At 38.6% G+C, this 243,793-nt stretch overlaps 3 protein-coding genes across 9 annotated transcripts; 1 reads left to right on the forward strand and 2 right to left on the reverse strand.

The window, feature by feature from the left end:
• Nucleotides 1–21,976: 21,976 nt before the first annotated feature.
• On the forward strand, nucleotides 21,977–189,224 carry ABI3BP (ABI family member 3 binding protein; the record flags this gene model as incomplete). Its single annotated transcript, XM_082332100.1, has 59 exons — nucleotides 21,977–22,055; nucleotides 46,759–46,938; nucleotides 57,749–57,817; nucleotides 60,956–61,088; nucleotides 70,374–70,555; nucleotides 73,606–73,667; nucleotides 78,556–78,607; nucleotides 79,708–79,770; nucleotides 80,844–80,939; nucleotides 83,757–83,834; nucleotides 89,507–89,587; nucleotides 90,924–90,998; nucleotides 95,211–95,276; nucleotides 95,798–95,872; nucleotides 97,078–97,146; nucleotides 98,418–98,492; nucleotides 99,189–99,257; nucleotides 100,531–100,596; nucleotides 100,900–100,965; nucleotides 102,602–102,676; nucleotides 104,306–104,362; nucleotides 105,827–105,901; nucleotides 115,237–115,302; nucleotides 115,606–115,671; nucleotides 116,576–116,647; nucleotides 117,725–117,799; nucleotides 118,780–118,854; nucleotides 119,723–119,797; nucleotides 120,360–120,434; nucleotides 121,718–121,783; nucleotides 123,045–123,125; nucleotides 128,216–128,284; nucleotides 131,040–131,087; nucleotides 131,583–131,657; nucleotides 133,283–133,330; nucleotides 133,846–133,920; nucleotides 135,450–135,497; nucleotides 136,374–136,448; nucleotides 137,241–137,315; nucleotides 138,593–138,667; nucleotides 139,370–139,444; nucleotides 140,959–141,033; nucleotides 141,692–141,766; nucleotides 142,250–142,324; nucleotides 143,907–143,981; nucleotides 144,460–144,534; nucleotides 145,686–145,751; nucleotides 146,062–146,136; nucleotides 151,645–151,734; nucleotides 156,522–156,632; nucleotides 159,370–159,453; nucleotides 160,826–160,894; nucleotides 162,159–162,371; nucleotides 166,925–167,036; nucleotides 178,411–178,490; nucleotides 179,961–179,990; nucleotides 180,987–181,148; nucleotides 184,922–185,035; nucleotides 187,109–189,224. 59 exons carry the CDS (start codon nucleotides 21,977–21,979, stop codon nucleotides 187,222–187,224), a joined length of 4,854 nt encoding a protein of 1,617 aa, XP_082188226.1. The 3' UTR covers nucleotides 187,225–189,224.
• A 29-nt stretch (nucleotides 189,225–189,253) lies between these two features.
• TFG (trafficking from ER to golgi regulator) lies at nucleotides 189,254–213,481 on the reverse strand. 7 transcript variants are annotated; one of them, XM_082332113.1, is made up of 11 exons: nucleotides 213,152–213,275; nucleotides 211,169–211,272; nucleotides 210,163–210,278; nucleotides 207,856–208,064; nucleotides 202,161–202,244; nucleotides 201,107–201,253; nucleotides 199,424–199,591; nucleotides 196,916–197,056; nucleotides 192,639–192,728; nucleotides 189,774–190,146; nucleotides 189,254–189,335 (listed from the first exon to the last, which is right to left on the reverse strand). In XM_082332113.1, coding segments are annotated over exons 3-11 (1,221 nt in total). In that variant the 5' UTR covers nucleotides 210,165–210,278; nucleotides 211,169–211,272; nucleotides 213,152–213,275; the 3' UTR covers nucleotides 189,254–189,328. The 7 variants fall into 7 exon arrangements, with proteins under 7 accessions (XP_082188239.1, XP_082188238.1, XP_082188242.1 ...); XM_082332112.1 differs by lacking the exons at nucleotides 211,169–211,272; nucleotides 213,152–213,275 and adding an exon at nucleotides 213,407–213,481; XM_082332116.1 differs by lacking the exon at nucleotides 211,169–211,272 and having other exon boundaries at nucleotides 210,175–210,278; nucleotides 213,152–213,285.
• On the reverse strand, nucleotides 213,437–242,388 carry ADGRG7 (adhesion G protein-coupled receptor G7; the record flags this gene model as incomplete). Its single annotated transcript, XM_082336582.1, has 17 exons — nucleotides 213,437–213,627; nucleotides 217,069–217,288; nucleotides 218,171–218,327; nucleotides 219,336–219,497; nucleotides 220,501–220,582; nucleotides 222,176–222,540; nucleotides 224,297–224,409; nucleotides 225,944–226,093; nucleotides 227,549–227,709; nucleotides 229,472–229,585; nucleotides 229,670–229,788; nucleotides 230,108–230,199; nucleotides 230,719–230,874; nucleotides 233,273–233,382; nucleotides 234,166–234,297; nucleotides 238,436–238,543; nucleotides 242,280–242,388. The coding sequence occupies 17 exons, from the start codon at nucleotides 242,386–242,388 to the stop codon at nucleotides 213,437–213,439; spliced, it is 2,541 nt and encodes an 846-aa protein (XP_082192708.1).
• Between the last annotated feature and the right edge of the window lie 1,405 nt (nucleotides 242,389–243,793).

Consider the following 243,793-nt stretch of genomic DNA (forward strand, 5'->3'; position numbering starts at 1 on the left):
CTTCTGGCATCTTCTCACAGAAGCCCCCCCCCGCTACCAAAACCTTGCCACACAAACCCAATACAGCCATAAACTGTGTAGAAATGGATGTATAGATTGAAATGGTGATATCATGACATAGAAACAAGGTGTTGTTTTTTAAGCATCTCATTGGGAAATCTCAGAAAGGTCTATAGCTGGAAAGTCATGTTATTGATATTTAATGAGAATTTTAACTTTTCAATTAAACAGCAGGTTGATGTACGTTTAATTCCGAGCCAAGTTCTTTGCTTGTATGCATGAATGAAGTTTGGTTTCTTAGAGTGGTGTGTTTGACATTAGTAAAATGAAGAAAGGAACTCTAGTATATCTTTTATTACTGGAAAGAGATCTTCATAAACTCATCAGGCTTGTATGTATGCCAAGTAGATTCATTTCCATTTAGATGCGAGGAACGTGAAGAACATAAGCTGTACTAGATTGGACTCAAGGTCCTGACCAGTTTCTTGTCCCCAGCTGTGATTAGGACAAGCATATGTAACGCTTACTTCAGACTTGCATTGGTTTTTGATTGGATGGACTTCCAGAACTAGACGTGGGTTTGTGACACTCTCTTCGGTAATTTTCTCTCTTCTCTCTACGTTTTCCACTCTTTGAGCCCATATTACCTGCTAGTATCCATGACATTCCCTGGCAGGCAGTTCCACAGGCCAGACACCCACTGCATAAAAAGCTATGGTGCTATTTTGGAAAAAAGACAGTTAAAGTCAATCGCTGTTGTCATTCTTCAATGTAACCATTTGGAAATAAGCAGCATCAGTGCTTACAAGTAAAAGATTTAAGTTAGTCATTCAGTCTCATGAATGAAGTACCTGAGAACTTTCAGAGTGATGATCTGTTCTTAAATGCCAGCATCTCTTTCAGTTGATGATTCTTGCATTGCTGCTCTAGCCTCCATGCTATGTATAGTGTCCCTGTTTATTTAAAATGTATAAGTTTCTTCTGTCCCATGAGTATCTGTCATCCATTATGTTCGTTCTAATGCGAAAAATTGCCTTACTGTCTTCTGAACTCAGCCACTGCCTCTGACATGCTGACCCCTTGACCATTACACAGATTTTCTGTCCTTCAGCCTTGGTTGGTTTTGATTCATGTGGGAAGGATGTGGCTGTTCAGGAAGAGACATCTCAAATGCTCCTTTTTGATTCTTGTCTCTTAAATATCCATTCAAAGACCTCTTATCTTATGCTATGGTTTCAAGTTCCTTAACAGCCTTAATGAAGGAATTAGTGAAAGATGTCTGGAGGTAAAAGCACGCATGAACCACATCACTATTACCCACAAACCAGCTTCTTCAAAGCCTTCTGGAGAGATCATAGTAATGCATCATCCATGCTTTATTACAGAAGCTAGGCTTACAGGCCTGTAGTTCCCTGGAGCTTTCCTGAGTTCAGATACTAAGGCAGTTTTGGCTACATACCACAATTAATAGTTCAGCCTTTTCATCATTAAGTCATTGTAGAACTCTTGGGTGAATATAGTTTCGTTCTGCTGATTTGTTCCAGTTCATGTTCTCATATTTTTGAATGAGCCCCTATGAGAAGGGCTGCTGTTTGGGAGTCCCCAGTGAAAACCAAATCAAAGATGTCATTTAGCTTTGCTGCAAATGGGTGTATCTTCTCTAAGTGTCCCTTTTATCTTGATCTTCAGTTGGTCCTAAATACTCTTCTGGCAGGCTTCCTATTCCTGATGTGCTTGAAGAAAGATTTATTACAATTTCTGCCTACATTTGTTACCTACTCTTCTGTCCCACTGTGGTGTTTTTACAGCTAAATATGTTTGATTTTTGTAATTTCAGAGGTTTTTTTGTTCTGTGTGGTTTTTTGTTTGGTTGGGGTTCTTTTCCCATTTGGACATGATCTCAATGTTTTATAGCATGTTGCCTTGTTTCTAATACTTTTATTTACTGTATAGTTTATGAATGCAGCTTTGTTTTCCTAGGCAGTATATATGAACCCTCTGCTTTTCAGTATAGTGTAGTATGCTTAAGTAATTTGCACTTTGCACGTACTTCTCTCAGCCTGCATCAATGCTGTAGGAGTGTTGAATAAAGTATGTTATTGTTGCTGTTACATGGAAGCAGCTCACCTGTAAGTTTAAAATCAGACCATGCATGCAACCCAAGTCCAAGAGTTCACGTCATCTTCTCTTGTGGCTTCCCTAACTGTTGTTCCAAGAAACAGTCATTGATATTGTCTAAAAATGTAGTTGCTGTGCTAAATACATGTAGGACGTTTGTCCAATGTAAACAGAAGTAACTGATACCTGATTGCTATTATAGTCTTTTTTTCTTAGATCAAGACCCTTTGTGCACAGGTATCTGTGCCAGTGTTTTGCCTTGATTCTGTGCTTAGTGAAACAGAGGATACAAATTGTTTTTTTGTTTCCGGTTTTCCATTTTCTTGACGATACACAACTTCTGCATCTTCATCTGTAATAGCATGACACTCTGAACCAAGCTCTTTTCTGCACTTGACAGTTTTCTCGCATTCTTTGCTTTAAAGTCTTGTTTGTGACCTTTTTGGTTTTTTTTATATGCCATTGGCCCAGTTCTCCTGAGGTTCAGATGAAACCCGTCTCTTACACAGTGTCTTTGCATTCCAGAAGCGTTCTTGGTTTCTGGAATGAATCTGAAACCTTGTTCCTGACATCATCATTTCAGCCAGATGTTAAAACTCTGTATTCTGTTCATTTTGCCAGTCTGGCATTGTATAAGCTATGTAAGATCTCTCAAATCACGTCGCTTTGCATCTGTGTTGTCATACTCTAGTGGAGGCATTACAAGGGATTTTGTTGCACCAGGATAAGTTAGCTACCGTAACTGATCATGCGCACATACTTAGCTTACCCCAGCTGTGGAGTAGAACACAGTTAAAACCCTCAAATTTTAAAGTATTTCCATAAGAACATTTTCTCCTACTTGCTTTTTGGCTTGGTACATGCATTGCAAATTAAAATATTCAGAGTTAATGCTTATGATATGGTTAATTCTCACTGAGAATGAAAGGAATTCTCAAATGGCATTGGTAATGGAATTAGAGTACGTACATCAATACTTACTAGGTAGGTCTTTGAAACAGATTATTTTTTCCAGTAATTTGATGCTGACAATTACCAGGCCCATAGTCTCCAAAAGAGACAAAGTGGAATCTCCACATCCTTCAGAATTCATATTTTTGCTGATGATAAAAATAAAACAATCTGAGCTCTTGAAAGTGATGTTTTGCGTTTTGGTTGTAAGTATTCCTTGTTTTAGTGACATGTCACTAGATTGTGACATGACATTGTGCTAGTCTTATTATTTCTGGAATAGTTTAACGTGGAGACAGAAGGCTTCTTTCTGGTTTCAGGACTTCCAGAATTCTTTAGAGCCCTTCAAGTCCAAATCTGAATTTGCTGAGATGTTTGCTGTTCAGATATTTTTCCCTTTCTTAGAACAGCTGCTAGGCTTTCTCTGTGTACCAAGTTTCTGGCTACAAAAGCAGGTGTTGATATTTAAAATGTTGGCCTTATAAAATTATGGATTGTTGCTCTCTAAACTTCCAGAGGTTCCACATCAGTTTTATTACCCCTCATGACTTACCATTGATGGTTTTCTTATGCATGGATTTTGGAGCTACTGAGTTCCAGTTTTAAAATTGGGAAGACCTTATAAAGCTTGGAATCATCTCAGTCAGTGACAAAACCACTGTTCTCAAAACTCATTAATAGTGACTTGCAGTGCAACAGCTGATGTCATAATGGGTGTGTATAAATTGCTTGTTTCCTGGCAAATATTCTGATATCCCTGTCTTCCCTTCTTTGCGGTCAGATTTCCTCAAGATGGTTACAGCTTTTTATTTTTTGTTCTCCTTCCATTCTGATTTCTGTAATGAGCCTGCAATAAGAGTCATGTGTCCATATCATCTCATACAAGTATTTCTGGCAATTATCTAGCCTAGTGACAATATATACTTGATTTCAAGAGTAGTGTGCAGAAAATTTATAAACAATATCACAGTTGTTATGGGTAATCATATGGTCTCTAAGACAACAAGAAACTATTACATCATGTAGTCTTACCTCCTGTGTATTGCAAGCCATTTTCAGTTTTCAGTAAAAGCCAGAAAAAGGCAACGGTACAGCTTGAGTGTGACATTTCTTGTCTGGACACAAACACTGCAGTAATTATATCATAATTTAAATTTTTTTAAATTGCCTTTAATGAAAGCTTTTTGAGTGGCAGGGTCCTGTCCAGGTATTGTTTGAATCCCAAATGGTGGTCTTTTTTTCTTCTTTCTTTTTTTTTTTTCCTTCTTTACACTCGAGAGCAGAGTATAGCTATAGGTTGATCTGAACGCCAAGGATAACTCTGCTGCTTCCACTTTCCTCCATATTGTGCTTGTCCAAGGTGTTTGATCCACAAGTGCGTAGTTGTTCTAGTGTTTCCCTGACGTGCCGGATTTTGCACGTGTACTCAGTAAGACTGTATAGAAGCCCTGCACCATTGAAAACAGGACCTGGAAATAAGCTGGGCCACTACTTTCTCCTTGGTATCTTCCTTTGGTTAGGAGAAGGTTATCGGCCACCTGTAAAACTTGTCCATCTATTGCGAGCTGCAGTTACTGCTCGCCTACTTCATTAGCTTTGACCCTTGGAAGAGGCTATGCACAAGGGAGCATGAGCTGATGAATTGTCATGACAGGTAGCCAACATCCTGTGATTGATCATGTCTGCCTGAAACGGAATGTGTGGTTAGACAGCACTTGAGGCAAACTATTCCTGCCTCCCACTGGAATCCCAGATCATCCCGAGTTTTAATTAGAGTGGCTGAAGCCTCCTTGGAATGCCAAAAAGGAGGAATGTAACTCAGAGAAATGTTAGAAGTAACATCTCAGTTAATAAAGGCAGACTATATTGATCTCTGGTGTGAACCCTATTCCCTCTTCCCTCACCCTCCTGGTGACTATAGTCTGATGTTCCTCATAAACAGATTTTTGTGACACTTCTGCTAATTTTTTTGATTGCAAACATACATTCTTTTTCTACTAGAATTGTAAGGGCTAAGCAAAAATATACAGATCAATTCATGTTCTGTTACTGTCTCAATATGCTTCTATTGGGAACTTTTTTTTTAAGCCAAAGATTAAGCTAATAAGGATTTGACCAAAACGTTGTCATAATGTTCTTTATTACAGTAGTGTGTTTCTCTATATCTGGAGCTTTTCTGTATAACTAATTATTATAACATTTTAATAACATGAATCCTATCAAATGCTTCTGAAAATTAGGTTTACATTATCTCTTAAGTAAGATCTTTGATAAGAGAGCAGAAGAGGCTAGAAGAGGTTGCTGAGTGCCTGTGGGCTTTCATATATTTGTATATTTATATATAAAGAAGACAGTGGTAACACTGATAACATGTTTACCAGGAACACAATGGAAGTGATGATAAAATCATGCCTAGATACAAAGAAGAGAGAGAGCAAGGAAGACTTGACCTCAATGGAAGAGAATTGGGTTAGGAAACACTTAAACTGAATGTACGTAAATCCATGAAGCCTGACAGAGTGAACCCATGAATGCTGAGGAAGCTGGCTGATGAAATTGGATGACCACTCATGAATATTTTTGAAAGGTCATGGTGAGGAGAGGTTCCTGATGATGAGAAGAAAGCAAGTGTCATTCCTGTCTTCCAGAAGCGCAAGAAGGAGGATCTAGGGAACAGGAGGCCAGTCAGTGTCCTCTCGGTCCATGAGAAGGTGATGAAGGAACTAATCTTGGAAACCATTTCCAGACACATGAAGGACAGGAAGGTTATTAGGAGTAGTAAACATGGATTTGTGAAAGGGAAATCATGCTTAACCAGCCTGATAGCCTTCTGCAATCAGGTGATCAGCTTGGTGGATGAGGGAAGAGCAGTGGATGTTTACCTCAACTTTAAAAAGGCTTTTGACACTGTCTCACATGAAATCCTCACAGAGAACCTGACAAATTATGGGTTAAATAAATGAATAGTGAGGTGGATTGAAAACTGACTGAACTGCTGTGAATTTTTATTATCTGGCATTGAGTGTCTTAAATAATGAATATTCTTGTGTTGTCTATTTACCCTATATTTCATGAGAGACAGGAATGAAGCTGAGTGTGGTCAGAGGAGAAGGGTTATTCTGCAAACGCCTTAGTTGTTTCAAAGCCAGAACTGCCTGTATTTTGATAGTTGTTCGTTGGATGAAGGCAGAGGGAATTAAACGTTATGTTTTAAACCAAGGAAATCTTTATTGCAGTTTGTTTGGATCATTTTGACCTTTGGCAACCTGCAAGGTCAATACTCCAAAACGTTTAGTTTGATGATTTTAAGTATTATTTTATGGAAATCCAGCCACTATACTAAATTTCTTCATCACAGTGTTAAAAGGAAGGTAACAAAAGTTTCACAACTGGACAAACTTGCTGTTGCCATAATGTCAGTAAAGCAGAGCAAGCATAAATTGAATGCTGTAAATACAACATGTAGGGGACATAGTGACTAAATGGAATTTTTCCTGTGTTTTTAGGTGAGGAAAAGAGAAGATGAATGAAAAAGAAAGACGAACTTGGTGCTCACCTAACCAGGTGGATGAGAAAGTTTCTTTTTCATTTCTTGTTTATGGACTGCTCATTATTGATGGTTTTCTTGTTGTTGTTGAAAACAAACATATTTGTTTGTTTTCAATAGAAAAAGTAGCAGAATAAGTTCCTCCCTCAAAAGCTGCAAACCACTAAAGAAATATATCCTTAGCTATGGAAGATTTTTGCTTCGTTTTTACTGGTCCTCCAGCAGAGCTGGAGGGGACTACCTCTTGAGACTGTCAGCCTGTAAACTGTTTGCAGGAGCATCTGTCAATTACTGTGTTTGTGCAGCCTGTAGTATAATGGGACTCAGACTTAAAACTTTAAGTCCTACGTGTCTTTTACAAGAAAATTTTTCAAAGGTAACAATCCTGATTGTGGCTTTTCCGATCTGTGATATGCTCTGAATACTGAACTGTGACAATCACATACAAAATTAGAGTCCAGGTGGTGGCAAATAACACTGGAGCTAAATGCCACTGAGTGATTTGGCTTTCTACAAACTGATCATGGTAGAAAATAAAAAAAAGGAAAAACCCATCTCATAATCACAAGATTTGCTGAGGAGCATGTGAAGATTTATCTTGGCCTCCTCTCGACTTGTAGAGTATAAGTGGAATTTTTGACGTAGAATGTTATAATCAGCTAGGAGCTGCAAGAACCAGTATTCTTCGTACAGGGTCTACAGTATTTGCTCCCTGTTCTTGGTCTTCATCCTCGGGATTCTTCTGGTCCTGCATAGCACGAGGCCTTTCTGTGGGAGGAGAGAAAGGACATCAGTTAACCTTTGACAGAGTAATTTTTCTTTTTCTTTTTTTTCTTTCTGTTTTGAATTTTTCTCCATTTTAAGTTAATGGGCCATCTGATCATTCTTTTGCTGGGAATACAGTTTGAAGAAAGGTGCCTAAAACCTTTAATGGCGCACTTCTGCTTTTATATATGTAAAGGTGTATTCCCATATACAAAGACTTTGGAGAGTAAATGGTATAAGTATTAATAGCATTTAAGATTATCTGAGAGATATTTTTCAGTTAGATTTCTCTTCAGATTACTGTTTGTTATAAATTCACTTCTAAATTAATTTGACCAAAATCAGACATCCTAAGTGTTAATAGCAAACCATCCATCTCCCTTAAATGTATTTGTTGAGGAACTTCTTTCACCATTGGTTGGTTTTAAGGCAGCATGTAAGTGTGCTGGTATGAACGGTAGATGACCGTCATTCAGCCAGGTATTGTATTTATCTTGTCCAATTAGTAGAAAATGAAAATACAAACGCTCCCTGGCTCTACCCCCATTTATAGTCTTCACTTTGAAAGATTGTGCTACCAAGATCTCAAGGCACTTGTTTCACGCACATTTTTGTGTACTGATTTTAATATTCATCCAGCTATGCACTGCCCTGCAGGAGAGAACCCTGGCCTATGTCTGAAGTCTTTACTTTTACCTTCACCGGTTTGGTCAGTGTTGTAGATGATAAAAGCTCGCTCTCTCTGTCTCTCTCTCCTCCCTCACACCCTCCTTAGCTTGATGATGCATTGAGTAACAGTTGGCAGCTTTCTTAGTTGTTTTGAAAGCTAGAAAAACCCTTTTTGTACCTTAGAGACTAAATGCTGTTTGGGAAATAAATGATGTTGTGTGCTTTGTCAGTTTATTGGCTGCTTTCTCACATGCTTTTTTGGAAAATCCCTATAGTCCTCATGCATTTCTTCCTACCATTCCCTTTCCCTACTTTCATACTACAGAAGATTCCTCCAGTTTTTCTATTGTCATGTTGCTTGAAGAGCTTTTGTCTTTTCACATCCAAATGCTGTTCCCAGAGGGCCATCTAGAAATTGTTCACCCTGACTCATGTGAAACTGAGCTAAATCTCTTCTAATCAAAAGAGTTTAAAACTGTTTTTCTGAGAAAATAATGTCTGACACTGTAATTTCCATTTGAAAACAGCTAACATCTGTGGAAAGTGCGTAACCAATGCCTGAGGAATTTCTGCGAACTAAAGTCCATGTTATGTTTGACTTTTTTCAGTTCTTCTATAGAAGAAAAGGACGGGGAGAAGAGAGAAGCCTCTAACCGAAGACTGAGCTAATTTTGGTTTCTGCGAATACTGATAGTATCAAGAGGTTGCCTTTCTCCCTTTCTGCTGTTTTTCCTTTTTTTTTTTTTTTGGGGGGGGGGGACGGGGACACGACAGCACTCTACACTTGCAGCACATGTTCCCTTGTCACTGGTTCACTGTGGGTGAGCCAACATCTTGAATTGAGTGATTGAGTTAAGAACTAGTTGATTCAGTAGATTAATTCCATTAATGTGTGAGTTTGTACTGCTCACACATCATTTAATGATACCACTGGTACTGTGGGGTTTTCCACTTGACTGCTTTGAATCATTTTATAAATTGAAGGAAAATTTTTAGGGGAAGTGGCAGATGACAACAGTTCACTGGTACAGGAAAGGCTTGGTCCAAGAGGTATGCTTGTGTTCATGTACAGTTGATCACAAGGTTTGTTTCCATTTACTGAATGATCCCAGCAGTCAAGACCGGGTAGTCATTTGGTACAATAGCAAAACTGACGTGCATAACATTAGTCTGTAACATGAGTATACCATTCTTGGACTGTTTGCTGACATCTGAGAGCTTTTGATGCCCTTTTGTGTTTCAGATTTTCAAAACCAAATCTCCTGGTATTATCAGAGTTGTTATAAATTATACAGGGGAATACAAGCTGTTTAGCTCTTCTTCTGATGCTATCCAAAGGCCAGACACATCCCACTAGGAATCTGAAGTTTTGAGTACTTTCCTGAGTTGGCTAGGGAAACTTGCATCCACAGGGAAGCACGTACACTGCTTTATTGATAAGTGATTTCAGTATGTAATGAGAATGGGATCCATTCTGTTTGGACAAAGCATGATTTCTGGGAATGCCAATTATTTTGCACATCTGCCTTTTCTCTTTTTCATCAAATTAAGCTAAGAGAAAGTATTGTAATTGTTTTATGCCTTTACAGTCTTAAGCGTTTTCTTGCCAAGTGATATTCTTTTCTTCGTAAGTTTTCATGGTTCATCTTATGTCACTTAAAGTAGGAAATGTCCTCTGTTCCTCAGTTTGCTTTTTAAGCTTCTCTTTGCAAAAGCAAGTTTAATATCTGCTTGTAAAGTTAAGAACGGGTTATGAGATATCAGAATGTTTCCAATTTCATAGGTATATTGCGAAGCGTGAAAGGAGGTTTAGGTCTGTTTGAGGACCATTACTGCTCCTGATCTGCAAATGGAATGAGCAGCTTCATAGCTAAAATTCAGAGATTCAATTTAAGTAGCTTTTAACTAAAATAAAAAGGGATAATTTTTTTCCAGTCCACTGGAGAGGGTATAGCAAGCTCTTTGTGATGTGGAAAGGAAGGAAAAGATAGAGCCAATTTGGGGGTTTGATTCATTCAAGTGCTATGTTCTCTCTTAATTATGAGATAAAAATAAAAAATGAATGCAGTGGCAAGTAGGCACATGTTAACGTTTTTTCCGTATGTCTTCAACTAGTATTTCTCATCATTGAATGCTTTTTGTGCTCTTTCATTGGTGTAGCAGATACACAGCTTATTTAAAAACAAACAAACAAAATCCAGCTTGTATGTTTTTTTAATATTAATTGATGCTAATTTATTCATAATAAATATTTTTTTTGGAACAACCGTAATTGGACATCTATGAAGTGTTCCAGATTTCTCATTTTCTTGTTAGGGGATAACTGTATGTGCAGTTACTATGTGGCTTCTTGTACGTTGGCAATAAGGATTTTATGCTTTCATGTTGTAGTGATCTTATCCAGAAAACTTGCTTTTACAGTGTTTTGTATTGTTTTTAATTTGAGTGCAGCTCAGGGTCCTCTGCAAATGTCTCTGTGGTGAGCTGATAGCAACTGCAGACAGATGTCAAGACAGTAAAACGTACATAATGCTCAGAGTTTTCATTAACCTCGTCTGCAGTGGTACCAAGGATTAATGGTTTGGAAGAGGAAGTCTTTTCTCTTGGAGAATATCCTTACATTTTATGATGGATGCAAACTGGCAGAATACTGTTATTGAACTGGTAATGTATTTGTCTTGTGACTAAACAGGAATTCATAGTTGAGGGTCATCTGGCACTTTGTGCTTAAATCAGGAACGCTCCAAAACTGTTTTACTCTGTCCTGTTGACCTCTCTCACCTGAAAATACAGAAACAGTGATTTTGAGGGAGGAGGTTTTGAAATGAGCTCTGAGTTTGGGTGCATGTTTCTGTGTGTTTACTTGTGTTTGGCATAACAGAAACACAGATGCTGATATTATTTGATAAATAGTAATATCCACTCTTTAAAAAAAAAAACTGTATACAAGAAGAGACTTTCAAAATGTACTATTACACCTGGCTGTACTCCAGATCGTGTCCATGTCTCTGTAGCAGTTCCCAGCTTTTACAGAGTCTCTGAGCTCTTGAAAACTTGCACTTTGGATACCATATCTATATTCCTTGATAGTTTTTCAAGATGCTGAGGCACAAGCAGGTTCAAGATGTTCTACATCTTACCTCATGAAACAGAATCCATTTTAATATGAAAAAAGTATAAGCTTTTAAACCAGCAAACAGTTCAGAATTCAGTTACCATGCACTCCACATTATGAGACGGTTCCCAAACTCTCGGTCTCCCAAACACTAACAATTTTTTAAGGGAAACTGTGGTAAATTCAGTGCATTGGTATTCTGAGTTGACCAGAAAGTGTTATGTTGTAACTTGGTGACTTCACTGATGCTATGAGATGAGTTAGGTACCATTCTTCCTAACACATAGCTTTTCACATCACATCTGACAATTACAGCATTTTTTTGTGAAGTCATTGCATAATAAAAGATTAAATAGTGTTACTCACTGTGTAAATCGGGTTTCTTCTTGCGAATGTGATGATATAACTATCTTGCATTGTGCAATCTAATGCAGTGCCTTTGCATTTAGGGGAAGGGAGGCTTCTGAATTTCCTTAGCTGTTAGTAGTATTTTAAATTTAGGAATTACAGAAAAGATAGTGTCCTCCAGAGCAATATTTACTTTTCATGTTATGTAATACACTGGTTTCTTTTTTTACCTATATACATTCATACCTTATTTGAGATCAGGAGAATGCCTTGAAAGACAATGTCCTGATTGTCCCCGCTTATATTTTGTTGATGTCATGGGGATGTCTTGGATAGCATAAACTGGACTATTTTCAGATGGACCTCATCTCCAACCTGATCTCCTTCTTTGACAAGGTGACCCCCGTAGTGGATGAGGGGAAGGCTGTGGATGTTGTCTGCATGGACTTCAGTAAGGCCTTTGACACAGTCTCCCACAGCATTGTCCTGCAGAAGCTGGCTGCTCACGGTTTGGATAAGTGCACTCTCCGCTGGGTAAAAAACTGGCTGGACGGCCGAGCCCAGAGAGTGGTGGTGAATGGAGTCAAATCCAGTTGGCGGCCAGTCATGAGTGGTGTTTCCCAGGGCTCAGTACTGGGGGCCGGTCCTGTTCAATATCTTCATTGATGATCTGGATGAGGGGATCGAGGGCACCCTCTGGAAGTTTGCAGACGACACCAAGTTGGGCAGGAGTGTTGATCTGCTGGAGGGCAGGAAGGCTCTACAGGGGGATTTGGACAGGCTGGATCATTGGGCCAGGGCCAACTGTATGAGGTTCAGCAAGGGTCAGTGCTGGGTCCTGCACTTGGGTCACAACAACCCCATGCCATGCTGCAGGCTGGGGGAGGAGTGGCTGGAGAGCTGCCTGGCGGAAAAGGATCTGGGAGTGTTGGTTGAGAGCAGGCTGAACATGAGCCAGCAGTGTGCCCAGGTGGCCAAGAGGGCCAATGGCATCCTGGCCTGTATCAGGAATAGTGTGGCCAGCAGGACCAGGGAGGTGCCCCCATGCTTGGCACTGGTGAGGCCGCACCTTGAATCCTGTGTTCAGTTTTGGGCCCCTCGCTACAAGAAGGACATGGAGGTGCAGGAGTGTGTCCAGAGAAGGGCAGCGAAGCTGGTGAAGGGTCTGGAGCACAAGTCTTACGAGGAGTGGCTGAGGGAGCTGGGGTTGTTTAGTTTGGAGAAGAGGAGGCTGAGGGGAGACCTTATTGCTCTCTACAACTGCCTGAAAGGAGGCTGTAGCGAGGTGGGGGTCGGTCTCTTCTCCCAAGTAACAAGCGATAGGGCAAGAGGAAATGGCCTCAAGCTGTGCCAGGGGAGGTTTAGGTTGGATATTATGAAAAATTTCTTCACGGAGAGAGTGGTTAGGCATTGGAACAGACTGTCCAGGGAAGTGGTGCAGTCACAGTCCCTGGAAGTATTCAAAAAACATGCGGATGTGGTGCTTGGGGACATGGTTTAGAGGTGGACCAGGCAGTTAGGTTAACAGGTTGGACTCGATGATCTCAGAGATCCTTTCCAACCTTAACGATTCTATGATTCAATGATTCTATGAATTGGAAGCTAAGGTGCACATGTGTATGTAACCCACTGTAGCCACTGGTGGCCATTCGGTCCATGGGACCATGTTAAGATTAGTATGAAGTAATTTCCCTTCTCTATTGAAATACATAAAGCGAGGATGTTGGGCCTGATGCACTGTTTGGCTGTACAATGCTGTTTCTCTTGGGCTGCACTGTTTGCTAAAGCTAAGCACAGTTCTTGACATTAAAGAAATCTTCCAGCAGCCATTTGAGAGCTATGTGCTGGAAATGTGCAGCTGCTGTTCATCTTTGAAGTGAAACGTTAACCCCTTTCCTCTGCAGGTAATGTGCTTTGTCATTATGTAGACTATAATGGTTTAGAGTTGATTTGATTAAACTTATAGTTGTAAAATACTTGCTCTAAGATTGGCATGCAAATAATTTTGTTTTAAAGACAGAACATCAGCACTTAGAGTTTTTTATTTAATCACGGGTTTAGTTTACTTCAAATAAATTGCATGTGCAATGTTATTTTAATCTTAATGTCATATACCTTCCTTTTTTCTGTCCCTGGGTACAGAGGATAATTATGACAACTAAAGGTATGAATATGTACATTACAAATTATTTTTAATAATTTTGCTGTGTACTTTAGAATAATATAGTTCTGTTGATCATTAGCTGCCTTTTTTGAGCTTAAAATGAAGTGTATGGTTTGTGGGTTTTTTACACGTTTAAATTCTGTGCACAGTAATGACACGTAACCACACTTGAAAGTTATTCAAGGTATTCTGAACTAGGTAAGCCTGCTGATGTTGATTGTAAACTAATATAGCCAAATTCAGCCAAAAAGTTTCTGGAAGATGTGTTTTAGGCCAAAATGACTCATAAGGAAAGGGGAACAAACATGAATTATTTCCCTCCTGTCTTTGCATACATTCATCAAATCTCTGCATCCTAGCCAAAGAAAGAATTTTCTTATGCCAAGAAAATAAGTATCCTTTAATAAAGCTACGAATCTGCTTGTCTTCCCTCATCTAACTCTGAGACAACTTCGCTGCTCTTCACAAAAGTTAACAATGTTTTGCTTTTATTATTTGCCCTAGTTATTTCCAGGGCTTCCCCTGGCTTTCTGTCAGAACGTTGGAGTGATTGATGTAGGGCAAGGGAGGGGAGAGGGAAATAGGCACAGCTTGAGGCTGCACCTGCTGTCCCTCGAGTGGGCCAGATGCAGTACTCAGTTGCATTTAATTCAGTGCCCCAGCTGTAGTGAGGCAAAACTTAAACTTTGAGTTATACTCTGATGTCGTCTTTTTTTTTGCTGTAGTGAATTGAGCCAACAGCTATGGAGAGAATAAATTTTTCAAGTCCAAGAACACAGGCGATAGCCTTGTACGCTTTTTTGTATTGTCTGATATAAGGGGTAACATCTTTATCCAAAGAGCAGGTTAGTCTCCATCTCCGTTCTGTCCTTGGAGCTTATGCTGGGAGGACATCACGAAACAAAGAGACAAAAAACCCCCCCGACAGAACTGGCAGGTTTTGGTAGTAGCTGCTTGCAGTCTGTGGGTATACTGGTTGTAGTGCACTGCGTGGAGGAGCAATTTTATTAGTAGCACCATGTCCAAGCTAGTTAGCCTTTCTGAGAGGTGTAGATTCTTTTGTGTAGGTCGGCACCATATGAATACAACCGTACCCCTCTGGAAATCTTATTCTCCTCCTGGTGCTGCAGTGTGCTTACCAGCCTCCTTGGGAGCTTTCTTTTGCAGCTCTGCAGTGTGCTCTGCGGACATTCGCTGGCTGGAAATTTAGTGTAAAAAGCTGGCGGATTAGTCATCCCTAAATTTCGAAGCACAGTCATGTTTGTTGATGTTGAAATAAAATCCCGTATCCCAGTCCCAGCTAGCTCGCTCACCTGCTCCCTTGCTCTCTCCAAAGACTTTCTGTATAATTAATTACCCAGTGTTGATCAGAGAGGTGGTTTCAGGCTCCACAGAGGTTAGAAGGCCCTCGGGTGGCTGAAAGTTGTCTCAAGGGTGCACCCTAGCGTCGGAAAGCGGCATCGCTGATGCGGAGTGTTGGGAGTGCTTGGGGTGGGGGTTCAGGTGGGAATTGGAAAACTCTGTTAAGAGCAGCTAAGGAACAATCCCCAGCTACCGGCCTCGGGCGCTGAAAACTTGTGGATGGGTTGAGAAAGAAGGAAGCATGTTATATCTCTTTGAGGTGATTTAGAGGAGGAAGTCAGAAGTACTTGATTAGGAGGTGACTGAGCAGTGAGGAGGGGGTAGCATTCTTTATGGCACAGTAGTTTGTCCTGTGGCAATAGTCTGAAATAAACTAAATCTGTATCAGAGATATGACATGTGGTATTCATTCCTGTACAAACCCACTATAGTAAAACTTGGCAAACATCAGAGCAGTCAATCATTAGCGCTTCATTGCTGTCTTCAGAGGTGGGTGCTCCTGCTGATCTGTGCTAAAGACAGCCATCTCTTCTTCACAGTAAAATTACCATTGGCATCAACATTCATGTTCTAAATGTAAAAACAGATATTTTGTATCCTATCCTCGTGTGTAGTAATAGACTCCAGACTTCACATCTGAGTTCACTAATCCGAACTGCGATCTTATATTATCTTCACGAATCAGAACATACTGTGGAGAGAGACTGAAAGAGGCTGACTTCTGCAGTGGAGATTGTAATGGAATATTGAAAGACTGAGGCTCGGTACAGCATGGATTGTGAAGCCCATCTTCCAAAGCAATCTATCTAAGATAGAACTGGTGCTTAAAGTCTTTGCTCACATTTTAAGCATGTTTAGAGTAATTAAGTTACAATCCAGAATAATTTAGGCTATTCTAAATTCATTCTAATCCCAGGAAAATCGATATATACTAAGACATTTTTGATTCATGTAGTTACTGTGTTGGAGGTGCTCATTACTGTCACATGCCTTTCTGTGTTTTGCTCTTTGCTTTTGCTTGCATTTCAGCTTAATCAGATTCTGTTTAAGCAGACGGTGATAAGCATTTAGAGATATGGTGACAGGAGAGGCATAGACAGAACCTGTTTGGAACGATTGTTGAGTAATAGAGAGGCTGTATTTGTATTAATTATCTCAAGTGTCACAAATGTGTTGATGGTAGAAAAGGTGAAGGTGGTTTTCTTCACAGGCAGCAGTGTCTTCAGTACTAAGTAATTACATAGTGCCCCAAAGGACAGGCTAGGTTTTTGCTATAGGAGCTCTATGAAGTTAGGCAGGTTTATTTCTGTTAAGGTACAACAATGAAGGGGGAGTCTTCAGACGAGGAACCTTTCAAAGAAATAGTAAATGTATTGAGTACATACTCAAAGAAGCTGGTTTCTTGATAGTGTTTTTAATTATACATTGTAGCACACATGGCGTATTTTATGGAGCATACATCTAAGTGGTTCGTACAGAGTGTGATCAACTAGTTGGGTAAGCAGTTGGATGCTTGGGCTCAGAGGGCAGTAGTTAATGGATCATATGCTGCCTAATGCTGATAACAAGTGGAGTATCACAGGTGCTTGTCTTAGGACCTATCCTTTTAACATCTTTGTCAGTAACGTGGAGGAGGTGACAGAGTGGACTCTTGTCAAGTTTTCAGGTGACACAAAATTGGGATGACCACTTGATACTCTTGAGGGCAGGGCTGCCATTCGGAGGACCTAGGCAGACCGGAGGAATGGGATGACAGCAACCTTATGAAATTCAATAAGGACAACTGCAGAATCCTGTACCTGGGTAGGAATAACCCCTGAAAGTCAGGTTGGAGACTGACTGGTCAGGGAGCAGCTCTGCTGAAAAGGGCTTGGGGATCTTGGTGGACAGCAGGCCCCTGGCAGCAAGGCGGGTCAGCAGTGTCCTGGGCTGTATGAACAGGAGCATGGCAAGTAGATTGAAGGAAGCAATTGTCCCCCACTACTCACAGCTTGTTGGACCACATAGCTAGGTAGCGTCCAGCGTTGGTCTTTCACCCTGCCGACAAATACAGGACAGACATCCATAAACCAGAGCAAGTCCAGTGAAGGGCAACCAAGATGGTCAGGGTCTCGAGTACTTGTCCTGTGAAGACAGGCTGAGGGAATGGGACTTGTTCAGTCAGGAGGAGAGGTGGCTTCAGGGGACCTAACAGCAGTCCTCCCAGTGCTTCCAAGGAGGTTGCCAAGAAGATGGAGCTAGGCTCCTCACAGAGTTGCGTAGTGGGAGCATGAGAGAAAATGGGCACAAGTTGAAACAAGGGAGGTTTAGACTGGTTATGAGGGAAAAATGTTTTTCCCATGAGGATGGACAGGCAGTGGAGCGGGTGCCTAGTGAGACTGTGCAGGCTCCTTTCTTGGAGTCTCTCAAGACCTGACTGTTAAGAAACAATTAAAAAAGGAAAAATAAGCCCCAAATAAAATAATACAAAATATAGAGATTGGGGAGGGGTGGCAGAGTTGAAAACCTGGAATTACACTGGTTCTCCGTATGGTAGATCATGACAATGTTGTCAGAACTGCAGAAGTGAGGGTACTAGGTCATATGAGTTACAAAGGGAACAATAAGATAAGTTAAATAAATTCATAGAGAAGCTAAATAAATGCTTTTGTTAACTCAGTCCATGTCATGCAGAACTTTGGTGAAATGCACAGCCTGTTAGTAAAGATGAGTCACTGTCTGCAATTAAGTGTCGAGTGAGTGCTATGACAGTTTGAACTATAACAAAATGCCACAAGAACCAGCTGTTCTGTCCATCCCTTTTGACTGATTTTTTTTTTCCTTTCACTTTGTCTCTGATCCCATTCATTTGGAGATCTGGAATTCAGTTTGGGATCAGGATACTAGAATGCACTGACATTGTCATTTTTATGCTATCGAATGAGAGATATCTTACCTTTTGACTAATAGATTAGCATACAACTCTGTATTTTTGATAGCATGAGAGTTCAGATGTTTGCTCATCAAAGTAAGAATGGAGGAGTGGGAAAGAAGAAGTAACTGCAGGCTCTCAGAAAGTAGAGTTAAGATTTTCTTTTTTTCTTCTTTTTCTTTTTTAAGCAACACATCTGAAAGAATGTTCTTTGGCATCTCTCTTTTCCTGAAGGCCTTTAGAGGAGATCCCATGACATTTACAAGAAAGAGAGTCCAATAATTGAGTCACACGCAAGAGTATGATAATTATAATTAACATTTATATAGCATATTTTATGACAAGGGCATGTCTCAAATAATTGACAGCACTGGTGAAAGGTACAGTACCAACCAGCAATGCTGTGAAAAAAAAAACAGACCAAGTGTACTGCAAGTCAGTCCTTACTCTTAGAGAGCTCAGTACGTCATTATTGTGCTTTTCAGAGTGAAGATAAGATTTTGTTTTTTAAGGTTATGCTTTACACGCTCTTCCTGCTTTAAATTAGAACAGTAAGGAGTTGAATCACCTTGGCTTTTGCCTGTCAAAATAATCAGGAATGATAGGTGAATTGGAACTGAGCCCAAATCTCAACAAAAGCATATTCGTATTTGGAAACAAAATGTAAAATCCCATCTCCTGCTCCCCCCACCTTTTTATTTTCTTTCCCATACTCTTGTTTTCACTGTACTTGCTGGTCTGGGAACTATTAAAATAGAACTAGAAAAGCTCTGTTCTGCTCCCAGACTAGCCGTGATACCATCTTGTTGGAATCTGTTTTTGACATCTACCCCAGAGAGACTCAGTTGAAGTTGAGGTAAGCAAGTAAACTTTTGAGTACTTGACTTTGTTACTTAAGCATTAATTTGGTGCTGAAGAGGAGGAGTCATTAGGGGATCAGAGGTTTTGACTTTTCCTGAACAGATTTGATCTGTTTGACACTTCATAACTGCACTTATCCCGCTTCTCTTGCCTTTTATGCTAAAGGTATAATAACACAAAACTGTCATTAACTGAATCTTCTTCGTTTAATCTATTCCTTCTGAGGAGTCAGAGGATGGGTAATACAGTTCCAGGTTTGTGTGGAGAGAAACCTGAGGAACTTCTGGGTTAGATAATTTCTGCTGTGAAGTGTGACTTACAGGTTCTATTTCTGTGAACTGAAACCAGATGCTGTCTCTGTTTAAATGGAGATTGTGGAGCAGCTCTCCAACAAGAGGAGAAATCTGATACCTGAACAGCATTACGGAAGCATCCAGTAGTGCAGGATAGTGCTTGAAGTCCCAGGAACTCCTTCTGTTCCCATGTTTGGTTTTTCACTGCAGCAGTCAGCATCCAGTGAACAGCAGAAGGATTTAGGAGAGAGGAAGGCAGAAGCTGGTGTGTTTTTTCATTTTTCATATAACGGATGTTTCCTAGGAAAGGTTGGTCCTGTGAGAAAATAAGTGGACAAACTCACTGATCACATACATGATGCAGATGTGGGGAGCATATTGGAAAAGTGGAAGAGATTATTAAATTACTGATTTTTGGACTCTTGGCATATATTTGACAGAAATTTACAATTGCATCTGCTTATCGAACCATAATTGCCCCTGATGAAGCATATGGTTGATAAGACAGAAGGAGATGCATCATGATGTGGGTTATTGAAGTCTGGGTTGAGTAGAGCTTTTTTTCTACAGGAATGATCAGAGGGAAAGGGACCTGGATAGTTTGCCAAAGTTTCAAGGGGAAAGTTAAATGTCTCTATGGCATACCAGACAAAGAAGTGGAGTTTGGATAATGCACAGGAGGAAGAGGAAAGGTGTAACTGGCAGCAGAGAAGCAAGTGGTTATGAAAGCAGGAATGGGAGTATATTTATCTCTGAGAAGGGAAAAAACCCATTTTGTTAGGTAGCCAAATAACTAATATGTTTCACTGAGATTTTTCTGAATAGAATTTGGCCTTTGTATATTTTGTTGAAAGATGGTGTGTGATCTTTAAAAGGAGAGTGAATTTGCCATGAGACAAACCAGTAGAGTTCACTTTACAGTAATACAAAGACAGCTGTGTGTGACCAAGAAGTAATTTTTCCCATTGCTTCTCCTGAGAGAATACTCCATCAAATGACCGATTTCTTATTTTTAATTTTGAAGAGGAAAAAATAGAATTTGCTTTCTGGAGCATTTTTGAAAATAGTATTTGAACCAGAAAAAGAAGAATGGCACATTTGCTCTGCGTATCCAGCTTTCTGTTGTTTGAAACTCTTTTGCCATCAGGTGTGGTCAGTGTTTCGGGAGACTCCAGTCCAACTGTATGGCCTTTTAAACGCCTTTTCATCTCATCCAAATTGTACCTGTTGCCTTTATCTGTTCATAGTGTTCATATTCAGGATCTGAATCCTCCCAAAGATCCTTGAGGTAATAATGTTTGGGGATTTTTTGGCGTCTGTCTATAATATTGACTTCCAACTCGCTATTCCCAGATTTGAGTTAGTGAATCAGAAAAAGGTTTCCTTATGTCAGAATTAAGAGGGTATGATCAGGCTGGAAAACATTTCCACAGTTATAGCTGTGTACTGTCCATACTGGTTAGAAGAGTTTGAATTTCCTTGGTTTTGTCTGTAGGACCATTGCTGTTTAGCCTCTGTTTTGAAGTTCTTCCTGCGGTATGGAGTACGTGGGGTCTTTTAAATATAGTACTGATGTGTTTTTTAAGAAATGCTCCTGTATGCTTTAATATATTACCCTCTTATTTTAAACTACTTTGTTTCTACCCAGCCCAGGCACTAATGCTGTGATTTTTCTCTGCTTATAGAACACTGTATGAAAGTAGGACTATGTCAGGTCCAGACAAGTGGGAAAAGACCAAGCATACTGAAGAACTTTACATATTGCAAGCAGTGGAAATGTTTGGTTTTGGTGGTGGTTGTTTTTCTTTTGGGGGACTAGTTTGTGTGGGTTTTCTTTGTTTGGGGTTTTTCTTGTTTGGTTTTGGTTTTATTTCTGTTTTTTAGGGAGAGAGAGATATCACTACTTAGTTGAATAGATTTAATCTCTTTTGGCATGTTTTCCAGATACTGAGAGTAAATTCTTCCTTATTGAGTTGTAACTTTTTGTTCTGCTTCACCCTTTCCTTCCCACCTTCTCAACTGTGAGTAGGACCAAATTCTGTGCTTAGTCAGCTCCTTGTAAACATTGAGTGAAACAGCTTTTAATGGAATAATGGAATTGCTTTTTCCTTTACAGTTCTGTAACTGGTGAGAGGATCTAGCCCCTGGAAGGACATGCACTGCCTTTTTGCTTTCAGTGTGCTTTGTGCCCATTGACTGACCAGACATGTATGAAAGGGGAAAACATAAAATATTTTTAAATTGCCAAAATCAGATACAAGTGAAAAAAAATACATTTAGCCTTTTCAAACACAGATCTTTTGCTGAATAAACATTTATCATACCTGTTTATACTGTCATGTCAAATGAAACTAGTATTTATTTTGCCTGGATGAAAGCCACATCTAGCTTGAATTAATCTTAAGCAAAATCTTGAGATTGTAAAAATACTGCATTTGATATAGCAAACAGTTTTCTGAGTACTGCAAATGTTATTTTTGCATTTCAAGTCCAGCTTTCTTGGATAAAACACTGAAAATGTCTCTCAGATCAGTTTTCAGTTAATAGAAGTTTTGATATTCCTGGTTTTATTTGCATGAAATTTCAGTGATCAGATAGTAATCTCTTATCCTGAGAGGTGGAAAGACCTTGTAACAAACCCCAGAAGATTATTGTAGGGGGAGCCTGATAAAATTTTTTTTTTTAATGCTAATTCTCCGTTTCCAGTGGGAGTGAATGATGTCATCCTGTCTCCTCCCACTGTGTAAACTAAGCTTGTGTCAAAGTGTTGCTGCCTCTTGTCACAGAGAGAACAGTTCACTTAAATGCAGCTGCAGTACTTTTGTGTGATACCTGTCAGAATCATTCCCAGTGCGAGGTTGGGTTTGTGACCATGATGTCAAGATTGGTCTTTCTCCTTTTCTGTGGATATATTGCACTAAACCTGGGAAATGCTCAGAAATTGCCAAGAGGCAAGTAGCTATGACAACTTTCTGGGTTTTTGTTTGTTTTTCTGTTGTGGGGCTTTTTGTTTTTTAATGCTTGTGTTTTGCCATGGAAATTCGCTTTCAACGTGTTAGGAATGATTAAAGATAATGGAAAAGATGAAAGAAGAACAGTCAACAGGGCAAGGTCCAGGTACAAGAGAGTAACTTTAAAGCTCTTGAATTAAGCTCAAATGTTTTTACGGGATCTCGTGACTCTAGTGAGAAGTACCGTGAAACAAAGTAACTGTATTTAATGATCTTATAATGATTTAGACAGCCTTCTGCAGGTTTGTGGTTTAAGATCTTAAAGAAAATGTGTCTTAGAAGCACCTTGTGTTGTTGGTGGAAGATTTCAGTTCAGTCTTGAAAGAACTTTTATGCTTTCCCTTTATAATCCTTAACATTGAATAGGAATTGATTTTGTAGGTCAGGTTGCATGCATTTTGAGGGAAAGAAATAGGATTTATTAAAATTTCCACAAATTGGGCGAAAAAAATCCCCCAAACCTGTGTGAATATTTGTTTAACTATTCCTTTCTCCTGGACTCTGGAAGTACAGTAGATTTGCAAAGCTGGCAGGGATCTTTTCTTCCTTGCTAATGTGACCCATATAACGTTGGCATTTTACTAGTATTTTATTACTGCAGGAAGAAGAGTCATAGCATAAAATGAAACGAATATTTCTATATCTAGATTGTAAAACACTTTGTAGTACCTTGGCATTAAAACAGCACTTTCACAACTGTTTCTGTACTGCACATATTGCTCTCACTTTGTGGAAGTGCTTGCCTGAGTCCACTGTGCTTTGTAATGCATATTACATCTGCAGTCTTCTGCAACCAGTAACATTCAGAAAGGAAGCTGTGATTTAGTTCCTTATGAGAACATTTATTAAGAAATCAGCACTTTGAGGGCTTCCTAGGAGATTCTGTTTCATAGGTGGGGAACTTAAAAGTATTTTGGGGAGAAGAACTGACTTTTCAACCCCCTACCCTTCCCCAAGAGACTTTTTTTCAAAGATTTCTTTTCTTTCTTTCCCCCCCCCCCCCCCCCCCGCCTTCTTTCCCTGGTGATGTTCTTTTGTAAGCGTTTTTCTTTTAAGCTCATCTTCTGGAGACAACGTGGAGTTTTCTTCATACTTCTAGTAGTGGGGCAATGTGTAGTCTGTGAGTAACAGATGTGCAGTTGCTGTTCAAGTCAAGCAGACTGTAAGACCTTAGTTTTATCAAAAAAACTATCTATAAGTAGTAGTGGTTTTCATAGGGGAGGATTACATTGAAGAGAGGAACCTTCTATGTGTTGCCTACTTTGAGGGAAGGAACTTTTCTAGTGCTTATCTTTTTAAGTGGTTTCACTGGAGTTTCTGCTCACTACCATAGAATAGTGGCTGTAAGTTTGTTAACTGTGAAATTCAGACAAAGCTACTGATCCACTGCAGTCAGTGAGATTAACTCTGGGATGCATTTTTTCCCTGTCCTAAAATAACATTGCAGAACTGAAGTTCTGTTTGCCAAATGTATGAAGCTGCAGGTGGAAACTTAATTTCTCTTCAGTGAAATAGCTTTTTGAAGATTCTCCCATTGCAGTGTTGAAAATCAGTCTAATTCTTTTGTTTGCAGCTGCCTCTTAGGTTATTATTCGCATTGGAAAAAAGCGTATTAGTACCTAGCCGTTATCTGGAAATGTTGAAAGGACTGTCTTTTTCTACAACATTCTCTTGTTTGATAGGGAGTACAGAATTTTTTCATAAGCAAAGAGTATATTTGGATCTTAAAGTATTTTTAAAATGAGGATATGTAGTGGTAGTATTCTGTCAAGAGGGCTACTCTGCCCTGCTGAGCAAGCTTAAATTCCAGAGAATTCCTGTACTCTTCAAGTCACAAGCTATGTAACTGAGGCTGCAGAGTCACTCCTGCTCTGTGGGGAACAGTGGAATCCATTTCATAACTTGAGGGAGAACAATCTAGCCAACCTCGCTTTCTGGTGGCGCAGGTACTCCTGTGAACAGGTCATCAGCGTAAATCTTGCCATTCTTACTACCGCTTTGGAATTCTAGTGCTCAAGTCTTCTCTCCAGGAGGTGAAACACACTGATCCCTGGTCTTGTGGACTGGGATTTCCCTTGAGTGATACAAGGTGGAAAGAACATCTTGCCTCCTGCAGCTGCAAAGGAACAGAGCCAGTACACCCTTCGGATGTCAGTGACTTCCTGAGCTATTTGAGAGATTGTGTGCAAACATGCCATCCAGGAGGCTGGAACACACATGACTCCCTTTTACTGTATATTTTTATAGTTTCACCTCCACAAGTGTGTGTTTGACTAGAATGACAAAGAAAATGTTGTTGCTGTTCTCAAAAGAGTGTTCTTTGTTAACAAATTCTTTCTTTAATTATTCTGACTTCAAAAATTAAGGCACTCTTGGAGGAATAATTTGGAAATGCTACCAACATGACTCAAGGAGTCAAAATCAGGGAAATAGCAGTTACAATTTCCAGTGGAAACTTTATGCTGCTTCTATGTATCCTGTATTATAATCGTTTTGCCTGTATTAAAAATAGGCCTCTACTTATATCTGGTCCTAGTGCAGTGCCCTAAGCGCAGGTGAACACCCTTTCTCTTGCAGTTCTTTGTCACATTTACTGTAGCAAATGACAGGTGATGAGGCAATTATAATCTGTGTCATAATTCAGACTCTTTCTACCTTAAGAGTTTATAGACATAAGTAAAGGCAATGTAATTGGAAAGGGACGGCTGGTGGGTGTTGTGTTTTACTGTGGAGGCAATGTCCTTTTTACAGTTACATTTGTTTCATCAGTTTCTGTTTGAGGGACCAGCTGCTAAGAAAATTCTGTAGTTGGTGCCTATGGAGACGATGTGAGGGGTCACAGAACAGCAGGGCAGGAGATGATGGTGTGATTAGGGATGGTCTTTCATCAAGTATTTGAGCCACTGTCCCTTCAACTATGTCCAGCTTCTAAAGCTTTCTTTTTCATCAGAAAGAAGAGAGACTTGGACATTTTCCACTTATTTTTGTCTCTTCCCTTACACCAATATCCCAGTGCCATCCGACATATAATTCTTCAGTTCAACACTGTTGTACTTGGAATATTATATAAATGAAATATAATGATGGGTGGAAACAGTTGCAATGCGTAGGTGTCAGTTATAACTCGTCATACTTTCTCTAATTTTTATGGTTCTATGTAACAGAAACATTCCATCCTTGAGGAATGCAGCATCATCTCTCTAGGCAGGAATTGAGTACAGACAAAAAGTCTTGTCTTTAGAGAAGGAGTTGGTAAGCAAAGCATCCTGAATCTGAGAGGGAGGTGAAAAAGCAAAGCCACAGAACCAAGAATAAACAAGTTACAGGACATAATCCACAGGATTGTACTGCCTTATAAACTGTGTTTCACTGGCATCTTTCCAGCTGGACCTGATACAAATGTTGTTGAAGGCAACAGTTATGGAAGTTCTTAGTGTTTGGTAAAACAGCATTTCATGTTTTTGATTTTTGCCAGTTGACTTTCCAGTTACAACACAGATGTGCTTAGAAATGCACTTTTTTTCACTATAATTTCTGTTTCTAATAGCTTTTGTGTATCTCCATGTTCTGTTTTTTGTTGTTAGGGCTGAAAAGAATTTGGGGTTGATCCCTTCTTATAAACTTAGAGTTTTATGAAGTTTTTAAAAAAGAAGAGTCTGAATGTTTTTCTTTTTTTTTCTTTTTTTTTTTTTTTTAACACCCCCCCCCCCCCCCCCCACCCCCCATGTTTCTGACTTCTGTGGTTTTCCTGTTATTTGAATTATCCATCCAGGTAGATTGGAATTCAGGCCCATCCTTGTTCTACTTTCCAGGATTCAGGCCTGTCCCGTTCTGCTTTCCAGGAAGGGCTCAGGAAACCTCAATTCACCTTTCTCCTGGTTGCTGCCTTCTTAGGGAAAAAGAGTGCAGACTTGACATTCCTTATGGGACCATGTGAAAGAGCCTGATTTACAGACTCATGTAGGGAAAACGCAATCCAAAACTTTCTTATTTCCACAGTTGTCAACTGTGGGAATAAGTGGGAAAAATAATAGTTTTACTCTAAAGTTTTGTTGTTGTTGTTTGGTAAGTATACAGGAATGTTAGAAAATATTGTAGATAACTTCTAGCTAAGATTTGTATTTATGGTAATTATGACTGACATCCCGTTGAGAGTGAATGCTGTATTTACAGTATACTTCCAAACTTACCGTTGACACTTGTGAAAGGAATGGGCTAACTTTATTCATAGCTAAATTTGCTGGCTATGCTATGTTATGTAATACTTCTTTCTAACCAGAGGTTAAACTCAGCATGTGTTTCCACTTACTGGTGTCAAGCAGTTAAAACAATGTTGAGTTATTTCAATGTATCACAGTCACTGTATTGCAACAACCAAACCTTAATCTTTAAACTTTTGTGCACACCCCACACCCCCCCAACAGCACCCCTTTGGTAGCTGTAGGATAGCAGGGCAGAAATTGTAAGACCGAGAGAAGTCTCCTGAAAGTTAAGGGGTTTTTTTAACATATAATGAAGCTGGCATATCAAAATATCACAAAAGGAGTGAAATGACATGTGGTTTATATGTTATTTTCTCCATGGTTTACAAAACATCTTTCTGGGAACTATTTTTCAAAATACACAATGCATTAACCTTCAAAAAACATATTCCAATGAATGAAGGCCAGTTTGGACTAAACTATTGAATTTTTTTTTTTTTTTTTAGTGTCTGGAAAGAGAAGTGCAAAATTAATTTGATTTGTGCGAAATACTTCTTTTATGTTTAATGGCACATAAATGACAATAAAGTCCTATGAGAAATTTCAAAGGGATCCTTTATCTGGTATAATTGAGTGGCTAGGGTTTTCAGTCAGTAGATATGTCATGGCAAATTTGGCTCATTCTTTGCTGCAAATGAAAACAACCCGTAAGAATGTCGCTATTATAGCAGCTTATTTAATCAAAGTTATCTTATCATGCAGACAGTTGTGTCCTAGGATCACACAAAAACATATCAAAACCTGGTATTGAGCGTCAGGCTTCCGAGTTCAGAGATAATCTGTAATACCAGAATTCCATTTTTATACTGGCACAGGCACCGGTGTGACAGTAGTGATGATACATATGGGTGGATTCTGCCAGGATTAAATTCCATAGCATATGAACGCCTCTAAAATGATCTCACTGCCGGGTAATCTGTATAACCTTCCACCTCTTCATTTTAACTTTAATGTTCCCAAGTATCTTTTTTCTGAATATTTTTTTTTTCAGTCCTCCTCCATATAATCTTTTCTGTCTAGCCATTCCAGCAGGACAAGCTACATAACTCACTTGGGGGGAGAGCTATAGGCTAAATCCTGCTGCTGCTCTTTGGACAGATGTACTGTATATGGATAGCATAGTCTGTGTATCTGTTGGCTGGTGGTACTGTGAATAGTTGATGGGTCTGAGGCTTCTTTGGAGTGTTTGGACTTACCAGGTGTGTACTACACATCGCATGTGCAAACAGAAAGCTCTGCCCCAGGGGGAAAAAATGGCTAGCGGTGACCTGCCATCGTCAGAACTGTTCATACAGCTCCTAGTGGATTTCTTTTCCTTGGGGAAATTCAAGTGCAGACTTGAAATTGTTGGTAAGCAGGATAAGTTTGTTGCTGTGGAGTGTTCTTGACTACTGCCTTTTGCAGGAGATGGTTGGAGACTTACTCACTGGCATGGATTGTGCAGCAATGTCACATAAAATCTTGGTGTGAAGAGAGGCAGTTATTAGTGTTCTGGGAAGGCAGTGGCCTAAAATAGGTGCCATTAGCAAAACAGCCCAGTCTGCAGCTTGCTCCCAAGTGGAAGAGGGCAGCCAGAAGCAGGCCAGATGCCACCCAAGCTTGCCTGACAGGCCTTAATTCAAATGCCCTTGGTTAGAAATTGGGTTTTCTACAATACAGGCCAACATGTATGTTATACAGGTTTGCTTTATGAAATATGTATTTGTCTTATTTTGCTGTGGGGATAGTGTTCATGAAAATGTCTACTGGCAGCATCATGAATCAAACCTTTGTGTGGGCAAGGCCTGGGCCAACTTTCCCAGCACAGCTGTCCCTCAAAACATACCAATCACATGCCATTATGCTCTGACTAAATCAACCCTAAGCCTCCCCACTTGAGCAAACCAGTGTGCTCATGTCAAGGTGAAGAACAAAACAGGTCAAGTTTTGAACCACCAAGTGAATTTCTGCTGTTGGTGAAGTTGTGATTGTAATTATGGTCACCAATGCACTCATTGCTTAACCAAAGTGATGTTGTCAGAACGTGCAGATATCCAGGCAAGGTTACATAAGGATGGTCACATTAAGAATATCACAGTCTTCACCACTTCAGAGTTGCTGAATAAAGTGCTGGTAAAGAGTTGAGGCACTAGCTACTGGAGATACTGGATCTAAAGGCAGGGAGGTAGGGAATGCTTTTTTTTATTAGAAGAAAGCTAGTCTTCTCCCAGTCTGGAGGGGGGAGCATTTGCTGCACTTGTTCAGAGGTTGATAGACAAAATCTAACCTCTGTTTTGTAAAATACTACAGAGTTGATGCTGAGATCCATCACTCTGTAATGATTTAATATTATTTAGACTGGTTTTTAAAAGAAAAATAAATAAGGCAAGTGAATCCACAATTTTTTCTTAGGCTAATTGTAGCCATGGTTTTTACACAAGTCCTATTTACCTTGAACAAATGTGTCAAGGCAGCAGGGCTCCATGTGAATAAATACACTTCAGTAAAACCCATCATAATGAAGCACGTAAACCTTTGTGTGTGACTTGATTTTTATTTATTTGTGTGTGTGTGCAGTGTGCTAACACTAGAGTGTTACTGTCCGTACTTAATAAGGGATTGTAATTCAGTGTTATCATTCAAGCTGGTGAGTCAATGGCAAAACAAATTCTCAAAGTGTGAGTGTATTTCTTTTGTAGGGTTATTTCTGCATTTTTGTACAGTTCTGAGTTTTTGCATTATTCTTGAAGTCTGCTCAGGAAAAACACGATTCAATAAAGCAGTAAGAGATTGCAATATTCTTTCCTATCACCAGCAGTTGTGACATTAGTTTATGAATCTATAAATGGCCACAGAGTGCTTGATATGAGTTTACATAATTAATGCTTTGGGAACCTGGCCAATTTTAGAGGACTGGCAGTGTATGTAGGATAATATTATTTTTGAACTTGCATAGGGAAAAATCTTTTCTCCTTTTGTCAGCTGCTTGCCTCTGTTTTATATTCATTATTCACTTTAATTTTTCTTTCTATGATGTGAAAGTCTGGAATCATTTTAGAACACATGAAGTTGTGGTTGGTTCAAAAATACAAATATGTAAACTTTAAATGTCCCAGAAGGTTGTTTTCTGACTTTGAAGTGAAAACATTTTCTGGCAGTGTTGATTCCCTCATTACCACAGTTCAAGCCTATACATGAACAAGAAAAACGCACAGCGAGAAAAATGTAAGACTTTGGACCTTATCACTTACCACTTTTCTTTTTAAATCTCAGTGTGTCTGTACAACATGTGCAAGCATATGCTGAAAATAAAGGAATGGGCACAATAGTATGAAAGTTGGTAAGAAATTGAGCTTTGGGATACAAATAACAGGAAGAAAACTGTATTGTTTGACCTGGAAATTTTGGCAGAGTGCCATTATCTCTAGCTCGCACCGACACTGAAGTGGTTGGATTAAATGGCAGGGCACAGTTTTTATTTATAGCGCAGTGTACGCTGAAGCATAGCTTGTTACACGGTTAGGGAAATGGCTGCGGTCAGGTTTGAGCACCATGAATTCTCTTAGTTTGATGAAGAGCTGTCTCAGGTAAAAGTGAGGGGGTTGCACGTTCAGCTCAAATCGGGAGGTCTCCTTCCTTTGTCATAAAACTTAATAACAGCTATTTACTGTTGTGGACATGACTATGAAATTGCTCCACACTGGTAGCCCGTTACTTGCTCCCTTACTGATGAGAACCAGCTTTTAGCTATGCTATGACAAGTACAAATACGGCGTCTCCTCAGCATTTCTTCCTGCTTTTTGTTTTAATTATGAGGAAGGCAAAATCTGGCAATTCTAATAAAAATGTCTCCCTGCTCGTGTCGATTATTCAGTGCTCCTTAGTAGGTGATAAATCTGTTGTGACTCAATTGGTGATGGTGTAGTAGTTCATTTATGTTGTCTGTTTATCAAGTCTTTGTATAAACATCACAGATAAGATTTTTTTTTTTTTTAAAGGATTAAAACACTAATTATGCAAACTTTTTGAGCTAAGGAACTTGTTTTGAATTTTGGACAGATTTTGTGATTTTTTTTTTTTTTTTTTGCCCCAATGGAAGATTTATACTTGGACTAAAATTGCACACAAGTAAGCAAGTCATGAGGGTGATCTCACACAGACTCTAGCACACAGAGGCGTGCGTGTGCGCGCACAATCAAAATCGTTGTGTGATCTAGTTCGTTTTTGGTAACTGCTTTGTGTCAAAAACTGTTTTAATCTTCCAGGCTTTTATCAATCGCCCTGTACTCTCCCAGTTTTAGTAACACGGTCAAATAGCAGTCAATAATAGCATTAGTGTGTTGTTAAAGTGCAGTAATGGATTCTTAGAAAGCAAAGTTTCTCAATAAAGTAACAGATGTTTGTTGTATTCCCTTTCCGCTTGGAAATACTTACAGAAATTAGCAATGGACATCATATGCAATTAGTATATTTATTTGAAGGGAATGTAAGGTTGTTCGTAGTATTAAGGATGAAGAAAAATCACGGATGCTCCATCACACAAAGGAAATGGATACTCTTATTTAGGCCCTATTACAGTGTAGAAATCTCAGGAATTGTGAATTTTTTTTTTTTTCCATGACCTGACTTTTCTAGAATTTTTTTTTTTCCCCATTAATTTGCTTTTGCAGTGTTAGAACACTTGTCAGTTGTCAAACAAAACTGGCTCGGGAAAGATCATGTCATTTTAAAACTCTGTGAAGTCATGAAGCAATATTTATGTATTTAATATACTCTTAAGTCAGAGAACATTCCTTGGGAATTAATGTAATCTACTGCACACGAGGTTACAAGATCAGTGATGAGAGAGACATAACTTTCTACATACCATAAATTCTTCATGAACAATTGGATACAGGCCTGAGTGAAGTACAAGTAAAAATGCAAAGTCAGTCGTACACATATTGCCTAGGTGATGGGTCTGTGCATAGGTATACATGCCTCCATCCTCCCCCAAAATTAGCATAAGCCTTCCTTTTGCGTAGCTGATAGTGTTTTCTTTATTGGCAGTGTTGTTCTTCTTTCAATAAATATTGGATGGAGAATTAAAAAAAAAACAAAAACAACAACAAACAAAAAACCTAACTGTGGACTGTTGTGGTTTAACCCCAGCCGGCAGCTAAGCACCACTCAGCTGCTTGCTCACTCTCCCCCGGTGCGATGGGGGAGAGAAGCGGAAGGCAAAAAGTGAGAAAACTCGTGGGTTGCGATAAAGACAGTTTAATAACTAAAGCAAAAGCCGTGCATGCCAGCAAGGCAAACCAAGGAATTCATTCACTGCTTCCCGTGGCAGGCCGGTGTTCAGCCATCCCCAGGAAAGCGGGGCTCCATCACGCGTAACAGTGACTTGGGAAGACAAAACACCATAACTCTGAACATCCTCCCCCTTCCTCCTTCTTCCCCCAGCTTTCTAAGCTGAGCACGATGTCATACGGTGTGGGATATCCCTGTGGTCAGCTGGGGTCAGCTGTCCCAGCCGTGCCCCCTCCCAGCTCCTTGTGCACCCCCAGCCTCCTCGCTGGTGGGGTGGGGTGAGAGGCAGAAAAGGCCTTGACTCTGTGTAAGCACTGCTCCGCAGTAACTACCAACATCCCTGTGTTATTAACACTGTTTCCAGCGCAAATCCAAAACATAGCCCCATACTAGCTGCTATGAAGAAAATTAACTCTATCCCAGCCCAAGCCAGCACGTGGACATGGAAAGATGGGTTAGAAATAGAGATTATACCCCGCTGCTTTCTTCCATCTCTGCAGATAAAAGGCAATGTGGTGAAAATGGAGCAGGTGATGCAAGGGATATAGAATTTGGAAATATAGTCAGAGAATGTAAACTCTATATTGTATGCCATGTCCTGGGTAGGAAGGGAAATAGGTGGGAGAACAGATGAAACACTTTGTTAGTAGCAAAAATAAGTATTTGTGACTTGACTTATACTCCCTTAATCATCCGCATAGTTTTTATTTTACGTGTTGTATATTTACTATAAATACATTGGGTTTCCATTTTTTTTCTCTAATCCATTGATCTAGAAGAATTTACTTTGTATTTTAGTTTTTTTAAGACAAGTTAACAAGGCTTCTGCTTCACAAGGTGTTCATAGTGCTGAAAAAAAGAATTTCTGCCAAATTTAGGAATTCAGTATTACTTCCTAAAATCATCACATATTTACCTTATTAGTGGTTCTTATTTTCACACTCTTTAATTAAAGACTTACTGGAAGTGTGTTGCTTCTTTCTTCAGACATTTGCTTGAACTGTAGAAGCTTTCGTTTGATCTCTGCAAACTCAGAATGTGGAACAATATAGAAGATACAAAGGGTCACCTGTGATTTTTCTTAATCTGTTACTTTTTTTTCTTTTTTTTTTTCTTCATAAGAAGCCAGGTCATCAGTCTTGAGATCCATCTCATCTAATGGTGCAAAATGAGATACATTTTCCAGCTGGAAAAACTGTATGCAGTTGGAATCAACCCTTATAGTCCTCAGCTGTATCCAGCTAGTGTCACAGACATGTGTGAGAATGTTCAGTTTGGAGACCAAGAACATAAGTGAAACCACTTTATTTTGACTGCTCTGTTGGAAACACTGAGCAATTTTTTCTTTTTTTTTTTTTTTTTCTTTTTTTTTTCTTTTTTTTTTTGGTTTTTGTCTATAGCTTTCTAAACTGAAAGGGAATAACCAGTTAAAAGCTTTGCTGATAGACTTGAATGCATTGGCAAGACCAAATTGCAGTTCTCAAATCATAACAGCATTTCATATTTGATTACTGGTTTTGTTAACTGATGAAGTTTGCTTATTCTTTCAGAATTTAGTATGTGATATATAGCAACACCTAAGAATTCTTATGTATGCTTCAGATATTTAATTGCTTTATCAGCTGTCTGACTCGGAAAAGTGGGGAACTTATTCCAAAGTTAAAACACAGAATATTGCTAGCAGCATTGCCAAGTGCACATCCAAAGCTATTAATCCTTGCACTATGTCTTGGATGTTAGAAGAAGATTTTGAGCAGAGAACTCGGATACTTTTTGTGATCAGATGATGGTTGCAATGTTGGAAGTGAAAAGCCATCGTGACTTCAGAGAAGGGATGATCCCATTCGATTTTCATCTTTTGATGCGTATTATTTTAAAGAGGTCTGTTTCAACTATGCACAGCATAATGGGGGATTTATAAGTAGAAATGAAATCCCATTAATCAGTAGTAAGGTACTAAGTACATTCTTACAAGCTTGTGTACATTGAAGAATTGTTAAACGTCCTGTGCTCTCATGGGCACGGTCCCTACATATGCAATCTCAATGTGATGGGCAGATTGTACTTTTCTGTTTCTAGATGTTTCTACTAGAAATAGATTATTATATTACCTTCTGATGAAATACTTGTTTCTGTTCAAGGATATCTTATTTTTAGATATCTTCTGTTTGATCTTCTGAGAACCTGTGAACTAAACCACAGACTGCACTGTTGTTCTCACGAGATGGGCATGGGTGTGTTTACTTAAATATTAAATCTTCACAGAGGAACAAATCATTCAAATTCACTGATGTATCAGGAGTACAGCAGCATCTGTCTCACTAATTGCACTGCCATTCTGTAAAGATGATTCAGGAAGGTAGCTCGAAGGGGACCTGTTTCTGAATGGGTGTCTCAATCTAGTTTGTATCCCTTCATTTTGAAGGCAGATTATTATGTACAACTCATCTTTTTTTATTTGCCCAGCCCAAGTTCTTTCCCAAGTGTACAGAAATCACAAGACATTCTCCCTCACTGAAATGAGTTTAGGAATGACTGTGGATATTGCTTGAGAACCAGAAAGAATATCAATGGGGACTTTGGACTTTTAACCACTGACTGCTATTCTTTGAGCCCAGTTTTCCATTTACCTTGTGATCTACCCATCCAGTCTGCATTTCTCCAGTTTGGCTGGAAAGATACCCATGGAGATTGTGTCAAAGTCGAAGTAAATTACATTCACCGCTTTTCCCTTGTATGTAAAGCCAGTAATAGCATTACAGAGGGCAGCGGGGTTGGTCAGATGCAGTCTGGCCTTGGTAAATTTGTGCTGGCTGTTCCCAATCACCTTCTTGTTCCTCATGTGCATAGGTGTGACCGTCTGTTCCTGGTGACCAGGGTTAGGCTGAACAGCTTGCAGTTTTCTGGATGCTCTTTCTTGCCTTTACTCAAGCAGTTGCACTGAGATATTTTTCTGTTCTCGCATGACAAATTTATCTTGCCTCTCCCTGGCAGTTGCCTTATGCTTATCTATAAACTGAAGAGATCATGCTTTATTGCATTTTCAATAGGTACATGTTAGAGATAGGAAGTAGGATATTGGAATTCAAGCGTAGCATTGAGGAGAGTAACCCTTCTCGAGGCTTTATGGTGTATACTTAGAGGTACAGGAGAAAAACCAGTAGCCTTCAAGTGGAAACATATTCATTTCTACAAAGAAACACAGGGCTGAAATGGACGTCCCGAAATCGTTTTGACCGCCTTGTGCTTATTCCTGAAGCAGCTTGTTCCAGAGCTTCACTGCCTTTATCAGTTTTCCAGCTATCTTTCTTGCTACAGTTTATGATACTTATGCTCTTCACAGATACGGAGCAAAACTTGTTCATACTGCTTTTCCTCAGGGCTTTGTTTCTTTGTTTTATGTATTTGGATACTGTCTTCATATCTATCTGTGTGCTTTTCCTCTAAGCTGGATGATTCGTATTTAGGCTTTTTTTCCTGGGTAACATGCTCTGTACCTCTAGTCATTGACCTTGCTTTTTTCCTGGATTTTATCAAGTTGGTCTACTTCATAGTGCTCCATGCACTGGCTTACTAGTGATAAGAGATTTTTTTAGAAGTGAGGACTAGTGCATAAAAGGACTGGGTGCCAACTCTTCAGATTTACAATAGAGAAGGCAACAATCTTGAAACATACCTAGATATGTTGGTGATTCTCAGACTTACAGATTAGTTTACAACTTAAGAGTTGGAAGTACATGCTGGTTTCAAATTTATTCTGTTAGTATAGCTTGCAAACCCTGCTAGCTATCTAAATAATACTATCTTTAAGCAGTTTTGTCCTTAAAAATAACTGTGTGCTGAATCAGAGAAGGAGGTAAAACAAAATTAGCTATGAAAACATCTAAGTCAGTATTACAGAATAGTGAGCTAAAGACTTGTTCTTCCAACTGCTTGGAATATGGCAAGTGAGATAATACTTATCACAGAAGGAGGATTTTAGTATATGACTACCTGTTTTGTTCTACAGATACAGAAAAACATGCAGATATCTATTTAATACCGTTTGGGTTTTTTTTAACATTAATTCAAAGCTGCCTTGCTCTAACACAGTAGATATGATACTTTATTCTCATCAGTTACTTCATATTCTTCTTTTAAATCTGACTCCTATTCTTCCAAAGTATTTCAAAAGTTCCCCAGATGAGTAGTCACACAGCAAATCAATCCAAAGGGTATGTATTGAAAAAAAAACCAAGTTATGTATTCTGATGTTATACATAGTGATAACATGTAAGGAACAGACTTCAAAATGACTGCTACAATGTGAGAACCTCACTGCAGTCTGGGTACGCATCAATCCATGCAGCGGATTATCTGTGCATTCGGTAATGAACGATAACATCATGGATTGTAAAGTGTAGTATCTTCACTCTTCTCTCGGAAGCAAATGCAATTGTAGTTCCAGATACTGTTTTTCATTAAGCCTTTGATTTTTGATTCTTCAAAAATGCATTGGTATTTGTAGATGAGAAATGGATTAAGGGAGTGGTGATGCTAAATGCTGCCTGCCGTTGAACACGTAATGGCAGTAGTAATGCTAAGCACTGCTTGCCAGTGAACATGTTCTTAAGAAACTTGTTGCATTAAGATCTACAGTCTTTAATACCAATCACTTCGATCTGTTTGTAATTTGTGGGCAGAGCCAGACCAACAGCTTCTGAATTCCTTGCCTGCTTAAGTTCTTAATATCTTGTTGAGCTTTCCCTATTGAGGAGCTGTTGTTAAAGAAAGTCCATGTTTTTATTCAGCTGATCAGCTCTAAAATATGACTACCTTATATGCGGCCATGTCCAAAGACCACATTTCTCTTTTGGTGTTTGCATTAGCTGGTGCTCTTTGAAGGCTTGAAAGGGAGTTAGACCTAGAAAACTTGGCAGACTTTTCTTGCTCCCCAGTCTTGTACACGCCTTTATTGAATATCTTTATGCAGAATCTGTCAGGTTCTTTGGCAAAGATACAGTTTTTTTCATAGCCTAGTCTGGGTGGAGTTGCCTTGGACCTATTTCCTTGGACAGGAGAAGGAGCCAGGATTGGAAAGACCAGCTCTTCTGGGCAAGATGCAGTCACTGTCTCATCAGCTCTGTCCAGGTGGAGTTGCATCAGCCCAGAAAAAGACATGCCAGGCCAGTCTGGAAAAACAACAACAAACAACTAGCTCTGAGAGTAAAGCCAGGGGAACAATGCCTTGGAGATCGTAATTACACCAGATCCAAATCAAGCTTTATCCTAGTGCAAATAAGGGATCCATAATCTAAATTGAAATAAGGGTTTGAGGTTGTTTTAGAAGTTTTTTCGTGGACACTTAATGTCCTTTTAAGTTTTGTGGTTTGTGTGCTGTTGATTTGAAAAGGAATATCTATCAAAAATGGTTCAACTTGAAGGAGTTTCAGGGGGCATTATGCATTGAAAATAATGGATAGGCTTTGTTCTGTCCCTATCCTTCAAAAACGTTGAGTTGTTTGATGTTGAATTTTATTTAAATTAAATTTTAGCACACGTATTTGACCTTTAAACACAACTAAGTTTACTGACTAGGCAAAGAAATGAGTGGAATTTTCTAAGATTTAAAAGAAAGATTAGTATCTTACAACAGGAGCCAGGGACAGGTTGTTTGAACTCTGTCCAAAGAAGTTTTCGGAAATTTAACTCCTGTTCCCTTTTCTATCAGAGCTGCAGACTTGGTTATTCTCAAATGACAGTTTGCTTCCTGGTTTTCAGTTTTATTTGCCATTTTAACAAATAATGGGAAATGAGCTGCGGAATGAAAGCTGGAAGTGGTGATTGGACCACTGAAGTGGAATCCTGAGTTTAAATCCAGGCTCTTTTCAGCTTTGTACCCTAAAAATAAGGATAGTTACTATACTTAGTCCAATAAAAAATAATTTTAAACCAACGTGTGTGAGGAGCCTTGTGAGGGAGATAGTGAAAAGGATGGAAGCGTAACTTCAAAGAAGTGCTTGAATGACCTGAAAACAAGTGAGAGATGGCAGCATACGAGTAGTAAATTCCTTTTTGTACATTGCTTTATGTAGATACGTAGAAGCTGGAATTGCTGATAACTACATCTTTACCTCTGCATTGTCCTTATTGCTCCTGAAGTAATAGCGAGCTACAGCTCATTAACTCAGATCTGAACTGTAGTGATCACTAGAGAGGAATTGGTAAAGGAAGTTTTAAAAACTGTTTAGTTTTGTAGTATGCTCTAACAAGTTTCTCTGAGAAGTATCTGTTTGGTTTATATCCGTTTAAAACAGAGAGCATATTTCAGATTAGCATTAGTAAAACTAAATATGCGTTGCAGCTGAAGGAAGAGGTCTCAGTAATCCTGAAAGACTGCTGTGAGAAAGGGCACTGGGAGGGATGGGGCTGACCCTGGGCCCTCACAGTACACCTCTTCCTAGGGAGGTCTTAGTGAGTTACTGCCTTCAGCCGAACACCGGTATTGAGGGTGTTTCCTACTGGATGTTTCAGATATTTGTACTCCTTTTGTGGTCAATTTCTATTACAAATGAAATTTCCAAAATTGCCCTGTGATATGAAAGTAGTACAGAGGGGAATTATAATTTATGCTATCTTATTTGTTGTGTGCAGTCTGTTAAGAGTCTTGATAAGCCTAAAAAAAGTTGCCATCTTTTAAATAAAAGCATTTTAAAGGCATAGACAAAAAGGAATTTATTTAAAAATCTCTTGAAAGCATCTTTATTCTGAGTTGGGCAAGTAGTGAAGTTGGAATTCCAACAGATTATTCTTGTAGCACAAAGCAGCTGGTGGCAGAATGTCCACTTGACAACTCCAGGTCGTTAAATGCAATTTCTGAAAATAAGTAAATGGACCAAGTTTTTGTGTTGTGGTTGTAGTGGCTGAAAAGATTTCTTTCAGGATCAAGAGAAGCTAGAAAATACAGTATGGAGGGTTACATGAAAATAAGTTTTTGGTTTTGGGTTTTTTTTTTGGTTTTTTTTTTTTGGCCTTGAACTTAGCTTGTTACAGTTTGTTCTGGTTTATTTCCCAGAGAGACTTAATTGAAATTCTGTATTTGCTGTTGGCTGACATAAGGCAGCTTCCTCTTCAACACATAGATCTTCCTCAGAGGCATCCCTTACTAGACACCAGAAATTAGATGGAATTTAGGTCGTCTGGATCTTTCTTTGGTGATGTCTTTTCTTCTTTTTTAAATTACTGTGAGTCATAGAACAGGTTGTGCTTACCGTGCTATCACATCTACTCTCAGTTACAGTGGGAGTTGAAGAGTTGCTAACTTCAAAACTTAATAAAGTGGAATCAATTACTAGTTTCTGGTTATTGATAAAGTAATATACCTTGATAATAAGGCTTAAAATAACCGACTTTATTCATCCTATCTATCAAGCATCATAGTCAAGAAAAATGTACCATTTCTATATTAAACAGTGTCTTTGTAAGTTAAAAAAGTAGCATTTCAAAATGAAATGATTGCTTCTGCTGTTCATTTGCTTCCTTCAACCAACAGAATGGCTTTGAAATGAACAGAATTGATAGCCTGGGGGCAGAGAAACTCAGGTTAAGGAGAGTGTTAGGACTGGAACAGGAATTGTACTGCTGAAACTTTTCTGATTGCTTATCCCTAAAAATGTGTGAGTGAATCTCAGCTTAAGAAATGTTGGTCCGTAGGTAAGATTTAACATTGCTTTTGTTCATCTTTTTTGGAAGCTGCCTGAGCAAAGAGATCCTGTGAGTGTGTTGAAAGCTTATGAGTTAGGCTACTTTTGTAGATAGACGTGCATGTATCTGTTTTGCAAGTTAACTGCTGCATGTTGATTTTTCTGAAGTAATGTTAGACTTGTGTACAGAGTGCAGGCATATTAAGATTTTGAAAAAAAAATTTAATTGGGGAACTTCAGTTCCAAATGACAAATGCTTTTAGCTTACCCTCTCTCAATAGGGAATTCTTTGTTGCCCTTTTTAAGGGCATGGTCTATATGGCACCTATTTTCATCATTCAGAGTATTCATTAATGTGGATTTTGTAACTAGGAGCGTTGGTGTTTTATGTAATCTGTGATGGCAAAGATGGTCTAACATTGTCCACAGCTACCTGACCAGAGGATACAAAGAAGGCAGATTTTCTGCAGAAGTGCACAGCGATGACAAGAGGCACTGGGCACAAGTTGGAACATGGGAAATTCCAGTTAGATATTAGGACTTTTTTTTTTTTTTTTAAACCACAAGGATGATGAGTACTGGAACAGGTTACCAAGAGATGCTATGGAATCTATGTCCTTAGAGGTGTTCAAGACTCAGCTGGACGTGGCCCTGAGCAACCTGATCTGATTAGGTCTGCTTCGAGCAAGGGATTGGCCTAGATGACTTACAGAAGTCCATTCTACCCTAAATTATTCCATGATTCTGTGCTTGTGGCTGTCTTAGAAGTGTGTCTTGTTTATTGTACTGCATAGAAACAGAACTATTTTTAAATGTTTCCCATTTTAAGCTATATTTGGTTTTGAGCCAAACAACCAATATTTCTCCCATGTTTGGGAGCCAAAATACAATAATATAAAATAGCAAAAATAAAAGTTGCACAGTGTTAGATTATCATTGAAATCTTGGCTGGTGGTACTATGGCACCAGGTTTGGAAAACAAAAGCACTGCTGTGAACGATTTGAATGTTATAAGTGAGATGGTGCTCACAAATGCACGGTGCTAATGTATTTTCTTAAGGCACGCTTCATCTGTCTAGCACTCTGGGAGGCAGTGCGGGGTCTTGCCTTCATGCCCTCTAAAATCTTTGAAATGGGGAAAAACAAACAATTTCAATGTAAGGCAAAAGGAATTCTGATGACGAAGCCAGATTTGCTGTAATACAGTACAGCTGTATTCACCCTCTAGTTTTGTAGGGCAGAGTTCAAGGCTTTTCACGTTATGGCTAAAAAGAAAAAATAGGACTGTATTTGAGCACGAGAGACCGTACACACTTGAAGCGCACCAGCAGAGTCATAGAATGAGTGAACATTGTCCCACTATTGCTTTTGCTGAGCCTTCAGTGAAGCAGGCAGACAGATAGCTCAGAAAATGTGAGTTGCCAAGCTGAATTTATTTCAAAACAAAAAATGGTTACTTTATTTCATTTGTGCTTCATTCTTGAAGTTTGCTGTTATATCAGCACCTCAGGGTTACTTCTGAATGTGTTAATTATCAGTTAATAAATTATCAGCTAGCTGTTGACATATCTTCTTAAGTTGGAGAGAGAAATAGAGTGCTCTTCAGCTGAAGATACTTTATTTGACAGGGCCGAGATATATTTTGGGGTTTGGGTAGTAACAGGAAAGAGCCAGTTAATTCAAATTCCAGTCACCTCATCACCCAAGTTCTCTCACGTTCCTTGAAACAGCAGAAAATCAAAACAGCTGGCAGTCTTAACTAACTCCACATCTATTGTTACCAACAATATTGTAATAACATAATGGGGCATGGGACACAGAATTTCAAAGGCTTTAATTATCTGTCACTGAAACAAAATTCTTTTGTTTGTTCTTTTAGGAAGCAAACTCTCAGGTGCTTTTATTTGCTTTTATAGGTTGGAAATACCACTGTCCCCAACATTGAATTGCTGAGCAAATACTGCTTTAATGCAACTAGCCCAGTGAACCATTTCTGTTTATCTCCTTACTTCTCTCCAGTTATTAAATAGCAAAGGAATTATATAAATCTATTCTTAGTAGTTACTGTTTTGCCTTTTCAGACTGCTTTGCAGCGGTGATTTCTTAGGGGATTGTTAGACCTAAACCAAAGGGCTTTCGCTCAACTTTTGCTGTGAAAGTAGAAGTCGAAAATTGGACTTCTGTTTGTCTTACAGCTAAATGTGAACCATCAGTTAGAACTAGCTGGTATGAATAAGAGATGGTAGCAGTGCTTACGAATTCTCCCCTCTTCCTCTGTTACTCCACGATTAATTGAAGTGATAAGAAAAAGACGACACTTCACATAATCCCTGGTTGGATCCAAAGCTTGAACAAGTGTCCATCTGAGTATTTTGTATATTATTTTCCATAGCTGCTTTCACATTTTAAAGATGTGAATTTCAGTTAGGTCATTTAGAGTTAAAGTTTTCTAAAGTTTCAATGTTTATTTGCTCTTGGCTCCTGTTTCCTATACATGACAACTTATTTTTTCCAACTAGCCAAACTATGGTGCTCCCAGCTGAATTCTTCAGGCCATTTGTAGCTATTTTCTTCTTTCTGAAGAGTTATCAGTGGCTGGTTTCCTTATAATGCAGCTGATCCATTAAGCTGTCTTTAACAGTGTTTCCCCTTATAGGCAAAGAGTCCTTTCCCTAGAGTGATTCTAACACTGCAAGTGGTCTGATGCACTTAACATAGTGCTTTTGGTTCAGATATGCTGTGCATGGTTTGTCCTGCTGGTTTTGGCCATCAATTGACATTTGTTGAAGAGGATAGTTGCAGATCAGTGTGGAATTTCTGTTGGCAAGCCAGGAGGGAAAGATTGTTTTTCAGAGGTAGCTATAGGTCCCAGAATCTTTCATTTGGAGATGGCCTCAATATAAAAGAATTACTCTACAAATGCAAATATTTAAGACCAGACTTTCAATAACACATGCCAAAAGCTGATACAAGTGAATATGAGTTAGGAAAATTCAACCTTGACTTGCTCTGTGCCTGCAAGTGCTCTTTTCTGTTTGTAAGGTGTTTTCAGCATCTCTTTGCGTTTGAATTAGAGGGCATCTAGTTTATCATTAGACTCTTTCATCAAGGAGACGGGGGGGGGGGGAAATGGTATTCTAAAATTATAATATGACAAAGTTATTTTCTCAAAATCAAAGACGTTCTTAGCACAGTATCATAGCAGTCAAGTTCCTGTGACTTCCCTTGTCCATTCAGTCATGTTTAATGAGCGTTTACCTGAGTGGTGGTCAAAATAGAGCTATTACTCAGAATGGCATTCACCTGATTTCCCTGTTACTTGTTCAAAATACTGAGAGATCAACACAAGTGAAATCTATTTTGCTAATGTGCCCCTGAGATTAGTCCCCATTTGCCAAGATAATTGATGTATAGACCTTTATGTCTGTGCTGCTCCAGGCTGGCCCTCTCTTGACTAGACTGGCCGTGTCTGTGCAGCACCTAGCGTTGAGCTCTCCCCGGCTGGCTGCAGAGGCTCCTCTGTGTTGCTGTGCCCTCCCTGCATACCTTGTCCGCTCCAAGGATTCCAAGTGACCACACGGGCCTTCCTCATAGGCCTTAACATGAGTTGCATTTTGTTACATATTCATGGGAGGCTTTTTTGCTTGTTTTTAATTCTGACCAGTGTAGCAGAGTTGGGCTTACAGTCTCCTGCACAAAGCTGCCTTTTCCTTTTAGATTCAGGAAATGCTTGATTTGTTCATAAGGGTCCAGGTCTCTTTTGAACTCATGTGATCTCCTTGAGTCTGGTACATTTAAACTTCTTCTTTAATTCTTTAAAAACTATTTCTTCATAATGTCGTCAGCTATAACAAAAGAGGGTTGCTTCACAGCCTTTTGTGTTTGTATTTATGATGCTAAGAAGTATACTGTGTATAGGTGGGCACAAAAATGAGGTGTTGGAAGAGTGCAGGGGCTCCTGGAAAGTTGTTGGGGTGCTAATGTGTTGGCAGGCAGAAGAGCTGGACTGATGACTAAGTAACACACGGACCTGGTTTGAGGAGAGATGTCATTCCCTACAAAGAGTCCATACCAAGGGTAATCTACCGTTCATTGGTAGTTCTGCCATGACAGAGCGCACTTTCTGTGCTTGCTGGCGTCCTTCTGTCCTCATCGTTCTTTGGTTTTTGTCTCCTTTGTAGCCTTTCACTCTCTGGAACTCAAGTGCTTTCACTCAACAGCTATGGTTCCCAGCTAACTCAGGTTCTAACTTCAGTTGGGAACCTTTATTTCCTCAGATAGAAAAACTTGTCCGTGTTGGCCTTGGTTGCTCCACTTCTTTCCATACACTTCCAGAAAGTGGTCAGTCTCTGATAGTTATTGCTCTACCAGTTAACATTCATCCCTTGATTTCAGTGATTCTGGAATGCACACAGCCTGTGGAAGGGAATGTGGTTTAGTGATATGAAGTGTAGCATCTGTGTTGTTGCTTTAGCACAGACATTTTCCTTTAAAAATGTGCAGCTAAATAATAGTGAAGAAGGCTGTTTGTCTGCTTTGCCCTGTGCTGCTCTTTGGGTGGGGCTGCACCTTCAAGAGGAAGGGGAGAAGAGCGCCCTTGCTGAGGTCTACTGAGTCCTCTCAGGTAGGGGAACTTCTGCTGTGTGGAGAGACGGAAACAGTAAGGAAGTTGCTTACCGAAGGGGTAGAAGATAGTTATGTTAAGGAGAGCATGGAGCAGACCCTCTAGCTAGATCTCCGAGGAGAGGAAAGGAAAGATTTTTCCTGAACACTGCGAGGACTCTGCAGTGTTTGTTGCCATCCAGGCCATCACTGAAAGGATCCTGTACTTAGAAGTGAACTAGAGGGAAAGGAGCTCCCCTGTCAAGACAGTGTGGGGTGGACAAGGATTAATTTTTTTAAATTTTAAATTAATCTCATTTTCTTTTCTTCTGTTCTGCCTTATTTTTTCTCTGTTTTTAAAAATACATTATTCCTGTTTATGGTCTGCTAGAACTGACTTTTGAGTTTAAAAGCTCTCTTGGTGGTTTTGATGTGCTAGCTATAAGAAAAGGTCTAAAGGGTCCTGCCTCGGAGCTGTTGCTGTCTTGGGATCCCATTTAGACTTTCTGTTTTTAGAAACTCCACTGACAGTTTTGAGGCTTAAATAAAATCAAGACCCCTTCTCACTGTAATTGACGACTTATGAATAAATTACAGTATCTATCTAATTGGAATCAAACCCAGTTGAATTCAATCTTGAAATAGAATTAGTTCTTCAAATTAAATGTGAGAGATAATCGAAACAATTGTGTAAAAAAAAAAAAGTGAACTTATTGTAAATTTAAAATTAAAATAGATCTTCACTAACATTTTTTAAAATCCAGTTTTGAGTCTGATTAAGAATTTTAATACAGAAATCAAACTACTATCTCATATTTGAACCAAGTACTGTAAGTCTTGCTTTCTTCTTAGACATGAATATTCAGTGGAGACCAGGAGACCATCCATTCATTTATGCTTAACTCTGTCTGTTAGGTTAGAGTTTTGCAGACTACATAATTTTAACAAATCTAGTTCACTCTCAATCAGAAGTAATAATCCTAAACTGTTGGCATGGAACGCTTTTTATTAAGCATCTTTATGAAGCATATTACAGGGGTTTGAAGTCTGTTGGGTTTTCTTCCTGGTTTCTGCTGTTTGGAGCCTTGTCGATACTCAAAGTTGTACACCACAGCAGTTTCATATACTGAAAATAAAAGAAGTTAGGATGTCTCCCAGGTAAGGATGCAACTGCCACCCCTTCCCCTGTCATGGTATTGTACTGCTGAAAATGTCAGAGTTGAGTTTCTAGAAGCCTTGCAGTCTTCTGCAACCTGGCAGAGTTGCCTTTGGAAAATTGTGATGGTTTCCTGGCTGCGTGCTGTTACTTGATCAGTCTTTAGATAAAGGAAGAGTCTCATCGGAGGCACATGTTTTCCATCAGTTTTACTTGTACGCTCCTTTCTATAAAGGGAAGAGGCACAAAGCGTTTGGCATAGGTTTTTGCATTCAGTGTGCAGGCAACTGCAGGTGCTTGACAGTACCACTAAATCGTCTTTGCCGATTGGGGATTGTGGCCTCTCAGCAAACCTTGTCATTAGACTTTCTCCAAAAAAAAAGGAGGGTAGGCTAGGGTTATACAAGAGAATCAATATGTAGTTGTCTAAAGAAACTTCAACTATCAGTCTACAATTATTGAGAGAGAGAAAGGAAGAAAGGAAGGGAGTTAGAATGAGGGAGAGACAAGAAAGAAAGAAAAGGAAGTTCAGTATTGCTCTACTTTTTTATTTAATGACAGGCCATACATCTCATTGGTTTTCTTCAGGATTTAGCTCCTGAAGTTAGATGATTTTGTGCAAATTTCTGTTTTTTTCCTGAAAAGTTCATTTCAGCCCTCATGATTGGAGAAATGCCTGAAAATCTGTTGGGAATAAAAATTTATATTTCGAGAATGAGAAGAGAAGTAATGGCCCAAAATGCACTGTTCTAGTGCCAGTGTCATAAGTTTGGGGAAAAGTCATTACTTTTTTTTTAAGCATTGGCATTCAACAGTTCTGAAAATATGAAAATGATAACAGTGACAAGGGAATATTAAAACTAAGTACCAAGGAAGAAAACGCCAATCCTCCCTCACCCCACCAAGAGAAGACAAAACACCTTTTTGTAGCCTAAAAAATTGATTATTCTGTTATGAAGTCATTCTGTTTTGTTATAAGTTAAATTTTTGTAGATGAATATACAAGATGTTTCTTGCTTTATGTGCTGCTCCCCTGGAAAGCATAAAAATGAATGTTTAAAAAAAGCTTCTTAGTAATTTTGAGTAAGGTATATATGTTGCTTAGGTGTCCTGGTGTAATTCCAACTGGAAAATTACATTTCCAGCCCAGCATAGGGAAAAAAAAAAAATAGTTGTAGCATTTTTACTTGGATCTAGTTACTATTTGTCCTCTACCCTAATTTTGCAGTGTGATTAACTTAATGTTAAAACTTCATATTTTTTACTAACAAAAAGAAAAAAAAAATCAAACTTGCAAGTTTTTCACCTATGGGTCCTGTAGATGGCTAATACTACTATAACTCCCACATTTAAAGGAAAAAATAATTGATTTCTTCCAGTTACTTCATGCAGTTTTCTACTACTGCAGTTGTAGAAGATGTTACAGCTAATGATAGTGCTAAACTAATGATGAAAAAACAGACATGTTGGAAACCACAATTTTACATGACTTTTAGTTTACTTTTTAAAATACCCTTAGTTTCCAGGAGACTCCACCTTTAAGCAATTGTTCAGTTGCTTGCGACTAGCAAATTAACATCCCTATATTGTTACATTGTCATATTCCATTCCTGAATATATGATTAAAAGATAATACATTCTGACCTTTTCTTTTTTCACTCTTTCCCCAGTGAAAAGGCAGAGTCTGAAAGTTCAGATCAATGCAACAGATGACACCGTTTGCATGAGGTATCTTCGACCAAGTCAAAACACCAAACTAGAAGGTTTTGTCCTGGGTTATGGAAGCAACTTCTTCTCTAATCAGTACATTCCTTTACCTTCGGAAGGAAAAACCTACATAACAGAACTTGGTAAGGCATATTTGCTTTGCATGCTACTGTTGTCATAAATTGTGGGAAGAGAGTGAAGAGAATATGAACCTTTGGGTTTCTTAATTTTTGTTTTTATTGGGTTGTTGCTCAGGGTTTCTTTGTTTAAGGTTGCCTTGAAGAATTTCAGATGAAAGTGGAATTGGGAGATCCTTCAAGGAGAAAAAGTAGTTCTTGTTGTTTGGAAAAGTTTGCTACTGGTATTTGTTTTGAGGATTTTCATTGTACTAAGAGATTGTACTGTATTGACCACATCACAGATCAAATGGGATGATTTGCCTAAAGTTGCAGTTGTAAAGTAGAACACAAGGGAGATGTGCATGTTTTTAGCAAATAATACAAGAAGCAATGAAACAGTTTTGAGAACTGTGTGGTTGATTCCCTTTGCTAGAAACATTTGTATCAAAATGATGCCTTTTCTGGCAGGGGCCTATTCCAGTTCTGCATGTTGGAGAATAACCTGTAACTTCTATGTTATAAGTTCTATGTTATAAGTTACTGATAGAATTCCATGAGCTGTTGTATGGAAGAGATTAAACCACCTCAAGAATATTGTATCCTGTTGCCTGGGACTGGGAGGAAGAAGGGAATTTGGTTGTCCCTTTGTCTTGGGGTTATGGTAGTATGGGCAGGATAGCAAACTAGTAGAACTGGATTAGTTAGAATTGTCTGCTAAATCATTAAAACATTGACTTATCAGGATTTGACCTTTTAAGAAATCTGTTCAACTTCCCAGGACTTTCCTGTTGCTTTCTTTAATCTTTTATAGCCTGAAATGAATCTGGGTTACCCTCATCATTGTAATGCCAGTGATCTTGGTGTAAAACAAGGGGGAAGAAAGGATGCATAGGTATAGAAGTAACAATTGCCGTCTTTTCAGTATGGTCAGTTAAGGCAATTCTGGGGATCTGCTCCAGGCCGAAAACTGCAAAATAAAAAGAATAAATAAGATGTTAGACACACAACAATTAAGATATTAGAGACTTTCATTAGATCGCTGTAGCAAAGGTTGACTTTTTCCTTTTTGTGAGTTCGTACTCCTGGGATCTCTCTGTAGTTCTATCGCTGATCCAGTGTTTGAGTTCATAACCATGGCTTAAGCTGGTTTTGATTTATCTGATTTATCCCATGTGTAACTTTCAAATCAATTCACGAAGAATGGTGTGCAGGATTTTCTGTAGAATACTGTGAATTGGGCATAAGTAATACTTGCGTAGCTGTATTGCAAGAGAAGTGAGGATTAATATTTTTCTCTGAGATCCTTGGAAAGAGGGAAAAGCACTGAATGTTATGTCACGTGTAGATCATTTGCACTTCCTATTTAATAGCAGCTTTAATACCTAATGCTTTGTGAAACTGTGTGAAAACAGAAAGCTGAACGTCACCTGGAACATAGGGGATTTTGGGATTTTGTAACTTTAGCATTAATAGCTAATGGCTGGAAACTCTAGGCGCCTTTCTTTAGTTCTCGAGTGCATCTGGGTGCTAGCTGCATGCATATTCATTAAAGCTTACCGTTAAGCAATCAAAATCTTGTAGCAACGAATGCAGAAGATGAGAAAACCCACAATGCATACAGCCTGTAATGGAATGAACACATTTTCTCTAGTGTATCTGCAGAGGGAAAAGCACAAGTGTTGGGGAATACTCTCCTTTTCCTTTTTAATTATTTTAAAGGAGAATAACTTCAAAATTTTAAATCACTCATGCTAATACAAGTTGTCAATCAGTTTCCTAGTGACAGTGAATCTATGATTGTGACTTCTGAGTGTCCAGTAACTGAAAATGCAATGTGCAACATAATATAAAGACTAGTATTTCCAACTTTAAGAAAATGTCATCTTTGAAAGGACAGGCATAAAAGAAGCTAACAGCAATATGTACTTCAAATCACAAGCATTTATTTAAGGCAATTTACAGTACATCTGTTGGAGCTATTGCTTTTAGTTAAGAGATTTAGGGTTAGATTATATGCTTTGTGGACTTGTTTATTGGAGTTTGGAAGCACAGAGCACATCATCTTTCCCATTTCATTAATATTAAACACCACATTAAACTGCAGCTTTGACTGCACTTCCCAAGTGTGTACAGAAAGAGCTAAAGCAAGAAACATCAGTTGTGCTTTTGGCTCTATTTTAGAGTGACTTGTGTGGCAGAGGTGAAGAGAAGACAGTGGTGATTGCTAGCACCCCCCACAGTTTCAGGGACCAGCTGCTGGCACAAACTGGAGGAATTGCAGGATGGGTCTTAGTTTTAGGAACAATGGTTAGGTTTTATTCTGTCAGCCAGAGAACTTAGCTCAGCACACACTTTACGTGGATGTTAGAAAAAATAAGGTATTGTAGAGGGACAATAAAAATATTCTCAAGATACTTTCTAAAGATACAAAACCCCTAGACCCTGTTGCTGAAAAATCTTACGTTACCTTTGTACTCCTCGTACATCTGGTACGTGATGAAGTTGGCCTAGTATGCTATCTTCATATTAAAACAATATATTTATAAAATTTGACGCTAAAAATTTTCTAGTCCATGTTCTAGATACTCCAGTGATTCAGGTGGCACTGTACACTTTGCAAAAGGTCTTCAGTGGGTTCCACACATTTTTCCACAATCAGAACAACTAGGTTGATACAAAAATATTCACATTCACCCTGAGAACTCTTTCTTGGTCCTCTCATGCTTTGGCTTATCCTCCTTTTACAGAAAGCAGATGAACTTTACAGGTTGCCCTGAACAGCGGCTGGTTGTGGCTTTTACTGAACAGGATGTGGAGGGAGTGATTCCCAAATGTGAAAAGACATTGTGGCCTGTTTAGACCAAGACTAATACAATTCAATGCTTCCTCCTCTCCTGTCAGTATTAGTGGTTCATGGAAAGAGGATACCTTTCCGAGTCAATTTAGGGACTTTGATCACAACCTTAAATTGGTTTGGTAGCTGAAATGTAAAGCTGAGAAATGGACATGTAAGGGCATTTCTTAGTTACTAAAAGGTATGTTTTCCCAATGGGTTAAGGAACATTGCTTTAGAATATAATCTGAGAGAGTGACTAGATCCAGGAGAAATGGAATCTCTGTATCCAGACGAAAGTGGATCTTGTCCTAGTAGTATTAAAATTGTCTATTCAGCTTTGTAAGTGAAGATGGTACAGATATGCAATCAGCTGTAGACCCTACTCAAAGAAAAAAAATATTTCATTAATTTAGTACTTAGGCCAATGTAAGAAAACATACAGACTTTGCATATAAGTAAGTCATGATTCCCTCCCTAAAATGCACCAATCCTTTAAAATGCCCTTTGTCCTTTCTAACAAACAGTATAGGTCTACACAGCAGAATGAAGTGCCTTGCAGACATTTCCTTGATTTAGCTCTGCATGCCTGGTTTTGTTAATGGGGCAGCATAATTGGTATTCTGTTTGGGATAATTGTCCCCGACTGGAACTGGAGTATGGGGAATGAAGCAATGACTGACTTATTTTTTTAATAGATGACACAATATCCACAATAATGTATCTATATATCTAAGGCCCATGACTTCTGTATTTCCCACCCTGTCACTGTTGACTAAGATGAAATTTATTGGCAGCTTTTCTGCTGGGTCACACACCTCTTATGACCTGTTAACAATAAACTTGAAGTCAGCAGATTTATTAATTTATGAAATGACATGTGTATATGTGCATATATTTTAAAAGAAATGAATAAGGACGTGATCTTTCCTAGGATTTCCAGGAGAGATACATGGTTTTGTAGAAAGTGTGACATCCGCCTACATTTCATCCATTAAAATACTCAGCACCTCACTGCAGTGATTCTTATCTTAAAAGATTTGTTTTTCCTTTCTTTCACAACTAAAATAGTAACCGAGTCAGCAATTGCGTAACATTATCCATGAATCGGGAACTGCCTGCAGAGGGCACGTTCAAAGAGAAAAGGATTCTGTTGGATTTCCCGAACTCGTAATGAGCTCATGCTGGCACTCTTGAGCAGCTTCATGCATTGCTAGATAGATGAATTTGAATCACAGTGAAGGGTAAATGACAATGATGAGGCAGCATCAAAGTTTGGTTCAAAGAAGTATGCCTCTTTATCAGGACACAAGATGCGTTTTCTTTTGTGCTGAGTGTACTTTATGAGCTTACATGGCAGTAAGTAATGTTGTTATTGGTCACAGAAGCTATTCAGACTGTGTCAAAAGATATCAAAATGTAAATTCAGCTAGACTAATAAATAAGGTAAATAAGACCCATCCAAAAGTTCTGAGCTTGACTTAAACCTTTATCTAAATCTGTTCAGTCTGCGTGACTCGTAAATAAAGAGTATTTCCTTGAGAAAATTGCCGTAGTTTGTTCTAACTTGGTTAGAAAGATTGCAAGTCAGCCTCCTTGAATTTGTTGATACTGTTGGAGGAATGCAAAAAATCGGGTGGAGACAGGAAAATTTTGTAAGAATAAACAGCAATTGGCTAACAGAGTGAACAGAATTAATTTCCTTTTCAGTTTCTAAAACCAGCTCAGACTGGGGCCATGCTTTGGCTTTACCTTTACCTGAACCAGGTTGTACAGTGTAAGAGGAGAATGTATTGGCAATCCTGCTTTATAACAACCATAGTAAGTGATGGGTGAATTTTGCATACATATAGGGAAGAATTCTGTTACCACCTTGAATGCATTTTGAAAAGTGTAATGCAGAGACATGTGCTAGAGCAGTGCTTAGCTAGAAGATCTTGCTGTGCAGTTTCTTATATCTGATAAATTCCCAGAAATGTGCAGACGTATTAACCACATGGTTTTCAAGATGCCAAATAACGTGAACATTAATTCAGAAGTATGTTGCTTCCTAATAATTTCCCCAAAAACCTGATTATTACCTGATTACGTTAGCTGAGCCTAGTGGAGTGGAGGACCTGGAGGAGGTCAGCAGCTGCACCTTCAGCTAGACCAGTGTAGTGACCAGTAGCAGGTTCATTCACACCAGCGCCTTGGTCCCCCTTCTCCATCTTTTCCCATGCTTGTTACACCACAGTACACTTTGATCCTTCCCTTTCTCCATCTTTGGCATTGCCCTTGACAACATCCCGTAGTAAGTCTTTAGCAATCTCTAAATTCAGATTAGGGAATTGTGGCCTGAAGCTAAAAAATACTTTGTTTCGATTGCTGAATCTGCTGGTCTAGGAGTTCTGATGATGCATTGTCACTTTATTTTAAAATTTATTCTAAGTTCATTAGTCAGTTCATTCTTACATTGTTTTCCTTTCAACTGCATTTCTGTATTGGCTGAACCCTGAACTGAGTTAAAATAGTAGGCTTGATCATAAGCAGAATTTGCTAGTATTTTGCAGTGCATGTTAGTTGCCTACTGCCACTGATGTGATAGCCGAGCTCATGGTGTATGGAACTAAGTGTTCTCCTATATTAGTTTGGTGTGTCGGTAGCATGTATTTTTGTTGTATTATGGTTGTCTCCTGAAGCTGTTGAGGTGGATAATAGAAGGTTTTTTCTTTTAATAATTTTATATCATTAATATTATGAAATCTTAGTCAAACAGTTGCTTTTTTCTTTTATAATGGCACCAAAGTGTTGGGTTACTTCTGTCCAATTTTGCAGTCTTTGAAATGTTTCTTCTGTGCTAAATTGTAGACACGCCTGTGTGAATACGTAGTATGTGTGTGTCTTTTAGGCTGTCCAGATGAAAAAATACTGAGTAATTGAAGGAGTTCAGAAAACTATTTCATCTAATTGGTGATGGTTCAGTGAGCTGTAGTAGCCTTCATGTTTAAAAGCTAAAACAAGATGACTGAATGCTTCTGTCTAATATTTTTGAGAAGTGGGAGGAAAGGATGTAAGAATACAGACTGAGCGCATATGCGTGTGTCTACTGTATGTATCAAATGCTATAGGTACAAATACTATTGCTTTACAAATACTAGTGCCTCAGGTGCGTGACTAGTCTTCCCTCCTGCTTCAAAAATCATTGGGTTAGGTGTGTGTGCCTGCCGGAGTGTCGTGCTTTGGTCCAAAGTGGCATTGCTTTGTTCAGCTGTGGGTATTTAAACTTGAAAGAGCAATTCTGATGTCATATTGGCGCCTGTCAGCTGAATTGTCAAAACAAAAAGTGTTTGGGGAATTACAACACCAAGAATTAGGTATGAAATTGTTGACTAGCACTTTTCTGGTACATCTGGGCATTTTTCTGTGGTACTTTGGGGCTAAAGAATTGAAGATGGTCACTATTTGGACTTTATTTCTGATCTGCCACTTCAAGGTGTTTATAAAGAAATAGTTTTGTGCCAGCTGAAAGGAGCTCTTAGCCATGGCATTTGTCATTTCAGCCTTAAAAAGGGGGGGCTAGGCAGTAACAGGTAGCAGCCCTTCAGGAATCAGCAGCAAGGAACCACTAAGATTTTCATAGCACAAATATATTTCAGACTGAACTTGTTTGCATTGTTCTGTAGGGATCCTTCATTTATGAGATTCTGGATCCTTAACAAGATGAGACAGATCTGTACCTTGCATCTGTATCATATGTTTCTCTGTTACATACTGATGTATGTTGAAATGATTTATGGGGGGCAGATGCTGGATTCGTGGATCTGTGTCCGAATATTTGAACATTAACCGTGATTATGTAACTATCATTTTCTTCCTAAACACAGTTCATACAAAATAAGAAATACTCAACTGTAAACAGGATTGTCTGTACTCTGTGATTTGATTTGTGTTTACTTGAGGTCATCATTTTATTTTACAAATGTACTTCTCTTTTTAAATATATTTCAGTGTAAACAGTTGATATATTCTGTGAATCATAATGACACACAGTCAGAACACCATATTTTTATGGGTCTGATGGCCACCTTTCTGCTGCCTAGCTCTTATTTCAGCAGTTAATTTAATTTATTCCTTAAGCATTAAGGTGAAATAGCACAAGCTAAATTATGGTTTTATTAAAGTTTCTATATTTCACAGCATTTTCTTTTTCTCCTCCTATGTTATTCACCTCTCCCCAAGATTCCTGCTTCTTACGGACATGGATCTGTAGAGTGGATTATGCATATATAGACATCATAAAGGAACACAGACGATCATAAAGAGTTCTTGCAACCTGATAGAGTTTAATACATGGGTGAGGCAATGTTTTAAGCCCCTGAAAATGAATTGAGTTGTGGTAGCATCAGATGATTTCCATGTTGTGATGATGACTGATACATATATTTCTCTAGCAGGAGGACTGAATCAGTGTGAAAACTTAGTGGCCTTCTGGACTTCATAAAGAAAAATGTTAAATTGCAGTGGAAGACTAAGAAAGATCTCCCATTTCTAAACCTGAATCAGGGCTCATTATATGAGATTAAGCAAGCTGTTTGCCTTTCTTGGTTTCAGTTTCCTTTGATACAGAATGTATCTCTGTCCAGAATAGAAACATTTCAAGGCCTCTGTTCTTCAGTCCGTGCATAATGCTTTGATACTATTCATCAAACAGATGAATTTAAGTTACACTACTGTTGCTGTACACTTAACACCTATATAGTAGCATGGGTGATTCTGCTCAGGAATGGCAAATCATATTTCTAAATTAAGATATGTTTTTAGTTAAGTTCAGAACAGGATTTTAGTGTATTCCAGGTATTGAATGGACTCCTCTGATAATTTCAAATTCTGATTTTAGTTATAATGATCATAACATTGTCTTAAATTCAGTGGTTCTAAACCAGACAAGTGGTACTTTTTAGACCTGCCTGTTTTGTAGCAGAGCTCTCTCAACATCTAGTCTTAGCCTGTTTTCCTGAATACTTCCTTTTATAGATTGTATTACAATCAGAAGAGCCCTGAGTTCTCTGGGAAACAGGGATGTGTTGTATTCTTTATTAAGACAGCATTTGCTAAATCCACAAAAAAGCTTAATGAAAAGCACCCAACACAAAATATTCCTGCTGAGAGCACTTCGTAACAGAACAAAAACACCTGTTAGAATTAATGATTCCTGATAAATACCAGGGTTTGTAGCTTTGAGATGTGCAGGGAGAAATTTACAGTCTTTCTTTATTACCACATTTTGTTTAACATATATTCTGTTTCTATACTGATACACATGTCATTTCAGACTTCAGCCAGAATGAATTTTTCCAGTGATGGAGCAGGGAAAAACTAGCTGTTTCAAACTATTTGGATAACTTTCTGTCACAACCTTTGGACATTTTGTTGATGAAAACATGAATTTTTGCAGTTTTGAAGACCGACTTTGTAGTTCATGAGCTCTCAAGGTGATGCTTGAAACTAATTTTGTTGAAGTTAAGGTTACTCGATACTTTATGACTGTTATAACAGTCTCACAAGTGGGCATGAATGCACAGCAGAAAACTGGGATTAAAGTACAGGCAAAACAAATTATTTTTAAGTGTCACTTACTTCTGGTTTTAGGTCTCAGTTCAAAAAATGTCCAGATGATTGCACAGATCCCAGAAGAACTGTGTGCTGCCTTAAATATTCAAAAACATTTTTTGTAAATGAAGAGATATTTGCAGTTTGGGGTTGTTCTTTCTTTTTAACTAATTCTTTTTTTCCCACAGTGCTTTGAGCAGCTGTTTTCAATGCTCATCTTAGTTACATTTATATTGGGTGCAGCTGAAACCCATTTAAAAACAATAATTAAGCAATTAAAGTACACCCATAGTGTGATTTTTCCAGTGACTTAGATGCATAGAATCAATGAAGTTAAGTTAGAGTGGTTTTCCCCACACTGGCACAGCCTTTTAAGTAGCGCAGCAAGCTTTTGATTTATTCAGTACTGGTTTTCCTTCCTCTCTGCTTACAGAAATCTGGATGTAAGAGAAAATTGAATGATTTCTCAGTGGTTCTGTTTAATTGGTAGACTTCAAGGTATTTGTTACACTGAGATGTAGGAAATTCAATCTTTCATCCATAGATACAGATTTAGAGAAATGTGTCTAAACTAGAATAAGAATTTTACATGGAGTAATCCTTTTTAAAAAAAAAAAATATAGCTAAAGTAGTTTTGATCAGTATATGGTGAGCCAAATTCTGCCCATGGATATCTCTTTGGAAGCTCCTATGACTTCTTTTCTAGTGTTGCAGTTCGGTGAGAGTAGAGCTTGGTTTTAAATAATTAAGAAGGGCAGAAACCTCTGACATCTGACGTCAAGGGTAAGGGAAAATCTTCTTTCTGAAGATGAATTTCCCAAACTAAAATCACCATCTCAACATTGTTTTAATCAAAGCATTTATTATTTTAAGCTGCAGGGTGAGGTTATCTGCCTTTCACTGCCAGAAACATGAATATATCTGAACTTGTGGCCTCTTCCCATGTGTGCTTGTGTCATCCAAACTGCATCAGATGTCTCTCAGATGTGTTAGAGTTTGTGTAAAACTTGGTTTGCTTCATTTTATTATTTCCTATGAAGACTAGTATTTCCAGTTTTCCAAGCTGGTTCACAACTGACACCCAGCTAGCAATGACTCTGCATCCTTTAGAATGGCTGCAGTTCTTGTGTACTTTAAAAGAAACTTAGGCCGTTCAAGTAAGATTGAACTGAACAACGAAAATTCTTGTCTTTGGAAGGGCTTTTTTTTTGCTTTTTTTTTTTTTTTTTTTTTTTACTATGTAATATGATCTGTTCTGTTAGCTTTTTGAAATGAAGCAGTGGAACCTTTTATGGGAAGTGGTGCAAAAAAGTTTGAACTGGAGTTAAGATGGAGAGAGATTCTCTCCTGTAAAGATAAAAAAATATTTTGCAAATGTTTGTTTTTCCTGGGAGAAAATGCATAGAGGTTAAAATGAAAAGAAATGTAAATGTCAGAAAATCTGGAAAATACAATTGGTCTCTGAGATTAATTTATTGAATGAGAAAAATCACTTAACTTGTTGCTCTATGATGTTGCATGCAACAGTATTTCTAATGTAACACTACCAAGAGATTCCAGTCAAAGTCAAAGCCCCTTGTGGATTTTACATACGTATTAGTCCCTTGCTGTTAAATGTTAGTAATAACTTTACTTTCATGAAGAGTATTCAAAACTGTCAAAGCACTTAGTAGTTAAATCTCATAATAAGTCTCTGGAAGAAGTATGTAAACCTAATTATAAAACAAGCCAGTGACTGATGTAGAGACGTCTTAAGCATGTCTGACATTGTGTTGTTTCCTGCAACCAGACAATCATGCAAATCTTGAAAGATTTAGTATTAGTCTGTTGGGGTATGCACTCCTAAATGATCAATGCATTTTGTTTATTCTTTTTACAGTAGGTCAGCTCTTTACTGAGAAACTGCTTAAAACAGGAAAACTAAGGTGTATACCCTGAAACAGAATACAGAGACTATTGTAGGAAAAGTTCCTCCGTCTCCTGTCCAGAGAGTAGATATCTCTGGCTGTACTCTTCAGGCTTTGCCCTCTTACTGCTTTACCTGTTCTACTTTTTTGTTTTGCCATCCCCTCTTCCTCTGGGTTTTCACTCCACTTTCAAGTAATGTTTGTGTTGAAATGTTACATGTATGTCCTGCTGTGTTCACCTATTTGTTGTGTCTCAGTCAAAAAGAATTTCCAAATCTTTTGTGCATGGGTGTATTGTTTTTCCTAATGTCTAGAATATTTCTGAATGATTGGTGAATAAACCTTAAAGCAAACATGCCAAAAGATCACAAAGATTGGATAACGTATCAAGCATTCATTGAATATTGGACTTTCTCTTGGGAATTATAGGCTGATCCCTTTCTCAAATAAAGTACATGTACAAGTACACTTCTGTATTAATCGCTGCTTTCTTCATTTACAGATGCAGAGCCACGGTATTTGGTGTCAGTAAGACCAGCACGCGTTTCAAATAACAAGAAATCTTGTTCAGGTATTTTACCATCACTGCATCTCTTTCTCAAAATGGTTAAAGGAAGACAGAATCTTTTACTGGGTTTCTCTGAAAAGACATTTATAACCGTAGGTGTCTGACTGGGATGCACAAATTCCATACGTGGGAAGGTAAAATGTAGGACAGTATTTGCTAGTCAGTAATTAGTCATTAGTGATGTTCAAAACATGAAGAAGTACCTAAAGATTGTCCTTGTAAAAAGTTCTTACAAATGAGAATTGAAATTTAGAATACCAATTTCCGATGTGTAAAGAGGTCACAAATGCATGCAAAAAAAGTAAAAGTTTTGACACACAGTGCTCTGCTGTATTGAAGTTACTCTTCCCAAACTACCAGTAAGGATTTCTTCATCCATGGACATGTTAATGCTCTTTGTTTCTCATTGGAAATGGTAACTTGTGCGTGTGTGTGTGTGTGTGTGTATCTGTAAATCAGTAATACTACTGAGTTCGCTGATGCAAGAAAGAGGGATGTTTCTCATTTAAACTATACATAGCAGAGCAGAAATCTGAACTTGATTCTTGTCTGTTCCAAAGACATTCTGTATGACCTTCATCATGTCATTAATATTGTTGGCTTTTAACTCCTTACTTTAATGTGGAGGTGACTGTCAGGATCACTGGACTGTTGCAAAGAATAAACTGATAGTGTGTATATATATATATATGTTTATAGTTTGAGATCTTTATATGAATTTTTTCTAATTCCTGGTAACTGCTTGGGATTAATTTCTTCTTGCTCTTGGCCAGACATAAAACAGTATGTCTGGAAAGATTTTGAAAAGTGATTTAACTTTTGGATGCAACATATATGTATATATATATATATCAAAAAACACAAAACCAAAAAAATGCCCAGTGCACTATTTGGACATTATTAATTTTTGTATCTACAGTCTACAGAAACTAATTTGTGGAACAAGATTCAGATAATTGACTTTCAGTCCAGCAGACAAAAGTGTAAGAACAGCTGTTGGATTAGTGCTAGCAAGATATATGCAAGTCTTTTTAGTAGTGAGAATAGTTAAACTGGACACATTACCAAGAATTGGGGTAGAGTCTGAGTCACTGCAATTTTAAATTTACAAGTGAAGACTGGTGACATTTGTAGAAGATACACTGTAGTTCAAAATGTGATTAATACAGAGGAGTTGTACGGTTTGTATTCGTGTAAATCAACATAGATGATCACCAAGGTAATTCCTGGTTTTACAGTGTATAAATCATTGCAGTCTCTAAGTGGGAACTAATGGCATAATAAGAGTCATAACCAAAATCGTATGTAGGTCTTCCCAAAAACCAGTATGATTTAAAGTTATATGAGAGCTTGTTTTTTCTTTTCCTTAAAACACGTTTTCCATGTTTCCTCAAAAAGTGATCAAGAAAGGGATTTTGCTCTAAGTAGCAGATTTGCCAGATAGTTTAGTGAATGATCAAGCTGTTTCTTTTAAGGTTTTCTTTAAAATTGGAGAAAGAGTATAGGAACTGGTTCAGAAAACAAGAAAATTATTCAGACATTTGCCCTTTGTGGAAGTATCATATGTTCCACAGTATTCCAAAGCATGTCATACTTCCTCTTAAGGGTAGAGAGTGTTTTTGCTTGTTTGTGGGGGTTTTGTGGCAACATATTCATCATCAATATAAAGTAAAAACCCACACCATTAAAGTTTCTAAATGAACACAGATGCATTGGTTGAAAGTACAAATGAGACTTTCATTTGGGCTTGTTAAGTGAAGAGATACTAGGGTTCAAAAGGCATGAAAATAAAGTTAGTCACGTCTTTTTCACAACAGTGAAAAATATAACCCTTAGATCAGTGGCTTATAAACTTTTGGGGAATTTGTGGTTACCTGTAGCTTTTGTGGAGGTACAGATCCTTTAGATTTTTGAAGTATGTAATGTGGTGTAAAGAGTATATGAATTTCCTTTAATTAATCATCTTTCAAACACCAAAGGTTCTCCTTGGGCTTGTAGCACGCCACAAACTACGGTTTCAAAATAATTGCTCTAGATCGTTTCTTCATTTCCAAATATTAGCTTTTAAACTTTATTTAAAGAAAGTTCTCTCTCCACATGAGAGTTGTGCTACCTCATTCAGACCAAAGTTAAAGTTAAGTATCATGCAAAAGCTGAACATTTTGAATGTAGTAGGTGGTTAAAAGAGGAAAATGCCCCCAGATACAGACACAGACTCAGATCTGCCTACAGTTAAAAGCAACAGAATTTTTGTAGGTTTTATTTTACTCTTGACAAAGAATGCTGTAAAAAGTATGAATTGTCTATGGACATAATTGCAGTGTTACTAAGAATCCTGCCAAGAAGTTACTATTTCTGTAACACTCAGAGAGACTTGCTAATGTCCTGAACTCTGTGTAACACCTTCTGTGATGCAGTCCAAGACAGCCAGAGCTTTGATGTTAATCTGTGTATAGCTTATTCTCATAGTAAGCATACCAAAACCACCCACTGTTCATTTTCAAACACTAGGTTTAACTGGAACATAGGCTGAAAAAAAAGAGAAATAGAGAAAACTTATAAGACAAAATTGGAATTAAGTTTAGCAAACAAATCTCCCTCCTACCCACAAAATAATAGCAAGAATTCCTTTAGGTTTACCCTGGATCTGTAAGTCTGAAAGTGAAGTCTTCCACTTTCCTCCTAGGTTGAAATAGATGCTGTGCAAGTCCAAAGGGGACCTAAAAAATAGCCTTTCTGAGGCTTAGGTGTCTGATACCTGCTCTCTAAAGCAGTCTCCTAATCTGTGCTCCTGCTGCTTGCTAGCTGCACCCTCCCTTTCTTTATGCCAACTTTGTTCTGCGCTTCTTTCCTCTGTTCGTGCTCAGTTGGCTTCAGATAAGGAGCAGTCTCCCTTCCTTGCAGATGTTTCACTTGCCTCAACAAGAAGCCAACAAACAGATCACAGACACTGTCTCTGCCCTCTTTTTTAAATCATACATTAGAAATGGTGACCATGAAAAAGAGAGAGAACTGTTGTACCTTACCCTTCAAATTTAGAAGAGAAGTAGGTCTTCATTTACTTTATTAGCCAACTGCAAAAACTTTCCCCTACGTAATGCAGGAGAGAAACTAACTTGGAATTATATGTTTCTTATGTAGGTCGGACCAAGACTCAAAAGCCTCTGCAGCTGGTAGTTGGCACTCTCACCCCAACCTCTGTGTTCCTCTCTTGGGGCATCCTAGTCAACCCTCAACATGACTGGACAGCAACAAGTAGCTGTGCTAGCGACAGGTAACAGAAAACTGTTTTTTATGATGATCATGATTTAATTCAGTGTAGTTATCTGGTGTGGCTGAAATAAGTTTGACAGTGAAAATCAAAAAGTTGGAAGCATTAGTTCTGAATGTGAAGTAAATTTTCTCATTTACTTAAATTAGTACTTCACAAGCCTTTACTTGTCTTGAGTGCAAATTTAGTCAGACATCTACATGCTGAAGTACAAATCTTGGTATTTCATGCTAGATCCTTTGTTCTTCTTAAACCAATGGCCTTGGCTCTACCTTCATTTGTATCTGAATTAATTGAAAGAAACTTTGTTAAATCACAGGAAATATATTGTCTTAAAGTTGGTATATAGGAGTAAAATAAGTCTTTTGCTGTGTTGTGGTAGGGGAATGATGTATTAATCCTATTTGATTTTTGTTTCCTGTATTTGATCTTCTCACTACACTGCTTCCCTGATATTGATATGGTACAGCTTTCATTAATTTTCTGTTGTACATTAAAGAAGATCTCTTCTACTATAACATTTTTGTTTTGCCGTATTTAATGAGTTGTACAGTAGGTGGGGAGCTCAAGAAGACTCACCAAGTAGCAGGTTCAAGAGAAGTCATAGTGCTGGCTAGCTTCTCAGTTGAGTGCACCATTCCATTTTAGGCAAGTCTTGGCAGATGAGTAAAATTCATCTGCCGCGATTATTGAAATTGTTAATACAGATGTTTTCCCTGCTCTGCCATTTTGGTGTTCTCCGTCTATTCTTCCTTTTATGACAGAATAATTTTTTTGTTTTCATTTACATCGTGTGAAGCTCTATTCAAATCAGCAGTGTTTTGTAAAACCAAGAAGAAACTTGGTGCACCCACGTGTCGGATGCATCTACATCTGTTTTGCAATGATCATCTTTTGTTTTCTTAATGCATCTTTGCATTATTGAGAACACTTCCCTGTCAGTCTAATTTTTGTCTAATTTGTAGCTGTCTGATTTAGACTTGAATCTGCGTACTTTGGTGTTGATAATAAAACTCCCACTGATACCATTGAACTGGATGTCAACCATAGATAATGTTAAAAAACCCATGCCATGTAGCCAATATAACCTTTTTCTTACCTCCCAAAAGCTTTGAACTAACCCCTTTCAAGCTTCAAAAATTTCTTATGAACAAATTTGGATCTTCATCACCAACCACAATTTCAAGCACTGTTGAAATAACAACGTTAATATTTATTAAGAAATTGTTATGGAATATTAGGAAATGTCCAAGCATGTAATTGAATTGGATTTTTTTCAGTAGAAATAAAAGTTGGTTTAGGCTTAAATTTTGCTCTCTCGGTCAAGAAAGCAGCAAATGGTTTCCTACAGTTAAAAATTGAAGAAACGAGCTGATCATGGAGGAGCCTGTAAAGTGTTCTGCCTGCATAATGATTTTAGCATGGTTTTTGCTATGGAACTTATCTTCTCTATGTGCTGCGTCAGCACCAAAGTTACGGCACCCATTGTGCAGTGGGAAGGAAGAAGACTAGAAGAAGCATATATCCTGCATTAATCCACCTGGAGATTCAAGGCATATGGTACCCACCACAATGCCTTCATCAGCTTTGGTTTTTCTCCTCAGTAACTGAATATTCTCGCTGGACATTCATTGACTCAAAGTTTGAACAAACTCTTTAATGTAGTATGTAATGTTTTCCACTTAGTGCAGTGATACTGGTGTCCTGCTATGCTTAGAATATATTCTATACGTTTGTGTGAGAGACTTGCTTTTACCATGTCTTTGTGTCAAGTAATGGTATGCATCTCCCAAAATTCTGGTTCTTTAGCTAAGTGTTGTTTAGTCCAGTTAGCTGGTTCTTCTCAGGTGTTTACTTTTAAGGTACCTCCATTTTAATGAAATGTTGTCAGGCTGTACTTAAGTACTGCCTATGTATTTCCCTTTTGCCCCCATAAGAGGACTTAGCTATGAGAGTTGTATTTTTCATTTTGTTTGAATATCTCCCTGTGCTGCAACTCTAAAGATACACTGACACCCATGAGTAGCTAGTTTAAAAACACTTAAATCAAATTACAAACAGTCCTATCAAAGTATGGGTATATACCTGTAAGCAGATTTCTATTTTGCAATCCAGCATAGCAATGAAGTTAATGAAGAAAAAAAAAAAAATATCACTTAAGTGATGCACTTATTTTGTTTACATTTGCTGGACCAAAATGCTTGTGATTTGTATAAACGATGAGAACGGTTTCCACATGATCATGTTGTGTATTTCTGTAATTCCAAGCAGTGATTGGATTCAAATATATTTCTAGTCAGTGTATAGAAGAAAAATGATTGATTTATATTATAATAATTTGAATGATAATTGATAATCTATGGTAAGAAAAATTAGGAAGCAGCCCATCCTTAGCAAGTCAGCATCATGTTAAAAGTTCAAGACTTAAAATCAGATAACGGATTCATCAACATTAGTATCTATTGCAGGGGCAATCTACTTCACTTATTTGATCCTTTCTGATCTGGCATGTTCTCCTTATTGTGACATGTTGAAATGTGCTGTTAATCATCCTCAAGATTGTTGTATAGTGACTAACCTCTAATCTTTGACATGGCCAGTATGTGGCAATTACGACCTCTCAACTCAGTTCTATCGGTTAATATCCCACCGAGTTTTAGATTTATAACTCTGTATGACCTGAAATGGAGTCACTGTTCTCAGCTGCAGATTTTACCATCTCCGGATGGATGTTAGGCTTTTGTACAAATGTTGCATAATAGAAGTTAGTTGAGTATGTTACTGACTCAGAAGATGAAAACCATATGGAACAGCATGGGTCTGTTGGCCAAGATTTTCTCTAGTGCGAGTCTGACCTCAGTGGGATATTCCTTAGAAGGTCTGGTTTTGTGAGCAAATGAGTTTTGAATAAGAGGTGCCACGTTCTCAAAGAGCATTGGTATCTTTTATTGCTTCAGTGAAATTACTGCTTGCTTATTGAGGGCACATAGTGTTCTTCTGTACCTATGAAGTGCTTTTTAAGAAACTCCAATGAAGAAAAAGTTCCTGTGCCATTTTTTTGACAAACCATTCTTTGGTTGCTTATCTCTATACAGATTAAGGGCATAAGCCAATAGACTGCTACATATTTCCTGCAAGATAATGCCAAACCGTAATTCCTTGTGGAAGCAAAGATAATCACTGCCAATTTTGTGGACCAAAGTTCTTTGCAAGGTCAAATTTTAAAGCCTCCTTGAAGTGGCTATCATCTCTGGCCAGAGCCTTAGCACTAGAATGCAAAACAAAACAACCCAAACAAAAAAACCTCAAGCTATTAGTTTTATATAACTGATGAGAGCTACATAACACCAGAAAGGTTCCACCAACAGTGTGGAATTAGCTTTCTCAGCATCTTCTGTTCTCTGACACCAGTATGAGGTAGTTGATGAGGGAGGATGGCAAAGTCAAGGTAACCTGCTGCACAGTCACGTTCAGTTCCTCTTTTTGTATTTCCAAGAGAGTAGAGAGACTTGTTTCCTCTCTGCCATTCAATGTTCAGACAACCATTAGTGGACAGAGCTGTCATAATAAATATACTGGGCCTATGTTTACTGTCCATTTAGGTCTGAAAAAGAGAGTATAGACTATTGTATAGACTTTTCTTGGCCTTTCCTTTGGTTAGAACAACACCACAGATCCCAGAACAGGGTTGAAAAAGCTGGAGTTTGATCTTCAGTTCTTTGGGCAGGGGGAGTCAGGAGAAGGAACAGAAAATGTTTTTTCCATGCAAGACAAAAACAGCATTATTAGATAGAATACTGTATTTTACTGTATCGAGTGGATTGTATATAAAAACAAACATGCTTTTAGATACATGTGAAATAGAAATTTAAAACCTGAAGGTATGGATTTTTTCGTGAAATATATCTAAGTTAAGAACTTTGACAAATTTGCAGTTATATTGTTGAAATTTGTTTGCCTGCGATTTAAATGTCCTAATGTCATCTTTGCAAGTAGTACAGGTTTTGTGCTTTACTTAATTTGTATCTGATGCTTTAAACAAAAAAAGGTAGGAAAAATAGAGAGAGAAAAACCAAGAATCCATATGTACTCTTTATGTTGTATAGCACATAGAAATAGGGTTTTTAAAACCCTAAATTCAGAAGGATGTGTGCATGCATCTCCTTTTGTGCCTATCTACAAATCTGTGTTACTATGCAGCTGCCAACTTAATCATGCTTTGTGTTGCAAATGTCATAGAAAATGTATTTTAAGCTTAGCAGGATTCCTTAAGGAAAACATACTGCAGCAAAGCAAGTTTTTGAGTTTCAGATGCTGTTGAGTTACTGCTGTGGGAGTATATGCTGAAAGCTTGATTAAACATGGAGAGATTTGGTGGTCAGCCTCCCATTCTTCAGAAGTCCTAACTCTTCAATTAATTTCAGTCATTCTACTAAAAAATTTAAGTGAAAAAAGTGAAGTTAGTGATCATGTAAAAGTGACAACTAAATTGGAAAGTGCTTTGCAGACTTAACTGGTAGCCATCAGTGATGTAATTCTTTCCATCTTTTTATATATGTCAGTGTCTGTTACTTTAAAGTAAACTTGGCAACAAAAAGGAAACAATATAATCAACTTCATGTGCCAATTTGTGAAACACTCAGTATCTGAAACATCGTAGTTCAAGCCATTTCTTTTATTACTTTCTAACACTAAATGGATGCTGTGTTCCTAATGAAGTCTAACTATAAACAAATAAATACATGTACTTGTATGCTAATAGCCTTTTTTTAAAAGTCTGATTACATTCCTATGCACAAAATTGCAATGTTTTATAATCTTTTATCTATGGCAACGCGAAATCACAGAGCAGGAATGTTCTTATATCTCTAAGGCTTAATTGTTTAGTGTTATGTGTGACTAAAATAGTCATGATTAAATTGTTTAGAGTTTTGGTTTGGATCTGGTTCCAAATAGACCCATGATATTTATACAAACTGACCTAGTCTGGGAATCTCATAAACCCATCTGCCTTATAAGATTTCCAGTATCTAATTGTTTGTGCCCAAATATTTGACTGTGCAAGCATTTTCTGGGAATCTGGCTGAAAAGAAATTTGGTTAATAATTGGAAAAATAGCACTGGAATTCTTGGTAAGACAGTGTCATTTATGCCGGTATATGAAAACTTAATGTTTTGCCTATCCATCCTAGAATTTTGCTTCTCTTTGCAGCAAGCAAGATTTCCTTCATTTCAGAAGCAAAAACCCTGTGGGCTGTTTCTTTAAAACGGTCATCATCTTTTGATTTCTTGTGTAGTATAAAAGTCTAGCTCTAAGCTGAGAAGGAAGAGGTTTCACTGCCTTGCATTGTGGAGTTTAAAAAAAAAAACAACAAAAACAAAAACAAAACAAACCAACCTATGTAAACTGAACATAGAAAGGATAGAAACATCCTTTTGTATTGGGCTGATAGTCTTTTACATAGACTGTGCATATATAGTGACCACTACAGTGGTTGGCCTATGGAGTAATATCGTACTCTTGTGGCTTCCTTTAAATGAGGAGATTGGTTTTGCTCTGTCTGTTTCTGCCGTTATTTCGCATTTTGTGTGCATCATAGGTGGAGGCAAGTGAAGTCAGAATACTGTAAAAGAATACTTAAAGCTCTTTAATGTAGAGAGAGTTTCAAGAATACAAATATTACAACACATCATGATGTTGCACGAATGCATATGGAGAGAGGCCATCTTGGCGAATGTAGGCTCTATTTCTTTCCTGTGGGTTTTGGTGGGTTTTTTTTGGCTGACTTTATTACAGCAAAACAAACAAAAACCTGTGAGTGGAACAGTATCCCTCACCTGCTCGTGACACCTTCTGTTTAAATTGTTGGAGTTTATTATCCTTTCAGTTGTCCAGTAAAAAGGGCGGAGGTAAAATTTCTCTACAGTCCCCATGGTGGTTTGTTTGGGGGTATCTTCTAATGAGTGAAACATTGCCTGTTAGGAAGAGAGGGAGAGAGATTAATTTTTATGGAGCTTAACAAAAGAGGTTTAATGTTTTCTAGAGTGCTAGCTGGAAAAGACATGAACTGAACCCTGAAATCTTTAGATTAGTATTTGTTTTAAATAGGAATACAAGTGCTATTCAATAAACGTTGTTCTGATAAAATGTGCCCTTTTCATATCCCCCACCAAAACAAGTAAGGAATCAAAACTAAAAGCAGTTAAATATTGCCAGGTCTTTGTACATGCTGAGAATCTAGATTAAAATAAATTCTCAACAAGTGTAACTTTCATATTAGCTATTAGGGCCCTGCAGTATGCAATCAGTTTTTCATATTCTTACCTTACAGAGATAATGGGAATTGTTTTATCTGAGAAACAGCGTGGTGTACCTTTCCCCTCTATGTAAGTGTGGCTGTACTTTGTTTCAGCCTGTCATCTGTTTTCAGCCTGCCTTCTATCATTTTTGAGGGGAATCTATGGAGAGGTTTCTCTAAATGTTTGCAATCCAGGAGAAGCAGTTTTGCCGTTTCTGGTACACGTAGCAGGCCAGCTGCGCAAATTTTATGTGTGTATGTCACTGCCACAAGGGGACTGATATATGTGAGTGGTGACTGCTTTCTCGTGTCTTCAATTATATGTGTTGATTGTTTGATATTGGTTTTTTTCTGAAAGGAAGGTTTGAAAAAGGGAGAAATTAAAATGACAACAAAATTTAATCAGTAGAATGTTCTGTATTTGGCAGCTTGTTGGTCTGGTTTAAGAATGAATTGTTGTTCTTTAATGACAAAACTTGGCATTTCTGAATTCATAGTCTATTAAGAAATTATTGCATTTCCCCAAAAGTGCACGTTGTTTACAATTTGGATATTTTTAATACTCAAACAATTGTGACTTGCAAATTGTTAAATGGAACTTCATTTTGGTTGCTTTTTATTGAAATCGTTGAGGAAATTCTGTCATCACAGCCAGTGTTTTTAGTACTCGTAGTGGCAAGTTTCCACTGAAATAATTACACCCTTGGTGAAGTTTTTGCAGGCTTGGAAGTCTTGGAGTTGAGAGCACATTTCTTCTATGCTATATGTTTCTATTTCTAATCGCACAGTTTGGCACAACTATGAAAATCTCCTTGTCAGATTTTTTTAATAGCCTTGAATTTTAGTGAAAGATGGTTTTTGACGTGCAAGTGTTCTTGGTATTTTAATTCATGTTAGGGAGAAGGAATTTGCAGGTGTGGAGACAGTATTCAAAAATGGAACATTTTCTACAGTTAGAAGCAAGTGGGAGCAGCCCCTTAAAAGCCTATTCATTATGAACAAGTTTTTGAGGGGTTTTTTTCCTCCTCGTTTCTGCTGCAGCTGTTCATTTAGACTGTTAAATAACTGAAATGAATCAGTATACTGTTTTCTTTCCATCACATGCAATCACTTTATTTCTATCCCATTCGACTAAAACCCCTAGGAAAAGGTAAGGATGAAGATGAAAACAAATGAAATCTCCTCTTTCAGGCAAGCTGGGAAGAAGGTGTCTGCTTCTACTTGTGATTCACATTTTGATCATAGATCTATCTATACCTGTTTTAAATCCCTCAGCAAGAGACTGTATGGGGTCCAGCAAGATGCATTTATGTTGCAGATGGGATTTGTTTATTATTGTTATGTACTTTGCAAGATAGTGAGAGAGATTTCAAGTAAGCTTTTCTTGTCTGTTAACGTCTGTGTGACTATGTATGAAGAGGATATAGGAGAAGAAATCTTCCAGCTAATGAAGAGAGTTATGTGAGCCAACATAAATATTAATTTTGTAACCTGGTGGAATACCTGAATGAGCTAAATTGTAGCAACTAAAACAGGAGAACCTATATTTTTGGTGCCAACAAAACAAATTTGACAGTTATGAGATGAAATATGTAAACAAAGTGAATCTTTGTGTATGAAAATATTTTCCATGATTGGCACTTGCCTTGTCTTAGGTTGTGTTTTAATAATGAAGTAGGAATTTCCCTGTACTCAACAGTCATCTTTCACATATACTCTACTCTGGAAGTGCTCTTCCGTAACTTTGGCAAAAGCAGCTTTATGCATTGACAGTATTATATTTGGTCCATTAAGTTATTTTAATCTGGACCTTTGATACCTTTTCAGTTGATTAAAGAACTTTTTTTTGGTTGTTTTCTTAAGGTCCCTTCCTTTCTCTCCATATATTTTCCTATATAATACCTGGATTAAATCTCGCAACCCCCATTTCTTTTGCTTCTGAATGATTCTTGGGCATGTACCTGGGGTTTTCAAGTTGTGTTTGGTTTATGGCCTTAATTTGCTTTATTGAAGTGTGGAAAAATAAAATTGGATGGAATTCATCCTTTTTCAGCTGATGTAAATGTAAGATGGATATGGACAATGCATATGCTTTATTTACATTATACGTAACAGTTTTCAGTAATACATGGATTAAAAAATTGCCAAATCTCTCCGAGATTTGTTTTTACAAAAACAGAAAACCCCACCCCATTCTGGCAGTGGTACAGTATGTATATTGAAAATGAGACTGTAGCAGGCAGTGGAGTTCTTGTGCCGTAACTCTCACCATTTACATTGTGTTGTTTTATACTGGTTAGCATCGCAGTCATACTTTTTCAGGGTGGTGCTGCCTGATTGAATTGGGCAATTTCTGTAGAAATGTTTTTTAATTTCATAATCTGCTAGCATTCATCACGTTATTGATTTAAACTGCTGAAAGTAATGTCTTGGTTTACTTTCTTGTTTGAAGTGTGGGCAATGCATAATGGGATCACTGAATGAGGAATGTATTATATAAATGTCAACTGTTACTGAGTTTCCCTTGAGAATATTTTTGGACTAATTTTGAGGGGAACACCTTCCCCTGGACAGATAGAGGAGATTTTGTGAAATTGGTTGAGGCTTCCTGACTAATAGACTCATGATTCAATTGACTAGTTCTGGCATATGTCAGAATCACAGGAACTGCTTGCAAAATGAGCTTGCAGTTTGTGGTCAGAACCACACACGGTTGGTTGTGAATAAGGAGACTGTTCTCTTGCTCTTTATATAATACTCCTAATGACGGCGTCTGTATGATGGGGAGCATATATGTATCTAGGAGATGACTGAGCTAGCACTACATTTGCAGGGAAGATATGCTGGCTTTTCTGATATTTGATACCCATAAGGGGCCAGAAAGAACAACAACAATGGTGGGTAGAAGTCATTTTAGTAATTCCTAACAAAAATGATTGTAGTGAGTTTCTTTGTGAAGAAATTTTTTTTTTTTTTTTCTGTCGAGCAGGTTCTATACAGTTCGCTACAGAGAAAAGGATAAAGACAAGAAATGGGTTTTCCAGCTTTGCCCAGTTACAGAGACGGTGGTGGACAATCTGAAGCCAAACACAGTTTATGAATTTGGAGTTAAAGACAACGTAGAGGATAGTATTTGGAGCAAGACTTTCAATCATAAGACAGTTCTGTCTAGTAAGTATTTGGCAGTAAATAATCAAATAGCTGCTCAGTTTGACAGTATTTTTTCCTTTATTGTGGTATTACTTAAAGTACACTACCGATCAGGTTTTCATTATTTAAATGCTATCCCTTATGCCCCTAACAAATTATTTTAGGAATTGGTGAAACTAGGAATAGTTTGTGTTTGGAAAACTGGCACCTACTCTTCTGAAAGGTGTTCTCTTCTCATTGCAGATAGTACAGGATCTGCTGCAGGTTGGTAGAACTCTAACAGTGGTTAGTTTAGATACACTTGAAGTGTTGAATACGTATGTTTATACGTCTGACTGGATTCCAAGCTTTTTCCTTGTGCCTTGAATAAGAAGATCATTACTAATTTGAGTTGATGGAAAGTATTATCCTTGTTTGAATCTTTTATATCTGCTTTTATGTTCAAGCTGGCTAAAAGCTAGACAGGGCCTGTCCTATCCAGCATGCATCACAATAGGCCCTTTATGACTCTGCTGGAGAGTTGAATTGGAAGCTAATTTCCAGTCAAGGAATTATCTAAATTGTGTTTGAAGCATACACTCTCATACATGCTTTTGTTTGGGTTCTCATGGAGGCAGTGTATGGCATCTCTGGCTGTTCTTACAGTCATATTTTAAGCTTTTTCTCCAAAGTCCCAAGACAATGCTGGAAAAGTGACATCAAATTAACCCTTGAAAAAACATGTACTGCTCAAAGAATCACTGCTATCAATAGAGGAAATAGGCAACAGCAGAGTCTTGCTCCTTTTAAAGAGGGGAAAAGAGGACTAAACAGACATTGTCCAATTTCATTTATTTTCCTCAAGCATTTACATAAAGGTATTTCTGAGCATGATGTTGGTCAGAAGCTACTGCAGACTCCTATGCTCAGTATTTCTAGCTTGACTCGAAATGTGAAGAATGGCAATTCTCATAAGAGAGCCTTATTCATATGAGATTTCCAGCTGAAATTTGATTTGAACCTCAGTTTCAAGTTGCAGGCGAGTTACACAGCTCGATATACTGGAGGATAAGGGAGGGGAGCAGTAGGGTGGCTTGTAACACTGCGAAAGCCCTCATACTCCCTAATAAAGAACTTTGCTGGCCTTCGTTATAAATTAGAAAGCTGTAACTTTGAAGTACCTGCCCATTGCCCATAGATCATTTGAAGAGTGCATAGTGTTTACAGTTTAAAGCTGTGTTCAAGACTGATTGAAATGTCCACTGCCATCACCAAATTTGCTCTTTGTATATAATGTATTATAAATGCTGTTTCTTGCAGACACTATGCATTTTTAATAAGCCAGAAGAATCATTCATGTAAGTTACAGAGGCAGATTGAGTTGGACTGAAAGAGACTTTTTCTTGCAAGATTTCATGTTCTATTTAGATGAGATTTCTTTTTCATAGAATGTAGACTTGTGTATTCAGTGGGTGCTTCTGCAACAACTAAATCCAGGGAGCTTCCTGTTAACACTGTATGTCTATGTTCTGGTCTACTGATAAAGTATCTTGTAATTGGAAAGTTGACAGCACCTTTCAGATTCAAGCCTTTCGTATTGTCAGTGCATAGTAGGTAGATACAGAAGCTGTGGGCAGTAAACAGAGAGTGAACATTTATTATAAATTTGTAACCATCTGTCTGCATAGGAGTTTAACAATCAACACAAATGGCCACTTTTTTTCTGTTTTAACTTACTGTCTTGTAGCAACTCAAGGTCTTTTCATATATTAAGAAGCATCTCAACCTAAATGAAACATCCTTCACTGTAAATTTTCTTTCCTCACTGAAGAATATATAAATGACTGTAAACTGAAATTCCTGTTGCATGTTCTTACATTTGTCGAATCCACAGGCCAAATTTTTGTTACACACTAAACATGTTGGGAGGGGTTGGGAGGAGAATCTGGTTTTAATTCATGATTTGAGAAAGACATAAAAGGCATGGAAAATGTTCAACATTTATTTAATCAAAATGTATCAAAAGACATGAAAGTAGATTACTTCTGACCATCTTAACATGATTTTCTCATGAAGTCAGTGTGAAACTTTTGTCAATTTTCCCTTGTCTTTAGGCCAATGGGTCCTATTCCTGAGAAGTATCAAGCACTTTGAAAGATTTTTTTTTTTTTTTTTTTTTCCCCCCGTCCTCTCCAGGGTAGCAGGTCAACTTAAATGTCTTTCAATTGATATTTATTTATAGTTGAATTTTTTTCTCTTGCTTGTCTGTTTTGGATGGAATTGTGAAGAAATACAATAACATTTAGCTGGATTCTTGTTTACACGCCTGTTGATGCAAAGGGAGCAGAAATGTGTAAAGGTGGAAGATGTAGACAAAGTTTAAAGCATCATGCTAGAATATAAGAGGTGCTGAGAGGGACTGTTTCTCCTCTGTACTTAGCAGCTGCATCACAAGAGGCTTGTAACACTAAGAAGCTAAAAGAAAAAACCCAAGAGAAAAATTTCAGATATTAAATCTGTGGGTTACTTTGTTTATATGTTGAGATACAGGAAACCGTGTCAGATCCAAAGAGAGGTGATATGCCTGCTCTGTACTGCCAGTGCTAAATGTGTATTTCTTTTAGAAGAGTGCGCTGAAAAGCAAGACTTTTTGGAGAGCTTAAAACATGCTGCTTTTAGCCAGTCCTAGTACCAGCCCGACACATGGGATGCAGAAATTCCTCTTTCAAGTTTCTTCCTTGCCTATTAGTGTTGTGGTTATATTAATTTTATTAAAGAATCCGCTTAGGCACCTATGACTTCTCCTTAGTAAGTCCCAAAGACCACTTCAGCTCTCTTACCCCCTGTTGTAGAACAACAAGAATACATTTTGTTTCCTCTCTATCAAAGTGTGAAGAGGAGGCTTTGCAGATGAATTAATTAATCTGGAGAAACAGGACCAAACAAAACTGTTACATGGTGTGGTTTTATACCTTGTAATTAAGTCTCCTAACTTTATAAGCTATTGAAAAAGGTGAATAAACTTGGTTTGCTTTGCTTTGGGCAAAACAAAAAGTAATTCTGTGTATTTATTTCTCTTTCTGTCAAATCAGATAAAAAAGTAAATGGACAACTCCAGAATATGTACAAGTTGGTACCTAATTCCCAAACCCAGGTATGTAAAACAGTCTTATTTTTTATACCAGATTTGTATTTTGTATGGTTGTATGCCAGCCTATATCAGCTACTGGGAAGAAAATTAACTCTATTCCAGCCAAAACCAGGACAATGGTCAAATTTTTGCTTCTCTGTTGAGTAAAGTGAGAAAGAGATTATGGTCACAAATTGCCAATATAAAAAAAACTGTTCAATCTAAGACTAGATAACTGTATGGAGAAGTGTTTATATGTGTGGATTGATAAAATGATTGAGAACTGTAGCTGAGATGATTACATCTACTGATTCCGGTTTAACAGAGATGAAGCTGATGGCTTCCACGTGTGGATTCTAAACATTAAACTCTGCTTATCCCTTTGTAGTAGTCAGGTTTGTTAACCTGTGATATTTGTGGTGGTCAGTTCATTTTGTGATAAGGTAGTGCTGTTATTTTCATACAGTGATCTTGTGTATACTCAGGTCTTCTAAAATCATTAGTCATACCATTGAATTCACTGATAATTCTCATATGTGAGGCAAGTGTTTGCAGAACCAGAGGAAGCTGGAAAGGGCAATTTAATTTGCTTATCGAGATTGCTAGGCAGTTCATTAAATCATTGCAGGTGGCAAGGTAGAATTTTTAACTGTTTCATCAAAGCATTAGAAGATTTTTTTTTTTAATAAATAAATATAAATATTTATTAATTTCGGGTTTTTTTCTCATCTGGCATTTGCCATAACAGCTGTCAAGCAAGCATGGGTGGTTTTCATGTTTGTGGATTCACATACACAGATACTTTTTGCTTCCAACGGCTGAAGCAGAAATGAAGGATCTGTAGATTGAACCTGTTAGTAGAGTAGTTTTAATACAGTGAAAAATGGACGTTTAATTCATAACTTTTGAGCATTACCTCTTCTTCTATGAGATTAAATTGGTTTCTTCATATTTTCTTTCCTAAATTTTTTAAGCAAAGTGCAAGTTGCAGCAGCTAATCTTCTGGGGGTTTTTTGTTCTGCTTTGTTTTCAAGGTACTATCCATGAGGTAGACTATGGGATAAATTCCCAAGAAAAGTTGTAGAAATCCTTGTTACTTCAGACATTTTAAAGGGTTGACTCATGAGTGATTATTATAAGGGAACAATCCGTTTTTCACAATTCTCTTCTGTCTCTGATTTTCCAAGTGTTTTCATGGTAGGAAATAGGCATGTATGGTTTCTCATTGTTCATTCTTCATATTATACAGTATTGTAAACAATCTGTAATTATCAGACCTGGAGTTCCTTCAGGAATCAAACCATAGTCCATTACATATATTTTCTTGTGGGAATAATTAGGTATTCATTTAGGACAACAATACTTAAATTATAGCATTGCATACAGAGTTAGAGCAGTGTAGTGCTTAGGTTATTGGAAACATAGTCATGTCTCACATGCAAGAGAAAATGTTTTATCTGTGGGTGATATGAAGCCAGTTGATAGAAACTCAGGAAGGTGCTCATCTCATTATGTTGTTGACGAAATCAACTTTACTGTTCTTCCCGTTGGTCCCATAAGCATCTTCGAAGTTAGACGTGACAGTGCAAGACCAGGTAATTCATTCTGGAATCTGGAGTGCAAGCTGAGTTCCTTTCTTCCTCTTAGCAAACCCTCTGTGCCAGGACCCTGACTCTGTTATGCTGCTTCTGTGAAAGTTGGGATTCTATTTATGCAAGAGAAGTCCTGAGAAAGTGAGCTAAAACAGTTTTCCAAATGTTTGTGCAGCTTAAGCATGAAAGGAGGACTGAAGCCAACATCTAGTCTTTTTAGTCAGCTTCACAGGGCTTAGCTCCAGAGCGGTGCTGCTTTATCACCCTCCACAGAAATATCATGAAAACATTCCATAGATTGTTGTAAAAATTCTCTTATCATTCTCACTTTAGTGGTGCAAAAAGCCATAAAACTAAGGCTGGGAAGCAGATAGTGGCCGGCTCTTAAGTTTACGTTATTACTTCAGTTTCCACAGTATTAGTTGGGGTATGTTTCAGTGGTGCAATCACATCATCAGTGCAAAGCCAGAATGAGTGTTATTTAGGCCAAGCTTTGTTTGTGCCTTATTTTGCTCCAAAGACACAACTGGCTCATATCAGCATGGTTCTAACTCTTCTCTGTCAGGAGACGTTTTTAAAGGCTGTTTATTAAAGCAACATTACCGATCCATCTAGTCATCCTGCCCTTTCAACATCGGTCACATATCAACTTGTGTTTCTTTTGGCAGGTTCATCCTTTAAGTTTGACTAAGCTCCTGGGGCTGTCTGAGCTACAACTAATGAGAGGGAAGGAAAAGGAGAGCTCTAGGGATGGTCATTCTTTTTCCCTTCATAAACAATGGGTGGTGGTAGGGTGGAGATGATGCAGTAGAAATTTATTTCCTCTTCTGTCCGATTAGGTTCCTGCAATTTCATAATGTCAGTCTGAAAGGTGGGGTCCTCCTCGTTTTTTTTTCTAGCCAAAACCCAGGACTCTTAGCTTCTATCATTTGTTAAACTCTGGAAGAAAACATGCCTGCTCTTCCAAAACTTATCCAATCCAGGTTGACTGTAATGCTCCCTTGAGGAGGCTCTTACATGTATGCCAGTTATTTGTGGCTTTTTGGAGTACTGGAATATAAGAGAGGCAGAAAGAACAAGTGTCTCAAAGTAATGTTGCCATATGCCGTTTGACAGAATGTCTGAGACCTGCAGTCCTTTATGCAATATGCCACAGGTATGTTAAGATGCCTGACTTATGGTATAACTTACATCTCTAATTTTCCTCTGAAGTTAAGAAATACCTTATTTGCCGTCTTCCTTCATTCATGGAGATGCCACAGTCATTTTAATAACTAATGTTCCTAATACCGATATGCTTCATATTCTCTGTCTGGAAAACACAGTTAACAGTGCTATTCCTGCAGATGATACGCTGATGTTTCTGAAGTAGTTTGCCCAAGTAGTAAACGTTACTAGACATAAAAATATATAAAGTAGTCACTTTTTGCAGACTGAGAGGATTCACAACACGGTGGTAGATTTCAAGTGCAGCCCTCGCAGATCTGTGCAGGTGAGCAGTGTAATTACAGCAGCTGCGGAACATGGATTTCACGTCAATGATTTGTTCTTGAGTGAGAAATAAATTTTGAATGTATTTTAATGTATTTAGCATTTTCATATTACTGTCCTTACAGTCATCTATTATTATTCAACAAAGAAAGGATGCTCTTCTCAATAGAAGAACCTTTTACTAGTAAAAGGACTGATAATACTTGTGATTAGAAGTTCCGCACTGGAGTTACACAAGTGCTCACTGCAACTTGAGAGCTGTTTATTTGATTGTAGGGCTCCTGATGAGAAATATAATAAAACGAACATCTTCTTCTGTTAAATGCATTTCATCCCACTTGCTAGTCGCGTGAATAGCAGGGTTCCTTCAAAAGCTGATCATCTGCAATACAATTTTTTCACTAGAAGACAAAATAGATAATGTAAACCTTGTTAATAATAAAAGAAAAATAGTAAGCAATAAAAAAAGATTATTTTGTATCCTTCATTAATTACAATGATTGAAACCTCCACTTAATTTCAAACCATGTTCATGCCGATGCAAAACTGTTATTAGGAAGCAGAAAGTAATGGCTTTCATAGAATAAGCAGCCTCCATCCATTTCCCTGAGGAAAGGGACATCTTACTTGTTGCTATTTGCCTTCTTCCAGCTTCCTAGGCTTTGGTATGTGTTTGATGTGTACCCAACCGTTGCTTTTAAAGCTTTTTTTTTTTTTAATATTTGGAATAGAGCAAAAATAGTTATCCTTAGGTAAATAATTAAAGCCTCGTCACCAAATGCTGAATTTTCATGCAAGTGTTCTTTCACATGAAGTAGACCAGATGTCATGAAGTGCAAAATGAACATTAACTGTATCTTACTTTAAGTGGTGTACATTTAACACAGAGAGGTAATTGTTTGAGTTATTTTCTTTCTTGTAACTCAGATATAACTGAAAAAAAATCCACTTTCAATGTGTTTAGCACCTATTTTTATATTGCTGGCATTACAGTCTACCTCTTCTTATCACCTGAGTGTATTATTAAGCTTTCAGAAGTTGTTCCTAGTACCCATGTGTGGCAGTTAATACTGATTTATAATCTTTGGGATCAGCTGTTTTCTTCCTTTTAATAAATGTGGGGTCCATTCATGTGTTCCTTATATTTTCGTGGTATCAAAATGCTGGAAAAGATTCTGCACCTAGGTAAAAAGTAATCTGGGTCAAAGACAAGTGAAGAGCAGAAAAGTCCGAGTATGTAGCGTAAGAAAGTGAGAAGAACATGGGTGGCTGGCTAGTTATATTTTGGAAAGAATTTCACCAAATAAAATGACTCTTGAGTTAATCTACTTTAAGCAGACTGTGCACCCAAGAGTGCTGGTAGTTTACAAATGTACACCTGGTTCTGGAATAGTTTGTGTTCTAAAAATACTATTCCTGAGAATATAATTATATCCTGTGACCAAATTTGTAATTGCATATGTTTCAGATGTTATTGTTGTAGTTAAATTTCAGCTTTTCTTAGCTTTCTGGAGTACTCCCCAGAGAGTGCTCAAGAGATTCTTAAAAGAAAAAAGGGTTGAGGATTCCTAAGCTGCCAGATACTGTGTTTTTATGAAGCAAAACATCTCAAGCTGAAATAAGGAGATCAAAATGCAATATTACTATACTGGCCCACGGGAATTGAAGCAATAGCGTAACCTTCAGTGACTAGGGCCAGAGTCACATCCAGTGTTAACTTGGGGCAGGCGCGGTGTTGGATTAGAGCCCTCTATTTTTGTTACTAAGTTAGTTCAATTACTATTATGGCAGTTATCCCAAGGCTTTCTTTTTTTCCCCTCTTCTCTCAGATTACACTGCGTGATAATAAGAAGTTGGTCCCTGTCACAATAATCAAACAAGGTAAATATGTATATTTTTTAATTGATTCTTATGCTCTGCAAGAGTAACGTAAAATTAAAATGAAAAAAAAAAATTCTGACTGATGTGAATGTCATGAAAGTTTCCCTTTAGAATAGGTGGAACCTTACAAACTACTATATGCTTTAATTACAAATACTGTTAAGGTGTTACCTATCTGTGTTAATAAAATGAGCTATTATGTTGCATTATAAACAATGACTTAGTTGAGTCATTGAATGGATACCAATCAGTTCTGATTGCTGCTAGTATCCATTCTTTTTCTTTTTCAACTGGATTGTCCAGGTATGTTGATCTCCAGCTGTGCATAACTTGATGGTCAGGCATGAAGGGTGGCAGTATGGATAAGATTCAGGCTACCAAACTTTTTTGTGGGTATCTTCAGCTAAGTCGTTGACTTAGACTCCCTTCTTCTCCTTCCTATTGTCAGTGGAGAGAGATATCTACAGTAGACTTAAACATACTGCCCTTTAGAAATGCCTGTTTCTCTCTAGTAGAGAGGGGTAGTATAGTAGTGTAATCTTTGAAAATTAACTACTTAAAGATAGCTGAAAGAAAATGAGCTGCAGATTAAAACTTGCTAACAGAAATTGTATTGTGAATAATTTTAAATAACAAAAGCAAGCAAATTGTCTTTGGACGTAGTTCACAGTTCAGGGACAGGAAAACACTGGAGGGTGGTGTGAAAGCAAATTACGGTAATTACCATTAAAATATGGCTGTCCTGGCATTTACTTCACATGCATCTTTTTTGAAGACTTGTGAATGGCAGGGTAAAGAGATGTCCTGGAGCTGGCCCTATATTAACATAAGCATAGAATGTCATTCTTCAACAAGGATATAAAACTGATATGTTAGGGGAAAGAAGAGATGCACAGTTAAGAGGTGATGTAGAGGAAACACACTTTGCAGTCTCTTAAACTGAATGCAAATACAGAAAAGATTAGGATGGTGTCCTCATCTCCAAGTATTAAGTTGAGGGAAGGTTATCAGAATGCTGAGGCTTGTCTCAGGTGTGGTTTTGTTTCTTGCTTTGGGTTTTTTTTAAATGATTTTCTAATAACCCTCTGTTGTCTCCACAGTTATTCAAAATCGGACGCAGTCAAAAACTTCAGATAGTTCTTCTCTGCCAGGAGCAATATTAGGTGACTAGAAGATATTTTTATTATTTTTCCTCATCTGTGGCTGAAAATCAGAACTGTCTAAATACTTTTAATTTACTTGATCTTGATAGTTCTTTCCTTGCATATCAAAGGGTATTTTGCAGCTGTTTCAGACAGTATTTGTTATATTTTATGGTGGTACAGATGGTTCAAGCATGATGTAGCCTAAGGGAAACAGGATCATTTTATTGTCATAGTATTTAAAAGAAGGTACTGTCACTGTTTGAGCCAAGAAGTTCTTTCATACTTCAAGTTCTGTGGCAAAGATCTTATTGAGATCAGGGCTTGTTCTTTTTGGTTTTTTAAGGTAGTATGATAACACACCATCTACAGACACAAACCTGTACTGATATATTAGGCTCTAGTGATGTATATTATAACCTTCCTTGCAATTAGAGCTTGATGTTAGATCTCGGGGCATAACTGTTTCCCTCAAGCCATTCACTTTCATGCTTTCTGTTCTTGTTTGACCTATAAGAATACACAATATTGGCTTAGAACATAAAAATGGGGAAAAGTCTATCATACAGTGCTTAATGTGGTGAACTGCTGGTCTGCCTGAAATAGATCGGAAAGGCTCACTGCACCATGCACCTTGTGACCAATTTATTCCTGGATTCAGGAAGGCGTTCAGTCCTTTATGTATATGGAAATACTTTATATAGCTATGTAACTTTGGCTTAAGTTTGCTTTGTGTGAGTTTTAATGTATTGATGTGAATCAAACAGATACATACTAACCACGTTTGGTGCCGAGTCTTCTTGGCCCACCAGACAGAATGTCCCAGCATCTGTGATACTGCAGTACTCCAGGGTTGTATCCTCCAGTACTGAATTGTTTTCCATTCTGATTAATTGTGAAATTGTGGTAGTAGCGAGTGGTGTAAAGGGGAAATAGCACCAAATGGGACTGATAATTACTGAATAGAAATAACTCATTTCCCAGATACTCAGACTAAACTCCCAAGGGTTCAGTAGTAGTTGCTCACATATCTCAGAGGACAGACTGTAGTTTTCGTCTCTTCTGGAATTAATGGCACACGTCTTTCTGTGTAGTGCACCTTATTGTTCCAGGTCTCAATGAAACTCAGCAGAAACTTCCTCCTCTCCTGACAATAGATGACATACCTCAAGCATCCAGGAAAAAACTGGGTAAGCAGAAATGAACTAAGCTTGTATTGTTCGTGAGCAGTATCAGAAGCATAATGATGTGAGATCATGTATGCAAGCAGAAAAGTCCTTTTTTTTTTTTTTTTTTCCTTCTCCTTCCTCTTTTACCTTCTTTTTTCCTCTTTGTTTAATTAATTATTAGCTTGGGCTTATAAGGATTCATAGAAATTTACTTATTATAAAACATCTGAACAGGTTTTTAAGGTATTTCACAGCCATTTAAAAGAATATACAGTAGCTTTGACCCATAGAGGAAAGAAGGGAAACCAGTCATGTTTATGGTCTTTAGGGGTTTTATTTTGTTTTATAATGTAACTTATTTTTTTCATAGGTTATATATATCTTTAAAAAATGGAGATTTCTGTGTCCATTTGAAAGACCAGATTTTCGGTGAATTTTAATTGTATGAGTTCTGGCTTGAGTATATGTGAGAAATTGTTTCGCGAAGAGATTCTTACTTATTATCTGTAACTAAATCCATGAAAAAATGGTAGCCAGAAATTGGAACATTTCAGTACAGGTTTCATGTGTATCTTGTGAATATGCCTGAAACCTGCAGGAAAAAGATTGAGGCTTTTGTTTAAGATCTGTAAACTAGCATATCATCTGTGAATGGCAGAATTGTGGGAAATACAGCTATCTTTAAAAACCTTAATAATGGCGCCAGTGCATCTTTCACAGATCCCTTGAGTAGAGTTCTGGAGCTGATGACTTCTGGCTTGGCTGGTCTTAATACTTAATTTGAACTCTGGGCAACTGGGTCAGATTTTTTTCCTTTCTTATTTCTGCTTTGTTTAATTTATAATAATAATAATCTGTCACTCCATTGCTGGCCATGGCACATTCTCAGACTGGCTTGCTTTGCAGTGAGGAAACAGCAGTGCTTGTTCCTGTTCAGATATTGCGTACGTATAAGGGTAGAGCTACTCAGTAGAATAATAGTCGAACATGTTTGAGTAAGAATATGTTTGAACTGAGGCTGAGTTCCTTAAAAATTAGTATCTGGAAGTACTTACCAGCATGTGACAGACAAATATTCTTAGCATCATCTGTGGCTACTGAAAACTTAAGCTAAGTGGAACAACTTAATTGCAGTATTTACATTACAGAGCATTACTGGTTTTCAATCATGATGATAAAATTAATCACATCGTTAACTTTATTACTAATATTGTCTTTGAACAGCAAGAATAGAAAACAGGGTGTTTATCATTACTAGCTTGGTTTTAACATGTATACGATGTGCAGGTAGCAAAGGTACCATTAAAACTCAGTAGACCATATATTGACAAATCTGTTTTTCATACCCCTTACTTTTAGTTAGCCATATTTTAAGACCTCCAATAGTTTTTTTTAGTTTTGGACTACAGTATCTATTTATATTTGTATATCTCTTATATTTGTTTTCATTTTCTACCAGTAAAATTATATCTTTGTGCAGGAGAACAATGTTGTGTTTTCAGACAGGTCATAAACTTCAGTAGTGTGCGCAGTAAAAATGGCAGAATGTGACTATGAGCAAAAGATGGGGAAAAAGACAAAGGTAGCTGCAGTTGTCCTAGAGTTGTCCAACTTCCTCAGTTGGCTGAGCATAGAACTTGGACTTCTAAATTTAAATGTTCTGATATGTCTAAAATAGATAGCTGGTGTGATGCCAGTTTGGAGCCACTCTTTATGGTAGATTACACAAACACCTTTGTGAAAACAACCAGTGTAGACAAGTGATGTTTTGTTCTGTTCTGTTCTGTTTACTATGTGTTCCTTACCAGAGAACATGAAGTACATGGGTGTACACACAAGGGACTACTGGATTTCAAAGGAATGTAAAACAGGGAAGAGTCATTGCTTGGAAAACAAAAATACTCTGAGAAATAATTTAAATGTATAAAATAATTGACAGAAAGACATATTGTCCAAATCTGTGCATATGTCCTTCACTGATGCCTGAGAATGATGTATGTCTACAATAAAATGCAATAAGGCTTATGCTGTGTGTGAAGTTATGACTAATGATTGCTGACATACTGCAACTATTCTAATTCTATATTACTTAGAAAAGTCAAAATAATGCATCACAGAATATCATATTTGTTGAATTCTCAAAATATTTTTTCTCTATTTACTTAGTCAAAAACTTACTAGTTTTTTTTAAAAGAGTAGTAGTCCAGAAAAAAACCCACAAAATATATTGCCTTAGTCCTCAGTGGAAAAAAAACCAACTGGTGTATTATTCACGTCAAAATTAATTGATTTTCCTTATATCCACTGCTGGAATATCTTTATATCTGTTGGAATAGAAGGCTATTGTCATAGCACTGTAATTGTTAGAAGGAATTGTAATTGTAAAGAAAAATAAGGACATGACTAGTGTGATAATTCCATTGTATTTGAAAAGTTACTAGACTGGTCTTGTATGCTTAGAAAATACATTACATCTTTCAATTTTGAAAAGCATTTTTGCTGTTAATGCTCATGTGCTAGACAAATGAAAAACACTGAAAACTGTTTTGCACTGTGAAAGTAATGATTCATAAGGCATTGAATTCCTTCCTGTAAATTTTATTCTTAAGAATTTTTTAATGAACAAAACAATACCAAAAATGCATGCATTTAACATAGCTAGATAGATGCTTGTACTGATTGTGCAGTGGAAGTTCATTGATTCCTAAAGGTATTCAGCTTTCCACATTTATCCATGTTGGTTTACTTTGGCAAACTGAAGTGGGACAGAAATAAATCTGTAGTAGAACAGAACAGATACAGCTTTGCAATTATTCTCTAATGTCTTTGTCCCTTTAGCTAAGAATGAAACTGGAGTATGGCCTGCTGAATCCAAAACACCAGAAGTTCAAGAAATCTCTCCACAGTCCCTCCCAGGTAATGAAAATTCTATTTTTAGAAACTCTCTGGAATATCTTTGCCAAATATAAACTAAAATTATATCCATCTTTGTGTTGCTTAATCTGCAGTTAAAGACAGTACTTGGAAAACAGGAGGATAATGTAGCTGAATTAGTAGTCATGAGTGGTAGATGTGGATAAAAATCTGAATCTAATTTTGGAGGAAAGTTTCATATGCTACAAGTGTTGCATTTATAAAAACACTTAGAATTAGAACCATATCTTTGTGGGGTGCTGGATACCTTGAAATGGTGAAAAACGGCAAAAAAAGAGTTTTCTTGTGATGCACCTTGGAACTTCTGACTTTCACGAAATACATGAAGAAGAAAATTACAGATAAGAGCATGATTGTGCAAAATACATGCATGAGATTAAGATGGAACAGTCACAGTAACAAGCTCTATTTCAGAAGTGTGGAGGATGGCAGCATGATGTTCCATTTAAGTTCAGTTTTGAACACATAAATCTTGACCACACTCTCTGTGGGCTTACTGGTCCTATTAAAGTAAATAGGAGCTGTTCACATACATGGGAAAGGAATGTAAAATTTGATCCTAGACTCATATTCAAGGTTATGTGTCTGTGAAATGTATGTTAACTTGTATATTTGGAAGACTGAAATTTTTTGTCATCTACTTGTGGCTGAAAAAATACCTCCTATTTAAAAGGGCATACTCAGATGGTAATCTCTCAAACTGTTCAAAAACATGAAGAGAAATTTTAAAACTCACAAGATTTACTGCCTTCATCTGCTTAGGAAACAAGTTAGCGTAACATAAATAGACAACTTTATCAAGTTGTATGACAAGTATAGCCCTATACTTTAACGTTTGCAATCTTAAAGCAAAAAGATTGCGGAGAACTAAATTGTTCAGAGTCAAATGATGAAGAGTGACTTTCCACCCACTTTATTGATGCACATTTCAGAATTGTTTAAGTAGACATATGCCTCTCATCATTTTCTGTAGTCTGGCTTTTATCCTATAACTGAGGCTGAAGTCTTGATTCTGCTGTCACTAGAGACAATAGTCGGCTTCTACCAACTTCTTTGTTGAAAGGGGAGAAAGGAGGCTTGAATGGTGGCAGGACTTTAAAATGAAAAAAGAATTTGAGGAAACAATATGGCAAAGGTTTACTTTGGTTTGGTTTAGTTATGTGATCTTGCTGGCATTACTCTATTCCATCCATAAAGTGTTTCCTGGCTGGCTGAAATAGCGTAGCACATTATTCCTTTGACATCACACAATTCACACGGATATTGCCATTAAATAAGACTGCGTTTATTTTATTCCTTAAGTATAGTAAAGATACCATACTTTACATCATCAGAGCAATTCAGTCTTTAAAACAAGCAAACACTCAATCATAAAACCCCCTCCCAAAGAATATGTAGGGAATAAAAGAGATGTAGGATGAAGTAATGCAGCAAAAACATGTAATGATACACAACCATCCTTTAGAGTAAACAATCCATAATTTTTTTTCTCTGAAAATGTTTGCAGAATTTTATTTTCCACTCAATAGTTAAGTGTATTTGCCAAATTCTAGTTTTAACCATCAATTCTTCTCTGCAAAACCTTCATATGGATAGCTCTTTTCTATTCATCCTAAATATTAAGAGGAAAACAAAGATGCTCCTCCACAGGAATTTATTATCAAAGGGGGCTCTGAACTTCACAAGTTTAGCATATGTGTAATAAACAGTTTGCTTTTAATGGGAAATGTGTGCATAGTTTTTAAAAACTGTAAAGATTTTTTTTTTTCAAATTTTTTTCAATTTTTTTTTGTTGTTTTACAGTTTGAGGTCTCTTGTGGACTTAAATTCTGCAGTTATTTTACTAAATTATTTACCTTGTCTAAGTAACTGCAGAACAAGCAATCTACACATATTTTATAGAACTTTGCCGTTTTGTGAAAGTGAGAACTGAATGCATAAATTTATGTAATCATCTCTCCCGCAAAATCCTAGTCCTCAGGCTTGCATTCATCTAATCAAAATACATCGTTCCTTGTGCTGGAATTTACTCGTTAATCAGGTAAACACTGTGGAGTCTAACACCAGAATTGATATATCACCCTGGGAGGAGACAATCAGTCCATTCTGTTTCCTTTCCTTTGTGTTTTTTAATTATGTTTATGTGCCTGGCATGCAGTAACTCTAACCATAAACATCGTCATCTCTAGACATAGCACAGAATTATATGTTTATGAAGTTGGATAGTGTGTTTCATTATACATTGTAATAATTGGCAAGTACTGTCCTTTAGTGACAAATTATATATAACCATTTGTTAACACTAAACATGTTCTTATTGCTATCACATCATTAGTTATTTACTGAAATATTTAGAATCATTTTCATCTTCCAGTTTGTCCTTCCTGTGTGGTTTTGCTTCAATGTCTCTTTTTCTGTGGTGACCATTCCTTTCAGTCATTTCTTTTGTGTTCACAGCACCAGTGTCTCATGTTAAAGTATGAGTATGTCACACTATTTACATTAAAGAATGTATTCATCGTGGTTAAAGAGGAAAAAAAAGAGAGTGGCAGGAAACAGGGAAATGAAAGTGAATCCTTTAAAAGAAGAAACAAGTTCTTCAAGTGTAATTTCTGCCTAGCCATTGCATTTGCAAAAATAACTTGAATACTTAAGCATTTGAGCTGGACTTTCACAAGTAACTTAAGCAAGAGATGTGAGCACCGGCCTTTTGCAAGGGTTGCATTTGAGAGACAGGGTAATATATAGGCACGATTAATTGAGTTTAGCAATAGGATCTACATCATTATATTTCATTCAGACTTCCCTATTTGAAGATCATACTGGATTCTTTGAGCAAGGCATAGTAATTATTTGCTGTGAAAGATTTGAGGACTGGTGCCAGAAGTGGTAACAGAGCACTGATTTAAAAGGAGCTGTGTGCAGTAGTAGCCGTTGTGTCATCAGTCATGCAAGAAGGGAAGAAAGGAGCTTGAAGTATTTCAGCAAGCAGACTATTTGAAAGGCTCCATGAGCTGGACCACTCTTGTATTCCACTGGGTCTTTGTCAGAGGGTGTGTTTTGTGGTGTGACGTGGTTCAGTAACTTTTTTTTGGTTTATTTGTCAGCCAGGCATCCCATCATTTTCTTAATTTCAGGCCTCCCCTCCCTTGGCATGCACTTCCATGGAAAGACTGGTTAGTAAGCTTTTTCACGCTTTATTTTTGCCAGGCTTGTTACAATATTTTCCACTTAGGACTAATTTATTCTTAACACAACAGCACAAATTCATAATGCCTTTTTTTTTTTTTCTCCCTTCAACCTTTAAAACGCTGTCTAATACACCTCAAACTACCACTACATTTTTTCTCTCAGTTGAATCAAGTGTGAGCCTTTTTATTAACTTCACCGAGAAACCGGAGCTAACCAACAGTTAGAAATATCAGCACATTTGTCTAGGACATGGAAAAACTGGTTTAAAAAAAAAAAGAGCAAGTTATTTCTTTATGTAAGGGATTGTACCAGAAATTTATCAAAGGAGATTTGTGAAATAGAGAATAGGCCTGAAATGAAAAGTACCACCTGTGAATCCAAACTAGGGTTAATGTTTAGTAGGAATAACTCCTTTGTTGCCATGTTTCCCAAGTTCGGTTCCTCCTGTCCTCCTCCTGGCTCCTGAAGGCTTCCCCTTGTGCTCACGTGGGATATGGGAAGGAGTGAGATTATTGCTTCCATCAGATTGTCTTAATTCCAGTTGTGGAGTAAGAGAGGAACATGAATGAGACGGTCAAGAGAAGTTAGACGAAAAACAGTTTAAGAAATGTTGCCTAAATCATTCTTGCTGTATCCCATGCTGTGGTAGTCAAGTAACTTACCTTGCTTGCTCTTGTTAACCATTTACTTTGCAGCTACCATTGAACCAGCATATTAAGCCTGGTTTACCTGGTGCCCTGGAAAAGTCAGAGGCATTTCTCTCTTTTCCTCTAATTTAGCCTTTAAAGCCTAAACTTTCTACTTCCTGTATATTTTTTTACAAAAATGTCTGATGTTGCTTCACGTTATCCCTACAATGTTCTGTGCAAAACAGAGGAGAGCCTGGTTTCTTTTGTCCCAATTCTAGGCATGCCTTTTTTTGTTCAGCTTGCTCAGCTAACTTAGCTGACAAGAAACGTGTTTCATATTAGTATAAACTATCTGACCTGTAAAAAAAACCCAAAGCATAATGAGTTCTAAATTTCTGTATTTGCTTTTGGTAGGTTTGGGGGCGGGTTCATGATTACATTTCACCATTAAGAAATGTTAGCTTTTGAAGGACTTCTGAGGTACTTCCAAGGTACTTCTGAGGTATGGGTTTCTTAGTTGTTGTTTCTGGGTCTGTTATGGGTGAATTTTCTCCCACAAGCTTCATAGAGATAAATTGCTTTAACTTCTCTGTAGAACGAAATCCTCATTCCACTGATGACACTAACAGCACTGTTAACTGACTTAGTAAAAGCTGAATTGAGTCCTAATAAGGCAGCGTCTGTGGAGATTCCAGCTTTTGTGGCACTGAAAAGCACCATACTCCAAAACAGAAAATAGTATCATGGTTGTAACTGTAGTAGCATCTATGTAACTATTTAGAATCTGGAAAACAGGAAGTTTTCTTCGGGAAATGAAATAAGAAGTTTATAAACCTACATGATCAGCTCTTGCTTGAAGCATGCCCAGTAGATTGTGGAAAAAGCATGGAGATTGAGCAGGAAAAACAAAAGTAACTCTCCTATTGTATCTCAAAAAGAAAGTGATCTTTTATTAAACTGAATTAATACTAAAACTCAGTGCTACATTGATGCTTATCACCAATATTAAAGATTTCGTCTAAATACCAACGTGTACTAAATACTGTGCAGTTTGCTCTGTGGAAGGAATTCATGCTCTTAGCACATTCAAGGCTGAGACCTTACAATCCTGTGTTCCATATCAATAAGCTTTGTCATTTTATAATCTGAGATTACCAGTTATGTGTACTGTAAACTGATCAAACGCTATGGGATTTCCAGCAAGATGGAGAGGAAAGAAGTGATCTTGACTTGACAGCTGGAAGAGTATAATTTTGCGCTACTTTATTAAAATATGGTCAGTGATTCAGTTTAGGTACATTTAATGGCTGTTTAATGAACTGCCCATGCTTTACTCTGAAGATGTACAATTAGAAGAACGAATGAAAGTGAAAAGCCTATTATTATTATCAGAAAAATGAAAGATCTAAGGTATTATAGGTGAATCTTTATTCTTTTCCTGATAATTTTTATATTGGAAGGGTTAAAAAAATCCAGAATAGCAGGGAAAATATTTGTAAATACACTTTGTGATGTAATGGATCTTGTTTATAATGTAAATGAATTTGGGAGGCTGTAACAGAAGTACAGTGTGAGCTTCTGATCTTAGCTTTGTTCTTTGTGACTTATATTTTCCTTTGCTTATGTAAAACTGCAACAAAATAAATCCAAAACATCATATACACTTCACATCTGAAAACAAAAATAAATATTAATCATGACGGAGTCAAGCTGCTGCAGAAATTGTTCTTATCAGGTGGCATAAAATGGTGGTAAGAAAAGCAGCGGGCTTTGGGCAGTAGATAAAGAAAAGCTCAGAGGGATTCTAAATTAAGTAAAGCTTCTTTTTTCTAGCTCAGGCTGAGAAAAAACATGGACCTGAGGAATTTAAATCAACGCCTAAACCCGAATTGGTGCAAACTCAAAACATACTGGGTAACTAATTTTGCTGCTTTTTACCTTCTTCATACATTAAATGCTTTTTTCATCTCCAGCAGAATTTTTCTACTACTTGCTGCATCCCCTTTGTATTGACTCCAAAGGAAGTCCTAATTAAAAATTTCTGGTTCCCTTTGTGTTTCCAGCAACTCACATGTGAAATGTAAAGCAGGATGCATCTAGCTCTGGCTCAACCGTGGCTGTTATAAATGTGATTATTGCTAGCAGATTCGACTGGGTGATTCAATTTTATTTTTCAAAGTAATGCTTTCTGCCTATGTGATGTGCATGATTGACATCACATAAAATTTCCATCGGTAAAATTAACCTTAGTGATAGAATTGAAATAATTACCTCTTTGATTTTTCTTCTGATGACAGGTTCATTTAGATAGCAGCAACAGTGATGCAACGGGAAAATTTTATATTGCATGTGACATGGTATAATTGGTTTTGTCCTGCAGGAAAAAAGAGCTCTACTGATTTTTTTTCATAGAGATGTCTTAGAATGAGAGACTTCTGATCTAAGTAGTTTTGATCTATTGTTAATTTTGTGATTTGGAGCAGCATCTACTTACTTCTTGCATTCAGAATTCTAAATTCTCCAATGTTGATTTTGTTGCCTGTATTTTAATCCCCAAACCATGCGAAATTATTAACACGAATTTAAACTTGAGGTTGGGTTTTTTTTTAAACTTTGATTAAATTTTTCTAAAGCACAGATGGCATACATTCAGGATGATGTATGATAAAGCATTGGCATTTGCAGGACTGAAATACAGATCTTCCTATGAAGAGGACTGCTAATGCTTCTCAATAAACATATTTTTACATAATCCTATTGATTCATATTAATGTCATACTCTCTCTTTTGTCTTTTTTCATTTACAGTTGCAAGCAGATTTCCAGAATTTACTGAAGCTAAACCATCAGTTAATCTAATTCTCATTCTAACTTTTAATCAGTTTTAAAGCATAATCAACCTCACTTGGTTTTTGCTGTGCTTTTAAAGATTAAAATATGACATTTAATCAAGATGGGTCACTGCTTAATTTCAAACTAGATGGTCATAGTTACTGATGCGTGTTCATTATCAAATTCCTGTGATTGATGGATTTTTATATTACAATTAGGGAAAAGGTGATTTTGTTCATATTCCACACACCTTTTTAAGTGACAAAGTTATGTGCTTTTTTTCCTAGGTTGGAACTACTTTTTTTCTTTTTTATTAAATATCATTGGTTTCAGGAGTGAGTGGTTTATAAGCCAAAATATAGTTCCATACTGTGTCTTGTCTTAATCAAGTAAAGCCTTGATTATTTCTTTTATCATAGCTTCTAATGAAATACAGCCACTTCCTTCTGGATCCAGAATCTCTGATGCTCCAAAAAGTCCACTGACAGAACTTGGTAATTACTTTCTTTGTAAATTTAGTAAACTTCAGTGGAAAATTATCTAATTCTTTTGCTGTTTCTGTGGCTGGTAGGTTTTAATGCTTCAGCTGCAATAATATAATTCGGTATGTAAAATATGGTAGCCATTAGCTTTTTCTTGACAAAATTTGCAAATTTCTTCTTTCATTCTGTCATGGTTTAACCCTACCTGGCAGCTAAGCACCACACAGCTGCTCGCTCACTCCCCCCCCGGTGGGATGGGGGACAGAATTGGAAGAGTAAAAGTGAGAAAACTCGTGGGTTGAGATAAAGGCAGTTTAATAACTAAAGCAAAATCCATGCACGCAAGCAAATAAGGAATTCATTCACTGCTTCCCATGGCAGGCAGGAGTTCAGCCATCCCCAGGGAAGCAGGGCTCCGTCATGCATAACAGTGACTTTGGAAGACAAAACACCATCACTCCGAACGTCCCCCGCTTCCTTCTTCCCCCAGCTTTCTAAGCTGAGCACGATGTCATACGGTGTGGGATATCCCTGTGGTCAGCTGGGGTCAGCTGTCCCGGCCGTGCCCCCTCCCAGCTCCTTGTGCACCCCCAGCCTCCTCGCTGGTGGGGTGGGGTGAGAGGCCTTTTCTGCCTTGATTCTGTGTAAGCCCTGCTCAGCAGTAACGAAACCGTCCCTGTGGTATCAACACTGCTTCCAGCACAAATCCAAAACATAGCCCCATACCAGCTGCTATGAAGAGAATTAACTCTATCCCAGCCAAAACCAGCACACATTCTAAGTCTGGTTTTGCTTTATTGTTGTGACAGGATGCTGCAGATTAATGCTTCATTTTAAAAAACAAACAAAAACTCTTGAGGATATATGCGCTAACTTTTATCTATAGAATGATGATGACAATTTATACCTAGCTAAAATCTGTACTCTCAGTTTTGTAATTTTCTTGGAAGTATCCCATAGGCTTCTGAGACTGACTGTATTTCAGAGTTGGAGTGCTGTTCCAGCCAACATCAGTTCTGTGGGTTTTCGTGTAGTTTGCCAAATGCTTTAATATTTGGTTAAAATAGTGCCATAATTTGTAGATGTTGTTGTGGTTTAAATATTCATAAGTGTTTGCTTACTTCCAGATTCATTAGTTGTTTGGTGATGAACTTTAGGACACTTTGGAAAGGCCTGATATTTGAGAAAGTATGGCACTGCTCACATTTTCAAAATAATTTTACCTGTGTTAGGGTCAAATGTTATGGTCAAAATCTTCTTATGGGCAAACAGGAAACCTTTTCTTTCTTTTTTTAAAAGTTATATTTTATATACATATGCATGCACATTTACATGTATGTCTATATGTGTAGACATGTATAGACATGTATTTACATATATGTATATGCATATATATGTATATGTTTATAAAGTCAAGATTTTTTTTGCTAGTGTAATAGAAATCTTAACAGTCTATGCAATTCTAGAATCATCATTAGTCTAGATCTAACTCTTACAGTAAAACAAAGAATATTAACGCAGGTAGAGTATTTACATACAGAAGAAGCCTCAGTAATATAATTAAAATAGTAACGCACAAACTTCTTAGTTTCTACCCTTTTTCCTGGTGTTTCGCTCACCCTTCCACTGCACCTCTGGGTCCTTAAGTTTGGTGATTTCATGCTTGTGTTCATCATGAGTGGGGACGTTTCAGCAAGTTACGAGCATCTGGAGTCCTGTGCTGGGGGGAATATGATGTTCATGTTGATGATTTCTTCCTCCTCTCTTCTTTCTTTCTTTCTTTCTTTCTTCCGTTGAGAGACACCTTACATCTGAATTTACTATATATAGTGTCATTTGTGTATGTTGGATACTATTTCTGTGTTCTGGTTGTTACCCCTAAAGTAAATTTTGTCCAGCTCCAGGTGTGCAGTTTTTACAACTGACTATCACTGAGCTATTTATGGCATGGGGTCTCCAATGCCAAGCCTGGTCCCCATCTCTTATCATCCCATGCTTGCACTCCTCCATGCCATAGCCTGTGTCTCCCCTTCTCAAGACCTCTGCTTTCATAACAGGCCTGTATTTCTCTACACTGTGTCATTGTGTTAATCATAAATATCTAATTCTACCGAAACATCTGCTTGTTGATGCTGTTTATAGAAACAGCTATTACACTAGTTAACTGGAGTGACCTTGAATCAGTATGGATTTGTATTTCACTAAGCATTAGTCAAGAAGTTATCATATAATAGTGCTGGTTTATTTAGACAGCATACTTTTACTTAATGTAGTCTGCCAAATTTTCCAGGAACAGCTCTTATTTCTTGAAATGCATATTTGAACCAAATTCTCAAGAACATGAAAGTGGTCTTCACAATTTGTTCTTAATTTGCTACAACTTTTGACAGGTCTTTTCCAGATATGTTTGAGGGGATGGGGATATTTATTTGTTGTACTTGTAGTGAAAGAAGTTTGGTTAAATCCGTTTAGAGGCAGGATTGGTGAGAGAGAGACATTCAGTGATTTAAGAACCTATTTGCTGTAAATGTAGCCGAAAACCTGAGAATTATTAGGGGTGGGAAGTATTTTTGCTTTCTGCTGGGGAATAATAACATAATCCTATGTTTGTCTCAGTGCTAAAGGTAAAATAAAAACAGTTGAGGCAAAATACATGTTTCATTCAAGCATTTATTCTGGTTTTGTTCTCATGTCTTCCATTCCTGCCAAATAGTTTCACTTAGCAAAAGTGGGATTTAATTATGTGAGGCTGGGCCCAGCCATCGGGTCAGCTGGAGCATCTGCGCTCCCCGTGAAGTCAGTGCTGAAGTCAAAGATATTCTGCGAGAGCGAGGAGGGGGTCATACAGAGGAGATTTCTCTGCGCTGTGCCTCCACATGCCTTGATCACCTGCTGTCATAAAATCGGCAAAGAAAGCAAAATTTAATTTCTGAAGTTTAAGAGTGTGTGACCCGTACTCTGCCCTAGTTCCCCTGAAGACTTTTTTTTCTTTATTTTTCTATCTCGATTGTACCAGAGGGAGACATCTCCTTTGTTTTATAAACTTTCTGTGTGGTCGCTATATTTTTGAATTCAAACCTTTCTGAAAAGATAGCTTTGTTAACATGCCTTCAATGTTCTGATGCCTTTGGGAGATCTCTCGTAGTTCTTACTGTATGTAAATGGAGCAATAGAAGCTTTTGCCAAAAGCTGTGAATCATGCTGCTTTTGTTGGTATTATTTTCTTCTCTATAAATATAGCATAGAATAGTTCCAGTTGGACCTACAACAATCATCTGGTCCAACTGCTGAGTCCAACTATATCAGGATCGTCTTTGTTAATGTGAAAAGCTGGATTGAAAGTAAATGGGAAAGCAGATCCAATCTACGAAATAAAAGTCTGTTCACTTTTTGGCTTATATTCATATTGCCTACGTTAAAAATGAACCTTACACCTAGTTGTTTGAATGTTTTTCTCAATCTCACGCAGCGAAGTTTGATTTTAAAATTCTGGTATAACTGCTTTTCAAAAAAACTCATCTTGATAAAGACCAATTAAAATACAGATGGAAAATTTCTCTTTCAAACGTATTACAACCTAAACAGGCATAAGTGACTGGCGCAGATAAGTTTACTGGAAAGAACAGTACTTACTGCCTGTACGCAGTTGAATAGGATCTGTTTCTTAGAAGCAGGACAGTAGTGCAAAACCTACATATGGTGGAAACTCGTTCATGATGGCCTTTAGGTAAGAATGCCCAATCCCACCTTGATTCCCTGTTTTCATCAAAGCAGCCTTCAGATTATCCATACTTCAAAGTGAAATAACCATAAGATCTTTGTAATAGCCTTCATTACAGCATAGCAGATAAAAGATGCTGTTTACTGACTTGATTGTGCTACTCTTTTTTTTTTATCTTTTCCCATTACGCCTCCTTTTAAAATAGTTATATATAATGTAATAGTAATCAGTTTATACAGACCTGTGAGTGCTGTGAAGATCAAATGTATTGTGTTTGGGTTGTAGCTGCTTTGCTGTCAAGAAAAACCTCTTAAGTAATATGGATTCAGCCTGATTAGATCATGTATGCCAAAGTTTGAATGGGGTAAAAATTAACAGAAAGAAGAGACCTTCAAACCAAACAAAACGGTGCTAGTTACAGTTAAAATTAGATTTTGTACCACTTGCAAGGAGAGCATCTGTCTAAGTATCATAATTTTTTTTTTTTTCATGTTTGCTCTTAGCTACTCAGAGTCCAGCCTTGAAATCTGTATATCTACCTTCTGCAGAAACCAGAGAGATGGAGATGGGTAATCAGCAGATTATGTCCATGATTTTTTTTCCGTTATTTTAGCATCACATAGATCTGCAAATGGTAATTTTAAGATCTGCTTTAGAATCTTGGTTACCAACACTCACAGAGAGCTGCTTATTCACTATTCTTGTGTCTGTGTAACCAGCTGAAAAACGTATTTGTTACTGGCTTAAAAACTGCTTAAAGGCAGCGTTGTCATATCTCATCGTAACCTTGTTTCTTTTTGTATAGCTGCAGCTCTTATCCCAGAAAAATTCAATAAGATAACATTCCTTGCTGATAAGAATTCTTTCGGGCATGTGGAGCTCAAATTTCAAGGCCAGAAGACTGTATTGCAAGCCATCATCTCCTGTTGTCATGACACAGTTGCCTCACATCTCACTTTCAGGCCATCTGCCATCTTGCTTAGCTTTGCATTAGCATCATCTGGAATTGCGCAGCCTTCACTAAGCTATTTGATGTTAATCCATTAAGTAACAGGTGTCTCAGCATTTTAAGCTCAGATTCTTTTTTCAGCTTTTGAGGAAACAGAGCCTGTTTCTTCAGGATCCAAAACATCTGGTACCACAGAAGTGCAACCAACCAGACCTGGTAATGATTTCTCGTAGGATTAATCCTCTTGACAGTTAGGAATTTTCAGATGAGGCATAGTGCCTCTCATTAAATAGTTTGTTCAGTTTGACATAAATGAAGAATAACTGCAGGTATGAAAGTGCTGTATCAAATAGCAGGTTTCTTTATGACATCTTACATGAAATATTGAACTAGTAGTTTGGAGGTTTTTCCATATTTGGCTACAGCATGTAATTCTTAGCTTTAAAATTAAATTGGATTTAAAGTCAATACCAAATTTAAATAGGCCTGTCTACACCTGCGTTTCATAAGTGGGATATCCTGATTTGCTGAAGTACTCAGAGTCCTAAGAAATGAATGGAAACTACAGAAATTCCAACACCTTTTGAAAACGTAGCTCTTCTTTTAGCCTTTCTATATAAGCATAGACATACTTCTAAGTGCCCAGATTTCAAAACTGGCACTATAAAAACATGTCATTGATGTCATTGAAGATTCAAACATTGGCTAGTTGGTCGTTAGAAAATTTCTATGTGTTTCTCTTATTTTATAGGTGAGTTTTTAAAAGCTAGTTATTTACCTGGGGCCACTGGCAGTTATCCAAAAGAAGAAATAGTAAGATGAGAGCCAGTTGGAAAGATTTCACTTCATTAGCATGCCAGTAGTGTAATGCCTGATGCATATGTTTTTGGAAGAAATTAATTTTTGAAGGAAATCCATTACTAAAAGGGAGATTGATTGCAACTGTCAAACATAAAGATGTCTGACAGTTTTTATGTTTCATTTGGTACAGTTACTGCTTTGTTGTCCTTTTTCCTTCTCCAGTTTCAGCACCAGGATATCCTCCTCCTTGTTCCTTGGAATTCTAGACAAAATTTCCATGCCGTCCCAGTCTGCTAATTTCTATTCATAAATTGTTCTCCTTTTTTGAGCAGCTTTGTATTTCTCCTTTTTAACTCTATAGTTCAACTTCTTTTTGTGAGATTCTGCTAACAGTTTGGTCATTAGTTACATTATGGGTCTATGCGTTACTGCATGGTTTTGGAAATTGTTTTCAAGTCATAATTGATTATTGTACATTTCAGAGTCTACCTTTCTATGGAATGTAATGTGTTAAATACTACCTAGAAGTTTCTTCAGCTCATAAAAGAATATGATGCTGTTGTGCGATGGTTCTTGTCACTTCAAAACAATACAGCATGATTTTTGGTTTTATTTTCCAGCTTCACATGACTTCCTTCATGTTACTTCTACTCCCCAAACTTTTACAGCTTCAGAAATACCAGACACTGGTAAATTATATTAATATTATTTCAGAAGCCTACCCTTTTGTTTGATTGGTTAATGCTGAAAAGTTTGCTACTGCTTCCATGTTGATGATTTCAGGCAGTTATTCCATAGTGCTTGCATTGGGTGTTGCCCTGTGTGTTAGCTTTTCAAATCCTGTAACAGCATCCTAATTCCTGGGATCAGGCACAACGCAGGTTTAAAGTAAGACTGCAACTAGCTTACAGAGCCTGAATAATGCAGTATCAGTCAAACGGATGTGTCAAGAAAAGATTTAGATTTTGCAAGGCTTAAGACTGTTACAGTCAACTAAGATGATACTTTTTAGTGAGAAGATTGTTTACTTTCTTTGTTTCTGTCTGTTTTTCAATGTCCATATACATTTTGCTGTGATTTTTCCTATGTATTGTCTTAAAATAAGAAAGTAAACACATCTCAGGCCAGACCTTTCTAACTAAGCTATACTTTGGGTTACAGCTTTGGAGATAGGTTGTTGTTTTTCCTGTAGCCTTTGGTATGTGAGGATGCTTAAGTTTTTTTAGGCTTTGCTTGAACATGAACAAGTATGTGCATAAGAGGTGAGGGCAATGGGGACGGGGTAGGAGGGGGTGGAGGGGAAAGAAAAGCAGAACTACTCTGAGCAATGCAGCTGTAGTTTATTAAGTCCTCTGCTGTATAACCTGCTGGTTCTTGGCATCCCAATAGTTTTCAAGAGTTCAGTTTTGCTGCACTGTTTTATAAAGCATCCTACTCCCAGGCAGTGATTTTAATCAAGTTAGTTCATTCTGTTATATGGGATACCTGGGCCCAAATCTGACTGAAAAAAATTGCCCAAAATTGAGAAACTGCAGAGAGCTAAGTGACTTAATGAAGTGGTACTGACAGACTTAAATCTCCTGAATTCACAATTTTTCCTAAATTTTCTGAGGAATTCTTAACTTAATGGAAAGATGTGGTATAATTTGCAGAGCTGTTTTTTCAGGTGCTATTTAAGGCAAGTGCATGTAAAACTATATATAGATTGTTTTTCAAACTCTCTGTGAACATTTACACACATGGGAAAACTAGAATAGCACCTTCAGCTAAGTAGTTAGTCAGGGTATTTAAAATACTTAGCAAAAAGAAAGTTCCTTTTGTAAATAAATAAAACAGTAATTAAAAAAATAATACTCTGCAGAGCAGTGGAGGATAAAATTTCCCTCCCCCAAATCTTCCTTCTTAATTTATTTACATGAAGTTATTTCTCAGGTGTATTTACGTTTTTTTTTTCCTGCAGCTAGAGATACTACTGAGTTGGAAATATCCATGCCCGTAATTACTACAGAACCTGAATTGTTAGAAACGGCACTGGGTAAAATTGATGACTTTATTTAGTTGTAAAGATTTTCTTTTAATTTTTATCCTTGCTGCTATTTTTGGAAGCTTCGTATTGCTTTAGTTGTCACCATCCCAGTAATTCATACCACTTACTGCTGCCATTAACTAGATTCTCATCTGCACTCATCATTCATCTTTGTAGATGGAGGATCAGGGGCATAGAGGTGGGTTCCCTTTAGTTGGTTGGGTTTGGTTTTCTCGTTATTGAGGTTCCCAGCTGTGGACCTGCCTTTCTCAGTTTTGGGGTTTCTTTTCCTGTGCTGAGAAAACTTAACTGTGAGAGGGAATTAAGCCCTTAGCATTTATTTCTGTGTAATGTTTCTGTGAAGAGGTTGTTTTGACTAGCTTTATAGTGGCTGGCCCACTGACTGTTTTCTGGATCAAAAGGTGTTTTCTTCCTACCTGCAATTCTTAATGTGCTAAAATTATTAAGTAGTAATAAGAATTCTCATTAGTATGAATAATTAGGTCATGTGGTTTCCACATGATTTCCACACCGATTTCCACACCTAACAGTTCATGAGACACAGTAAGGCCTAGCTGATTTGCAAGCAAATTTCCCTGTGCTTCCATTTTAACAACGCACCATTTGTCTGCTGAGTCCTGTGCTATCCATAGTACCTCTGAGGCAATTAAGCCTTTTAACACAAGATTATCTCTTTGGATTTAGGTGAAAGGAAGCCTCTTTCTTCAAGTTCCACAACATCTGGCATGCCAGAAATGCCACCAATCTCAGCTGGTAATGATACCTCTCTTCATTGTAGTTATCGTGACATGTAGGCAGTCTCTCAAAAGGCATAGCGGTGCTTTGCTAAATGGAGGGTTTATTCTGACTTGCTCTGTGTTAAAGTGTAACAGGAGAGAGAGACCAGTTGTATCTGCTGCAACATTTGAGAAATTTGGAATGAAATGTTAGAATGATAAGATTAATTTTTCTTATGTTTGTAAACAATTAGCTAGATTGTCCTGTGGGGTTGTGGTCCATTTTTTTGTGAAGGATTGTATATATATGGAGGCCTGCTATTTGGAATGGTTAAATAAGTGCTAACATGTCAAATTTGGTCCTCTTGTACATTGGATGCAAAAGCATCTCCACAGGTGGAAAAAATTTCAGCGGCTGTTCTTAAGAATACCCCATGAGTTTTTAACCATGGGAAGATGCCAGTTACTGATTTCATTAGTGAGTCATTGAATGTTGCTAGAAAAGGTTCACATAGAAGGGACCTGAAGATAAGGGTTTCAATTTCCAAAGGCTGTGAATATAAAAAATCTCAGAGAAATCACTAGGCACCATTTCGTTATTACCACCAACTTCTTCATCTTTGTGCATGCTTGAAAACTGTCACCAACAGTCTTGCCTGCCTTACATCTGGAGTCAAGGCCATGGTGTAGCAAGAATGCACAGTGCAAATGAGTATACATAGACTAGATTTTAGACTGGTTTATGTATTAGCTTGTGCATTTTCTCTGTACAAAATTCGGATAAGAGAGTATGAGAAAGTCACTGAAGTGAAGTTACTTGTTCTTCAATGTACAGTAGGATGATGGACTGTACAGGTGTAAGTGGTTGAAGGATGTCACTGCGCTTTATTACTGCCAGGGCCTGAGATTTCTGACCCATAGAATGAAGGATTTGGTTGATTCTAGGGAAAAGTGAGATCAGATCTTAAATTCTAAATCCAAAGGTGGGTCTCTTGGCTCCATGTTCCCTCTGCAACGACTGTTGGCATCTTACAAGGAAATGTAAGGAGTGCTTTGGTAAAGTAGTCATGTAGCCGTTATTCTGCTGATGGAGAGCTATTTAGCTACTCAGTTTCTAAGAATATTGTGTTAGTTGCAACCATGGCAAGGCAGTTGCCTGCTGATTTGGTCGCTGAGTCACAAGATATTGCCAGGAGAAGGGATGTATTGCCCTAAATCCAGACCTTTGGGGTGTTGTGAACCGGTGCTGCTTGTACTGCTGTGGCAAGACTGTGTGGCTCTCTCAAGATCCTTTCCCTATCTGACCGTAGCAACCCAGAGACCGGACCTGGAATCCACCTCATCTCCTTCACTGGAAACCACAAGGACTGGGATGGGTAAATAGCCAGTGATTCCCTTCCTATGTCGCGTACTTTGGCACCGCTTTTCTGTGCAGCGATGAGCCTGTTCAGATGTTTGGATGTCCTGAAAAGCGGGTCCATGATGCAGTTGGTCCCTTATGGCTCCTTATTAGAAATGGCTGCGTTTGGAAGCTTTCTGCTGCCTTTTTTGGGGTTCCCCTTCTAGGTTTCCTGCCCCGAGCAGGGCCACGTCTCCTCGTTCATAGCTCTGTCTTGATACCACCCACGTGACAGCAGCCTGTCTGAGGAGCTGAAGGTGGTTTTTGTGTTTGATCTTAGCTACTCGAAGACCAAGGCTGAAGTCCACCACTCACTCCTCCCCGGCCACCCAGCAAACTGTGATGGGTAACTAGCAAAAATCTTCTTTTTTCATTTTCTCCTCTCTCTCTCTCGCTCCCCATCACACCTCCCACCGCAAACCACCTGGCATCCTTGTCATCTTCCATGGAGAGTATGAAGACTTGTTGGTGCAGCTTGTCCTGCGGAAGCACTCACCACACTTGTTCTGCGATTCTGTTGTTTGATCCCATGCTTTTTCCATTGCTGATGAGCGTTTTCTGTGGGGACTGAGTGACAGCTCACGTAGAGGACGTATTGTCGCACCTTGCCTTGAGCTGCCATCCCCTGCTTATTTGTGTGTTGGTAGCGGGTCTTTCTTTCTCTGTCACATTCAAATAGGATCGCGTTCTTAGGAGGCAAATCCCGACAGCGCTGCGGTTTCAGCTGCCCACCAGGGTTTGCTGGTCCAAGGGTGCAGTTATTGGTTGCTTCACCGCTGACTGTCAAGGTGGCTGGTTGTCATCTGCCCACACCTTTACATTGCCATTACCTGGAACTGGGAATGTTGTGCTCTGCTGCTGCTTTTGGGGTCGCGTTAGGGTTTTAAGAACGATGCCTCTTTTCAGCTTTTGGTGAATCACAGCACGTTTCTTCAAGGTTCAAAACACGGGCAGCCTTTGGCGCCTGGCCATGCTGCGGACCTAGTTGGGTAACGGTATTTCTCTTCAGATCTGGTAACAATGCAAGTCGGGAATTGTTCCAAGAGATATTGTTGTGCTTTTAGCCCAACTGTTATTTGTCTTGGGCCTTCATTGGGGCGAAGCAGAAGTGTAGAGATGAAACGGCCGTACCTGAGAAGCCGTATTTACTTAAGGCATTGGGTGTGGCACTTGGTGGCAAGAGGTGGAGATGCTCGCGGGGATAGGTTCTTTCACACTGGGAGCTGTACAAGACCAGTCGTGTGGCCCGGCAGTGTGTTTTGGCACACGAGGGAACAAAGCAATCCATGAGCAGGGTGGTAAGCCTACAGACCTGAAGTCGAGTGCAAGTTTAAAGTGTAACGAACCATATTTAGTGTCTTGCAGTATTATTGTGGCACTTTTGTTTGTAGCAGTCTTGCTTTCATATCAGCTGACATATGTCAGGCACATCAGGGTCTTTTCCAGGGATGTTAGGTTTCTTGCTTTGCATTAAGTAAAGGACTTTTCTTAGCTTTCTTGATTTTACAGTGGAGAAATCAGATACTTGTTATTATAAGAAAAGATATAAATTTGGCTTGGCTAAGGATATTTCTTTCTCTTTCCCTGTCTGGTGGTCATGTCTGGATCGATTTTCACGTTCTTTTATTTTGCCAATTTTTTAATTGGATTTGTTTCCATATCATCATCTTGTAAACTTGCTTTCTCTTTGCCTCTTTTTGCCCAGTATTCTTGAGCTTTTTCAGTCTTACATTCGTGCCTAACTCATGGGAATTTTTTTCCATTCTACTTGTGACGTTCCATTTCATTTTTTGCATCATATTTATGTGTTTTTACACATCTTTGCATATTAACCTCTTTTTTAAATTTTGCAGAATATATTTTTATGTCTCTTCAGTTCCTTATTATTCAGACACTAAACCATCGAGTCCATGGTTGCGGATGATGCCGTGGTGTGATGGTTCATTTATCTTTTAAATAATAAGCCATAATTTTTTTTCCAGCCTCGCATGACTTCCTTCATGTTACTGCTACTCCGCAAACATCTACATCTGCAAAAATGGCAGAGCGAGAGACTGGTAAATGGCATTTGTTTTATTTCCAATCCTTGATCTTTCTTGATATTTAAGTAGTACTATTCCAGTGTTTGTTATTTGTCCTGGCTTTTTCATGTTGCCTGCAGTGGTCTTTCATTTGTTCATTAAGGCTCCATGTTATTTGTAATAATTGCCAGTGTCCAGCAGTTCTAGCCTCAAGTAGGTGATCCTGATATGATCTGGCTATTGCAGGGTAGTATCATATTATTGAAGGGTTGCGGGGGGGAGAGCGGGGAAGAATTCAGCAGATGAGAGGAAATTGTCGAGCTTTGATGAATTTTGGGTTGTCAGTATAACAGTTATCCTTTGGTGAGGGAATGTTTTGTCTTTACCTAGTAGGGACTTTTTAAAGAGATTTGTTGGTTGAACATTTGTTTCCTGTTACAACTTTTTAAAATAGTCTCTAATATTCAAAAGACTGCTGCAGTACAGCATTTTAGTATTAAAAATAATTTTTACAGTTATTTCTGCTAATAATTTCTTATTTCTCCTCATGTATTTATGGAGAACATATTTTTTAGGCAGAATATGTGCATTTGTATTTGAGCATGACATTTTTCCCAGAATGTGGTCATAAAAAAAAGTAGAGGGTTGCTGTGAGGTTCTCATCTGTGTTTCTGTTCATGCTAGGATGATTTAAGCAAGTGATATTTTATTACATCATTGTATCAAACATCATTCTCTTTCTGGGGACCAGCTTCAAAATCTGTTGTCTTGGTTCTGCAGTATACCATGCTGAGACAACAAAGCAAGAATATACAAAACTGGCTTCTGATTGAAAAATTTGTTGAAGCTGCTTCTTCATCTCCTCTTTATACGTTTACACGTGGTGTTCAGTATTGTAAGGACAATGAGCATTAGTCTTTTTGAATGCACTTACATAAGTGCTATACAATACTTGTACATCAAAGATGCATATCTTATGACCTGACTGAAATACCTTTATTTGTAGAACTGTTGAACACGCACAGATTACGTGGAATCATAGGACTGTGGATGCTTCACATTTACTAAATGTACAGACACACTATTAGGAGTCTCAGGAAGCATTTGGTCCTCAATTTTAAGTGTACAGATTCAAAAGTGCTGGGTGGTATAAACTGTAAAATACTTTGAGAATAGTAAGGCTGTGTTTCTCTAGTCAGAATGTTTAAAGTAGAATATAAATCTCAAATAATGTAAAATTAATTCAGGCCTGGGTTTTCCACTCATTTGCATTTTTGTACTCTTATTTTGTTGGTGTAGAATTAGTGGAAGAGGTGGCTGAGTTGCTCTGAACTCAGTTTGGTTGGCAATAACTATGTGCAGGGAGAAGTAGCTGCCCAAGGTACAAAGCAGTGGTTTATCAGACCTTGAAGTCTTCAGTGTAAAACAGCTGTATCTTTTCTTGGTCCTTTCAAGTTATACATTCCAGCTCAGTGCTGATGATTTTTCATTTTAACAATTCCAAAACTTACTAAATGGACAGCTTCTTGCATTTCTTGCTGCATTGGTTAAGTGCAACTTAGTAAACTTAGCTACAGAAAAAGAGAATTTCTTAGCAATGTATTTGTGAGAGGCAATGTGATCTAAAATCGTAACACACGAAAATGACATATTTCTCTATTACAGTAACTATTCAAGCACCTTTCAAACCTGTTACATCTGACAGCAGTGAAGTGGAATTGGGTAAATGATCATTAATGTTTTTTGTCATCTGGAGATTAGCTTGTTACAACACACATACACTGTTCATGTTTTCCCTAGTGTTATTTGTTAAACTTTGCTCGGTGTTCTTTTAGTTTCTCATCATAGATAAATTCAGAAAAGTCTTAGCTTTTATCTGTTACAGAATTCACTCTGAACACAAACATGATGCAGCTGTGTTAATACTCCATGGGTGGTACTGACAGTTATCCTGCCTCTGTGTGAATGCAATATTTTTGTTTCCTTTTAAAGTTGAGAACTGTGTTTTATCCAAGGTCATTTCAGTCAAATCAAACTGTCTTCATTAGGTGGAAAACTTTTAGCAGCTAGTCAAGCATGACTTTACTGCTCTCTGCAGCACATTCTCTCAGAACTACCACAGCATTCTCGGTTGATGTAAAGAATCGGGCTACTTAGATTTCTTATTACTTGTCCTTCAACTTGAATTAGTCATGGGTATTCCTAACATCAAGAGCATCTACTCTTCAGTTTTTCATATACCACTGCCCATAGAAATAGACCATGTTTCTTTCATGCCGGCTGTGTAATTTTTCTGACAGAAATGGTGGTCTGAGTGATCTGATAGAGTCTGATTTTTTTTGCATTTGTGTTTTCATTAAAATACTGTCATGAAACCATAAAAATGTTTTTAAGCCATTTTCTACCGAAGGATGGTCTTTCTCAATAATCCTGTTTATATCAAAGTAACTTTGTGGCAGTTGTGGGGAAAGTCCGATCCCTGGGCAAAATATGAATTTTTTGACTGTGTTCAGGAACGTGTTTTGATACCACCTGTGTGAAGACTGGTTGAGATACTGCCTCAGTATCTCAAGACTTTTGCTGTTTTGTTAGCTTCCCAGAGACCAGCTTTGATCAACATCTCTTTCTTACCTGGTAACCAGATGTGTAGCAATAGGTAAATAGCACATACTTGCGTTATAGTTTCCACTTCCTCATCACTGCCCTGGACCGTAGTAAGACCAGAAGTCATTATCTTTAAACAAAATGTGTCTCTCAGGTTTCTTGTGCAGTACTTTCATGTCAACTATTTCTTTTTATTGGCAAGTAGAAAACATTCTGCTCAGACTGAATAACTGAGGAACATATTGTATATTACTGTAATCAGTTTTTATGCAGGTTTAGTTCTTATTCGAAATTTTCTCTACCTAAGCTCTTCAAAAGGATACAAATTCTGTGTCCTGGAAATGTAATAGATATGAGAATACCAGTCTGATCGAACTCATGTTGTTTCCATACTATAGGAGACATCAGCTTGGTTGTTCTTCTGTCGGTCATCCTACAACTGACTCTCAGGCCATTTACTGTCTTGATTTTTATTTGTATCATTGTTTTCCTTTTACAAAACAGCTTCTGCCAGCTAGGTACTGTGTTATTTTAGTGGCTTTGATGCCACTGCAACTTTTAAAACTCAGATTCTCTTTTCAGCTTCTGATGAAACACAGCCTGTTTCTTCAAGATCCACAACGTTTGCTATTGCAGAAACGCCATCAACAAAATCTGGTAACGACATTTCTTGAAAAATGTAACTTTATTAGTGTTAGAAATTCTCACAAGAAATGTCCTTATACTTTTCGTTTTATTGTTAATTTACATTTCTTAATATTATTACAGGAGAAGGTGGTATATTGCTGCATTTGGGATAACAACGTTGAAATAGTAGGCTTTTAGGATTATCATGACACAGAAGAGTGGAGTATTACGGTTTTTTTGGTTTTTTTTTTTTGTAATTTTATATTACAGATAAATCATAATTTTTCTGGAAGTTTTAAGGAGAGAGATTACTCAGATTATCGTTATTTGTACTTTGGTTGAGCATGAATTTACATACAATAATTACTGATTTATATCAACATTGAGCCCTGCCCCGATTCAGCTGTCCTGATTTTGCAAAAATGCTATATCAACAGATTCCCTGAAATTGGTACCAGCAACCACCAGTGGATAGTTATTCTAAATAAATAAATAAATATCAGTACTTTTGTCACTCATAATACTCTATTTGTGTGGTATCATTTCCCTAAAATCTTTTGCTTCAATATTATAATTACATAAATCTTTATTGTGATTTGAGAGGTTCACGCTGAACGTGGTATTTGTTTGGTTTGGTTTTTTTACAGTAACTGTTCCAATACCTTTGCGATCTGTTATATTTGAGTCAAGTGAAGTGGAACTGGGTAAATTATTATGATGTTTTCTTAATGTCTGATATGAAAATTTCTCAGACAAGCACCAATATATTTTCTTTTACTGGCTTCTGGTTGTGAAAACTTATTTTTCAGCCCCTTTTATTTCAGGTTTTAGGATAAATTCTAAAGCCTCTCAACAGTTCATGTTTTACAGAACACATATATAGTGTGGTTAGGTTAATATCCATGATTCTGACAATTTTCCTGTTTCTCTGTGAGTGCAACAGTTTCTTTCTTTCTAAAGCTGAAAATTTTATACGACTTCATGCTGTTTCAAGTGGTTTGCACTGTGAATGTTCATTTGATGGAATTCTTTTCAGCATCTAGCATACTGGGTGCCCCTTCCAACCTCAATTATGCTGTGTTTCACTGATTCTGTGATACTGCTTTAGGTTGATACCACATGCTTTTGTTATGCAGTGAACCATTCCCACAAGACTTTTAGAAATGCAGGCACGCTGGATTTAATGTGTATCCCACATTGCATCACGTGTGTTTATAAACTAAATGATAAAGTTACTAACTTTGACGTTTAGTAGTGAGCTTTTGTGTGCAGGCAAAACAATGCTTCTTGTAACTTGAGTTATTAATTTAATCTGTGTCTTTGCCTACGGAGGCTATCTTCAGGCTTTTTCCATGCCAGTTATATGTGTTTTCCAACTTGTGTGCATACAGTGATGTTTTTAGGTTGAGTTAAGCCCTGATTTGTAACTTTATGCCTAATTTCTAATGTGAAGGCATGCTGTATCAAAATAACATTAGCCATTTGCAGCTCCCTATTTAAAAGACTTATCTGGAACATCCAAACTGAAGTGTAGGGAAGAAGGGGTTTGCTGTCAGCTGTTGCTGTTGGACAGAATTTTAAAATCAGATGCAGACAGCTGGCTTTGTAGTAAATGCCTCAAAATTAGATGTTATGTCTCAAAAAAAACCCCAAAAAAACAAAAAAACAACAAAAAAACAACCCACCCCACAAGACAAAAAATGGAGTAGGCTACTGCAAATATCAATTAGAAGTGTGTATACAAGAAATCTAAAATAAATTTAGACCTTTCGGACCTGCTAGTAAAGGGCCAAAGATCAATTTATCTAAAGACTGATCTCATTCATTGTTTTGAGATTGTTTTCATATTTGATCTTAGCTACCCAGGGACCAGGCCTGAAATTCACATCTCATCCCTCCATGGAAACCAGAGGGAGCACAATGGGTAAATAGCATATAATTCCATTAGCTTTTCCATCCCTTGCCTTCACTTCCATTGGCTGTGGACAGTGCTAAGATTCATTGAGACACATTGCTTTGAAGACTACTTGGTGTTAGGCGCTTTTTCCCCCTCTTTTTTTCCCCCTCTCAACTCAGCCATTTCTCTATAAGCAAAGCGGAAAAATAATTTACCACACTGACTAAATATCAGTCTAAAAAAAGACCTCTGCTAGCATATTTTGCCTTTAATTTTCTTCTGGTAGTTGCAATTTTCTTTCAAAGAATAGGTACTTAACAAAAAGGCCAGTGAGAAGAATTCTACCTAGCATGAGATACCAGAATTGACCCTACTTTATTGCACACCAGCTTCAGTGTGTATGTAACACCTGATTTCACAGCTGATCTTTAAAGCTGCTGCCATCTTGCTTAATCTCACATCAGTGTTGTCTTAAACTGCTCAACACCTGCTATCCAAATACTGTGGCTCTGAAGTCACTTCTCATTTTAACTCCAGATTTTCTTTCAGCTTTTGATGAAAAGCAGAACATTTCTTCAAGATCCGAAACCTCTGGCATCCCAGAAATGCCATCAGGTGTACCTGGTAATACTGGAAAATGTGATTTTGAATAGAAATTCTCACAGAGATTTTGTCATACTTTTGGTATATTGTTAGTTAAGCTTAACATGAAATCAGAATAACTACAGAAACTGTCATAATTAATCTCCTCTCTCAAATACCAGACTAACTTGGGAAATTTGGTATGATGCTCTAAAACAGTAAATACTCTCTTCTAATTTTGGTCTACATTCCTAATATACTTACAAATCTGTATTGCTGTGCTTGATGATAATGGGCTTTGGCATGTCTTATTACATACAGTGGCATTCTCTTTTTAAGTTGCAATACTGCAGACGGGTAAGAGTGAAAGCTGATATAAGTTTTGTTTAAATCTCTGAATGAAACTATTCTAATGGTTGAAAGTGTTGCATAAGTCCCAGAGACATAACAGGATCAATAGCAATATATATATATAGGATTCAAAATAGTGGAGAATGGACCCTTTAAAAAGTACGACTTTTTAAACTGAACTGCACAACGTTGTAATTAATGAAAATATTTGCAACAAATTGATCTTGAGCTGGCGCTTCTATGGTAGATGTGATGCTTTCAGACACCCTTGAAACCTGTCATACCAGACTCCAGTAAAATTAAACTGGTTGAATTATCGTATTTTCTTGACATGTAAATTACTTACACTTAATAATACATAATAATCTAATATATATATATTTCCTGTTCTTCCTTGCCAACATTTATTCTTTAGGATTCTTCTACTTCCTGTGTTCAGAAAATAAACTAAAACTTACCAATTCCTTACAAAATGACACTGAACAAATGCAGTTCTATCAATGCTCAGGCTTCTGCTTGTTTTACTGTCCCTGCATGAAGAAATATTTCATTTCCTTTCAGTAATGACAATTCCATCCAAAGTCTATTTCAAGTTGTTGCCAGAACTCCCTTGCTGTAAAAAGTGGGCTAAATGGGTATTTGACGGGAAACTTTTAGTAGCTGTCCAACTGCCTGTAATCACAGGTTAATGGCAAAGTTTGCGGATTCCAACTAAACATCCTTAAAATCAAGAAATGGAGATGAGTTAAGTTTTACCCATTTATTCTTCAGAGGTGTTAATCAGTCTTTATCATTAATGCATCTTCCTGAGCAATAACTTACGATCAAGTGCCTTAACAGAAAGTTTCAGTAATGGTTTTCTACATATTGATATAATAGCACATCCAAGTTCAGTTCTTCATTCTGCATGCTTTGCCTATAAAGAAAGTTATACTGCACTCTTTCGAAACCAGAGGGATCAATTTCCCAACACTTACATTTGGGAGAATGGAGAAAATCATGTCGGATCTGGTCTGGAATTCAACATAAACGTTTCCGTGCAAAGATAAGTCCCAGATTTGAAGGAGAGTTAAAAATGTGATTAAATATGATCATAATGTTTAATTAACATATTCTAGGCATAGGTTTGGTATGCGATGAGAACCATTAGCATGTACAGTTGTTTGTATTTAAAGGACTTCCTTGGAACAACCTAATGAATTCTGGTTTTTAGTTTTGCATGTGTGTGTTGGGGAGGGGAGGAAGGGAGAGAGAAGAGAATGAATAGAAGGATCTTTCAACTAAAGGAAGGTGAGGAAGTCCAGTCACACAACGAGGACTGCAGTGAAATACTTGCCCACATGTTTTTTCCCCTGGAGTGGGTCTCTTATTGATCTTAATGATCTCTTTTAAAAACCTGTTGCTTAGTTGGTCAGTTGTTTTTAGCAAATGTTTACTTGCTGAGGTTCTTCAAGCCTGTTTGAACTCTTCCTCATTTCTTGAAGACTGATTAATGACTTCGTATTTATTGTGCTCTACAGAGCTACACAACCCAAAAAACTAATGGGGTTATTCAGGTAATGAGTGATACTTTCAATCTAGACTTACTTTTTTCCTTTAAAACCACAGTGTTGTCACTTGTGCAGAGACTGCCTATTTCAAGATGACTTTCATATTTGATTTAACTACATCTCATCCTTTTTGGAAACCAGACAAACGGTGATGGGGGAGTAATGTGGGATTCCATTTTAGTTTTCATCACATTGCCACTTGCTTCCTTCTTTCTCCTGTGAACACCTTCAGACGTGTTTGCTTTTAAGTCTAAATGGCAAGTCTGTTAAAGAACTGTTTTCTGTCAGTCTCTTCTTGACAAGCAGCTAGAAAGCATTTTTGGTACAAAGTGCTAAGGAGCCAGTCTTTTATACCAACTTGTAACAATTTCATTTTTCTGTTGGTGTAATTTAAACTCCAGAAAGTGTAAAAGAAGTTTCTTAGGAGTTCTCTCTAGCATCAGATATTGGATCCTGTTGCCACCATATTGGGCTGCATATCTTTCTCATTATTCACATAATACAGAGAGGACTTTTAAACATTCAGTATCTTGCTTGTGTTTGCAGTTACATCATCTTGAACAGCACAACTTGTGCTGGGTAGGGTGTTGTGCTATCCCAGCAACAGTGAGATTCCTTAGCATTTTAAACCCAGATTTTCTTTTCAGCTCTTAATGAGACACAGATAGTTTCACAATTCATGTCTAAAGCATCTTGAGTCCCGGAAATACCATCAATCCAATCTGGTAATGACATTTCTTGCAAACTGAGTGTTCTTGACAGTGAGGAATTATCAGAAGAGCTCCCAGTGTGCTTTTGGTGAAATATTGGTTTAATTTTCCTTGCTTTGGGGATAAGAACAACTACAAGATGAAAATTCTGCATCGGGTACTACTTTAATTTAAGGCAATGCATATGATATTTGTAGTGCTGGATTACGATTTTTTTTTTTTAATTCTTAGTTCACTTTTGCAATACTAATTGGTACTGTTACCCATAATTGCCATTGACCAAATATCTGTTACTTAATGTAAAAGAATTTTACAGTATAATGTCCTGGGCACTTCTGTGCCTGTGAAGTACTGTGAGGCTGGTAATCGAACTTTAATTTCTCTGTTACATGGAGAGTATCCTGATAGAGATAACTACTGTATTGCTTGAAGTTATACTGCTTTCTATTTTATATTTACTTTGTTTAGTACTATAGTGAAGTTTTGTGGTTATTGGTATTTAAGGCATCTTCCTGGTCAGTTACAGTGTTGGTGTGTGTGTTATGTATATACGGAATTCTCTTTGTAGATCTAATTTCTGTTGACTGTTCATGTTCACTTGTGGTTTTAAAACAGTTAAAAAGTTGTTCCAAGTTTTAAATACTGCAGTTGTGTAGAATTTTCGAGTATATTTCTCATGAACAAGGACTCTTAAGCTATGCTGTAGTGACAAAATTCTTATTAGGGAGAGGAAAGATAGCACAGTGGGCATTGCAAACCCAAGTTCAAGTTTTTTTAAATAGCTCAAGACTTGGTAGTCCAGATATGTCTAAGGGAAAAAAGAATTATATGTTCATTTGGGGAGATAAAAGGTTTGTCGTCCTTCTGCATGTATCCTAAAGAATCAAGCCAGTTTCTTTAATATTTTTCTTCCTCTATAGGACAAGTTTAATGCTGAACACAGGAACTCTCCTTTTCTTCTTTTGGTATACTCTGAACCTTGTCTTCTACTGCAGACCCCTATAGATATTTGCGAATGTTCTGTAGTATTCCCCTGTACGGTAACAAGTAGGTACTCTGTTTTATATTTGCCATCTTAACTGCTGTGTTTAGCAGTTCTTCAACTCAGTGCTAGTAAAGATGCAAATGTTGGCTAGGTAATTCAGAAAACATATTTGTGGAGCTCGTTATTGCCATTTTTCAGCAAACAAATAGACGGAGAGGACAGTAAATATCCCAGAGCCAGAGAGATGCATGTAGTCAAATGGATCATTGAAAGGGAGAAATTTCTGAAACTTTTTCAGCCCATCCCCCTGTCAGTCAAGTCCACAAACTTTTATTGCATTTTCAAAGGATTTTGTTTGCTTAGTACTAGAGGAGTCTAATGGAGTTCTTTCAGAACAAGAATTCCATGTTTGAAATTTTCTCTTTGTTGGTCCATCAAATTTGTGCTCTTCCACATTTCCTACAATGTGTTCTTGCAAGTGTAATGGCAGTTTCAAAATTTTGATTCCATTTTCTGAGGTATCTACTGTTTGACCTATCTTCCACTTGTGTTAAGAATTTGCTCTATGCTCTTATCAGAAACCCCTTTTTTTTTCAATAATATATTCTTATACAAGAAAAGGGATTTTTATCATGATCTTTGCATTTCACTGTTATCATTTGCATATCTGTTCACTAATTTCTGGAAAATGAATGTGATGCTTCTTTTAGCTTGTGCTTGTCTAACAGTGTGCTTATGAGGTTCTGTCTGTTTGAAGTACTTCGTACCTCTTCAGGATGAAAACCTGCTCCTGTAAATTAAGGGATGCTGTTCCATTTAGAGATTCTTACTGATTTTGGTTAAGAAACCACAAGTTGTTTTTCTCCTTGTAGTTGGCTCGAGTCTTGATGGAAATCCTTATTAAGTTCACCTGTATGCATTTTTCTACAGAGATGCTATTGCTTCCTTTTTTCCAGGCATGTATTTTTTAGCCCCAAAGTTCAGATTTTTAAGGATAGTAAAGAATATAGTGATCAGACCTAGTTAATTGCTTTTCAGATTAAATATAAGGTGGTCATTTCCAAAACTTGACAGTATCTTTGATGCGGGCTGAAGTTCTGGCTACAATATTTGTTGACTAGTTCTCAATTTGTAGCTTGAAAATATTTGTTTGATGCTAGAAAATGGATTTTGGGATCTGTCATTTATTGCAGTTAAAAGGCAGCTCTGGAACATCATGGCTGCCATTATTATGTACTAGGAGCAGTGTTTAGCCGGTGGTTGGGGTTTTTTGGTAATACAGAGTGATAAAAAATTCATGTATGATTTATTTGGTAGGAAAAGTATACCTGAGAAACTACAATTTACACTGATTTATTTGGGTATGATTAAAGTGATGCCTTTGTATGCATAGAGAGACTACCATAACATCTCAAGATAGTTTCCATCTCTAATCCTAGTTCTCCCAAGACCAGTCCTGGAGCCCACATCTTTTCCTTCCCTGAAAACCACGAGGAAAGTGATGGGTAAACAGTGATTCCATCATAATTTCTATCATTTTGGCAATACTTAAATATGAAAAGTGTTATTTTAAAACTTAGTCAAAACCTTTTTGATTTTTTTTTTCTGTTAGTGGCAATGCCAAACATGTCAGTGAGGTGGTCCGTCCTTTATATAAAAGATAAAAAGATAGCAAGGAGGTACTTACTTGTTAAGCTTCTCAATCTGTCATCTTAATTTTCTGCTCTATAGGTCTAGTTCAGTAGAAGGTTAACTGTTTGTATTCTACATTAACTCAGCTTGACCACCCTGATTTAAAAATGGAATAATACTCTAATGAATGCAAATATTTATGTAAAAAGGCTGAATATAATATGGGCTTCATTCATTTAAAACTCTGTACTGACACTGCTTTGTAAAAACCCTGTTCATCTGTAATAACTGAAGGCAGTTTTCTCGTTTAATCTTAGTTACTCAGAAACCAAAGCTGAAATCTACTTCTCCTTACCTTGCAAGCCAAGGAACAGTGGAGGGTAAATATGATGTTTTCATTTTTTCTTTTCCCTTGCCAACACTTGACATAATTTTCATCTGCTTTGAGCAATACCCAGGTTTGCTAATGCACTTTGGCTTGCGAAAACACTTGCCATACTAATGACATGATTCTGATGTTTGAACCTATGCTTTTTTCCATCACTTGAAAAATAACTTTTTGCAGGAACAGCTGGCAAAAAGAATTTGTCATGCAATGCCCATGTGTCTCTAGATGCAGTCTTTATTTTGAAAATTCTTTCTAAAGTGAAATATTCCAATATGGCAGAAACATAGTTTTACTTCCTCTTAGTGTTGTTATTGATGTGGTATAACTGTCTCGTAGGTTCCTTATAGGACATCAATCATTTTTTCCTCTTTTGTTTCACTAACTTGAGCACTGAAGTTCAAGCTTGATGGATAGGCATGTTACTCATTGGCTTAGAGAATAACCTGAAGGAAGAATGGGAATTTGCAGATGTCATGGGGAACGGTGAGGCCTTTCTTGGGAATGGTGAGGGCTTATGTAGTCTGTTCTTTGTAAAAATAATAATAGTGACAACAATAGTAAGAAAATACCTTTTTGCAAAAATTATTGAACTTCTGAGGAGAGTTGGAGTTATGACTGAATATTAATAGGATAACGTGCAGTTTATTCATTCATGCTGGAATAAGGAAGTATTTAGTATATGTAGTTGCTTGCGTTTGAGATGTACGCACCACGTGTCATCTTGAATTCTAAATCCAAAGGTGGGTCTCTTGGCTCCATGTTCCCTCTGCAACGACTGTGGGCATCTTTCAAGGAAGTGTAAGGAGTGCTTTGGTAAAGTAGTCATGTAGCCGTTATTCTGCTGATGGAGAGCTATTTAGAGAGCTATAATAATTTATATTATTTATAATAATATAAATAGCTCTCTCTCTAAATATTATTTATTTATTATTATATTATTATATATAAATTTTTATATATAATTATTATATTAATAATAATATTATTATCTAATCTTATATAATAATATAAATAAAATAATATTATTATTATTATATAACAATAATATTATAGAGAGAGCTATTTATATTATTTCTAAGAATATTGTGTTAGTTGCAACCATGGCAAGGCAGTTGCCTGCTGATTTGGTCGCTGAGTCACAAGATATTGCCAGGAGAAGGGATGTATTGCCCTAAATCCAGACCTTTGGGGTGTTGTGAACCGGTGCTGCTTGTACTGCTGTGGCAAGACTGTGTGGCTCTCTCAAGATCCTTTCCCTATCTGACCGTAGCAACCCAGAGACCGGACCTGGAATCCACCTCATCTCCTTCACTGGAAACCACAAGGACTGTGATGGGTAAATAGCCAGTGATTCCCTTCCTATGTCGCGTACTTTGGCACCGCTTTTCTGTGCAGCGATGAGCCTGTTCAGATGTTTGGATGTCCTGAAAAGCGGGTCCATGATGCGGTTGGTCCCTTATGGCTCCTTATTAGAAATGGCTGCGTTTGGAAGCTTTCTGCTGCCTTTTTTGGGGTTCCCCTTCTAGGTTTCCTGCCCTGAGCAGGGCCACGTCTCCTCGTTCATAGCTCTGTCTTGATACCACCCACGTGACAGCAGCCTGTCTGAGGAGCTGAAGGTGGTTTTTGTGTTTGATCTTAGCTACTCGAAGACCAAGGCTGAAGTCCACCACTCACTCCTCCCCGGCCACCCAGCAAACCGTGATGGGTAACTAGCAAAAATCTTCTTTTTTCATTTTCTCCTCTCTCTCTCTCGCTCCCCATCACACCTCCCACCGCAAACCACCTGGCATCCTTGTCATCTTCCATGGAGAGTATGAAGACTTGTTGGTGCAGCTTGTCCTGCGGAAGCACTCACCACACTTGTTCTGCGATTCTGTTGTTTGATCCCATGCTTTTTCCGTTGCTGATGAGCGTTTTCTGTGGGGACTGAGTGACAGCTCACGTAGAGGACGTATTGTCGCACCTTGCCTTGAGCTGCCATCCCCTGCTTATTTGTGTGTTGGTAGCGGGTCTTTCTTTCTCTGTCACATTCAAATAGGATCGCGTTCTTAGGAGGCAAATCCCGACAGCGCTGCGGTTTCAGCTGCCCACCAGGGTTTGCTGGTCCAAGGGTGCAGTTATTGGTTGCTTCACCGCTGACTGTCAAGGCGGCTGGTTGTCATCTGCCCACACCTTTACATTGCCATTACCTGGAACTGGGAATGTTGTGCTCTGCTGCTGCTTTTGGGGTCGCGTTAGGGTTTTAAGAACGATGCCTCTTTTCAGCTTTTGGTGAATCACAGCACGTTTCTTCAAGGTTCAAAACACGGGCAGCCTTTGGCGCCTGGCCATGCTGCCGACCTAGTTGGGTAACGGTATTTCTCTTCAGATCTGGTAACAATGGTAACGATCTGGTAACAATATTTCTTCATGTTTCTTGCAACAGCTACTTCATCATTTGCATCACCCGTGCATCTTCATACATTCACATTAGAAAATCCGTTCCATGGGCATTTGAGATTTTTTTTCCTGTCTGAAGTCCCTAGTTCCTTACTAATGGGTTGAAACCTGTTCAGTCTATAGGTTCAGATGATGCCAAAAAGAATTTTTTGTTTTGTTTTGTTTTCCAGCTTCACTGGATTCTCATATTACTTTCCCATCCCAAACAGCTGCATCTGCAGAAATATCAAAAATAGAGACTGGTAAATTGTGTTTATGATACTTCCATAGCTTAGGATTTGTTTTTGCATCAAGGATGTTACAGTTACCAGCTGTTTGCTCTGATTGCTTGGTGTTGTCTGAAATGGCATTTTGTCTGCAGTGTTTGGTAGTTAGGCTCTAGAACTACATGATGATACTCTGTGGCATAGGATCAAAGAACAAAAACACAGGAATCAATATTGATTTGGGTGGTTTTAATCTGTAGGATATAAGGACCACTAGGTAGATGGCGTCATTATCAGTTGTGAAGATAAATTCTTGATTGGCACATTTTACCCTCGGTGATTTTTTTGTTAGTCATACCATATGTATTTTGCGGTTTTCTCCATTACTAAGCATTTTTTCCAAATTATGTTAAGTTATATTGGAACTTTTCTTACTGGGGTCATAGCTATCCAAGATTAAATTTGTGTTCATAGCAAAAGTATGTATGTGCAAGAGATGAGAAGGAAAATTATCCTGAACCTGACAGCCAATATTTCAGTAGTATTGCTTTGAATTTTCTGCCTCACCTTCTGGTTCTTCAGTATGTCACAAAAGCTGTGATAATTTATCTTCTGTCAATTATATAAAATATGACAATTTAATTTAAATGACAAATTACATGATACGTACTATATTAAAACCTATAACTCAAAATACTGGCATCTGTTAAATTGAAACAAGAAAAGCATTGGCAATAGAAATACCTGGTTGTAGTAATTCATATTACATACATCAGAGTATGTAGGTCTCTTTCTACAGATGCAGGTGAAGTCAAAAGCACAGGTTTTTTGATGTTACGTGTGCACAGATGAATTGACTCCTATTGATAAATCTGCTTTTAGGGGGACTACAGTTTCTGTCAGGGTGTGTCTGTTAGGTACGTGTGACTTTTTCAAAACTTTGAGGTTTTGTTCATTTCTTTTCAAGCTGGAAATCTTGTGAAACTGTATTATAGTGGTGTTGGCATCTTGCAAAGCAATGTAAAGCAATCTTACCTTTTCCGATTCCCCATCCCCCCTTATTTCTGCACCAATATGAATCTCTGTCTCAGGGTTATTTACGTTTTTCTGCAGTTACGAGTTCAGCTGACCTGGAAAAATCTATGCCTCCACTTTCCAGAACGCCTCATGTGCTAACAACAACTATGGGTAATAGTAATGCATTAGCTTTTCAGTTAAACACTTCTGGTGTTTTGATAGCAATTTTGGAAATCCTGTTCGTCCCAGGTATTTTGGTCATCTGCCATACTTGTCTTCCGCTTGAGTCATGATCATCAGTGTAGATTAAGTACCCTTTTTCACACAAGCCATGACAACTTGTGCTTTCTGCTGAGAGACTCACCTGATAGTGTTTCTGATCTTACATTTGGCTCTCAGAAAGCTACTAAGGCTATTTTGAGATAAACTTAAATGAAGCAAGCTTCGTTTAATAATAAGACGACTAATAATAGTGCCTAAACCTTAATAAGAATCTTAAAATGACTTCTTTTTTCTTTCAAGCTTAGTTGTTATACTCTCAGATAGATGGATACACACTTTTATATACTCTATATCATTTATGCCAGCATAGTAAGCTTCTTTCTTTCTATTTCTTACTGTTCAGTGATTTTTTTAAGTTTATTTTACCCTTGTTTTATATGTGTATATATGTACACAGCTTATACAACATTAAAATTCACTCACAAAAGCTTGACAGAAAACAAAGAACTGAAGAGAATTAAGACAGTCTTTTTTACAGAAATATATTTGCAGTGTTTTTTTGGTTTTGTAGATTATATTTTTTCTGCTTTTTTTGGAGTGCTTTATGCTTATAACCATGGTGTTAGAAGTTCTTTTATCTTTGTATTTTTTGGGTTACTTTAAACTATATGGACCATGCTATCTAAAGTAGTATTAGCTTTGATTGGCTGACACTTTAGTTTCAGTTGTCATTTTAACCACTAGCTTGAGCTCCCACTCTAAACCAGCACTGTTCCATTGTCAAGGTAAGGCATGCTTATTGTGGGTGGACCTCTGCAATGCAAATTAGGTATGTTATAACCTATAATATTTTTTGTTTGTTCTTGTAAAACAAAAAAGCTATGTGTAGAATTAATAATCATAGATACTGTGACCTGTTTTTTTTATAGCTTTCATTGGTATTCAGCCTGTTCTTTCAAGCCCTGTGACACCTAGTAAGCCTGAAATAGCAGATGCTGGACCAGGTACAACAATCTCTACCTAGTTCTTAATTCAGTAGCTCAAACAGTGCTCTAAAACTCATTGAAATGAGTACACTCGTAATCTTCAGTTTCAGTACACGTTTGGATTAGACTCTAACACCTGAATTTTGAATTTAGATTGCTGTTAATGGTTAAAATTGGTGCTTTCCCACACTTAAAAGGCGTATAGCAACTCATAGTTACATGATTCTCCTTCAGTATTTTGAAAAATACACCACATAGATAACTGAGAAAACAGTATTCATTGTCCAGTAGTGCTGATGAAAATACTGTGATGTATGCTGTAGACTGCATTCTACTGCTGTAGCCTTGTTAAAAATACTAAGGAGAGTGTATCCTTAATGGCATGAAATTGGTTAACAGTCACAGACACTCGATACTTTTGGACTGAAACCATAATTGGATCAGTTGTCAGCTTTCTACTCCAAATTTTGTATGTTTTTAATGTCTGACTAATTGATTGTTCAACATGTCGTCTTCATTAAATCAATTCCTACATTTTACACATTACCATCTTCCTTAAGTAATGGATCAAAACTCAAAGTGTTCAAATGCTCAACATAAAATCTTACCTGGCAGTGGTTGAGATCCAGACCAGTGGCAACGAAGGCAGGAGTAAACGAACATCCAGAATTTCTGCACATCACATATGCGATGATTTATAGTCACTGAAGCTCTGTGCAGTTCAGAAGACTGAATTTCTCTCTAATGCATACTAAACTGATAAGTGTCCAAGCATTAGTGAAATATTTGTTGTTCTTGTAAAAACAAATTTGTTTTTGCTTATGAAGGAAGAGTTTCTTCCATGAGCTCTTTGCTCTCTTATGACTGTCACCATTTCTTCCAACAGCAACAAGTGAATCCATTCTGGAATCTTTCACACCTAAAACTTCTCGTCCTTTTCAATGGCCAAGGGTAACATTAGGTAATGTTGTTGTTTTCACCCAGTGAAAAAGTCTGTGTTTGTTCTGAGCACTTCATCCCATATGAATGCATTTCATCTAGCATATCATTTCACATGCATAGTCATTATTGTTTTTCCTGGTTATAGAGTCTTGTTCTTCCGTTGTCATTAGACTGATTCTTCCTGATACATGTCGGTATGAGAGCATAGTTCAGGATGGTTTTACTGTTGTCAGAGAAGTAAAACTTGCCTTTTGCATGAAAACCTCTATCATCCTTTTATTAGAGTGTTCTGTCTCTCTCTCTCATTCTCATGCACACACATGTGTTGTCTTTGTCTCTGATATGTAAACCTTTAATAGCGGAAATTTTAATCGTTTTGGAGGCATAGAATCTATTCCTGATCAAGGCACAGCATTTCAGTATCATCTCCATTCCACACTTTGAAGTCTAATTTCATCAGATGGCTTTGACATTCCATACTAAGTTGTCTTTTCTTCAGTATAAACTTGTGGCATGTGCTGTTTGTTGTGGGAAACCCATGTTAAACAATTTTTGATTGCAAACTGAGCTCTTTCTTTCAGCTCCAAAAGAAATACCACTTATTCCTTCTAAACCGAAACCATCTGCTACCCCAGAAGTACAGCATGTGAAACCTGGTAATTGTGCACACCATTTTTATAAGTCAGTATGCAGACACGTATGTTCACTAAAAATATCTAAGCAAAACTTCTGAAAAAGGACAGGAGCTATGCAATACATGAGCATCTTGACTAACTCATCATTCTAAAATCAGTCATTTGATGTTGCCTAACAAAAGGAATGAGAGTTAAACTGATCAGTTTTATGCATTTGGGTCTGTTGATAAAAATATAAACAAGTTCTCTAGTTTTGTAACCTTTTTAAAGGACTGGAAGGGAAAAAACCCTTCTTCTGGGTGGCACAGGGTTTTTTATATCACTTGTATAAGCAATATATATGATTATTATTTCTATAATCTCTTTTGCCAGTCCCCATCTCCCAGTTTCACAAAGACATACTATGGCAAAGGTGGCATCTTTGCTAGTCACAACAGTTTGTTGATTGAAAGTAAAGTACTACTCGTGTGATCAATAAGTCCTCCTGCAGGGAACTCAATGGAAAGGACTGCCATTTTAGTGGAAATAGGAGAGCTTTCTTAAAGTAGAAGGGGAAACTTTCATATACATGTGAGATTCATTCTTTGACCACAGGAACGTTATCATCGTGTCATGTCTTTTTTCCTATTCTGCTTTTTGATCAAAAAATAGATCTCTGTACTCATTTTCTTCTGATTTGGGATTAAGGGAGATGAATTTGCCTCCTTTAGTGATTCAGGTACTAGACCAATAAATATTATGGTGTACGGTACTAGAGCTCTAAAATGTTTCTGTTCTCCTATCTTATAAGCACGCAGGTCGGTAAGAAGCAGAAGTTACCTTTGATGTTTTATACGTGTCTTAAAATCAACTGCAGGCTCTGATTTAAGATTTTTCAGCCAGATTTTGGCATTTAGAACTTTCCTCTTTGGTATAGATTCTCTGGTATTTGTTATGGACTGCAGTCTTTTCTTCAGTCAAAGCCCTCATCTGTCCTTTCTAACTCTTCTCCTATAACATAAATGTATTTGTTGATTGAATCAAGCAATGGATTAAAAATGTCCTGAGAACATAAACACAGGGAAAGAGCCTCAGAAGCAGACTCTCACACATAGCCACGAGCATACAGTGTGTAGATTCATAGGAAGCAAAACTAAAAGGAGTGTGGGATGTTATGTATAAGAGTAGGACTTAGTTGCATGCTTATGTAGTCCATTTTAAAACAAACAAACCAACCCCCTGAACTATTGGAATGATAACATTTTTGGCTTACTGCTGATACCTCTACTGATCTGTTCAACTCCATTTGAATTTTTCTTTTCTAGCCCCTAAACCACCACTTTTGGAGCCTAAAAGTTCTCAGACTGTTGAACAACCAAAAGCAACACTAGGTAATACGTATTTCTGTAGCTGTTGGTCACTCTTCTTTGCAGTCCATGCCACAGTTAGTACTCTGTTACTTTATCATAGCTTTTACTATACTTAATCCATTTATCTGAGAGAGGAAAAGAGTTAGGAAATAAGCATTCAGAAATACGTTTTTCTAAACTTAGGAGAAAAAGAAACTTGAGGTTTTTTCATAAGGTTTTACTAGTTCTATAGTGCAGTAAAATTTTGGGGATAAGAATGGTCTTCCATTTTGTTGGGAGTTTTTCTACACCAACACACTTTACCCTCAGAAAATCATCAGAAACGCATTGGAAATACTATTGAAAGGCCAAGTGCAAGGTTAGTGTTGTGAACTTAATCCTAGAATTCTCAGTGAAGGATTCCTGTGGCATTAGGTGGACGTGTTAATTCTACTGTTCTTTTATGAATCATTCTGAATGTCATTTTGGATTGAAAAACAGTTCTCAGTCACTTCATATGTCTTATTCTACTCTGTTCTTTCTGTAAATGTCATAAGCTTTTCCACTGTGTCTATTGCTATGAAACTTCTTCTTGGAAAGCAGTCTCATAGCAGTGCTTTATAAAAATGGACAAAATTACTGACTATACTACCTGAAATTCACCTTAAGCTTTATCTGATGTCAGATTAACAGTCATATTTAGGTAATTACAGTTTCATCCCATGCATGTTCAGGGGGGAAAAAAAATTCTAGGACTGGTTCCTCTAAATTTTTACCATTTAGATGACGCTACTTCTGCATAAGTAGCAGAATTCAATGACTACAGTTATGAAGCAATTCCCTTTTTTATTATTGATTCCATGTTTTTCCAGCTCCCTACCAGTAATTTCTTCATAGTGTTGAAAATTGAGGACATTTTTGCATATTTTGTCTCTGTACATCTTTTGATGGCTTAAAATTGAGCTGGAGTTCAAAAGGATAAACAGCATTATTATTTTACTTCTTAGGTATCTGGGAAAAATGAATTTGCTAACTTAATGAGAGGAATATTTTGATGTGATTGCAAGCTACAATTACATATTGTAAATTTACTTACTGACTTTTACAGTGAAGAACAAGCAGGGATTTTGCTGGGGTAGTGAAGTCTTCGGAAGATTTTTGAGAAGCCTTCTTAGCAAATCTGATTTCGCCATTTGCTTTTGTTCCCAGTAGCCATTCGTTGCTTCATTTCAGGCTTGAAAAACGTGATTTTTATGTGATACAGTGGAAAGGATAATCTTATAATCCAGTATATTTCTTTCAGCTCCTAAAGAAGCAAAACACACATCTTCTGCATCTAAACCTAGACCACCTGCCAGACCCAAAAAGCCACGAACTAAACCTGGTAACTAACTTCCGTAGCAAACATTTGTTACAATGGATTGCTTAAGTAGTCTACTTTAGTTTAAATGTATTCTGTGTGAAGCTCAGCACTTAATCATCAGAAAGAGGGGTGCTGAGGGGAGCTGTGCTCTTTGAGAAATATTATATTTGTATTGAACCAAAACAATTTGAAGCAAAGCAAGAAAACTTTTAACTTCTATATGCCAAATCACCAAGTCGCAATGGCCTGGCATTGAAACAAGTTGTTTTCCTGCTTTTCATTTCAAAATAACAAGTTTTCTAACTTAGTTCAGCACAGGGTCCAGAAAATGCAAATTCTCCTGCTTTGTTGATGGTTATAGCATCTTACCTAGACCCATAGGATTTGTATTGATTCAGAGATGATTAATGCCTATGTAGACGTAACCCGAAACTGTGGAAATAAGAGTGAAATTCTGCTCTGGAATTTAGTAGAGGCATATTTTATGCTGGCAAATGAAATTGCACCTTCACACCGGCGTTGAATTTGGTCTATGTCAGAGAATTAAAAGGCACCTGGCATTTTCTGGAGCTGAAGAATAAGTTAATACAGTTACAAAAATATTACTGGTGTTACATGGTTGGCAGCTAAGCACCACACAGCCACTCGCTCACTCCCCTCCGGTGGGATGAGGGAGAGAATCAGAAGAGTAAAAGTGAGAAAACTTGTGGGTTTACATAAAGGCAGTTTAATAACTAAAGCAAAATCCGTGCACACAAAGCAAACCAAGGAATTCATTCACTGCTTCCCATGGCAGGCAGGAGTTCAGCCATCCCCAGGAAAGCAGGGCTCCATCACGCGTAACAGTGACTTTGGAAGACAAAACGCCATCACTCCGAACGTCCCCCCCTTCCTCCTTCTTCCCCCAGCTTTCTAAGCTGAGCACGATGTCATACGGTGTGGGATATCCCTGTGGTCAGCTGGGGTCAGCTGTCCCGGCCGTGCCCCCTCCCAGCTCCTTGTGCACCCCCAGCCTCCTCGCTGGTGGGGTGGGGTGAGAGGCAGAAAAGGCCTTGACTCTGTGTAAGCCCTGCTCAGCAGTAACGAAACCATCCCTGTGGTATCAACACCGCTTCCAGCACAAATCCAAAACATAGCCCCATACCAGCTGCTATGAAGAAAATTAACTCTATCCCAGCCAAAACCAGCACAATGATTTATAATGAAGTTAGAAAGCTTAAAACTGCGTAATTGTATATTGTAAGAATATATTACTTAATCCTGGAAGAGATCAGGCAGGATTATTAAATTCTTTCCAGATTCTCTGTGAATGATTTTTTTGCTTGTAAAAAGAATTACTCTCTTCAGACCAAAGAATTCCTTGTAAAGCTTGTTAACTAAATGGTATTTATGACTTGGAACTGTCTCAAAATAGTGTGCATAATTAGTTTTTCATGGTGATTACAGTTCCTACAACATTTTTAGTGTAGGAAATCCAGTATTGTATTACTAGAATAATTACATTTGTCTCTGCTGTAGATGCCTATGTCTGAATATAGATCTGAATCCTGCATGTTTTCTTTGAAACAACAGAGAAAAAAACCAACTCATTTGGAAACTGTTGCAGAAAATTGTTTTACACCATTGGACTGCCAAGATCAACACTGTATATTGATGTTTCCGCAGTGAATGGCTATATAACAAGTTTCTATATAATTACAAAGAAGGCAGCATGATTCTATATTTGTATGCATGCCTCTTGTTTGTCCTTTCCTTGTTAGTGGTTTCACTGATCAACAAGATAGAATCCTAAGAAACACTTTTTAATCATATTTAAGCTTGTAATGATCTTCATGTAAGTAGGTATTTGTGAATTTGGCATTTGTTCTGATGGGACAAATTATGATTTTCTTGTTCAGAAATTATTATTTGAGACATAAAATGTGCAGTGCATGGGGATAACCTGGCTTTTGGATAAGTGGAAAAATGGTCAAAGATCAGGATCTCCTCTGTATTCCAGCGTCACTTGGGAGTTCAGCTTAAATGAGAAATTTGTGCCATGACAGTGGTTGTCACCTTTCCTTAACAGTGAATCAAAATAATGAGGAATATGTGCCAAATTCATACCTGATCACTGACTTACTGGTGACCCACTTTGAGTCAAACAGAATTCCTGAAAGTTAATTCTGGCTCTCATTGTTAATAAGACTTTTATACTGTTTCTGGTAAAGTATTTGTCTTTTTGCAGTGGAGCAAAAAAACTTCATTTAAAAAACAAAACCACATATAGACAGTTTTCAGTTTTTCCAACCAACCAACTGTACATTCAAGTGAAAGTTTGCAGCTTCATTCTTTTTCTTGATAGGTGGATAATTGAATCTGTTGCCTGCATGAAAAAAATTTCTTGTTGCCAATGTGGTCATGCCCAACCATTGTGTTCACTTGTATTATTGTTAGCATTAATCTCTCTGTCTAAACATACTAAGTTCTCCATTTTTCAGGAAAGGGAATTATAATGAATTTTTTACCATGCATCCGACAGCACTGCAGCATTTTCTTTCCAGAAAAGTGCAATAGCTCTTTATAATGAACCCCTGTTGAGTCCCTCTAGATGCATTACAAATTTGCACTCTTGTGCCTCTAGTACAACAAGCTAGGTCTTCACGTGCATCCATGCATTTCCATTTGTGTGGTATGAGGCTTTTGCAGGAGAACTGCAGAACTGTTTTAACAACAAATAGGCAGAATTTACCTGTTGTAGATGAAGATCTCAACCGCCTACTGTTTTATATTTCCATAGTCTCAATACAGCACTGGAGTTAAGATAATGTTAGATAGATTGGTGCATACATGTAGTTGTTCCTTTTACAGTATTCTCTCCCTTACCAGGACTATGAGGATCCTGGAAGGACATCTTCTGAAATATAGTCATACCAGAGAACCGATGAAAACTCTGCTCGATAACTTGGTGCATGGCTTTATTGCTAGTTTCTGTCCTTCAAAGTCTCAGCTTAGCTGGCTGCTCAGTGCTTACAACCCCATAAATTGCTCAGTAATGTCAAGAGTAACTTTTACATCAAAGTCCTCTTATATTGTCTGGGGGTTTCATTTAGATGCTGTGCTTTTAGAAAGTCAGAGGAAATGAATGTTATTTCCTCCCAATCTTATTCTCCTCTCATCATCGTTCTGAGAAATCCATTTCCCAGCTCAACCTTTTCTTTTTATCTAGAAAGGTCTACATGAAATGTGAATTATGTATCTATTAATGAACTTCTTTTAAATGGGCTGAGAAGAAATCATTACCAGAGACTTTCAGAATCTCTTTAGGATTGGGAGGAGGATGGCATTGTTGATTTTTATGTTTGAAAAAACAAAGAAATTAAAAAGAAAAATCTGAGTGATTTAATATTCATCAGAAAACCATGGTACAATGAATATATGGCCCTAGGTTAGTTCTGGAAGAATGTGCCAAGTACCTAACTTGTAGGTTAGTATGCTTCTTATTGGATTTCCCTGCTTGGATATAGAGCAAAGTGTAGTGCTGAGGCACAGATACATTATGCAGTACTCAGTGCTACCAGGTGTAGAAAAGTAGTCTCCAGTTGTTAAATAGGTAGGAATGCCCTGCTGATCTTTGTCGTGACAGAGCAGTACTTGCACGTGTGGCAGTTCGGAGAACTTGGCAAAGAACAAAGAGATCCTACTAGTGAATGATTTTTCCATAGCTGCTTCTGTGTGTTCTCATTTTTCACCTTTTGACCCCGACTAGTACCAGAGCCCTGTGGTTGGGAGCAAGAACTGATTGCACTGGCTGGGTTGGATTTTTTTTTTTTTCTTTTTAAAAAAAAAACCAATGCTGTCACTTCACGTGAGCCACTTCATGCATTATCATTTTCAGTGACGTGGCTTTAAAGGGGATTGTCTTGAGGAGAGATTTACCTACCCAGCGAACATTACTTTAGAGATCTGATTCCCAGAGAACATAGGAAAACTTCATAATTGCTGACAGAATTTTTTTCAACTTTTCTTTATGCAGTCTTTTAAACTTAAACACAGTCCCCCCAGATATAATCCCCTCATCATCAACCTTCATGCAAGGAAATAGAGACTTTTAAATTAATAAAGTAATTTTATATCTAAACTGACAGAGTTTTGGAAGTTTTAGGTCTCAGATTTTATTGTATTTAAAAGTTTTAAGATAGCTTCCTCAAGATGAGTGTACTTGTGAGTCTTAAAACGTTTGTGAACTTCAACATGACAATTTGTCAGTATGTCCAAAAATAAAGTTTGAGGTACATTGTACAATATTCATCAATCATTTTTTCTTTCCTAATTAAAATCTGTGTTATGAAAGAGAGAGAGCACGCACCAGGAGGTACAGGTAGTAAAACATAGGCTGAGAAGAGTCAAAGCAGAGTAAATGAGTGAAGTAAAGTTTGAAGGTTTGGATAAGCACATCGATTACCTGATGATTGTAGATGTATTTAGGAATGAAAGTGGACTCCATTTGTAAAGTCATGCTAATACTAAACAGTTTTACCAACTTTGTCTTAAAAGTTCTTTATATTTTTCCATCCTTGGAGTTCTGTCCTTTCAAACCTAATTAATTACTGTGGATAGAGATGGGAAGCTTTTAACTTGATTACCTAATGTGCTGTAGTACTACATAACCTACTGGGATCTTCAACCTTACTTTCTGTGACTTTGCAGTTATTACCTGAAAATCTTTCACATCTAACCTTTGCATCGCTGTGGAAGAAACTCAGGAAATAAATAGAAATATTTACCAAAGGAAAAAGATTTCTCTGGAACTGTTTCTTTTCAGTGGTCTACAGCCATAAAGAGAAAAAAAAATTGTCAGGAAAACAGGAAGATGAAGACTCAGAGCTCCTCTGCCAGCGGTGTTTCTTGTAGCATAAATGCACGTTTTGTTTTCAAAGAGCAGCAAAAGCTGCACGGGGTAGTACCTGTTGCTTAAGAACATTCAGTAAATTTCTTACGTGCTCATTGTTTCCATTTGAACAGTGGGGAGGATTTTAATTGGGAAGCAAGAGCAGCTGAGCCATACCAGAAGTTGAGAAATAGCTACAGATGCACCTGTGTTTCTCTCAAGAAAATTCTCTTTATTCCAGCAGCAACCGTTCCGGTGTCAGTCACCACTAGGAGTCCCCACACATATGAACGTCCAAAGACTGCAGAGGGTAATGATTATGAGTCATCTTCAGTCATTCTTCTTTTTATTGGTCTGATAATATGTGCAGCTGAAAACACCGTTTCCTGTAGGCTTCTTGCTTGTCCACATGTGGTCCAAACCCAACAAATGGAAATATAGTCTTGGTGCTTTATTATTTCTTCGTGCTTCCAGGGTGGAGATACTGTCTTCTGAAAGACAGGATATCACTTCAAAGGTATCTGATTAGAAGCTTCAATTACATTAGAAAATGAAAGAATATGAATTATTGCAATAATAAAGATTTTAAGAAATATAAAAATAATGTACTTAATTTAAAAATCAGCTTTAAAACTACAAACTGCTGAACAATTTCTGCAGAAGGGGGAATTCTTTGTTGCACAAAACCAAGCATTGCTTGATAATTTCTCAAATTTATGGAAAATATTGCATCTTTTTAATTAATCTGTGGAAAATTGTGTTCAATTCAGGAAAATAAAGTAAGGAGGAAAGTTTATATAAAGTAATACATGATAATTACCTTTTTTGGTATGGGAATATATATTTAGTGATGTGTTTAATAAATACGTTTTTAATGTAGACTAAGAACAAAGATATCCTTTGCAGTGAGCCTTGAAATGTTATATCTAATTCAAAGGAAGATTTGAGTCACTGTTTGCATTTACTGTGCAGATGGTATTCTGAGAAGCACTTCAAGATGTTTTCAGAGGTACACCTTTGTGCTTTAAAACCCAGATGAAGCCAACTACATATATAATAATTTGGATTGAGAATGGCTCTAAGTCTGTGCATAAATGATTTGATTAAATAGAATCGATTTATTTTGATTAATTAGCAACATCACTTAGATTCACTGTTTCCAACTGCAATAAGTCCTACTTCATAAAGTACTCTCAAAACTCTTCTAATGACCTTGATTTGCCAAGGTCAACATTGGATAACAGTGTTTTCTTAGCATCGTTTCTTAGCGCTCTTTTCTTTGGCTTTTGGCTAAACTCTTAGAAGCTAATTTTGCTGCAAAAGAACATCCAACTCTTTGATTATCCCTTTCTTCAAAGGCTCTGTCTGCTTGGTTTGCCTATATGCAATACTATTTCATGCCTTAAACCCATAGCACCATTTTTTTCTGTTTTTATTCATTGATACGAGCAAAAAGTCATTTCCTAGACTTCATTTCTTCGTTGCTGAATGTGAATGTGGTTCTTCTATAGGACACCATTTACTTTCAGCTTAAATACTGGTTTTTACAAACCAAGGTTTTTCTGGTATCCGAAGTCGCAGTCAACACATTTGAAGCCCAAATCATCTGCTGAGACCGAAACACCTCAAGCTAAATCTGATAGGGCACTTCTCTTGAAATTGTGTACTTTGAAGCCTGCTATTAGTGCAGAAGGTAAAAAAGTGAAAAACTTCCCAACTTTTTTTTTCCTGGAGGAGGGGAGAAGGAAGTCATTCGTTATATTGGGATAATATTTATACAAAGAGAAACTAAATTGCTTCAGAAAGCAATTTGCAGACCTAACAAAGAATTCAATTTTTTTTTCTGAATATCTGAAGGTTTTTTTCTTTTTAAGAACTCACTGAGTTTTCAAAGGCAACCTGAAAATAGAAATGAGTGGTTTATAGAAAAAGATTTTGAATTTGAATTCTGAAGGTAATTGATGAGCTTGAATAATGGCAATGTCATTGCAAACCAGGGATATGTAGTGGGCACATTAGAAAGTTCAATAACTAGTTTAAGTTTTCTATACAGTATCTGGCCATTGTCAATGGAAAGAAGTTCTTGCTGGTTGTTGTGGCTTTTTTTCTCATTTGCAGCAGTATTAATACTAGGCTATATTATACTGTGAATGTTAATAGAAGTGTAGAGAAATACTATAGTATCAACAGCATCAACTGCAAACAAAGTTTTATAGTTTTATTTATTGTAAATCCCATTTTTAAAAGAGGTAGATGTATAAGAGAGTTTGAGAGATAATTGAGTATATGTTACAGAAAAGGTTCTATCTGTAGGTACGTATGTCTGTATATGTTACTTTAGTTATGACTGCTTTGAGAGGGGAGACTTTATCAATTAATATTATTTTAGTATATTTTCCGTACTGCCAGGAAATTTTTATAGATTCTGCCATTTCATAATTTAGGATTGTGATTTTTTTTTTTCCCCTTCCCCCCCCCCCCCCCCCCCCCCAACTTGGCACAGTTTGTGAGGAGGAAAAGGACATGATGCATTCGTTTTGTGATCCGAATTATAAGAGGATATAATGAGGAAAAAACTAAGAGGTTTTATCAAAATAAGTTTTTTCAGATAATTATATAGCTGTACCAATAGCAGCCTTTTAGTCCTCTGCTTGACTGCTCACCTTAGAGGAAAAATTCAACTGTTTTGTCATGGTCAGCATGCTACTTTCAGGTAGTAACAGACTTCAGTTTGGAGATACCTGGCATTTTTATATATCAAGAGTCCCTTGCTGTATCCTTGTTAAGCTGTGTGATCTCTTCTCTTGCTTGTTTTAGGATTTATTGATTTCTATTAACATATTTTTGCTTCCCTTGCCATCAAGTTTGTGCAATTATATTTTTCTTATTGAACCTGTATTATTGGGAAGTTTAATTGTCCATGGTTTTAAAAAGTAAAAGTTAATTTGGAGATCCGTGTTACTGTGGTGTAGTACTAGCACCTGCTTTTATACTTACCAGTGGGGTAATTTTAAGTTTTTTGGAGTACATTCCATACTTACCCTGTCACACTGTTTCTGTTGCAGTCTTGGAACCTTTTACACTTAGAATTGAACCACCAAGGTCAACGATAGGTAATGGTATTTCCTTGGCCAGCTGTTGTGTTTGCTCTTTTCATCACAGAAAAAGCATCACTGAAGTTAATCACCTTATGCCTTAGGATCATTTCATTAAACTTCATTTCTCTTCTAGGTAATTCTCTTACTTGGCATTCGTGACAGTTGGGCATATTGCTCTCTTCACAGTTGGAACGTCTCCTTTTTTTAAAAACAACAATTCTGGCAGCTCTGAATCACCTTTCTCATAATTATGCTTGCCTGTGCTTGTCCCAGCTTTTTGTTTAAAAAAAATAAAACCTGAGCTTCAAAAATGGCTAAAATTCCACTCTTTTGCTTATATTGTTGTAAATACATGGAGAGTATTACCTGACTTTCTTTCCTACTTCCTATAAAGAGACTTTTTTTTCTCTGTTGCAGGTGTGAGGTGTCTGTGTTTGTGTGTTCAGCTTGATATCAGACACTAATTGCTGTGCAATTTAACCAACTTACTACCCACATTTTCTCTTCCAGCTCCAAAGGAGACTCAACGTATTCCTTCTAAACCTAAAACTTCACCCAAACCTCATATCCCACAGGCCAAAGATGGTAAACTGCTTTGTGTGATTATTTCTAATACAGTTTATATTGGATTGAAATGTATTTCTGAGCAGCTGGTTAGTTATCTGAGCCAGTCAAAACATAATGGGGTTCTGCTCTGCTCTCTGTTCAGTGGTTTATTTGCAGTTTTCAGGAGTAGTAACATTTGCTAGGTGTTTTTCACCACGCGAAAGAATAAGTCTCTGCTACTTCATGGCAGCAGGATGAGAATATTGTTGTTAAACTCCGATTACAGTGGTAACTAAAGCAAATACATAGTAATTAAAGTAAGTAGTATGGCTACTTAGGTGGTACAATTCTTTCCCACATTGCTTTGCATTGTTAGAATAAATATGTTTCCCTTTTAAGTCACAATTACTTAATTTCATGGCATTATTATTTTCTGCATGAACGAGTAAATAACCCAGTGCATAGTTACTATGTTTATAAATATTAACATTTATTAGCATTAATGATCATTTATGCCATATTCCAAAATACTGGATTTTTGTACTATGTCATTAAACGTTGAGTAGGTAGTCAGTGGTAGGCAGAAAAAATTACTTTCTGTCCTCTGCTATCCAGTTGGTAGTATCAACAGAAAATTACAAGGGTATCAAATATCAACATAGGTTATCTTTTGGTAAATGTGAAAAATTTCATGATAATCACTTTACTGAAGATCTTTAAATTGTAGACATGGAGCAATATTTTTGAAAGCTGATGTTATCTATTAAGTATGATTACTTCATGTAGAAAACAGTCAAAATCCTTGTTCTCTCATAATTTTTTAGCCATGGCAGCTGATTGTAAAACATTGTTTCCAAACTACAACTTAAAATGTAGCTTCTCATAAACTCAGTTTTTACCTCTGTGACCATTTTTCATTATTATGGTAGTCTGGCTTTCTCAAAAAACGGTTTTGTCACACAAATGTTAAAGGTTTGTACTGTTCTGTGGGTTTTTTTTTTAAAAAAAAAGTTACTCTTTCTTCAAGAATCTATAATATACCCAGCTTTTTTTACAGCATCATCCACTTATCTTTTGATTGTCCTAGAAGATCCAAAGAAATTTTTTTTCATTGTCACCCATACAGAAGAATTGACGCAGAGGGGGATGCCATTTCTATTGTCCCTCTGTTTCTAATGTGGGAAATGCAAGAAAATAGCATCAATTTCACATCCTTATGTCCCTTAAACACCCAGTTTTATTTTAGATCCATACCAGTTTAGAGCTGAAGCATGTGATCATGCAATGCAATACACCATAATGCTCTTTAATAATATAGCATCCAGAAAACAAACAAGTGATCTCTGACTCCAATTGTATATATAAACTGCATTTGAAATATGCCACAAAGGGAAGAGATTTGTGTCCCTAAAAAGCCATTTTCTGAATAAGGGAGTGATACGTATTTGGATATCTTACTGAAGACCATAGGAAGAACTAAGCTCACATTATGTTTCAGCTTACACTGCTTTCTCAGAGACTTCATGTAATATAAAGGTTTTTGTATGAGGCAGTATACATAGTATATAATGCAAACTGCAGTTACTAGGCAAGAAATACCAATTATAAGTGGAATTATTCTCTTCAATTTTCATAATAGCTTTTATGTTTTGTTTCTGATACAGTCCTGGAATCTATAACACTTAGAACTGATCAGCTAAAACCAACAATAGGTAACAGTTTTACCTACAAGGACCATCACATTTAGCTTTTTTTCTCAGTATACACCAAGCATCACAAGTACATCTTCATTGTACTCCACTGTCATAATTTTTTTCCTGTTAAATTTAGTCCTTCTGTAAGGTTTTTTTTTTTTGTGATTTACACTAACAGTTCATAATCATCTTGTTTGGTTTTTCTCACACAAACGTGTTCTGTAAAGTGGATGGAAGCACCACAATCTACCTTTGACTACGTGTCTTTATACTCAGTTTCTGTCATGTGCTGCTTCATCTTTTATACTAGTCCATCCATACTGGCCTTGCTTTATGTTATCCTGATACAGAGGTTTTCCATCAGCACTATTTCTTTGTGTACCAGACATTCATACTTCTCCATTACTCATACAAGCTTTTCATGTTTCCAGAAGGTCCCAAAGGCATGTGTTCTTTTTTAATATTATGCCTTCTGTCAGTCTCAGTTCTTGAAAGATTTTAATAGTTGCTTTTTTTTTTTTTTTTTATTTCAGTTCCAAAAGAAACACAGCGTGTTCCCTCCAAACCTAGAACATCACCAAGCTCAGAGGTGCCACAAACCAAACCTGGTAAGTACATTGTTTCTTTATCTTATCATACTGATATGTGTCTTATGAATTCTCCTGTGATCAGTGGAGCTTCAGATTTGTATGTATTCCTTTGGCATATATGTTGGAGCATTCCTTGAGGGATAAAACCTAGTATCACATGTCATGACATGTGGAATTTATAAACAACCTGGTAAGTTTAAAATCTCTATCTTCAGTTCTTTTTTACATTTTAAGTCACTGCAACAATGGGTATTTTCTGTGCAGTTGTCAGTGAAAATAGATCTTTTCTGTGTGAATTTGCATGGGTTTTTGGAAAGTGAAGGTGAAAAGCAGGGGTGTCATTGCAAAGAGGAAGGGGTTTCTCCTGTATTTCTCAAATTGTGTACTTGTTTTTTGTTTCCCAGGCACAATCATTCATTTATACTTTTCAGTTCACTTTTGCGCAGCCCTTATGTTGGTCAGAGGTTTAAGAATGTGTAATACCTTCTATAATGTTGTTTACACAGCTTGGTATAGAGCAATATACAACCCTGGGCTAATTAAGGATGGAGGAAGAAAGTTATCCAACTGACACTAGCAATTGCATGAGGTACTGTGGTGGGTTGATCCCAGCCAGCAACTAAGCACGCACTAGCCACTTGCTCATTCCACCCCACAGTGGGTTGGGGAAGAGAATCGGAAGAGCAAAAGAGAGAATAAAGATCATAGTTCAAGATAAAGACAGTTTAACAAGTGAAGGATAAAAAAGAGGGGAGAAAACAAAGTGATAGAAAGGCAACCACTCACCACATCCCTCTAGGAGACCAATGCCAGTCTAGGAGCAATGGGTCCTTTGGAAAGGCTACCCCTCACTTTTGTTGCTAAGCATGCCATTATCATATGAGGTGGAATATCCCTTTGGTCAGTTTGGTTCAGCTGTCCCGGCTGTGTCCCCTCCTAGCATCTTGCCCACCCCCAGCCTAATTGCTTGGGGGCAGAGTGAAAAACAAAGAAGCCCTTGATGCTGTAAGAAGCACTATTCAGCAATAGCTAAAAAACTGGTGTGTTATCAACACTGTCTTGGTCATGAATCTAAAACAGAGTACCACAGGGGCTGCTGTGAAGAAAATAAACTCCATCCCAGCCAGACCCAGCATGGGTATCCCAAGTATGTGCAGTATTAGATGGCACTGTTGGAGTAATGGGCAGAAAGATGACAACTAAGGTTCCTTTTTCCCCCCAGTAAGTCTGCGTCTATTGTTTGACTCAAAACCTTGAAATAAGTCAGGAAAGTGTACAAAGTTGAAAGTAAATAACCACCCACAATTTCCTTGTTGCTTATTACAAAAGCTTCATTTATATTTGGGCTCTGTTCTGTATTAGAGCTATTTCCTTGAACTGGAGGCAATTCTGAGCGGCATAATACTGTGACGTATTGAGTTTCAAGGAGGAGTGACCATCTGTCATTGGCTGTAGTAGGGATGGGGTGATCATTGTGGCGGTAGTGACTGTAATGTTTTGATTGTTCTTGGTAATACTTGGTTTTGTTTTTTATCATGCTAATGCAGTTCTGGAACCAGTTACATTTAGAACTGAGAAACCAAAGTCAACAGTAGGTAATGATACTTTCTTACTTGAGTAGTCACATTGTCTTTCCTCTTCAACACAAATCATTAAGAGTAGACCTGCAAAAATTTGTCACCTTTCTTTGTATGTGCCTTAATAATTTAATAGTCAAGATTCTCTGTCTCTCTATTTCTACAAAACAATTGAGGAGGATCCTTGTGCCTTTCAAGTCGTTATGCACATAACATAGGGCAATTTCCTTCAATATTTAATGATAAGAGGCAAAGGGCAGATCAGAACAGGATCCTAACTTACATGGTCTCAGTCATACTGTAGAGGTGGCACTGTTCTTGTTAGTCATATGGTTTGGGTGAGCAGTCCTGCATGCAGCAAGTTTTCTTTCTCTGCTTCCCTTCCCTTCCAGTTTTACTAAGTGAAATTCAGTTCTTCATAAAGGTCTGAAAAATAATTCTGTTTCACTCAAACCTCAATTCCACTGTCAGAACAGAATCACTTCAGTGATCTTTGGGTCATACGATTCCTTGAGGCAGATGCAGTTGACTAAGGAGTTTTTCTCGTTTGAATCTGGTACTGCGAATCATTCCAGTACAATTTCCGTTACAGAGCAGTGGTGTCTTTGTATTTGAAGCTATTTATTTCGTTTTCTTCTTTTATTTTTTTAAGTCCTCTTCATAAACAGAACCAGTAGTTCTGTCAGATGCTTAGTTGGTGCTATGTCACAGTAGATTTTTTTCTTTTCTCTATAGCCTGATTTTGTTCCAAAAAAACCCTTCTCTTTTGCATCACTTCCATAGAATATCTTTGGTTCAAATCTTTGCTCTGTTTTTGTTGACTGTTATGGGTGGTAGTGGACACTGATACCGTGGAAAATTTTAGTACGGTGTAACCCAGTTTCTTTCTTCCAGCTCCTAAAGATACACGTCATGGGCCTTCCAAACCTAAAACGTCACCCAGTCCACGGGTTCCTCCAACTAGAGCAAGTAAGCTTATTGATATTTTGCCCTTTAGTGCACGAAAGTTTTATCAGTTTGAAAATTGTCAAAATTGATGAGTTCTCTGAAGGTACACAGATACTTACTGAATAGGCTGTGTTTTACTGTCATAATCAAATTTTGCTATATTAACCATCATGGAACACGATAATCAGCTAGATACTTATATGTGTCAGTAACTTGTATAATGGTAGGGATGAGGGGGTTAACAGTCATCTTGAGCCCTTGCACACAAGAAAATTTGTGTCTTAATTTCCATAGAATGTGACAATGAGGTATTTGTATTTTCTAACATAAACTCATTTACAAGTGTAAAATTACAGTACTTTCCTGTTCCCAAAACTTTGGAAATAGTTCTGTCCCTTTGAAAATTAGTGGTAAATTTCCATGTTTCTTCTGCTTTGATTGCTTTGCTGGTTATTTTTTTTTTAATGCAAAGTTGATTTAAATGAGAAGCAGATTTTTGGAATATAAAACACTTGAGAAGCACAACTAGGGGAACTGTTAGAACTACAGCGTAGAAAGCTCTGTTTGATATAGCTGAGAGGAGTAGAGAGTTAATCCAGCACTGTGCGGTAACAGTCACTTTGTCTTTACTCTCTGCACTAACATAATATTGATTGCATTGACAGGAGATCTCTTTGTGATTATTTTCAAATGGAAGAAATACTTCCTAAAAAATGTCTTTGCAGAAAATGACTCTCCTGTCAGGAAAATCAAAAGACTTACATTGAATCATCATCCTCAATAACATGTTCAAAACTTTGCTCACCTTCACAGGTCCAAAAGAAAGTCGGCGAGTCTCTTCCAAGCCCAGAGCATCACCAAGTCCAGATGTACCACACACAAAACCAGGTAAGTACATTGTTGTTTTGTTGTGCTTGAATATTTGGGGTTTCTTTTGGGTTGTCTTTCCTCAATGAGTCAAATGTTGATTAACATCTCTTCGTATTACAAACAAGTAGATTTTCTGATGATCATTAAATACATGTTTAAAGGAAGGTAGAGCTGTTTTGTATTTTTAATGGCTGAGTTTTGATGACTGGTACATGCTTTTCAGCCACATGACAGCTGTCACTGATGAATAATCTGCATAGCAGGATAGACAACATACAAACATTATAAGAATGTTCTTGGAAGAAATTGCATCTCTTCTGTGCCTGTCAAAAGATGCTTAGAGAAAAACATATTTGAGGGCCTTCGTGTATGACTCTAAATATCTGTAACTCAAACCACTCATATGTTTGTGTGCCCTGGTAATGGAATTTGACTCTTAAAAATATATTTAATAGGGATTTACATACTAGTGAACTGCCAAACCTCTGTAACTCCTGATGGTTCTGAAAACATCAGTTGAACCTTCCTTTTGAGTGGGTGTATATTCACTAATTCCACCAATATTTAATTTTAAAAAAGAAAAGAACAAATTTAAGTATGTGTTCTAATTTGAAAAGAAATCAGTCATGTAAAAGGGAGTATTTCTTCCCTTTTGCTTGCACTTACCACTAATTCTGTGTACGTTCTTGTTTTTATGAAGTTTTGGCACCTACTACATTTACAGTTGAACAACCAAAGACAGCAATAGGTAAAGATGTTACCTTGGGTTGGTCATTATTATTTTTTCCCTGCTGCTCCTTGGACCAAAGATTATACATTATTAGTCTGTTTTTCACATGTCATCTGTTTGTGGTTTTGATTGTTTTCTTTTCTACCTATTAAACTTAATTCTACTCTGTTCCAGGTATTGAAACATTCCTAGCTGATCTGTTGTCTTCACAGAATATTTCTTTCACTCTCACAGGCGTTGTAATTCCTTTGACACTTGTAGGAGACAAGCATGCCATGAGTATTGCAGTTATGAGCTCTGAAATACAGGTGGAAACGTCCACTATAGCTGTCTGTGTTCTTTCAGTTTTTGTTACTTGACTCCAGATTTTGCTTACTTGATCAATTTTCCACCCATGTTTTCATTCATTATTTTCTCTTTAAATTCCCGTCTGATACTCAATTTTTCAGTCTTTCATTGTAAAGATCTTGTTTTTCTTTGAAAGCACGAGGCATGCAGTGCCTGTACAATAAACCTGTCTGATTTCTGAAGAGTATAAACCCTTAAAACAGGTCTTTTCTTTCAGCTCCTAAAGAACCACAACATACTCCCTTTAAACCTAAAGCAGTTCCCATCCCAGATGTTCCACACAGCAAGCCTGGTAAATTATCTGGTCTTTTGTCAAGCTGCGATTGATAATTGAGTGACTGCTTTCAGGGTGGGCAGTGGGGGGAGTTGTCAACAGTACATTTGCTGTTACCTGGGTATCATTCTAGCTTAAGAAACCTCTGCAATGCTGCAGTTAAGTCATACCACTGATAGAAACTACAACAGTTCAAGATTTTTTTTTTTTTTTATATTAGGCAGGTATTACCAGAAGAAGAAATAATAGTGACCTGTATGTTTAAATCAATGATAAGAAGTTATTCACAGCTTGTATCTGAGCAACACACTTCAGTTGTTTGCACCATGTTTTTGAATCCTTACGAGAGAAGCCTCTTAAAGGTGTTGCAGTGCTTTTCCTTTATATACGCATTTTCATCCAGATCAGACTGAGGATTCCCTTCTGTTGTATTTCGATTAGGAGACTCCTCAGCATAAATCTGACTGACCTGTATAAGATAATCAGTGATTTCACTGAAGGGTTGTTATTTTTGTTTTTTAAGTATCTAGATGTTAAAAACAAACAAAAAATTGAACTCTTTGTAACCATAAATCTCTGAGGGTGAATGCTCATTGCTGTTTTAAAGCATCCCTTTCCTGGTGTATATAGTGTAGTGCTGAAGGGTTTTTTTAAGGGGGCAGGAGGGAAAGGGAGAATTTCTTCATTATTCTGAGCATTTATTGACATTTTTCCCAACAGAAATCATTCCAGCCTTCCATGAACCAGATACTACTATGATTCCTCACATTCCTGAAAGAACAAAGGCAACATTGGGTAATCGTGTATTTCATAAATAATTACTCTATTTTCCATTCTTGTTAGAGAAGATATTCTTAGAGAGAGTTTATTACGTGATAGTATAAACTAATAATGAAGTTTTGCTCTGCTTCTAGATACTTGCTTGCCCTTTCGTCTTGATGAGGGTACTAATGCATGAACTCATTTACTTTTGAAGGTTCTTTTCCTCGTCTTCTAGCCTTTTCAGTTAGGATGACGTAATTCCTTCAGATGCCATATGTTTTCCAGTAAAAGTGGACTTTATTTAAAGAGCAGGTAGTGATTCCTGTAATTTCTGCATCTGCAGTATGGATACTGTCATATTCTTCTGCTTCACTCCTCATGGCATATTTTTACAGAAGAAAATTGCAAGAAAATGATAATGTATCAACTATAGCATAACATATACCAAAACAGACAAGCTATGTGACCCTCCAGATGAAATACTAGTTCTTAAAGCCATCTTCTCTGCTAACTTCTAGCCGTCAATGTTGGGAAAACTTGTTTAAATATATGAAACATTAGCTGAGAATTCTTTCTTCTTAACTTAAATGTCAGATGTGGCCCAAATAAGGGTCAATGAATCCAAGCAGCATTGGGCAGCAGGAGTATTGCTTGAGCAATCTTTGTTAATAATCACTTCTCTGTCCCCAGTTTCAGAGACAAACATTGACCATGATTTTCTGAGAATGAAATGGTATCATTAATGAAGTATTAATGGCCATTTAATAATCTTCAAACCATGTTTTTTTCTTTTTGAGGAATAGGAAATGAAAAATGCTTTTCATCATGTTTCTATTTTAATATATATTCCCTGTATGTAGGTTAGTATTCATTTGATATCTCTTTGTACAGTTTTATGAAGTTTGTGTGCCCTGTCATACATATCTGGGGCTCCCTGATGCAATATTCTTACGCAGAAAATTGTTCTTCAGAGCAAGGGGAATGAAGAATGCACAAGCTAAGGCACATATTTTGAGGACTTCTCACAGTAGTGTGGATCACAGACTAGCAAGTGCTAAGATAACCTTTTTCCAGTAAATGATTCCTACATGGCAAGAACGTTTGACTGAATAGTATGAAGATAACAAGATTGATTAGTTCCCACATAAGAACAAAGAAGTTAATTTATAAATCAAGTCTGATATGAAGGGTCCACTGAAGAATAGATCCTGTCCTCAGATACTCATATGTAGCAGATGTGGAAGATGTAGGCTAATACTGTCTGGTTTTGTCCTGTTACTTTACTGTATGCTGTTCGTGACTGTATTCTTCACTGCTTCATCCAAAGCTACAAATTTGTATATAATTTTGGGGAAGTCTGTTTGTGTCAGCGGCCATTTAATTTCTTTTCCTTTCTTTGCAGGAATTCCAACTGATTGATTTTTCAGCTTTAACCTTACATAATTTGCTTTATTACAGATCAGATCATACGTATGTTTCTTGTGTACTATGAAAGCAGTGTGTTTTTTTCAATTATTGTTCCGGGTGCTTGTTTGTTTTTATTTCAGCTCCAACTGAAAAACAATTCATTCATACCAAACCAAAAACATCTGAAAAACCAAGAGTGCCACACACCAAACCTGGTAATGGAGTCATTCTTTTAATTGTGTGTATTTGTGTTTAATCATTCTTTCCCTTAGCCTCAGGTTTTGTGCTTTTTAACAGGATTATTCGTAGCTGGGTTTGTGCTGAAACAAATGCATTCCATTTAAGTTAGTCAATCCAAAATATGCCAAAACTACACTGAAAATAGTAGTAGGATTTGTAGTATAGCATCAAAAATGTTTTTTCACCTTTCTGTTACGTATAGCAAATGATGACTAAAATGTAGAAATGTGGGTGTTGACAAATTTCAGTGGCTAGATAGACTGAGTTCTGTCTGATTGCTTCTTGGTAATCAGAGATGCTTCTCTGTAAGCACTCGGTTTTTTATCCATAAAATGCAACAGAACTCATTTGCAGTGTGCTTGTACAGTTAGCAACTGACGTTGTGCACTATACTGAAATAAAAGTAGTCTTAAAAATAGTTACAGGGGCTGTGTCTCTTCCTATTTTTGTTATAGAAGGAATGTATAGGAGAAGTTAATAGAAAGATAATGATATCTGTCAGCAGTTGTTTTTTAAGATACTCTGTTACTGTGTAGTTTGGGTCATTTTGAAAGTTTTAGAAATAGGGCAAATGCTACTTTGTTTCTATTACAGTTTAATATTCTAAGATTCTTCACATTTTCTTCTTAACAGCAATACATCAGACAACTCCACAACCAATTATTACAAAATCTTCTACTACCACTGAGCATTCAAGAGCAACAATGGGTAAATAAGTTTCCTTAAAGTTAAGATGCAAGTATTTTTAATTTTTCAATGGAGAAATTTCTAGAGAACATGCTCTGGTGTGGTATTTTGTGTAACATCATTCCACTATCCTGCATTCTGCTTACACACAGGCCTGTTTCTTAATGAAGATGAGTCTCAGTTCTGTCCTAGAAGTAAAGCAGAAATAGCCTACAGCTCATGTCTGGTCAGAAGGCTGTATTTGTCAGATCTCCAACTAAATTCAGTGGTCTAATTTTTCTTTTAGAGCAAGAATTTTAGCCAGTAACTCAACTTATCCTACAGCACAGCACTAGAATTTCTCTGTGTTTTGGATAGTCTTTTTTTTTCAGGTTCCAGAAAGCCATGGAATTGTTATTGTCTTTTTTTTCAGGCATTTGAGGCATGCATTTTCTGTGGGCTAAATATGGCATTGGATCACGACTCCTGAAGAATACAATAATAATCTTTTTCCTTTTCTTTCAGCTCCAAAAGAAACACTGCTCATTCCTTCCAAACCCAAAACATCTGTTGGGCCAGAAGTACCACAGACTAAACCTGGTAATTTAAAGTTCCTAACTTTAAAAGTGTTATTGTGGCACTGCCTTAGTTACACTTTCTGCTGTCATTCATTACTGCAGTGATATGACATGCATGATCTGTAGACAGAAATTAGTATCACTGTTCAGCTCAGAGTATGTTAATAAATTATATCAAAGAGAATGCCCAAGAATTACATCAATTTCCACAGAGAGCAGAAGTTAAGATGGTTGGGTTTTTAACATTTGGTTGTTGAATTTGTGAGTAGTAGCCATTAAAAACGTGAGGAATTCTATTAATTTTAATAAAAATACACTGCTGTAGCCAGTGTCACTAAGTTCTTTTCTTTTGGAAATTTTGAAACTCAGGTTACAGAATCTCAGTCCAAGATAGTTAGATGCTAAGAGTATAGGTATCTTCTTCCTATCAGTTATTTTTGCAGTAACTACAGTAGATTTAGGGATGCATAGTTACAATGAAGAATGATGATACCTCAGCTTTACCCTGGGTGTGAACTATTTCTGTAAAAATGACTAGGTAGGAAGGTTACAGGAGAAAAAAAAATTGTTAGGGGAGGAGTGACAACATGATCATAAGAAAGATCAGCTCCTAATCTTCTTTACTCTCTGATCTAACATCCAAATTGGTAATATTTTAGTTTTAGGTAAATAGGTTAATGAATAGTTTTATTATTCTCCCCTTTTTTCCCCCTTAGACTTCTAGCCCTTTTTATATAGCCAAAAAGAATTTAAGCAGAGACCCTACTCATCAAGAACTGTACGTACATATTACTATGAAAATCAAACAGAACAGTCCAGGAAAAAGATTTATTTTCTAAAGGCCTTATTTTGAAAGGCTTTCTGTTAAGTAACCAAGTTAGAATCTAAGTCTTAGTTGAATAAGAGCTATTTCCAGTCGTATCATAGTTAAAAAGTGCTGTGTTTTGGTACCACTACAAAGTTAGTTTTAGGCAAAGAATTTTAGAAAACAGAATTTATAGGCTTATTCTTTTCTTTTTAAATTTTAAATTGTTATAATGATGTATATGCAAAATAAACTACTGTTAGGAAAGCTGTTGAAAACAAACGGCACTATTTAGCCACTGCCCTTTATGCTAGTAAGTAGGTTACTTTCCAGCTTCCATATTTTAACCTTATTTCTGAAAGACAGAGAGACATGCAGTGTGTGCCTCTGCCTGTCAGTCTCTCCTTTTCATCCAGTAACCTAGATATCTTTCACTAAATTCAGTCAAATTTGAGTGAGGGAAGAATGTCTGAAAGATAAATACATTACTGCAAGCTTTGATAAATATTTAGGGAAGTGCAAATTAATATAGCCAGTGTCAGAAAGACCAAAGACTGTCAGAACTCCACCTTTAGGGCATTTGTTCTGAAGTTGGTGGGGGCCTGGCAGAATAGTTGCACTGTCTGGCTGTCAACATGAAAATACATCCAGACCCATCAGAACACGTCTGTCTCATGTCTGTTAAAATGGTCTTAGCAGATGTGTAGCTAGGTTTTTAGGAAACAAAGGACACAGATCCTTAATGAAATCCAACTTCTTTAATTTCACTTCTCACAGAACCATGTTTTATTTCTTGTAGCTCCAAGGGCAACACACCTGGGATCAATTAACCTCATAACAGTTCATGTTGTTGATGGGTCCAAAATGACTTTGGGTAATGAGAATATTATGTCAGTTTATTTTTCATAAAACTCTACTTTCTTTGCTTTTGCTATATGGCTAAACTTTCACTTTAATCAACAGAAATACCTTAATATGTCTTTATGTCGTGTTCATTTGTTAGTCACATTCTAGTGCATGTACAAAATGTTGCTGGTTTTAATTTTCCAGCCATTTTTCTTTCATGCAATTCTTTCTAGAAGTACTTCATGTACAAGGCTGAGTCATTATATAAAAAGGCATTACCTGATCATCTTTTCTTCTTTTGTCTGACTTACCAATGAAATACATCTTCCCAGTCTTGAAAAGTCTTTTATCTGTATAAAAGCATGATTTTCAGCCAGGTTTCTAGCACTGACTCTTTTTGTTTATGGTCTACACAAAGACAGTTTGAATTTCCCTTCCACTTGTGGTGTTTTATTTTTAAAAGAAAATCATTTGCATTTGATAAGCAATAATATCTCCACTTTCAGTTCCTAATGAAACGTACCAGATTTCACCCAAGCCCAAAACTGCTCTAGCAACTGAAATTCCACGGTTCCATACAGGTAATTTTTAGGATTTTCTTGAGTTGTTGTATTGAGAGTCTGTAGATCTTAAGTAAAGTCAGTATGGTTTAAGGTTTAATGATCTGTTCATTATTACCTTTAAAACTATTTCAATTATATAATATGAAAATTTATTTTTCCCCTTATCAAATGGTTTTTGTTCATTGCTCTGAAAATCAAGGTTTAATCAGTATTACCTCGAAGATGATATGAAGCTTTTAAACAGTAATAGTGCTGTGTATTGGATCCTCAGATATATAGTGTTGCAAACACAAATATAAGTGACTTCCACATGTTTCCTTATAAAATACTAAATAGAAATCTGTTTAAACTTTCTCCAAATGTAAATGTCAAAAATGAATAATATGTTCTTTCCTGCCTAAGTATTTTCTCTGACACTTCAGAGAGGCTGGATTAAGTGTTGTGGATAGAATGGTTATTAGATTCAAATATCAAATAGCTAGCTCTCTTTATTTAAAAATTTGATTTACAGAAGTTGGTAGTTTGGCACGGGATGACAGTGACTACTGCTTATGCTTTCAGCTTTCAGTGTGATTCACCCAGATTCTGTAACAACTAAAATATCAAAATTATTTGGCAAGTGAAAGGCAACAATAAGAAAAGGTTGAAGGCTTCTGATTTTAACCTTGATGATGACACTATGCTTCAGCACCCTACACAGTGTCTGCATTGAATGCTTCCAGTTGTTTTCTCGGCAATATTTTAATGTTTCATGGTTTTGTCTGAATATTTGATTTGGGGGGGGGGGGGGGGGGGTTCAGTTTGGTGTTTTATTTTGAGGTTTTTTGTTTGTTTGTTTTTTACAGAACCTAATTAAATGTCTTAAGGCCATGGATACCTTGCAGAGCTAACTCTGTATCCATATACAGTTGGGTAACTGGCTGTAAATATTTTATATCTTTTCCTAAACCTAAACATGAATGTAACTGGTCAGACTGCATGATGGAGTCATCTGACCACTAAAGAAACTAGCATTTTCAGCGTGCATTTTGGATTGGAACTCATAGAATTCTCATATGTCCGTTTTTGCTGTATCGCATTGGTGCATGGACCTTTTTTCTGGCAAATTACACTGCACTATTGCTGTTCCTTTTACACGTAACACTTAAACTGAACCTTATTTCTTTTAGCACCTCATAAAACACGTCTCACTTCTGCAAGACCAAAGCCATCTGATAAATCACAGACCAGACCTGGTAATAATTGTTATTCAATTTGGGGTGGGGAGGAGATTAATTAAATAATTAATTTCACCTATTCTCAGTGGAATTTTAAGTGTTGCTGGGAAAAAAGGGTATTTTTGTTTCAATTAATCAGTCTAGAGGTAAAGCCTTTCCAAATCAGGAAAAAAGGAACCAAAACTGTGTGTATCATCACAGCAAGTGTTATTTTTTCTTCTCTAATGTGGAACTGTTGGCATCACATAAAAGTCTGTTGGGTTTTCTTCTCATGGAACTTTTTTCTTTTTTCCTTCTTTCTCTTTTTTCTTTGTAAACTCTCTCACAGCTCTTAGTAAAACCACACTAGCACCAGCTAGAACAAAAGCACCTGGACTGCCAAAGTGGATTATGCCAATAACAGGTAGAGCTGCAGTTTTGGGAGTTTTCTAACTTATCAGTAAAAGAGAGGAATGTGACTTCCTCAAATCATCTTGAGCCCTGCAGAATATTTCATTGTGTTTGATTATAGAAGTTAATTCCTCAGAATACTGTATGTAATTGCTGCTACTGGTCATGCTATATAATTCCTGAGTGTCATTATGAAATTATATTGACAGTTGGTGTAGACTTACAGGTAGATTATTATGTGGCTGCTGTTTACTGATGTTTTCTGGATGATAGGTCCAAAATAATTACTGGAAAACACTTTGTTGAAAAGGGTTACCAAGTTGTTTAAGTCCTAGTCAGAAGGCTTGGTCAGAAAGCCTTAAAGCCAGGTATCTTGCTAGTTGCTAGCTATGCACGTTGTGTGTTCACATCGGACCTACTCATACTCAGACTATGCAGTATTCCGACTATGTGGTATTTAGGCTTGAACACTTCAGCACCAAGAAAGTTCCAAGTTGATGGATGATAGAGGAGGGTGAGAACTGTCACTTCAATTTACACATCCTTACACACACAACAGATAAAGTACATCCCTAACCACAAAGATTTATTCAAAATACTGGTTTGGTTGGGGGAAAAATCATTTATCCTTTTTCAATGGCACTTGATTTTTCCATCCAGACAAAATAATGTTGTCAGTGCTAATTCATAATGAATCCATATTTTTTTATTTAATAAAGCATTAATTTATTATGTCAATACAAATACTATTGGGTTTCTTTAATACAGCCATTGCTTAATTAAATGCAGAATTTTGTGATTCTTCATCAATGATGCAAGTTTAAAATAATAAGTAATATAAATAATATAATATTAATATATAATAATATATAATAATATAAATCAACAACTAATACACATATTCAAAGCAAAATTTCAGCTGTTCGTCCACTACTAACAGTGCTACTGTCCCATACTATTGCTCTGTGCTAGCTAGGTTAGGATAACCTGAGTAATACAACATCTACTCTACACATTCCTTTTTTTGTCTGTGTAATGTTTCTCTGTACTAGGATTTCCAAAGTATTTTTGGCAATTTAATACTTGTTGTTGACCTTAGTATGATTTGAGCTACTCATTCCTCTACATAATTTCGAGAAGCCCCCCGTGTTTTTAGAAATGGCAAAACCTGAGAAAAGATGGTTGTATATTTAAAATTAATTAAAAATAGCCTGTTTAGAACATGGCATGCTCTTCTGTATTACATACAGAGCAGATGCCTTCACTGGAGGTATGTGCTCTTTGAGCTTTCATAGTCCTTCTGGTAAATGAAATGAGCCCGTTGAATTCCAGGACATCAGAGACAGTTACGGTATAAAATGGTCAATGGCAGTAGTTGTGGGTCAGAAAGTTTTGTTCTTCGCTTGTGTTGGCAGTCTGCTTCTAAATGAGGTTTCTAATGTCTGATTTCCAAAATAGGCAGAATGTGTGCACAGTCTCCAGGAGTAGGTGGCTTTTGAAATCACGTTATGAAATTATGCACGAATACACAATTATGTTAGACAGTATATTGACATTTTCCCTTCTCCCATATAGTAGTAGCCTTGGCAGCGGTATTTGTAGATTAAAAGAAGAAGAAAAAAAGAATGCATGCTAAGTAAATCAGCAGTATAAACATAATAGTAGACATGTAAATTGTTACATGTAGTTTATTGTGCTTAATGCTGTTTTAGGTGACTGCTAATGTATTGTTTTAAGCAAACTTATTTTAAACGCTCCTGTTGGAGTGCCCACTGGTCATCATTATAGTAGTGCTAGGAAGAACGAGAGCTTCGTTGTGGTAGATGATGTCAAAAATCATCACAAGACTGTGACCTTGCTGTGCATGCTATGTGTACTCACAGGCAAATAAGTACCTTCTTTTGGAATTCTTCTGGAAAATGATACTTCTAGTAATATTTTCCATTGCTCAGTTACATAAGTCTTTTTTCTCTACGTTAAAGAAACATCCTGAAGGTGTCTGTTACCTAGATTTTGTGTTCTGCCAAGTGAGCCCTTTATGATAAACCTGGTGTCCAAAGTACTAAGGAGGAGCTGGCATTGATTATCTACTTTCCATTTCTTTGTGCCTCCAACCCTGCTGACGTAGCAACTCATTGATATCTTCCTGTGAATCTGCACCTTTCTTCTCAGAAGTGTAGAGAAATCACCAATGAATTTTGTACGTTTATGACATGCTGAGAGAGGACTGCAGCTTTTTGCAATGTTTCAGTTTGTACTTTCCTTGATGATCAGTAAGTGAAATCCCACGTCTTCTGTAAAGCAGGTGCATCACAGTATTGTGGGAAATGCAGCGTCTGAGCCTGCAAGGCTGTCTGTGCTCACAAAAATCATTTTGCACAACAGGAGAGTTCAGGTAATCAATTAAAGAAATCTTCTATATCTCTCCCAAGCAATGTGCAATTACATACTGCAAACAGAGTTCCTAAGTCTGCAGAAGAGACTTGGAAAAGAGAACTCTGCTAACCTGGAACCCTAAATCTTAGCAGCTGAGCAAAGACAAAATAGTTTCTTTTTCAGTAGGTAATACCTTAGAGAACTTATAACATTTTAAGATATCCAGGTGGTTTTTGGGGGTGGGGAGGTTTATTTCTTCCATTATGAAAATGATACGTTATTTTCTGTGGTTAGCTTATCAGAATCCTCAACTTCTGATCTAAGCTGATCCCAATCCTTAATTGACTGTAAAGAACAATATGTTTCCAGGCTTACCTTTAAATATTACATCATTTTTTCTTTCTCTGAAGAAGACCACATTTACTGAAGAGGCATGGATACTCTGTTGTTTGAAGACCAGTTTTAATTCCTTGCTGGGCTGGCACTGCTGTTGAATGTACTCCAGTTCTTCTTCCTGGTTGCACTCATTAGCATCAGTGCAAAGACATTTCACCCCATGCAGAGTGTGCTTGGCAGCTGATGATGATAAGCAGTGGAATTTGTTTTTTCCAGCAGCAGCACATGGGATTGTGGCTGGTTTCCTGGCAGGCTCTTCAATCTCCTGGCTAGCTGTAGTGCCAGGTGGTAAACTTGACTGTGGGAAAGAGGCAGGGATTCCCTCCTCATGAGTAACATTCCTTTTAGTTTTCTACCATGTTTTAGCCATTTTCTCTAGAATTTCATTTTATTGAGATGGCTTTTCATATTTTTCTTAGTGTATGTAACTTATCTTACTCAGTTATTTTTTTTATTGAATCCTAACCATTTAAGAACTACACCTGATCTACTAAGCTTCCAGACAACCTTCAGCAAACAAACTTTGAGCAACATTTCCATTTCCCTTGTGAAAGAGAGAGAGTGAGTTGGTTTTCATTATAATGGCCATTAACTTTGTGTTCTATTTTCTTTTTATTTTTGAAACTGTGGGTGTATAGCCAAGTTCTAGAGGAACTCAAGTATTAAGGTATTTCACTTTGTTTTATAAAGGGCACTTTTTCCAGTTCTTCCCTTAAAATGATCCGGTCTTCTAATGGTATTCCTGCTATTAAAGGTGCAGTGGTTAGTTTTAGGGTGTTCCAGACCCCATGAATATTTCCAGGAGAAGAGATAGAAGTAAAAGAAGACACAAACACACATGCGAGTAATACATTTATTCTCAGTTCTATTAAAAGTTTGGATGAATGTGGTAAGTCGAAATGCTTGTGATAAGCAAGTTACGTTAGCTAGCATAAGGCAAATGCTATGATAAATACAGCAAGCTGTTTGATAGTGCAGGTACCTTGAGTAAAAACACAAACAAACTTTTATGTAACTTTAAAGTGCATTGAACATTCAAAAAGGAGATTGTGTCAACAGGGAAGTGTTGTGGTTTGATCAGCTTTTTCCCTGAAACTTTGACTTTTTTTTTTTTTTTTTTACTACGTTATGAATGGCAGAACAGCCGTGCAGATTTCTGAAAAAAAATAAAAATTAATTCTTCCATCTAGGATGTATACAATATTTTGTGTATTCCTAGTTGATATAGCTCAGAAAAGATTGTTGTTCTAAAGTAGATTGTAAGGAGCAGGATAGAGGTAGGCTTTTCTGCAGACACCGTAAGATGCAAAACTAAATTAGACTTGTAATGGATACTTGGGTGATTTAGTGTGATGTAGTCAATGTGCTACTACATTTTGTTGATATGTTTATTGTGAGATGAAGCTAAGAAACTAAATATACTCTGCCTATGACCTGTGGTGTACAAGATTATTTTTCTTATTAAAGCTGGTGCTGGTCTTCTCATGCTGCTTCTTCCTTGAACACCATTCACGTGAAACATTGATTAGCACTCTGATGCTTTGTATACCTGAAGATGTAATTAACCACTTTAGTTACCTGAAGACAAATTGCAGTTATAGAAAACCACATGATGTGTTTAGAAATTTTAGTCACAGGTGACCTGCACCCTGTTCCCAGCTTACTATAAGTCTCGTTACTTTAATCTTAGGTAAATCATTTAATGCGTCCATAGTACGGACTGTGGATTCCTAAGGTATGCCTAGCAAGAATGGACAAACCGTAAAAGAATTGAAAAATTATCTGCTTCATGCTATTAAAATACTAGTTTAATCTCAAAACAAACTGAGCACAGATTATAAACCTATGAAATCTTTGGTTGAAATGTTTAGATCATGTTGGAATAGGGTTGGAATTTGATAATTAATTTCATTTTGTGATTTTTTTTTTTAATACATTAACTTTCAGGTGTTTTTTCTTACATCATGAGAAAGAGTGATTCTCCCCCCCCCCCCCCCATGATGAAATTGCAATGCATCTTCTCACTCTACCATATATAGAATTTTTATAAAGTAAATATACTTATTTTGTATAGGAAAAGCATATTAATTTAATAGTCTGGCTCTCCTATAACTATCAGCATGTGAAACAGTTGTTCTGTACCAGGAGTAGTTGTGTTGTATTTTAACACCATTTACTTCAGTTTTTTTAAAATGTGTTTATATAACTTTTAAGTAGGACTTTCTTTTATATACAAACTGAATTTTATGTACACTTTGCCTCCAGTACTCCAAATACAGTATATGTTTGGTTCAGAATTGCTCTAGGCATTCAATATGGAGTATAACCAAAGATCTTATTTTGGGGAGAAGGAGAACTTTGCCCTTTGTAAGAATCAATGGACATTTTATTCTGTATACTGAAAAACTAAAATGTGCTCTGTACTCATCTTTTCACATATAATCTTGGTTTAACTCATCTGTTATCTCTTAATCTTATTAAGTCTCTCTTTCCAAATATACTTGGAAAATATATATTCTTTCAAGGAATGTTTAAAATTAAATTGCAGACTCCTCAGACCCAGATCACTTTCTACTTACTTGAATAGGAAGATAACGGATATCACTAAGTTATCAGTAGAAACATAGGTGGGCCATATATGCCAGTTTTGCACTTAATGTTAGCTAGAGTTTGAACATATGCAATATACAATTATTCCATGACTTGGTACTGCACTGTAGATACTTATTTCATGTCCTTTGTTTCACAGATGATATATATACACCTGAGGATATTGCCAGACAAATTGGCGTGGATGTGGAAAAACCTTTGGAATATACCTGGGAAAAGCCAATTTCTGGTAAGGTTAATAAAAGAGGACAATATAGCAAATTTTAACAGTTATGAAAAATAAAAACACTGCCTTTCCTACACAAAAAGCACCTCCACTAAGAAAAGAAAATAAATCTTAGTCATCCTCATCAATGCACCTTCTCTTGGCTTCAGGATGCTACTAAAAGAGATAAAAATAAGAATATTTCATGGTCACTACTTAGTTGCTAACATATGCCATATATTAAAAATTACTACCACCAGTGTATCCTTATGATCAAACAGCCACAATACTGTAAGCACTGATTTTTTTCATACTAATAGTTTCTACATAGCAAAGGAGAATAAGGTGAATGCATAACCAAATTGTCCTCCCATTTATGAGAAAGTTTGTTAAATATTAGGATTGTTGGGAAAATTACAATGTTAGGCTTAAAGCAAAATAACAATGTGGAGTAAATAAGGCTACAGTTTTTTTTTTACATGTGCTATACCAGACTTGTCAGTTTTACTTTTCTTGCAAGTCTTGAAATCATATTTTCAAAACAGTCAAAATACTGTTACTGAAAAACCGCTTCCCCAAACAAGCCTTCAAAAATAGACCTTTTGTATTTCACTTTTTTCAGCTTCTTAGAAATTTTCTGTTTCAACTGAAATAGTATAGAGTGTTTGTATGCCACATGTATACATGCAAACATACATACAAACATGTAAACACCCTTACATGTAGAGAATTTCTTTGTTTCATAAGCATAACCAAGAATAGAGCTTGTTTTAGCTGTGCTTTTTTATGGGCATAAAAACTAACTGAAAATAAAATCTTTTTGGTTTTACCCTTGGATTTACTATTCAGCTGCAGCTGGTTTTTTTAGTCAGGTTTTCCTTTGAAAACATGATATTAGATTTAAAAACACAGATACAAAGTTATGCCTCTAACTAATTTGTGAACTGCTGTTTGTTCCTAATCCCTGCTGAATTTCCTTTGCACCTAATTTACCTGAACAAAGACAAGAGCCTGTCTTGACAGCTGAGTTATGATGTTTTATCTTTTTAAAGTTTATTCAATCTGAAGATTGTACTTTGCAAAGATTAAGTCCAGTATGATATACTATTAGTAGTACCTGGATGCAGACTGTAAACTGAAAACAAGGATGGCGCTCTGCATTTTTTGTTACTGAATGTCAGGCAATTGTGTGTACTTAAGTAAATCCAGCTTGTGATTTGCAGAGACTGGAAGGTTTTTTTATGCACATAGATTTGAAGGAACATCTACGTCTGCTTTTACTCATCTTATGACATTAGATGTTTAAAGTTAAGCTTTTAGAGCTTTGAAGTAAGCCGATACCTTGAACTGGAGTCATAAAAGACAGTTGGGTCTGGTTGTAAAATTAGCCACTACTGTTTCATAGCTTTCTTGTATTCTTCTGTGATCTCAGCTCTCTTCATGGGGCCTTAATATGTATATCAAAATTCAGAATTATAGAATCATAAAATGGTTTGGGTTGGAAGGAACCTTTAAAGATCAAATAGTTCCACCCCCCTGCCATGGGCAGGGACATCTTTCACTAGACCAGGTTGCTCAAAGCCCCATCCAACCTGACACTTCCAGGGATGGGGCCCACAACTTCTCTGGGCAATCTGTTCCAGTGTCTCACCACCCTAATACTAAAGAATTTCTTCCTTATATTTAATCTAAATCTACCCTCTTTTAGTTTAAAACTATTACCCCTTGTCCTATCACGACAGGCCCTGATAAAAAGTCTCTCTCTGTTTCTCTTATAAGCCCCCTTAAAGTACTGAATGTTGCAAATAAGGTCTCCCCACTGCCTTCACTTCTCCAAGCTAAACAACCCCAACTCTCTCAGACTTTCTTCATAGGAGAGATGTTCCAGCCCTCTCATCATTTTTGTGGCCCTCCTCTGGGCCCACTGTAACAAGTCCATGTCTTGTACTGCGTCCAGTTCTGGGGTCTCCAGTACTCCAGGTGAGCTCTCACAAGAGCAGAGTAGGGGAGAGAATCACCTCCCTCAACCTGCTGGCCACGCTTCTTTTGATGCAGTCCAGGATACAATTGGCTTTCTGGGCTGCAAGCACACCTTGCTGGCTTATATCTAATTTTTCTTCTGCCAGTATCCCCAAGTCCTTCTCTGCAGGGTTGTTCTGAATCCGTCTGTCACCTAGCCTGTACTGAGACTGGTGATTGCCCTGACCCAGGTGCAGGATCTTGCACTTGGCCTTGTTGAATTTCATGAGGTTTGCATTGGCCCACTTCTCCAGCCTGTCAGAGTCTCTCTTGATGGCATCCCTTCCCTCAAGCGTGTCAACTGCACCACTCAGCTTGGTGTCATCTGCAAACTTGCTGAGGGTGTACTCAATCCCACTGTCTGTGTCATCAGTAAAGATATTGGACGCTACTGGTCCTGATACGGGCCCCTGAGGAACACCACTTGTTACTGATCTACATTTGGATATAGAGCCATAGACGGCAAGTTTTTATATGGGGCTGTCTAGCCAATTCCTCTTCCATCGAATAGTCCATCCATCAGGTGCATATCTCTCCAATTTAGCGACAAGGATGTTGTATGGGGCTGTGTCAGAGGCCTTGCAGAAGTCAAGATAGGTGACATCAGTTACTCTTCCCTTATCCACCAAGACAGTCACTCCATCATAGAAGGCCACCAGATTAGTCAGGCACGATTTGCCCTTATGAAGTCATGTTGGCTGTCTCTACTCACCTCCCTGTCATCCATATGCCTTGACGTAGCTTCCAGGAGGATCTGTTCCATGATCTTACCAGGCAAAGAGGTGAGGCTGATTAATCAGATATTGCTATAAGTTACCTGGTATTTGACTTTGCTTTTAAATACATTTACTTTTTATGAAAACTTAGTGTGTGTTAACTGAAAAATTTATATTTATGCTACTTACGAGAAATGAAAAAGAGAGGTTACAGCACACAAGAATTAGGCTTCATGTGTTAAGAGTGTGTCCTAAGAGGCTGCACACTCTCCTTTTTCATGAAGAGTGACAGAGTCAAGGAAATACATTCCCAGTCCACAAAGAACCCCTGAGATTAAATAAATCCTAATAGTTCACCATGCCACTGTCCTCACAAGAATCTATGCTGTCACAAAATCCCTAAATTCTATTGTGTGTCCTAGTTTACAAACTCAGTCTCCAAACATTGTTGATTAGGTTTGGTAGCATCATAAACCATCACCCAAATCATTGTGGAAGTAGTAGAAGGGAAGAGTAGGGATTCTTGTTTTTGCAGAGTGCAGTATAGTAGATTCAACTGTGACACAGTCCACTGAACATGATGTTTTGGCTTGCATGTAACTGTTGCGGTTGTGTTCTTCAGAAGATGATAGAAGCCACTGACAAGTCAATACGTGCGCACATTTTTACCCCATAAATATCTCAGACAATCCCATTCCCTAAATATGGGCAGGGGGAAGAATTAATCATGGATACTACCGTGTAGTAGTATCTAGGGTATGATAACTTATATACACAAAAATTTATTATCCTTTTTCAGGTCTTTAGGCATATTTTTGTCATCTCCATCTGGGGATTAAGAATGAATATGAAACCCGCAAATGCTATTTTAAAAAACATTACATCTTCCTGAATTAGATAGAGCATTATTTCCTGTGTTGATCTGAGTGATTTTTAAAAAATGTGCTTTATAAGTGACTGCAAAAGTCCAAAAGGAAAAGGGAACAGAGAAAGATGGAGATGTTCCTGTTTGTATATTATAAGTATTTCTAAAAAGGCTCTCCCAAATGAGTCTTTGGATCTGCTCCCTTCTCGCCCACAGTCACTCTATTTATAGGGTAAGCTAAGGTCTGATATGTAGGGCCTGAAGTACTCTATGTAGCCAGTAACTCAGTATCAGGCAACTTGCATGTTTGTTGACATTGGCAGCATTAGAAGAATTATATTACTCTTGAGGATTTTCCCCTGTTAGGTACAAAAAGTCTTTTGTTACATAAATGTGTTGCACATCTCTCCTGTTTTTTTCTTAAGGAAAGAAGTGCAAAGGTGAATAGTGGAAGCAAAATCTTTTCTTTTGCCTTCTCTTTGCATAAAAAAATCCTTTATAATTGCCTGGATAATACAGTAAAATATTTTGTAAGTATGAATTAAGAGGCTTAAGTTCTCCTTTCAGACCTCACTGTCAAAGGACCTTACCAGATAAATTTAATAGATATTGGCTGGAACTGTACATTGAAACAACCTAGTTGGGTGCTTCAGGAGTTTCTAACCCAGTGACATGGAAGTGACTGATTTTTTTTTTCATTTTTCACTTTTGAACATCATAGGATAAAGTGTCCCTGGTGATAATTTCGCTTTTGCTACGTCTTTTGCTTCAAGCTGAGGGTGGGCAGTTTTATCAGTTAGAAAGTACAAAAGATCAGAAGTTTTGTGAGTAGGGTACTGAAGGTGTTTCTGAGTACACTGAGGTGGTGTTTACTGGGGGAAGAAGTATCCTGATGGCCGCCAAAAAATTACTGTTGACAGAAATGAATTAACTACAGAGAAGATGAATCACTGAAACACTTGTACAAAATCCCAAAGGAGCTACATTTTTTCAGTGTAAGCTTCGTTTAAAACTCCATGGCACACACTTCCCAAAGAATTTAAGGCTGAAAATACAACTCATTTCAGGTCCTAACGTCACCTCTCCGCTTTTGATACTAAATCAGACATGAAACATTGTTTGAGAAGTCAGAATATAACTTGTAATGGGTTTCTGATTTTATGGAATTTGAGGTTAAATAATTAATAACACTGTCTTGTAATGTCATTCAGTAACTACATCACCTGGCCCTCAGCATCCTCCTATACCTCCTGTCAAGCCTACACAAATGCGAAGAAAACCTCTGCCTCCAAACACCGTGACTGGTAAACCAGGGAGTCCAGGTATCTCAGTTTTCTCAGCATAAATACTTTATTATGTGAGATAATACTGAACTGATTAGCAAGGTATAGGAGAATTTTATAGTATAGATTCTTTAATCTGTGATGTCTATAAAAAGTAGTCTTCCGCAACATACAGGCCTTGTGTCTTTTGTCTTCATACATAAACTCTGTTTTCCTTTCGTTTTCCTAACCTAGTTATGTCAAAATCATCCCTAGTAGGGGAGCTGAAAGCAAAATAGAATAATGCAAGTCATCCTTTAAGATCAACCTTAAGAACATTTCATGTCTACTATTAGCATTTGCAGTTACTTAATGTGCACGTCAGATGGGAGATACTGAATATTATGTTTCAATGCATACTCCCAACTGGTTATTTGTAAAGAAATTCTGTCCCATATATATGGCACATCCGTTAACCACTGCAAATAATGAGCTAATAGGCACCCAGAAAACTAACTCCACTGGGAGGTAGAGTGAGCTGAGTTATTTCATGTGCAAAGAGTTTAGCTTCATTCCTGTGGTACGGTATTCCTGCTTCTCAGTATAAGAGCGCACAGAAACTTTCACGTTTCCTATTTTATTTTCATTTCATCCTGAAGCTGATATTCAGTATCCTTAGGTATGTTTTGTCTGTGGATTCTATATAGGAATCCTAAGGCTAACGTTATTCCAGGTGGTCAGAAACTATCATCTCATGATGCCTAGCATCATGAGAAATGCTTCACTCTTCATATTAATCTCTGTAGTTCACTGGAAATATAAAGGTCTTGGCTCTGCTGTATTTCCCGTTGGCTTTGTTTGGTTTGTTTCATCCGGGGCTTTGTGTGCTATTAAGGCACTAAAGACCTAAATAATTCTTTTGTATTTTGTGCAGCAGATTAGAAGCAAGAATCTCCAAGCTGGATGAATCAAGCTGTATATTTACTCAGCAGCAGAGCCAAGATCGAAATGTTGTGTCTGTACTTGCTGTTGATCAGTGGTGTTTCCTTAGTAATAGCTACAACAGAACATAAGACATTGTCAGTCTTAAGTTGTAGCATAAAAAAAAAGTTGACCTGATACATTTTTTTTTTCTTGTAATGGGGTCTATGTTAATTTTCTCCATTAAGTGTCTAATTAATTTACCAGTGTTTTGAAATTTCACCCTTTTTCCATACACTAAAGGCCAGGTGATGTGGTAGCCAGCAGTTACCATACCTTCCTAGGCATTCAAGATGGAATAAATTGGTTAAATGATCTAGTTCTTCCTTGTGGGGCTAGTAGCAGATTTTCCTTTTTCTGTGTTTCCTAGTGTTTTATTCAGCTTAGTTTTAAGCATCATAACTGAGTTTTTTCTTCCCTGGAGAGACTGTTCCACAGTACTGACAGGAAAAATTTGCCTCAATGTTCTTCTTGGATTTTCCCTTTCATAATTCTACCCTGTTTCTCTTTCTCATTAACATCGTGATTAATTCCTTACTTGCATCTTTCTTACTCATCCACTGGATGAGTATTATGGGAAGGCTTCTATGCAGACATTGAAAGTCTCCTGAATGGAAAACAAGGAAACAAGAGAGTTCCAGAACCTTTGTGAAACTGGACTCTAGTGAGAATCTTAACAAATTTCCACTTTATTAAGGAAATTAATGGAAGGTAGGGATTTTTGTTGTTTTAAACTTTGTTCACCAGAGTTCTGCCTTCAGTCACCATGTTCTTCTGTATTATAGATGCAGAGGAGGTAACTACATTATGTAGTTCTTGACTTTTTTTGGGGGTTCAGATTTCACAGTCATGCAGTGGTTATGTGGGAGTATCTGCATGTTCTGTGAATGTAGTTCTTGTCTTTTATAGCTGTTTTGACAACAATCAAGACATCCTTTACCATGGATTGTTTGCCTCTTAGAAACCTGTTTTCTTTATTAGGTGATAACAGCTGAGGAGTAAAAGCAGTGTCACATAATCTAAAATACTTTTTTAAATGGCTATTTAATTATGGGAGATAATATTGTCTCTATCAATCAGTTTCTGTCCAAACTTACGGTGCCTACTACAGAATCGATCAGTTGAAAAAGAAAGCTTTTTCCCTTGGGTCATATGGCATTATAAATGTTGAAAACGTTGGACTTGGTTGCATTTTTCTTACCTTCGTTTAAAGTGCATCTTAATTTCATTTAGTGGAAGCTCCAGTGCTGTTCTGTGGTTAAACTCTTAATGCAGACCACAGTTAAAGACTCAGTGTTAATCGTTATACATGTTCCAGCTCCAGCCTTTCTCATATATATGCTGTACTGAGAGTAGAAATGAAAGGACCTTACCTATATTTGGGGGAAGAATTCAAGCTTCAGTTGCTGACTTCAGCTATTCTGTCTTACAACTCATGAAGAAATGAGCTCTTTTATTTGAGAAACAGAAGTGTCAATGCTGGTCATTTTGCATCCTTGTACCAGGCTGTGTAGGATGGTTCTGTGCGTTAAACCAGGTCATATTAGCTGACTGAAGTCCTCCAAGACAATCTCCAAGTACCAAAGAATTTTCTTACTGGGTTTCAGGAGTACATTGTATTGGCAATAAGGACAACTCGGAACTTTCCTAAATCCAACTGGAAGCTGTTGTATAAGTTTTGAGGGAATATCATAGTGTAAATGAAAGTACTTGTTTCATGAAGCAGTTGTCACAAATCTGAGTTCTGTTAGAAAATCAGGAAGCTGTTTCACTCTTTTAAGTAGTGAATGCCTTGTTCCTCCTTCTGTCACTATAGCTAAACCCGCTGGACCAACAACACCTGTGAGGACAGGAACATCATATAAGACACCAACAGCTTTTGCAACTCCAGAGTATTATGGTAAGTGTATTACAGGCAGTTCTGGTTTCTTTTTTTTTTTTTTTTCCCATGAACATAAGGGTCGTCTTTTTTTCTTTTGCTTCCCTTCCCTGAACTATATTGATGCATTATATATTTAATTTAAGAAGTATTCTGTCTGGCGTGAATCTGATTTTCTTTATGCCACTTTGTGACTTCTAACTTGACTGAGTTCATCTGGCTGTCTTCTGATACACACCTTGGTAAATGAGAACATGACAGCCCTTCCATCTTCCTAGAAATCAATACATGCTTAGGAGGCTTACAATACTGTTCAGTGGCTACTTGAAATCTGTGAAGGGAGTAGATAAGGCACTTCTTTTCCTGAACATTTCCTTTTGGACAGGACATAAATTCAAATTATTATTTGACAGTGACTAATAGTGCTCAACATGGTTGTGATATCGTCCTAGCTATCTGATCAAACTGCCGCCATTTAAATAGAAAAAAATCTAATAAGGTAAACACAGCGGTTAGTTGGTAACTTGCCCTTCATAGAATTGGGAGTTAACTACAAGTTCAGACCTAAATCTCCTCAAAGTGGCATACAGAAATGGGTTTGGGGGAGGATGCGCTTAGAATTTTTGAGCCAAAATATGCAGCTCTAGGTATATTGTCATCAGGGATGCTGTTTCTAATTTTCCTGGATTTATAGTAATACTGAAATTCTTGTCTCCTTATAATGATGATGAACTCACTGTGACCCTTAGTGCTCAGTAAAGCAAGCTGGATGCTAGACTTATTAGAAAATGCTTTTTGTGAATATATTGTGTTTTGTCCGTTGAGGTCCGTTGTAGTATTTGCAGCGAAGAGAGGATTCTGTCCAGTATAGTGGCTATTTAACACAACACTGGTGTCATGAATCCGGACTGCTTTAGCACGTTTCTGTTCACCAGTGTATTTGCCTTCAATTTCCTTCAAATTTTGTGGAGACAGAATTTGTGATTTCCTTGTCACTATTTTTAGAGAAGTTAATATGCCGACATAATAGTGCTATATGTTCTATGAACATGAAACAAGCTCCAAGCTAAACAGCCAATACAGTGCAAAAAGGTCCTTTTTAAAAGGTCTAAAGAGTATTTTGCATATATTGCATGAACTGAATCTTAACAGCAGTCATGAAGTCTGTCATTTTGATTGTGGCTATCTTTACACTTGCTGGTAAGTACAGGGTTTACTTAGCATCCCAGCCAAAATGGAGTCCTTAAGAGGAAAAGACAGATCTGGCAGCAAAGGTCTACCATGGAAGAGCTTTACCATGATTTAAAATGCCAGATGAACTGTGAAATGCTGCAGTTCTAACACTGAAATTTTGTATTTATTGCAAATTAAATTATAACTGTGTTTCCCACAGTTGATGCAACTGTCTTCAGCTCAAGTCCTACATCAGAAACAGATTCTTCAGGCAAACCAAGGTACCAAGGTAGGATTTTAACAGCTATGGTATTTTTATTTGGGGGAGTATATGAAGACTGACCTATCTTGCAGCAAAATTGTCTTGTTTGGTTATTCAAAGGCCAAAACTTTATTTGATTCTGCTTCACTTTAGTGTCAGATGAAAGGGCTGTAGTGCAGACCATCAGCATATTCTTGACTAAATTTTACTTCTACTTTCTTCCCTGCTACCACCTCCCAGTTTACAGTCTTGCCCACAAACATGTTGTGGCTCTTCCTGTATGCCAGCAGTAGTACAACTGCACACTGTTCACCTTCCACCAAACCAAATGAAAATCTTCCTGTGGGCTTGCAAACATACCTGGAGGGGTATTGCCCCAGTAGCAGTGCACCTTACCATAAGGGGTATATACCCGTCATATATGCCTCACCTCTTATTCCAGGCTGTGCACATTCAGATAGTCTAGCAATATGGTAATATATACTAGACTAGACGATAAAGTAGTCAAGTTGTTGCTGTTGCAGTAATCTAGAGAGTTTAGCAAGGTGAGATGACAGGAAGAAGTGCTTTTGTACCGAAAGATTTTTTCCGTTTTTTTTCTTGGTCTGGTAAGAGACACTGCATTTCTGAAGACACTGTGTTTCTTGCAAGAGCTTATTCTTTACATCCAATAGAAATTTTACTTTTAGAACTAACGTGTTTGTCTTCAGTAATCTTCCTAATTTTGATGCAGAGTACAAGATGTTTGCCTCAGAAGGTTTGTTTCAAGGTTTGGTCCTGTACCACTGAAAATGGTTAAGATTTTGACAATCACTTTAGAAACTGCAAGTTTAATGATGGAATGACTCTGGACTAAACTTGGTACTATTTCTGGTGAAACAAAGTGGTGATGGGCATTACATCTTTGTATTAGCATAGTACTCAAAAGCTGCAAATGGAATTGTAGTGTCATTTTACTATAGAAGGACCAAAGTTAATTGTCCTATTTTATGACAGAAGTTAATTCTTTCAAACAGTGCGTATCACCCACTAATGCCTTCAGAGTGATATTTCATCAGTGGTGCCAATGGGAAAGGTGTGAAGGCAGTGCAGATTCCAGCTCTAACAACAGTAAAAACCCAACAAGCAGCTTAATATTGAATATATGGTTTTTATTCTTGAACATTTATGTTTTGACTTTGACTTCTTTTAGTTGGTGCCCTGAGATGGAAGTTGTGCACTAGGTGAAATGGCATTGATATTTTGTAAAAACACTCTGTATTGAATAACAGCTCTTTCCTATTCCTCTTAGCCCCCCATGTCAAGTACATGAAGAAGGATGATGATGTGCCTTGCTCTATCACAAGCTCTCTTGAACATTTTCCTCAAGAAGAAGCTGTCAGCAAGGAAGAACCTACTCATCCTCCACAAAATCCTCCAACCAACCTCACAGTGGTGACTGTTGAGGGCTGTCCAACTTTCGTCATATTAGACTGGGAAAAACCAGACAATGACACTGTTACTGGTTGGTTTGATTTCTTTCCTCCATTGTATGAGAATACAGTATTTCCAGCTTATTTTTACTTACACAGTGGTTTTATGCCATGTAAAAAAGACTTTAATCCCAAGGGAGTCTTACACCCCAGTGCTTTTATTTTGTGCTACTGTCAACTCCAGTGTGGATAAGAAAATGCTACTAGATTAGAACGAGATTTTCACAACTATATCATTGGTGTCAGCGATGACATAAAATATACTTAAGAAGTATGACTCTGTATCTTCTCTTAATTTTTGGCTTCTCTGTCTGCAGCATCTGGTAAGATCTAGTCAAGAAGTTCCAGCAATGCGACAGTAGTCTTTATTATGTAGATGCATACACATAATGCAGACATCTTTCTTGACTTGAGGATGTTATTGATCAATGGGCAGGACACAATGAAACCTTATATCCATCTAGTACGTTAGTAGAACTCTGCCAACATAATGCTTGGTGTACCCACCATAGGGTCACCAAGTTCTAGATGTTAAAAGAATCTGTTTTTTTCAATTCCAAAGGAAGGTTTTTGTATTGAGAACAAATCCGTGTGGGTCGTGCAGGAATCAGTACATAGACAGGTAAGCATGCAAGACGACCATTCATAATTTTTCTGTCGTCTTCTGTATATCAATACAAGCTTACCAAAATTTAACATTTAACTTAATTAACAACTGAAAATTATGGTTCTTCTGTACTGTCAGGAAAATGGCTTTTGTTTTTACCATGGACGTAAAACTTTGATATGTAAAATCACTGGCTCATCACAGCCATGACCAAATGGATTTGGCTGTGTTACATTACAGGTGACTAGAACAGATAAGACTAGGAACTGTGAGGACTAAGTCTTGATCATTAGCCATTCACTTTAGCATGTAAGTGGGATGTTTTCAGGTGTTGTATATGCACGTCATGAGAGATTTCAGTTCAGGGGTATATTTAGGTGACTGTCACACGCAAGGCTGCTTTCTTCCCCAAATTAGTCCTTCCTTGATTTTCTAGAAATAATTACTAGGTTTAGCTTCTATTCTTTCTTGCTCTCCCTGCCATTTTGAAAAATAATAAATGCAAATCCAAAGGGACACTCAAAACAAAAATTAGCCTGCACTTCTTTTTTCTGGGAAAGAGGAAGAAAGTTAGCTCTTTTGCTGGATTAAAAAGGGAATAAAAAGAGACTGTAGGCTAATAAAAAGTACTAACAAGAGAGAAGAATCGTTACCTGGCTTGCCTTCCAGATGTGCTTCATCCTGCAAGAAAAGGAAGTGTGAGCTTATTGCTAACCTTAGAATTAGGCTGAGGATAGGTTCTCAGTGAACAGTTCTCATTCCAGGCAGTTCTGCAATGCTCCTTTTTGTTCAGGGAAAAGCCTTTTTGGTGCTGTTGTCATTTGGAGGCCTCCTCCACAGACCAGTCCTTAGCTTGATTAGATCAGGTAATGTCATTTAGTCTGCTCGTTTTCTTGGAAGTAGATGTGCTGTTTTTCTTGAGTATGTTAATGAACCCACTGCAGCACAAGCGTTTGTATTGCAAAAATAGAAAAACGTTTCCACTATCTCCGGTAAAACTGTCAGCATGCATCACCTAATGATGAGAGCAAGGCCTAATTGCCTTCTGATACTATTTCCTTTCTTTTTCAATGCATGTTATGAAATACAGAGCAAGCAATACTCACTGTTTCTTCTGAGACTTTAGGTGGAAACCCTTTCTCTGTTCAGTTGTAATCAGCATTTATAAAAGTTAACTTCCCATGAGGTTTCTTCTCTTCTATAAGACTATTCTGTGATAACTGAGACACCTGGTGTACCCTTCCCCATTCCAGAAAAGAAGATTAAAACCTTCTGCAGAATATGTGACTAATACCCATTTTACTTCACTGAGAGAAACTTTAGTTTTCAATCTAGCTATCTTCCTATCTAGATGTAACAGCTTTCCCATAAATACCATCTTCATTCTTTTTAACTTCAATATTTAATACAAAATGTTTGAAATCTGTGGCTTACAAATACTATCATTGAGCTTGTATCCTTCGTCTTAACTTCAAAAAAGTACTCGGTTAATGACTCATCCGAGGACACTTTCTGAATTCAAGAGAAGGCATTGAATCCCATTTTCTGAAAACAGTGATTACTTCATATTGGCACCGGTATGAACATTACTTGTTTAGACACACTTAAATCAAGTTTTCTGTCATCTCTTTTTATTTTTGTAGTTTATACGTGTTTTTTCAATCATCTGATTTAGGCATCACATCTTTTTTTTTTTAATGCACTGTTTCAGATAGAACTGCAGAAACAGAAAATGTAATTTGTTGAGCCGTTTTTTTTGAAACGGTTACTTTGCTTGACTTTTAGCTATGCACAAGGGGTTTCATCGTATTAGGTATTCCTAAAAACAAAATTTTACTTCAGTAATGGAAAGGTCTGACAAATAATAACCAAAACAGTGATCAGGCTTACCTCCTTGTTTTTGTAAAGGCTGCAAATGTCAGGAGTCAAGACCATTTTGCTACTCCTGTTGTGTTGCCACAGAAATGTAGGGCAGTTTGTTGTCTTGTTCACTGAGACTCATGCACTGAGTAACAAGCACGTACTGAATGCGCTCAGTAGTTCTTTGTGCATGTGTATGTGCACGTTTGCATGCCCATTCACATGTGCTGTGTTTTCTTTTCCAACTTGAATGAATTAAAAAGTTTAAATCACATATTGACTTGGGGCTGGCAGAAGGCAGAAAGATTGAAATCCTGTAAAGTTACCTACTCATTCTCTATCTGGATGTACCTGAGGCAGTGGATATCCACCCTCTCTCCCATGCTTCCTAATAGACATAATTTCTCTAATGAGGCTTAATTAGGGCAAATAAGGGCTTTTGCGTGGTTTTTTTCTCTATGGTTCACTAAGCCCTTGGTGGCTATATAGGAAAAGGTCTTTGTTTCCAAAAAGGAAATGCATAGAGAGAAAACACAGATATGTTTTATTTGTATAAAACATACTACATACTAGCTATCAATGCTCATTGCATTGGGGTTCCACGTGAACAAATGATCTAAAGTAAAAGCCCTCTACTTACTTTTTTTATTATTATTATTTTTTTCCCTCTCTCATCTGAGACGCCCGTTCCTGCAGGTCCATGAGTTTGTTTTTAAGAGGCAGTCGCTGGTCTTTTGCTGTTCATGGGTGACTGGTTTAGAAGCTTGGAATTTTAGAACTTAATTTTTTAGGGCTGCTCTGCATTTCCACTTAATTGCATTGTCTTACATAATTTACCCCGGCGGTTTTGATGGCTGCTTTTTGCATAGAAGATTGCAAACGAAGCCATAGTTGCACAATTGAGGTCAAAATCAGCTTAATTTGTGTGTGTATGCTCATCTACATACACATCTCCTACATTTACTGGGAGTGAGGATCTGAGAGTCCAGCAACAATCCAAAGAGGTTTTTTGCAGGTGTTTTCTCTTTCTGTGTTGACAACAAATGGGTGTCCTTGTACTGAGCACTAAAAAATTTATTAAAAAAAAAAAAAAAAAAGCCCTACAGCTTGCTAGCATTTAGTTAAGAACTTCAAAATGAGTAGTATCATTAGAAAAAAAACAGGAAAGAAAGTAGTTTTCTAGAGGTTTTGTAGCTGTTGATAGGTGGTCTCTGTCCTCACAGATAAATACCTGCTTTATTAATTGTGCTGTAGATCTAAATGCTCATTGCAAATGTTCTTTGAAAACATTCCCCTTTTGCTAGCTTACAATTAGCAAAGCTGCACTGGATATTATAGACAGGTTTTAGGAAGGGAAAAGGAAGGGGCTGGTGGGGTTGTGAATTTCTTTGCCAAGAGAGGAAAATCAGCAATATACTCAGTGTGTTTATTAGAAGAGGTTGTTATGAATCGGGACAGAGGTTGCCTGCTAGAGAGAGACTGTATCTTGGATAGGGCTATGACTGAAGGGGTATCTTCTTCCCAAACATCTGTTGTTAATTCCCTGTTCAGAGCATGGCTTATGCTTGATGATACATCCCAGTGAGATAAAAAGAAAGTAGTGAGACCCTATAAATCATACAAATATAGAAATAAATTTCTGCAGACTTATTTCATTGTAAACTGGCAGATTCCCTAAGTGCACAATCCAAGTTAGTTGGGCAGTTTCCTTTGGAAATCTTAAAAATATAGGTCTTATTTTAGGTTAATCAAGGTTTAAGCATTTAGAAACTGTACTTTCATCTTTGATACTTTTTCATTCAAACTGCAGAATGCTTGTACTTATTTGTGTTTGGAATTTTGTCACTAATGTACCTTGGGCAGAGGTGAGATGTTGAGTATCCTCTATCCCATAATTGAATTGTGAGGAAGGTGAGGGGCTAGGCACTCAGCAATCTGGAATTGGATTTCTCTTTCCTAATCATTTTAGCATACTAATGTCCAGACTGTTCATACAAGATGTCCTTACAGCCTGTTTAGACAGTAGGAGTGGAAATCAGATAAGAAAAGAGAGAGCAGCAAAGAAGCTCAAGTCAGAGCTGTTATTTAAGCAAATTTCTCTTTACTGTAATTTTCCAGAGTATGAGGTTGTGTCAACTGAAAATGGAGCAAGTGATGGTGAAAAGGAGAAATCAATTATCACTACAAATCAAACCCATTCTACTGTGGAAAACCTAAAACCTGACACAAGGTAATTAAAATAATTTTCTAAGTTAAACCAACAAATTTAGACTGTCAGCTGTCTGCCACTTCAAATGAAAATTCATATGTATATAAGACCAAATTGGTTTTACTCCTGTTCTGACAGGAAAATGGTATGCTTTGGGTCTGCTTTCTTTTAAGTTAACAGATAAGACACATCTGAGGAATCTTTAGGAAATTTCCAAGAGTATTTATGGTCTGGATAAAATGACCTATTCTATCAGAAAGATTAACGGTCAAATATAAGAAAATGTACTGCTTTTTATAAAAAAATCTCTTGAATTCAGCAAGTAAACAAAGAAGGCGAACACAAGAAATATTAACATGTTATGTCAGATCTAGATTTATATGTACAGTTGTCTCTGTCTGGGGTTTAAGGATGCTCGGCACAACTGATGTAGGCTGCTTGCTTATTTAGATGGATGTTCATTCATATACTGGAATGCAAGGTGGGCCCCTGTACAAAGCTTGATTATTGCATTGCAGCATGGAGAGGAAAGATACATTTGTCCTGTATATGTAGTTTTCTTTCAGCGTCTTGAAACAGCTGGCAAGTTAAAAATGGGTCAGTGAATTCCAGTTGGTGGCGTACATGTCATGAAACTAGTCCAAATAAGCATTATCATTCTTTTTAAAAAAAAAAAAAAATCATAAAAAATTACTCTTCTTTTTTGTGGTAAAATTCAGAGCAGAGAAGAAAATCACTTGTCCTTTGTGTTGCTTATTGATTGCATCAGAAAGTTAATGAATGACACGTTGTTTTTTTCCTGTAAGACTATCCATTTGGCTTTGGTAACTGGATTTTTCTGTTTCAGATAAACTGTTCTTTTCTATTATTATCCTTAAATTGGTAATACCACACAAAATTCTGCATAGAACCGATCTTGAACCTTTATTTTTAGGCAATGTGTGGTTTAATCTGAGGGTGTTGGTTCTTCGCTTATGTGCTTGTGACCAGCAGTTCCTAGGAGGAGGAATGAGGAACTATTGCAGAAAGTAGAGGGGAAGTGAAGGGAACTGGAAAAGAAAGGCTAGGGGAAATTGTGATACTCAAAAAGAGCTTTTTTGAGAGACTCCAAGACTCATGAGATGGGCTAGAATTGCTGTGTATTGCATCAAGAATATTTCTGTTATTTCTTAAAGCCATGTGGCTTGTGGAAGGGTGAACTGCTATGAAAGGGTGAGCTATGTTGTTCTGTCTTGTTAAGAGACCATGAGGATATGTTAGCGATACAACTGGAGACCATGCGTCCGTTTCCTCAATTTCTTCCTCCATCATTTGAGAAGGCGTAGAAGAGACAGCAAGAGAGTATATTTCTGGAATAGCCACTAAGAAAGGCAGTAGGTGCTGCTAAACTTGTCAGGCTATGCTGTTTGTGTTTTCATTTCAGTTCTGCTTTGAAATAATGCACTTGCGTCCTTGAAAAGAACTGTGCGTTATTAATGACATTATCTTCCATTACACACTTGAACTCTTCCTGTGACATGCGGCAACAGAAATGGGATGGATTTGGTTAAGTGTAGAAAACACATGGAAGCAAAGACAAGTCTTTGATGCTGAGAGCAATGTCCAGATGGCCAAAAGAGAAAAGCATTTTTAGACTGCTCTTTTTTCAGAAAAGAAGCAAGGTGGAGGCAGGCAGAGCCATCTAGAACCATCAGAAAGGTCATAAGGAAGGCAGGAGCTATGCAGGAGCAGATAAGATGGTTTTTAACTTTAATTAGTAACAATTCTGTCAATCCTATGCGAGGACTTTCTGGTTTTGGTAAGCAAGAGCAGATCAAAGACCATGGAGAAAAGCTATCTTTTGGGGCATGGATTTTGTTACAAGAAGCTAGATAGGAGATCAGTGCAGACTGGTGGAGGCTGACTTAAGACATAAAGGGATAACTTTTCCCTGATGAGGTGGTGGCTGTTACGCCTCCTGCCAACCTCAAAAGGGAAAGACAGTGAAAGTCTTTCTGGATTCAGGAGGCCATCACCCGAAATTGGAAGCCTTTGATATAAATTGCAGTGGTGCATGTCCCTCAAGTCTCACAGGATTTAAAGGACGTAAAGTCCTTCTCAGAGTGGCTCTGTTCGATTAAACTCCCATTTCAAAACATGTGTTTCCTAATTTTGAGGACACCTTGAGAGTTTTGACAGAAGCACAAGAAATTGTGTACTGTTACCATGTGAATCCAGGCTTTTTGGCACACTAAATTCAGGGAAAATAAGAAAGTGATTAAGACAGCTGGCATCATTTAGACGGTATCAGTGTTGCAAGGAATGGCACATGTCCATAATAAAAGTCTCCTGTCTGTCAGGAGCTGATTGCTCACTAGATGAAGAAAATGGACCTGTGGACAAAACTGACTGGAAATAGGAGGAAGGGAGACAATGAGACACAGCTCAATAAATTAATTAACAGAGTCCCTGAAATGTCTGCAAATTAATCAAGTCATACATTAGGACTGGGAAGCAGACTTTTCCGTAACTAGCCTTAAAGGAAAGAGCTGTAGAAGAGGTGGAGCCGGAAAAGAAACTTGGAAGAGAAAAAGAAATCCCTCTCGCAAATAATCAACATTTACAAAACTACCAGCAAGTATATGGAAAGACAGATGCTCAGTAACAGAAGGTGGATTAACTGGGGAAGAACCTCTTGGCCTTGAAGTGCTTTGGAGAAGCTGACAAGCTGAATTGAAGAGTCTATTTTTTCCAGCTTCCCTGAAGCCATGAGTGAGGCTGTGTGAATCCCCCGTGCTGCTCTGAAGGTTCAGTGCATCCAGAGCTGAAGACAGTTCGGGACAGATCTAAACCAGACAGACCTAAACAAATGCTTTCCAAAAGGAATAAAAATGTTTGCGCATGTGGTATCTCAGTCTCCATGGGTAAATTTAAACCAGAAAAATCCTATGGCAGCAAGAATTCTGTAATTCTCCAGATGCGTGCTCTTGAGGAGCAGTACATGACAAAGATGGTCTGCAGTCACGTTGCCCGAGGTCTATCGTCCTGTTGAGGTAAATCAGGTAGGATACGTTAGTACCTGGCCCAGAAGCTAAAGAGTTAATCGCCCACATCCATGAGGAGGGAAGCAAGACAAACAACTCTTCAGGGTGAAGGGGGCAGAACAAGCAGCAGGGCAAAACTGGGTGCATCCAAGCCTGCCAGATCATGCTGTTTGTTTGCTTTTCTCTTGTACATTCTTCTTTCAGATAGGTCATACTGCTACACCTCTGGGAAGCTCTGCAGTAAGCCAGACACCCGTCTTCCTTTGAGCTGGCCTTCTGACAAGGCAGCTTTTAAAGATTAGGAGCTAATGGCCAGACTTTGAATATTTGAGAAATTTGGACAGTGTTAGGGAGACAGCAATGAGAGTCTCTTACAGTCTTTCATGAAAAATTGCATGTGTGACTGCAACTGTCAGTAAGTACAAACATAGACGTTAAATGGGATACAAATTTCTCTGAATCAGAGGATTATCATGTAGTATTCTCTGTGTCCATTTAGCTGTCTGAAAAGTGAGTAGAGTCAGAAAAAAATGCACTGGCTGAGAAAGGAGTTCTGACTTTCAGTACAATTATCAAGTATTTGGTTTTAACAAAATCATACCATGCTAATACGGAAATGAAAATGGACTTCCGTAGATGTACAATAACTTGTGAGGGTTACTTTTAAACAAACGAAGTTGTATATATTATGGCAGTTTGTTGTATCTCTTTGTCTTACAATATATATGCCGGCTTTATGTGTTCTTGGTGACTTGATTGCAAGACATCGAGACTCTGAGATGAAAGTAAAACAGTGATTTGAAAATCTGTCTAACTGTGAGGACATACACCCTTTAAATAAATGTGGGGCACAGTCAGCTGCTTTCCTACACAACTGCTTGATTTAAAAAAAAAAAAAAAAAAAAAGGTTCTAAAGGCTCCTGTGCAGTGTGATTTTGTTGGAGCACTGAGATCCGTATGGTTTTTGCCCAAAAAAAGGCACGTTGTATCCATGCCGTTCTCTCACAGTAAGGCATGCCTGACAGTTGACAACATCACATTCATTTAAAGGATTTTTCCTTATAGGACGAGTACATTGGCCTCTTTTTCACCTGGAGAATTGCCAAATATGGTGCTTGCAGGATTTCACTGTCAGATGTTAGAAAACTTCTGATAGTTTAAGTAACCTGGAAAGTTCAAATCTTGATATTCATTATTTGGTTGGTCAGAGTTCTTGAAACTGCTACTGTTCCTGGCACTAAGCTACTGTCTGAGTCCAATCTAGAATTCTGTTTTAATTTCATCAGATATTTTGCTTTTGATTGTGACTTTTACCTGAAATCTCTCAAAGCGTGTAGTGTGGTTATGCTATGTGAGCCAGATAACTATATATATCCTTCTTATACAGATAGTTAATCGGATATAACTGGTGCTTGAAGAGCAAAACTTTGTCTTGTTTTATAAACGTCTTCTGCTTAAACATTTCTATTATAGATGTGCTTCTGTGATCTAATAGTCACATATACACAGCTGTTGATTACACCTTGGTACTGTAGTTAACTTTTGTTACCCTTTGCATTATTTCTGAGAATTTTAGAGTAGATCCAGGTCACATTTTACTCATCCCGCTTTTCAGTATCACACTTAAACACACACCAAATTTTCTGCAGTTTTTGCCATCTTTATCCTTCAATTAGTCCTTGACTTGTTAATGAGTAAAATAGCCAAATTCCATTCATCCGTCTTTATTTTAGTTAGTCTGAACCAAGTACTGAGCTACTCAGTTTTTACTCTGTTGTTCAAGCAGTGAGTGTCTGTAACTGCTGCGCTTGTTGATTGACCCTGAGCAACCTCATGTAGCTTTTAAGGCAGCCCTGTTGTGAAAAGGGGCCTGGTCCAGATAACCTTCACAGGTCCCTTCCAACCTAAATTATTGTATGATTTTATCTTAGGGGTAGTTTCTGATCTTGTAAATCTTATTTTCACCTGTTTTCTTTAATGCAGGCTGAGGCTGTTTTGTATATTAGTGCAAATGTCATTCATTTCTTAGCAAAGAAAAATGAGAGAAAGGGATGCGCTAGTATGAACTAATCTGTCAATTTAATTTTTCATTCTCCACGTGGAAATTCTGCAATCATTATACTGAGAAAACTGTCACAGGTTTTTTTGAGAAATGTACCATTTATTCCACTTGGAAAACAGTCAAAGCCAAACTAGAAGACTGATTGTTTTGGTCAAAGCAATTACAGTCTAGCTTCCAAGCAGTCATTTTGAGGAGTGAGACCTATAATATTCCATCTAACTTGTCATACAGGGCCCTTGTTTTTGAGTCTCCTTACAAGGCTGCTGACACTGGAACTCCTAGGTTCACTGGCGTACCCGGGACTCTGTGCTCTTTATCTGTTCTTAGTTTTACATTAAAAACTGTCCTTAAAAAGAAAATATTGCAGTAACTTCTGCTATGATAGTAGTCAAGCAAGATCTCCGCTGTGTGAGTCAAGGTAAGGTCATTATCCACAATTTTCAGTATTTCCCTCCTAGAGGTGCTTGCTTGTAATGAACCTTGGGAGGCCTGAGGTAGAAACAGGCTTACTGTGTTTTTTGTTTTCTTCGTTCTGTCTCTATGTAGTAGTGATGGTGCTCATCTGCATCTTCTCCTTTGTTAAAATCGGTTTCACTGACCTGCAGCTTTTCCACGGACCTTTCGTAGCCAAGCATATTAACTGCAGATGTCATTACTTTTTTGCTTCCAATTCTATTTTCCCATTTCCAAAGGAATTTTAGGATTTTTTTTTTTTTTACTAGTTTTGGAGTTTTCTAACTCCTTAAAATTGATTTATTTTTTTTGAGTCTTCCAGTCATCTGATACAGTATCATTTTGACTTTTTCTGCTATTTCTGCTGGTTTCTCTGCCAAAATATGTAGTTATTCTTATTTCTGTATCCCTGCCCTATCTTGAAATATTTTTTTTTATTAGGTGTACATTTCCTCTTTTATTCTGGTGGTTTGTTTAAGGGCAATTAAGTTCATAGCACATACCACTAGTGTCCAGGAAACTTTGCAGCACTAATTTCTATGCAAGCCTTCAAAAAAGAGTCTGAATATTGTTGAAAACAGTTCTCATGCATGTTTGTGTTGGCAATAATTGGAAGGGAGTAAAGAAATATATTAAGACTGCAGTCAGAGATGTGCCAGATAACTCTGGGGAAGTTCAGGTAGCCATTACAGGATGTGTCCCACCAGCCTGCCGGTGTCGTTTTTTAATAGAAAAAAAAGCATTAGTAAGAAACAAAAAGCCTGTGATGCTTGCATTCCACAGCTTTGTAAAACTTCCCTTTAGGTACTGATCCTTTGCCTGGTTAAGTATTTGGTGATTTCAAATATACTTTTCTTCTTTTTAAAAACATTTTGGGTGGTCTCTTTTGGACTTTTGGGTTAGATTGTGTCCCAAGGCAAAGTATGTTTCCAGCCGTGAGGTGTCTTGAAGAATATAAATAACAGGAAATGTTAAAAAAAAAAAACAAGCCCCCCCCCCCAAAAACAACCCCCCCAACCAAACAATGAAACAACCAAAACTGTGAAGTAAACATGAAATGTGTAGGATATACACATGTACCGAACTGTTTTTATAATCTGAGTAGATGGTTTCCTTCAAAAGTTTTTTTTCATGTGTATTACAAAAGGTATGAAACAAAAGAAGAGAATGTTACTATAATTTTTTCTAAGGCCATACCAAGGAAGTCTTCAGCCCTCTACTGAATAAGCTTTTTGTTCACTTATACACAATAATTCATACCTACCTGCTCATGCTGTTATTACCATTATCTAGTATTGTTTTGTGTTGCAGTTAGCACCCAAAATGTGCTCATCACATACAAGAAACAAAACCTACCGATGCAGAGAGCTTAGCTTTTGTTAACAGCAAGGGTCAACAGATGAGAACTACAGTGAAAGCTGCAATGCAGAAAAATGCAGAAAGTGGCAGAAAAATGCTGGAGTTTTGTACTCTTTATTACAAAAGTAACAGATTTTTGTACTAAATTGCTGTTGATGTCAGGGTTCATGGGTAAGCATTTCCCATTTCTCTCAGCCCTTCTTCCAACTTGATTAGGAGAAAGACTCCTCAAACAAGCCCAGCACTTTTTTTTCTTTCTTTCTTTTTTCGTTCCCTTCTCTTAAACCCAGTTTTATTTGCTATGTCTGATCATACTGCTATCCAAGCACACTCTGCAGAGACAGAGAAGCTCTATACATTAAGGCAGTCCTGCATGATTGTCATCTAACCACCAGCATCTCCCCAGCAATTGACCTGAAGTCCCAGGACGGTACTCAGCTGCTCCAGTCCTCCTATTATGGTGAAAATCTCTCTTCACCTATTTTCAGTTCTGCAATCTTCAATCTTCTCCTTTTGCATGATTTGAAAAATGCAGGAGCAGCTGCGTCTGCCAAAGTTCCATGTGGAATAGCAATTTCCTATGGTGGAAAAATACGCTCTGCACAGTAATTACTGTAAGTCAAGTCCATTTAATCTGCACAAGGACTTTTATTGTCTTATGCAGTTTGGGAGGATTTGGGAGGCCTAGTCTCCAAAGTTTGTAGGGTAGCAATCTTACAGATGTTAGAGGTGTGACACATATTAGATTGCTGCATTATATTGGGTAGCAGAGTTTTTTGGCATGATAGGCACAGAGATATACAGACTCCAGAGATATACAGACTCCAGAGATATACAGACTCCAGAGATATACAGACTCCAGTATCTCATTGTAAGTCTAGCTAAGAGGTAGACATGGGATAATCATTATATAGCTTTCCTATGTCCCTTTATTAACTTTGCCCTGCATACTTTCTTGAACCTCTAAGCATTTTTTCCCCTCCCTTGTGGTTTGTATAGAAGTGCATAAGGTTGCAGCAGGTACCCTTTTTTCATCATTTTATTTTTATTTTTCAGATCTTTCACCTGACACACAAAAAGGGAGACTTTAAATTGTTTTTCTATGAAGAGAGCCACACCATGGCTTTAAAATTACAGTTAGATCTGTAAACTCTATCAAATCGTGAGCTCAGTCTAACTTTTCCTTTCTCTCCCTTTCAGTTTTTAGTTAACTAGTTGCTTCTCTTCATCTCCAAAAGTGGTTGTTTGTTGCTCTTTTACTGTTGTACTGTAAAAACACCTACCACAAAACTGCAGAACTGTATATATTTTAGTTTAAAAAATGTGCTCTTTAACATTATTAATAGGACGCTCCTCTAATTGACTAAGCTGAACTTTGGACATTTCTTTATTAATTTCCTTTTCTCCAATTTTGTTTATATGTTTACATGAGCTGAAATCTCTATGTGTAGATTTTAGTTCTTTATTTCAATCTTGCCGTAATTTTCCCAACTGTGGTTTGATCTTTTGCAGAGATCCCAGTGGTCCTTAGACCACAATTTGAAAAAACACTGCTTGGAAAATATTTAGTCTTCAGTTCTTGTTTTGGTCTTTTTATGGAGTTAGAGAATTGATGGGTCCAAGTTCATCAACTTGTTTTTTGGGAACAGGACTGTTTCCTATGAAGAACGTTGCCTGATGCAACTCAAAGTACGGCATATCAGCTCTGGAGGATAATATATTTGTACAAAACTCAGCAAAATATTTAAATTTGTTTCAAAATCCTCTACCATCTTGTCCAGCCTGTGATTTTCTGCCTGACAGAGGCATGTAAATCCTGCTTGCAAAGTCTGTGAAACCTTTATATGCTCAGGTGGGATCCGGATGTGCTGACTGTAGATCTTTATCTTTAGTTCACACTTGCCTGCATCATTACCTTCCGAGTCCCTGCAGCTGCCCAGTCCAGTTCCATAAGAGCATTTCACCTGCTCAGTTTTTGTCCTTTCCTTGTAGCCAATCCTCTGGAGCCAAAAAACTCTAGGTCTGGAACCCTAGGCAGTGCTCTTCATATTTCCCTTTTGATTTCATACAAAGGGACATAAACAGATTATCATCATCCATAAGGTCAAAACATAAACTCCCAGTAAAGCAATAGTACATGCTATGTTGAGCTATCAATGATCAAAATTACAGTAATAGCTCTAGAAAAGGTGTTCCTGCTGTGAAGGAAGCAGGAAAACTTCTTCGGAGTGTTTTATCTCTAGGCATGCATGAATTTGTACATTGTCCAAAATGTATCCTCTAGCTATACTTTAAAACACCCAACGTATTAGCAAAACTTCATTTATGCTTCAGTGATTCTTCAGAAGGAATCTCCAACTGCTGTGCCACAGTTCTCTGGATAACGACCTTTCCTACCAGATGAAAACGCTTCCTGACCAAAAAAGTTACCGTACCACATGCCCAATGTGAATATTAACTGCTCAGATCGAGTTTTTAAAAACAAGTATTTGTTTAAACAATTTGAAGTTGATTATGAAGAAGATTTTGTGTCTAGAACTTATTATTTAATTTAGTATTTATTTAATGTCTCCCTCCTGCAGTAGGGTAATATGAGTTGCTCAAAGTGGTCTTGCAGCATGTTGGAATAAATGTTAAGATTAGTCCAGATAGACTTTTTAAAGCTCAAAACAAGCCCATGTTTCACTTAGAAATATCCATGAATTATCCACAATGCATCTGTTCAGCATACCAATCTTTGTAAGTATTTCCCTTAAAAAAGAAAAGAAAACCCTAGAAATAAAGGCAATTGCTTATGTAAGCAATTTCAAAGTTAAATATTGTCTTAGAAGTACTGTGGATGGAAAACAGTTGCTTGGTACTGCATGATTAGTCCACTGAGGTTAATTAGCGAGCTGTTCAGGTTTTGCAGGAGCCAAGAAGAGGTAATCCAAAGTTTGGATTGAATTAATCTGTCTCTTGTAGGGACTTGCAAATGGAGTTTACAAATTTCCAACTGTGCAGAGAGTGGTATGGGTTTTTTTTTCTTTAGAAAATTGCTGTTTGGAAGCAATTTCAGCCATACGTTACAATGCTACGCTATAGTCATGAGCTACCAAGTTATCATTGGTAAGTGATCCTTCACGAGCCAAGAGCTGGATGTTTAATTGCCCACTTCTGGGATTCTCATTTTGCTCTAACTCAGGGCCCATTTTCCAAGCCTAGAGTCCTTTTGACTCGTGTCCTGTTGATCTCCCTCGCTGATGAAAAAATGCTCTGTGGTAAGAGAGATTCACCAGGTATGCACTCAAAGCATATGAAAAGTCTCTCTGTAGGTGGCATGCGTGGGACAGATTATTGCTTATAGCTCACAGGGAAGGCATGAAGAGGGTGCTGTTGACTGGGTATATACATGCTACTCATCAGGGTGCTTTGGTATGGAGGACATGCAGGTCCTACAGGGAGGCACTGAGCCGTTGTGGAGCAGTGAGAAATTCCCAGGTGCTGCCAGCCTGGAGCCAGGAGAGCTGAGAAGCGGCTTGCTGGGGTGGTGCGTGCTGGGAGGAAGGAAATACAGAGTTTTGCCTTGATGTGAGATCTTAGCTGTGTCCAGTGTCCACTTTTTTCCCTGCCTCATCCCTCTGGTGTCTTCTGTGTAACATTTTTAGGTTTGCAACTCTTTCAATAGCTGTTTACCTAGAGCTTCTAGTTGGAAGTTTCAGCTGAGCTGCAGAATTAGAAACCACCTTGTCTTGCCTGTCCATCACTGTTAATCAAATACTGAGGGGTGGGAGAGGCTTAAGCAGAGGAGCCTGCCTTGGATTTTTTTCTTCAATCTCGTTCCATTTTCATAGCACTGTGTTTGGTTCCCAGCACAGCTGTGATGAAAAGAGATCATGAGATAACTACAGTACAGACTGGTGTTGTGCGACATTACTATGAAAAGATAAGAAAGAGATGCTGCACAGTATCTTTTCATTACTTCATGTATTTACTATTAATGTATATTCAAGCAATTGGATCTTTGCCTTGGCTGAGCTCCTGTCCTGGAAGACATGCCCTGTGTTTCACCACTGGCCCTGTCTGTCACTGTTGGTGGGCCTGAGAGGCATTGAATTGGAGGTTTGTGTTCTTACGAATGTAAAATGTGCAAATAGCAATGTGCGTTACTCAATCTCTGCTTATCAGATTGCTTCTCACCTCACCTGAACTGCTCCCTTTGCTGGAACTGAAACTGGGTGTGTGAGAGGAGACAGACTTAAACCAGTGGTGCGTTAAATCAAACATTAATAGTATGCATGCAAAGAGTTTTCAAAAGGACTGGCAAATTATGTGTTCAGAGAGGCCTTATGCAGTTAGGACAATGATGTCTCAGTGTTCTCAGACCAAGAAATGAGGCCTTTTTGTTCTTCTCCAGGAGGCGAGAAGCACCAAGGTGTGCGTTGGCAGTTTGCTTGCTCCAGATTCTGAAGGAATGCTTGGTTTGCAAAATTATCATCTTTTCTGTTTTATTCCCCAGTTACGAATTCCATGTGAAACCTAGAAACCCTCTTGGTGAAGGTCCAAGTAGCAATGTTGTGACATTCAGTACTGAATCAGGTAAGAACTTACAAAGGTCTGACCATCATCTACAGTGTCTCTAGCATCCATATTTGTGGAATATGTGAAAGGCTCTCTTGCTTCGTTTTGCGCATTTGGTCTTGCTCTTTACTATCTCCAGATTGGCTTTTTACTACTGAGCATGTTACAGTAGTGCCTGAAAGGTCAGCCTGAGATCAGGGCTGTATTGCCTGAGGATGTAAGATGGCCAGACTGCAAGAGAAAAAAACAGGAGCACTGTGTTGGTGTTCATTATGAAGAAACTAACTTTATCCTTAGAGAAGGCTCAGTCACTTAAGATTAATATTCCTGACCTTTTTGTATCTATCAAACTCATTAATGACTTCTGGATGGGGAACATAAGGTTTTTCTTTGGGCTGGTGTGTTTATAGCACTTCTGCTACCTGCTCAATAAGGCTGCTGTATACTACTGATGTTTTTTGGCTGATATAAGGATTGAGAAATAGCAGTTGAGAAAAGTCAATGTCTCAGTACGTCCTCTTCTATCCTGCTTACTCTTCTGTGAAACTGTTGAGGTGTGTACAAGCCTATTTTGACTTATAGTTGGTTCCCGAGTTAAGTCCTGTCTGACTCAGAGATGAGAATCAGAGAGTGCCTTTGCTTTCCCTATTCCAGCTCCCCACGAGGCTAACTACAGTTGACTTGTTGACTTTATACAAGCAAGATACCATCTTTTGTGTAGAATTGTTTATTGCTTGATAGTACTTAAGGACCATAAAAAACACAAAATGGATTTAGCCTTTTTAAACGGACTTTCTCAATCTGCGTTTTGAGCCAGGTGCAATAATGTAACAGTCCTCATCTAGTGCTGTCACTGATGGATGAGAGTTTTGGCTGAGCAAGGGATTACTCAGGGAGGAGTTCAGACTATGCCACACATATTTAAAAACTGTGAATACACTCTTTGTAATCCTAGATTGTTAAAACTGAAAAAATGTTTATGCCAAGTGCAGTTTTCATGAATGACAAGGCTTATGTTCTGTCTCCTATTTAGCTTGGACAAATTAAGCGGTCAGTTTTATTTTTTCTTAATTGCGCACATCCATTTCTCACTTTTGGGCTTTCATAGCCAAGTTTTGTGTGACGAGTATTAGAGAGGGATCCTGTTTATTATTTAAGTTTTGAAATTGAAATTTTAAAAAAGATGCAGTAGAATTGGTTTTTGCTGGTTACAGGTTTAAACTCTTGTTTTTACTAGAACTGTGTTTGACTGATGTTGTTCCATAAGTCAGATTTTTAAAAGCTCATTGATACTGTAGTTTCACATAAGAAATTTATTTCTTTTAATTTAATTTAATACAAAAGTGAACTTTGCTTCCAAAACTCTTTCTGTTTCACAAATTATAGCTTATGTCAACTGTAGAAAATCACTTACCAATGCTTTTCCATTGAAATATTGGGAAAGTTCATTTTACAGTGTCTGATTGAATGTTTGTTTTCTTCCCCCAGCGGACCCAAGAGTGAGCGAGCCAATTTCAAGTAAGTCTTTTATGTATAGTATAGTGTCTTCTGATCAGGAATTTTTTCAGAAACGAGATAGCATGATTTTCTGAGGGGAGTGGCTGTCCTGCACCAATTAAATGAGTTATAGAATCAAACAGCATTCACACATGATTTCTCATCTTCCACCCATACCCCTGGTAAGGAATTCATGCCAGGCTGCTTGTTTACTTGAGCGGAACGCGATCAACGTGATGTGGTTCTCCCATGGCAGCTGGGATGGCTTCTAACCAATGTACACAAATGAGCCAAGGACAACCTCATATTTTCTCAGCCTTGTCATTAAAGCAAAAGAAAGCTCTGTAAAATGAGCAAGCTACTCCCCACTTTTTAAAGTGAGTTAAGAGAGCGCAACTCAGAGGATACTATTTATCTGCCATTGTGTTTTAGAAGAATGTTCTGCTTGTGAAGGCTTGATCCCGCTTTGCTTTAGGCCACTTACAAGACTCTTGCTGTCTTCAGTGGGAGGTGGACTGAGTTTTTGAAGAACAGCTGAGATTGCTCAAGCAAATTGGGCTGCTTTTTGCATTTGTAATGGACATCACTTTGACAAACACTGAGACACCATTTCTTTCCACATAATTCATGACACTTAACTTTCATGTGTATTTTTGTTAAATCACATACAGTTTGCTGCAAGTTGGCTGTCCTGGCTTGAACCCACTGAAAAACAGTGACTGTATCACCCACTTTGTAATGAGAGTTTTGCCAACACAGAGACCCCCAACAAGGTTCTAGAATGAGCTTATTCCAAACTGGCACCAAACACAGAGAGCGGAAGCAGTTCACTGCATCAATCATATTTGCACCCTTTGGTGCCTCCCTGAAATATCTTTCATGTTCAGAATGCAGGTGACTGGTGCCATGGTGCATTCTGCTCCATCAGGGTTTCTAATTCTATTTATTTGAATGTATCTGTTGTACATAATTTTGTATGCAGCATCATACTTCAGCCTCTTTCTTCCTCTCGTGCAGTGGGAAAGGATGCTATCTGGACTGAAATCCCATTCAACTCGGACACCTATTCAGAATGCAAAGGCAAACAATACGTAAAGAGGACTTGGTATAAGAAGTTCGTAGGTGTGCAGCTGTGTAATTCTTTGAGATACAAGATATACCTCAGTGATTCACTTACAGGTAAGAGACATTCAAATCAGTGTTGTCCACATTATACACTCCCTAAAGATACCATGGTTCCAGAACTAAGAGCTTTAACAAGACGAGCTCTGCTGAAGTGTAATCAGGTATGTTTAATCCGGTCCATAGACAGATAAATCGTAAACAGTAACCTGCTTGTGCTCAGTAATCATTGATGTGTTTGATACTGAATTTTCAGACTCAAGAGTTACTTCTCTGTGGTGATCGTCCTATTTTAAGCACCTGTTAGTATCCTGGAGGGTCATACAGAAGATTGATAAAGATCAGGTCTCTGCCAGTGAAGAGCATATATTATAAAGGTGCCAAATTTGTATTTAAAGGATAGCCTGGAGTAGTTCTTAATTAGAGGATTAGGACCTAATTTTAGACCAGGATTAGATTCAGTCATTCCCATCCCATTTGGTAAACATCTGGTTACTTCATTACTTGTGAGGCTTACAAATACATGACTTCAACCCTAGTCAACAGGTTTTACTCACCTGCTTTGACATTTTTGTTTTGTTTTCACATTCCCCATTTTTGCTTATAATCTCTTCCCCCCCCGCCCCCCCTTCTTTTTCTTACATTGTTTTATTACTAACAGCAGCCTCCTGGCCTTATCTTCTCAAGTTTTGTTCAGTGTCTTAAGGTCACTAGAGTGTGATGTATTTAAGACCTGAACCAAGTGACACAGTATGTGTAAGCTGGAGGAACAGCCTGTAAAAAGTGGCTTTCAGTTAGCTGACAGTTAAGCAGAACTTTGCATCTCATGTAGATTATACAAGCTATATTTAGAAATACATTAACTTCTTATAATCCATTCCAAGCTCCTGGCTTTCTTCTGTATGAGGTCTTTTATCAGAGGTGCATGGACAACTCTATCCCAATGGCGTTAGTATGGGATCCAGAGCACGAAGAATATCATACAACTGTGCACGGGAAGTGTCTTTTGAGTGCAGGTTAGGCAGTATGTTCATCACATTGGATTGAAATAACAAGGAGAAACTGTGGCTGAAAGAATCAACTTTGGTAACCCAAAGCTGCCCCATCTCAGAGCTCAGCACCTCACAGGAGCAGGGCTCTGCTCTCTGTCTGTAGCAACACGGAGAGAAAAGAGCAGGGGAGGGCAGGGCAGCCCATGCCGACAGAATTTTAAGCTGCCCAGCCTCGCACCCGGCACCATTCTCCCGTGAGCAGACAAGGAAGGAAAGCCCTGTCGTTAATAGTCAGTACAATACTTCATACGTAAAGAATATCTTGGCAATTATGTGAATAAAAGAGACTGTTTTGAACAGAGGTATCATTCATTCAACTGTTGCTGTACTAACCAGCTGTGATCAAATGACAAACACTGGCAATGAGGCATCGTGTATCACAAAACCAGCCATAGAGGAAATAGCAGTGCTAATCTAGCAGGACTAGACTTCAGCCCTAAATCAAGTGAATTAACACTGCAGTGAAAGCTACTTCAATCTCAGAAGAAAAATTTAATATATCAGGAGCCCATTTTCCTATTTTCATTAGATTGTTTTTGTTCTTGCTGGAAGGGTGGTGATTTAACTTGGCTGGAGAAAGATGATGGTAGCCACATTGTATTCGTTATACTTGCTAAGCCTGGTTCTTGCTCTTGAATTGTTACAACCAGTGCTGACCGGTTGTCACAATATTTGAAAGAACTGAAATATTTCTGTAGAAGGAAAGCTGCTTTTCCCCCGTTTCCTAAGTGAGACTGTCATGGCACAGGCCTCTCTAGGCGAGTGAGAAAGTTTCCAGTTCGAAGCCAAACTCTGTTCTGATGTTACCTTCCAAAGCTTTGCTGTTTAAGCAGCATAATGATCTGGAAACTTGGGTGCATTGCACAAATGCTGTTGTATAAGGCAGCCAACAGCCATATCTTTGCGTGCTGTTTTTTAGCATGAATTTATACTTCTAGTGTTGCAGAATTCACAATGTATAAAGCAAAGATGGTATCTAATTTTCTTAAGACCACCCATAAAGGAACACTGGGGGAAAAAAAATTACCTTATGCTAGAATTGCTATCCCCAAAAGAGAAAGATTAATCAACTCATTTGTTAGCTAAATGTTTTTGAGTGTGTTCCTTTATTATGGAAAGAATTGGGCAGTAAAATTAATAGTCACTGAGAATGCTGCTAATTTATGTATAGCAATTGTTTGAATTATGCATAGGTTACGCTGTGGGCCAGAAGAGTATGTGTGTATCTGAAAGTTACTGTTCTTGTGTTAACCATAAAAATATCTGTTTTATTCTGTCTCTCATGAAGAAAAACTGATCTATGTTACACATGCCAGGACTGTTCTATAAACCAGCATCTACTGCTGACCTCATTTAACAGTCCTCCAGAGCAGTCACTGCAGGCATTCCAGAAAAGCAGGCCACCTAAAAAAAAGTATTTATTGAGGGGAGGAAAAAAATAAATTCTAAGTGTGACCTTCAACAGCCATGGAAAAAAAAAATGCCGTTTTGGGCAGCCTGAATGTTCTTAATTTCAGACCAAAAAAATTGCTGAGAGGAACTCCCTCTGACCAGTTCTCCTATGGAAAAAACATGCCTGCAGCCAAAACTAGATAGTAATAAATAATTTTCTAAAGCTAGAGAAGAACTGCATGCACAGAGACCGTCAACTGGAGGTGAGAATTTTTGGCAAAGTATTGATCAGATCACAAAAATAGGAGAGTTTATTGGTAGGCTGCTCTTTTATTAATGGCCCTTTAGGGAGCAGTATTACAAGCCACCTCACCATCTCTCAACTGGCCAGACTGGCACAGATTCAAGGCTACAGCACACCCAGCATCTAATGAGTAACTGGACTTTCTGCTTAGCTTATACCTGAGTACTGAGCCTATTTCTAAATGCTCTCACCTTTCCTTTTAACCTCACAACCAAAGGGTGAACATATTAAGAAGTGGTGCTGTGAAAAGAGTGTAGAAAAAACGGTGAGTTTATCTGAAAATGTTTCCTGCCAAGACTTGGGAAGAGAAGGTAGCATGCTTTCCTCCATCTTCTGAACTGAATTTTACTAATGTCTTGCAAGTCAAATCAGTAAGTAAAAGCATCTCTCTATCAAAGCTCCTTCACTGCGAGTCCTCTTGTTAACAGGACGAGCACAGCCCGTAGCGTCAGCACACGCTGCATGGGCCACTTGAGACCTTGTTTTCCACTCACTCGCAGTCAAGTGTCCCGTTAAGCGATCCTGCAAATAAATACACAGGCACACTTCATGCTCTGGATAAGCAGTTACTATACCGAGGTCATCTATTTGTTAAAGGATATCACTTGCACATACGTGTTGTAAAAATACGATGATTTATAAAACAGGCCTTGGCTGTGTTATGAGGTGGTCTGTTAAAACATCTTTGAAGGTACTGGGGGCTTCCTGACAGGGAACCAAACCTGCCTGCCATTCAAATCACTAGCAAAACGTACCTCAGTTTCGATACAATCAGGATGAGGTTCTAGGTAATAACAGAATTTCACTTACTGTATGAAATGTAAGGAGGGGAAAAAATACATTCGGGCGTAGATTTTGGCCTGGTAATGGGGCACTTTTGTCTGCAGCCATCAGCGCTGTACTTGGAGCATGCACATAACGTTCAAATTGCAGCTACAGATCCTGAGAGGAAAAGAATCGTAGCGTTCACCTTGGCTTCCCCACGGAGCGAAGAGCGCAGCCCATTGCCTCCGGTGGTTTTTGGAAATGGCCCTCACTGAACGGGGTATGGATTTTCAACTTTGCTGCTTCTTCGCTTTCAGGAAAATTTTATAACATAGGAGACCAGAGAGGCCATGGAGAAGATCACTGCCAATTTGTAGACTCATTCTTAGATGGAAGGACAGGACAGCAAGAAGATCTACCAGTCAAAGACGGTAATTCCTTACCCCTGTCTCTAGCAAACCTTGGCCATTCCTGTGTGTGTGTGTTTCTTTTTCCTGCCGGTGGAGTCAGCGCCCGCTGCTGGGCTGGGCTGGGCGATGGAGAGGCGCTACCGGCTTTGCAGGCAGAAGAGAGTCGAGAAGTTTTTGAAGATGAGCAATGGCTTATTAAAAGAAGGTTATGACTGGGGTTCTGTTAGGTAGTAAACAGCCTCTCTCCTGTTTAAAATGTTCCAACAAATTATTCACAGTTGGTATTACATATTTAAACCCAACCACAAACTGGAGTTTGCAGAGAGGCATGAAGTGTTATGTTCAAACTAGCAAGGTTGATTTAAAGTGCAGTAAATCATGAGCGGGGCATTCAACAGCTTTGTTTAGTGCTAATGAGAAACTAAGAAGTTATTACTGGAAAATATAATTCATGCTGCAGTAATTCTGTGTGCACTAATTTGAACCGGGTGCCTAGAATTCCAGTCTGGTCTAAGTGGGCATGGGACTGGATGTCCTAAACGCAGCTGTGGCCTGCTTGCCTATTTTTCACGTGGTTCTGAGGCTCGAGCATAACAAAATTGTACGTCCGTCAGCTGAACTCCCGCCTTGCGTGTTTGCAGCAGTGCCTGCGTGGGGCAAGAACGCGGGCTGTATTGATACACGCGTGCACGCCGCGTGCGTCATGGAATATTGTACTGAGAAAAATACCGAAACGGTTTTCAGTACGGTATCGGTGTGTTGCCCAAACCTTCCCGTCTGTAGCGCTTCATTTATAAAGCACCTTACAGCGGTACAGAAATGCATTCAGGTAGCTGTGGGAGAGTAAAGCGAAGTGCCTAAATCTTCCCCAAGTTATTCCAAAAAAAAAGTAGGTGAATGATCTGAAAGGTGTTTGCTTATGTGATTTTTTTATTTTTTTTTCTTTTCAAAGAGGGCTTTGCTTTTCCTTTCCCAGTCAGTGTTGCCCCTTTGTAAAGGTATTGTGTTTGTGTAAGGGATTTTCTGAATCCAATTTGGCATCGCCAGGACAGCAGACCTCTCGGTTGTACCAGATTCACTTTTTTAAAAAAGATTTTATATATAAAAAAAACTTTTTATATAAAAAGCTCACTACCCCAGCTTAAAAGACATTTAAAACCAATTTGTTTTCAGCGACTGGATTTAATTGAGTGGATTCATGAGCTACAGTTTTAGAAAGAGAAAAAAAAAAAAAACCAAAAACAAAACAACAAAACAATCAAAAAGCCCCCCGCTTTTCTGTAGCTTATATTTCAGTAAATGAAGTGAACAGCGGGAAGAGCAGACAGGTTGCCCATCGCTGCTCAGTTCCTCCCTGGCTGCAGCGAGTTCTGTTCCGGCCAGGAGGAGCTGCGTGCGTTCGACCTGCGGCGCAGGGGGCACCCTGACGGCTGTTCCCCGTTAGCTGCAGAACGGCATTTTGCGCGTGTCTGCGTGTGCACGCGCATGCTTTAGCCACACGTACGTTTCTGATTATTAGGTTGGATTCAGCACTAATTGCTCACTTTAATTTTTAACCTACCGTTAATTGTTTGAATGGGAAGCACACATATTGTCAGACAGAACGGATCTAAAGCAGGAGGTGCGCTCTTTCGCTTGGGGATGAGGAGATAGTGTGAAATACCCCCGACAACTGTCACGGTTTAGTAGGTTCACTGGAGCGTTACGGCTGCTGCAGCAGGGACGAGTTGATCACGTAAGTTGGCACGGAGGAGCAGCCTCCCGTCCGAGCAGACCCCGCAGCGGCAGAGCGGGGACGGAGGGGCACGGCCCCGGCCCTGCCAGCAGCACCCAGGGCTGGGTGCCGGGCGCAGACACCCCAGGGGAGGCAAGCGTCACCTCTCCCGCGCTGGGCTGCAGCATTCCCACGGCTTGGGCGGAGAAACGCCGGCTGTTTCAGCGTGCTGAGCGACGTAGGGGCAGCAGGCAGGCCCGTTTGCGGCAGAGGGGCTACCAGCTTAGTGACTGGTTTGGTGCGTACAGACTTCACAGGGGAATGGGAGGAAGGTGCTGTCTGAGGGCTTCCTGCAAACAATGCTCTGTTCTCTCTTCCAGGGTTTTTCAGGGCAGTTCGTCAGGAGCCGGTCAAATTTGGAAAAATAGGCGGGGAGACTCACATTAACTATGTTCGCTGGTACGAGTGCGGCACATCGATACCTGGGAAGTGGTAGAGGCGACGTGAACTTGGTGAAGAGGCCCAGCGCTTACCACCCGTCCCACGGCCCCACGCGGGCTCAAAGATGGAAATGTTTATGGTGTGCCTGGCACTTCAATAAGTTTGCTGATGTGCAAGGGTTTATACAAGTCTAATGCCAATACTGCATTAATTGTGTACTAGCGTAGGCTGCTTACTGTAGTTATCCAGTTTTACAAATTTGTTTTTAGATTAAAAAAAAAAAAAAAAAAAATCCCAGACAGGCTAGGGACATGTTGTAGGGTAATGTGTAGGGAAGCTGGCTCCCTATTCTTGAGGTATGGTTTATATGGTATTTTAAAAGATACGGTGTGTATATTATTTATCACAATGTTGTAATAAATGTGTACGGCACAGTTATGGCAGAGTTGGTCATGGAATGCAATGTGCATTAGTTTTTAAATATTCACTGGTCGTCTTATAACCTAAGTGCCATAAGCTACCTGTCCAGATAGATCCGTAATGTCTCCCCACTCATAAATTATAGAAAAGACCCTACAATTTTTCATATCCTGCAACCAGTAAACTTGAAGCGCTTCCTCCTTCCGTGTACAAACAGTTTATACTCCTGCCAAAACGCTGAGGTAGGTTGCTCTATGTGCAGCTTTAAGCGATCAGGTTAGCGGGGGGTTTTTTTTTTTTCCAATGTTTGTTCCCAAATGCTTCGGCTCCAGCGGAGCAGGGCGTTCAGCCTGCTGCTGCGGGGTTGGAGCCGCGGCCCCTGAGCTGGGCGGGTTTGGTTTCCTCCCGCCGCAGCAGACAGGCAGGTACCTACGGCCCTCGGATAAAAAAAATGCAACTGGCCTCCGCTGCTGTGGCTTTGCGTGAAAATGTAGGTTTTGGAGACTGAGACTTACTGCTTCAAAATAAAATGTACGTACAGCACGGGGGGGCTCGGAAAGATAAATGTAACAGGGAAAAATAAGCTACTTGTAACAGCATAATCAGGTTATTTTATTTAAAAAAGAAAGTGGTTTAAAACGTTGTTCATCGGGGACAAAGGGGAAATAGTGATAACTGAACTTTAAAACTGCTTTACAGTAATTTTGATTAAAACCTCTCCCAAAGCTACTTGTTGTACTGCTTGAACATGTATGAACTTATAAATAAAGAGATGTAGTTTTTTTAAAAGGTGTTATTCATTACATTACTAATGTATTGAAAAAAATATGAACAGGAACACCCAGATATATATATAGTAGAAATAGTCATTTATAGAAAATGCCTTATAAAGTACATTGCAGGTACACTGTACTCCTAATAAAATATTTTTTAATCAAGTGTTTTTCTTAGTGTTTTACATAAAAACAATAGTGGTTTCTGTGGCAGACCCTATCATTCCAGGAAGCCGTTTGTTCCGAGCCGTTGTGCGGAAGGGCGCGATGAGCGCCTGGTGCCGTCGGTCCGACAGGAGCACGAACAGGCGGAGCGGCAGCTAGGGCTGAGGTGGGAGCAGCAATCGCGCAGGATGCTGGAGGTAGGAACATTTCCCTCATTTGGCTCTATGCGAGTTCAAGCAGCTTGCTCCAGTTCACTTTTTTTATTCCCTACTCAGTTTTATGTATTCCTAGAATCCATAAGATGGAAAATATTAACTGGGAGAATGTTTTGCCCTCTGCTGTTCTGTGGTCTATTGAATCTGTTACAGCTCTTCATCTGCTCTCTCTTGGCTCAGAACGCAGGCACTAGAACTGCACTCCCAAGTTTTTCTGGGTGGCAAAGAACCTGTGGAAAGTTGTTCCTTTTAAAGAGTTTTTTAAAAATACGCATTTGGCTTACATGTTCAAGCAATAAACCAGTGCTCCCCCTGCCCTTGTTAAAGGCAGACTGGTAAGGGGCTCTAAGATTTTATGTGTTGGTTCTTACTCATTTGGTAAAAGGGTTACTTGGCCGTTACTAACAGCAGACGGCGCAGACGCATCTACTGCTGCAAAAGCAGTCTGCATTCGCAACACTTCTCCATTTACACACCTAAAAATCTGTCTCTTCTACGCGCCCGAGCACTGCTGATCTGTACCTCCGTGTCTGTAGCCCAGCACGCCCGCTTGTCTGTCTTAACGCAGTTTTCTTGTCAGCATTACCTAAACTCTAAAATCAAGATCAGGCAAATAATAGATTCAGGGTTTTTATTAGTTTTCCATGTGAGCATTACAATTTATAATACATCATATCTAGTTTTACCTCCAGAATGAATCTAATTTAGTACATCATGGTATTAGTAAAAACAAGCCTGGTAAGTGGGCTAAACTTCCAACTAGCATCTTCAGATCCTTCAGACAAGGCAAGCTAGAATGTCAATCACTTTACAGACACCTAGGTAGTGCTTCCCAAAAACAACCCGGCCCCAAATTAAACTAGGAAGCGGATACCATTTAAAGCAGGAAAGATTGGTTTGGTCGTTCCCCTCCCCCCAGCAGAATTTAATCACCAGCTCTAGTTCTGCCTCCTGACAGTTTGGGATCCCAATTAAAAATCCTGGAGTCTGTTGGGACGGAACCGCACCCACCGGTCGCCCGCGTTCCTTACCGGTAGCCGGGTCCCGGCTGGGTGTAGCCCTGGGGGCCGAAGGGCGGCCGGTTGCGGGCGTAGGGGTTGGGCCCGCTGGGCGGGGGGGTGATGGTGCTGCCGGGCGGCGGGGTGAAGCCGGGCCGCGGCTGGTAGGTGCCGGGGGCCGCCGCCTGGGAGGCGGGGGGCCCGCTGTAGGGCGCGGGCTGGGAGGCCTGGGTGGTGTAGGGCTGCGGGGGGTAGCTGCCCCCCGCCCCGTACTGCGGCGGCTGCTGGGGCGGCAGCTGCTGGGGCGGCTGCCCCGGGAAGGCGGCGGCGGCCGGGGCCGGGGGCTGGCTGTAGGCCGGGAACTGCTGGCCCTGCTGCGAGGGGGGCTGCTGCTGGCTGTAGCCTGCTGGGAAGGCAGAGAGCAAGGGGTGAGAGGCTGCAAAGAACACCCGCACCCGCAGAAATACCTTTTTTTTTTTTTTTTTTTTGGCAGTGGCAAACACAAAACAACGCATAAGCACAGAGAAGGCAACCCAAGAACAAACGGCAAGGCTTCCTGCCCTTCGCATAAGCAGGCTGCCCGGGTTTTGGGGCGCTGCCCCAGCACCACAGCGACACTGAAAATAGTACAAACTAGTTTGCCCGTGACTGACAAGAAATAAAAAAAAAAAAACCAACAACTAGTATTTTACCATTATGTCACATGAAAAATAAAACGGCTTCATTGGCAAATGAGGCAAACTGCAACCTTTTTCCCCCAAATACAAACTCAAAACTAAACCGTCATGAAAGTATGGGCAGGGTTTAATATAAGTCATCCCCCTGTGGTTAAATCACAGGTGTTCTTAGTTCTTTACAGATGAGAGAGTTGTGCAGAACAGAACACTTCAGTACAACGCTTCCATTTAAACATGTCCCAAACTTGATTTTTCTGTATAAAACCAGAATTTCTCTTATTGAAAAAAACTTCATAAAAGGACTTTGTGTCATTTTTAAAGAAATAGCTACTTTTATCCATCGTGAAACACACCTGCAGCTACTTGCAATGAAACCTCTCCAGTGACTGGAATCCTGTCAGCATTAAACACCAGACACACAAATTATTAAAAGTGCACAGCCCTGAACGGAAAGAGAGTAAGGATTGAAGAATGCGCTGAAGTAAACTCACCTTGAAACAGGGATCAAAATTTACTCATGAGACAAACCTCTGAAGGGCCCATTTTTACTACCCTGAGTACATAGCCACATTGTGGCCTAGCAGATCTACAAGAGTGGGGATGGCGCCTGCTCTTGGGGGGACACAGGTTTGGAAAGAGACAATACGCATGGGAACAACAGCAAAACAAACGAACCACAAAAAAAAAAATCCCATGAGTCAAGATCTTCAAAGGCTGCTGCCACCAGGTCCTCAAAAAAAAAAAAAAAAAAACCAAAAAAAACCAAGACTGTTTCTGAAAGATGAGGTTAATCGTGAAATAAGTTTTGAGAACCAGAGGAGGCCCAGCTCAGTTTTGGTGGTGTGTCGTTCTTACTTGGCGATGATGTGGATTAGAATGCAAACCTCGCGTGGCACTACAGCTTTCAGGGGAACTTCTCCACTAAAATAACGGATTAGCTGATGGTAGGATATGGCTAGGGAGCAGATGGAAACTCCTTTTTTTTCCCCCTGCTCAGTTTTCAGGCTTAAAGAAAGTCAGATAGACCCTCCTCCTTCCAACAGGCTCGTTACTTCTTCTGAAATCAGACTTGAGAAAGCCTGTCGCTGTCTTCTAATTACAAATGTGGGGGTGAGAAATCTGCAGGGAACCAGATGCCATTTAGAGACCCAAATCAACCAGCTCTCGCGCAGTGCACAGGAACAAGGGCTCAGGCACGAACCTTCAGGTCCAAGTTTTCTAGGCTTCTTATCCAAGATAAACATGGAATTTCTTCATAAGCTCTGCAAGTGTTCTCATCCACATCAAAACTGATGCACTCCCGCTGTATATATTGCACACCAAAAAAAGGCCATACAGGCTCTCTTCTGAGTCCCTTACTGGTATGGGAGTCTTTCGTTTAAGGAAGATCGATAGTGTGTTTAAAACAAGGAACGATAAATGCTTTGTATCATTCCCTAAAAGCTTTCAGCAACTTGCAATTTGTTATGGAATCTGCTGATCCAGGTTCAGCCCTGTACTTTAGCTGGATTATGATTCCTAGCACATACCATGCATTGTTAGATGCCAGCTGCTTTAGCAGTACATAACCGAAAGTCAAGTTTATTTTGGGCGTACGCAAAAGCCAGCTTTTTATATTTGACTGCGCATAACCCACTACTGCACTAAAATGTTCTTCTGCTAAAAGTCTACTGCCACCTTTACTTGGGGTATCAGCAAACTCAACAACAAAACACCCCTATCACTTGAAAGTTTCTCTGAAATGACAGTATTTCTAATAGTAAGCATTTACTAAATGACAACTATGATCACTGTTCACACCACTAAATTTTGCACATGGAGATCACTCTAGAAGTAGGGGCCATCTTTATATACCTCTGATATTTAAGGAAGCTAAATGGGGATGTTTTAGTCACTCACTCACTTGCTAGAATCCCGAGACTGCAGCAGTTAATCCTGAAGGCTGCTCACACTTCAGGGGACTCATTTTGCCTACCTTGCTAACAATGCATTCCTGCTGATGAATAACAAAGTCTGCTTTGGGTCACAATCAAGTAGGCTTGAGATACCAGAACTCCAACTATGTATTAAAAACACAGACAGCTACCGTGTTCTCTTACTGCTAGTTTCTGAATTGTGCCAGTTCCCATCAGAACCACAGGCACTCGGGCACCGCAGCTCACGGGGTCGGGCACCGAAGGAGAGGTTCGACAGCGAAACCGCCGTCGAGAGCGCTGCTTACCTGGGTACTGCATACCGTACTGTTGCTGAGGCTGAGCCTGCGGCTGCTGAGCAGGATAACCAGGCTGTTGGTACTGTTGATACATCTGACCTATGGATTAAAAATGTATTTAGTTGAAGCCCAGCACCCTAGCTACATTATAAACACACAGGGAACAACATCCCAACAGTTCAAAGTCACAGAAACAAACCCTCTCACAACACGTAAAAACTTTTTAAAAAAAAATCTGAACACAGCGAAACTTGAATATGTGTTCCTCCTAATTACCAACTGAAATCCATCTACAGATTTTAGTTGCTGAACTAATTTGGTGCGCGAGGCTTTGTCACATTTTCAGAGGATGCCAGAAGCCATGCACCTTAGTTAGTGCTACGCTGCTGGGTAACAGAGCAGGAACCTTTAAACGTCTCGATAACTGCTCCAGAACTTGCACTGTAAGTTAAAGTACTTCAAAAGTTAAACATGTCCTAGATGGTCTGTTTATATTAGGTTTTTCAGACCATTTCTGCATCGAAGTACTGTAAGCAGAGTGGTACGTTATTTATTCTGACCACATTTTCCAGATAAGTCATCCATCTCTTAGTATCGCACTTGCTGTAAGCCAAGTTTTCTTAAGAGACCCAGGGGTATTCACCCTAAAGCAAAAATAAAAGCATACATTCTTAAGCTTAGGTATTCAATGCTAATTTTTCCTAAATTCACTGTTTCCAATTTCTTGGCAAGAAGAGGCAGAATATTTGTTTAGACTTAACCTACCAGCCCTGTTTAGGCTTTACGCTTCTGCTGGTTTTCAATTTAGTAACAGGCACAGTCAAAGAACACCACCAATTATCTGCCAAAACTAAAGCTTAGCTGAACTGGAGCAGACATGGAAACTTTACTATTATAAAGTGTTACTGCACTATTATTCATTCTGCAAAGATCAGCAGACTGTATAAATGTACTGTAAGCTCTATTTTCTGAACTGCACCAAGACAAAAGCAGCTCAGCTCTGCTCCAAATCCTCCCAGACCCCTGTGCACACTGCTTTAAAAGAACTCCTTACTACTTCTTTTCTCTGCGTTACTTGTGGCTGAAAGCAACGGTATTTTACACTCACACTAAGGTGTTCAACATATTTTATATTAGTGCAGTCGTTCAAAATATTATTTGGTATGCAATTATTGTAGGATGAAGTGCTAAACGCAAGGCTTGAAGAGAATTTAAGCCTGCTTGTTAGCTTGATAATTAAGAATTAGAGGCTCAGGCATGTTTTCTGTTTCTTACGCTCAGTTGTTCTAGGGAAGTTCTGGGAGAAGACCCAGGAGGCTGCCTGTCTCGGGGTGATTCCCCACAGGCTAACAGAGAGGCCACACTGGCACCTGCTGGAGACCCCGGGTACGGGGACACGAACGCAACAGCACGCAGTTTTTCCAAAGCTTTCCGAGGCGGCTTGCTGTCTTCACCAGGGCTGAAGCGTTAGGGAGGAGCAGAGAGGAGTTCCAGTGCCGTTCAAGGAAACATTCTTAATTTACAGCCATGAATGCAGTTAGGGATCCTATGGGTCCTTAAACACACAGAGTTTTCCCTCTCGCTGGATTTTTACTCTGAAAACAAGGTGAGCTACAGCATCAGTGCCTGGCTTTGTACTTAGCAGTGCTTACTGCAGTCACGGATCTGCCAGCATTTACCATTGTTCCTGTGCACCAAAACAGCCATTTTAACTTGATCCAGAATAAAAGACCAAACAGGTATATTCACACAACATTCTTTTCCCTAGAAGATCATGAAGTGCTTACATGAATGAACTTTTATATCTATTTCAGCAAAGATTAAAAAAATGTCCACAGCTGTACATGGTTGGTTCTCGTGTGTGTTCAGTGACTGGATTTAGTGGTACAAAAGCACAGGCATGCCACAAGAGACAGCACCGTACTGAAATGCCTTTGTTGTGTTGATTTAATTCAAACCAGTAAATGCTTAAAACTTTATCCAGGAAGGCAACACATTCATTAGTATCGGCACATAGCGGTGAGGTGACTTGGTATTCACAAATAACAACAACTAATAACCAATTATAATCATCGTAACATCATTTATTGGCAAAGAATGCCATTAAAAAAAAAATCCCTGATATACCAGAATGATTGACACATGATTGGCATCACCATTTTACTTACATCCTCAAAATACTGGGAAGGTGGAAGGGAAGCACAGCTTGGGGTGTTTCCGTTTTTGAAGAAGTGAACTAATATTTTAAAAGTGGTTTTAAAACTAATTTCTAACAGGAACACGCTCTGCACCAGCAATGCCATTTGCCTGAGCCAATCCTGTTGAAAACCCAACCATCAAAACGTATCCAAAGCTCCGGCTGGGCCCCAGCCCTGCGCTGGTTCTCACCTCAGCTGCACCGGTCCCCAAAGGACCGCCGGACCGAGGTGCTATCAAACAGTGACGTAAGGAAAGCTACTCCGTGTTTCAAAGGGAAGTCTTTGAACACGTCGGATAAAAGCAACTTAGTTCATGAAAAAAACTCAGAGGTTGATAATGACACATCTGTTTCCCAGCTTTGGTAAGAGACTGCTATTTGCCGTATGCATACAATGCACAGCATAAGCGCTCCCACTCGTATTTCTGATGAACAAAGTGCAATAATGACTTCTGATCTCTTCCCAAGAACTGACCTACCCTATTTTATCCACCATAGAGTGAAGAAAATATAATCAATACTTAACATTTTTCAGTGGCAATAATAAAAACTGCATAAACTACAGACCAAAACCTTCATAATTACTGCTGTTGTACTTTTACATGCAAAAAAAGGACTTGGGCAAAGGTACAGCACAGTTCAGCATTTAAAAAAAAAAAAAAAAAACAAAAACCAAAACAAACCACTATACTTTCATTGACCAGAATTTAGAAAAATCATTATATCTACTCTGACACAGGAGCCTAGGAGCCTAGACAACTTCTTTCCTAAGTAAGATGAGTTTTGCTGGAACAAGCACTTCTTCCCTTCCCTAGTGTTAGGAGCCATTCAGGATTCCAACCTACTGCTGCTAGTGTTTTTAAAGTGTTTCACTTTTTTGTTTCTGTTCTAGTTTAACATCAACACTTAAAACCTCATACCTTATTGTATTAAAGTAAAACTAAAGCAAAGTAAAAAGGCTAAATTCATATAATACAAGTTCAGTAGCTGAGAGTACATTTTGTGAATATTAAGTTTTCTAGCTGCTGACAGGGGAACCTGAAGCACTTTTTTTTTCCAAAAGGAACTTCAACACACATCAAATGCCAAACAGTTGTTATATCTTTAAGCTACAAAGATGTCTCTTGCTGTCTTATTTATATCACTTAACTAATTCTTAGGGAAGTAACGGAAAAAAAAAAAAAAGCTGAAAGCAGCAAAACAAGTGTTTTATAAGCTCCACTGCAACCAACAGCATTCGTGCCGGCTTAAATATTACGCCTAACTACAAGTTGCTCAAATACTCTGCTCAATCAAGTTGTTACTGATGCCCTTCAGGCAAGATATGCCGAGTGACTGGGGATACTGTCATCACCCTCAGTAATGCCTCTCACATTATCTCAGCGTTATGTTAGTACAGAAAGCAGCAGAGGGTTGGAACTTGTTTCTACACTAACACAGAAACAAGTTTGTATTGTACTCCGTACAGAGGTAGAAATACCAACGCAAGTCATTCCACAGACAGTTTCATCCAGAACTATGCAGGTCCGAAGGCTCAGTGCTCTTAGAAATATCAGTAGAAAAATGATGCCCAAATGTAGCAAACCTCTGAATAGGTTTATTTTTGGAAGTCAAATAACAAAAAAAAGCGTAGGACAACGGAATCTGAACACCTGAGTTAAGGCCTGAAGCTTTGAAGGAGAGCCAGCCGAGGCTCTCAAGGGTTACTAGGAAACCTACAGCGCATGTGAGAGTCATACGGTTTAACCCGACTGCACACAGGGTATGACACAAACCAAGCTCTTCAGGTAGCTTTAAAGTGCAGCGTATATAAATCTGCCTTACGGTAAAGTGAGCACGGACGCACGCAGAAAGCAGTACCATGAAAGTCCTCCTCACCTTACATCACCGACCCTTTTAAAGAAAGCGACTGCTCCACCTGCTGTTTCGGTGTTGAACACCATGGGAGGAAAAAAGTTTTTCTCCCTGGCGGCACAGGTGACTCTGTACTTCGGTATCGACTTCGAGTCTGCTAACTGGAAGTCAGAGCTACTGATCACTCAGATTCAGACACCATCCTTCACCTCTTAAATAGAAACCTGCTGCTTACCCTCCACCTGACCAGTCTGTGGCTGCGTGCCGGGGTACGGTGCCTGCTGTGCCTGAACACCAGGGGGATGGGCTGCAGAAGAGGAGGAAGCGATGCTGTCCGGTGTTCCCGATCGCTCTTCTGCAGGGGCACTGGGTGGTCCTAGCAGAGTAAGAACAAAATACCATACATGAAATGAACAGAGAGTTTGAATAATAAAAAAAAAAATTCTAATTCAAGACCATTCCCTTGCAAAGTTTTTAACATTTTTACCAGTTTTCCATAGATCTACATCTGAGAGCGTCACACCCAAGCTAAAACTCACTACATTTGCACATCAAAACTCTCCTTTAAAAATATTTTGGGGGGGAATTTTCCACCTGTCTCTAGGTCACTCAAATTTCACCCTCCCGAGGAACCTGACTCGTTTGTGGGACAAAACCCTGCGTGACAACACGGGTTTTCCACAGCTTCAAGCATTAACCTTGCACACGCACACTGCAGCCTCGCTACGTGTGGACAGAATATGCCCCTACGCACCTATTTTCTCTCACCTGGAGCAACAGTGCAAGGCTGCGTGAAACTGTTCAAATGCACCAGTGTTTTACTGTGGCCCACATGGTCCCAGGCAACAAAGTGTTTTACCAACCGTCATACAGCACATGAACAGAAAACCTCCAAGGAAGGTATTAAATTCACACTCCCAGACAGGATACGGCAGGCTTCAGTCTAAAAGCAATTGTCTGCTTTGATAATTCTGAAAATATTCCAGCTAGCACCCAAAGAAAGCATGGAAACAGAGAATTCAGATTTTCTCTACCTTAGTGAGAAGTTCTGAAATACGCATGTGAACGGGTGTAATATAACACAATTAAATGCAAAATATTTTGTTAGAAACACGGGAGCTCAAATCTGGATCTTTCCCGGTCTTAGTTATATGAATGCCACCTATGAGACACTACTTTCAAATGCATACTTAAAGTTAAGCATCAGTATTGGAATTGCTGCAAATTCACTTTCAATTTTAAGAAAGTTACATTTACACAATATAAATAAGCATCCAACAAGCCCTTAATTGTGTTTTCATGTTACCCTTATTAGGGGGAAAATGAATCCAATTTCCCTACTTCTGGCTTTGCCTTTATATGCATAACTGCAGGATTATACCTTCAGAAATGGGATTTCTTGTATCCTGCTTAAATGGTTCTCTGAAGTTCTTTGTACTTCAAAGCATGGTCAGGTCAGTTCACTTTATCAGAAGAATTATGGAGACACGTAAACATTGAAGTATGACTGATGCTATGATCAAAGCATTAACTGACACCGAGGCTTTGTAACAAAAGACAAAACCACTCCTTCAAAAGTTAGCTCCAATTTTCCGCTAGTTGTACTTCATATTCTACTCTCTCACTTCATCGTTCAGAGGTAGCCCGTTGTAAGTTTTCAAGTACCATCAAACCTTTATCAGGTTTGTGAAGCAACGATGCTGTGACAATACCCAAAACGTGCCATGGAGGAGGAGATGGCTCAACAGGCCTGATCCACAGAGCAGTACCCCAGTCTGAAGACAGCCGCCCTGTCTGCGGGTACGACTTTGGACCCTGCACAGTCGCCATCAGGCAGGGCAGATCTGTTCCTAGCACTCCACGCTTTTGCCAAGGCAGCCGTACTGCAGAAGCAAGCTCCAGTTGCTATTCGTTTGCCCCTCTGTATCATTCATTACTTCACACACCATGCAAAATTTACTTGCTCTGAAGTTGAGAGTACACAGCAAATCCTGTTAGCTAACAGCAGTTTTATTTTCAGGTTTCAATGCTACATTAAACCTTACCAGACCCACGCAGACTCTGTGCAAAATCACTTCTCTATATTCTGCATCACGCTCCCCATTACATTCTACATTGCTTTTCTAATTTCAGTTATCCTATCTTCAGTTGACTGTGTTCAGTTTAGTATCATCAGTTTTTATACGTTTAGCATTCTACTACTAGGTAGGGCCAACAGCCATGCAGCTCTTCAAGAATAAACATAATTCAGGCAAGTATGTTACTCCTTTCTGTTAACAGTAAGGAAGGTGACACTATTTACTTTAGAAATGAAACAGAGAAAAGGCAGGGTCGTACAAAACATTCTGACTGGCCCAAACAGCAGAAGCACAAGCCAAGAACATGAACTGCAAGATCAAACCCTAAGGCAGCGCAGTGGATACTGTTTTTCTATCACTGGCAGACACCAATGAATTTACTCTACACAATAGCTTTAAATAATTAAAATAAAAAATTTTAAGCCATTTTCTACTCTAAGCTAAAACACAATGCTAAAATCAACAGCAACATTTCAACATTTTGTATACAAAAGCTAACACACACAGTTACACCACCTTAACATACCGAGTTTTAGAATTGTGAAAACAGTGAATACAGAACACAGCTTAATACATCCAAAACACAAATGCTCTGTTACAAATCTTGATTTGTGTCACTGATTATGAACAGGTTTTGCTTTCCTTTTCATAAGATGTAATCTTACCTGACACCTGCTCATCTGTCAAGCCAAACGCTGACATGACATTCTTGCTGATTTCATCCTGGTTCTTCAGCGGATCAAATGCAGACATGCTTGCTGCTATAACTTGAGTAGATGGCTTAACGTTAGAGTCAGCAGCAGCAGGCTTTTCTTCCCTACCATCTACAGCATCTACAAAACAAAATGCCCAGTTATTAATTCTTGAGACCTGAAACACCGTCATACATACATATTGTACTACAGCAACTTTAAAATTGCATAGTTGTGGGGTGTTTTTAATGTTTTAACTGTTGAAATGCTTATGTTAGGATAACAGCGATGAATCAGTGATGTATCTGAAACCATGATGAATCACAAAGCTTGGGTTTCATTGCACAGTTACTTAAAGATACCCTGACACGGTGGAGTATCAGTATCATGTATCACTTAAAATGTCTTAAATCCAAAGGTACAAGGCTCCTGCTTCAACAAATTGTTCTGGTATCACTTGCCTATAGAGAATTCAAAATTAACTTACAGGATAGGTTCTAGTTTATTACAGTGTTTTATCAACTGCAGTTTTTGTTTTGTTCTATCCCCTTCTCCCCGAATTCTTCCTCAGCTGACAGCTGAAGGTCATCTCTTGGCAGCTATACAAGTAACACTGACTCTCTCAGAAACCCCCTTAACCTAGTAGAGTGCTACATTTTCTCTTAAAAACAAACTAGTGCAGATAAGGTTTAGACTGGCTAGTTTTGTTTACGCTCTAAGATCATTACCCCAGTCTCCTTCCAAATGGTTTATAACCAGAATCCATGGTATTCCACTGAAATTAGTAATTGCTTATATTGTAGGAACAGGGTCTGGGATTTTTTAAACGATAAAACCAATAAAGCTTCAAAGTGTAAAACACAAAAGCAGCGTTTCCTAAAAGAAAGGCTGGCGTTCTTTGTTCACCTCTTCACTCAAAACGCTGTACTCCATGACTTCGTGTCATTATTTTCCGTGTCCAGCTTACCCAAAATCTGTAGTTAAGTGCACAGAGGTGTCGTTTTTACAGTACAACAGCCCTAAGCTAGGAGAGCAATGCCTCAAAACTGGTAGAGTAAGACTTCATTCCCCGTTTTGGCCTCCCGCGATAATCCTTTCCCACCCCTACCTGCACCCTTGTGCTGCTTACCCCGAGACAGCTCTGATGCTGGTCTGAACTCAAAATGTGTGGATTCAATTTCCTAACCTGGCAAAAAAAGTGGATATAATTTTTGCTGAATTTGCTTTTTACGGTTTCAGTGAATCAAACTTGCTTAGCAACATGACAAGATAAGCACCAGAGCTAGCCCAAAGTAAGCAGTGGGAGTGCTCAGCTGGGAGCAAGAACTCTTCAGCAACAACAAACTATTAATTCAGCTCAAAGCCCTCTCAAAACGGTGTCAGGGCTCACAAGTGTTAGTTACAGTGTTTTCATACATTGCAACAAAAACTTGAGACTTTGAAGTTCTATTCCTAAGTTAACTGACCGCTTTATTCCAGATAACATGAATAAAATTTCTGCCTCTGAAATAAGTGAAGCATTAAAAATTAAGTTCTGAACAATCAAGCAACAATGAAGAATGATGACAACCAGTATTCAAGCCTGCATTTTTCACTTTGTTAAACAGCACACAACTCTGCAAATCAAACCAAACAATTCTTTGCCAGGCTGCCTACCGCTTTCGGGCAGATTAGTGGAAAGCCCTGGTTCAGCTGGTGGTTCTAAACAGTCCAGTAAACGATTGACTTTATTGCGAAGTTCTATCAGCTCTCGACGCAGGTATTTCACCTGATTAGATTCTAGGGGTCTTGGTTGTCCATTCACTGCAAAAGAGCAATTGGATAAATTTAAGACCGTAGTAACATTTTGAAAAGAAAAAAAAAAAAAAAAAAAGAAAAAAGATTCCCAACTTTTACTTGCTCGTAGCATCGTCATCCTCTGGGGAGTTTAAAATGACAAAGTTTAGTCAACACAGACTGAACTCATTCTAGAGCTTACTGTTCCTTTAATACAACCTCATTTCAGCATAATCCACAGTACTGGAACTGCAGAGTAAAGTCTGCAGTAAGTTGCTGCACGGTTTACTCATTTCCCTGAGTATACCCTGAACAATTCAAATATTGTACTTGGTTGTGGAAAGCTGTCCCTTTAGAACTAATGCAGCATACTCAACACTGCTGCAATTCATGAATAAGGTCAGTGTCCAAGTTAAAGGCTGCTTGCTGTTCCTTGGAACTACATGCTAATTTACCAATAGCAGCTTGAAAATAAAGAACTATGACACAAAGGCCAAAGAATAAATGTTAAAATGTATTCAACTTTAACCAATTACTGTCAGTTTTTAGCAGTATACTAGTAACACTGCAAGATAATCATCATCTTCCATTTCTCACGCACCTGTGAAGAAAACCCCACAAATGCTAGAGAGGGGAAGATAACGTGGAAAATAACAGTAAGAAAAAAAAACATTGACCACATATATATGTAAACCAAATACTTTAAGCAATCCTATAAAAAAGAACAGTTTCAGTTTCTGTAAGTTCAGATGTCCCATGAAACATCAAGAGAGAAAATACATATCATATATTAATCCAGTATTTTTAAGGTACTGATTTCTTTCTTCTGAGGTGACAAAGTTTTTAGTACCTTCCAGTGAAGCCCACTGCCTGAATTTTAATAAACATGAAAAAAAAAAAAAAAAGAAAGAGACAAACAATCTTCTATACTTACCAAACAATGTCAGCTTAAGTATCCTACTGCATTGAATTGCAAAGGAAAGATCCGAGCTATCAAAAATTGTTATAAGATCTCCATCTGAAAAGAACATGAAAAAGTTACCTTAGAAGCAAAGCCATTAACTACTGAACTTCACACTAGGGCAGAAGTGTTACTTGCACGCACGCTAACAAGGGAAAATCTTAAGTGACTAGAACACTTTCCCAGATTATACTCAGAACACTGAGATGCAAGACTGATTTTCAATGAGGGAATGATAATAAAGTTCCTGTGTGAAAATCAATAGTAAAAATATCTATCAGCCTTAACACACAAATAGGAACGAAGAGATGAAGATGTCAAAGTATTCAGAAGAGAACTTTTCTCTCAAACCAGGAAACTGACATGAAGTCTCAACTCTTAGCCATTTATTTTTGTGCATCGGAGTTCAGAGGAACTCCCATCCCGATGCATCCTAACGAATTTCCACATTGCCTTCAGTCACAGAAACTATATTAGAACTGTATGGGATCCTTTATTCTGAAGATAAAAAGTGCTATACATAAAGCACTGAACACCTGTAACCCTACTAATACCCAAAAGAGACACCAAGTTCCCATCAAGTCTGGTCTCTCACAATTTTTAACCTGAGTCAAGACAATCCACATGAACATCTTTGCTTACTCAACAACATCACAGATAAACCAAGACTATTCTCTCTGACAGGACCGATTTTCTGTTGTTTTAACATATTCAACAGATTATTAATAGATTAAATGAACACAAATTAGCCAGCGCAAAGGAAAGAGTGGGAACGCATTATTAGGAAGACGTGCGTACTGGCAGAGGGAAAGAGAAGGGATAGCAGGACCACTTCCTTCCGGAACAGTTCCCGGACTGGGAACTGAGATGAGACGCTATCCAGTGAAGCTTCACCTTCAGAAGCAACAGTATTAGACAAATGGTGTACAGCTTGGAACAAAGCTGACTCCAGGCTACCTATGTTCCTCCCTAAAACAGTTACAAGGAGGCTCTGTGGACAGACACAGAAACATGGTTTTAATTACAGATTACCACCTAAAAGTTCTGAGCTATTCCTTATGCGTTGATCACAGAGTTCCAACTGTATAAAAGTTATGGTTAAAATTTTCAAATAAATGAATGCCGCAGTAGGAATAGTCATAAAGCACATGATGGCAAGTTGAAAAAAGCTCAAAATTTGAAGAACTACATAGTCTAATTTTGTCATACCTGACTGCAAGTAACGCCTTTGCAATGGAAGGTTTTCTTAGTATAGCACCGTTAACAACACCTAACAACGCCTGCCAGTCTTCAAAGAAGTTGCCTTCTAACACAGTAAACAAGAAATCTTACAAATACTAACAAGCTGATGACATATGAAAGTTTTCAAGTTTTCCTGAAAGAATAATTGTTGTCTCCAAAGATTTTTTTGTATCCTATGTTCTGTTTACACTTCCACAATCTCAAAAAACATTGGTCGACAGCAGTATCAGTCACGGATTCACTGAGCAGAGACTGGAAAGTTTCCAAGAACAGAGGTTCCAAAACCCCACTAGGCAACCTGCGCCAGTGATCCTTCTGGCCAAAACTCATGCTCAACCTCTCAAGCTGCAATTTATGACTGCTGCCATCTGGTGCTCCCACTCAGTTAGCTGGAGGCTGCTATTAGCTCTGCCCTCAGCCTCCTCTGCACCACACTGAACAAGCCCAGCTCCCTCAAATGCCCCCGCTGGGCCACCTGCCCTCGGCCCCTCACCATCCTCACTGCATCCTGCCGGACCCCCTCCAGTTTCTCCAAGTCTTTTTAGCCTGGGGTGCAGGGGGTAAAACTGAGCACAGACTTCCCGGTGGGGCCTCACCCGTGCCAGGAAGGGGAGGGTAATAGTATCCCTGTTTGCCATTATGATCCGTAACAAGACACATACAACCAGAGCCCAAACAAGTAACTTCATGAAAGTCAAACAGTCCTTTCTCTTTGGCAGTAAAGTGAGGGCGGGGGGGGCGGGGGTCCCTCCAACTCAAACACTTCCTCCAGCTTTTCAGTAACCTTTCCTAAATGCTGATACCAAAATCCACTGGTGTCTTAACACAAAGTGCTTGTATTCCGTATTCTCCTGGTAAGACAATAAATGATAATTACTTAATGCACAACACTGGCAGACCATCTTACAATGCTTTTCTGCCACACCAGTCAATGTTCAGATTCACCGCCTGAACAAAGGTGCACATTCTAAACAGTTTATCCTGCACAGCCAAATGAAAATGGGTAGTAATGCACACAGTGTACATGGATTAATGTCACCCAAAAGAATCCAGATCATTCCATCTCATTCTCCCTTACCTATTTTAATATTTATGTTGAATGCATTAAGAACAATGGTTAAAGTTTCTATTTTAAATTGCTAGCAAAAAAAAAAAAAAGGGCTGAAAAGCAGCAAGTACAGAATCTAGTTAGATGCACAAAGACAGTTCTATGATTCCTATTGACAGCCATCAAGCTATTACCCAAGCAGAGCATATGCTAGGATTCAAAAGATATATGTATATGTCAAGCCATACAAGAGTCTGACAATTTAAGTATATTAGATTTATGAAATAAACTTTTAATTTTAAGGAATGTCAATGAAGCTTAATTCCTGTTATCATGATATAGATAGGAATATAGAATGTTAATTATTTTCTATTGGAAAGTAAAACAGACTTTCCTTTATTTTCACTACTAATCTTGTTATTTCAAGAACTTACCTTTCTCGTTTTTACAAGAGACATAGCTTTCACTCTCTAAAATTTCCCATGTACCCTAAATATTCCCTCCTATGCCAATTATAATTTTTTTTATCTTTATTATAAGCTAGTGACTCCCTTAACTTACAGATAGACTAGAAAGTATTTTAGCATTAATTCTGCATCGTCATGACGCATTCCAATTTTTATGACATTAGAAGAAATTAGAAATGTTTAATACATTAGAAATCATCCTCATTATCCTTGGCCCTGCCAGCTATGCTTCCTCATCTACCAGCTTTATCTACCCTTATCTTTTTTTTTTTTTTTCTCTATTCCATTTTCGAAAAAAAAAAAAAAATTCAAAAACTTCCTTCACTTTGGTAAATCTACCAAAGGTAGAGACATTACTGACTAGCACACCGCCTTGATTACATGCAGTATGAGTTAATAACTCATTATTGGCTCTGACACAAAGACATCAACTTCTACTGCAAGGTAATGAACACAAGAACAAAAAGGCCAATCTCATATTAGGCACTCTAGTTTTAAATTCACGCCTAACTTTAAAAAAAAAAAAAAAAAGTAATGTTTCTATTATTGGCTCCCTAGGGGCTTTAGCACATGTAACTCAACAACATGGTGTGCTTAAGATGCAATTCTACTCTTTGGTTCATATAAATTCACTGCTGGCAGTCCTCATTGGTTTGCTTGGGGTTTTTTTTGCAGACATCGAGTTTTACTACATATTCAAGAACCTTATGCAGGACATGAAAATGATTTCACACCTAGCAGAGCAATTTCCTTAGTTCAGAAGTTTGAAAGATGCCCAGCTTGAATATAAAACCTACCTCCACAAGGCAGTAATCAAACTGAAACTTCCTTCCCCTGGTAATTAATAAAAGCATCACATAACCTAAACATAACTTAGGAATATGCTTCTGAATATCTTAGTCCACAAATCCAGAGACAGAAAGACTGGGATTTAAAGTTTCCTTGCCTCTCCAATTAAGCACACAGGTTTGAAAAAAACAAAATGTGTTAGATTCCAGGATCATGACAGTTTGACAAAGATACAAAGCCATGGTATTTTACAGAAATTTTAAGTAGAAAATCACGTATGCAGGCCTGAAGATCACTAGCTTCACATGTTACAGCAACAAGAAACAAAGCCAGGAGGGGTAGATAAAGCATTCTTCTGAATGCTCAAAGAGTGTGCACATTAATTCTGAGAAGACACAGATCAAGGTTGCAGAAGCAGTGGAAATCCTTAGACCAACTTAAGATATCTCCTCATAACAGATGAAGACAAGCGTTCCTCCAGGTCTGGAGCGATAAATAACAAAACAGAAATAGCTAGAATGTATATATTCCAATGCTTCTAATGACTGAATTAGTTTTAAAGAAGAATCTTAGCTTAGGTGAAGCAAAGTCAAGAATACCACGGTCCTCATACGACAATCAAAATCAAGCCTAGTTCTGTTAACTTTTTCCTTAATCACTTGCAACTTCCTCTGATATTAACAACGTTTAAACAGTCTTAGTAGTGATGATCAGCTACGATAACGTATACTGAAATCCCACGTCACAGTGGAGAATTAGCACATTCTGAGACAAAGAAAGCTAAAATCAAAAGTAGGAGGTCTCTAGGCTGTGAAAGACAACCAAAGAATGAAACCATAATTACAGTGTCCATCAAACACCATTATCTTCTACAAAAAAAGACAGAGATAGAAGCATACACAAAACCAGAGAACTATACTTAAAGAACCAGTAAGAATGCAAAAAAAGGGACTAAAAGCTTTAACCTAATGAAAACGCATCCATCAATTTCCTTTCACCTTTCTTATTCCAGAAAGAAAAAAAGAAATCGATCCTGTGATAAAGAGGAAAAACAAAACCACCACAAATCCGCTGAGCTCACTCCCACTAGAGATCAAGACCCAAAACACTAGCCCTTCATTGCATATCAATTTTGATGAGCAGTGCCTCTCAAAGGTTTCATGAACCTGAAAAAACTGTCACAGGGTCATTCAAAGTGAAATTTTATTTCCTAGATGTACGAACAAAAGTTATTTGACATTTTAGGTACCACAGACAGTGCTAAAGTTTCCTAGTGCTATTAAGAAAAATGAACCTGAATGCTTCAGTAACGTAGCTCTTTTACTGAACACCAGCATAATTATCACACAGTCTTTGATCTGACTAAGAGACTTTGGATTTTATCACTTCATTCTGAGTTTCATTTTATGAATACCACCCCTCTGTCCCAAACTGAGTAACTTATTCCATGCCCCACACTGACATTCGAAGAGGAAAAACCCTCAGAACCACAACTCTCTTTCTACGCATCTCAAACAAGGCCCTTTTCCTTCTGTCAAAGCCCTTCTTTCTTAAGGTTGCATTTGTTTAGCACTAATGATGGAGATTTTCTTTGAAACAACCAATGTCCAACAGATTCAAACAGTCACACAGGAGAAAGATTACTTTTAATAAATATGTCAGGTTAAATTAAAAGTTTCTTCTAATCTTCACTGATGGAGGAAAACGTAATCATTAATTGCTACTACATAAATCAAGTGTTCAAAGTCTTATAAGGGCTTGCGTTGTCATTCATGTTTATTCACTCCTCACTATTCAAAACCACTTTATCGCCGAAAAAACGGTTAAATGAGTGGACAGAAGAGAAACCTGCAATAGCATCAGCTTCCTGCAACAGCAAAAAAAATAACTTTCAGATAGCTGATATTTCAGAAAAACTGGAGGAAATACTACGTTAAGACAGCACAACCACAAGAGATACAGCTTCTACTGTCTGATCCAAAGGATTTCACAAGAAATCACTTGCATTTGCCAATGAATTTGGACAATTCTGAAGAGGTGAATTCCAGAGTTTCTGTTCATAGATAAATCATACCAGAGCACCAGTAGTAATTAAACCTCATCAGTAGTAATTAAACCTTACCTTCATCTTTATATTTGATTGTGACTTCATCATTGCTCAGAAGTTTTCCTCTAAAAACTCTTTGCATCATTAGCACCAATTCATCATAGGTGATATCTTCATTATGAATAGGAATTCTCCTAATATCTTCCCCAAGCTGAGCTTTGATGATCAGCTTCCCACTTAAGTCCAGCTGCCCATTCATGGTGGATTCCTTATTGCCTGCAGACCTGTTAACAACAAAACATTAAAAACATTTTAGAAAACTGAACTGTTAAGTCATTTAAATGTATCTGATGTCAGTTCTGAAGCTTTCCATCTTTGGAAAGCATTACTTTAGGAAGCTCTCCAGAGAACCTCTCTCGGACACATTCTATGATGCACTAATTTCTCAAACAATGAAGTGTACGATACATTAACTGAGCTATGGGCAAAGAACCAACACTTCAAATTAACAGTTATCCCAGTTACCAGTGCTCAGAATGTAAAAGTAATTTTTTTTAAAAGTCAGACAGCTTTTAAATATGTGTGACATTTAGAAATTTCAAACTTGGGTGGGTTTTTTTGTAAGATATCAGCTGTAAACTGTCATGGAAAAAAGCTATAAAGGAACTAATATTCCCTAGGATTTGCTTTTGAGATACATGTATACATCTCTCAGGGAACGCGAAATTGCAGCAAAAGCTGTCAGCCTTACAACATTATATTGGTTACATTATCACCTTATTAGATTATTTTTACATCCCCCATAATTATGATAACCAGCAAAGGGCGGGTTTGGTTGGTTTTTTTTTTTTTTTCATTTAAGAAAAGACTGCCAGAGCAAAATATCTTATTTCAAACATTATAGGTGGTAAGGTGGCTTTACTAAGGGGATCAAGTTGAATCATGTATTATTTCCTGAACAAGTAAATGAAGAGCTAAACATTGGTTTTATTATGTGCATGATCAGAACACATTGAGGGTTCCTCTCCAGAAAGGAAGATACAAATTTTTTCCTTTTTTGAAATTTTGACCAAGATGTTTTAACTAAGATTTTACATTTTTAAAAGCTGCTCAATAGACCACACATTAGCTACACATTAGGCTCAGAGCCACAAGTTTGTTACGCGGTATACATGGTCAGAAGAGTTGATTACTCTCTGTGGTTTAACAGAGGTGGACAACCGCTCCAACTTAAAAGGAAGTGCAACAAAGCCATCTTGTGTCCAAGCAAAACCCAGCATATACTTCAGAGTTCTATCTTTAACACTTTATATAAGACAATTTAAAAATTACCACCTTGTATGAGGTATCTCTCTTGTTAAAAAAACGCAAAGGCCTTATGTTTAAAAGAAAAACAGAAACTACAGAGAAGCTAGGGAGCAGAGGAACGGTAAAAAAAAAAATCTAGATAGCTAGTCAAGCGTCCCCTTCTTTCTTCACTGTTTTGGACAGGGCCAAAACAATAGATCTGGAATGAGGAGCAATTAAAGACGCAGTTATCTTAACATCTGAAGTACAAATACCGGAGATCTTAAAAGTAGGCAGCCCTACACGTCAAAATTGACCTTTCCAAAGCCACATGCAGGCAAGCATGCTGTTTGTTCTCTTGTGCAAAAAGAATTCTTCGTAGAGACGTGCAGGTATTTCTCCCTTACCTTTAAGGATGTCATAACACGGTGCTTTATGAGAAAACTGACTTTTGCTTTGCTCAGTCTATTTTTAAAGTACTGCATTGAAAATTACTTTTCTCCTACCAGAGAAACAAGACACTCAGCTAAAGCCTTTAATACATCATACCTTGATGCACCTATATATATTTAACTCTACTGTTTCAATGGCAATGTTTTGCATTAAGAAGATGTAGTACGATGCTATCTCTAGATTGCAATTCGGTTTCTGGGGGTTTTTTGGTAATTAACTTCATATAAAGCAAACATTTCATGCAAATCCCTTTGTTTAGCCCAATGATATCCAAAGAAAGAGACAAGCAACTATTGAACAAAACTCATTCTCCCAATCAGACATAACAGGAGGTAGGCGGATACAGTCTAATTACAGAGAAAAGGGACCTGCAATTAACACAGCCAGGTTGCTGCTGAGACACTATGATGAAACAGTGAAGTCTACAATATCGTTAATGCTCGCTAATGCATTATTCATATTTTGCAACACAGAAGCCTTGACTGCAGGCACATCAACTTAGTCTAATTAACACTAAGTTGGTCATAAAAGCACAGCGTTTTGCAGAAGTTGTTTGTTTGGGTTTATTTTAATTTAAAGTATTAAAAAAATAAAACAGCATCCATCCACAGGTTTTCTTTCACCTCCTTTCCAAAAACATACATTTATCACTACCTTGTCTGTCTTACTGATGCTGGATTATTGGACAGATTTCCCACCTCACTTCAGGACAGAGTTAGGATAAGTCGCCATGCACTATCAGTGCCAGAAACAGGAAGCTGCATCAGAAAAAAAAAAAAAAAAAAAAAGAAATATTTATTTACAGTCACACTTCCTTAGAATTATACACTTCACATCCATTTTTCACTTTAGAACATCCTAACAAATATACCCAACCAGAAAAAGTCACTCTTTTATCCATAATGTAACAATCAGATTTACACTTTTGAGTATTGTAGAGTTTGAAGTTCAACTAAAACAGATCTTGAAAAAGAGTTTTAATTTCATAATAGAAGTTTATTTTTTCTAAATTTTCTAACTGCATGTAGGAATTCCCAACAGTAATGTGTTCCTTTCCAGGACAGTGATCTTCCCCAACAGTCTCAAAAATATTCATTTGTATGGCCTCCATCTTAAAATCCCAGGTTAAGTTAAAGAAAATAAACTTTGATTGATTTAGTAGTACAAAAACCTAGAAGTCCATTTCTTAGCTTAAGGCCAAAGCCTCTGTGGCATTAAGCAGTGCGTCTTCAAGGACAGACTGCACAGCATTAGGACAGACTACCAAGAGGAAAGGAGTAGTAATGCCCCTTTCCCACAGGACGAGCCACCAAACTGGGCAAGAAGGAAATGCAGTCAGAAATGTACAACCACTTAAAAATACGACCTGCCCTCAATTCAGCTTAAGATTGTGCTTTTTCTGCCGAAAAGCCTATGTGACGAGCTGCGTGAACTTTACGCAGTCCACCTGTTTATTGCACAAGCGCTTAATACCCAGAGCTACAAGACAATGACTTAGTATACAGACCAGTCCAACAGAGAACATAACTGTGCTCCTCCCTCCCACCCGACAGGCATACCCTACTCGGCACACTTCTCCTTGTTTCTCTCGCACACATGGTTAATCTCAAACATCCATAATTTGATTTTTAGATGATTCGCTGCTAACCAGAGAGAAAAAGTAGATTCCTCTGATCCACATGAAACTGGGCTTCCCAGCTCTCCTCTTTCAACTCACTGGAAGTAAACTGGAACAGACAGGCACGAGACATACTGGATGGAAGCAGAGAGCAAGCAAACCCCAGAGAACGGACAAAGCCCCTCTTTGGTTCTCACAGGCTGGCAGCTGCTCCCCTCATCCTGGGTATGAAGTGTTCACCTTTAAAAAGGGCTGTACCCTCCTGACAGGGAGAGGGTAAGGCTGTTGTGACAGACAAAGCGGGTGAACAGGAAGAGACTACTTTTCTGAATCCTCACTCACACTTTATGAGTTGAGTAATGCATGAAGATGGTGCTCCTTTCACCCCAGTCTTGCTACAGCTCCAGGTAAAATTTACTGCAATGGACAAATTCCGGATACAGATAATGCATCTAAGAGTGGTTTAACATAGAGAGTTCATTTAGCCACCATCTCATGTTGTTTAAATGTCAGAGCCTGCTTCTTTAGCATTACAATGTAAGTTACTTAGAAACTGGTAACAGTAAGAATCGAACTTCATCTGTAATTCCTGAAGATTCACATTTTGGTGGACACACCTGAGCTCCTGTGGCCTTTCAACAGATTGAATGCATCATTTGTATCTTCGTGCAAGGAAACCAGCTACTGTAATGTATTTACAGAACTATAATGCCTTATTTACCAACACTACTCACAGAAATCCGCTGTGTGACTATCAGTGATTACAAAAAGGTAACAGGAAAGCATTTAAATGCACTTTTTTTGTCCAACTCTTCTCCATTCTGCTTGAAGGCGTCCAGATTTTAAGAGATAATTTCTAAACACTGCAACTGCTTGCAACTGTTACAGAAAATTACGTGAAATGTTCTAATTATTGAATTACACAGCATTCAAGCTTTTCTTCCCTCACTGTGACACAGCTGAATGGATGACTCGCTTGAGAGAGTTTTTCAGAGAAGACATCCAGAATGCACACTAATGAGCTTTTTAACAGAACGAATCACAGCCTCTACTTTCTTGAGGGGGAAAAAACCAACCAAACAAAAACACATTAATGTCTTCCTGTGTAAGACAGACTATTTTTCACAAGAATCGCACTGACATCCTTCTAACCTTCCCGGTGTACCACACGCATTTTGGAGGAACAGATTTTTTCCCTTCCCTCTTGGCTCACTTTCTATTCACATCACGCACCAATCTAAATGGTGCGTGTGGACAGTGACTGTCCAATCTAAGTCATTCACTTCAGGATCCCTTCTTCAGCCATGATGTCATAACCGTGCTGGATTTCACTACCCTTTTTTGCGTTGCAGCAGAGAGAACCAGCCTTCCCTAAGCAAGGGAAGAACGGGCATTCCTGCTTCACTTTTTCCTCTGTCAAAACAGGGAGAAGGAACAACAGGGTGAAGCACAGAGAAGCAGGGCCAAGCAGCACTGCCGCCCAAGCCCCACTCGACGGAGCCATGAGAGTTTTCCCGGGATAGCTGGGGGCTGAGGGGGGGGGAGCAGAAAGGAGCAGAGCTCTTTTCGTTTCTCTCCAGCTCCGATAAGGGCAGGCCCGACCCAAAGGGGAGCAGAAATCATAGCCGTTCCCCGCCGCCGGGAAATGAGGAGTCTGCGGTTTCTCTAGCTCCCAAGGGGAAAGAGGCTCGGTGAGCAGGGGAGCCCCCCTTGCGGAGGGAGGGAGGGAGGGGAGGCCCCTGCTAGCCCTCACCCCCGATTCTCCAGGCCGAAGAGGCCGGGGCGCGGTTTCAGCCTCCCTCAGGCGCGGCCGGGGGGACGCAAGGGGTCTCCCAGCCTCTCCTCCAGGGGCCGCGTCGCCCCTGGAACCGAGAGAGGGCGGGAAGGGGGGGGGGGGGGGGGGGAGCTCGCCCCCAGCCCGCAACCACCTCTCCCGCCGCCTTCACACACGCGGCAACGGCTCCCCCCGGGAACAGCGCGGGGAGGGGGAGGCCAGCCGCCCCGCTCTCTTACTCTGCCTTCTCCGCGGTCCCGCCGGTGGAGGCCCCCCCGCCCCGTCCCGTCCCGTCCGAGCGCGGGCAGGGCCGCCGCCGCCGCCGCCCGTACGTGGCAGGGTGAGAAGGGGCCGGCGCGAGCGCTGCGGCTGCCGGGCCTGCGCGAGCCGCCCGCATGCGCGCTCCAGCCGCCAGCGCCGCAGCGCGCGTGCTCCGCCCCGCCCCCCCCCCCGGGGGGCGCTCTCGGGGTGTTTTTTTTTTAGCCGGTATTTACCAAAAAGCCCGACTTTGGCGCAAAAACCTTTCAGACTCTTGCCCCAGAACAGAGGAGCCGGTCACCGGGCTGACGCGTACCGCCGAGGTGAGGGTAACGCCCCGGCCCTCGGGGAGCCGGGGGCGGCACCTCCGGCTGCAGCGGTAACCGGTGGCTGAGCTGGAGCAGCGAAACAGGGCTTGTATCGAAACGCAAGCCTTGACCCTCGTATGCCGGCGGTGCTGGGGTGAAAAATCACTTATAAGTGAAGCTACACCTGCTCGTACGCATGACAGGAGTGCCTACGCAGAGCTAGCTGAAGCGCAGCTGTAGTTACTTATTCCCTGCAGTCAGAGATGCCTCTGAAAAGACACCTTTTTCTTCAGTGTCTTGAAAAGCAAGGCTTCCAAATGGCAATTTCTGCTGAGACAAGAAAAAAATCATAGGAGTTTGTTTTTTGTAGTATTTGTCTTTGCTTAGAGCTTTGTTTCTGCTTAGAGGAATGTAATAACAAGTCCAACTAGCAATAAGCAGGTGTTATTCACACTGAAAGGGAGGTGAAAAAAGCTGAATATGATACATGTTATCAATTCTAAATATTTCAAGGAGATGGAAGGTCGTGGTTCAGCAGGCTTCTTTGATAAGTACTAGAAAATATTTAGAAATAATTTGGGCATTTTCAATGAAAAAAAAAAATCGTCTCTTTGCTTTCAAAAATATAGGAAAGAGATCTGGAAAATAGGACTTTTCCATTCATTGCACTCTCTGCTGCTCATGTTTCATACCTTTGTACTGATGATTCAGTCCTTCTCCATTACTTTATCAAAGCAGTGTTTCTAAAGTGTTAACAAGAAGAAACTTCGTGATACTTAAAGCCCACGTATCACAAAGAATACCAAAGTTCACTACATTATTAAGATCAATATATTCCACGTGTAGATAAGAGCTGAACTATTGTTCCTGTAATAATTAAGCATATAACCTGAAAAAGATTTTGCAGATTCTGATTTGCTTTAGAATCATAGAATCGTAGAACCATTTAGGTTGGAAAAGACCTTTAAGATCATCAAGTCCAACTGTTAACCCAGCACTGCCAAGTCCACCACTACGCCATGTCCCTAAGCACCACATCTACCCGCCTTTTAAATACCTCCAGGGACGGGGACTCCACCACTTCCCTGGGCAGCCTGTGCCAGCGCCTGACTGCCCTTTCGGTGAAGAAATTTTTCCTAATATCCAACCTAAACCTCCCCTGGTGCAACCTGAGGCCATTTCTTCTCGTCCTATCGCTTGTTACTTGGGAGAAGAGACCGACCCCCACCTCGCTACAACCTCCTTTCAGGAAGTTCCTTTTTTTTTTCTTCCATTTATGAAATTAGGATTCCCTGGATGAAAAAAAAAAAAAAAAAGGCCGTAGAATGTATAATTTTCTGGTTTTTTTTAATGCTGGAAACATTTTATGTTAGGTGAGACATACTCAGTGTTGGCTATAACAGCATTTTATTAACGTCTGAAATACCTAGATACAGGATGTTTAATTTAATTAGTAAAAAGTCAACACTTTTCCAATTCAGGACTTCAGGATCTTCTTGGGTTTTTTGCTTGGTTTTTGGTATTATATGGAGACAATATATTTATTAGTTTTTTAAAATACCTGTGTTCAAAATGAAATGGGATGTGCTTTAGAGAATATTTTTGTTTGTGGGGAAAAATATCAAAGACTAGAAAATATTATCAGTCATTCAAGGAGCCATCCTCACAGTGTCTAGCTGTGTTTTACAGCATGATCAAATATTATCCTTCCTAAACCACACTATAATTTCTAAAACACTCTTTCTTCAATGAAATTGGAGGAATTGACAAAGGCAGGTATTATACATTTGATTTACAAATAAAAAAACTGGATACACATCGAAACATAAACTTCCAGTCCAAAAAAAATAGTATGAATTACTGTTCCTAGATGACATTTAATGACCTTCTCTGCCTTTTCTGGAGCAGTGGTGATGAACTTCAGCTTTGTATCTGATATGACTGCTCTGTTTGGAGGCTTATCAATGCGAAAGAACATTTATTTTCTGCTTCATAGAGAAAGCACGGATTTCTAAGGCACGGAGAACTTCTCAGGACCACTGAAACACTTCTATGAAAACGTTCAGAAAGTCTCATGTACGATGCCCAGTGTACTCAGAGGTGCTATCCCTGCATGTTCAGCCATCGCATTTGATAATGCCCATGACCTTATTTGGAGCAGCTTGGAAGTTTTCAAAACACACCGCATTCATTTTCAGAAAAAACAAGAGAGGGAGGTAACTCTGATAACTTTTCTTAAACCAGATTATTTAAAATTCAACATGGTGTTCCTATTTTATTCAAACCAGAGATGGCAAAAGTTACAAATGTATTTGTTCAGAGAACAAAATAAAGAAATAAGATTTTTAAAAATTACCTGTCTAAATTTCTCGGGCTTTTTTCTCAGACGGGAGAGAATGGGATGAGTCAGTATAACCGCTCCCATTCCTCAGACAAGAACCCACTACAGTGGACCTTACAGCTTTGCTCAGTCACCAAGTAGGAAGAGCTGCTTGCACTTCACACACCGGTGGTGCTCAAGCTGCCATGCGCTTCTTTCCGTCGAGGTATTCTTCTCTTCCCTTACTCCTCACTTCAACAGCCAGAAACTCTTCTCCCCTCTCCCTTTGACATTGCTTTCAACCTTTTTGTACTGAATAATATTAATAAAAGGTGGACGGAGAAGGGGGAGGGTTTATATTTACTTATAGCCTAAGTTTAGAAGCCAAACTCTTACTGCCTAGGTCAAGGGATCCCTCTTCCAAGCTCCCCATAAAGCCAAAGGACAGAGAGAATGGTGCAGCCCAAAGTCAGTTCAGAGCAGGGCGCTAACTGAAGCGCCCCAGCTTCAGTTCTGGTAACACCCATCCGCCTCCGAAAGCGAGCGTGCCTCCTACCACAGGGTAATGCTGGGGGTGATGCGAATAGGACCTATGTTACATATTTATAACAAATTTCTTTCCTAGCCTGTTTCTTCAAGCATCTAACTTTTTTTTTCTTCATTTTCTCATATGAAAAGAGAATATTTTGTCTAATTACCATGCATAATAAAGAAGTTTTAGCTGGCAAATTGAAAACACCATTGTAAGATACAGGTTCTCTTCTGTTAAGACCAAGGCAACATATTACGGAAGTAGTAAGTAGAATTTGGACCCAGAGACAACAAGAGCTGTGCTGTTTGTTGATTTACCTTTTGGTTTCTAATTAAATTGAAATTGTTCTTCCAAAAGGGAGAGGAGAGCTAGAGTGCGTAGGCTAGGTAAACATGTTCAACAGGCTTGAAAAATGAGAAGGGCATAAATAGAGCAACTTCTATACACCTGACTGTAACATAAAACTATAATAACCTCAACTCCTTTCAAAGACCTTCCTCAGTGACATGCAGTGCAAGTAGTATCGAGAGGATCTAGTGCTGCATCGCTGCTTAATAATCGCGCAGCCTTGCTAGCGTGTGGTACTGCTTTTGACTCCCGGTGGTCTTGGCTTATGATCTATTTCGAGCTACCTGCAGTTGGAGTGTTATGTCCGTCATTCAAGCTACCTGTGAGACCTGCATAAAACAAACCATGAAAAATGCAGGGTTATATTTCACGTATTGACAGGTTTCTAACGCCATTTAGGGAAGGTAGAGAAGGAAATATTCTCTGAAAAAGTCTGGATTGGTCTGAAAGTTTCCCGTGGATGTTTTGCAGACTCTGATTTTGCAACGGTGTAAGTTTTTGAATGCAGGTACAGGGGTACCTCTAGCACCCAGAAAACAGGAAACACTTCGGAAACTTTTTTCTTGAAGATTGGTGATCTGAAAGTGTACAGAATACAAATCTGAAGTCCCTGTAGAGTAAATGAAAGTGTGGAGTTAATATTTTGCTGATAAACCCAGAAAAAGATTAGTCAATTGAGGCAATTAGTCAATTAGTCAGATTATTCTCCTTTCAAGCATTTATCAGGAGGATCCTGAGTCAAAAAAAGAAAAAGGGCTCATGGTTTTAAATAGGTGGATCTGTGTTCTATCTCTGTTCATTATGTCAGTTTTAAATCGGGTATAATCCATCCATCAGTATAGCAATAATCATTTCAGGACTTTTTGTATGGAGAGTTTGCAGATCTGATCCCCCCAGGTGTACAGGCCCTCAGTTTTCAGTACATCTAACTGATAGTAAAGAACTTAATATTTAGGTATAAGGGGATTTTCACATATTAGCTCTTTTGTAGAAAATACTCAGTGGTGTAATAATGAAGGATCCATTACTCCAAGTACTTCATATGCCTTGTATGAATATAAAGCCAAGAATCCAGCAGGGTCATGGGAGAAAAAGAGGCAGGCGCTTTCCTGTAGGCTTTTATCCAGAATCATTGTGAAGCCATGAAACTCTAGTTACTTCCCAGGGACTCTCCCACAGCTGATGCGGACGTTTTTTCCTGATATTCACTCTGAATATAATTTTACATATGATTTAGTATAAGAGAAGCCGCTCAGACAGGAAGGTCTTTTCAGTGGTGACCTTGAAATAAAATCCCACATTGGTTTGCACAATGGAAAAAGCGTTAGGAGTGACAGATGAGGGATAGCATCCCTTTCTGAACAACAATTCTGAATCCCTATAACTGCTTTCCAACAAGTTCCCAGACTATACCAGGCTATAGAACAATTCCATTCGACATCTTTTTTTCCATTATCTCAATTATTAGTCTCAGAATTGCTAAATACTTTACCTGGGTAGCATTCAAAATGCAGAACAGATAGCTGAAAACCAGACTTGTTTCTTCATGACCTATTAACATGAGGTAGCCTATCGTCCAGGTGATTCCGAGCACTACAACTATAGAGATAGTGCCAATCATCTTTTTCATAAATGAATCCTTTTTATTCCTAGAAACACACACCAAAAATTATTAAATCTTTTTCTATTCCATTTAATATCTTTTGAGTTGTAACCTTTCTATTTTCTTTATGCAGGGCTATAGTGCAAAGAGGTGTTATTCAGGTGAGTTGAGAACACACACCTCCCTACATATGTTTGGGGTATCACCCAGAGAAGAAATTCAGAAAAAGAAATCTATCCAAGCTTATCAGAATAATCTGTGTTTGGAATATGTAGCTTGGATGTATCTTTCTTTAACAAAAAAGTGAGGTTTACCAATGCAACAAGAAGCACTGAAAATTAACACATTAGCTATTATAAGCTTTTTAAAATGCTTATAACTTCAATCCAAATGTGCTCAGTTTTCAATATAAGAATAAGCTGCCAATGACATTTGGATATCCAATTTCTCTCAAGCCTGAGAGGAGTCAGAGATAAGGTATTTTGGTTTGCACCAACCATGAAAATTGTACGTAAAAGGAATGAAGAAATGGGGCAAAGTTTTGTTGAACAGAGCAGTTCTGTGGGATTAATAAAAATTAAAGCAATTCCCTTTCAAATAATACAACGTACACTGCAGAGTTTGTGACATGCAGCCTGTGACAATATATGGAGTGTTGATGTAAAATTGAGCCAGTAAATCTGCTTCAAAGCTACTAGAGAACTGGCCTGACATTCAGATGTGCTGAGAAATTCAGAATTCTCATTTGGCTGGACCCAGCTCAGCTTTCACTTATATTGATATAAATCAGGGATAACCTTTGTGGAAGTTGAGTGACACTGCAACCAAAAAAAAAGGGGGGCAAAAGCTTGAAATATGTTCACTGATATGCACCTGCACAAAGTCTGACCCATTGCAACAATGGACTTCATTTTCTGACTTCTTTAAGTATATATTTCTTTAAAGCAAAAGTTTTTGTCATAAATCTGAGTTTGTGACAAGAAAGTCTGAGCTGGTGACAAGAGACCGGGGAATATGTTTGCTGAAAGACCTGAGGAGTCCTATGCCATCTCACCTCGTCAAATTCTTGTTCTTCTTCCATAGCACAAAGACACTGATTTTGATGAAGATGCTGATGTTAAACAGGAGTATGAGTGCTACTGGCAAAAGGAATGACCACAACATGGGCTTCTGCATGCTGAAATTCTGATTTTGATCCAGTGCTGCAAGCCAGCAACTTTTAATATAAAGAGAGGCCATTTCAAAAGATTTGTTAGGCATGTTATTCAGAATACCAAAACAAAACAAAATAATATTCCACTTTTCATCCTGAAAAACCTCATAGGGCTTTCTAGGTCATGTTAACCTGTCTCTGAAAGGCAACCATTCCTTGAAAACCGAGGGCTTTCGATCACGCTTCTCTTTCTCTGGGGAATGCAAAATGATTTATCAAGCAAGCTGCATAGAGAAATATAATAACGTGCAGTATAACTAACCAGATAGATATCTGGCCATCATATGCAGGCTTATCTTTACAGTATATATTATAATAGAGCTAAAGAGTAATAGGGGAGACCTAATGGACGAAGGTTGAAACAAAACCAAGGGCAACTTCAGGGGGACAGGGTTATCCTGCAATAGTTTTTACCTCTATTTTCATTGCCAAATAATCTCAAGTTGGAAGTCAACACTCCTTAAATGAGTATCATGAGATGGCCACCATGTGGAAGGGGGGTTGTGTTTATGTTTCCGAAAGAAGGCTACCTTTTTCTGTATCATCCCCTATCACCAAGGTACATTGTAAGCCTGATAGCCTGCTTTGGTATGTGGGCGCTCGAATGCAGATGCCAAAAACATAGGGTAAATAGGGATATAGTTATGTTGGCCAGAAAGATTTTAAATAAATGGGAGGATTAAGTTTAGGTACTGAAATGCAGTTATGCACTTAAATGAAGGTCTTGAATTTCAGTTAGGCCAAGAGCATCTACAGCTTCCATTTAAAGTCACAGGGGATCTTGCAGGAGGGTTCAAGGCAGATGTGGATCCAGTAGCCTAAATCCTTAGTGAGGAGAAACTGCAATTCCTTATAGTGAATCTTTAGCTAGAGTGAAGAGTTTTGTTTTCTTTTAAGTACTTAGATATACAAAATAGTATACCAACAATAAATCTAGAATTGTATTAATAATAAGCCATCACAAAAGGTGTGGGATAGCAAGTATTGTAATAATACATGAACTTACAATTCTTCTTGCCGGTAGTTTAAAGCTTTTCCTTCTCTGTAAGTAGCTCCAAGTGTTATTGCAACTACTACAGCAGGGATTCCTGATTAATAGGAGAGACATTACCAATTTATTGTTCAGTTGCATAGGTGTACCTTATCTCCCTTCCACACAAATAGCTTCTTGCCTCCTAAAATCCATAGATTTTAAGAGCTCTGTTTCATCTGCCTTGCACCAAGCTAAGTGGGTTTTCTATAGCCTAGAGAAAAGGCAGGACTGAGGGCTGTGAGCACTATTTTTCTGAGGACAGGTGATGTCCATGACTTGCTGATTTTTGCCGTTAAAGAGCTTCAACACAGCTTCCAGAGACAACACCAATGGTGATAAAGCAAACTCTTTCCTGTGCTGTACTGACTCCCTCATCACAGCTGTGCAATCCTACCCTCTTGTCAGCAGTGGGAAAGTAATTTAAGAAAAAGTCTGCACTGAGCACCATTACATTTCATACCAGCTTGATGCAGAGGGTAACTTGTGCCCTCCGAGAAGCATGGCAGTGTGGGGTTGCCTCCTCGATGCCTTTGCTTCGCTTCCTGCCTGTTGGAAGAGTCTAAGCGACACGTCTCATGGGAAGGAGCCTCCCACACGCATTTTTGCCTGGGAAATAAGCCTGCTTCTTAACGTCTTTTCCTGTTCTCTCCCTCCTTCAGCCCTACTAGCCACCTTCCAGACTGCCAAGTATTTGTTGTGCTCTCAAAGTAGATCTGAAAAGGAGTGAGTCAGAACCATGCTGTTTCAGACATGTGTAACTAGTGCCAGGACACAGTGAAGAAACTAATGCTGTGCTGTCATGCAAATATACATGGAGCACAGTGATGCCTAGCCAGACAGCTTTCACCGAACATTTCCTGGCTTGCACGTGTAGTCCAAATTCTAGAAGTTTTAGAGCAATTGCCTCTACCTCCACTCAAATGCAAAACAGAATAAAACAATTGGGATCTAAAACTGCTTGGTAGATGCCATCGGAAACAACACACCACACAGGCTGAATACACAGTGTGGAAAAGGCAGGTATCACTGTACGCTGTATTTGAAGAGTGTCTTGAAGGAAGCTGAGATTTTTACTTTACCTAGTGGGCATCTGTCTGCATTATTCAGTCCTCGAAGGAGTTCCCTTTCAGCTTGCAGTGTTGCTGCTAATTGCTGTACTGTCTTAAGAATGTGCTCTTTGCTTATTAATAAATAATATGTAACCAATAACGTGAGTCAGTCCTTGCTTTTGGATGCATACAAGGCTCTGGCTGAGGTCATGGGGAATCTCAGAGATATCTAAATGAAGAGTTTGAGTCCACATATGCAATCACCGTATCTGAAAGATTTTTTACTTAGTGGACAGAAACAGATTGTTGAGTGCCTTGATTACTGTGAAAATTTCTCCTGCATGCAACAGACCTATGTGGCTGTGCTAGCGAACAAGCTATCAGTTTCAGTGCTGTATCAGGACAATGAAAACAAGCTCATCTTATACCAGGAGCGTGAGCAGTAACAGGGGATTATTTATTAAATCATGTTGTGCTAAACCAGAGAGACACTGATTATAATTGCTCCCTACCGATCTACTGTCTTTACAACTCTCCCTGAATGTACTATGTACTGATACTTTGGTAAGAGTTGCCGTATATATGACTTTAAATCTTACCCCATCCAATTCCTGCCATGGTTACGAGGAACTGTCCAGGCAGGGGCTTCAGGGCTCTAAGCAGCAGTAAGTGCAACTGGGCAGAATTGAGTGCTGTCCACATAAATGTCGCCAACAAAAAGTAGTGCAGTAAGACAGCCACGACTGTACACCAGGAGTCTGCGGGAGGATCTACCATGTCAGATGTGAGTAAGGTGTTATTGGCGGCGTCATAAGGAAGGTATTGCTGGTAGCAGCTGGTGGTATTGCTGCTGTGATTCCTGGCATTTTGGTTTTCAATTCCAGAGATGAAGATGATGTTAAAAATGAGCATAGAGAAACAGAGACTCACTAACATCCACGTTACAGATGGCTTTCGAGTTTTCCTATTGGTAGGAATACATTTAGGAGAAAAAAATAAAGCAAAATAAGAAAAAATGTAAAATATTTCCTCATTTCCATTGATATTAAAAGCAAGCTAGAGTGTGCAGTCTTTAATACAGACAGAAAACAAAGCAATAACTTGTTTGCAGAATTCTACACTGCCATTACTCTCAGACAACTTACCAAATCCATCAGTTTTGTCTGATTTCAACTAGAACAGAGAATACCCAGCACCTTCTCGGACCGGACCATTTCCAACAGCAGTTGGGATGCATTTTCTTTCTTCCACTCTGCTCTTTTTAGAATTCTTTTCTTCAGTGTTAAGAGGTGGAATAGCTTAAGACAAGTATTTCTAAACACTCGTCAAGGTACAAGAGAATAGTAAACCCCCACTTCCCAAAGCTGTCTTATAAATGCATTTAAAAGGCAGAGTCTGGAAGCTCCTACAATCTTAAATACATTGACCTTGATGGAATTGCTCCAAATCTACATTACTGCAAGCAGGATGAGAAACATGCATTCATCTAATGTAACTACAACTCTGTTGGCATGACTTTGCTCCTTGGTCAAGAGGGAATCACATGACGCCATTAATCACTGGCACGTTTGCTGCAATTGTATTTGAATTAAATCACTCACAATAAAACTGTAGCACAAGAAGTGTACATAACCTGCATTGCTGTACAGTCATGGTGCTTTGAAATCATCCGTTCTCTACAGGTGTTTTGTAAACAGAAGGCAATAGAGTATAGAAGCTATCAAATAGGCAACAGAAAGCAGAGTAACATTTAAATAGGATAGCAAGAAGAGGACCTGAGGAGTGATATATATGCTTCTACGTGAATGCTAAAAGTCTAAGTCATAAGACAGTGGGCTGAAATGACTAGCTTAATATGAAGACACCAGCATAACAGGCATATTGGTAACAGGTAATACCAGGGTATAGGGCATACAGGAAAATAAAAAGGAGGTTGTACTGGTGGTGGAATACTGTTATACATTTTAAAAGCCTAATATTAAGTGAGAGTAATGAACTAAACACCTCAACATGTAGCATAGCAATATACAGTGCTCGGTCTGTGTTGTCAACTGCCTGGCCAGCGTAGTAACAGATATGGCAGCGGAGGACATGAAATGCAACAGGAATGGCAGACTGCCTTTACCCCAGGTAGATGGGACAAATGGCACTCTGGGACATAACCCAGAGATCAAATTTTTAGACATGATGATGGGAGTCCATGGTAAAATGATCAGCCCTTGACTTAATCCTCAGTAGCACACGCTGCCTGCTTTATTATCTTATAGCTGCCCTGTCAAAGCAATGGGAAGATTTTTCTTGTCAGCAGCCATGTCCAGTGTTTCCTGCAAAAGGCTTGGCCTTTTAACAGGCTGTCCTCTTCGTACTCTGTTATATCATTACTTTTCAAATCTCACTTTTTGAAGGTGGATTTATTGAATAATAATCATATATATAGATACCCTCACATCAAAAGATTAATATTAACAAAAAGGTTAAAGTTTCATCTGGGTGAGTGACATGGCTGAGACATCTTGTGTCTTCACTTTAACCAGTAAGCCACACTTACTTCCCAAGCTATGCTACATGATTAGCCTTTTTATTTTTAATATTATTTGCTGATCAATACTATTGCAATATGTTCTAAACTGGGTATTCTCTTTGTTTTCCTCAAACTATATACAGAGCAAAATATTGTAACTTAGCGTAAAATACTTGCAGTTTTACATCTTCACTCTTACCTAGTGAATATCTGAAACAAAATGGTAATGACCAGACCAGCAATGGATAATCCAACACCAACGTAAGAAATATAGTCCAAAGGCTTTGCATACTTATATTTTATCTGAAAGGCCTAGAAAACAAATTGTATCAGTTATAAGATGAGAAGAGATAATTTTCTTTCTAAAATTTGTGTTTCTAGTTGCACACAGAAATGAAAATGGTTTAGTAAAGTTATGACTGTTGGTAGCCACTGCCAAAATTTTCAGCTCACACAAAATTATTCTGGACCTCAAAACTAGAGAACTTTGTGAACAACTCCAAAGAGAGACTTAACATTGTCAATCAAATATTTAGCAAAATAGCAGATTAAATTATTCATAGCAAAATGAAAGGCAACACAGACTGGAGAGAGTAGCTTTAACTTTTCATACTGATGTGCATTCTGAATTTTGACTTCTGAGGACTTTTGGTTGACAGCTGGCTGAACATGAGCCAGCAGTGTGCCCAGGTGGCCAAGAAGGCCAAGAGCATCCTGGCTTGTATCAGAAATAGCATGGCCAGCAGGACTGGGGAAGTGATCGTCCCCCTGTACTCGGCACTGGTGAGGCTGCACCTCGAATCCTGTGTTCAGTTTTGGGCTCCTCACTACAAGAAGGACATCGAGGTGCTGGAGCGTGGCCAAAGGAGAGCAACGAAGCTGGTGAAGGGTCTGGAGCACAAGTCTTACGAGGAGCAGCTGAGGGAGCTGGGGTTGTTTAGTTTGGAGAAGAGGAGGCTGAGGGGAGACCCTATTGCTCTCTACAACTACCTGAAAGGAGGCTGTAGCGAGGTGGGGGTCGGTCTCTTCTCCCAAGTAACAAGTGATAGGACAAGAGGAAACGGCCTCAAGCTGCACCAGGGGAGGTTTAAGTTGGATATTGGGAAAAATGTCTTCACTGAAAGGGCAGTCAGGCCCTGGCACAGGCTGCCCAGGGAAGTGGTTGAGTCCCCATCCCTGGAGGTATTTAAAAGACGGGTGGATGTGGCACTTAGGGACGTGGTTTAGTGGTGGGCTTGGCAGTGCTAGGTTAATGGTTGGACTTGATCTTACAGATCTTTTTCAACCTAAATGATACTGTGATTCTATTCTATGATTCTCTAAGGTCTAAGGTAAGATATTGTAAAGAATTACAAATCAAAACCAGTCTTTGTATAGTGACAAAAGAACAGCAAGTAAATGTAAACACATTCAGTGAAACAGAAAATACTGTTGTCTTCACATAAATAGATGGGAATCTTCTCTTAGAATATAGTCATTTTATACAATAAGGGCATGCATAAGATAAAGGGAAATACAGAGACAAGTAAAGGTTATAAATATGGAAATGCTTTTCTAGGAAGACAGAATAAAAAGGAACTCTGAAATCCTGGCACTCCTGAGGTCAGTGACCACAGGTATGTGATTTTACCCAGGGAGTGGTTTGTTTAGAGAAGCTGAAATAAATACTGAAAGAATAACGAATGTCAGAGACAGAAACAAGTACCTGGGGATATCTTAAACTCCTGTGCCTTCTAGCTCAGCACACCTACGCCCTTACATTGGCATGCTGGTCTTGCAGTTGAAAACAACTAAGCAAATGAAAAAACCCCAAATTCTTCCCATTCAAGAAAGGACAATGCCCTACCATCAGGACAGCAAAATTAGTAGTGTGATTACACCTGCATCTCAAGAACTGGTCTCTTCCTTTTGCACAGCCAGCGGTACTCCAGTCGTTGACAGTATAGTCCCAAAAGACACAGGCATGATCGCACAGCTGCAGTTCGGATGTGTTGTACTAAGGATTGGGATTGCAAGGAGAAAAAGTGGGTACAGAAACATAAACAGATATGCACCAGCAAACGGCGTGTACTGACAATTATCCTCTGAAAGGGGAGCTGACAGCTACTAAGGGATTTACGGGGTTTCCAGTAAACCTAATGAATGATATCAATGACAGCATAATTTGGCATTTTGAACTTACTTTTTGTGCCTTTCTCAGACAAGATTGTCAATGAAATTACCCATTTCTGTGAATTATTCAGGTAATTATGGTTCAGATGCACATTGACTAGGCATTAAATAACTGCCAAATGAATTCTGCGTAAGTCAAACAAGAGCTTTCAGATACTAGTAGCATTAAATTACTGCCAACTGGAGCTGAATCCACACTGTAACAGGAAGCAAACAACGATAAATGCCATGAACCATCCCCTCCCCTCCTGCAGCACGGTGGTGCTCGTGCAGTCATATGTCAAACTGCATGCAGTCGTTTTCGGACAACATACTTCTGCAGGGTACTGCAATTAGAACTGCTTTTTAATAAGCAGCGAGCAGCCTGAAGTGGAAATAAGTAGTGAAAGCAACTATTCACAGTACTAGGTAGTTCAATTAAAAATGAGGAATAAAAGTAGGGGCAAGAAAATCAATTATAAGGTTGCTTCAGTGATTTCCTTAGAAATAACACTTGTTTGCCAGATCACTTAACGGTATGGATCCACAATGATGACTACGGATCTATCATATGCATGTATTTGAGCTTAAAAGCTTTGTTAAATATTATAAGAAGAAGTCAACTACTGTTTTCTGGAGAAACCATGCTAAACATGAGTACATATTATCTAAAAATTCAGTTATTTGGGCAAATGGGCACTCACAAAGAGCATTTTCTGCAAGAAAGCAGTAACATCTGGAATCAGTTCCTGGGGGAGGAAGTCAAAACAAAACACACAATGATTTTAACTGGAAGCAGGAGTTAAAAGATAGTATGAAAAATGAACACTCCCCACATTGGTAGGTGTATTGGGCTATACCAGTCATGTTGACTTTTTCTTGTTTTCAAAAATTTTTATAGTCTTCTGGAAAGAAAATTGTCCTCCAAGGGCCTGGCTTTCTTCATTCTTGATTTAGGACTAAGCTACCCTAGGACAAATCCACTCTGGTATACCTATAACTTTTTATGGAATACAGTTTTGCTTGCAAACGTCCTAGTTTAGCAGTACTGAGTCAGTAACATCAGGTGTTAAATACAAATGTTAAAAAATGTTTTCTATGCCATGTTATCTAAATACCCTTCACTTACATCACCTATACATCTCACAGACTCTCTCAACTACTAGTTGCCAGAAATCAAGGCAGTATGCCAAAAAAAAACCCTCTCCTTGAGTCTCTTTCCCTAAGTCCTGAAAACAGGGAGTAGGGCGCGGGCAGCCTCTGATTCAAACTGAGCATGGCATTTCTTGCAGAGCCTTACCTTGGGACTGAAGGCTATTTCAACACTGCTGGTTCTTCCACCATCGATGTTGCCAGAGACAATTTGTTTGGAGAAACTATTGCGACTCTGATAAATCCTTGACTGGAACAATTTGTCATTTTGATACAGGACAAAGCCAACTCTTCCATTGTCTGATGAACCTTCACGAGGCAAACGGAAAAGTAGGTATGGATAGCAGATATCAGAGAAGCTGGTGCCTTTGAAGAAGCCTATGCTATGCTGTTTCACACATCCAGTATTTACAGCAGATTTTTATTTAGATATTTATTTAGAATCCATTTAAGAAGTAGAGAAGAGCTTCTCTTCCCATGAATCTCAAGAGAGTCATCTTCAATTTTTGCTGAGGTGGAGTGTGAAAATAATTATTACCCTTCTCTTAATGTAATTCCTGGGGAAAAATACTGATAATGAGGAAAATAATATCCTAAATCCCAATACATACACACACTCCAAATGGCCAGGCTTTTAATAACACTAAATAAGAAATAGTAACACCAGGGACATTTACAGTTAGTAGGAACTCAGAGGATAAAAGAGGTTGGCTGGACTTTTGCCTTCAGATCCAACTTTTGGACTCTGTTTCTTTTGCACTCTTGTACCAAATTAGAAAGATTTTTATCTATGTGATTTAAATCACTAGTCTTAATCATTGCTTAAGTGAGGAAACAAAAATCCTGGTTTATATAATGGATTTTGTTCTTGATTTTATACTTTTTATTTAAGATCAAGAGAAAATGATTTGATCGCTCTCTGATTTGATCATCGAGAGAGACTAATGTAGCTTTATATCTAAAAAATATCACAATTGTGCATTTAATGTTGAAGAAATCTTTTTTTTTTTTTTTTTAAGACAAGGTGTACATTCAATCTAGCTTTCTTGGGGCAAGTGTTATCATATCCAGGCATTATGATAAAGGCTTTAATTACATGATCACACTGATTTTCCACAAGAATGTTGTCCGAGGCAGTGAACAGAAAGGACAGTGACCAGTTAATGAGCTATTCAGTGTTTTTTTAATTGTCATTGCTGGGTGTGTGGGGCTACCTGATTTATCTCTTCGAGTCTTTTCTAACCCTGGTAAGAGGACTGAATTATTCATTTCCCTGTGGGCTTGTATATGAATGATGTTCAGCATGTGATGTCTAAGCACTCCATAAACTTCACCTTCATTATACTCTTGTGCTGTGATGTCTTAGTGTTACTGTCACTATACAGAGAGACTGAGCAAGTCTGCTGGTTTCAGGTGCCCAATCTGAAACTCTTGTGATTTTTAGCACGTCGTAAAAATTCACATGTTCAAAGCTCAGCTCTCCCACACCCACCAGCTTCTCCAGCAAATGAAGCAGAGGAACTATAAGCTTTTTCTTTTTTTTTTTTTCTCCTAGGCAACACAGATTTATGCTCCGAGCACTGCAGAGTGTAAGTAATGGACATCTGGAAAAATCCCGTGTGACCATGCCATTAAAGACTATCCCAATATGTAGGTTTGAGGATGTGTATGTCCTGGCTGACACCTGACAGTAGTAGTAATTTTAGTTGAAAGAGTTGATGTCTTTGGATTTCAGGCAAGGTATGTATGTACTAGCTCTTGAACTTGATGTCTGTAGAGATATGGTCAAAGATTCATTACATTCTCAATTTCAGAAAACAAAACAAATGAAAAAGTCCCAAACACCGAAAGCATTCTGCCCATTACATGTACATGTGCATTAATCTATAAATAAGATTATCCAGCTCATTTGACACGTGCATTTCTTGTACCACTGTATGGCATCAGCATGCATAAAAACTGACATGTAATTGTTTATATTGGCTAAGGGTTTTTTTTCCAAAGGAGATTTTTAGTGAATATTCATTCTGAATTTTCCCGGGTGCAATTTTCCATAGGAGAAAGAACTTACTGCTATTTATAATGTTCAACAGTATCTGAACTTCAGTACTGAGGTCACCAATAAGCCCAGGGACATTTTCCTGTATTTCTAGTTTTGTTGACTGATAATAGCCCAGTGCTGTATCTGCAAAAATTAGCAGTGGATGCATTAGGATTTATGGTACATACCGGCTTGTCCAGGTAAATCCAACAACACACAGAGACTTACCTTTCTGTGCCGAAAATAGAATTGTAGAGGAACTTAATTTCAGTGGAGCAGACTTGATTGCAATGTTGGGCTGTGAGATGTTGCCAGTCAAAGAAAATTCCTCCATTGTTTTTGTGAGGCTGCATTGAAATAATGAGTGGGATAAAAATTACCATTATTTTTTAATATACGGCTACAGGTTCAGTTTCTGAGCTTCCTCTGTGACTTGGTTCTCCAGCGGGAACTGCTCCTCATTCCCTATCTTCATCCTTTCTCCAAAGCAGAAAAATCTGGCCAAAATTGTTTATGTTGGTATAAACCTACTGAATCAATGAAATTGCATATTGGAGTTGAACACTAACAATGTCTTGACTTGTTCATGAACCACTTTCATCCTGAAAAAGAAGGGAAAATGCAGTTTACTACATCTGAAAAAAAAATGACAAAAGCTGAAGTTACCTTGTTGTAACATTGACAAGATTATTGTGGGTGAATTCTGTTTCGTTGGCATCCAAGAGTTGACTCACTGTAGCCATTACTGCCACAGATGCCTAAGACAAGCAGAAAAAAAGGCAATATTCAAATGCAATTGAAATAAATCACCCCATGTGCTACATAGTGGATGGGCAAAGTAAGAACACTTAATAAGCATTGCTTGAAAGTACACTCAACAAAGTAAAAAAAGTACAGGATGCCATTTGAGAGAACACAAGCTTTGCATCAATGGGTTCATAAATACCACACTTTTATTAATTTAGACAGTAAAGATTAAATTATTAACTTAAACATCAAGTGATGCTCGTATTAGAATTTCAGATATATACAAGTCTAAATAGCTGATAAGAAACAAATTTACACTCAGCTCTGAGAACTGACCCAGCAGTGATTCCACAAGTATGCACTCAAGGCTTCTTAAATAACTCTGCTAAATGACAAAATGAATGCATTTGGTTGTGGCGTTATGTACAGCTAAGAGGAAGGAGTGTTCCTTCTGCTGGTGGAGAGGGAACAAAACTGATATCCCAAATATTAAGCCACAAAAGTCTTATTTTAGTCTTAATAAGTCTCACCTGAGAGTCTTCTGAAATATTTGGCTTTTTCAGAATCTGCACTGCAATGTTCGCAGCAGCAGAGATGTTCTGTGTGGTCAGTTCATCTGGCATGGAGGTGAGGATTTGAGTGTTACTAGCAATAGCTGAAACGTTGCTGGAGTCCACAGTTTCAACCTGTTAGGAAAATGCCATTCAACAGAAAGAAAATGAGAAAAGGAAAGAGAGTCACCACTTTTATAACATTCTCACATAAAATCAAATTGTCTAAATTGTTTCTGTTCATGTCAAGTATGTGGCATTTGCAAATTCTCCCTAGGGGATGATTTCATGGACTCACAGTGTAGCTTGGGTTGGAAGGGAACCCTGGAGGTCCCCTAGCCCAGCGGAGCCGGCTGAGACCAAGCTGCTCAGGGACTCACTTTGAATATCCACAGCCTTCCTCAGAAACCTGCTTGTGTTTGGCCAGCACCAAGGGGAAACGTTTTCTCGTATCTAATTGGAATTTCCCATGTTGCCACTTGTCTCCATTGCTGCTTAACCTAAAACTGCACATCGAAGAAGAGCCTGGCCCCATCGTTCCCCACACCTTGCCATGAGGTAGCTGTAGGCAGCAGCAGGACCTCCCCTTTGTCTTGAGGTCATTGAGCTGCTGAGTCTATAAACTTCCGTACACCTTTCACTATTCCTTAAATAGCCAGAATGGAATTTTTTTAAAAGCCATCAGAGGAACTTGAGAAATGTCATCTGGAATAATTGTGCTTCTCAACACAGTGCTCATAACCCGCACTGACATTGGATATAGTGTCAGCTTGGAATAAATGTGGAATAAACCAAAGAAAATATTCTGGTGCTGGAGATGCTGATAAGAATTGCTAGAAACACTGGGTCCAGTTGAGTCAGTTACCACTTAATGGGCAGAGCATAAATTACTATAGTATCTTAAGAGTCTGAACAGAAAAAAAAAGATGAGGCATTAGCTGTATGTTATATGAAGGTATAGCTAGGAAACCATAAGACTTAAAGAGACAGATAATCTACTAATCACCAGGAGAATTTCCTTTGTAGGCTATGGAAACCAACTAAACAGTGTATCAAGTCATCCCTTTTCTAATCCAGTCAATGAATAGCTTAAATGAATAGCTGCAATAACTGAATTGTTCTCAAATTGTTTATGCTGGGGAGCTATCAAAATCAAGATTAATTCAATCATGCAGCTTTGAAGTGTTTATAAAGCTTGGAATGGCAGGAAAGAAAGGTGAATATGTTGCACAGGGAGGAAGGAAATTTGCATTTGTAAGTACTGGAGATGATATTATTTGACTTGAAAACATCTGCATATGCACCATGAACAAAGAGTACATCGTGAACGCCTCTTTTCACTATTCTTACTTCTGACTTTTAGCATGACCTTGTATTCAAAGTAAATATTTGTATTTAAAAGAAATAAAATCCTTTTAAACCTGGGCTCTGGGTCACTAGCACGTCCTCCTCCTCCTCCCGTCTCCTCGCAGCCCCCTTTGCACCCCCAGCTGCCCCAGGCTCACTAGATGGCAGCACGACATCACAACTCCCAGCAAAACCCCAAATTACTTATGGCAGCAGAATAACCTGATGTTGCAACTTTACGTTGTACCTTATTAGCATTAGAAATAGCTACTATTAATATTATATATTACTTTAGAGAAGATTTGACATTTGAACCATTTAGTGAAGGCTATGTACTGGGAAAATACAATATTGAGCTGAAGGGTTTCCCATCAAAGGATCCAGGGAGGTGAAGCATTGGGTCGAAGGTACAATAGTCAAGCAAAAATGCAGAATGAAAGGGATTTCTCTTATTTAAAGGGATTGTAGCTGTTTTCTTTTTTTTTTTTCTTTCTTTCTTTTCAGTTGGGACTAGTGATAAGGAAACGAAGCACAAAAGCAGAAGAAGAAAAGCAGTAACTGTCTGTAATGTGCTTAGTCATGTTCAGCTCTCCATGTTTTGTAGCTATGCCAGAGCTAAGCCTTAAAGCAAGGCTTAGGCATTTATGGATTTTATCAGGAAGAGCTTGTCATTCATACAAGAGAGTTTGAATTTGAATTCTTGAGGGACAGAAGTGTTCCGTCTGTGTTCAGCCGATCACAGGACTGAACGGAAAGGCTTTGCTCTTAATCCTTCCGAACGTGTCAGTGTCAGCATCGCTCCGTTCCCTCCTGCCAGTCCTCTCCAAATCCCTTCCACTTTCTCACCGAGCTGGTATCCTCGGTTGTCATCGCCTCCATTCAGAGGTGTTTGCTGTGAACTGGGAACCTGACCGAGGAAATTGCAGGCCAGTTAAGAAATATGAAATGGGATGCTGTGTTCAGGCAAAATAAAATAATCAGTGTTGGAAATTCAGGCCATTTGCAAAGCAGGCACATGCCAAGAATGCCACTGAAAAAGGCTTTGGTCATTCAGTTTGCTTTCTACAAAGTTTTAAGAAACATAACATGTCTAAATTTCCTGCTTCAATTTCCTATCACTTTTTTTTTTTTTCCCTTGGGATGATGCAGAATCTCAGACACTGTTTAAATAGTAACTTAAGATTACCTGTGATGCTAGGGTGTCCAGATTTTCATTACAATTCAGAATTTTAGGGGGCTCTAACGCAGGAGTTCTCCCTTCTCTGGAGCACAACCGGATTGCTATTGAAGTGTTACCTGTAATTTTGTAAAAGCAGAAAGATAGGCATTCAGTGCAGAGGCACTCACTCACATGCACATGACCTCATCAGGAATTAAAACTGTACTGTGGGTGCGACACCCTATCCAGTGTTATTTTCTGTTTGCGTGTAAAATATTTGCCTTTCAGTGTTACAAGTGACTATCAATTATTTAACTAGTTATTGTTCTTTTTAGAACATGTGTTTTATACTCATCTACACAATCTTGTCAGAGTGGCTGACATTATTCATGCCAAATTCAGATAGGTTTAGTTATGCTAGAGCTGCAGAAGGACATCCCTTAAACGGGAGGCACAGGCATCAGCACTGAGCTATCAGAAAGACTTTTTTTCATGTCCTGAAAAACATAGTTTATATGTTGTGAAAGAAATGCAAAGGGCATGTGGAGCAGCCGTGCAACACTTACTCCTCTACAAGGTCTCTGAAAGCTGAGACAGTTCGTGGAACCACAGCGGATGGAAAGCATCCTGAATCCTAATGCTAAATAGTAGGATATAAATAGATTATTTTTCTATCAAAAGGCTGGTCAGGAGCATATATTAACTGACTCTCAGCCCAGTCCCAGACAGGCATGGATACGATACTTAAATTCTCTGCATTTGGGGTAGAAAGCTGTGTGGAAAGGTTTGTGCTCCTGCTGCCTGAGCTATGCTGTTCTGGCTTCAAACACTGACCTCTCATCTAGTCTAATAATCCATCATCTTTCACAAACCTTACATTTACTTTTGGGAAGTAGAAGTGAAAGGAAAGAAACACATACCATTCACAGTATCAGGTTCGCATTTTTCTTTGGAGTTGCCATATTTACCCACTATAATCCGTTCAAAAGTAAGGTTTTTTATAACATTTTCGGAAATGTTCCCTGTGAAAGTACTGGCTTCACAGAAATTAACTGCATAGAAGAAAAAAAAAAAAACATATATGCAGATCAAATATTTTTAGTACAAGGACCAATTTTCAAAAATAAAATAGTATTGAGACAATAGAGGCTCATTGAATCTTTTGCACTAAAGGAAATAAAAGCAGTGGAGTAAATATTGTCTAAACTCAAGCTGCTGAGCTGCTACAAGTGATAGCTATGAAGTCACTGAAACTCTAAAAGCCCATACTTTTTGCCGTCTCTCCTATTTTCACTGTCTTGGTCCTAGAAAATTTGTTAAAGATTATAAAGCTTCGCTTCCAGAGTCTCGTTACACAGGCAGAAATCAGTTTTGGTAACCTAATGCTGCAGAAAACAGCAGGAGACAAAAGTACATATTTGCTCCAAATGGGGTTTGGACAATTAATGGGGGACGGTCCTTTGGTGACTCTGACCCACGATGGGTCAGATGCGGCTTCTGGTGCCTGAAGTCGCTGCCCTTCTCCCTGCTGGAGCGGGACGGGGTGGCCACCCCAAACCCCACGTCTTGTCTAAGCACCTGGTACTGGCCACGTCTAAAGGCAGGATGATGAGCTCAGTGGACCCGTGGCCTGACCCAGTAGGGCAGCCTATTGCGTTCTCATGTCATACCATACTGCTGTAACTTAACACAAATTTACCTTGCAATGCTGCAAATGCTTGAACAAAATACTGCAGCACAGAGGCATAAAATTTTTGCTTGGTCTTAAGGACTTGCAACATCTTGTTTTTGCTAACTTTTGCTAATTCGGACCACATTTCAGCTGACTGTGTCCCATTAGCAGGACTGAGTCAAAGAAGCATACTTATGGCCGAGGTCCTGAGGGGGGCTCAGGAGACCTGGAGTGTTCTCCGTGTTCTGGCACAGGCTTCCTTGCCAAGTCACGTAACTTTCTGTGGGTCTTGTTTTCTATAGGGTCTCAGTTTCCCATGACACAATGATACTTTCCTTCTATTGAAATGGTTATGAACAAATAAGGATGCATGACTCTGCAAAGATTAGGTCTGCTTTATAGCACCATACCTGAACCTCGCTTGTAATTAGCAGTTGTTGAGGTGTCACAAAAACGTGAGGTGGCAGGAACTTCTGGAGGGCATCTAGGCCAAACAGAGGCTCCACATCCTCACTGGGAAACATGTTCCAGTGACACTCTGCCCTTCTAACCAAGACATTTCTCTTCATGCTCAATCTCAACCTCTCAAACTGCAATTTATGACTGCTGCCCCTTGCTTTACCTTCTGGTTTGGATTCAATGGTCTTTGCAGCTCCCACTCAGTTAGCTGGAGCTATTAGCTCTGCCCTCAGCCTCCTCTGCACCACACTGAACAAGCCCAGCTCCCTCAAATGCCCCCTCTGGGCCACCTGCCCTAGGCCCCTCACCATCCTCACCGCATCCTGCCGGACCCCCTCCAGTTTCTCCAAGTCTTTTTAGCCTGGGGTGCAGGGGGGAAAGCTAAGCACGTATTTCCCAGTGGTGCCTCACCAGTGCCAGGAAGGGGAGGGTAATAATGTCTGTCAACCTGTCTCCCTCCACATAGCACAGCCGCTCTGCCGTGTTTGCAATGAACACACGCTGTTGGCTCGTATTGAACTTGGCATTCACCGTCACTCCCAGGTACTCTCCAGCAAAGCTGCTCCTCAGCCAGCAAGTTCCTGGTCTGTAGCAATGTCCCTGGCACACAGATCGGCACTTGTCCTTGTTGGACACTGAGGTTTCTGTTGGCATGATCATCAGGTTTCTCAAGGTTCTTCTGCATTGAAGTAGAAGGCCTGAGGTAAGCCTGCCTGGCTTATGGTTCCCCCAGTCCTCCTTCTTGCCTTTCTTAAAGGTGGGCATAATGTTGGCCTTTTTTCAGTTCTCTGTGGCCTCCCTTGATGACCACAGGTGACAGATAGGAGCCCCACAGTGACATTGGCCAGGTCTTTCAGCAGTCTTGAATAAATCCTGTCTAGACCCATGGATTTGAGTACTTTTGTGGTGATCCTGCCTTCCTTCTGACAGATGAAAGCCAGGAAGAAGTTGCTACATTCATGCATGAATACATATGTATTCATACATGCGTACCTATTCAAGCTTTATATTTTAACTTTCTAGTTATTCAAAGCTTGATCTGAAAGTGTTTTGGGCTGGTTTATATAGATATCTATACTACTTGGGTTTGGACCTATAAAAGAGAGTCCATCTGAAATAAAATTGTTTGGTGCTTTTTTCACCACTGATGCAAATCTCAAAGTATTGCAAATATTCTGACTTCAGTAGAATTGCTCCAGAATTAACAAAAAAAAAAAACCAAAAACAATCAAAAAAAGCAAACAAGCCACAAGTAGGAAGAAAACCAGGCCCTTTGTCATGATCTGTGAAGGAAAGTAACCATGACATAATGCACAAAAGGAATGAAATATGAGCCAAGTGGAAATTTTCCATCACCATTGGAACAAAAGCAATTGGTTTACAAAAGTTGTCTACCCTATGTGCCCTGCTCTCTCCTGCAGGCAATAAACCATATCACCACCCCTATACCCCCCAAACCCTGCCTTCACTTCCTTCCAGCTTCCCCAGCACCTTTAGCACTATGTTCCCACACTTTTTCTGCCCTATCATGCCTCAGCACCCCCCACCTCTGTGTCCTACATCCATCTTTAGATTCCCAATACATAAAATGTACATCTTATTTTGTTAACTGGTGGAGAGGAGGCAAATGTCATGGGTAGTTAAGAGCTATGCATCTTAGAGGCTAGACTAGATTGACTGGCCATGTGGCTCCCACTTCCTCACTGCTGGCATAAGTCTCCTTGCCTTTTTCTCGGTGAGGTATTTACAGGGTTAGTCTTCTGTACCCAGCTAGTGATATGTGCAAAACTCATAGGATCTCAAGACCTTTAAGACCTGTAACCGTCTAGTGAATTTAGTTGAAACTGGTCGGCAAGTTAAAGTTGCCAAGAAGGTGGAACAACAGACAGATGGGCAGTATAAATGTTCCTCGGGAAAACAGAGTAAAATTAGATTTTGTAAATGGAATAATGTTTGCTATTATTTCAAGTTAATAATGCCTGTCCAAACATTCTTACCTCATGTATTTTAATAACTACAGTTATTAAAATCTATTCTTTAAGGCAATTCACAGCAAATCAAATACAGAATACCAAAGGACTGAACATAGGGAATGACAGAGTCATCATAATCGTTTGTTTCCAGTGCTGAAATCCCAGCCATGATTATTTTATTTAAGCCAGCTTCTCTGGAACATTTTGCCCCAATGTTCCTATCCATCATGAACCCATCCAATCTGTCATTGTCTGTTGGATGTGCTACCCATCCTGTCATAAGGGAAATGACATGGGAGACCTGAAGTTTCCATCTACCTAGCAGTCTTCACCAAGAATATTATCCTGGGTAAGCTGCAGATCTTTCGACATCCTTCTGACCAAACACGTGAGTTCATTTGACAAAGGCGCAGATGACATGACGGCATATCCGTGTGTCACACTGGCCACAGTGTGGGTTGCTGGCTTGGAAAGCGTGAGCTGGGTATCTTACCAGCTCTGGAGATACTGTGGCTCAGTGAGCCGGCACTGTCCCAGCATCGGCTGGGAGCACCCGCTCCAGTTACGGCAGTGCAGAGATGCTGTGCTGTGGCAGAGGTGACTGAAATGGGAGTCAACCAGGCCAGTGCTATGCCAGGCGTAAGAAATTTGGCTCATCCAAAACCAGCGCCAGTGGCGGCAGGAGCGGAGGCCAAGCATTGTCCTGCAGGGCACTGAGCTGGATGGTGTCCCTTAAACACTGGCAGATCCAGACACAGCAATACTGGCCACTAGAGGTCTGAATCAGATTTTCAAGTCACTGTGATCTTCAAGCAGAGGAATTCAAACAAAGGCCAAATTGGCTAGAAACAGGCCACAGACAGTTGAAACCTGTAATGTCTTCCCCAGATATATTACTCATTTGAAAGAGCAACAGAAGTAGGTGAAGGATACAGCCTCACCTATCAAGAAGAGCCACGTCACCGCTTGCAGATCCAATCCTGCTGAGCAGGTCTTGGTGGAGAGGGGGGAAGATCAGGGGCCGCCCAAAGCAGAGAGTTTCACAGAAATAATGCCAGCTGCCCATGCTGCCTGGCTTGTACTGACCTATCTCACAATGATATCCCACCCACTCCTCTGGGCACACGCAGGCTCCATCCTGACAGACGCCACCGTTGAGGCAGAAGCACGGACATACCACGATTTCCGTAGTGTCTGTGTAAATAAAGAATCAAGAGATATATATATATCATTAATACAAATGTAAAGACACGTATCTATCTAATTTGATGAAGGAAAGAAACAAACATGATCTATTTGAAGCTTCAACTAAAAATATTCAACTAAAAAAATATGTGTCCCACAGTCTCGCCCATGTACTCAGTCATTGGTCCCTCCTTGCCCCTAAAACCAATGGCATGAATGTGGGGTCAAAGCTTTCAAACAGGATTTTGTGTTCCCACAACGATGTAGGTGGAAACAGTTTTGTGCAGCTGCTGGACGAAGAGGAGTGATGGTGTGGGCCTCCAGGCTGCCAAAAGCTCAAGCTGTTGAACCTGTGAAAAGCCCAGATTACTTCTGCAGGATTTCACAGGAGCAAGAAGGCAAAACAGGGCCACAGATTCCCAGTGCTGAAGAACTTGGGATGGTAACAAGGATGTGGATAGTCACACACCCAAGAATCAGACAGAGATACTCTGATTTAAGACAGGCATTATAGGATAAAGCAGATAAAAACCCATGCCCCAATCTCAGCAATAGCCTCTATTCACAATCCAGGACGGGTGCCGATTTTTATTCTCTATTTTGGCAGAAATAGTGGATTTTGTTCAAAGTAGTCATTGCACAGGCTGCCGCAGCTTCAGGAAATAAAAAAGCACTGTATGAGCAATAGCAGAGAAATTGCAAATCTTAGACATTTCTGAATATACCATGGTATTTGCTGTGTTTGGCAAGCTCTGAAAATGTTAAGGTTTCTTAAAGAAGAGACTGGCAAATCTTGAATGGCTAAGGGGTATTCTGCAGCAGAAATTGCAACAGGGAAGGGGTTGATGGATCTCAGGCTCTGAAAGATGGGTCCAAGACCCGGGGGATCTCCATGGACCAAGGCTTCCTCACAGTCAATCTCATCTGATCCCTAAGTGAAGGATGGAGCTGGAATCCCTTCCCATAAGGTTCATGGTGGAAATTGTGCACCTGTGCACTGGGTGCAGTGTATGTCTTGAAATAATGCAGAAAACTGGAGCTGAGGACTGCCATTTGATCTGACATTTTAGTGCCTGTGTTTTGAGACGTTGACAACTAGAGCAAAGCCAGAAAATTCAAAAACAAACAGTGCTGTCAAGAACACACATGCTATTGCATATTTCTAATGTTCTCACTGAACTAAAAAGATTGCCTGACTCCTTACTCTTTAATGGAATTCATATAATTGGAAGATTATTGCAAACTATAGGGGATGTGCCACGTGGCAGGGGTCATTCTGTTCTTGGCACACATCGCTCAGCTTTTGCTCATGTTGTTGCTATTTAGCATTTGTGTTTCAGGCTGTCTCAGCTACATTACAGCCAGATGTCTATGATGATAGTGGAATAACATCTATGTGTCACTAGGTAATGTCTCCGCTAGCCATCAGCTTTTCAAAACACATTGTCTCTCTGTTGGAAATCTTACAGAAAGGAAAGGAAAACGCCTCCAGCAATTGAGATTTGGGTGGCCCAAGCTAACAGCTGCGGAGAACGGCTATATCTGGGGGAGCTGGGTGCCTGGTTGGGCAGCTGTTGCCAGGCACGTGCGTGTGGCACATGGGGCCATGTGGAGAGGAGCGACACTGGGGGTCAGCCACTTGCTTTGGATTCGGAGCCTGGGAACCCACAAAATACTGGGGAACCTGCAGCACAGCTCCAAGCCTCTGTCTTGCCTGGTGTACGCGTGCCCGAAGCAGCCAGGCAGAAGGCGACACAGCAGGGTAATCGGGCACAGAGGATCCCGAAACCAGGGAGGGAGCAGCACTGCCCTGCAAATGCACAGAGACCGGAGGAGCGGGGCAGGGGAGCGGCTGGGGCAGCCTCGGGCGGGAGCAGTGCTGGCGGCGCTTCCGCAGCCGGGCGAGGGTGTCGGGCTTGGGCTTTGGCACTGTTAGTCACAGGCTGCGAAAGGAGTGTACGGAAAGGGAAAAGTGAAATGTTTTATCAGGCTGACACTCCTTTGAAAGCGGTAAAACAGAAATGCACAAAGCTGTGGGGTAAAAAGTCCAGTGTTTACCCCTGGAGGTGCAGACACAGCTGCCACACAGCCCGTGCAGCAAAGGGCAGGTACCAGCAAACAGCATCGGCCTTACCTTTGCCTTCCCCAAGAGTCCCTCTGCAACAGTAACGTGACGCTCGCGGGATCTGTTAACGCTGGTCGAAACTGTGGCTCTCTCTAGTGCTTCCTGGTAACCTTTCTTGGCCTACTGTTCAAGGTCTCACGTACCATTGTAAAGCGTTTGGTTTTGTTGCAGAGGGAAAGCTGTGTTTCACAAATACGAATTGCTGAGCTGACTAATGCAGTCACGTCTACCCCCCATGCAGTAAAACTCATCAGGCTCCAGTAATTGTGGCATTGGCTTAAAATCATGGGGTTCCTCCGTTGTTTTTTTTTAAGATTGAGAAAACATCTTCCTTTTATTTGTCTTTGGCTTAATTTTTGCAGACATTAATCAAGAATCACATTGATTTTTGACCGTATATATTTTTAAACTAAAACGAAAAGATTCTTGCATAATACTATGTCATCATGAACTGTTAGGATTTTTTTAATCAAACATCGTGAGAACTGTTAATGCTAATACTTGTGGTTAAGGTTTGAATAAAGAGGAAACACTACCACTACACACAACAAGCAGTGCGTCAGATGGGCATGGAGGCATTCTCCATCCCTGAAGTAGCTGCAGTTTAAATCCAGTTCCTAGCAGCTTGTTTGCCTGCAGTTGTGTAAATCCTCATCATAAGCAGAGGTTGCACTGAGAGTTAACTCCCAGCTCATCTGGGTTTAGCTCCATCAAGTCAAACAAAGCGCTGGGCATGTACTTACATTAGCAAAGGTAGATTATTACTGACATATGTTAAATAATTGCTCTTTACTTATGTGCCATTTCTTGGGCTTGACTGTGTTTCCTCCCTACAAACATCTGATAAATCTCTTGAAGTAAATATAACCTAATGTGTCCTCATATAAACTTTTCCCTAGGCTTCTTGGTCTCCAATCATATCTGACTCCCTGCCGGACAAGCAGCCAGGAGTATCTCATTCTTTCAATGAATTTTGAATATAGATCCATGCATAATTTTGTGTCATGTCAATATAGTGAGTATTTTGCTGAGAGGAAACACTGACCAGTTTTCTGCTCCAAGTTTGCACACGGGAGTGTCTTATGAGGGTGCATTGACCTGATTTTCAGATATCGAATGTGCAAACCAATATCTCCGATATTCTTTCAACAAATTTTTCTATAATGCAAGTTGTAATGAAAACATGAACAGGTGCTATACGGCATGTTTTGCTGATATGCATGCAAACATATAAACGTATGTAAAGCTAAATATTTCCTCTTTAAAACATAATTTACTAGACTAGCTAGAGGTTTATTTTTGTCTTTTGAAAAATAAATCAGATTTCTACTGGAAGAGTGAGAAAATTTCAAGACATTTCTCAAAGCTCTATCAGAGGAATCATGTTACAAGGAAAATACTCCAGAGACTGTTTGTCATCCTATTCTGTTTTACAGCAGAATGCAAAGTTTGGGGTACTTCTTTAAACATCAGCGTAAGAAGAAAAATGTTTCCACCTAAGAAGCATACAGCATGGATGTAATAATGTTCATCAGCAATGATGTTTAAATACTTAAGGAAAGGAAAAAGAACCCAAAGAGCTCAAATAGAGCTCAAGTAGGGTAAAATTATATTTCTTACCTGTTTTAAACCTGAGGACAAGCTGCCAAATACACAGCCCCCAAAGGGTCACGGTCACTGCACAACAGGTAATTCCAACCAATATTCTGTCCCACCGGAGTGAAGGCATGTTGTGGTGCAGATTGTCTGCTCTGCCATAAAATGGTATTATACATCCATAACCTTGTGATGGATAAACTATTAACTACTTATCTAGTGCTAAAACTTTAACCTTTTCTGTTCCACTCAAAAAACAAAAAAGTTTTGGTGGAGAAGTAGCACACCATTATTTCTATCCTTTTCCACCTGATAAAACATTTCACTTATCAAGGCATGAAATGTCATGTCTTCTACTTGCTATAGGAAAATGTCCCAGCTCAGACACACAGCTGCATTTATACTGATAAGAGCTAGAGCCTGTTATTTGAGTGCACAGCACGGCTCAGAGCCATGCCAGCAAACCTCTCTTCCCTCCAAGCAAGGCATCCCCATATGTGTATATATATGTGTGTGTGTGTGTATATACATATATATATAGCCTCCTGGGAACTGACTGTGGTTCTCAAACTAGACCTGTACGTGGTGTGGGGGGTGCTGGCTGGCATGGGCCAAAACCATGCCAGGCAGTGTGCTAGCACCTGAGGGATTAGTCCTGAGGGATTAGTCCTGTTGTGTGGCCTCGTTCGTTTGCTAGCACAGCCATAATCACCGGGCTCTGCAGCGGGGAGGCCAGGCAGGACCCAGGGAGGAGGCTGTGGAAGGGCGAGAAGAAGGTCTCTCCTCTGCAGCAATGCTCCCCTTGCGCTGAGAGGAGGTAGAAATGCTGACTGTATTAGGACTGGCCTAGACCAGGCACTTGGCACGCGCTTTCAGGAGAGTAAATGGTATTTCCATACTACATAATGTGGACAGGCAGTGCAGAGCCTTGTTGCAGCCGCTCTGTGCACCTTCCACCATTAAATACGGTCACTCAGCAGGCACTGGCATAACTGGGAATAAAATCTTTGTCTTCAGATTCCCAGGACATCTGATTCATCTGGAAAGGAGTGGGGAAGAAAAAGAAAATGGGTAAAAGGCACAAGTAAAATGTGAAGCGGAAAGAAAAGTTACACCACCAGAACTGCCAAAATCAGTGTCGTCTTCTACATGCTAGCGTGTTTCCCACCAACAAATTAAAAGCTAAGAGATGAATATCACAGTCAAAGTAAAGAGGCAAATAGAGCTATTTAAAGAACTAATTGGAATAAACACTGTCTTTTTTATCATCAGTGATCAGTGGATGAATCCCCTGTGTGTGAGGAGGAACAGTACCTTGCTTTTACATGGTGTTCTTCATTAGTGAGGAAAGGAGGTTTGTTTGACTTTTTTAATTACCGAAGCACTTCCATCTCCGTTTAAAACCAGGGCTCAAAAAAATGATGTGATATGCCAAGGATGTACAGAAAACCAGTCAAAAAAAGGGCTCAGGTCTTTTGGGATGTGGCCCAATGATCTAGCCACTAGATACTACTGCTACTGCTACTGCTAGACACTAC

Source organism: Platalea leucorodia, assembly GCF_965183815.1.
Source record: "Platalea leucorodia genome assembly, chromosome: 2".
In the NCBI taxonomy this organism is placed as follows: domain Eukaryota; kingdom Metazoa; phylum Chordata; class Aves; order Pelecaniformes; family Threskiornithidae; genus Platalea; species Platalea leucorodia.

Bases quoted from the DNA above. Each gene is read 5' to 3' on its own strand.
- TFG (XM_082332112.1), bottom strand. The intron at 202,245-207,855 runs GTAAGGTTTAAT...TGTTCTTTTCAG, and splicing joins AATCAAATATAAAGATGAAG to ATGGAGATCTTATAACAATT. The intron at 201,254-202,160 runs GTAAGTATAGAA...GCTCTTTTGCAG, and splicing joins ACTTAAGCTGACATTGTTTG to TGAATGGACAACCAAGACCC.